The sequence below is a fragment of the Scyliorhinus canicula genome, chromosome 8, assembly GCF_902713615.1.
Source record: "Scyliorhinus canicula chromosome 8, sScyCan1.1, whole genome shotgun sequence".
Lineage (NCBI taxonomy): Eukaryota > Metazoa > Chordata > Chondrichthyes > Carcharhiniformes > Scyliorhinidae > Scyliorhinus > Scyliorhinus canicula.
In genome coordinates this window covers 106,775,965-107,064,322 of record NC_052153.1, presented here as the reverse complement: position 1 = coordinate 107,064,322, position 288,358 = coordinate 106,775,965, and the positions used below count along the sequence as shown (strand labels likewise).

The following is a 288,358-nucleotide window of genomic DNA, read 5'->3' as shown; positions in this document are numbered from 1 at the left end:
GGTCAGTAATAGCAAGTAGTGGCTGCAGTCCAAGAGGAATACACCAATATTCACCACAGCTATATCCTTCCAAGCCATACCCACACATTCTTTCAACACCAGCAGTGCAGCCAATGACAGCTTATGCTGGACAAACCCAGTATTCAGGAATGCAGCAGCCAGCAGTCTATGCAGCATATTCTCAAGCAGGCCAGCACTACCGATTGCCCACTAATGGAATCAAGACCAAAGGAGGACTACCGCAAGCGCAATCTGCACTACAAACTGGATGCCTTAGTTACAGCCCAGGATTTGCTGCACCCCAGCCTGGCCAGACGGCATATTCCTATCAGATGCAAGCATGTGGCCAGAACCAGTATGCACAGTATTATCCAACTTCAACATATGGCACATATACATGACATCGAATTATACTGTTGATGGTACCTCTTCAACGTCAACACCTTATCGGCTACAAGATGCCATCCAACATCACCATCACAAACATCGAAAAAAAAGGGACTCCAAATCAGACAGCGAAGTGATTTGACCACTTCTTGCACAGGGATGTCGATGGCGTTCCTAAGGACATGCCATCATCAAATTCACCAACCCACCAAGAGAGACATTTGAACATGATGATTGATGGGTTTTGGACTCACACAAATGATTTGGACTTATTGTTTAATCACTGTTTTCCTGACTTGTACATACCATAACTTATCTGCCTGTGCTAACTTATCCGGCTGGCTCTGCTGCACAGAAGGGCGGGAAAAAGACTGGCAGGGCTATAGTCAGAGGGGATTCAATTGTAAGGGGAGTAGACAGGCGTTTCTGTGGTCGAAAACGAGACCCCCGAATGGTATGTTGCCTCCCGGGTGCTCGGGTCAGGGATGTCTCCGATCGGCTGCAGGACATACTAAAGGGAGAGGGTGAACAGCCAGTTGGCGTGGTGCATATAGGCACCAACGATATAGGTAAAAAAAAGGATGAGGTCCTACAATCAGAATTTAGGGAGTTAGGAGATAAGTTTAAAAAGTAGGACCTCAAAGGTAGTAATCTCAGGATTGCTACCAGTGCCACGGGACAATCAGAGTAGAAATTCAAGAATAGTCAGTATGAATACGTGGCTTGAGAGATGGTGCAGGAGGGAGGGGTTCAGATTTTTGGGACATTGGAACCGATTCTGGGGGCGGTGGGACCATTACAAACCGGATGGTCTACACCTGGGCAGGACTGGAACCAATGTCCTAGGGGGTGCTTTTGCTAACACTGTTGGGGAGGTTTTAAACTAATGTGGCAGGGGGATGGGTACCAGATTAGGAAGTTAGAGGTCAGTAAAGAAGCAGCAACTAAAGCCGGTAGGGTACTAGATAATAAACTCAATGTGACTAAGGGGCAGAGTCGACAGGGAAGAGATGATGAATGCAAAGGGGCAGGTGGTCTGTCGTGCATTTGTTTTAATGCGAGAAGTGTAGCAGGTAAGGCAGATGAACTTAGGGCTTGGATCAGTACCTGGGAATATGATGTTATTGGTATTACTGAGACTTGGTTGAGGGAAGGGCAGGACTGGCAACTGAATATCCCAGGGTATAGATGCTTCAGGAGGGATAGAGAGGGAGGTAGAAGGGGTGGAGGAGTTGCATTACTCGTCAGAGATGATATCACAGCTGTGATTAAGGAGGGCACGATAGAGGATTCGAGCACTGAGGCAATATGGGTGGAGCTAAGAAATAGGAAGGGTGCAGTAACATTGTTGGGACTTTACTACAGGCCTCCCAAAAGTGAGCATGAAGTAGAGGTACAAATATGCAGACAGATTATAGAAAAATGTCGGAGCAATAGGGTGGTTGTGATGGGAGATTTCAACTTCCCCAACATTGATTGGGATTAGTGTAGTGTTGGAGGCGTAGATGGAGCAGAGTTAGTAAGGAGCATCCAGGAGAGTTTTTTAGAGCAGTATGTAAATAGTCCAACTCGGGAAGGGGCCATACTGGACCTGGTATTGGGGAATGATCCCGGCCAGGTGGTTGATGTTTCAGTCGGTGATTACTTTGGGAATAGCGATCACAATTCCGTAAGTTTTAGAATACTCATGGACAAGGACAAGAGTGGTCCGAAAGGAAGAGTGCTAAATTGGGGAAAGGCAGAGTATAACAAAATTCGGCAGGAGCTAGGGAATGTGGATTGGGAGCAGCTGTTTAAGGGTAAATCCACATTTGAAATGTGGGAGTCGTTTAAGGAAAGGTTGATTAGAGTCCAGGACAGACCTGTTCCTGTGAAAATGAGAGATAGAAATGGCAAGATTAGGGAACCATGGATGACGGGTGAAATTGTGAGACGAGCTAAGATGAAAAAGGAAGCATATGTAAGATCGAGGCGACTCAAAACTGATGAAGCTTTGGAGGAATATTGGGAAAGTAGGACGAATCTCAAACGCGCAATAAAAAGGGCTAAAAGGGGTCATGAAATATCTTTGGCTAACAGGGTTAAGGAAAATCCCAAAGCCTTTTATTCGTATGTAAGGAGCAAGAGGGTAACTAAGGAAAGGATTGGCCCACTCAAAGACAAGAGAGGGAATTTATGCGTGGACTCAGAGGAAATGGGTGAGATTCTTAATGAGTACTTTGCATCGGTATTCACAAAGGAGAGGGACAAGACGGATGTTGAGGCTAGGGATGGATGTTTAAATACTCTAGGTCAGTGCTTCTAGTGTGGTACGCGTACCGGTGCCAGTACGCGAGCCATCGTCTGTCCGTACTTGGAGTGTTTCCAGAAAAGAAAGAGACAGTAATCCTGGATTGGCTTGTTTCGCTCACCGGTCCCTGGCGCATTGAAAAAAAAAACTGCCGGTACGCCACATCAGATAATTTGAGATGCACTGCTCTAGGTCAAGTTGTCATACGGAAAGGGGAAGTTTTGGGTATTCTAAAAGACATTAAGGTGGACAAGTCCCCAGGACCGGATGGGATCTATCCCAGGTTACTGAGGGAAGCGAGGGTCGAAATAGCTGGGGCCTTAACAGATATCTTTGCAGCATCCTTGAGCACGGGTGAGGTCCCAGAGGACTTGAGAATTGCTAATGTTGTCCCTTTGTTTAAGAAGGGTAGCAGGGAAAATCCAGGGAATTACAGACCTGTGAGTTTGACGTCAGTGGTAGGCAAACTGTTGGAGAAGATACTGAGGGATAGGATCTATTCACATCTGGAAGAAAATAGACTTATCAGTGATAGGCAGCATGGTTTTGTGCAAGGAAGGTCATGTCTTACAAACCTAATAGAATACTTTGAGGAAGTGACAAAGTTAATTGATGAGGGAAGGGCTGTAGATGTCATATACATGGACTTTAGTAAGGCGTTTGATAAGGTTTCCCATGGCAGGTTGATGGCAAAAGTGAAGTCTTATGGGGTTCAGGGTGTACTAGCTAGATGGATAAAGAACTGGCTGGGCAACAGGAGACAGAGTAGTGGTGGAAGGGAGTGTCTCAAAATGGAGAAGGGTGACTAGTGGTGTTCCACAGGGATCCATGCTCGGACCACTGTTGTTTGTGATCTACATAATTGACCTGGAGGAAGGTATAGGTGGTCTGATTAGCAAGTATGCAGATGATACTAAGATTGGTGGAGTTGCAGATAGCGAGGAGGACAGTCAGAGAATACAACAAAATATAGATAGATTGGAGAGTTGGGCAGAGAAATGGCAAATGGAGTTCAATCCAGGCAAATGTGAGGTGATGCATTTTGGAAGATCAAATTAAAGAGCGGACTATATGGTCAATGGAAGGGTCCTGGGGAAAATTGATGTACAAAGAGATCTGGGAGTTCAGGTCCATTGTACCCTGAAGGTGGCAATGCAGGTTGATAGAGTGGTCAAGAAGGCATACAGCATGCTTGCCTTCATCGGACGGGGTATTGAGTACAAGAGTAGGCAGGTCATGTTACAGTTGTATAGGACTTTAGTTAGGCCACATTTGGAATACTGCGTGCAGTTCTGGTCGCCACATTACCAGAAGGATGTTGGTGCTTTGGAGAGGGTGCAGAGGAGGTTCACCAGGATGTTGCCTGGTATGGAGGATGCTAGCTATGAAGATAGGTTGAGTAGATTAGGATTGTTTTCGTTGGAAAGACGGAGGTTGAGGGGGGACCTGATTGAGGTCTACAAAATTATGAGAGGTATGGACAGGGTGGATAGTAACAAGCTTTTTCCAAGAGTGGGGGTGTTAGTTACAAGGGGTCATGATTTCAAGGTGAGGGGGGGAAAGTTTAAGGGAGATGTGCGTGGAAAGTTTTTTACGCAGAGGGTGGTGGGTGCCTGGAACGCTTTACCAGCGGAGGTGGTAGAGGCGGGCACGATAGCATAATTTAAGAGGCATCTAGACAGGTATATGAACGGGCGGCAACAGAGGGATGTAGACCTTGGAAAATAGGAGACAAGTTTAGATAAAAGATCTGGATCGGCGCAGGCTGGGAGGGCCGAAGGGCCAGTTCCTGTGCTGTAATTGTCTTTGTTCTTTGTTCTTTGTCTTTTGTTCAATTTTCTTTAAGTATACAGAAAATTTGTAGCATGTAAAAAAGGGGGGATGTGGTGATGTGCATCACTGTAAATACACAAGGGGTTAATTTAAATATATGTAGACTAGCTAGACACTAGAGGGAGCACCAGAGACATGACACTCAGACACTCAACCAATAGATCGGTTAGATAGTACACGACCAATGGGCATTCACTATACACACAGAGGTGACACGACCACAGGAGGGCATTACACCAACCCATATATAAAAGACACCACACACATGATCTGCCTCTTTCCAGTGGAGACAGTCAGTGAGTACAGATACAGGGTTGATTCAATATCACTCCCACCACGTGGATTGTAGCAGACTGGTTAGTCAGTCTGGGTAGCTATAGAAGGATTAACCGTAGTGTCGAACCCAAGTTATAGAAGTGTAAATAGTTTAATAAACGTGTTGAAGGTATCTCCACGTCTGAACCTTCCTTTGTCAAGTGCACCACAAGGAAGCCACTTGTGCCACACTTAGAGCATAACAAGACACAGCCCAACCGGTGTTTAAGTCCTACAGTCTTACTTTAACAATCTTCCACAACCTTTTGTCTGCAAAGTTCAGCTTGGTAGCACTGCTGGTTTTGGTGATATGGGAGCAGGGAGATAAAAAAAAATCACAGGGGGTTTGTTCCTGACACCTTCTGGAGTGGCTTTCACTGATCATCATGTTCCCCGAATGCATGGAGAGTGGGCAGATCATGATGCCATTATTGTATTAACACTGATTTGGTAATGTGGCGACTAGGGGCTTTTCACAGTAACTTCATTGAACCCTACTTGTGACAATAAGCGATAAACAAACAACAAACAAATCTGCCATTTTGGACCACACCTGTGCTGTTCATGCTCTCTCTTAAGCATGCACTAGTTCAACTGCATGAAGGAGCTTCCAGCAATGTTATTGAAAGGCATCACCATTCAATGTGCAGGTGAGGTGCTTTTGGCTTTCTTTTTGCTGCTGCAAAGTTTGTGGAAGTATATTGTTGGAGGAGTTAACAGAAGCTCTGTTAGTCAGATGTTAATGGAGCTGGCCCTTAAGAAGGAGTGGTGTGGAACTGAAAAGCTTCTGAGCACAGGACATACTCCTAATTATAGTTGCAGTCCCCTTGGAGTAGAACATGACATGGAGCAGAGGCAGCAGAGCTCTTTGCAAAAGGAGAAGGAGGAGGGCCCTAAGCAGGAGGCTTTATGCCTCTAGGGTCTTCAGAGATCACTTCTCCGACCTGAATTGGCTTGGGTGATGTGGTGCCATTGTTGGAAGTATGTAGAAGCTGAAATATGTGAACATGAGGGGGAGTGATGAAAATTGACATTAATAATAATTTTTTATTGTCACAAGTATGAAGTTACTGTGAAAAGCCCCAAGTCACCACATTTCGGTGCCTGTTCAGTAAGCTGGTGCAGGAATTGAACCTGCGCTGCTGGCCTTGTTCTGCATTACAAACCAGCTGTCTAGCCTTTTGAGCTAAACCAGTTCTATTAAGTATAAGTCCTGATTGCCAGAGATTGCTAATGGGTGAATGATGGGGGTGTGATGCATTAAGTGGTGTGCGAGGTTACTGGTGTGGTTGGTAGCATTTGAAGATGCATTCACTGACCATAATCACATGTGTAAGGCCATTGAATTTTTTCCGCCCCGCATTGTATTCAGGCCTTTCCAGCAGATTTATCACGCAATTTACACCAACCCTTGGAAATAGCATCCTGCTTAAGCCCACACCTCCCAAGTCCAATCCCCGTAACCGAGTAACCCCACCTAACCTTTTTGGACACTTCAGGGCAATTTAGCATGGCCAATCCATCTAACCTGCATATCTTTGGACTGTGGGAGGAAGCCGGAGGAAACCCACACAGACACGGGGAGAATGCGCAACCTCTGTGCAGACAGTGACCCAAGCCGGGAATCAAACCTGGGACCCTGGAGCTGTGAAGCAACAGTGCTAACCACTGTGCTACCGTGCCACCCATTGACCACCATGGATAACTGCTCCCACTGCTCCACAGCATATATTTGGAGGGTCACCAAGCTTTCTGTGGAAAGATGACTTCTCTCCTACTTTCCACCTCCTAAACTAAGCTGTTCACTGCTGTATTTGCGAACGAGGAGCCCGACATACCCTTTAGTTATCTGGCAGCTATTTAAATGTGACTGCTACATTACCGAACAGATTTCAGCAGACCCACTGACACAGCTCACTATCTTTTGCAAAATAATGTGGCGCACAATTGCTGTACAGGCTGGACTGCATGTCCTTACCCATCCCACCATCAATTCCAACCGGGCCCTCACCCCCTCACATGGCGCCCCATGGCCTGATCACACTGCAGAAAAATGCCAGCTTGGCACCTTGGCAGTGCCAGTCTGGTCCATCCTATAGAGCATGCACTTGGGGCCCTCAAAGCCCTGCGAGACCCCCACAGGTGTCGTTCTGTCTGCTCCCCATTTGTGAAGACCAGTACTGTAGTCTCCAAGGGGAAGGGGTTAGATCCCTCGCCTTGGTTAGATCTTGGGAACGCATATTAGAGTGAGACCAGCTCTCTCACTCAATAAGCAGATTTACCAGAACGTGGTCCCGCCTATTGTGGGTGGGATTTACATTGTGATGCATGGTGAGTTTGGTAGATCTCGGAGGTGGGACCTCTCAGCAGCTTTGCGGACACAACGTGACCAGGAGATCCTGCCCACTTTTTTTTTATCTGGAGGTGGTGATTTTTAATTTAGAGTACCCAATTCATTTTTCCAATTAAGGGGCAATTTAGTGTATTCAATCCACCTACTCTGCACATCTTTGCGTTGTGGGGGCGGAACCCACGCAAACACGGGGAGAATGTGCAAACTCCACACAGACAGTGACCCAGTGCCGGGATCGAACCTGGGACCTCGGCGACGTGAGACTGCAGTGCTACCACTGCGCCACCGTGCTGCCCCTTATCTGGAGGTGTTGAGGTCAGTGCTGGGGTGGAGCTCAGACAGGGGAGTGAGACATTTTGGGAAACTGTGGAGAGAGGCAATTTTGGAGTAGGCTGTTAGAGAGTCAGGTGGCAGGCTACTCCGTTCCTGAAACTAAGTGTTAACGCTGTGGCAGGATTCCACAATATAAAATTGGCGTGCACCTGGACCGATTCAGGGGGTAGCATTGGGGCCACATGGAAAACAATCTATTCCAATGAGAAATGGTGTGGGATTCCTCACACCAGCCTCACCCCACACCAGCGAATCCAGTGAGAAATGGAGGGGCAGCATGGTGGCACAGTGGTTAGCACTGCTGCCTCACAGCTCAAAGGATAAGGGTTCAATTCTGGCCTCATCTCTGCGGAGACGTTTTCCCTGTGTCTGCGTGGGTTTCCTCCGGGTGCTCCGGTTTCCTCCCACAGTCCAAAAATGTGCATGTTACGTGGATTGGCCATGCTAAATTGCCCCTTAGTGTCACCATCCCAGCTAAGAAGATGGCAGCAAGGAGAGCGGCCCCAAGATTCAATGACACCAAGCTTGAAACCGTCTTGGAGATTGTGCACGAGAGGCGGATGACCCTGTACTTTGGCCCAGGAAGGAGGCTGATGGCAGAGGCCATCAGCGCCACAAGTAACACCAATCGGACCGGCATGCAGTGCCATAAAAAAATGTATAATCTCCTCAGGTCAGCAAGGGTGAGTCGGCAGCACTGTGTCACTGGCACCAACCCCTGCCCCACACACCCGCTACCTCACCCTGCACCACATGCCGGCACCCATACCAGCCGCCATGGCCAGGTGCCCTGGCCACTGAAGTCACCAGTTACCCATCCCATGGGTTGCATGTGTCGGACTGTCTAACACTGTGCATTTGCCCTCCCCCATCCTCCCACCCCCAGGAGAAGGCCGTTCATAACCACAAGGAATGGGAGAAGACTGGATAGGGCCCGTTGGACTGTGATCCATGACCGTGGCAGAGCAGTGGGCCGTGCAACTAGTTGTCAGGCGCTGTGTTGGAGATCGGCCTCAAGCAAGGACATGAGACCCCGCAGAATTGAGGTTGCTCCCATCATCCTCACCCCCAAACCACCCTCAACCCCACTCGTGGGAAGAGGCAATTTTGATGAGTAAGAAAGTGGATTTGTGAGCACGAAGATAGAGAGGGGCCCGGGTGGAAGATATTTGATTGTATGGGGGGGTATTAGAAGGGTCGTATTAGTGAACTGTGTGCACCAAATTGGAATGATGTAGGTTTTATGAGGGGGTTGCTGGCAGTAATCCTGGACTTGGCCACGCACCAGTTGATTATGGGAGGAGATTTTAATTGTGTCCTAGAGCTGAGGGTAGATCGATTGAGCCCCAGGTCAATGAGCAGGATACAAATGGCAAAGGAGCTGGCGATAGTTTGGCTCACCGGAAAAATAGAAAGCGAACAGCGTCTTACCAGTTCTGGATGTATAAAGCTCTCGGTGCTCCCGGAGTCAAAGAGACATGGCGTGCTGTACCCGTTGATCTGGACCTCCGCCATCGAACTTCGTAGGTGCTTGGGGCGGGATTGATCCAGGGTGACTGCACTGAGTTGCGGGTAGTCGGCGGCTCGATCAGCTGTGCTGGAGTGGCCCCGTGATGACTGCCCTCTGAGTTCGTAGTCGTCGAGGTGAGTTTCAGAGTTTGAAGGGGATGGATCCCAAGATGGCCACCCCCATGAGTCGCACATGGCTGGCCGCATAGAGGAGGATTGCCAAGATAGCTGCCCCCATGAGTCGCACATGGCCGGCCGCATGGAGGAGGATTGCCAAGATGGCCGCCACCATGAGTCGCACATGTCGGGTGGGGGCGGAGTCGGCATACAGGCTGCAGCATTTTGGGGCCTGCAGGCCTGTGAATTCAGGGAACGAATGCTTTGAGCCGTGGGAGGGTTAGAGGCTGGGGCTTTCTTCGCCAGACACACTCTGGCATAGTGTCCTTTTCGCCCGCAGCTGCTGCAGGTCGCGTTACGGGCCGGGCAGTGCTGCCGCGGGTGCTGGCTTTGGCCACATAAATGGCAGGCTGAAGCAGCCGAGCAGCTGGCTGGGGCAGCAGAGTAACTGGCTGGGGCAGCAGAGTAACTGGCTTTGGCAGCGCGGTAGCTGGGGGGCCGTGCGGCATAGGCTTGGGGGGACTGTTGGTCGGGGGTCTACGATGAGGTTGCGGAGTCCGCGAGAAACGAGGTGAGGCTGCGGAAGGAAACTTCCATAGTGGTAGCAGCCTCCACAGTAGTGACTAAATCCTGGGCCCCCTTTTCTAGCAGTCTTTGGCGCACATAGTTAGACCTAAGGCCCGCCACGAAAACGTCCCGCACAGCAAGCTCCCTATGTTCAGCCGCGGTAACGGCTTGATAATTACAGTCATTGGAAAGATTGTTCAATTCCCTTACAAACTCGGCTAGCATTTCTGTAGGCCGCTGACGGTGAGTCGTAAACACGTGGCGTGCATAAACCTCGTTAATGGGCCTAACGTACATTTTGTCCAATATTGCCAGCGCTGCGGTGTAAGAACCAGCCGAATCAGCTGTGTGGAGATTCTGTGGCTTACCCTCGTGTGCAGTAGGCTGAGTTTTTGTTCCTCCGTTGTTCCGGCGGTGCTGGCTTCTGCCAGGTAGGCTTTAAAACATCTCAGCCAGTGGGAAAAATTTCCTTAGCCTCTGCATCCTGTGGGTCGAGTTCTAGGCGTCCGGGCTTGAGGGCTGCTTCCATGATTTCTTCGACTGTTTCCTGAGTATATTAAATTATTGGAACCAACAATTCTACGGACACGTGCTTGTAGGATTAGAATAGCGGTTTTAATATACTCACAACATAGCCAGCCTATTAGCCATTGAACTTTCGGTGAACTCGCCGGCTGACCATGTGGCACTGATCTTTATACAGCAGCTCCAGGGGGAGGAGTCCTGGGCGGAACCAAGGGAGAAGCCCAGTACAATTCTCGCGCATTCCCAGAGCTACTCCCCCTGGTGTTCAGGTAGTGCAATTGCACTTACAATATAGACACATGTATATACAGATTATAATCCGGTGTGAATCACATTCACCACAGTGGGTTTCTGGAAAAGATGGGTAGGTGGACCCATGGCGCTTCAAGAACCCGGGGAAGGGAGTATTCCTTTTTTTCATATGTGTACAGGGTATATTCCAGAAATGACTTTTTTATGGTGAGCCAGGAGATTTTGGTTGGGGTGGAGGGAGCAGAGTACGCGGGGATAGTAATCTCGGACCATGCGCCCCATTGGCTAGAGATTCGGCTTAGATTGGGATGGGAGCAGAGGCCAGGGTGGAGGCACAAATCAGAGTTGTTGGCAGATAGAGGGTTTTTTGACAAAGTGCGAGCTGTGATTAAAAATTATGTAGCATTGAACCAACACAGGGAGGTGTTGGCGGCCACTTTCTGGGAAACAATAAAAAGGGTGGTCCGAGGAGAGATTATCTCGTTCAAGGCACTTACGGACAGGAAAAGGAGGGTGGACTATGAATGGCTAATGTGATGAATGGTATCGGTAACTGCTGTAACTGTACCTTGCCTTTAATACATTGGCCCTTTAAGACCGGGCTTGGAACCCTGTGGGGCACTGCCTCTGGCTCCGCCCCCAGGAAACGGTATATAAGGTGATGCTCACTGGGCAGCGTGCTGTGAGCACACTTCTCGGCAGCTGTCCGGTTCTCTGGTAATTAAAGCCTTTGAATTACCAATCTTCTCTCCTGTGTCGTAATTGAGGGTATCTCAGCTAATGAACGAGATAGTGGAGGTAGATGGGGAGTATTCAAGGGTGCCCACCACGGAGGGATTGGGAAGGAGGAAACAATTACATGGGCAATTTGATAGGCTGACAACGGGGAGGATGGCAGGATAGCTGTGTAGCGCAAGAGGGGTGCAATACGAATATGGGGAGAAGGCAAGTCGAATGTTAGTGCATCAGCTGCGGAGGCAGGTCGCGTCCAGGGAAATATTGAAGATACAGACTGGGGCAGGGGATGTGTTGGAGACAGGGCAGATAATTGAAGTGTTTAGGCATTATTATAAGAAGCTGTACAGGGCAGACCCGGGGGGTGAAGAGGGGGGCATAAGACGATTCTTAGATGAACTGGAGTTTCCACAGCTGGAGGAAGCGAAGAAGCAGGCGCTAGAGGGAGCTGGGGGAGATAGTGGACTGTATAAGGGGTATGAAGTTGGGGAAGGCCCCGGGGCCCGATGGCTACCTGGTGGAACTTAATAAGGAGTTTGCAACGGACCTGGAACCACAACTCTTGGGGGCGTTTAATGAGGTGTTGAGAAGAGGGAGTTTCTGAAGACAATGAGGCAGGCAACGATCATGTTCATACCAAAACAGGGGAAGGACCCGTTGGAATGTGGGTCGCGTAGGCCAATATCGCTGTTAAATCCAGACATGAAAGTGCTGGCAAGGTTGGTGGTGGGAAGGATGGAAGGTTGTGTCCTGTGGTGGTTGCAGAGGACTAAACAGGCTTCGTAAAGGGCAGGCAGCTTTCTAGTAATACAAGGAGGCTGTTAATTATGATTTTGAATCCGTTGGCCGCTTAGGTACCAGAGGTAGTGGTGCCCACAGATGCGGGGAAGGAATTTAACCAGATGAAGTGGCGGTACTTGTTTGAAGTCCTGGGGAGGTTTGGGTTCGGCTTGAAGATTGTGGAATGGGTGTGCCTGTTATATGTGGTACCGAGGGCGAGTGTACAGACTAATGACATGGGTTCACGGAACTGCACAGAGGAACAAGGCAGGAATGTGTGTTGTTTGCACTGGCTACAGAGCCTCTGGCAATGGCTCGTAGGGGGTCGGCAGAGTGGCGAGGGTTTACAAAAGGACGCAGTGAGCATCAGATATCGCTCCATGATGACCACCTACTATTGTATGTTTTGGACCCGCTGGAGAGTATGGAGAGGATCATGGACCTGTTGGGGAAGTTTGGGCATTCTGTGGATTTAAGTTAAATGTAGGGAAAAGCAGTGTTGTCGGTAAATGAGTTGGATCGGCGAGCCAATTTAGTGGGGAGGCTATTTAAGGTGGCTAGAGGCAGGTTTAGATACATGGGGATTCAGATAGCGAGGGAATGGGTGTCGGAACACAGCAGCACCTCAGACTTCCTTCCTCCTGTCTCTGGTGCATCTGGTGCGCAGCAGGCAGAACAGGGTGGCACCATGCTACCCGGGGGCTCAAGCAGCAGCCGGGCCCATCCAGGCCGGGTTTCTTCAGGGGACGGGAGTGCGTGCGGAGCCATTCCGGAGACCCCATTGACGCCTGTCAGTCCTGGAGGCCCACACTGGTATCGACAAGGGTCTGAACGTTCGCTGCCATGGGGCACAGGGAGTAGCCCATCTCTGTCTGGGACTACACCACATCACGCTGTGACTGTGCCACCACCCTGAGGGCCTATGCCACATCAGCCAATGAGTGGGCCGCGCCCCTCTGGGACTGGGTCACCTCCCTCTGTGTCTTCGTCTCGCTGGCCTGCTCCTGGGCAATGCCGCCAATGCTCTAAGGAATGGCCTGCTGTGACTGGGCCTCAGGAGCGGCGCTGCAATCTCCAGCTGGCTCTGGCATATGGTTGCCTGTGAGAGGGCAGTTCTGTCCTGGGCCTCGGCCAGTGTTGGACCCAGATCCAACACTGTCGCCCCCATTGCCTCCACTGCGGATGCCATTGTGCGGTGTCGGCCTGGGTGGCATGCATGACCGGCACCATGCCCTGCTCCTGCATGCGGATGGTCTCCTCCACCTGTCCCTGGAGGTGTTGGAAGCCGGCCGTCATCCGTTCCTGTAGTCCCTGGGTCCCTGCCTGCATTTGCATTGTGGGTGGGACTGGATGATCCAGGAGCCTGGGACCCGTCTGGGCGGCAGCTGGTTCCTGGGGCCGGACTGTCCTCCGACCATCCGGCCCCTCGGCTGCTCCTACCTCCATCTGCTGTAGAGATGACTGTGTGGTGCGCACCAGATAGTGTCCCAGGAGCCTCTTCACTAATGTGCCCAACCGAGATGATAGTTTCTGAGATGGTGGAGGATGTTGGAGATGGCTGTGACGGAAAGTCAGTGTCCTCATCCGAACCGAACTCCGGGGTGTCCTGAGACTCGGGCAGAGGGGTGGTGGTCAAGCTGCTCGCCCCATCAGTGCACTGCCATCAGGGGGGCACCAGCTCTGGCACTGGCTGGGGGAGGGGGGCCCCGGCAGGTCCTGAAAGACACAAGACGGCATGTATGATTAGTTCACCGGACGGTAGTGAGGCGTGAGGGTGAGGTGGTGAGAGGTGGGGTGAGGGGGATTGGGGGTGGAGTGAGGGGGGTTGGGGGTGGAGTGAGGGGTTGGAGGGGTGAGGGGGGTGGGGGGGGGGCACACATGTATCATGAGGATCCACAACCAGGTAGGGGGTCTCACGTTGTCGCGTGCCGCCGACCTACGTCTCGGCGACCTCCCTCTCCTCTGGACTGCTCACCACGTGCAGTGCCCTCTGCTCGGGCACGGTGAGGGGACACAGGTCTGCTGGTCCCCCTCCGGTCTTCTCCCACTCCCGGCCGTTGTGCATGGCCTTGTCCTAGGGGGCGGGGGGGAAACACAAGCAACGACACTGTTAGATAGTCTGGCGCATGCAGCGCAGGGGTTGGGTAGATATTAGCATCAGTGGGAAGGACACACCACCATTGCAGCTCGCATGGGTTCTGGCATGTGGGGCAGGGTGTGGGTCTAGCCGTCTCCCTTCCCCGGGGGGGGGGGGGGGGGGGGGGGTCTGGGTCACATGTGTGGGGGGTAGGGGGTTGGTGCCAGGGGCACAGCGCTGCCTACTCACCCTGGCCACCCTGAGGAGGTTAGAACATAGAACAGTACAGCACAGAACAGGCCCTTCGGCCCTCAATGTTGTGCCGAGCCATGATTACCCTACTCAAGCCCGCGTATCCACCCTATAACCGTAACCCAACAACCCCCCCTTAACCTTACTTTTATTAGGACACTACGGGCAATTTAGCATGGCCAATCCACCTAACCCGCACATCTTTGGACTGTGGGAGGAAACCGGAGCACCCGGAGGAAACCCACGCACACAGGGGGAGGACGTGCAGACTCCACACAGACAGTGACCCAGCCGGGAATCGAACCTGGGACCCTGGAGCTGTGAAGCATTTATGCTAACCACCATGCTACCCTGCTGCCCCTTATGCTACCCTGCTGCCCCAGGTTGTGCAGTTTTTTTCTGCACTGGATGGCAGTCCGGACGACTTCACTGACGGGGCTGATGGTGACTGCCACCTCCGCTCAGGCATGGCGAATGGTGCTGCCTGAGGACCTTCCTTCCAGGCAGAGTACAGCACCATCCGCCTCTCCTCCACGGTGTCCAGGAGGGTCTCCAGCTCAGCGTCGCGGAAACGCGGCGCTGCTCTCTTTCCAGCCATGTTGGCTGCGATGGTGTGTGTGTGGGGGGGGGGGGTGTGTGTGTGTGTGTGTGTGGGGGGGGGGGGGGAATCTATTAATTACGGCTGCAATTGTGCGTCAATCACAGTACCGGAAAATCCACCGCCGTTCCGCGTGCAAAATGTGGTGTTTCCCGTGACGCCCATGCTAGCCCCTTTGGAGTGGGGCTATTTTCACCCGTCGCGCCGTTTTTGCTGTCGTTAAAGTCCACAGTTTTAACGACGATGCAGCACTTAGTCTGTGAAACAGAGAATCCAGCCCCAGGTCTCGGAGAATAGAGATGAGACTGTGTTATTATTTGTGCTTTATAGTTGGAAAGTACAGAGCACTGAAGACAAGAACAGTGATTGATTGTCGATTGGACAATATTCATGGCTGGTGCTAACATGTCGCCAGAGCCCAGCAGAAAGGAATCAGAGAAATGATTCTCTGGGGATCATGTGCCATCAGAATTGCTGTGACCCGAGTGGAGAGGCCTGTACATGGGCGTGTGCCTTGTTGGCTGTAACTATGACTGGAGACTTCAGATGTGGTACAGCTGCTGGTGAATGTGACTCTACAACTCAGAGTCAAAACAATTGGGTGGGAAGTAAGAAATCCTACAAAATGGAGGCTGAGTTGGGAAAGCTCGGATTACATGTGATGTCACATTTGTGCTGTAATCATGAAGTCATACTTATTTTCCTTGCTCAGTGATCTTTGAATTGAGTTACTCACTTTGAATTTATAGATTTGTATTTTATTATACCCGTTAGCTTGATATAGTAAATGCTAGATCAAGTTTGCCACCCACCATCTTGCTTACATGACGCAAGGATAATTGTTTTCCTCCCTACTCTTATGACACTAAATTGTGTAGTGTTTACCTTTTTCTATCATTCATTGCATCATTAATTTGATTAGAGATAGCATTTTAGTGACCCGACAAGTTTATGGCATACTTCGCAACATTTTACAGTGCTGCAAACACTATAGTCTTGGCTCTGTGCCTGCGAGAAATGCTGAACAAGGTGCAAATCACTCGGGCCCAATCTCAGTGTCCAAGGCATATGGACATGCCAATTGATAGGCTACTTGGCCAATGATTGTTGTTGCTCGCGGTGATCATTGGCACCGTGGTGGCACAGTGATTAGCACCACAGTGGTTAGTGATCCAGGTTTGATTCTGCCCTCAAAATTCCCTGGGCACGGGAAAGGTTCTAATGGATTGGAAAAATGCTAATGTATATCCTTATTCAAAAGGGAGGCAGAATGTGGGAAATTACAGACCAGTTAGTTTAACATCTGTTGTTGGGAAATTGTTAGAATCAATTATCAAGGAAGTATTATCTGGACATTTGGAAAGCCAAAACGCAATCCATCAGAGTCAGCATCGTTTTATGAAGGGCAAATCATGTTTGACTAATTTGCGAGAGTACTTTGAAGCTGTAAAAGCAAAGTGGATAATGGGAACCCTGTAGATGCAGTGGGCGGAATTCTCCCCCCCCCCCCCCCACGCCGGGTGGGAGAATCGCCGGGGCGCAACGCGTGTCCCGCCACACCGCCCCGGCGCCCGCACGCAATTCTTCCACACCTCCTAAACCAGCGCGGCGAGAATCACGGCTGGCCAATCGGAGAATCGCCACTCGCCATTTGTGAAAGGCGAGCGGCGATTCTCCGGCCCGGATGGGCCGAGCAGCCGCCCCAACATGACAGGTTCCCGCCGGCGCCGTCCACACCTGGTCGCTGCCGGCGGGAACTGCGCGGGAACGCTGGGGGTGGGGAGGGGGTTTCCTGCACCGGGGGGGCCTCCGATGGGGTCTGGCCCGCGATTGGGGCCCACCCACCAATCGTCGGGCCGATTTCTCTAAAAGAGGAACTCCTTTCCTCCGCTGTCCCGCAAGATCCATCCGCCATCTTCTTGCGGGGCGGCCTCGGGGAGGACGGCAACCGCGCATGCGCGGGTCACTTCATTTACGCGACGCTGGCCGTGTCATTTACGGGATAAATGGGTCTTTTTCTGGATGGCAAGATGTAACTAGTGGGGTGCCACAGGGCCTCAGCTATTTAAAATCTACATTAATGACTTGTATACAGGGATGAAAGGTTCTCTCGCCACATTTGTGGACAACACAAAAATAGGTGGGACATTAATTTGCAATGAGGAAATCAGAACCTTACAAATGGATATGGATAGGTTAGGAGAATGGGCCAAAATGTGGCAGATGGAGTTTAAAGTGGATAAGTGTGAGCCATGCATTCTGGTCAGAAAAATGGAAAGCAACTTATTATCTAAATGGGGAGAGAGTTCAGGGTGCTCCATTGCAGGGGGATCTGGGGATCCTCGGTCTTGAGTCACTGAAAACGAGCAGATAATAAAGAAAACGAATGGAATATTGACATTTCTAGCTAAAGGAATAGGTTATAAAGGTAAGGACGTTTACATGCAACTCTACAAGGCATTGGTGAGACTAATGGAGTATTGTGCAGTTTTGATCCTCCTATTTGAGGAAAGATGTAGTGGCATTGGAGGCAGTTCAGCGGAGGTTCACCAGTGTTGAAGTGCGTTTTCTAGGACAGAGGCACCTGCAATAAATATTATGTAACCCACGTGTACTTCTATATGAATATATATATATTTTTCTGGAAATGTGGTGGTATGATTAGCATAGCTGCCTGCCATTGGTGCAGAACACCGGCTTACCATTGGCCCTGGTCGGTCATGTGCCTCTCGACTGATTGGTCGAGAGGCTGAGTTAACCCCGCCTCCAGGGCGAGGTATAAATACCCAGTACTCCCGGCGGTCGTCCTTCTATTGTAATCGACCGCAGGGCTTAACATCTAGTATATTAAAGCCATACTTTTGTTCAGCAACTCGCCTCGCGTTCAATTGATGGTACATCAGGAAATAATTATGAAATGTTTGCACGGCACCTGGGAACCTGGCTAACTAACTTGACTACATTCCTTACATGGTCTGTTTCACCAGAAACACACAAAAGGTGCACTCAGCAAAAATGCTGCTAATCAGCAACCCTTGGGCAGATGCTCTTGTGGAATGCTGACAATGGCACCAGCCTGCAACGAGGTTAAGATGAAGGAACTATGTATGCTTAAAACCCACGGACAGTCGATACAGGGGCTGAAAGATGTCATAAGGCCATGAGTAACCCCTATTTATCCATGAGATGTTCATGCAGTTCTTGTGGGGCATTCTAGAATAAGAGGTCATAGTCTTAGAATAAGAGACAGCAAATTTAAAACAGATTTGAGGAGAAACTACCTCTCCCAAAGGTTGTGAATCTGTGGAATTTTCTCCCCAGAGTGCGGTGGATGCTGGAACAGTGAGTAAATTTAAGGAGGAGTTAGACAGATTTTTAATTGGTAATGGGTGGAAGGGTTATGAAGAATGGGCAGGATGGTGGAGTTAAGGCCAGGATGAGATCAGCCATGATCGAATGATGGAACAGACTTGATTGGCCAAATGGCCTAATTCTGTTACTGTAGCTTATGAACGTATGAAATATGAACGTATGAAATTATGAACTCAGGTGACTGTGTGGAGTTTGCATGTTCTCCCTGTGTCTGCATTGGTTTCCTCTGGGTGCTCCGGTTTCCTCCCAAAGATGTGCAGGGTTGACCAAGCTAAATTGTCCCCAAGTGTTCAAATGTTGGGTGGGGGATTGGGCCTGGATAGGGTGCTCCTGTGGAGCGTAGGTGCAGACTCGATGGGCCAAAAAGCCTTCTTCTGCACTGGGGGGATTCTATGAACTATAAATTGACTGAATAGGATATGGCAGATTCCCTAGTTGCTCCTTTCTTGCTTACCTCGTGGACTGTTCTGATTGGGCATCATTGGGTGCTTTTTTCACTCTTGTTCAGACTTGGCTGCAGGCTGAGTGGGAGATTAAATAAAGTGCCTAGTCCCTCAGGGCGAGATTCTCCGCAAATGTGGAGAATCGTAAAGGCTGCCATGGGACAGGCCGTGACCCACGGCAGCCTTCACGCCCACGTCCGGGGCTGATTCTCCCCCCCGGGCGGGGCTAGGAGCGCGGCCCCGTGCGTCACGACGGCGCGGCCTTGACGGCGGTCATCAAGGTCGCACGTCAAGTGTCACGCCAGCTGACGCGGCCGATGACGTCAGCCGCGCACGCACAGGTTGGACAACGCCAACCCGCGCATGCGCAGTTGCCGGCTTTTCCCTCAGCCGCCCCGCAAGACGTGGTGGCTTGATCTTGCGGGGCGGCAGAGGGAAAAGAGTGCGTCCGTTACGGACGCACGGCCTATGATCGGTGAGCACCGATCGGGGGGCCTATGCCCCCCTTGGCACGGCCGTGGTTCAGCCGTGTCAATCGGGCCCTCACATGCCCCAAACGGGCACCTGGCACCCGTTTCATGACGGCAATGAGCAGATGTGTTTGCTGCAGTGTTGAAACGGGCGTGAAGGCCCGGCTGCTCGGCCTATCGGCCTCGGAGATTCGCCGTAAAAAATGACGAGCGGCGATTCGTGGCGTGGGTTGGGTGTCGGGGGTGGGGGGGGGGGAGAGAATAGCAGGAGGGCGTGAAAAATGTCGGGAGGGCGTGAAAAATGTCGGGAGGCCCTCCCGCTATTCTCCCACCCGGCGTGGGGGGGGGGGGGGGGGCGGAGAATCGCGCCCAGATGTTTAGTTTACCCACACAAAATCCTTGGCTTCCTGACCTCCTCCTTCGACATTGGTGTGGCCCTGGCCCTTCCCCTGTTGGCAGGGGGTTGATTATAACCCGCAGAGAGCTGAGCGCCGGTGCTCCTCAATCTATGCTATAGCCTGACCTCTGCCGTTTGCTGAGTGCTCGCTCACACCCATCACCTGCAAGCAGTGTGCTGGGAGGGGCGCGCGGGGGGGGTTAAGGAACCCCATGTCCAGTGAGATGGGGCTAAGGTTTGGTGGTTGGTCCGCAATATGGATGAAAGTTCCAGATGCGTCCTACTGGTTGTGATGAAGGATTTTTAATGTATCTCACTTAAGTGTCAACCACTGCGCTCCATTCCCATTCACCACCCCCCCAAACGCACGCTCCGCCCCCTTATCCCCTACCTACCCCCTACCTCCTTCCAACACAGTGCCCTCTCAGTGATCCTCGACATGCTTAGTCTTCAATGCTCTACCGCTATGCCTAGTTGCTTCCCCAGGATGCGCATCATAGGTGGAGGCTGCCTGCTGCTTACCACATCCCATAGCCTTCGATGCCCCTGGCGGGTGTTCACTGGGGACTCTGGGGCTAGAGAGCCCACGCACTTCCCGGTGGCAACTGTGCTGCATAGTACCGGGCGCGGACTGCGAGATGCATCGTCATCAGAGGGGTGGAGCTCGGGGGAGCTGATGGCCACTCCATAGGTTTAGGGGGAAGTGGGGTGGCATGGGTGGGCTTGGAATGGCACTGTGCTGGTTGGGGGTGATGCTGAGCTTATTCCCGTTTTGGCGGGGGGGGGGGGGGGGGGGAAATGATGGGGGTCCGATGCTGACTCACACGTGCATCCCAGTGTAGGTTGCTGACCTTCTTGTGGCACTGGGTGCCGGTCCTCCAAGTCACGCTGCCCGAGCTGACAGACGCTGCTACTTCTTCCCAGGTGGCACTGGCTGCCTTGTGACTTACCCTCCGGGACCCTTGGGGGAACAGGACATCCCCCCTGGCATCAACTGCCTCTAGGAGCCTCCCCAGGTCTGCATCTCCGAATCGTGGGGCCAGTTGTCTAGGCACCATGGCTGAGAGCTGAGTGGGGTTGGCTGAGCAAGAGCAGTTTAAGTGCTGCTCTACCTTGTTAGTTGGGGAGGGCTGGCGAGCCAAGATTTGCAGCAGAAAACCTATGGGGCCTCCTTAAGTGGACTAATTATTGGACTGAGTTGCCGACCTCGCTGGGCCGAGCACTGGTAAACTTACAGCAGTTGCCACTCAGTACCACACTTTCATTGAATTGTGCCCATTATGCACATAGTTTTAGTCTGACATCATCATATTGCATCTGTACATAATCAGTTTTTAAATGTGATAAATTAATTAAAATGTCCATTAATGAGTATTAAACTTCCAAATCATTAATATTAAACTGTTAATCTATACACTTCGCTAGATAAAGTGACTCACTTTATGCTGAGTAATACTTTATTTCAGATAGCTCTTCTGATTAATAAATGGACAAAGCACAATAATCATTAACAGAAATGTTACTGATAGCCTCAGTGTTGTTATAAGTCACGAACTTCACACCGGTTTATTTACGTCACTTTGCCAATGTTGACTTAATATACTGGAAGTTCCATAGGGACAGAACGGATGGGGCAGAGATGGACAGACTGGTGCAGGAGATAACACGGACGGATAGGGAATATGCGGACTCCCCGAGGGCAGAGCTACTTCGGGAACGACGGAGACTGCAGGCGGAGCTGGGAGCGCTATCCACTGGGAAGGCCGTAGAGCAACTCAGAAATGCCAGGGGCGCGGTGTATGAGCATGGGGAGAAAGCCAGCAGAATGCTTGCACAGCAATTTAGGAAGAGGGAGACAGCCAGGGAGATAGGGACAGTAGTGTGCGGGGCAGGGAACCGGGTGGGAGACCCGGCAGGACTGAACAGAGTATTCAGGGACTTTTATAGTAAGCTGTATGCCTCGGAACCCCCCACGGCCGGAGGGGATGAGGCGCTTCTTAGATGGGCTGACCTTCCCAAAGGTGGGCAGGGGGATGGTAGAGGGGCTGGGGGCCCCGATTAGAGCTGAAGAAGTAATGGGGGGCCTGAAGTCGGGTAAAGCCCCGGGGCCGGATGGGTATCCAGTGGAGTTCTACAAAAAGTTTGCGAGTATACTGGGGCCGGTGCTGGTTAGGGTGTTTAACGAGGCGAGGGCCAATGGAGTGTTACCCCCGACGATGTCGCAAGCCACCATCTCGCTGATATTAAAACAGGATAAGGATCCGGAGGTCTGTGGGTCTTATAGGCCAATCTCCCTGATTAATGTAGACGCTAAACTGCTGGCCAAGATCCTGGCGTCCAGAATCAAAGACTGCGTACCGGACTGGATTGTGGAGGACCAAACGGGGTTTGTTAAGGGCAGGCAGCTGGTAGCCAATCTAAGAAGGCTCCTCAATGTGATTATGATGCCCCCGGAGGGCAGAGAGGTGGAGATAGTGGTGGCAATGGATGCCGAAAAGGCTTTTGACTGGGTGGAGTGGGACTATTTATGGGAGGTGTTGGGATTGAAGAAGGCTTTGTGGACTGGGTTAAACTGCTATATCAGGCCCCGGAGGCTAGTGTAAGGATGAACAGGACGACATCTGAGTATTTTAGACTGCACCGCGGGACAAGACAGGGATGCCCCCTCTCTCCACTGCTGTTTGCAGTGGCCATAGAACCGCTGGCAATTGCTCTGAGAGCGGCCAGGGGATGGAAGGGAATGGTCGGGGGGGATAGAACACAAGGTCTCGCTCTACGCGGATGACCTGCTTTTGTATGTGTCAGATCCAGCGGCAGGGATGGAGAGGATTATGGAAATCCTAGGGGAGTTTGGCCGGTTTTCAGGCTACAAGTTGAACATGGCAAAAAGCGAGATGTTTGTGGTGCAGGCGAGGGGTCAAGAGAATAGGCTGAGGGAGCTACCATTTAGGCTGGTTGGGGAAAATTTTAGGTATCTAGGGATACAAGTGGCGCGCGAGTGGGGTAAGATAAGTTGAACTTGTCCAGGCTGGTGGAGCAAACGAGGAGCGAGTTTCGGAGGTGGGATGCACTCCCGCTGTCACTAGCGGGGAGAGTACAGACGGTGAAGATGACGATCCTCCTGAGATTCCTGTTTATTTTTCAGTGTCTCCCTATTTTCATTTCGCAGTCCTGCTTTAAAAGAATCAATGAAATCATCCTGGGATTTGTTTGGGCGGGGAAGTCCCCACGGGTAAAGAGGGGGATGCTGGAACGGAACCGTAGCGAGGGGGAGCTAGCGTTGCCGAACCTCAGCAACTACTACTGGGCAGCTAACATAGCCATGATAAGGAAATGCATGGTGGGTACGGGAGCGGGTGGAGGCTGCTTCGTGCAGGGGCACCAGCTTGGCAGCCCTGGTCACGGCTCCTCTGCCACTCCCACCGGCCAGGTACTCCACCAGCCCTACAGTGGTGGCGTCTTTGCGGATTTGGGGCCAATGGAGGAAGCATGCGGGGGAAGTGAGAGCGTCGGTCTGGTCCCCAATATGTGACCACCACCGATTTGTCCCGGGGAAGATGGATGGCGTGTTTCGAGCGTGGCGGAGGGCGGGGGTGGGAAGGATGGGTAACTTGTTCCCGGAAGGGAGCCTCGCGAACATGAGGGCGCTGGAGGAGAAGTTCGGGCTGGCGAGGGGGAATGACTTTCGGTACTTGCAGGTGCGGGATTTCCTACGTAGACAGGTCCCATCCTTTCCACGCCTTCCACCAAGGGGGATCCAGGACAGGGTAATTTCCAGGGGTGAGGTAGAAGAGGGGAGAGACTCGGATATTTATAAGGAGCTTATGGGAGCGGAGGACACAGGGACCGAGGAACTGAAACTTAAGTGGGAGGAGGAGCTTGGTGGGGAGTTGGAGGGAGGCGCATGGGCAGACGCTCTGAGGAGGGTAAATGCAACCGCAACATGTGCCAGGCTCGGCCTGATTCAGTTCAACGTGGTTCACCTGGCCCACATGACGGTAACCCGGATGAGCAAATTCTTTGGGCTGGAGGACAAGTGTGCTCGATGTGGGGGAGGACCAGCGAACCATGTCCACATGTTCTGGGCGTGTCCAAAACTCAGGGGATACTGGCAGGGATTTGCGGACATCATATCCCGGGTACTGAAAACAAGGGTGGCGATGAGTCCAGAGTTGCCGATTTTTGGGGTGTCGGAAGACCCGGGAGTACAGGAGGGGATAGAGGCTGACGTTGTGGCCTTTGCTTCCCTGATAGCCCGGTGACGAATACTGTTGGCCTGGAGGGACTCAAAGCCCCCAAGGACCGAAGTTCGCCTTACGAGGATCACTATCGGGGTTCGCCCGGAGGTGGCAACCATTCATCGACTTCTTCGCGGGGAACTGATCGTCAGTGGGGGGGGGGGTAGAATAGTGTAGAGTAGGGGGGAAGAATAGGCGGGTCTATCTGCGAGAGTGGTGCTGTTATTTCACTATGTTTTTTGTAATTGGTATCTGCACACTAATGTATGTTGTTACTGTTTACAATGCCAAAAATACCTCAATAAAATAGTCTGTTTAAAAAAAAATATACTGGAAGTTTTCGTCAGAGGAATATAGATTATTTTATGAATTCTTGACCCTGTTGCAGTGATTAGAAGAGAAATTGGAATTGTGTGAGGTTGATTCCAATCTGCTCACCCTACGCTAGTGACCAGAACTTGGAGCCTAGTTGGTTTCTCATTTATTCGTTAAGCTTTACTGTTTGGCATATTTTAAATAATTACTCATTTTTGAAATGATCAATGCATTGTTGTTTGCTCAACAATTTGGACTGGCGTTGTGGCAAGTTGTATAACTAGAGCAGTAGAGAGGGCTTTGAACTAAATAGTGGTGGGTGCCAGGGAAGGTGTGATAAACTAAAGGAAGTGAAGACGCGGAGAGAACCGGATAGCAATCAGGGCGATGGTTATCAAAGTGTGTCAGAAATGGTCAGAGTGGACAAACCTGAGTGCGGCAGCAGTTAAGACTGGAGATGTGAAAAGAAAGCACTCCGCCTGTATCCACAACAGGGTAGATGAATTGACGGCACAAATAGAAGTAAACAGGTACCATCTAATTGTCATTCTGGAGACATGGCTTCAAGGTGACTGAGGTTGGGAACAGAAAGTTCAAGGATATTTGGCATGTAGGAAGGATAGCCAAAAATGTAAAGGAGGTTGAATTGTAATGTTAAATGAAGGATGAGATCAGTAGATGATTGAGAGAGTATCACAGATCAAGATGTAGGACATGATTCTGTGGCCACATTGCGCTTGAGCGAGAGCACAACATGGCCAGTGGAGGCCAAGGCCTTTCACGGGCTTCCCGGCTGCCGTCATGCTTTGTGGGACCTACCCAGATCCCGTGAGGCGTCAGAATCTGAAGCAGGCCCAAGAGGGGCAGGACCAAATGCTCCTAAGTAGCATTTAAACCTATTTTATATGTTTTTTTATAATAATCTTTAATGTCACAAGTAGGCTTACATTATCACTACAATGAAGTTACTATGAAACACCCCTAGTTGCAACATTCTGGCGCCTGTTCAGGTACACAGAGGGAGAATTCAGAATGTCCAAATTACCGAACAGCACGTTATAATGATATCTATATAGTCAGGTTAGTGAAGGGTTAACAGTTACATCTCTGTGTAAATCAAACACTAGAGGGCGCTATCCACACTTCTCTGTATTTAAGTCAGACTCTGAAGGAATTCTGGGAGAAGCTGGAAGGAGTAACATAAGGAGAAAGCATGGTGAAAACATAAGAAGAAGATTAGAGTAGATAGAGTTAACACAAGGTTAGATCATAGTGTAGTTAGTGACTATTTAGATTATTGAGTACTGTGAGACAGATTCAATATTACTTAACTATTATCTGTAGCTCAGTAGAGTGTGTGAACTTAATTTAATTAATAGTGTAATAACAAAATTAGATTTGTTTCAATCTTTTGATTGGTATGTTCTTTTTTTTTAAAATCAATTTAGTGTACCCAATTCATTTTTTTCTAATTAAGGGGCAATTTAGTGTGGCCAATCCAGGTTGTGGGGGTGAAACCCACACAAACATGGGGAGAATGTGCAAACTCCACAAAGACAGTGACCCTGGGACCTCGGTGCCATGAGGCAGCAGTGCTAGCCACTGCGCCACCATGCTGCCTGATTGGTATATTCTTTGTCGGTTCATTCTGGAAGAAAGGACAAAGAATACAACATATACCAAGAATGGTAATATAACACACGTTTTTTGAGACTTTTGGGAGGAAACCAGAGCACCCGGAGGAAACCCACGCAGACACGGGGAAAACGTGCAGACTCTGCACAATGAACCAAGCCGGGAAACAAACCTGGGAGCCTGGAGCTGTGAAGCAACAGTGCTACCTACTGTGCTACCGTGTCACAGTGAACACCTGTTCACAATGTTACAACCTGCCTCAATGCATTGTCAGATGGGTGTGAAGGGTAGTCTGGTCAGGGCTGTCCAGAGCGGGGGTGCAGTGGGGGGTGGGGGGGGGGGGGGAAATGGGCAGACATTGTGTTTGGCCTGGGTTCCCCAACCTCCCTGTAACCGTCCCACCAGCACCACCCCAGGGATTCGATGTCCCTGTGTCATGGAATGGCCAGCTTGCATGCAGGGATCATCCAGATGGACGGTGGAAAGTGCTACTGTGGGCAGGAGTCAGACATTGTAAAATGATGAGGAGCATCATTGCAGAGCGGGTTGTCATCATTCTCCATCCCGTGAACCAGACCTGATGTTACTGCCAGTCTAGGGCCTGCACCCTGTAGTGCAGCAGGTATGTATCATGAGGGGGTTGCAGACGAGGGGATGGCCGGTGGGGAGGGAGTGGTGGGGGTGCGAGGGTGGGATATATGTCCATGCCCCTGGCCAACTCCCCTGCCCCCCACGTCGGTGAATCTGGAGGCGATCAGAGCATCCCCTGCACGTTGGCCCCGGCGCACAAATCATGTGGCCTCCCGTGCCTGCTTAGGCCCCATGTCCTGCCCATCCCTGCTCTCCCCCACATCCTCCTCATCGGAGAGAGCCTGGGCTTCATTCTCCCCCTCCAGCATATTGCCTCTTTGCTGTGTGATGTTCTGGAGAACGCAGCAGGCTGTCATGATGCGGGCGACCCTCTCAGCATCATACTGGAGGGTCCCCCTCGAGTGGTCCAGGCACCTGAACCGCATCTTCAGATGGCCGAAGCACCACTCGATCACACTCCTGGTCGCTGCATGGTCATTCTTGTAGTCGGTCGCGGCATCTGTCTGTTGCCTTTTCAACCACGACCACAGTGGATAATCCCCATCACAAAGGAGCCAATACCCCAGCCAGGGGGGCATCTTGAAGGTGTCTTGAATTGCCGCGTGTGCCAGACGAAAGGCATTGTTGCCCGCGTATCAGGCACAGACGTGCATGAGGCGCAGCTTTTGGTCACAATTCAGCTGCACGTTCATTGAGTGGAAGCCCTTTCGGTTTGTGTAGAGTGGCCGGTTATCTGCAGGGGCTCGTAGGGTGACAAGCATCCCGTCGATCACCCCCTGGACTTGTCGGCGAAGGCAGCGAATCCTGCTGCCCGGGAATCCTGGGGGGCTCAGTCTACATGGAAATGGATGTATTATGCCGCCTGGGCATATAAGGCTTCTGTGATGGTATGGATGCACCTGTGCACCGAGGTCTGTGAGATCCCTGACAGGTCCCCACTTAGCACCTGGAAGAACCCACCCTGTGGCGTAAAGGTTCAGGGCGACCGTCATCTTGATGGCAACTGGGAGCGGGTGCCCTCCCCCATACCGCCACGGTGGTAGGTACACCATGATCTGTAAGATATGTCGCCTATCTCCCTGCTCAGCCGGAGTCTTCGACGGCATGCCCTGTCCAGCAGGTCCTCAAATGACAGGCGCTGCCGGTACGCACGAGGCCTCATGCATCGCCGCCATCCCACCTCCTCCTTGGCGTGTTGGGCGGATGGTTCTCCACCCTCAGCGGCTGCCTCCTGTTCTGCTGCTGCACGCTCCACTGCTGCATGCTCCTCCTCCCTCGAGCAAGTCTAGCTCGTATAGCCGAAGGGCATCCCCCAGGGGCTGGTTTAGTACAGGGCTAAAGAGCTGGCTTTTAAAGCAGACCAAGGCAGGCCAGCAGCACGGTTCAATTCCCGTACCACTCTCCCCGACCAGGCGCCGGAATGTGGCGACTAGGGGCTTTTCACAGTAACTTCATTTGAAGCCTACTTGTGACAATAAGCGATTTTCATTTTCATTTCATTCAGGGCTGCGACGACTAGGAGGAATGGAATTCCAATATCCATTGTCTGCAGGGGGTGAAAGGCTGACATGTTAGCATGGCGGGTACTCCCGTGCCCAACCAGGACAACGGGCGACATGGTGCCCCCGATTGGCACTGCGGACTCTGTCCCTGCATTTCCCCCCAACCCCCCCCTAATTCCCCACACCCCTGGCCCCGTTGGTGCCTGACACCATGGGTGCCTCTGGTCCTGGCGCCTGTCCCTGCTGCCAGGAGTACCATCGGCTGGTGCTGCCCTTGCCAGCAGTACGCCCGTCGGGGCTACAGTGGGCATTGTCCATGGCAGGACCTCCACCCCGGCGACTTCGACATCCAGGTCCTGCTGCTCTGCCATGTTAAGGGGCCTTAAGTCCAGTGTTCCCCTCCAGTTTGTCCCTCTCCCTTATGGGCAGCCTTCTCTTGGGGGGAACAGGAAATGCACAGTGTTAGACATTCCGATGCATGCAGTCCAGGGGATGGCTAGCTGGTGGCCTCAGTGGCTAGGGCACCCGGCCATGGCGGCCAGTATGGGTGCTGGCATGTGTTGCAGCATGCGGGTACGGCGGCCCTTGTGGCGGGTGCGGAGTGGGGGAGTAGTCATGGGTGTGTGGGACGGGAGTTTGTGCCAGGGGCACACTGTTACCTACCTCACTCTGTCCGCCTTGAGGAGGTCACGCAGTTTTCTCCTGCCTTACAGGTCCGTCCAGATGGTAATACTGGTGGTGCTGATTGTCTCTGCCACCTGCACCCAGGCAAAGCGAACGGTTGCAGTTGGCAGCCTCTTTCCCAGGCCGGGTGCAGGGCGGCCCGCCTCTCTTCCATGGGTCCAGGAGGGTCTCAAGCCCGGCGTCTGTGAATCTTGGGGCCGCTCTCCTCGTGTCATCTTGTTGGCTGGGAGGAGTGTGTGTGGGTAGTGAAGTGTGTAAATGTGGCTGCAGCTTGTCAGAGGCTGAGTGCCAATTGCAAAGCTGGCGAATCCGGCACCATTTCTCATTGGAATTGATTGTGTTCCACGTGTTGCTGGTGCTCGCCATCAATGGTCGCTGAATCGGTCCAAGTGCGGTGTCAGTTTTGCTGTCATGGATGTCTACGAGTCCTGCCCCAGCATCAACACTTAGGGCTGGATTTTACAATTGCCGGCAGCAAAATCGTGTTTGGCGATTGGCCGGAGAATCTGTTGTGATGCCGAAATTGTGGGGGGGCATTTTTTGGATGCTCCGCCTCTTCCAAAACAGCATCATCGCTGAGTACACCGCATGCATTAGGATGGCCTCAGGACGTCACCTCAAGGCGCTCTCCTGATGCTCCACTCCCAATGGGCCGACTTCCCGACACTTTGAGGTTTTGTCAACCTCACGTGGCTGCTGCGGACTGTGTCCAGTGTCGCCACAGTCTGGGGAGCAACTGATCCGCTTGCCGGGTGGGGCTTAGGCAGGGGCTGAGGGGACTGGTGGGGGTGGCGACTGGGGTTACAGGGGGGCATTAGCGTGGCAAACCAAATCCGCATGCGTCTGGCACCATGTTATACGGCGCAACTGCTGCAGGTTTCCGCCGTGCACATGCACGGCCACGGACCCGGCCATTTTCCTTCTGTATCTGCAGGGGCTTTACGTTATGCGGCTGCTTGTCCCCCACCGGGCGGAGCATCGGTGCGGGTGCGGCACCGACTTTTTGGTTGAAAGACATACTCCAGACATAGCCTCAAAATCGGAGAATCCAGCCCTTAGTCTCAGGGATTGAGAATTCAGCCGAATATGTTGAGGAGCCAACTAGAGAATAGACTATTTTAGATCTAGTTATGTGCAATGAGTAAGGCTTAATTAATAATTAATAACCTCATTGCAAAGGAACCTTTAGGGAAGAATGGCCATAATATGATAATATTTTATATGAAGTTTGAAAATGACATAGTTCAATCTAAAACATGGATCTTTAATCTAAACAGAGGAAGTTACAGAGATACGAGGGGCAAGTTGGCCGAATTAGATTGGTGAACCATATTAAAAGCTTTGTCAGTAGCATTATAAATGTAAGAAATTGGTATATATATTATGTTAGATGGATCTGTGCAGTAATGTGTTTAAAAGCCTTGGTTAGGGTGTGTATGTATTTAATTCAGTAACAATTTTTAAAATTCAAGTTTAAAAGCCAGACAGAATTGTGACTGCAGAAGGTGCAATTAAATGTTGTAACTGTGAAATCATCATTCTTTCAAGCCATGCTTATGTTTATTACAAGAGGCTTAGTCGGAGTTTGTTCTGATTGACGGTGAGAAGATAATTAGAGTTATTGGGCACGATCTAATGGCTGCATCACGCCGGGCCCAAATCCACGCGTGCTGGATAGATCGCTGAAATCAGGAACAGCGCCAGGTGCCAATTGATTTCCGATCTAACCGGCCTGCTCCCGTTGGCAAGATCTGGATCCCACCACGACCTGCCGATAAACCAATATTCAGCATTTAAGGCAATTCTCCATCTCATTAACGAATAGGACCCCCTATCTCACGGCCTCCCGTGAACTAACCGCCTCACCAGCGAGCGGTGACGCGTGTAACCTGCTAAAAACACCTATTAAAAACGTGAAGCTAGCGCAATGGCTGCTGTGAGGATCGGAGAGGTGAGTAGCCATCTTGGAAATTCGGCAATCAGCCAGGGGACACTGGGGCTGATGCCCCAGTGCTCGGGCCAGGTGGGAGACCCCTGGTGGCGTGGGGGAGGGGGCCTGGTTGGGGGAGTTGACCACTATTGGTGGGGGGTCACCACTGGGCTGGGGGAGGGGGGGGGGGGGATGATGGGCTCAGCACCCGCGGGTCCAACATGCCACCCTCCGGATTGTTTATACCAATGCCAGGGGAAACTTTAGGTGTTACCTGTCCATCCCACCAAACACACCCAGGACAGAGCCCAGTTTGTGGTAATATGACGTGGAGATGTTGGCGCTGGACTGGGGTGAAGTAAGAAGTCTTACAACACCAGGATAAAGTCCAACAGGTTTATTTGAAATCACAAGATGTCAGAGCGCTGCTCCTTCATCAGGTGAAGTGGAGGCAGATTCACAATCACAACATATGTAGGAGAGACACAATTGCAAGATAATTACACACTGGACTGTGATGAATAGTTGGAATGTGAGTCTTTCCAGGGAAACAAGTCTTTACAGGAACAAACAATGTGAGTGGAGTGAGTGATAATCACAGGTAATCAAGGTGTGAACTGTCCTGGCTTGAGACAATTCACACCTCCATTTGGACAATCTTGTCTGCGCTGATCCAAAGATATCCAGGTCCCCTTTCCAATCCCATCTTCCTGCACACGGCTCATAGCCCTGCAGTTTTTAGCACTTAAGGTGCAGATACAGGTACTTTTTAAAAGGAGTTTAGGGTCTCTGCCTCCACCAACTCAGTCAGTTATGCGTTATACCATGTTATTAACCCTGTGGGCTCCATCTATGGGCTATTGTGTGGCTTCACCCACAGGGGGAGATGTGGAGCATGTACGGGCTCCGCCCATGGCTCCACCCCTTATAGGATGTATAAGAGCAGCAGACCTGCGGGACCGCCTTCAGTATTGTACCGGTCGCAGGCAGGCAAAGTTGTAAACTGATTAAAACCACAGTTTACTTCAACACGAGTCTTCAAGTGAATTGATGGTCGCTTCAGTATCCTGCCGGCCATCGGGGTGTTCGACGTATGCAGAGTGTGGGTTCGAGTGCAGGAGCTGGACCTCTCTACCAAGGGGTTGGTCTTATGGGTCCGAAAGTGTTTCCGGAGGAGGACAGGACCCGGTGTCCTCAGCCAGGACGGAAGCAAGGCACCTTTGGTAGTTCCCCTAGGGAAGACAAACAAGCAATCATGAGGAGTCTGGTTTTTGGCCGTGCAAAGGAGGGACCTAATTGCGCAGAGCGTATCGGGGAGGACCTCCTGCCAGTGGGAAACCGGAAGATTCCTGGACCGTAGGGTCAGTAGGACGGTCTTCCAGACCATCGCGTTCTCCCTCTCCACCTGCCCGTTCCCCCTGGGGTTATAGCTGGTAGTCCTGCTCGAGGCGATGCCCTTACTGAGCAGGTACTGATGCAGTTCGTCGCTCATGAAGGACGAGCCCCTGTCACTGTGGACATAACTGGGGAAACCAAACAGGTTGAAGACACTGTGCAGGGCTATGATAACGGTGGGGGTGGTCATGTCGGGGCATGGGATGGCAAATGGGAAAACTCATCTATAATGTTGAGAAAATAGGTATTGCGAATATTTGAGGGGAGAAGCCCTTTGAAATCAATACTGAGGCGTTCAAAGGGCCGGGATGCCTTTACCAGGTGGGCCTTATCTGGTCGATAAATTCGCATAGATTTGGCAGTTCCTGGTTACAGCTTGACCCCCTTGGTGGATAAGGGCAGGTTACGGGCCTTGATGTAATGGGCGAGCCAGGTGACCCCCAGGTGGCAGAGGTCGTCGTGGATAGCCTGTAGTCGGTCATCTTGCACGCCAGCACATGAGCCGCGGGACAGGGCATCTGGGGGGGTCGTTGAGCTTCCCAGGACGATATACTATATCGTAATTTTAGGTGGAGAGTTCGATCCTCCACCTCAAGATCTTATCATTTTTGATCTTGCCCCGTTGCGAATTATCAAACATGAAGGCAACTGATCGTTGGTCGGTGATGAGGGTAAACCTCCTACTAGCGAGTTAGTGCCTCCAGTGCCACACGGCTTCCACGATGGCTTGAGTTTCTTTTTCAACTGAGGAGTGTCGAAGTTCAGAGGTGGAGAGGGTGCGTGAAAAAATACGCTACCGGTCTGCCTGCTTGGTTAAGGGTGGGGGCGAGAGCGACCTCTGATGCGTCGCTCTCCACCTGGAAGGGGACAGACACGTCCACCGCACTTATGGCGGCTATGGCGATGTCCGCCTTGATGCAGTTGAAGGCCATGTGTGCCTCGGCTGACAGTGGGAAAAGGGTGGCCTTAAATAGTGGGCGGGCTTTGTCTGCATACTGGGGGACCCACTGGGCATAATGGGAAAAAAATCCAAGGCACCTCTTGAGGGCCTTGGGACAGTGAGGGAGAGGGAGTTGTAGGAGGGGGCGCATACGGTCAGGGTCGGGCCCTAGGACCCTGTTTTCCATGACGTTGCCGAGGATGGCTAGCCTGGTTGTGCGGAAAACGCATTTTCCTTGTTATAAGTGAGGTTAAGTTTTTGGGCGGTTTGGAGAAATCGGTGGAGGTTGGCGTCGTGGTCCTGCTGATCATGGCCGAAGATGGTGACATTGTCCAAGTATGGAAGCGTGGCCCACAGCCCGTACTGGTCCACCATTCGGTCCATCGCTCTTTGGAACACCGAAACCCCGTTTGTGACGCCAAAGGGGACCCGGAGGAAATGAAAAAGTCGGCCGTCTGCCTCAAACGCCATGTAGTGGCGGTCCTCCGGCGGATTAGGAGCTGGTGGCATGCAGACTTCAGATCCACCGTGGAGGACACGCGGTAGTTCGCGATTTGATTCACCATGTCTGCAATCCGGGGAAGGGGGTACGCATCAAGTTGCGTATACCGGTTAATGGTATGGTTGTAATCAACCACCATCCAGAACTTTTCCCCGGTCTTGACGACCACCACCTGAGCTCTCCAGGGGCTATTGCTGGTTTCTATGACTCCTTCCCGCAAGAGACGCTGGACCTCGGACCTAATAAATGCCCTGTTCTGCATACTATACCTCCTACTTTGAGTGGCTACTGGCTTGCAGTCAGCGGTGAGGTTAGCGAAGAGGGGAGGGGGGTCGATTTTTAGGGTTGTGAGGCTGCATATGGTGAGCGGGGGCAGGGGTCCGCCAAAACTAAGAGTTAGGCTCCTGAGATTGCACTGCAAATCGAGTCCTAAGAGGAGAGGGGCGCAGAGGTCTGGGAGCACGTACAATTGAAAATTAGTATACTCGACGCCCTGTATCGCTAAAGTTGCAGTAGTGCGCCCTTGGATTTGTATTGAGTGCGACGCAGAGGCGAGGGAGATTGTTTGTTGCGTCGGGAATATCGGAAGCGAACAGCGTCTTACCAGATCCGGTGACTAAAGCTCTCGGGGCTCCCGGAGTCGAACAGGCAAGGTGTCTCGTATCCGTTAACCCAGACGGCCATCATGGAGCTCCTGAGATGCTTGGGTCATGACTGGTCCAAGGTGACTGCACTGAGATGAGGGTAATCGACGGCGTGGTTGGCAGTGCTGGGGCGGCCCCGCGATGACTGTCCGTGCATGTCGTACGCACGAGCGGTGTAGTGGGTGGTGGCCAAGGTGGCGGCCCCCATGGATCGCATGTGGCCGGCCGCGTGGGGGAGGATGGGCAAGATGGCGGTCCCCGTGAGTCGCACGTGTTGTGCGGAGTCGGAGTCGGCAGACACACTCCCATATTACAGGGTCTGCGGGCCTGAGAGTTGGTGGATCGAGTCTGTGAGTTTAAGTGTTTAGGCTTGGCCAGGCAGACCTTGGGGAAGTGTCCTTTTCGCCCACAGCTGCTGCAGTTCGCATTGCAGGCCGGGCATTGTTGCCGGGGGTGTTGAGGCTGGCCGCAAAAAGGCAAGGTAGCCCCCCGTGGTGGGCGGGCGGCCGTGCGGCGCAGGCCTGGGGTAGTCTCTGGTCGGGGGCCCACGAGGGAGCCGCGTGATCGGCTGGGAACGCAGTGAGACTCTGAAAAGCGACCTCCAGTGAGGTCGCCAGTTTTACCGAGTCCTCCAGGTCCTGGGCCCCTTTTTCGAGCAGGCGCTGCCTCACATAGTTCGATCTGACCCCCGCAACGTAAACGTCTCGGTCCAGCGAGTTTCAAGTGCTGAGTGGCCGTAACAGACTGATAGTTACAGTCGCACGCGAGGGCTTTGAGGTCACACAGGTAGTCATCTAGCAACTCCCCGGGGCGCTGGTGGCGAGTAGTGAAGATATATCGCGCTTAGACCTCGTTCACAGGCCGCACGTAGATGCGTTCGAGTATCGCGTGGGCCTCAGTATAGGAGGTGGCTTCGTCGAGTTGGGCAGAAATGCGATGGCTCACCTGTGCGTGGAGGAGACTCAATTTCTGTTCGTCCGTGACGGATGATGTCGACGACGCGGCCAGGTAGGCCTTGAAACATCGAAGCCAATGTATAATTCACCAGTATACTGGATTACGTTATACCATGTTATTAACCCTGTGGGCTCCATCTATGGGCCATTGTGTGGCTTCACCCACAGGGGGAGATGTGGAGCATGTACGGGCTCCGCCCATGGCTCCACCCCTTACAGGAAGTATAAGAGCAGCAGACCTGCGGGACCGCCTTCAGTAATGTACCGGTCGCAGGCAGGCAAAGTTGTAAACTGATTAAAACCACAGTTTACTTCAACACGAGTCTTCAAGTGAATTGATGGTTGAATCACAGACACCCACTACCCTCTGCTTAAAGAAGTTTCTCCACATGGCCCCTCTAATCCTACTGCCATTTAGCTTGAATCCATGAACTCTGTGCCAAGGGAAACAGGTTCCTTCCGCTACTCTATCTGTACCTCTCCCAATTTTCTGTAACTCAATCTTGTCACTCCTCAGCCCTCTACGTTCCAAGGAAAACAACCTCAACCTTTCCAACCTCTCCCCTGAGCTACAATTCTCCATGCGTCATGTTGGGCATTTGTAAGTGTGGCTAGTTTCAGTTTAAAATGAGAAAATGACGCACTCTAAGGTGTAATTTTTCTGTTGGATGGAAATAGAAATAGCACATTATTGCAGCAAATGAATTGGTTGGTGTGGTTTACTGGTAGTTTTGCCATTTTTAAACTTGGCAGTGAAACCAAGTCACTGTTAGTACAAGATATACTCAGATCTCTACATGGCAGTTTTTGTTTGTGTGCATGGGAGGGTCAAATCTCTTGGATGCTGCTGTACAGATATTGCATAGGGCCAGGTTCAAAGAAGTGGAGCTGGTTGCATAATATGATTGACCAAGTTGTGTGTAATCTTCTGACAAAGCCGGGACTCTAAAATGTATCATACTGATTCCTGAGTTTTCGATAGTCTATATAAATCGAGTACAAAAGGCAAGATGTTTTAGCACCACTGTAATAAAAAAGCAACATGGTGCTGGAGATCTGAAATAAAAACAAAGCTTACTGGGAAAGCCCAGCAGGTCTGGCAGCTATATGGCGAGAGAAGCAGAGTTAACATTTTGAGACTGATATCACTCTTCTCTGAGAGCCCACAGTGCCTATGGTTCCCAATTCTGAACTCGTAAAGGATGGAAGGGGAGAGTTAAGATGAAGTTGTGTTGGGGATAAGGAGGCTGGAAACAGAAGCAGCACTATGTCCCATGATTTCTCTCCATGGCCCTGTCTCTTATGCGGTTTGTTTCAGACAACAACCTCCTCTAAATAATGAATGAACTGATCACCGCTAAAGGCTTTGACAATTACAAACTCAGCTGTCACCTTCCATCGAATTACTGTCGATTTAAAAATGCAGTTTTGAGACAAAGTTATCCCCAAGAACAAAATAAAACATTTTGGGGGAGAAAAGCAGTGAAAATTCGTATCAATCTAGCAAAGAGATGGTTCACGCCTTATTTGTGCACTTTAGTTTCACTTTTAAATTAGTGAGGCCCAATTTTTAAAGGAACAGAAGTTGTTTGTCCATGGCACCCTCTAGGGGGGAAAGTTGGTATAAATTAAAGTGTGATACATTGACAATGTGACCAATGTAAAGTTCTCCCCAATAAACACAGAAACTGCTGTGAATACTCAGCAGGTCTGGCAATTTCTGTGGAGAGTGAAGCTGAGTTATCAGGTGTGATTCGTCTACCGCATTGCGTCTGGCACGGATCTGGGCATGCCGGGTGAATAGCGGGAGAGGGCAAAATCGAGATTTGCACTTGCGATTCACCCAACCCCCTCCCAATGGTAAGTTCCGAATCTCACCCAAAAATGGCAAGAATATCATTAATGCTAATTTGCATTCATTTCAGTTTCATTAATGAGATTGAAGACTGTAGCCATCTAAGATGGGCACTGGGCTACAAAATGGAGAACTGCTAAGTAGCAGGGAAAAACAGTCATAGTGAGGACAAACAGCTTGCAGAAGACTGTTTTGCATTCTGCACGTACAGAAACCAGTTTCTAGCCAGGTGCAGAGTTTCAGCCAAAGGTGCAAATGGGAAACAGATCTGCATAGTAATGAGGTGATCCAGATCAAGACCCCGGACAATAGAAACATTTAAGTATCGATGGATACTTTTCCATAGACGCCCAGACAGAATGGCGCCAAAACAACCAACACAAAGAGCCGTAGGGACCGCCCCACCCATCGAGGAACGACCCTAAGATTGGGGAGTTTGAAAGATATTGATTGGGAAAGACCCAATCGATACCTAGCAGGTGAAAGAACCCGCCCCAAGGGGCACGGACTTCTAGGACCTATAAGAGTAGGTCCCGCACATGGTTCGGTCTGTTGTTTTGCTCCAGCCCAGACCTGTTACATCGCATCCTGACTCCAGTTTCATCACCGGCCGTTGAGCCTCAGCCATCGAACTGCAAGTGCCAACACAACGATCGCTACGTGATCCAGACCTTGCTAGCCCTCGACAACTTTGCGAATCAGAAAGTTACAGACCAAGAACGGGATGAAGGCCTTGCTCCCTGACCTTGCCTGTTCCTGTCTAGATAAGTATTTAGTTGTTTAGTATTAGAAGTAAGTTAGTCTCTTTAGCGTATGCATGTGTATTTATTATATTTGTTATAATAAACACCAATCGTTGGGACTTACTAATCGGTGTATGGATTTATTACTTTGAACCTGACCTTGATATACTTGTGACGGTGTCTCAATACGGCACCTGGCGACTCCGAGCATAATTACACATACAGAGCCATAGTAGTGTTAAGCACACGGCCTTTAAACGGAGGCGTGTTAATCACACTCCAGTAAAACGAGCAACATTTAGTGGTGACATCCTGACGGGACGCAGTTACAAGTGGCACCCCCACTCCGTCAAGGACCCAGAAATTTGAATTAGAAATCCAATTGAGAAAAAGGAAAAATCACAAGTAATCAAGGTGTTCAAACCAATAAAGATAATTCGGAAGTGTGTTTTGTGCATGCGTACTAACAGGGTTGTAAGGTTAACCGGAGAGCTTTTTTTTGTTGCGACAAACTGTCGGGAGTTTTGTGAGTGGAACATAGCGAAAGCCTTACCCGTCTTGTAAAACATTACCTCAACACCCCCTGTCCCAAATTGAGAGAGAAAGAGAAAATGGCCATGCAGGCAATGGAACGCCTCATGAACCCAGAACGGTTTGTGGTCACAGCGACCAGCAGTAGCCGAGTAGGTCAGTGTTCCATGTGGGAGCTGGAACTCCGCAAGTATCTGAAAGGAAAGGGATGGCCCCTTTAGAACGAGTTCTGTATGAATGAGGAGACAGGTCCCGGAAGTATAGGACATACTTGGTGGGAGAACCTCTCTCAAATTCATAAGAAAAATCTTAGTAAATCACGCAAGCCGATGGCAATCGTGTCCTGTTTGGCACAGTTGCGAGGCACTGAGGAGGTCGTTCAGACGCTCGGAGCAGAGTTAGAAGAGAGAAATAGGATGAGCAAAGTTGATGTCAGGGACATAGAAAAGGAAAACATGGAACTAAGAGGGAAGCTGGCAGAGAAGGGTAGAGAGGTGGATGATGCCAAGAGGACACATCAGTCATGTCTAGCCCATCTGAGCAGTTCCCAGACCCAGTATGAAAAAGCCTATCAAGACGTGCAACGTGCTGTCCTGATAAGAGAGGAATCGGAAAAGCAGGTAGAGGCATTGCAGAGGCAATGCTCTGACCTTAAGGCAGCGTTAAGAGCACTCAATGCTGCCACCACAGAACAAAGACAAAGCACAGTGGATCATGCCAAGTGTAGGAAACAGATTACGGAGCTGCAATCTCTGCTTTCCGTACAGAATGGGCTCCAAAGTACCTTTGGAACACAGTTAGATGAGGAGAATGCCTCAGACTGGCAGGAACTGAGTGAGACAGCGCAGCGCTATGTTCAAGGAACATGTGCGCCAGCAGCGCAGCAGAAAAGGAAAGCACCCCAACCCCCCACAGATCAAATAGCTACCGCACCTATGAATCCAGTCACCACCCAAAGGAAAGCGACCACAGAAGGCGCACCCGATATCACCTACACCACCCCCTTAACTGTAACCCAACTCAGGGACGCGTGTGAGAAAATCACTCCGTTTCTCCCCACCGCAGACCCCCACCAATTTTTCGCGAAAGTGAAACAACAGGCGACCATGTACGGCCTGGACGAGAGAGAGCAGGTTAAGCTCACGGTTCTGAGCTTAGACCAGTCTGTAGTAGCAGCCCTCCCCGACCCGCAGAACGTTGGCGGAGGCACCCTAGAAGAAATGAACACCGCCATTTTAGATGCAATAGGATACAATAGAGGAGACCCAGTCGAAGGACTAAATAAGTGCCGACAAAAGAGGACAAAGCATCCCACAGCATTTGCAGGAAGGCTGTGGATCCATTTCACCGCAGTTTTCGGCGAGTTAGATAGAGCGCATTTGAACCGTGACAATATGGTCAAATGGACGCGCACCATAGTTTCCCATGCCACAGATGCAGGACAGAGTGCTTGCAATAGCTATGACCCCTCAGAAGAGGCCCATAACGAGAAATGGGTTCTGAAAAGATTGTCCGGCGCTTGGGAACAATCGGTTCAGGGCAAAAGTAAAATAAAGACCCCAGAGGAAGCTCAGGCTGCAGCGGACATTCAGGCAGTAAAAGCGCACCAAAGCCCCGCATGGGTAAATGAAGGGAAGAACAGCCCTCCACAGAAGTCGCTCGAATGCTACAACTGTGGCCAATTAGGACATTTTGCAAAGGAATGCAATGCACACCAAAGATCACAGAGAGGCCAGCAGACAGGCACTCTGAACAGAAATAGAGCAAAGCCTATCCATAGTATAGGAATACAGTCAGGACAGACCAATGTGGACGGAACGGACTGACGGTGTTCGGGCTCCCCCACTTGGGTCTGTGACACTCTTTGGGATCAATCCGGAAGACCGGTAGTCACAGCAAAGGTTAGAGGGAAGCCCATAGAGTTACTTTGGGACACAGGAGGGTCCCGCACCACAATGGCACAGGCAGACACGTGGCCGACCACCTCCACCATCACACTTAGCGGTTTTACAGGACACTCACAGCAGGGACACATTACAGACCCCGTAGCAATTCAGCTAGGGAACATTTCCACCAAACACCCCGTCGTTTTAGTAAATCTTCCCCGTACAGCAGAACACATATTGGGAATAGACTTCATGAATGCCCATAGCCTGTCGTTCGACCCAGTAAACCAGTGTGTCTGGCGAATGGCAAGGTCAGACAGAGCACCCGCTACTCTCACTGTAGGAGAGTATGCTAATCGGATTAGCGCAGTAGGCGACTATTCTTTCGACCTGACTACACTAAGCACGGACAAACAAGTGAGAGCAGTTTTAAATAAACACAGGACAGCATTTGCCAGTCACCGGCACGACTGCAGCAGAATGACTGGACAAGTTCAAGTTACCGGACCTGACCCCCGACCACAGAAACAGTACAGATTTCCCCTAGAAGCAGAGGGAGAAATAGGGAAAGTAATAGGTAGCTTATTGGAGCAAAGTGTACTTAGGACAGTAGCCTCGACCAATAATGCTCCTATTTGGCCAGTGAGAAAGCCCGACGGATCATGGCGTCTGACCATTGATTATCGGGAGCTCAACAAAGTAACCCCAGCAATAGCCCCCACGGTAGCAACAAGTCCCGAGACCATGCTCAAACAGGGACTCCACTCCAAATATTTCACGGTATTGGACATTAGCAATGGCGTGCCAGTACAAATTTGCCTTCACATTCAAAGGACAGCAGTATACGTGGACATGCCTCCCACAAGGATTCCACAATTCCCCCTCCATATTCCACCGACAGCTGGCGAATGGTTTAGTAAAATTTTCCCGCCCCGAATGTCTGGTACAGTATGTGGACGACCTATTACTGCAGACAGACACAAAGGCAGAGCACATTACGCTTCTGGCTGAGCTCCTAGAACTTTTAACCTCGATTGGATGTAAAGTTAACCCCAGAAAGGCCCAGATATTGGAAAATAAAGTGATGTATTTGGGTACAGTCATCACGCACGGCAAACGTGAGATCGAATTCAAAAGGATTGATTCGATTGTCTAATTGCCCCTTCCCCAGAATGTTTCAGCCCTCCGGTCGTTCTTAGGACTGGTTGGGTACTGTCGGAACCATATCGATGGATTCGCGACAAAGGCAGCCCCACTCTCAGACCTCCCTAAGAAAGGAGACCCATGGGAATGGCTTCCGCAGCATACAGAGGCTGTGGAAGATTTAAAGAAAGCCCTTAGCGCAGCACCCGCGCTACAAGTCCCAGACCAACTCTCCCCCTATGCAATAGAGGTAGCGAGCACTGATCTAACCCTCTCGGCCGTACTACTCCAGGAACGGCACGAGCAGCTACGACCCGTGGCTTATGCCTCAAGACTTTTAGACCCAGTAGAACAAGGATTCTCAGCCTGCGAGAGACACCTCCTAGCAGTTTTCTGGGCAGTTCAATACTTTTCCTACATTACCAGACTCAACCCCATCACCATTTTGACCTAGCAGACCCCCACACAGTTACTCCTAGACGGTCGACTGAAGGACGGTTCAGTTAGCCAGATTAGGGCAGCTAGGTGGACATTACTTTTACAAGGACGGGACATTACGGTAAAACGGACCCGGACACACATTTTTAGCCGACAACCTCCAATATCCAGGACAACCCCATGAATGTGCAATTGTTGCACCCCTACACAACACAGGACCCTTCATAGCCAAGACACCCCCCAGGAAGATAGGGAACCCAAGACAAAGCCCCCAACACACAGGCACGTGTGGCCCACTGAAAATATACGTGGACGGTTCATCTACAGTTTTAGATGGTGAGCGTATCACTGGATGCGGCATCTATGTCGAGGACGCACAGGGTCGCCCTTTAGAGGAGATTGCATTAAAATTGCCAGGTCACTTAGGCGCGCAGGCAGCAGAGCTCGCAGCCATAGCTTACATAGTGGACCACCCCGATTCTTTCCCCAGCCCGGCAGACATATATTCGGACAGTCTATATGTCTGCAACAGTTTAACGGATTTTCTACCCCTGTGGAGGACACGAGGTTTTGTCTCCGCAGACGGGAAACCCCTTCCATCAGCCCCTTTACTCCGCCACATCCTAGACAAAGCGAAGGATAGGACCTTTGGAATTATCAAAGTTAGAAGTCACCATAGGTCATCCCCCCCTGGAAATGTAAAAGCCGACGCATTGGCAAAAGCAGGTTCCAGGCAAGGACACTTTTGGACACCCCCAGCTAGCGCACCAGCTAGCGCCCCTGTGAGTGCAGTTCAAGTCTCACAGACGGACATTAAAGATTTAGCAGAGGCACAGAAACAGGATGGAGATCTCAGGGAGATTTTTAAAGGAAATTTTGTGCCACAGTACGATAAGTTCCGACACGCTCTGACCACACATGAGGGTGTGATCATCAAGGACCAGCTTTATGTGGTCCCGCAACAGGATAGAAATCAAATGATTGCCTTGTTCCATGACGGTCATGGACATCAAGGGATTGAACCGACCACGAGGCACCTCAGGCAACTCTGTTGGTGGCCTAATCTAAGGACCGATGTTACCCATTACATCGAGAATTGCCTTATTTGCGCCCAGAATAACCCGGAGAGGTATTCCAAAAAGGCACAGCTTCGGCATACTCGACCAGTTAATGGCCCCTGGACAAACCTCCAGATCGACTTTATAGGACCATTGCCCCCTTGTAGGAATGGCTATAAATACGTGCTGGTTGTGATTGATACCTTTACCAAATGGGTAGAGGCATTCCCCTCAAGAACCAATACAGCTAAGACAGCTGTGAAGATCCTGACCCACCACATCTTCACGAGATGGGGTTTACCCAGAAGTATAGATTCAGACCAGGGATCTCACTTCACAGGACGTGTCATGAAGAACGTCCTGACCATATTCGGCATTAAACAAAATTTTCACATTGCGTATCACCCACAGTCAAGCGGGATTGTAGAGCGCATGAATCGGACCCTAAAATCGACCCTCAGAAAAATGGTTCAGGAAAACAATTCAACATGGGATTCAGTACTCCCATTCGCACTCATGTTTATCTGCAACACGGTTTCAACATCCACAGGTTTCACCCCACACACACTCATGACCGGACGCCCTATGAAAGGTACAGAATTCCTTTTAGGACTGGACATGACTAGCCCCGAAGTGACGGCCCTCACACATGAAAAGGCAGTTAAAGACCTAGTTGAGACTGTGAGGTCTGCACAGATCGCAGCCGCAGTTCAACTGGAAAAAAGACGAAAACAAAGCACAGCTTGCTTTAAGAAGAATGTACACCCCACAGTTTCAGGTTGGACAACAGGTAATGCTGTGGATAACCCCAGCAGTTTTTTGGCACCAAAATATTCCGGCCCGTACTCAATTTCGGACAAAATTAGCCCCTCAGTTTACAGGATAAAATACCCCAATGGAAAGACTGCGTGGTTTCATATCAACCAGCTAAAGGCATATGGAACACAGTCTAACCATGCACACCATGTCTTACTGGACGCAGCAGAACATCTCGCCCCGCCCACTAGAGACATGTTTCCACCATCCCCCTCACAGACCAGTTCATCATTGGACTCGCCCACTGACTTCAGACCACGCCCCGAAACGCCCACAAGCTGCCACAGCAGAGACAGTGACACTGATTCTGACAATGAGGACAGCCACAGCACTCAACCCTACAGCCCACACTTTAGCGACTACGACCCCGACTCCAGTGGCCCCATGGAGGTCACCTACATTAAATACCCAGACCCACCACCCGACCCCGACGACCCCGACAATGCCCCTTCAAGTTTAGACCCCACACTTTGGCACAGGGACAATTCATGGAGACTTGTCCGTAATGATGAAAGTGACCCCCGGTCACATAACTCTAAGATTGCATGCCTGATCCACACAAGGGTGTGGGATCCGGGAGAGCAGGACGACACGGTGTCTGACTCCCGATACGGCAACCCCTTTGTGACCCTGTTCACAGAGGCAGAGGAAAAGTGAGGTGTCCAGATGATGTAAAATAGGAACCGCTTGAGGGAAGCGATATCCTTTCTGATGGAACCTGCACGTATGTTTTGTTTGTAAGTTTGCGTTTGTTTGTCTTTTTAATGTTAATGGTTCAGTTGGAGGTTGGCCATCTTCTTTTCAGCTGAAAAGCTTGTGACCGCCTCGCACGCACTTTAGCTTGTCTGCCGATACCTTTGAGAACTTCAGTTCCCAATCCAATGGTTTGATTGGAGATCTTTTCAGCTGTAAGGCTTGTGACCGCCTTACACGCACACTAGTTTATCTGCAGAAACCTCTGAGAACTTCAGTTGTGTTCCTCTGGTGAACCGACACGGTTCACGACTTATTCCCTGGTTTCAGATGTTGGAGAGCATCTGGGCTCCTCCCTTGTTTTTAGGTGCCCCTCTATTCGGTGAATAGAGGCTGCAATCCCACGGTTAACACATTCTTGCCCGTTCATTCCAGGTTACTCAGGCAGTGGAGAAACGGCACTGAGGACCCGCACTGTCTGAGAACCCCCTTTGGTCAGCAAAGCTCGGGTACGGCACAGCACGCCTTACCCGGGATTCCATCCAAATCTTACCCGTAGCGGCCCATACGCAACTCATTCGACCTTTTCTTTCCAAACTTTGGTTTCATTTTAGTTAGGTAGCCCTTAGGCCGCCATCCCACATGCTATTTACATCCAGGAACATTCGGATGGTAAATTTGCAAAGCCTGCGAGACGGCTCGCAGGAGGAAAGTTGTTAGGTGTATTTCTGCTCCTAAATTCGCTTTTAAAAAAAAAATGAGGGGAGTCACTGGGTGTGACTTGGCCAGTCATTTAAGGGTCAATTGGAATGAGAGGACAGATACACTAACAGTACGGATATTAAACTGTGTATTGACAGATACTGTGCTTGATCCCATAGCTTTCGAAAAGTCGAAAGAGGGTTCACGGCAAGGATCGGCCATACAGAAGGAAGAGGACAAAGAGAAAGAAGAGAAGACCATGATGGAAGCCTACCTATTAGTTTTAAACGTTGTTGTATTTGTACATGTGGAAGCAAGTCACGTTTCCCCCACAACCCCCGCCGTTAATGTTTCCCTCACACCAACTTCCCCGTGCTCAGCACTGATCAGCGAAGTTCAGACCTGGTGCACAAAATTCATGACATGGTACTCAATGTCGTATGTGATTGAATCACTGTTGGTGATTGCAATTCTCTGCATCATAGTACAGACCCTCAGGTTGAGGAAATGGAAAAGGAGAGCCTCCCGTTCCTGCCCCTCAACCATTTACGGAGTTCAATCCCCTATTTTCGGTTTTCACCAATCCCCCCAACCCCTTGATGCCTAGGAAATGAATAAAGCAATATGTGAATAAAGAAGATACTAATGTATTATATGGTTCTGAACTCGACTGCCAAGTCAGAAAGTGACATGTAATGTGGTGTGAATGGATAATGGTTTTAGACTGTAATAAAATGTTTAAAATGAGATAAGGATAGTAGTTGTGATAGGTAGAGGTTCCCGGTTATTGGTAATGCATGTCCCTTTTTGACATAGCGCCAAGTAGAAATGTGAGATAAAATTTTTCTTGCCATAGTTAAAGACAGCGTAGATGCCCAGGAACCTGCTAAGGTCAGGGAACCCAAAGAGGGCACCCAAAGGCACTCGAAGAAACATGCATAGGTGATCCTTCACAATTTCTCGTGAGGATCACAAGGAGGGAATGTAGCCATCTAAGATGGACACTGGGCTACAAAATGGAGAACTGCTAAGACTGCAGGGAAAAACAGTCATAGTGAGGACAAACAGCTTGCAGAAGACTGTTTTGCATTCTGCACGTACAGAAACCAGTTTCTAGCCAGGTGCCGAGTTTCAGCCAAAGGTGCAAATGGGAAACAGATCTGCATAGTAATGAGGTGATCCAGATCCAGACCCCGGACAATAGAAACATTTAAGTATCGATGGATACTTTTCCATAGACGCCCAGACAGAATGGCGCCAAAGCAACCAACACAAAGAGCCGTAGGGACCGCCCCACCCATCGAGGAACGACCCTAAGATTGGGGAGTTTGAAAGATATCGACTGGGAAAGACCCAATCGATACCTAGCAGGTGAAAGAACCCGCCCCAAGGGGCACGGACTTCTAGGACCTATAAGAGTAGGTCCCGCACATGGTTCGGTCTGTTGTTTTGCTCCAGCCCAGACCTGTTACATCGCATCCTAACTCCAGTTTCATCACCGGCCGTTGAGCCTCAGCCATCGAACTGTAAGTGCCAACACAACGATCGCTACGTGATCCAGACCTTGCTAGCCCTCGACAACTCTGCGAATCAGAAAGTTACAGACCAAGAACGGGACGAAGGCCTTGCTCCCTGACCTTGCCTGTTCCTGTCTAGATAAGTATTTAGTTGTTTAGTATTAGAAGTTAGTCTCTTTAGCGTATGCATGTGTATTTATTATATTTGTTATAATAAACACTAATCGTTTGGACTTACTAATCGGTGTATGGATTTATTACTTTGAACCTGACCTTGATATACTTGTGACGGTGTCTCAATACGGCACCTGGCGACTCCGAGCAGAATTACACATACAGAGCTATAGTAGTGTTAAGCACACGGCCTTTAAATGGAGGCGTGTTAATCACACTCCAGTAAAACGAGCAACAAGACGAATGCAGTGGCCTCTCAGAAATTACCCGACTCCCCAGCATGAAATCATGCAGGTGTCGATTAGTACTCTATTTTAAAAATGTGAAGCTGTCCTAATGGCTACTGAGAGGCAGTATGGCCTGAGAGGCAATATGAGGCAGTCAGCTGCCCCAGTGGTTGGTGGTGGTTTTTGGGGGTGGGCTTCAGGGGGGTAGAGTCTGGTTGGGAGTCTGAAGCATACCAGGTCAGGGATTGCTCCTGGGCCGGGGGTTGTGGGGCTTTGCATCTATGAGGCCTTCAAGCCATCTTTAAATATTGTGTAGACCCATAACAGGGACAACCACAGCTGGAGCCTGTCTATCCCATCAAACACTTCTAGACAAAGTCCTGCTGCGGCTTCTCTCCTGAAAGTGAATTTCACCACCTTTGACTGTGAGCAGCCTCTAGCTTCACAGCTAAAGCTGTTTCGAAGGACGAATTAGCCTTGTTAGTTGTGAGAACACTTCACTCTCCTGAACTCTCAAGTGCCTCCTCAAGGGCATACATGCCATGCCTCAGAGGGTGATTAGCACACTGAATGTCCAGCAATCTTTGATGCCTGAACAGTGAGCCTGAACTACAGGAGCAGCCGCACCACAGAGTCAGCTTCCAATAATCAAACACTAAAGAGTTGGGCTTCAGCACTGAGGCGAAGTGTGTGGATCAGAAGAGGGCAGCTGTGCATGGCCTTCCTAATGTTTCAGCAGAGGTGTGGGGTCTAGGGGCTCCTGATGTGGCCGGGCGGTGACCAAGGTTTGCCAGCACAACTGGCTCGCTGGATGGGACTCTGACAGAAGGTGAGACTGTCATGGTAATGGTTGAGGAAGCTTGGGGGCTTTGAGAGTCCTGGGATGGAAGCCCTAACTGATTGTCAGACTTTCCTCTTCTTCAATTCCTTCCAGATTAAAAAATGTTTCTGGCTTGTGGCAGCCCAGGCGGGCAGACGCAATAGAAAGCAGACTGGAGGTGGCACCCCATGTTCAGGGGACTGCCGCACACCCTGAAGACCCAGCCAGCCATCAGACAGAGGAGGGAGCCAGAAAGGGAGGCCAGCGGCGACCCAAGGTGTACAGGTGTCATTGGTCATTCCAGCTGACGGACAACATGTGCAGCAGAGAGACAGTGCGGCATCTGTGCCACATCCTTGCGGACATGGCACACCGTGGAAGAGGAGGCACCCATTCCCAGTAGCCGTGAAGCTCACTGCAGCATCAAACCTCTATGCCACAGGTTCATTCCACATGAAAATACTCCTCGGGGGAGTTTGATACAGTGAAAAAAGCTATGTGAGTGCTTATGGTGGAGTACTGGAGGCTTACAGATAAATGTAATGAAACAGTCTGGACAGACGTATATTGAATTTTAAATAATTAAACAAAGTAATTTTGATAGTGGATGAGAGAATTAAAAATAAAAGGAAGCGATAAGGCTCTTAGAGAAGTAATTCTGTTGGACCAATTCAAAGATTCATTATCTACGGTGATAAGAACTCATGAGGAACAACATCTCAAACTGCAAAACAAGATGAGCACTTGATTGGGAATGGGGGTACACATCATGCTAACATGTCGGGCCTGCCATTCGAGGGCCTGCCGGCCCGGATAATGCTTTTGAAGACTCAGGCTGAGCAGCGGGACAGGGTGACATATCTGCCAGATCATAGTGCACCTGGCACCGGGGGGAGGACACAGCCCCGACTGGGAGGCTGGCTCCAGAGCGACAGGGTTTATTCACTGTGGCTGTGGCTGATGCCGCCTATCCGGAGGCCATCGACCGGCGCGGAGACCCGCTACAATGATGCCAATACAGTGACCAGGGTCATGACCGATACATTGGTATCCCGAAGATGTGGTTCAGGTGCCTGGACTGCTCTGGAGTGGTCCTGCAGTATGGTGCTGGGAAGGTTCCGTATCATGGCTGCTGGCTGCGTCCTCCACAACATCATGTCGCAGAGAGGCGTTGTGCTGGAGGAAGAGGATGAATGCCAGGCTTCATCCAATGAAAAGGATGTGGGGGATGGGCAGGAAATGGGCCTGGGCAGGCACAGGAGGCCGCACAATGTGTCCGCCAGGGCTGACACGTACGGTGCATTCTGATCGCCTCCAGGTTCACCAGTTCAGGGGTGGGTGACTGTCCAGAGGCATGGACTCTGCATCCTACCCTCACACCCACCCACCCCTGCCACCTTCAACCCCCCCCATGATACATACCTGTTATGGTCCATAGGATGGGGGATGCTGACAATACGATGAGCTCTGGTGCTCTATTTCGTTTGACAATGTCTGACTCGGGGGCAGCACGGTTGCGCAGTGCGTTAGCCCTGTAGCCTAACGGCGCTGAGGTCCCAGGTTAGATCCCGGCTCTGGGGCACTTTTCATGTAGAGTTTGCACATTCTCTCAGTGTTTGCGTGTGTTTCGGCCCCACAACCCAAAGATGTGCAGGGTAGGTGGACTGGCCAAATTAAATTGCCCCTTAATTGGAAAAAATGAATTGGGTGCTCTAAATTTATATTAAAAAAGACTCCTGCCCACAGTAGCACTTTCCACCGTCCACCAGAGAGATCCCTGCCTGTGAGCTGGCCATTCCATCATACGGTCCCATCGGATCCCTGGAATGGAGGAGGTGGGAATGGTGAGGGGGAGGCGGTGGGGTGGAAATGGGACACCGGAGTGGTGAGCACTGGCTGAACTGCGGACCCTGAGCCAAGCCCAGCCACGATGTCCGCCCATCACCCCTCCACCCCTGCCTGCACGCCCCCCACCCTGTACCCCCTCTGCAGCCTGCTCAGACCAGCCCACCCCACACCCTTCTGACAGAGCACCGGGGCAGATTGTGTTTTAAAAAAAATATTTTTATTGAAGTATTTGTAAAATTTTATAACAAAAACAGGAAGAGAACAGTGAACATGTCAGCCTCCGCGATGGCTGACACGTAGGTGAACCCCCCCCCCCTCCTGCGCATGCTGACGCTCCCGCGCATGCGCGGACCCACGACGGCTGGCGGAGTCCCTTCGGCCCCGGCTGGCATGGCGTCAAAGGCCTTCCACTCCGGCCGGCAGGGCGCAAACCACTCTGACGCCGGCCTAGCCCCTGAAGTGCCGAGGATTCCGCACCTTTGGGGCAGGCTGACGCCCGAGTGGTTCACGCCACTCCGTCCCGCCGGGACCCTCTGCCCCACCGGGTACGGGAGAATCCCGCCCCATATAACGACACTTACCACCCTCGCCCCCTCGGAAAGCTGCTACTGAATGTCATGTTCGGAGGCCGGGGATCGCATCGTGCTGCAAGCTGGGGCTTTGCAAATGTTGCCGGTGTTATTCCCCCTTCACCGCCCCTCATGAATGAAGCTCCTGAAGACACGCTTCCAGAGTCCGCGTCTGTACCCACACCGGCTACTTCACTACCCATGCCCATAGATGAGTTCCACACCCGGGCCAGCTGCGATACCAGAGCTTCGGCGATCACAGCGCTGTGTGGTCTGAGACTCTCTCTGTTTCTCTCTCTCTGTACAGATGCTGTGTGGTCTGAGACTGCTTCTCTCTGCACAGATGCTCTCTGACCTGTTGATTGCTTCACTCTCAAGTTGTGTTGAGGACTACATGTCCCAGGGTGCCGTGCGGAGGGTACCGCGCCTGCGTTCTTGGCTCTCTGTGACGGCGGAGACATGTCGGCCTCGGGAGCTGTGCTTCCTCTTCGCTTCGATGGCAAAGTGGCCGTGGTGACAGGGGCCGGAGGAGGTCGGTGACCGGTGCTTTCCCTTCTCTGTGTGTTCGTTATGCAGCAGCTCAGCGCTGCTGCGGTCGGGGATGAATGTCATGTTCGGAGGCCGGGGATCGCATCGTGCTGCAAGCTGGGGCTTTGCAAATGTTGCCGGTGTAATTGCACTTCGACCGAAAGAGTGCATTCTTACTTTGGAATGTAACATCGTGGAAATAGTGTTTTTAATCGGGCGGAGCTGTTACACATCTGCCGTTGTTGTGGTTTAAAATGTGACTTTTATTTACTTCCAAACATCATGTCGACGGCTTACTCATTGTCAGAAATGACATTTGGACTTTAATATTTACTTTGAGTACAGGCACACTGCAAAAGCTAATGCATCAGATTGACCCTCTGGTATTTCACTTAATTTAACATTGCATTTACAAAGAGTGCAGTCATTTGAGTTTCAAAGTATGCAGTGAGGATGGGGAGGGTGTGAAAGGGACTCTGCAACTTTGTAATTATTTCTAATATAAAAATAAATTATTGTGGATGCTGGAATCTGAAACAAAAACAAAATGCTGGACAGTCTGAGCAGGTCTAACAGCATCTGTGGAGGGAAGGGAGCTAACGTTTCGAATCTGGATGACTGTCAAAGCTAAAGAAAACTGAAAATAGGAGATTTATACTGTTGGGAGGATGGGGGTGGTCGTGGAGCAGTGAGGCTGGATAGAGGGCCAGCTGCAGGTGAACATTGACAAAGATGTGGAGAATGTAAATGGTACTGATAATGACTAAGGTGCTGATAGTGACACATTAAGAGATCAGAATTTGACAATGGCAGAACACAGGTAAGCTGTGCATCAAAGGACAACAGGGAACCGATGGCGCTAGTGGGCAGAGGGGAGACTGGTGAAGGAAAATTGGATCGATGGAAGAAATGAAGATAAACTGATAGAAATAAAATTGGGTTGAAGGTGGAGGAGGGGGTCACAGACCGAAATTGTTGAACACACTTAATTCACAGTAGCGCTAGCACTGTTGCTTCGCAGCACCAGGAACCCGGGTTCTATTTCCGGCATGGGTCACTGTCTAAACGTTCTCCCGTGTCTGCATGGGTTTCATCCGGGTGAACCGGTTTCCTCCCACAAGTCCCGAAAGACGTGCTTGTTAGGTGAATTGGACATTCTGAATTCTCCGTCTGTGTACTCGAACAGACGCTGGAGTGTGACGACTAGGGGATTTTCACAGTAACTTCATTGCAGGGTTAATGTAAGCCTATTGTGACAATAATAAAAATTATTATAATTCTGGAAGGCTGTAACGTGCCTAATCGGAAGATAAGTTTTTGTTCCTTCAAATGCGTTCAGCTTCACTGGAACATTGCAGCAGACCCAGGACGGCACATGGACGTGAGAGCAGGTTGGTATGTTGAAATGGCAAGCTTCAGGAAGATCTGGGACCTGCTTGCGGATGGACAGGCAGTGTTCTGCAAAGTGGTCACCCAGTCTGCGCCTTGTCTCTCCAATGTAGAGTAGACCACATTGGGTGCAACAAATGCAATGGACTAGATTGAAGGAAGTGCATGTGAAGCACTGCTTCCCTTGAAAAGAGTGTTTGTTTAGGCCCTTAGATGGTGAGGAGGTAAAGGGGCAGGTGTTGCACCTTCTGCGATTGTATGGGAAGATGCTGTGGGAATAGAGTGAGGTGTTGCGGGTGATGGATCAGGGTATCCTGGAGTAACTGGTCCCTGCAAAATGCTGACAAAGGTGTGAGGGGACGATGTGTTTGGTGGTGGCGTCATGCTGGTGTTGGTTGAAATGGTGGAGGATGATCCTTTGAATGCAGAGGTTGGTGGGGTGGAAAATGATGAAAAGGGAGGGGAAGGGGTGAGAGCAGATTTTGTCATTATTTCTCTCAGTCCTGAATCACAGTCTGCTGAAAGTTCAGTCTTTTTTCCATTGAAATTTGTATTAAGTACCTTTTTGAATTAACAGTATTTCTCCCCCCAAATGAGTTGGACAGCACGCAACTAATGAGGAAAGCAGACAGTCAAGAACTTTTGTAAATGATCACTGACTGATGCAATTCTTTGGCCACATACTTCGGAGGGATAAACTGGAATATGTGGAAGTGATGGTAAAATTGAGGATTGTAGAGCAAGAGGGACACAAAGGACAAAGTACACCAACATTTTAAGGGCCGAAGTTAGCATTGCAGCTGCAAATCCAGTCATCGCCATTAAATCGTGGGAGATGCCAAAACGGGATTTGTGCTGGTATGATTTCCGATCGTGATCTTCCCAGACCCCCTCTGATGACGCGATCAGGTTTGCGCCCTTCTTGGATTTTCATGAATTTGAATCCATTTTAATATAATTAGCAGACGTGATGTCGTACCCTCTGTCCTCAATGAATCATGCCATCCACCAGCCGTGACGTCACGCCGGCACGAATCACTACTGCTCTTTAAAAAGGGGAACAAGGCACCGTGCTCTCCAAGAGGGAGAATGAGCTAAACACCACTGTCTCCACTGAGAAACAGAGTTCAAGGGGAGGGATGCTCGGGTGGCGCAGTGGTTAGCACTGCTGTGTCACGGGTTCAATCCCGGCCCTGGGTCACTGTCCGTGTGGAGTTTGCACATTCTCCCCGTGTCTGCTTGGGTCTCACCCCCACAACCCAAAAGATGTGCAGGATAGGTGGATTGGCCACGCTAAATTGTCCCTTAATTGGGAAAAAAAAAGGAGTGAAGTCACTGAGCAGATCGGGCGGATAGGAGAAAGCATAAGTCAGTTGTTGGGGGTCAGTGGCTATACCCGCAATGGTGGGTGCAGGAGCAATAATATTACGGTCGGTGGTCTTGGACTCTGTTCTCCATGCTGTCAGGCTGAACTCCAGTAGGTTTTAAATATGGAGGGATGATACCAATTAGCTCTCTGCTTAAGCACTGCTTCTCCCTGCTGGGTGTGCAGAACGACTGGCCTTTTTTGGCTGGCAGCTCTCGGAGGATGCAATTTGCTTCTAGAAGGCAGTGGAAGTCTCCCCTCTGAACCAAGTAATGGCCCGACAGCTGTAATATCAGCTCTGGTCTTCCCAGCAACGCTGCGGCGGGCTCCCATCCTGCTTCTCAGCCGGGAGCAGGGTCACCGCCTCCATCTAAAATTCCTCCTGACGACCGAACATTGTATTGCATTTGCCCACTCACTTAATTTTTAATGTTTCTTTGTGACTTTGTGCTCCCATTTAAATGATATACTGTGCCAGTTAACAGTGCCATTAGCAAAGTTCGATATATGGCTCTCTATGCCTTGATTTAAGCCTTTGATGTTTGGAGAAGATGAGCTGTGACAACTCTAACTATCCTTTTACCTAATACCAGGTTTTTGTTGATGAGCATCTAGTTTTTCACCTTTAAAATTTTTCTTAAAATTGGCAACCTTTTGATGTAAAATGCACTCGTGTATAAGAAATGCTGTACTGATTTGTGGTGTGAGCTATACAACATTGCAAATGTCCTCCTGAAGAAAAGGCATGTATCTTTCCTTTTTAGTATTGATTATGCGCTGGAACTATTTTCTACATCAGAATAAATTATTGCGCTGTCTGTCCATATTAGTTTTCTTTTATCACCAATTTCTTCCCCCACAACTCTTCTCAAGGCACTGACTCTGACTGGGGTACAGTTTGACAGGTGATGGAAGCAGTCCTCTTGTTGATAGGTCATCATTAAATCTGATCCTGCCTTGCCCAACATGCACACAGGCTCGTGCAGCCATGCTGTATGATAGCATTGATCCGTGCGAACCCTGTCCAATACCGCTCAGTTGTGCAGTTCTCTTGATGTCCTGGCTGAAATCAGCAGAGTCAACATACATTGAGATTCAATGTGGCCCATTCTGAGCCACTGGAGGAATTTTGCTGCCTTTCAACAAACACTCTGTTTTCTGAACCTAAAAGTTTCCAAAATGCAAGACTGTTCATCAGACTTGCATACAGTGGATATGTGCTGTGCTTCCCAAGCTATATAGTTTTACTGAATGGTTCATGAAAACTGGCCTCCACATTTAAATTTTGTGTATAAAAAGTATGATATTAGTGAATCAACAATGCCATTAGATTGCAAACCAGCAGTGATATGAATGGCAAATTATTTTTTTTTGGTAATTGTTGCCTGATTTTGCGATGTTATGAAACACTGCTAATTTTAAAATAATATCAAGAAGTTTTTAACAGCTGAGATAGCTGGAACAGACATAATTTAGTTTTATTTGATATTCTTTTGTACTGCCTCATTTATACACCATTCTGCTTGTGTAACTGCTTTTAAGTTAGCTACTTTTTAATTATAATTATAAAAATGTTAAAATATGACACTATAGCCAACCTTTGGTGGGAAAGAAACTACCCAGAAACACACAACTTGCTGTTTTACTGCATCATAAAATGCCTAAAGTGCAGAAGGAGGCCATTTGGCCCATCAAGTCTGCACCGACCTTCCAAAAGAGCACCCCACACAGGCCCATACCCCTGCTCTACTCCCACAACCCCACCTAACTTTTGGACATGAGGGGTAATTTATCATGGCCAATCCACCTAACCTGCACATCATTGTACTTTGGGAGGAAACGAGCATCCAGAGGAAAGACACGGAGAGAACGTGCAACCTCCGCAGAGTCACCCAAGGCCAAAATCGAATCCGGGTCCCTCATGCTGTGAGGCAGAGGTGCTAACCACTGTGCCACCAAGCTGTCCTGTATAAAGGAGGAAAGAAGTACTTGTATTTAAATTATAAAGCTGTGTATTTTCTTGTGTCTAGATTTATCAAAGTTTTTTTAAAAACAGGTTTGGGAAGAACATATGCCTTGTTGCTTGCAGAAAGAGGAGCTTCTGTGGTTGGTAAGTGATGATTGATTGCCAAACCTCAATTAAGCCACTATGTATATCATTTTAAGTATCATTTGTGTACTATTTCCTAATTTTACCCTATGTGTTTTGGAAGTCCGACTTGCTATACTGTGTTCACTGGACACTTAACAGCCGCTTGTATCTTACCTAAGTGAAAATTCTTCATGTGTAATCTTCAGTAGGTGTGACAGTTGATCATTTGATGATGGGCGACACCAACATTAAACCTAATCCTGTGATTCTTAATCCACCCACATGTAATTTTCATCAGTGATTAGATTGTGATCTGGAATGGGGAATATGGCTGATTTCCCTCCCTGTGGCCTGGAACAGTGAGGCCAACTGTCGGACCCAAACCGCTTGCTTGGCTGAGAGCTTTTAACTGGGCTCATGCCATGAATTGAATCTCAGACCTCTTGGCCTTGCACCATCCTCTTGAGGGTGCATCGTTCAGATTTCTGTTTAACTGTGCCATTTTTGCAGGTTAGTCGAATGCTGATGAATTGGTTGATTACTTTACATTTGGGGAGTTTAGGGAACGCGAGTAAGGGTTGTTTTTTCTCCCGTTCACTAATTGTAGTATAGATGTGTGAAATGGGCGCAACTTTAATATTTCTTTAAATATTAATAGATAATGCGATAACGTGACTTTATTATTACAAGTAGTGGATATTATTTATGACACCCCTGTCTGAAATGGATTTGTTTGCTGCATGTCCATCATCTTTCATAGATGGAAGTTTGCTGGAACCATTCTTGCAACATTGATTATCTAGCAAAAGTACCTTGCACAGCAATAGCTGGTATGTTTGCAACATATACCACAGGTTTGCACTACAGTATTCAACTTTTAACCATTTTGAGGTGTTTATTTAGTACAGAGGTTCTAATCAGATACAATAAGATCCTTTACCTCGGGGTTGGAAGCAGAGAATTGATGCTTAGTTGTAAAGAGCCTGGGTCAAATTGCATTCGGTTTTGGTAAATTGAGCATGGAAGAACACAATTTGGATTCACCCAGATTATGTCAAAGCATAACATATTAAATTATAAGTGCAGGATACATAAACATGATATGCATTCCCTCGATTTTAGAAGATTGAATGATGAAATAAAGCTTTTTAAAATGTTAAACGGATTTGTCAGGGTAGATACAGGGGATGGACTTTAACATGGGTTGTGGTGGTGTGTGGGGGGTGGGTGGGGGGAGGGGGGTGGGGGATGGGTGGGGTGGGGGGTGGGTGGGGGGGGGGGTGGGGGATGGGTGGGGTGGGGGATGGGGGGGGGGGGCAACTTCCGCAAAGAAAACTGTTGACGTGCCTGTTAATCTGATCTCCTGGAGTCCTAATAGAATAAAGTGCCTAATTGTCAGTGGGAACTCTGCCACTCTGGCACCCTGCTCCACTGGGGACATTAAATCACAGACCCTTCTAGTGCAGAGTGGATATCCTGCCTCTGAAAGCTGCTGGTCAATCAGAGGCTGGGAGCTGTCCAGTACCGGCTGTGACCATTGCTGGCAGTGTCACCAGGAGTGGTGGCATCGCTAGCAATGCAATGTTCCTGCGTGAGGATCTCTGATGGATCTCCATCCCACACAGTCTTGTCTGACCTCATAGTCCCCTGTCTCTGAACCTGCCTCTGGGGGTTGTACATTAAACTGTGCCCAGATAAACTATCACCTCTAAACAGGAATTTCCAATATGAAAGGAGAATGAAACATGAACAGTTAAGATGCAGCTACATCAAGTTATTAGGAAAGCAATTGGAATGTTGGTCCTTATTGCAAGGGGGATAGAGCATGAAAGTAGGCAAGCCTTGCAGAAACTGTAGAGTGGGATTGGTGAGACCACATCTGGTATACAGCATAAAGTTTTGGTCTCCTTATTTAAGGAGGGGGATACTTGCATTGGAGGTAGTTCAGAAAAGGTCCACTAGATTGATTCTTGGGATGAAAGGCCTGTCTTATGATGAAAGGTTAATCAGCTTGGGCCTCCACTCATTGGAGTTCAGAAGAATGAAAGGTGATCTTAGAACATAGAACGATACAGCGCAGTACAGGCCCTTCGGCCCTCGATGTTGCACCGACATGGAAAAAATCTAAAGGCCATCTAACCTACAGTATGCCCTTATCATCCATATGCTTATCTTACTGGAACAAATAAGATTTTGAAGGGACTGAGAGGGTAGATGCCAAGAGTCTGGAATGGGGGAAGGAAATCTGGAAAGGGGAGGAAATCTGGAATGGGGGGATCTGGAACTGGGGGAATAGTTTCACAATAAGGGGTCCCCATTTAAAATATAAATGAGAAGGCATTTCTTTTCAGAGTTGTGCTGAAAGAGCATATTCAAGGCTGGATAAACCTTTTTTGAATTATTGGGCAATCAAGTGTTATGAAAACAGGCAGGACAGAGGAGTTGAGGCCAAGATCTGATCAGCCAAGATTGCATTGAATGGCTCAGCAGATTCCTGCTCCTGTTTCCCATGTTCTTATGTAATCTTAAAGGGCTAATGCAAAAGATAGTAGAAATCTGGAATTCAATCCATCCAAAAGGCTATGAGTGCTACGTAAATTGAAATTTTCAATGCAGAATTAGATTTTCTTTTGATGGAGGATATCATGGGATGTAGATCAAAGATGGTTGAATAGAGGCGAGTTAGAAATCATCCCAGGCCAAACTGAATTGTGGAGAAGGGTCAAGAGGGCTGTTTTGGCTCCCTTTGTTTCTAGGCCCTAACCCAGAATTTCACGTGTTCTGGAACTATTGCTGGACTACAACATTACATCTCTAATTCCTTGTCACTAATTCCTTGTTACAGTGAACGACCTTGGAGGTAACACCAAAGGAGAAGGCAAAAGCTCATCCGCTGCAGATAGAGTGGTGGAAGACATAAGGGCAAAAGGAGGCAAAGCTGTTCCTAACTATGGTATTGCACTTTATATTCAACTCTGTTTCCTCTACTCGTTTCAATTTAGAAAAATAATTTGCAAAGAATAATCTATTGTGTTTTCAAGCTTGGCTGTTCTCCCCTTTTGGTTTCCTTTTAAAACTCTCATGACCTTCTAGTTTCTTTGGTAGCTTTTTAGTTTAATTGAGCATTTGTTTTGGCTCAGCAAAGTGTTTTTATCACCAAACAACAAATTATAGGACTTGTAAACGCTCTGCAAAAGTCACAGCATTTATGAAACTAGATTTAGAACCTTGACTGAAAGTTAATCTAATGCTCTTTGTAACAATAGATTATTGAGGGCTGCACTGTCACAATTGTAATTTTATGGTTATTAATCTTTGCTCCATATCTTTTTGCATTTTAAAAAATGTTTCTTTTTGTTTGTTGCAGCTTGCTACCAGTGAAACATTAAATCACATTTTTAACAGTTATTAAGTAAATTAGAGTACTCTTGAGCACTTAAATAGTGAAGCAGTCATATATAGTTCAATGGTATCTATTTGCATAAGAGAATGAAGGATAGATTCTGCCTTTTAAAAAAAAAAGAAAAAAATGTCACTTAAAAAAACAAAATCTCTACTCAATCCCTCTGCGAAGTGTAAAGCTGGATCTTGTGACATTGTTTTTAGATGGGAAGAAACAGTGTTAGCTAAATGCAGGTTGGGCTTCCTGTATACTTGTGAATAAAATATTCATCCAGAACTTGAGTTAGTACATTCTTTCAGGGTTTTGCTCGTTACCGTTGCTGATCCTTAGCTTCAATCAAGGACCCCTCCCACCCGGATTAGTCACTCTTCCAACTTCTTCATCGGGCAGGAGATGCAAAAGTCTGAGAACTCTCACGAACAGATTCAAAAACAGCTTCTTCCCCGCTGTTACCAGAGTCCTAAACAACCCTCTTATGGACTGATTAATACTACACTCCTCTATGCGTCACCCGATGCCTCTGTCTATGTATTTACATTGTATACCTTGTGTTGCCCTATTACGTATTTTCTTTTCATGTACTAAATGATCTGTTTGAGCTGCACGCAGAAATATACTTTTCACTGTACCTCGGTAAATGTGGCCATAAACAAATCTAACCTTAAAAGTCCCTAATAATTAATTAGGGGCCCTAAGTAATGATACTTTCTAAAGCAATGCTTGATAAGCTTCCTCATTGTAAAGATACATTTTCCTGGACATGAGCAGCCATGACTAATTAGTCTGAATGCATTGGAAATGTCAGCTGCTGGGATGACACCTGAAACATAAATACATAGAAGATAGGAGCAGGAGGAGGTCTTTTGGCCCTTTGAGCCTGCTCCTCCATTCATCACGATCATGGCTGATCTTCCAACTCAATAGCCTAATCCTGCTTTCTCCCCTTAGCCTTTGATCCCATTCTCCCCAAGTGCTATATCCAGCCACCTCTTGAATATATTCAAAGTTTTAGCATCAGCTACTTCCTGTGGTAATGAATTCCACAGGCTCACCACTCTGTGTGAAGAAGTGTCTCCTTATCTCTGTCCGAAATGGTTTATCCTGAATCCTCAGGCTGTGACCCCTGATTCTGGACCCACATCATTGGTAACATCTTCCCTGCATCTACCCTGTCTAGTCCTGTTAGAATTGTATAAGTCTCTATGAGATCCCCCCTCATTCTTCTGAACTCCAGCAAGAACAATCCCAACCTAGTCAATCTCTCCTCATATGACAGTCCCGCCATCCCTGGAATCAGTCTGGTAAATCTTCACTGCACTCCCTCGAGAGCAAGAATATCTTTCCTCCGAGAAGGAGACCAAAACTGCACACAATACTCCCAACTATGGCCTCACCAAGCACTATACAATTGCAGCAACACATCCCTGCTTCTATCCTCGAAACCTCTTGCAATGAAGGCCGACATACCATTTGCCTTGTTTACCCCTCTGCTGCACCTGCATGCTTACCTTCAGTGACTGCTGCACAAGGACACCCAGGTCCCGCTGCACACTCCCCTCTCCCAATTTACAACCATTCAGGTAGTAATCTGCCTTCCTGTTTCTGCTTCCAAAATGAATAACCTCACACTTAACCAAATTATACTGATCTTCTGTCAGGCCTAATTATCATTGAGTAGACATATCATTGGAGAAAGGGAAGAGGCTATGGGCTTCCCCATAAGAGGCTGCTTGGGCCTTAAAGGCAGCAGCATCATTGATGGGCAGTTAAAATGGATGACTCATGGAAGAGTCAGGTTTTTATCATGTTAGTTTATATTGAATAGTGACAAGCTTTTATATTAAGCCTGCCTGACACTACAATGTAAACTTATTTGAAGATTCTATCCTCTTTGTCCTCCTCTATTATTATTTAGTTGGCAAGTGCACCTATGCAATCTGCCAAGAAGGGAGTAGGTGTCAGTTAGTCCCAGTGATGCGATCAAGCAGGAGGAAGAACATGCAGATCAGTGAGATATAAAGAATTATGCAGTATAAAAGAGGGTGCTGATATATTTTTCAATTCCAGGTAGGTATAGTCAGGGATGGAGTAATGTTTGTTTACTGATAGGGAAAGAGTTGGTAGTATCTTAGGCCAGGTAAATTAAGTTAGAAGTTGTCAAGGAGGCCTCCAAATAAGCTGTATAATGAAAGGAAATTGATGTGGCCCTGTGGAAAAAGGTGGGGATGCATGTGCCCTGCAAAGGGATGGGTGTGAAAGAGGATGGGGGCCCTGCAAATGTGTGGTGTGAATGGGGCCGGTGGGTCCTGAGAAGGGGCAGGGGATTAGGGGCATTACAAAGATGGGATGAGGAAACGTGGCTCTTTCAATGGTGGTTGGGTGGTAGACAGAGTCTGGGAAGAGTAGGTAGGGGACAGGGGCTAGTGGCTGTGAGGATGGAGGAACAGTTAGGAACCTGCCAACTAAAGAATTCTCAGCTTCTTTCAGTTTTTGTTGTTTATTCACATGAGTTTAGACTTTAGAACGTTTCTTCTTTTTGTTCTATTCTCTTTCCGCCTTGTTGCATTTGTTGAAACTGTTGTATTCCTGTGTGTTTCCTTTCCCGCTTGTGTTCCCCTCTTTTCTCCCTCCTGGTTCTCCTCCCTTGTTTTTCCCCGCCCCTCTCTCTCCCGCTGGGTTCGGTTACGCTTTCTTGTTTTCCTGGGTCTTCCCCATTTCCCCTTTTTCCTTTTGCGTCTTGGCTATCTTATCTTAGTCCCCAGTTACTTAGTTGCTGGCCACAAACAAGTCCCGGAACAGCCAGATGAATGGCTCCCATGTTTTGTGGAAGCCATCTTCCAACCCACGATTCAATGGCGAGTTTGATTTTCTCCATTTGGAGAAATTCCAATAGGTCGGACAGCCCGAGTGCAGCTTTAGGTGGTGTTGCTGACCGCCAGCCGAACAGGATTCTACAGCGGATGATCAGGGAGGCAAAGGCAAAGGCGTTGGCCTACCTTCCCATGAACCGATCTGGCTGGTCTGATACCCCAAAGCCCGTCACTTTCGGGCATGGCTCCACCCTCATCCCCACCAGTACCCGGCAAGCCTGGGGCAAAACCAGGACATGTGGGCGTGGTTGGCCGGGACTCCTTGGCACCATTCACATTTATCCTCCACCTGGAAGAACCTGCTCATTCGGGTTCTGGTCAAGTAGGTTTGATTTAACACTTTTTTTAGTTGCGTTAGGTTGAGTCTTGCATATGTGGAGTTGGAGTTGACCCTGTACAGTGCTTTGCTCCAGAATCCCACCCTAATTTGAACCCAAGTCTTCCTCCCACTTCCTCCTTGTCGTGTACAGTTTGGCGTCGGCCTGCTCTTTCAGTCGTCCGTACATTTCACTACAGTTCCCCCTGCCGAGAATGTCAGCGTCCAGTAATTCTCCTAGTAGTGACTGTCACAGTGGTCATGGGTATGTTCTTGTTTCTTTCTGTAGGAAGTGTTTAAGCTACAGGTACTTTTATTTATTGCCCCCCTGCGAATTGAAATCTCTCCGTCACCTCGTCCTGTGTTGTGACCCTACCGTTGGTGTAAATGTCCCCCCCCATCCTGTCTCCACCTTTTAAAGGTGACGTCTGTGAGTACCGGCGTGAACCTGTGGTTGTTGCAGGGCCCGGAGGGAGGTCCCCTTGCAGGAGGCCTCCTCCACGCGCACCCACTCGGCTTCTGGCACCTTTATCCATCCCATTATTCTGCCTGCTGTTGTTGCCCAGTGGTGGTACTGCTGGTTTGTGAGGGTTAGTCCTTCCCTGAATTTCGTTTTCTGTGGGACCTTCTTTGGGATCCTTGCATCCTCTCCCCCCCCCCCCCCCCACCACCACGCACACACCACACACACACACACACATACACACATACAGTGGGAGTGTGTGTGTTCCATCTCTGCCGGTCCTTTTAAACTTCCTCTGTCAGGCTGCTCGGGTTCCGTTTGTGGACCCCTGTCCAGTCATGAGTGATTTGGATCCCGAGGTAGCGGAATTTGTGCTGGGCTTGTTTAAACGGCAGCCCCTCCAGCTCTGCCCCTCCCCCTTGTGGGTTCACTGGGAAGATTTCGCTTTTGGTCATCTTGAGTTTGTAGACCGAGAAGGCACCAAACTCTTTCAGGAGCCCGATGATTCCTTCCATGCTGCTCTGTGGGTCTGAGATGTATAATCCAAACTACTTGACTCTCTTTCATACTGGAACCCAAGCTTTTCTGTACTAGTTCATGCTGCCCAATTTCGCTCTGGAGTTTGAGCTCAAACTTTCGCATTCCGATTTCCTTTGCTCTTTTTCCTCTTCAATTGGAGCTTTTTAATTTTTTTCTTTTTCAAGTTCAAGCTATTTCATTTCTTTATTTTAAGCTGTTACATCGGCAGCAGAACTCTAGCTAACTCGAGCTGCGTTATACACGTGTCAGGCTTTTCGTCTTCTAATTCCAAATACTGTGCTATTGCCTCAACTTGGCCTGCTTTCTTAGCCCCTGCTTTTAACTCTAACTTCAACTTTTCTGCTCATGCAATTACCCTAACATTAGTTAATTGTTGCAAATCACTCGAGGATAAGTCATTCCTCTCCAGGAAAGCTGTAAAAGCCATTTTTATTATTTATACTCTGATGACGCAGAGTGAAATACTGCGATGGTGGAATTTAAATTCAGTTAATTAAAAATGTGAAAGTGACTCCCAGTCATGATGTTATGACGGTACCATTGATTGTTCGAAAAACCAATCCGGTTCAGTAATGTCCTTCAGGGAGTGAAATTTGCCATCCATGTGATTCTAGACCACATAATGTGGATGACTTGTAACTTGTCTCAGTTAGGGATTGACAACAAATGCTCTCCTTACCAGCGATGCCCATATCCCCTGAACAATTAAACCAGATTTCCTCAATGGCCAATGGCTACTTCTGACTGCTATAATGGATAAAATTATCCTGCAGTTTTCACTATGCTTCACTCACCACCAGATGTCAGTGCAGGACTGTAATTGCTGCACCCTTCTGAGCTCTGAGTAGTAATAATTCAATATAAATATTAGAATATACAGCGCAGAAGGCGGCCATTTGGCCCATAGAGTCTGTACCGACCCACTTAAGCCCTCACTTCCACTCTATCGCCGTAACCCAATAACCCTCCTAACCTTTTTGGACACTATGGGCAATTTATCAGGGAGGGAGGGTTTCAGATTCCTGGATAATTGGGGCTCATTCTGGGGTAGGTGGGACCTCTACAAACGGGATGGTCTACACCTGGACCGGAGGGGTACCAATATACTGGGGGGGAAATTTACTAATGCTCTTCGGGAGGGTTTAAACTAGTTCAGCAGGGGATTGGGAACCTGAATTGTAGCTCCAGCATACAGGAGGTTGAGAGTAGTGAGGTCATGAGTAAGGTTTCAAAGTTGCTGTAGTGTACCGGCAGGCAGGAAGGTGTTTTAAAGTGTGTCTACTTCAATGCCAGGAGCATCCGGAATAAGGTGGGTGAACTTGCGGCATAGGTTGGTACCTGGGACTTCGATGTTGTGGCCATATCGGACATGGATAGAGCAGGGACAGGAATGGTTGTTGCAGGTGCAGGGGTTTAGATATTTTGGTAAGCTCAGGGAAGGTGGTAAAAGAGGGGAAGGGGTGGCATTGTTAGTCAAGGACAGTATTACGGTGGCAGAAAGGATGTTTGATGAGGACTCGTCTACTGAGGTAGTATGGGCTGAGGTTAGAAACAGGAAAGGAGAGGTCACCCTGTCAGAGATTTTCAATCGACCTCCGAAAAGTTCCAGAGATGTAGAGGAAAGGATTGCAAAGATGATTCTGGATAGGAGCGAAAGTAACAGGGTAGTTGTTATGGGGGACTTTAACTTTCCAAATATTGACTATGTAGATAGGCCAACGAGAGGCGAGGCCTTATTGGATTTGGTACTGGGTAATGAACCAGGACAGGTGTTAGATTTGGAGGTAGGTGAGCACTTTGGTGATAGTGCCACAATTCGATTACGTTTACTTTAATGATGGAAAGGGATAGGTATATACCGCAGGGCAAGAGTTATATCTGGGGGAAAGGCAATTATGATGCAATGAGGCAAGACTTAGGATGCATCGGATGGGGAGGGAAAATACAGGGGATGGGCACAATGGAAATATGGAGTTTGCTCAAGGAACAGAACAGCTACAGCGTGTCCTTGATAAGTATGTACCTGTCAGGCAGGGAGGAAGTGGTCGAGAGAGGGAACTGTGGTTTACTAAAGAAACACTTGTCAAAAGGAAGAAGGAGGCTTATGTAAAGCTGAGATGTGAAGGTTCAGTTAGGGCGCTCGAGAGTTACAAGTTAGCTAGGAAGGACCTAAAGAGAGAGCTAAGAAGAGCCAGGTGGGGACATGAGAAGTCTTTGGCAGGTAGGATCAAGGATAACCCTAAAGCTTTCTAAAGATATGTCAGGAATAAATGAATGACTAGGGTAAGAGTAGGGTCAGTCAAGGACAGTAGTGGGAAGTTGTGCGTGGAGTCCGAGGAGATAGGAGAGGTGCTAAATGAATATTTTTTGTCAGTATTCACGCAGGAAAAAAGACAGTGTTGTCAAGGAGAATACTGAGATACAGGCTACTAGACGAGAAGGGCTTGAGGTTCATTAGGAGGAGGTGTTAGCAATTCTGGAAAGAGTGAAAATAGATAAGTCCCCTGGGCCGGATGGGATTTATCCTAGGATTCTCTGGGAAGCTAGGGAGGAGATTGCTGAGCCTTTGGCTTTGATTTTTAAGTCATCCCTGTCTACAGGAATAGTGCCATAAAACTGGAGGATAGCAAATGTTGTCCTGTTGTTCAAGAAGGGGAGTAGAGACAACCTCGGTAACTATAGACCAGTGAGCCTTACTTCTGTTGTGGGCAAAGTCTTGGAAAGGTTTATAAGAGATAGGATGTATAATCATCTGGAAAGGAATAATTTGATTAGAGATAGTCAACATGGTTTTGTGAAAGGTAGGTCGTGCCTCACAAACCTTATTGAGTTCTTTGAGAAGGTGACCAAACAGGTGGATGAGGGTTAAGCAGTTGATGTGGTGTATATGGATTTCAGTAAAGCGTTTGATAAGGTTCCCCACGGTAGACTATTGCAGAAAATATGGAGGCATCGGATTCAGGGTGATTTAGCAGTTTGGATCAGAAATTGGCTAGCTGGAAGACAAAGGGTGGTGGTTGATGGGAAATGTTCAGACTGGAGTCCAGTTACTAGTGGTGTACCACAAAGACCTGTTTTGGGGCCACTGCTGTTTGTCATTTTTATAAATGACCTGGAGGACGGCGTAGAAGGATGGGTGAGTAAATTTTCAGATGACACTAAAGTCGGTGGAGCTGTGGACTGCGGAAGGATGTTACAAGTTACAGAGGGACATAGATAAGCTGCAGAACTGGGCTGAGAGGTGGCAAATGGAGTTTAATGCAGAAATGTGTGAGATGATTCATTTTGGAAGGAATAACAGGAAGACAGAGTACTGGGCGAATTATAAGATTCTTGGTTGGGGGCAGCTCGGTGGCCTAGTGGTTAGCACAACTGCCTCACGGCGCTGAGGTCCCAGGTTCGATCCCGGCTCTGGGTCACTGTCCGTGTGGAGTTTGCACATTCTCCCCGTGTCTGCGTGGGTTTCGCCCCCACAACCCAAAAATGTGCAGAGTAGGTGGATTGGCCACGCTAAATTGCCCCTTAATTGGAAAAAATAATTGGGTAATCTAAATTTAAAAAAAAAGATTCTTGGTCGTGTGGATGAGCAGACAGATCTCGGTGTCCATGTACATAGATCCCTGAAAGTTGCTACCCAGGTTGAGAGGGTTGTTAAGAAGGCCTATGGTGTGTTAGCTTTATTGGTAGAGGGATTTTATTGGTACAGGGGTTGAGTTTCAGAGCCATGAGGTCATGTTGCAGCTGGTCAAAACTCTGGTGCGGCCGCATTTGGAGTATTGCGTGCAATTCTGGTCGCCGCATTATAGGAAGGATGTGGAAGCATTGGAAAGGGTGCAGAGGAGATTTACCAGAATGTTGCCTGGTATGGAGGGAAGATCTTATGAGGGAAGGCTGAGGGACTTGAGGCTGTTTTCGTTAGAGAGAAGAAGGTTAAGAGGTGACTTAATTGAGGCATACAAGGTGATCAGAGGATTAGATAGGGTGGACAGTGAGAGCCTTTTTCCTTGGATGGTGATGTCTAGCACGAGGGGACATAGCTTTAAATTGAGGGGAGATAGATATAGGACAGATGTCAGAGGTAGGTTCTTTACTCAGAGAATAGTAAGGGTGTGGAATGCCCTGCCTGCAACAGTAGTGGACTCGCCAACACTAAGGGCTTTAAATGGTCATTGTATAGACATATGGATGATAAGGGAATAATGTAGATGGACTTTAGAGTGGTTTCACAGGTCGGCGCAACATCGAGGGCCGAAGGGCCTGTACTGCGCTGTAATGTTCTATGTTCTAATCCACCTAACTTGCAAGTCTTTGGACTGTGGGAGGAAACCGGAGCACCCGGAGGAAACCCACGCAGACATGGGGAGAATGGGCAGACTCCGCACAGACAGTGACCCAGCGGGGAATCGAACCTAGGACCCTGGCGCTGTGAAGCCACAGGATTTGTGGAAAGTCCCTGCAATTGGTTAAAAATTATTTGTGCAATTTAATGTGGAGGAGTTCATCATTGTAAAATATACATTGCTATTGGCTTGATCAAATATTTCATTTCACAATTAGAAAAGGTTAAGTTGAGGGACTTCCGGTTGCGGCTATGACTAGCTAAGCCGCACATTTGGAAGCTCCTGCAACAAAGGTGTTTTTGGGCCAATTGGAGGGCCCCAACGGCGCTGAAAAAACGAATCCCGGTGGGGGAAGGTCCCCTGAGGAGAACTAGACCGATTTTATGGTCGGTACCCGGAGTGGAGCGGCAAGAAAAACGGCAGCAGCTCCCCAAAAAAAGCGGGGGAAGAAAATCAAAATGGCGGCCGGCGGTGCACCGGAGGAGTGGAAGAAATGGGCGGAGGAGCAGCAGGCCGCTCTCCTCCGTTTTTTCACGGAGATGAAAGTGGAACTCTTAGAGTCCATGAACGCGACGGCCACCAGGTTGGTGGGAGCCCAGGCGATCCAAGAGGCGTCGATTAAAGATCTGCAGCAGGAGATGGCCGCGAGGGAGGAGGAGGCCACAGTCATCGGGGCAAAGGTGGAGGCGCACGAGGCACTCCACATGAAGTGGCAGAGCCGCTTCGAGGAGCTGGACACTCGGATGAGGAGGAAAAATTTGAGGATCCTGGGCCTGGAAGAAGGCCTGGAGGGGTCGGATCTCCCGGGATATGTGGCGGAGATGTTGAGCTCCCTGATGGGGGAAGGGGCCGGTCCGGCGCCCCTGGAATTGGAAGAGGCATACCGGGTCATGGCCAGGAGGCCTAGGGCAAACGAGCCCCCGAGGGTGGTGCTGGTGCGGTTCCAGCGGCTAAGTGATCGAGAGAAAGTCCTGAGGTGGGCTAAAAGGGAGAAAAGCAGCAAGTGGCAGAACTCGACGGTAAGGGTGTACCAGGACTGGAGTGCGGAGGTGGCAAAGCGGCGGGCCCGGTACAACCGGACAAAGGCGGTGCTGCACGCGAAAAAGATCAAATTTGGAATGTTGCAACCGGCGCGCTTGTGGGTCACCTACAAGGATCAACATCATTATTTCGAGTCCCCGGAGGAGGCCTGGACCTTTGTACAAGAGGAAAAGTTGGACACGAACTAAAACCTGGGAGCACCGGCGGTCGTAGCCGCCGGGGGACTCTTGATTGTGCAAGTGGCCCTTTTCTTTTTCAGGCCAGGTCGGAACTGGGTAACAGTTTCGTGGAGTGTTTGGGGTGTTTTTTCTCGAACGGTTGACTTTTCTGAATATTTTGAAGGTTTCGAGTTGTTGGGTGTTTCTGTATATTTGTACTGTTGAAATCTCTATTGTGGGTCGTTGGCTTCTTATGGGGTGTTTTTTCCCGTTTCCAATTTCCCTTAGTTATTTACCTCTCTTACCCTTTTTCTTTGGGTGCTTGGGGGGGTTTTTTGGTTCTTTTTTTTTTTTTCTTTTCGGGTTATGGTTATCTGCGGTTATGTATACTGTTTGATGGAGGGTGATGGTTGGGCACGCGGTTAGTTGATAGTTAGTTAATTATTTTGTTATTTAAGTATGTAGTTAAGTATTTATGTATTTAGTTGCCATTGGGTATTTGTATTTATGTCGTTAAGTTGGGGAGACGGGACGGGGGGGAGCGGGTTGATTATGCGGGTCTTTCTCGGGGGTTTTAAGGGGATCTTTCACGGGCGCAGATGGGGTGAACCGGGAGGAGTCGGAATGTGGCAGGAGCAGCCGGGTCAGCGGAGACCAGCTGACTCTCGGGAGTACGATGTGGGGTGCATCGCGGCTAGGAGGGGTCCTAGCCAGGGGGGGGGGGGGGGGGGGGGGGGAAGGGGGGGGGGACTGGGGGGGGACACCGGGTTGCTGCTAGAAAGACCAGGGACGAGAAGGGGAGAGCCGGGGGGGGGGGGCCATCGCTATGGGAAGCGGGTCAGAAAAGAAGGGATGACCCGGGGCGAGCAAGGGACAAGACATGGCTAATCGACAGGGAGTAGGGACGGGTCGCTCTGCGACCCGATTGATCACGTGGAACGTAAGGGGGCTGAATGGGCCGGTCAAAAGATCAAGGGTCTTCTCACACCTGAAGGGACTGAAGGCTGATGTAGCAATGCTGCAGGAGACTCATTTGAGGGTAGCAGATCAGGTCCGCCTGAGAAGGGGGTGGGTGGGACAGGTGTTCCACTCAGGCTTGGATATCAAGAACCGGGGGGTGGCGATTTTGGTGGGAAAGAGAGTGTCGTTTGTGGCGGCAGAGGTGGTGGCAGACAAGGAGGGCAGGTACGTGATGGTGAGGGGTAGGCTGCAGGGAGAGAGTGTGGTACTGGTAAATGTGTATGCCCCGAACTGGGACGACGCGGGTTTTATGAGGCGCCTGCTGGGCCTCATCCCGGGACTGGAGGCAGGGGGCCTGATCATGGGAGGGGACTTTAATACGGTGTTAGACCCTGGGCTGGATAGATCGAGTTCCAGGACGAATAGGAGGCCGGCAGCGGCAGAGGTGTTAAGGGGGTTCATGGAGCAGATGGGAGGGGTAGACCCATGGAGATTTGGTAGGCCTAGGGCGAGGGAGTATTCTTTTTTCTCCCACGTCCACAGAGTGTACTCTAGGATCGATTTTTTCGTATTGAACAGGGGGCTGATACCGAGAGTGCAGGACACGGAGTACTCGGCCATTGCGATATCGGACCATGCACCACATTGGGTGGACGTGGACATGGGGGAGGCGCGGGACCAACGCCCGTTGTGGCGCCTGGATGTAGGGCTGTTGGCGGACGAAGAGGTGTGCAGAAGGGTGAGAACGGGCATTGAGAACTATCTGGGTACGAATGACACAGGTGAGGTGCAGGTGGGGACGGTCTGGGAGGCCTTGAAAGCAGTGATTAGAGGAGAGCTGATCTCCATAAGGGCGCACAGAGAGAGGAAGGAGAGGCAGGAAAGGGAGAGGCTGGTGGGGGAGCTCCTAGAAGTAGATAGGAAATATGCGGCGGCGCCAGAGGAGGGGCTATTAAGGGAGCGGCGTAGCTTGCAGGCCAGGTTCGACCTACTGACCACTAGGAAGGCGGAAATGCAGTGGAGAAGGGCGCAGGGTGCGGCGTATGAGTACGGGGAAAAGGCGAGCAGGATGCTGGCACACCAGCTTCGTAAGCGAGATGCAGCCAGAGAGATTGGGGGAGTGAGAGAGAGGGGTGGGGATGTAGTGCAGAAGGGGCAAGAGGTGAATAGGGTCTTTAGGGACTTCTATAGGGAATTGTATAGGTCTGAACCGCCGAAGAGGAGAGGGGGAATGAAGAACTTTCTCGACAAATTGGGGTTCCCAAAGGTACAGGAGGAGCTGGTGGAAGGGTTGGGGGCGCCGATAGAGCTGCAGGAGCTAATTAAAGGGATAGGCCAGATGCAGGCGGGGAAGGCGCCGGGGCCGGATGGGTTCCCGGTGGAGTTTTACAGGAAATTTGTGGACTTGGTGGGTCCAGTGCTGGTGCGAGCCTTCAATGAGGCGCGCGAGGGGGGGGCTCTGCCTCCAACAATGTCGCAGGCCCTGATCTCCTTGATTTTGAAGCGGGACAAGGACCCGGTTCAGTGCGGGTCCTACAGGCCTATCTCCCTCTTAAATGTAGATGCCAAGCTGTTAGCAAAGGTCCTGGCAACCAGGATAGAGGACTGTGTGCCAGGGGTAGTCCATGAAGACCAGACGGGGTTCGTGAAGGGACGCCAACTTAACACAAATGTTCGGAGATTGTTAAATGTGATTATGATGCCAGCAGTGGAAGGGGAGGCGGAGATAGTGGTAGCGCTGGACGCGGAGAAGGCATTTGACAGGGTGGAGTGGGAATACTTGTGGGAGACGTTGGAAAGGTTTGGGTTTGGGGAGGGATTTATCAAGTGGGTAAAACTGCTCTATTCAGCTCCGATGGCAAGTGTGGTAACAAACGGGAGGAGGTCAGAATATTTTGGGCTGCATCGAGGTACTAGGCAGGGATGTCCCCTATCTCCCTTACTCTTTGCATTAGCGATTGAGCCATTGGCGATGGCACTGAGGGGTTCAGGGGGGTGGAGAGGACTGACAAGGGGAGGGGAGGAACATCGGGTCTCGCTCTATGCGGATGATTTGTTGTTGTATGTGGCAGACCCGGAGGGGGGAATGCCGGAGGTAATGGGGATACTAGCGGAGTTCGGGGACTTTTCGGGATATAAATTAAATCTGGGGAAAAGTGAGGTCTTTGTAATACACCCGGGAGACCAAGGGGAGGGAATTGGGAGGCTCCCCTTCAAAAGAGCAGTTAAAAGTTTTAGGTATTTGGGGGTGCAGGTGGCAAAGAACTGGGGGACCCTACACAAGTTGAACTTTTCCAGACTGGTGGAGCAGATGGAGGAGGAGTTTAAGAGGTGGGACATGGTGCCGCTGTCGCTAGCAGGGAGGGTGCAGTCAGTTAAAATGACGGTCCTCCCGAGGTTCTTGTTTTTGTTCCAGTGTCTGCCCATCTTCCTCCCCAGGGCCTTTTTCAAGAAGGTAACGAGTAGTATCATGGGGTATGTGTGGGCACATGGCACCCCGAGAGTTAGAAGGGTCTTTTTGGAGCGGAGTAGGGATAGTGGAGGGCTGGCGTTACCCAACCTTTCCGGATATTACTGGGCGGCAAATGCATCGATGGTACGAAAGTGGATGATGGAAGGGGAGGGGGCAGCCTGGAAGCGCATGGAGAGGGCGTCCTGCGGCAACATAAGCTTAGGGGCACTGGTAACGGCACCATGGCCGCTCCCTCCCACGAGGTATACCACGAGCCCGGTGGTGGCGGCCACCCTCAAGATCTGGGGGCAGTGGAGGCGACACAGGGGGGAAGTGGGAGGTCTGATAGGGGCACCACTAAGAGGGAACCACAGATTTGCGCCGGGAAACACAGGAGGGGGATTCCAGAGCTGGCAGAGGGCGGGTATTAGACAACTGAGGGACTTGTTTATAGAGGGGAGGTTTGCGAGCCTGGGAGAGCTGGAGGAGAAATTTGGGCTCCCCCCGGGGAACACGTTCAGGTACCTCCAAGTGAAGGCATTTGCCAGACGACAGGTAGCGGGGTTCCCCGCGCTCCCCGACAGGGGGGTGAGTGATAGGGTGCTATCAGGGGTCTGGGTCGGGGAGGGGAAGATCTCGGACATCTATAAGATTATGCAGGAGGTGGAGGAGGTACCAGTAGAGGAGCTGAAAGATAAGTGGGAGTTAGAGCTGGGGGAACAGATAGAGGACGGGACATGGGCAGACGCCCTAGAGAGGGTCAACTCGTCGTCGTCATGTGCGAGACTGAGTCTCATTCAATTTAAGGTACTGCATAGAGCCCACATGACGGGGACAAGGATGAGTCGGTTTTTCGGGGGTGAAGACAGGTGTATTAGATGTTCGGGAAGCCCTGCGAATCATGCACATATGTTTTGGGCATGTCCGGCACTGGAGGAGTTCTGGAAGGGGGTGGCAGGGACGGTGTCGAGAGTGGTGGGGTCCAGGGTCAAGCCAGGATGGGGACTTGCGATCTTCGGGGTTGGGGTGGAACCGGGGGTACAGGAGGCGAGGGAGGCTGGAATATTAGCCTTTGCGTCCTTGGTGGCTCGGAGGAGGATCCTGATTCAGTGGAGGGACGAAAGGCCTCCGAGTGTTAACACCTGGTTAAACGACATGGCAAACTTCATCCAATTGGAAAGGATCAAATTCGCCCTGAGAGGGTCGGTGCAGGGGTTTTCCAGGCGATGGCAACCCTTCCTAGACCTCTTGGATCAGAGATAGAAACTGAGGCCATGACAGCAGCAACCCGGGAGGGGAGGGGAGGGCGGGAGGGAGGGAGGGGGGGGGGGAGGGGGGAAAACGACGAAGGAAGTACGGTAGCGGCGGTGGCACGGGCAAGGCCTGCCCGAGGACGCTGCTAGAAATGATAAGTTGGTCTGACTGTCGGTTCGCCGGCGGGGGGGGGGGGGGGATGCGCGGGTAGGGGGGGGGGGGGGATTCTTTTTCTTTTTCTTGTTAAGTAGGGGGGTTTGACTTTGTTTTGTTATAATTTAAATGTAAATGTAGGGGGGGTTAAAATGTTTGTATTTTGAAAAATTCAATAAAAATTATTTAAAAAAAAAAAGAAAAGGTTAAGTTCTATATTATGCCAGAAATTGATTAATTAACTATTTCAATTGATTGAAATGGGGATTTAGGCATGAACATTTATTTTACTTAGTTGTTAAACGGCTGACGTATTGGATGAAGAAGGTAATCTAAATGAACTGAGATTTATTCAGCGTTGCTTTAGAATGACTTTGATTATGCTTTTAATCAATAATTGGTCAACATCTAAATCACTTGAGACCTCGAGTTTGTTCAATACCTAAGGATACATTAGGAATATTTTGAGTCTTGTGAGTGTCGCGCGTTGAACAGCTCTTTATATTTAAAACTATCTGATTTTGTTGTGATTTTCAGATTCCGTTGAAGAAGGTGAAAAGATTGTTCAGACTGCTTTGGATGCCTATGGAAGGATAGGTAAGTGGTGATCCATTTGACGATACTTAATATAATAAAGGACCTGTACAAGGTGGAAGGTGGTCTTGCACCAGAGTTCTTGTACAGAGGTGTTGTGGGGAGGGTTTAAACTTACTTGGCAGGCGAAGTTACACCAGGATGAAACAGGAGAGGAGATTAAAAGGTTCACGGAAACGGGAGAGACAAATAGCGTTCTAATAAAGTAGTTCAGAAATAGGAGGAATCAGAGGGGAAAACGAGGCAGACGAAAAGGCGGCATTAGAGTACAGTTGCATGAGTGCCAAGTATATTAAGTTAGGCTAGTGAGTGTAGGCACAGGTAGCCATGTGGGATTAACAGAGATTTCCTTGAAATAAGGGGAGGAATGGACACTTAATGGAGATGATTTTGCGTTCCCTGCGAGAGTCAGGAAACTAAATTCTCACCAGTGAGGTCTTATTTCCTGATTTTCACAGCGTTTCGCTGGTGACTTAGCGATGGGTGGGGAGCTAATTTAAATACATTTGAATTAATTTACATATTATTAAAGGGCCTTCATGTTCGGAATGATCTGTCTGATCTGCACGCAGAACAAAACTTTTCATTGTATCTCCGTACACGTGACAATAAGCCAATCCAATCCCTCACTGAATATTCAAACCGTGCCGATGTGACAGTATTATAAATACAGGGAACAGCTGAGGTTGCCGAGGTCTCAATAGCCCCCAGGGCGAGAGCAGCATGCCTGGGGTTGCCTCCTATTATTACCCCCGGGACAGCCTGGCGGTTCCCAGCCGTGGACCCGGGACAGCCTGGCGGTTCCCAGCCGTGGACCAGGGACAGCCTGGCGGTTTCCCGGCCGTGGACCAGGGACAGCCTGGCGGTTCCCAGCCGTGGACCAGGGACAGCCTGGCGGTTCCCAGCCGTGGACCCGGGACAGCCTGGCGGTTCCCAGCCGTGGACCCGGGACAGCCTGGCGGTTTCCCGGCCGGGACCAGGGACAGCCTGGCTGTTGCCAGCCCGGGGACAGCCTGGCTGTTGCCAGCCCGGGGACAGCCTGGCGGTTGCCAGCCCGGGGACAGCCTGGCTGTTGCCAGCCCGGGGAAAGCCTGGCGGTTGCCAGAATGCATCAATCTTTGCCAGAAGGGAGAGCCAGGAGCGGGTGCTCTGGGGAGCCCAATTGGGGGAGGTGTTTCCATTATGTCAGATGAGGGGGGGTGAGCACAGACCTTTGAAGGGGGACTTGGCAGTGAAGAAGGGCCCCACAATGAGGGGGAAGCAGTGGTGATATTGCCTCCATGTTTGTCGAGGGGCGGGGGAGAACCCCGAATAATTGTGCCAATGGGTGAGGGGGGCAGAGGATGTTGGGGGGGGGGGGAGGAAAGAGAGTCTCTGATAATTATCCTGTGTGGGGGTGGGGGGGGGGGGGGGGGGGGGAAGCCCCTGATAGTTGTGCTGTCGTCGGGGACAGGGCAGAAGCTCTGATAGTCATGTGCGTGGGGGGGAGCACCTGATACCGGGGGAAATGTAATGCCAGTTCTGATCTTTAAAGGCGACACCCCAATCTAGTAGGTCATGCACCACCTGACTGGCCGCGTAAACCATGCTCCCCAATGGGGGTTTTTTTTTTTCAGAATGTCTGAAACTCTGGTCTGAAAGCCCGGCTGTGCACCTGGATCGATGCACGGTGTATTTCAATCAGAGCCTGACAGTCTGACAAATTATGGGAAAATATGTTCAATGTTCCAAAATATACTATTCAGGAAACATGCAGGAGCTGTAGAGTTGTGATAATGGGGGTTCTTTAGTTATCCTCATTCACACCAGGAAAATAGCTTTCACAAAGTGCAAAGAAGGGGAGTAGTTTCTGAAATGTGTGCAAGAGGACTTTCTTCTTTAGTATATCTCCAGCCCAACGAATAAAGAAGCACGGCTGGATCGAGTTCTGGGGAATGAAGGGCAGCATGGTAGCACAGTGGTTAGCACTATGGCTTCCCGGCACCGGGTTTCAGGTTCGATTCCTGGCTTGGGTCACTGTTTGTGCGGAGTCTGCACGTTCTCCCAGTATCTCTGTGGGTTTCCTCCGGGTGCTCCGGTTTCCTCCCACAAGTCCTGAAAGACGTACTGTGCTATTAGGTACTTTGGACATTCTGAATTCTCCCTCTGTGTACCCGAACAGGCGCCGGAATTTGGTGACTCAGAGATTTTCACAGTAACGTCATTGCAGTGTTAATGTAAGCCTACTTGTGACAATCAAGATTTTTATTGTAAAAAAAGTGGGGCAAATGGAGTATATTTCAACAAGAGAGCATTTATAAAATGCTGATCGTAATATCATAAAGCTTCAGAGTAGTTCTGAAAAAGGGCCAGGAGGAAACAAATGTGAAAATATTCAACTGGAGGAGGGATAATGTTAGCAAATTGCAAAGGCATCCAGCTGAGGAGCATTGTAATCAAAGTTTGGCAGATAAAATAGTAAATGAACAATAGGAGGCTATCAAAGAGGCGATGGTTGAAGGATAGACTGAGAACATCAGGGAGAGACATGAAGAGCATGCAAAGCGAGAGCTCACATGATTACTAAAGATTTAGAAATTCAAATGAAACTTTGTTAAATGTCAGGCTCCTAATTCTTTGGAGAGCCGAGGTGATTATGGAAGTATGGGGGGAGAATTGAAAAAAAGAAATGAGGGGCAAAGACAATGTATGGTATTCGATTAATGGGTCGCAGAAGGGGGAACAGTAAAATCTTTTATCAACACATACAAAATGAAGGGTAGATAGAGGAGGGTGGGGCTGACTGTCGCAAAAAGATCATCTTCTGAGAACCTATGGAAGGAATACAATAGGTCCCACAAACATGCTTCATCATTCAATTAGATCATGATCATAACTCCAATTTTGTTCCCATACACTCCCGCCCCCGTATCTCTTAATTTAGTATCCAAAAATATATCAACCATTGCTAAATATACTCGATGACTGAGCATTCATCGTTCTCTCAAAGGTTCTCAATCCTTTGAGTGAAGAAGTTTCTCCTAATCTCAGCCCTAAATGGCCAACCCCCTTGCACTGACCTTTAGTCCTAGCTTCTCCAGCCAGAGAAAACATTTTCTCAGCATCAACCCTGTCAGGTCCATTAAGAATTTTAGATGTTTCAATGAAATCCTCACTCAAACTTCTAATCTCGAGAGAATGTACAGCTCAATTTCTCCTCATAGGACAATCTCTTCATTCCAGGAATAGTCTAATGAAACTTTGTTGCAATCCCCCTAAAGCATGTATATCCTTCCTTGGACAAGGAGACTAAAGCTGTACACAGTTCTTGAGGTATGGCGTCACTAAGGCCTGATGTGATTGTACTGAGACCGTGTTACCATTCCAGAGCAATCTCATTGTGACAAAGGCAAGCATGGTATTTGCTTTCCTAATTGAATGTTTTATTTGCCTGTGAACCTTTGGTTTGTGTACAAGGACACCCAGGTCCTTGCGAACACCAGCATTTCCCAGTCTCTCAGTTTTTCAAAACAAAAGGACAAAGAACGAAGAAAAGTACAGCACAGGAACAGGCCCTTCGGCCCTCCAAGCCAGTGTCGACCATGCTGCCCGTCCAAACTAAAATCTTCGACACATCCTGAGTCCGTATCCGTATCCCATCCTATTCATGTATTTGTCAAGATGCCCCTTAAATGTCACTATCGTCCCTGCTTCCACCACCTCCTCCGGCAGCAGGTTCCAGGCACCCACTACCCTCTGTGTAAAAAAACTTGCCTCGTACATCTCCTCTAAACCTTGCCCCACGCACCTTAAACCTATGCCCCCTAGTAATTGACCCCTCTACCCTGGGAAAAAGCCTCTGACTATCCACTCTGTCTATGCCCCTCATAATTTTGTAGATCTCTATCAGGTCGCCCCTCAACTTCCGTCGTTCCAGTGAGAATAAACCAAGTTTATTCAACCGCTCCTCATAGCTAATGCCCTCCATACCAGGCAACATCCTGGTAAATCTCTTCTGCACCCTCTCTAAAGCCTCCACATCCTTCTGGTAGTGTGGCGACCAGAATTGAACACGATACTCCAAGTGTGGCCTAACTAAGTTTCTGTACAGCTGCAACATGACTTGCCAATTCTTATACTCAATGCCCCGGCCAATGAAGGCAAGCATGCCGTATGCCTTCTTGACTACCTTCTCCACCTGTGTTCACCCTTTCAGTGACCTGTGGTCCTGTACACCAAGATCTCTCTGACTGTCAATACTCTTGAGGGTTCTACCATTCACTGTATATTCCCTACCTGCATTAGACCTTCCGAAATGCATTACCTCACATTTGTCCGGATTAAACTCCATCTGCCATCTCTCCGCCCAAGTCTCCAAACGATCTGTATCCTCTGACAGTCCTCATCGCTATCCACAATTCCACCAACCTTTGTGTCATCTGCAAACTTACTAATCAGACCAGTTACATTTTCCACCAATTCATTTATATACACTACGAACAACAAAGGTCCCAGCACTGATCCCTGCGGAACACCACTAGTCACAGCCCTCCAATTAGAAAAGCACCCTTCCATTGCTACTCCCTGCCTTCTATGACCTAGCCAGTTCTGTATCTATCTTGCCAGCTCACCCCTGATCCCGTGTGACTTCACCTTTTGTACCAGTCTGCCATGAGAGTCCATATAGACAACATCCACTGCATCAATCATCTTTGTGACCTCTTAGAAAAACTCTATCAAGTTAGTGAGACACGACCTACCCTTCACAAAACCGTGCTGCCTCTCGCTAATATGTCCATTTGCTTCCAAATGGGAGTAGATCCTGTCTCGAAGAATTCTCGCCAGTAATTTCCCTACCACTGACGTAAGGCTCACCGGCCTGTAGTTCCCAAGATCATTCTCGCTACCCTTCTTAAACAAAGGAACAACATTGGCTATTCTCCAGTCCTCCGGGGCATCACCTGAAGACAGTGAGGATCCAAAAATTTCTGTCAAGGCCTCAGCAATTTCCTCTCTAGCCTCCTTCAGTATTCTGGGGTAGATCCCATCAGGCCCTGGGGACTTATCTACCTTAATATTTTTCAAGACACCCAACACCTCGTCTTTTTGGACCTCAATGTGACCCAGGCTATCTACACACCCTTCTCCAGACTCACTATCCACCAATTCCTTCTCTTTGGTGAATATTGTTGCAAAGTATAGACAAAAGGCTTGGTACCAATTATTAAAAACTAGTATTCTGAATACTGTTTCATTTTATGTAAATAATTCAAAATTATTAATATAAAATTCAGGTAGTGATTATTAATTAGTTATTTTTACAAATTGTTTCCGACGTTATTGTGGTCAGCCATTCTAAACCAGACTGTTTTCATCCTTTCAGATATTGTTATTAACAATGCTGGGTGAGTACAATATTTATTTAATCTTTTACAAAAATTTAGAGTAGCCAATTATTTTTTTCCAATTAAGGGGCAATTTAGCGTGGCCAAGCTACCTACCCTGCACCTACCCTACCCTGCCGGGATTGAACCCGGGTCCTCGACGCCGTTAGACAGCAGTGCTAACCACTGCACCACCATGCTGCCCTAATATTTATTTAATCTATTTAAAAAGATATTAAATATACTTCCATTCTTAAGAAACCAGAGCAGTTATTTTGGTGAAAGGGTTAAAACAGTCATCAAGCTAATCAGATATGCCTGTATGAAAGTCTGGCTTCAGTGCATGCACAATTTTGGCTCTAATTGCTGATGATCATATTTTGAACTAGCTTGGAGATGCTTAAACAGACAGGTACAGGTTTGGTATTCAAATTCTATTGGATAACATTATTATGGAGCAGTATATGGGCTTCACAAACCCACTTCCGCTGAAAGTGAGGAGTAGACGGTCTGACACACCGGCACATTTCACCATGACTCAAAGACCAAGCAAAAGTGCTCACAAATTCTCAGATGTGTCACAGGAAGGTCTAGTGGAAGAAGAGTATGCTGCAGGTGTCTTTCTGTCTTCTCTTGCAGTAATTGGTGCACTCAATCTGCCCGATCGTGTGTCCTCTTTGGTGATCCCTAGCAAATTGTCGAAGGCCAAACACTCCCTTTCTCCTGGTGACTTCCATAGAGCAGCACTTCATTTGCACTGTTTAGGTGAAATCCTCAGAGAATTTCTGATTAAATGTTGCTCGAATGTTGGAAAAGTCAATTATCCCAGAGGTTCTACGATGTGTTTCTAAAGTTCTTTTCCCATCTCCAACAAACAGTGAACAACAGAAGTGCAGTTTGAAATTGTCTGTGATGATTAGTTTACTCCCAATCAGTTGATAGCTTGTTAAGAGAGGGAACATTGGGTCAAGAACTAATCACCACAATACTGTGCCTTAATAAATGCTAACAGGTAGTATATGTGGCAATGTGTTAATTAATCATCATGTGCCCGTTTCGAGTACAAGCATCAATTCCTCTCCCAAGATTCCCTCTCGTGTTAAATGCAAGTGTACCCTGGCCACCTTTGGAGGTGCTTTAATGCCAAAAGCATTGGTGGGGGTGATTGGGAGGGGGTAGAGCCTGGGTGTAAACTGCTCTCCTACAGGATTGGTTTTCTTCATCAACAACATTTTAGTAAGTTTTATCAAGTTAGTTATTTTCTTAGATAGTTAGTGACTGCATCACAATATAATGCAGCCTCCATTCCGCATTAATGCATATCACTGCTTTTAGTGTAATTATCTTAATTCTTTCAGGATTTTAAGAGATCGTTCCTTTGCAAGAACAAGTGACTTGGATTGGGGTGAGCATCTGTGCAGCTGAGAGCTGAATTAAAAAAATAAGTGATAATGTATGCTCTGCATCAGCAAAATGACTTTAATTAGTCTAGCTGAGAACTGAGTTCGTTATATAGCCATTTTATTGTTATATGGATCATTTGGGTTATTGTGGTACTTCATATAAAGTATTTGCTTCTCACTAGATATTAACTCGATTATACTTTCTAAGACAGTATGGACTTGAAATTATTATTATAACTTGTTGAGCATATCTTAACAAGTGTATTATCATACTAATATAAGGCTAGTTGACGATATAGAATTTAGAAATATAGACCCTGATGTACTGGCTCAAATTTTAGGGCCAGTTTTTAATTTTGTCCACAGTGTACTCTTAAAGACATAAGTAGAAGTCATTCAGCAAATGTTAATTAATCTACCCGGAAAGGCAGCCCCTCCCCTGCCCCTTCATTACCTCAACTTATTTTGTTGTGTATAATTTGATTTTTCATATCCAGTACTCTATATTTTAAAGTTTATTCTGAGGATTAATCGCTCTGTATGAAAAACTGTGTTATTTTAGTCACAAAATTAACTTTTGTTAAGTTGAATATATGTTACTTTGAACACCTCCCACAGTGTTAAGTAATACTCTGGATTTGTTTAACTATTCTATACTCTATATTTTCATCCCTTGGCTGCCTTCTTTCTCGGCTGAGAAGATCAACAATTTTAGTCTTAAGACTCTTGATACAGAGAATCATTTTTAATTATTCTCTGATCAGAACCTTGCACAATTTGTTTATGACATCCAATGCTTTAGCTCCACTATTTCGGCTGTGTGTTTCATTTACTGCATGTTTTTTACTGAGCTTGCTGTTAAAAAAAACTTTTTTTCTTAAGATTTAATTCAGCGAGTACATTTGAGGGGCTCATTCAAAGTCACGAGGGCTGCTTGGAACCACATGAGGAATCAAAAATATGGCAGGTACAAAATAAAATTTTGGTACTTTCTAAACTTATTTGGCTGCTTTTATACTTTGATAAACTATAGACATGGTTCATTGCTAATTCAAAACTTCACAATTTGAAATGGTTAAAAAAAAAATATATTTTTTTTCCAGAATAATTATGACTTCATCATCTTCTGGAATATATGGTAATTTTGGACAAGCAAATTATAGTGCTGCAAAACTTGGACTACTGGGTCTTTCAAATACATTAGCGATTGAGGGTCAAAATATAACATCCAGTGTAATACTATTGCACCAACTGCTGGTTCCAGATTGACCCAGACGGTGCTGCCTCAAGGTAGGTAACATAAGGATACAGTAATGCCCTTTATAGCTCATCCTTTGTAAGGACTATGCTTCATTAATAATATCTTTAGAATATTATTCTAATGGCTTGTAAAGTTTTATCCTTTCACTAATAACTTTTACAGCAATGTTTCCTTTTATTTGGAAACATTGTGATATGATAAACTTGCATTTTCTTAATAAACCAATATTTTGAAGTTAATGAACATTTTTGACCATTGATTAATACCATTATGTCTGGCAGTGATTTTGGACTTAAACTTAAAGATGTAATTTCTAGGAAAACGTGTATGTTTCTGCTCCTATCAAGTATTTCTATCAAGTATTTTACAAATATATAAAACAAAAAAGAGTGGCTAATGTAAATATTGGTCCTTTAGAGGATGAGAAGGGAGTTTTAATAATGGGAGATGAGGAAATGGCTGAGGAACTGAACAGGTTTTTTGGGTCGGTCTTTACAGTGGAAGACACAAATAACATACCAGCGACTGATAGAAATGAGGCTATGACAGGTGAGGACCTTGAGAGGATTGTTATCACTAAGGAGGTAGTGATGGGCAAGCTAATGGGGCTAAAGGTAGACAAGTCTCCTGGCCCTGATGGAATGCATCCCAGAGTGCTAAAAGAGATGGCTAGGGAAATTGCAGATGCACTAATGATGATTTACCAAAATTCACTAGACTCTGGGGTGGTCCCGGTGGATTGGAAATTAGCAAACGTGACACCACTGTTTAAAAAAGGAGGTAGGCAGAAAGCGGGAAATTATAGGCCAGTGAGCTTAACTTCGGTAGTAGGGAAGATGCTGGAATCTATCATCAAGGAAGAAATAGCGAGGCATCTGGATAACGGGGAGCCAATGGATGTGGTATATCTGGATTTCCAGAAAGTCTTTGACAAGGTGCCACACAAAAGGTTGCTGCATAAGATAAAGATGCATGGCATTAAGGGTAAAGTAGTAGCATGGATAGAGGATTGGTTAATTAATAGAAAGCAAAGAGTGGGGATTAATGGGTGTTTCTCTGGTTGGCAATCAGTAGCTAGTGGTGTCCCTCAGGGATCCGTGTTGGGCCCACAATTGTTCACAATTTACATAGATGATTTGGAGTTGGGGACCAAGGGCAATGTGTCCAAGTTTGCAGATGACACTAAGATGAGTGGTAAAGCGAAAAGTGCAGAGGATACTGGAAGTCTGCAGAGGGATTTGGATAGGTTAAGTGAATGGGATAGGGTCTGGCAGATGGAATACAATGTTGACAAATGTGAGGTTATCCATTTTGGTAGGAATAACAGCAAACAGGATTATTATTTAAACGATAAAATATTAAAGCATGCCGCTGTGCAGAGAGACCTGGGTGTGCTAGTGCATGAGTCACAGAAAGTTGGTTTACAGGTGCAACAGGTGATTAAGAAGGCAAATTGAATTTTGTCCTTCATTGCTAGAGGGATGGAGTTTAAGACTGGGAGGTTATGTTGCAATTGTATACGGTGTTAGTGAGGCCACACCTGGAGTATTGTGTTCAGTTTTGGTCTCCCTACTTGAGAAAGGACGTACTGGCACTGGAGCGTGTGCAGAGGAGATTCACTAGGTTAATCCCAGAGCTGAAGGGGTTGGATTATGACGAGAGGTTGAGTAGACTGGGACTGTACTCTTTGGAATTTAGAAGGATGAGGGGGGATCTTATAGAAACATTTAAAATTATGAAGTGAATAGATAGGATAGATGCGGGCAGTTTGTTTCCACTGGCGGGTGAAAGCAGAACTAGGGGACATAGCCTCAAAATAAGGGGAAGTAGATTTAGGACTGAGTTTAGGAGGAACTTCTTCAACCAAAGGGTTGTGAATCTATGGAATTCTTTGCCCAGTGAAGCAGTTGAGGCTCCTTCATTAAATGTTTTTAAGGTAAAGATAGATAGTTTCTTGAAGAATAAAGGGATTAAGGGTTATGGTGTTCGGGCCGGAAAGTGGAGCTGAGTCCACAAAAGATCAACCATGATCTCATTGAATGGCGGATGGCCTACTCCTGCTCCTAGTTCTTATGTTCTTATGTATTCCCCAGATAGCTACAGCAGAGGTTAGATACAGAGTAAAATTCCCTTTACTTTGCGGCAACATTGTGCCTCAATTTCAGCTTCAGAAGAGTAGCTATAGCTGATATTTTAATTTCCCATATCAGCCACTCTTACACATTCTCCTTGTGAAATAGTGAAATTCTGCAAACTTTTGCATTGTACTTACTAAAGACTTGGTAGAGAATTCAGAAACTCAATTTATTTATATCCTTCTGGCCAGAGTCGGAGAGATCAGGAAAGAAAAGACTGGAAAATGTAGCAATTTTTTGGAATTTAGTCGCAGTCTCAAAGGCACACTAGCCCTGAGCTTTCTTCCTTTTCAGATAATCCAATTTCATTTTGAAAGACTTGAAAGCTTCCACCACACTCTCGGGTCATGCATTCCAGATCCTAACACTTGCTGCATAAAACATTTTCCTCATGTTGTCACTTCTTCATTTACCTTAAATCTATGCCTGCTGGTTCTTGATCCTTCCACCAATAGAAGCAGTTTCTCCCTATCTGCCCTGCCCAGACCCCTCAATTCTGAAAACCTCTTATCAAATTCCCCCAATATTCTTCTCCAAGGGGAAAAGCTTCAACTTCTTCATTCTATCTATGTGACTCAAGTTCCTCTTCCCTAGAACCATTCTTGTCAATCTTTTCTGCACTCTCTCTAATGCCATCATATCCTTCCTATGGCGTGATGTTCAAAGCTCGGCACAAGGCTCCAGTTGAGGTTTAACAAGCATTTTATACATGTTTAACATAACTTCTTTGTTTTTGTACCCTGTACCCCTGTTGGTAAAGCCCAAGATGCTGTCTGTTTTATTAACTCGTCTCACAGCCTGACCTGCTACCTTCGGTGATTTATGCACATACACACTTGGGCCCCAATGTTCCTGCACCCCTTTTTTTGAATTATACCATTTATTTTATATTGAATTTTACCCGTTATTTTATGTTGTGTTTCCATGTTCTTACTACCAAAATGAATCTCTTCATACTTCTCGACATTAAATTTCATCAGCTTCTTGTCCACCCATTCTACCAACCTGTCTTAAAATCTTATGCTTTCTCATAGTTCAATACATCCAAGTTTTGTATCATCTGCAAATTTTAAAATTGTACCCTGTACACCAAGGTCTGTGCCATTGATATATATCAGGAAGATTAGGGATCTTTAACACTGACCCCTGGAGTGCTCCATTATAAACCTGCCTTCATTCCAAAAAACAGTCATTGACCATCACTCTTTAATTCCTGTCACTCGGTCAATTTCATATCCATGTTACTCCTGTCCTTTTTATTCCATGAGCTCCAACTTTATTTACAAGGCTGTTGTGTGGCAATTTATCAAGTGCTCTTTGGGGGTCTGTGTACATCACATCAACAGCGTTACCTTCATTAACCCTCGTTTTGTTCCCTCTTTAAAAAGCTCAAGAAAGTTAGGTCAACAGAATCTGCCCTTAACTAATCAGTGCTTTCACTTGATAAGACAATTAAATAATTTGTATTTTGATCATTCATATTAAATTCACATGGCGATCAAAATAATTCAGTTCAATTATCTTCACTTGACAGTCCAGATAATGTCAGCCCTATTTCAGTGGTAGTGATCAGAGTTGACACTCCAGAAGCCTAAGCACAAAATGCAATCTCACACTTCAGTGCAGGACTGAGGGAACTGTACTACTGTATTGCAATTGCTGCCTTTTGGATGAGATGTGAAAACCAAGCCCTCCTCTGCCCATTCAGATGTGCATAAAAGATCTTATGTCACCATTTTGAAATAGATCAGTGGTGTTCTGTCCAGTGTCTGGGACAATATTTATCCTTCATCACAAAGAAAACCTCATTATAACATTGCTCTTTATGGAAGCTTGTGTGCAAATGGACTGCTTACATTACAATGTTAATTATACTTCAAAAATACTTATTTGGCTGTAAAGAGCAAGCTTCAAATAAACCATTGTTAGCTGGTTCGGTACTCCATACCTTTAAATATCGTCTATCATTCCTGTACAATGATTTTAAAAGCCCCACATTATCCATTTAGTTGCATGTTAAACATGTAAAGTTTAATTAGTGTTACCACAGGAATAGATTGGGCATGGCCTGGGCAAGGATACCAACCCCAATTGTCTTGTAAACTACGTTTCAGAATTGTGACATGTTACAACATGTTAGTTCTTTGTCTTTAATTCTGCAATCAGCCATGGGTTCACTTGAGTTCAGAAGAATGAGGGGTGACCTGAAAATCTGGAATGGTCTTGACAAGGTGGATGTTGAAGGGATATTTCCTCTTGTGGGTGAGTGCAGAACTAGGGGAAACGGTTTCATAATTGGGAGTCACTCTTATAGGACAGAGATGGGGAGAAATGTTTCTAAATGTTACCACACTAGACTAATTAGTGTGGTAACACTAATCTTATCGAATGGCGGAGCAGGCTCCAATATACCGTACTGTATATTGGTGAGTTGATATCTTCTTCCATTCAGTTGCAGGAGGCCAATGTAAAATAGACTCATTCAGATTTAGTTGCTGAGAACCTCTCGGCTAAAATTGCCTATAATTTGCCACTCTTCATACTAAAGATGCAACATCAGTCAGAGTTATGAAGATGCCTGGCGTACGAAGTGACAAGTATCCCGGATGGTATAATTGTCCTTCTATTATTGAGAAAAATATGCTGTTTGAAAAGAATAACAATTCCTTATTCTGCATCCGGCTTACACTCTGAAACCTGGGAATGTTTCTCACTAACAATAATAACCTAAGGTATTAAAATTCTTCCATTCCTTATGAACACATGAAATAGGAGCAGCGGTAGACCATTCAGCCCCTCGAGTCTGTTCCGCCATTCAATAAGATCATGGCTGATCTGCGTTTTAAGTTTCATGTTCCCATCTACCGTTGCCGAATAAAAATGCATCTACCTTTGCCTTAAAAGTATTCAGTGATCCCACTTCCACAGCCTGTGCGACAGAGTTCCAAAGTTGCACAATCTTCTGAGAGGAAACATTTCTTCCCATCTCTGTCCTATAAGGGTGACCCCCAATTGTGAGACCGTTTCCCCTAGTTCTGCACTTACCCACAAGAGGAAATATCCCGTCAACATCCACCTTGTCAAGACCATTCTGGATTTTCAGGTCACACCTCATTGCTTAAGTCGGAATAAAGGTAGCAATTAAGGGTATTATATTCACTGTATTTAGTAGTATTTTTTAAGGGTAATTGTAAGCTATTTCTTGTATGATTTTAAAGATTTTAATACAGTGTTAGTAATAATGTGTGCTTTAATATACCATATCCCTATTTATTTGTATAAGCACTCCTGGAGCGAGGTATCCTTCCTTACAGTCTCCAAAAGTAAAATAAAATATTGGGGTTTCTGTCCAGTATCCTTGCCACTGTTGGGGTCTGGTCTGGAATCGTAATATCCTTTCTCAGATACCAAATCCAAAATGTGCATTATTTTCTCTTGTTTGGAGAGGGAGTTAAGTGGCATGGACTTCGATCTAGGGGAATACAGACCCACACCTCTTCACTCTCTGCATCGATCCAAATAGCTACAGGTAAATGAGATTGACTCCACAATTCATGGGGTAAGAGTGGGGCAATTCAGGGGATGCAGCAATGTGGTTCTGAATCTGTGGTGATTGGATTTTGGTTTCACACTGTGGATTCTCACCAGTGCTCCAACTGATAGCTCAGTGACAGCTATGGCACAAGGTCTGACAACTATGCCGCAAATGTAAATTCTGTGCCGGACCTCGAGACTGCTGTTTTTCTACGGATAGGATCGATTCACTTTCAAATACTACCTATCGCTCCTTAATAAAAAATTAGTGTGCCATTCTGACTTCTATCACCTCTCGGGGCAGGTGTTTCAGAGGTGCTTCTGTACCTGTACATTTAAATGGTAAAGTTCCTTTCATTTACGTTTGTCCAACTTACAGGCGACAGTTGTGGCCAAAAGCTGCACCTCCATTTGTGCCTCTCACCAGTGGAGTAGGGCTCTTGGAACCTTGGGACCATTGAATTTCTTTTAAAAAAAAAATCATTCATGGGATGTGGCGTCGTTGGCAGGGCCAGCATTTATTGCCCGTCCCTAATTACTTTGGAACTGAGTGGTGTGATAGGCCATTCTGAACGGCATTTAAGATGCTTTGGCAGGTAAGACGTTAGCGAGATGGGTTTTTACATTAATCAACCATGATTTCATGGTCAACATTAGACCTTTAATTCCAGGTTTTTAAAAACTCAAATTTCACCATTTGCTGTGGTGTGATTTGAACCCAGGCCCCCAGAGCGTTACCCTGGGTCTCTGGATTACTCGTCCAATGAAAATACCACTATGCCATAGCCTCTCCGCTGATTGAGAAAGTCTTTATATTGGAGACAGTTCAAATTATTGCTATTGATCTGGCATCCTGTGTTTAACAAGACAGCTTTCGGAGTTGCATGTGTAAGTTGATCTGATATATGTAGTCTCTTTTCTTCAATTTAGAATTATTGGATGCTTTGAAACCTGAGTTTGTTGCTCCCCTGGTGGCTTGGTTATGTCATGAAAGTTGCCAAGAGAATGGCAGTTTATTTGAGGTAGGATATTCGTCTCAATTAACATATTTTGCTTTTATCTTTGTTTACTTTTTTTGGATTGGAATGTCTCGGGGGTTTGCTGAATTTTGTATTTCTGCTTCCTTTCATTTAGGTCGGGGCTGGCTGGATTGGCAAACGTAAGTGCTGACATTGTGCTGAAAGGTTATTCTTCTGACTGTAATTAGGTTATGTGAAGTTCATTTATTTATGCGATGTGCAAAACTAATTTCTAATAGGAATTGTGAGTGAACGATGATTTTCAAACTAAAGATCAAAGAAAAAAGACCTGGGGCACTGTACTCTTCAAGTTGTGACCTATTTTATGCTTCCAGTTTACACTGTGCATTTCTGATAGCTATGGCAGCAGATTTTTATACATTTTAAATATGGAATTATCTTTTTGATGTGTTTTAATATGCTGTACCATTCTCTTTTTAAACTATTTCTGCACATATTAAATCTTTGCTTTATATTAAAGATTTTTTATCCATTTATTAACAGTGGTAAGTGTTAAGTTGACCTGATGACTAGAAACTTCATTGCATGTTATTTTTTTCCAGTACGAGATTCCACAGATGTCCATTGTGTAAATATTTTGTGTGAAGATTTTTAATGAAGAATGGCTTAGATAGAATATATGAATATATAATAGATTTGTCAGCAAATGGTAAAGGTTTAAAATTTTTTTGAAACTTTGATCTTATTCCTTAAAGCTCAATTTCTGAAAATAACATTTCTTTGTTGACCTGAATCTTCCAAACCACAGCAATGCTGCTGTGAGCAATGCTCCCCACCCAACACTACTGCTAATTTCTTCCGGGATCTCCCAATCCTGGCTATCATGAAATATTCAACATAACGTCTCCCGAGGACCTCTGTCAGAATGGAGGAGAGTCAGGGGAAGAGACATCGTGCTCCCTTTTTCTTGCACTAGCTGTTGTGTTCTGTCGAGTTTCCAGGTCCAGTCTTTGAGTGTGGGTAGGTAGTCAGGTCGGGTTGGGGGCATATCAGGTGATTGCAGGGGGAGTCAAAGTTGAGCAGGTGGTGTTTGGCAGGTTCGTTTATGGAGATATCCAGTTGTTAGGCCAGGTATAAACTGTCCAACATTTCCTGGGTAATTATCAAGATAAGTCTCGCGGATCTGTCCGAATTCTCCAAATCTAGCTCAGAGTCGTAGACATTCACATGGTCCCAAGAAACAGGGCAATTGCCCGTTGTAAGTTTAAATTTCCCAGAAAATTCTTATTTGGTCTATGCACCAGCACTTCCATTGGATCTTGACGTATGCCTTCGGTGTACATCCAGTCTCGACGATCAGGAGACCGCATGATTTGGGACATTGTTTTTAGTGGCGTTTGGATATGCTCTTACATAAAAATTACTGCATGCAAACGGGCAATTCGACCCAATTGGGTTGTGAGGTGTTTATTCTCTATGATACTCGCATGATACTCTACATCATCTAACCCTATTATATACATGTTCATTTCTTGTGGCAATGCTGGCAGACAAAAGAGCATTTGGAATGTGGTTCTCTTTTTATCATGGTATTGTATTTATTTGTTTCTTACTCTTAATCTTTTTCTGCCCGTTTCTTCCACCTATTCTGTATTCCTATTTGTTTGCCTCTGTTTCTGAAAGCCTTTCTTATGTTGTTGATGCTGCCTGACTCTTTCTATCAGGTCTTCCCTTCCTCTATCATTTTTCTCACCTATAGCACTCCTGAAACTCAGCACAATTTTTTTGCTTGCTTTCCTTTCCCATGTGTGTGTATGCATATGTATGCGTGTGTGTGTTTCAGTTTTACCATCCAGGCTTGAAGGGCCGAATGGCTACCCCTGTTCCTTGTATATTATGCTGCCTCAGCCTCTGGAGACAGCAGCAGCAGCTCTGGCATTAAAACATGGTATCACCTGGCTTAGAGTGCATTGTGGGGCGAGGGGTGGCACAATGCAGACAATGTAAAACCAAAAATGGTGACGTAGATCAGAAAAATAAGCCCGAAAGAATAACCAATGTTAAAACAAAAACAACGTTAGGTGAGACGACTTAAAGTGAGGACTTACTGTATGTTTCTGATTCCTGTTATGGGATGACGAGAGCATAGAAGTTGAGCAAGTCACGATTTTGGTGTTTGTTATGTTTGAGAAGGAGATGACGTTGGGCCGAGCGGACATTATTAATGTCTGAACAATTAATTTCGGCCGCAGAAAAATACTTTTCACTGTATTTCGTTACATGCTCCAATAAATAAAATCAATCAATCAATCAATTTCAAGTAAACGTTTCAATTATTTGGAGTTCAGCGCTAATAGTAACATACTTGAGGTTTTTGCTTTCTCTTTGAATTTTGGAGAGATTGTTATTAAGGGAGGTTCTGGTGTATGATCTAGCTGCATGGGCAGATTTAAAATATTTGCAAAAACAAAATAAAATTTTCACTGTGATTAAATGTTAAGTTCAAATGGATACAGGTTAAAACATTTTAAGTTAGGATTTAGAGTGAGTATGTTCCACCCAAAGGATCATAGAATTTACAGTGCAGAAGGAGGCCATACGGCCCATCGAGCCTGCACCACCGGCTCTTGGAAAGAGCACCTTAACTAAGCCCTATCCCCATAACCCAGCAACCCCATCTAACCTAAGGGCAATTTAGCATGGCCAATCCACCTATATAGCAGAGTAACCGGAAAAATGCCATTCGGGTTCAAATAAGCTCATCCCCTGATCAACCCCTCTCCAACAATCTAGTCTCAGCTTCTTCAGCACAGAAGCAAGTGGCCAGATAATTCTATGACCCATCGATGTAAAGTATTTTCATGACACAAGAGTAAGCAACTGAACAGTTGTTGCCCTAGTAAAAGATTGCAAAGAAAATAAAGCTTCAAAGTGCACTTTATAAAAATTATACTGGAAGATAAAAGGCATTTCAGCATGAGGAAATTACAAAATGCAACATTTTTATTGTGTTCGCTGAAGTTTTATGGAGTTAACAAGATTCTTTTCACCATGTTCTTTAAGCTGTGAAGCTTCCCCTTTGTTTCTCCTTTTATTACATCTGTACTGTAATGCCATCCTTTTCCCTCTTTCTCAAAAAGACTTCGGCATTTTCTGCAATGTAATTATGTTTGCCACTAAGATTGACAACCCTGCTCAGGTGGGACTGACTTCCCACAGTGTTTTCCTTAGTTTAAATTCATTGCACTCACCATCTGTTCATCAGTTTTTATTTGTTTGCACATCTGAGCCATCACATATGTAAATACTGTCATTGCAAAATGAGAATACATAAAAGTAAAACCTTGAACATGGCTCACTGAGCACTGATCTCTGAATAATTGCAAGCTTTTAATGTTTCCTGAAACTATTAACATTAATACATCAGCATACATGTTCAAGGTCTGTAAAGGTTTCTTCTCTTTAAGGTACTGATAGCAATTTTATCACGGCATGCTACTCTTCAACTGAAGATGTATATTTTTATTCTCTTTTTTTCTTTGTAAGTGCTCCCCTGGACAAAGTGTCTGTACAGCTGCTAGGGTAGATGGACATCTGGTTATCAATAATGATGTACTTCATTGACCTTTAGAAGGTGTGTAGCATTTGTCCAATGAAACAACAACAAAAATATAGATATGTAATGTATGTATATACTATATATATGCATATATCTGCATTTGTAAATGTACTGCACATATATTTACACATATATATATATATAGTCAAATGCATTCCGACATAGGTTATTTGTTATTCTGTGTATGTCTTGAAGCTACCTCTTGGTGGTACTGTAGGTCAAGGTTTTTGCAATATGAGCACCTTGTAGCATCCATTTTATATGCTAGATGGCATTCGTCATTTGATTTATCGAGAATAGTAGGTGAGGATTCAGAGTAAATGCAGACGATTGTGTCAAATCAGCAGGAGTGTTCTAACATGTAATATATTTTCTGACGAAGTGCCTTGCCACGTGAATGTTTTAAAAGGATGAGTAGGAAGAGCTGACTTGTTCCTGATAGTAAATTACTATTCTCATAGTATTTGGCACGTTATTAATCAATTGCTAGAAGGTATGAATGCTAAACAGAAAATTTACAAAAGACCAGAATAGCATCTGCTTCTCTCTCACACACACACACACACACACACACACACATTTAGTTGGTCAGCATATTTTGGAATTTGAGACTGAAGGCAGAATATGTCGGTGCAAATTTATTTTTTGTAGAATATTAGATATTAAATATTTTTTAAAATAAAAGAAACCACATAATCTAACCCTGTTAATCTAGCTAATTTAAAAAAAAAATCAATATCTAGTTGGAGAATAGAATTGATATATTACCTACACTCTAAATGTATGTTCGCAGTGAAGCAATCCAAATCTGCAGGAAGAGGTCATTTTAAATTACGCAGCAAATAAAGTGTCAAGACCATTAAAGATGAGCTAAAGTTCACGTCACTGAAACTTCCGTTATTTCAGGTCCAGATCCTAACGGATCAATCTGTTAATCTTTAACTTGCATTCATTGCTTTTAAAAATGACGGGCTTCATGTGCCTCATATCAGGATTTCTAACTTAAAATAAGAATTTTAAAATTAATTATTTGAATCCACCTTTTTATGAAGCTACGAGCCTGAATATTTCTTTCAAACAAATGTTTCATTTTGGGAAGAAAGCTTGCCAAAAAATTAAGTTGAGAATTTCTTAAAAAGAAGGGTCTGTGTTACACAGGATCTGTAACTTTAAAGAGCTCGCATTCAGAATTGAAAGGGTTAATATTATGCGTCCATCACCAGAGGCGGATCATCTTCGTTTCTGTCCCCCAACCTCGTACCCCTCCCCACCCACCCTCGCCCCACAAACGCAAAGGCAGAAGCCACAGAAATCACTAATTAGTTACTACTTTTTCACAGGCCTATATGAATAATTGCTGAAATCCAAGCTTATCCATTGTCAGAATGATGGTTAATTTTAGAACATACAATGCAGAAGGAGGCCATTCGGCCCATCGAGCCTGCACCGACCCACTTAAGCCCTCGCTTCCACTCTATCCCCAAAACCCAATAACCCTGTCTAACCTTTTTGGTCACTAAGGGCACCTTAGCATGGCCAATCCACCTATTCTGCACATCTTTGGACTGTGGGAGGAAACCGGAGCACTCGGAAGAAACCCACACAGACACGGGGAGAACGTGCAAACTCCGCACAGACAGTGACCCAGCGGGGAATTGAACCTGGGACCCTGGCGCTGTGAAGCCACAGTGCTAGCAACTTATGCTACCTTGCTGCCCATATTGCCTTGTGAGTTTTGAGGTGAACAAATGTGGACCTTGCTGATGAGCAACGAGATGGATAAATGAGCTGATGAGATCACTAGCACAGGCCAGTGCAGGAGAAAATACCCCAGTCAACAAGATGCATCCACTGTCATTCAGTATGTTTCACATTGTCTTATTATTCAGTTTCAAAAATAAAAGTTAACTTCCTTACTTTCTCTCACAAAATCAAATAAATTAATGTGAGTGGAGTCCAGGCAGTCCAAGTTTAATAACAGATGACTTTGTCTGGCAGAATTCTATTCTTTGCCCTGGAGATCAGTCTTGAGATCGATGGTGGTTAGAACTACCAGCATGTGACCAGCTGCAGCCAGTATATTAGATCAGCAATCGTTCATTTTGAAAAACTGAATTTAAACAATATGGAAGGGGGACAGATTTTTAAGATTTTCTTGCTTGACCCCTTGTTGGCATTTCAACAATTACCCTTCACAGGGAAGTGAGAGGCCGCTGTGTGCTCTGTTTCACGGAGCCATGGCTCACCCCTGCCTCTCCGGACTGTGCCATTAAACCTGTTGGCATCTCAATACATCGGATGGACCGCATGGCATTATCGGGCAAAGCAAAAACTGGAGGGGTTTGCCTCCTCATCAACTCCATCTGGTGCTCGGACGTGGCGACCCTGGCAATCTACTGCTCCCCGATCCAAGAATACCTGACTGTGAAGTTCCGCCCTTACTACCTTCCACGGGGGTTCACTTCTGCCATGCTTACAGCGGTCTGCATTCCACCCCAGGCGGAAGAAGAAGTTGCTTGATGAATTGTACACTGCTATAAATAACAGTGAAATAGAATACTCAGAGGCCTTGTTCATCGTGGCTGGGGACATGAACCAGGCAACCTCAAGAGTGTACTGCCAAAATTCCACCAACACATCTGTCCCACCAGGGGTGCCAACATTCTCTACCACTGCTACATAAACATCAAGGGTGCTTACCGATCCATCCCCCGACCGCACTTCGGAATAAGATAGTGTTCTTTCTCCCGGCATGTAAGCAGGAACTTAAGTGGGAGAAGTTAAGAAGGTCGTGCAATGCAGGTCTGAGGCACTAGGTGATCTCCTACGCAACTGCTTGGAGTCAGTGGAGTGGTCCACCTGCAAGAACTCAGGAGCCAACCTAAACGAGTATGCCACCACCATCACAGACATCATTAACAAGTGTGTAGAAGATTGCTTGCCAAAGCAGGTAGTATGTACATTCCCCAACCGGAAATCATGTTTTAATCGGGTGATTCACTCCCTAATGGAAGGCTAGGTCTGAGGCATTCAAGACAGGCGACCTTGACTTAAACAAGAAATCCAGGTACGACCTCCGCAAAGTCATCAGGGATACTAAGACACAATACCAGCGTAAGCTAGAGTCACAGATTAATGACACGGACTCTTGTCGGTTGTGGCAAGGCTTAAACCACATGATGAGCTACAAAGCAAAGCCGAGTAGAATCTCTGTCAGCAGCGCACCCCTCTCTGATAAACTCAATACGTCCTATGTTTGGTTCGAGCAGGAAACCATCAAACCGCTGTCAATTGCCCAGCAATCACGGACATACCAATTCCTACCACCACAGCTTTCAAAGTCAGATTGGCCTTCTTGAAAGTGAACCCTCAGAAAGTGACGTGTCCTGACGGAGTCCCCGGCCGCGCACTCAGATCCTGTGCGGAACAACTGGCGGGTGTGTTCACGGACATCTTCAATCTCTCCCTACTCCATTCCGAAGTTCCCACCTGCTTCAAGATGACCACCATGATTCCGGTGCCAACAAAGAATCGGGTAACATGCCTCAACGAATGTTGTCCGGTGGCTTTGACATCTATCGTTATGAAGTGCTTCGAGAGGTTGGTCAGGGGCTGGTTGGTTAGGGGCTGGTTTAGCTCACTGAGCTAAATCGCTGGCTTTTAAAGCAGACCAAGGCAGGCCAGCAGCACGGTTCGATTCCCGTACCAGCCTCCCCGGACAGGCGCCGGAATGTGGCGACTAGGGGCTTTTCACAGTACATTAATTGAAGCCTACTCGTGACAATAAGCGATTTTCATTTCGTTTCATTTTCATGAGACACATCAACCCTATACTCCCAGAATGCCTTGATCCACTCCAATTCGCATACCACCACAACCGATCCACAGCGGATGGTATCTCCCTGGCCCCACACTCATCACTGGAGTATCCCGACAACAAGGGTTTCTACGTCAGACTCGTATTCATTGACTACAGCTCCTCCTTCAACACCATAATCCCAGCCAAGCTCATGTCAAAACTCCAAGTCCAAGGACATGGCTCCTCCCTCTGCAACTGGATGCTCAACTTCCTGACCCAGAGACCACAACACCTTCTCCACGAAAGTCCTGAATACCGGGGTCCCACAAGGCTGTGTGTATACTACCTATACACACTGATCAACTGGTGATCCTAAAACACAGAACTCATCATTATCGATGAAATGAATGAATTGTTTCACTTCATCTTCAAAAATATTTGTGTTTATGTCCTCCCAGTAGAATTCATTTAATTTCTTATGACAGTGGCTTTTAGCATTTTCATCCAAATCTCTGTCAAAATACACGCAAAATATATCAACACTGAGAGCACTCAGCACTTTGAAATCACCCAATTGATCTGGACAGTCTTTAGTTTGCAGGGAGAGATCCTTGTATAGGTCCTTGCTTTGCCTGCAGCTATCCAGCTTTCAAAACAAAACTAAACACACCCTGTTGCAAACAGCCCAAAGCAAAAGTAAATACAGACAGCCTAGCTCCACCCACTCTCTGACATCTTTGCAGCTCTCTAGTAAACACCCATTTCTCAAAGGTACATCCACTGCAGCTATTTTATAAAAAACACCCATTTCTTAACGGTACTTAGAGTTTCTTAAAGAGTGTCAATGATGAACATTTAAAATTATTTTTTTGCCTCTAGTTTCATCAAAAAATAACTTCCTGCAAGTTGTATGATTAGCGGATATATCACAGGGTCCCATATTTTTTGTTCATGTTAGTGCCTCTGTTTCCACCGAGCTATAGTTATTTTGAACCTCTATGACAAAACGTTTAACTGAAGCTAACAATTGTTCAACATTCAAGAAATTTGTATCGCTTTTTTGCAGTCGTGTGCTAATAGCATTAATTCTTTGAAGCAAAAGGTTCCACAAAAGAGTAAAAACAGCAATATTATACTTATCAAACTTCTCTGCTGAGGATTTTGCTTCAATTTTCACATGTGTTCTTTCTGAATTTGATGCGGCTATGTCTAATAAGGTTTCCTTTATATCAACAAAGTTCATTTTCAAAGCCGAAACAACATCTGCACGAGTAGATCACCTGGTGTCATGATTTCTTTTGATTGTCAAATGTTTTCCATTTGCCTGCTGTAAGCGTAACCATATTCCACTGATGTGTGGAAACTGGGAAAAAAAGGCATAAATGTTTTGAACAAAGTCAAAAAAAAATGTACAGCTCTATCCCAAGATTTAGCTGCAGTGTTGCAGATTAAGTTCAAGGAGTGACTGGAACATGGGCATTGTTTAGTCTTGCCTGTAGATCTGAATATTTTCCTGCCATATTTGCAGTATAATTGAAGCTCTACCCACAATTTCTGATGTTCAAACCTAAATTTACAATGATATCCAAAACAATTGTCTCCAGACACTCGTAAATGTGCGAATGTGGCTGGACAAAACCGAGAAATCGCTCTACAACTTCCTATCGTTTGTACTGATCTTAGAATTAGTGTTAGTTGGTCCACTTAACTCGCAACTGGTCTTGAATCAACTATATTATGGAATAGTACTCGACATCTTTTGCTTCATTAGTGAATTAGTTTCTGAGCTGCTCTACCATCATAATGATGAAGTCACCATAGGTTTTGTGTGTTTAAAACATTGGTTTTCCCTGATCTACAATATTGATAACTTTTCAGATGCTCTTTGAGAAACTCCTCAAATTCACAGAGATGTTCAAGGCAGGCTAAACAGTTATCTCTTCGAGTTGACAGTGATGACTCATCATGTCCTTTTAGACGTAATCCCAAAGAAGGCAGTTTGACTGTGGCAACAACACGTGTCAGTACTTTCCTCCAACAAGAACACTCATTTGCAAGCTGAGCCTATAACGCTGAATTACTTCTAGATAATTTATATCTTTGAACAAAGGCACGCAAATCTTTAATATGAGCTTTGGAAGTTTCATGATCAGCAATATCTCTTCCAACATTTCTCCGATTAGCATACCCATCGTCGAATGCTGGTTTCCCTTTATTCGGGTCGGAATAATTTACAAATACAACTGGAGTCTGTCTTGGAGATTTCTGAAAAAATAAACCAATTTCTAATTTCCATCATCTCACGTCTCCCCTCACCCCTCACACACTCTCATTCTCGTTCGTCTCAGGTCTTCAAGACAGCCTGTCTCATGCACTCTGTCTTCGTTGTGGTCACCGCAGCACTCCCTCACCTCAGGTTGCCATCACATGCCTGTTGCTGGTCTGGTGAGGTCTTCTCTGCTGCCGGCACAAACCTAGTGCTTGACTCATAGTGGCTTTTCAGGGCGCTGTTGCTGGCCTGGGGGTGTCTATTCTGATGCTGGCGCAAACCTGCTCAGCTCCTCATGACTTGTTTTCAGGGCATTGTCACTGCCAGTTGCTGGCCTGAGTGGGGTCCGCTCTGCTGCCAGCGCAGACCTAGTTCTCGACATGAGTGGAATCCAGTCAGTCCAAGTTTAATGACAGATGGCTTTGTCTGGCAGAATTCCATTCATGTGTTAATTTCATTCAGTTGTTCATTTTAAATCTGAGATGGATTTTTGTTGAGCAAAACTTTTAAGGGATGTGGGTCAAAGGCAGGTATATGGAGTTAGGTCACAGATCCGCCATGATCTCATTGAATGGCCTACTCCGGTTCTATATTCCAATGACACCTTGTGGTTTGTTTTTGGGGCGTCATTGTCACCTGTTGGGGTTCCACTCTGTTGCTGTCGCAAACCTAGTGCTGTGCTCTTCATGGCTTTTCGGGGCATTGTTGTGGCCTGTTGCTTGCCTGGGGGGAGGGGTCCGCTCTGCTGCCGGAGCAAACGTTTGGCCTCGCATGGTGCGCATGTTGCCAAAAACCATTACTTTTCTCGCCCTACGAGACTCCTCAAATTAGAATCTGATTTCGCTCTGTATTTTCTGCACAGCCAGTCAGCAGCAAATGCAAAGTAATCAGCCTTAAATTGGATGGTCTCCTACCTGTCGACTTTGGCCACCCACTTCATTCTCTCTCCCTCCTCTCTGTTTGTTGGGGCTGTGCCTATGCACAGTGTATTTCATTGTAAATCCACCTGTGTCCACCGCCACCCTACAGTGCTGCTGAATTGGGATAGTGTTTTCTCTCAACACACTTTCCGATGGCAATAACACACTACAATTTATGGCAATCTATTTTTCAATTTTCTTGAACATAGATGTTTGTGGAATAGAAAATTATATATTTTAGTGGCTCAAAATTGCTTGATAACAAGATTTGGGTAATTAAACGTTGGATAAGAAATGACACTGAATTCAAGTTAACATAGTCAATCCACCTTCTGTATAGTTTACTGCAATATTTACCTTTTCTATTCACATAGTGATTAAGGAGATTAGGGGTTATGGGGAGAAGGCAGGAGAATGGGGATAAGCCATGATTAAATGCTGGAGCAGACTCGATGGGCCAAATGGCCTAATTCTGCTTCTATGTCTTATGGTCTTATTAGGCCCAGGTACTGATGTATTAGGCGGTCACTGTAAAGTCCAATAATTATGAAAAGAGAAGTATTATATGGGCATGTTTAATAACTCCATATACATGACTATTCATTAGGACAATCTTAATTTAGATTTTTCCTTTGAAGTGATCTTGAGTTTCTTTTGATATTCAAGTGGATTGCTACTTATTTTTGGTCATTTGGTGTGCCCTTTTATAATAGAATGTGTATGAGATGAGCATAATGTGGTCATTTCAACCTCACATTTTTATAGAACCGACTCATTTGTACTGTTTTAAAGGAGCTGTGGTCCAGCTGAGATGTAATCATTGTCAGAACTGCAAAACTTGTTACCACTGCCTAACACAGGCAGTCTGCCAGGCATGTCACAATATCACAAGCAGCTTGTAAACCAGCAGGCATCTCACCAGCTTTTTGCATCCCTCGTCCCCGTAGGCAGCCAGGCATCTTGCCAGCCATAAGCAAATTGTCGTTCAGTAATATGCAGAGATATTGATGACTCATTTTCTTGAATATTATGCTAAATCCTAATTTATTCTTTAAAGACGCACCAAAAATGTTCACTCAGAAATTGGTCAGTGATGTTGAGTTTTCTTGATGAACCAGTTTGTGATACATTGACACTTGTGGCAGCAGCCACAAAAATTGGGTGAAAAGAAACTAGAATATCAGTGCAGTGGTACTTATCCATGCAAGATGCATGAATGGATTTGCCTGCAGATGACCATATGCCTAATATTTAGCACAGGCTTGAGGGGGTACTCCTGTTCCTGTCTTCCTATGTGCTTCTGGCAACCTTGGAGACTTGAGCCTTTATTTGTTCTGGATTTAATTGTTAACTACCATCTTTGTCCGAATTCTGTCTTTTTTAGCAGTGATTTCTTACTGTTATATAAAATCACCGTGATTATTTATTGTGGAATCTAGATGTGTTTATATTTGTACTAATTCCATCACATATCACTTTAATCATATTTTGGTCTCAGTTTTTTACGATGCAGAAATGTTATCTATACCTTACTCTTAAAGGGACATTAAATGTGCTTTTTAAATACTTGTTTATGTTTGGCAGATGGTTGGGGGGGGGGGGGGGGGGGGGGGGGGGGGTTGTTGGGTTACGGGTATAGGGTGGATACGTGGGTTGAGTAGGGTGATCATTGCTCGGCACAACATCGAGGGCCGAAGGGCCTGTGCTGTACTGTTCTATGTTCTATGTTCCACTGTTTATAGCAAACAGAGTTTGGTGGAGAGAGCCCAATGAGGGTCGTGGAAGCTTTAGACTGGGTGCTCAGTATTCACGTACCAGCTTCGCTGATCTGGGAAGATGCACTGTTTTGCTGTGACAAACTATGAAAGAAGTGTACTTTTTTTTAGTTCAGAAAGAAACAAAGAAAGATCTTGGTTTCATAACCATCTCTAGAACATTCCAAATGTTTTGAGTCCTTTGAATGATATTTGAAGTGCAGTAACTGTTTTGCAAAGAATGTGATATCCAAATTTTATTCAGCATGACCTCAACAGTAAATGAGATGAATAATCACCTTGATGCTGTTGAGGTAAAATGCTGCCAACCATTTCCAGACATCCTGTGTTTTGAATACTGTTATGAAATCCTTTGTGTCCACCTTAACAGATAGATCGGACCTTGTTTTATCAGCAACACTTATTTTTTAATAAACATTTTATTGAGGTATTTTTGTTTATAACAATGTACATGAAGCTATAAACATAGTGCAAAAGCCCCCCCCCCCCCCCTTTACAGGTCTCACTTTTATTAACTCCCTACTCTAAGTAAACTAACCCCCCCCCCCTTCTGCTGACGATTAATTTTCCGCAAAGAAGTCGACTAACGGTTGCCACCTCTGGGCGAAACCTAACAGTGACCCTCAAGGCGAACTTGATTTTCTCCATACAGAGAAAGCTAGCCATGTCCGATAGCCAGGTCTCCACTTCGGGGGCTTTGAGTCCCTCCAAGCTAATAGTATCCATCTCCGGGCTACCAGGGAAGCAAAGGCCAGATGTCTGCCTCTTTCTCCTGCTGGATTCCCGGCTCTTCCGACACCCCGAAAATCACCACCTCTGGACTCAGTGCCATCCTTGTTTTTAACACCGTGGACATGACATCCGCAAACCCCTGCCAGAATCCCCTAAGCTTTGGACATGTCCAGAACCTGTGGACATGGTTCGCTGGTCCTCCCGCACATTTTGCGCACCTGTCTTCCACCCCAAAGAATCTGCTCATCCGGGCCACTGTCATGTGAGCCCGGTGAACGACCTTAAACTGTATCAGGCTGAGCCTGGCACATGTTGCGGACGCGTTGACTCTACTCAAATCATCTGCCAGAGACCATCCTCTATCTCTCCTCCCAGCTCCTCCTCCCACTTGCACTTCAGCTCCTCGGTCTGCGTCTCCTCTGACCCCATAAGTTCCTTGTAAGTGTCAGAGGCGCTCCCTTCTCCTACCCACCCTCTGGAAACTACCTTGTCCTGAATCCCCCTTAGCGGTAGGAGCAGGAAGGTTGACACCTGTTTACGTAGGAAGTCCCGCACCTGCAGATACCTGAATTTGTTTCCTTTCGCCAACCCAAACTTCTCCTCCAGCGCCCTCATACTCGGAAAGCTCCCTCTATAAACATATCCCCCATCCTCTCAATCCCCGCTCTCCGCCATATCCGGAACTCCCCATCCCTACTTCCCGGGGCAAACCGGTGATTATTACAGATTGGGGACCAGACCGATGCTCCCTCTGCTCCCATATGTCTCCTCCATTGATCCCAGACTCTCAGGGCCGCCACCACCACGGGGCTGGTGGAGTACTGTGTCGGCAGAGGCGCAGTTACCAACTCCCCCAGACTTGTGCTCTTGCATGAAGCCGCGTCCATAAGCTCCCATGTCGACCCCTCCCCCACTACCCACTTCCTGATCATGGCTGTATTCGCTGCCCAGTAATAGTTACTAAAATTTGGCAGCGCCAGCCCACCCTCTCCCCGACTCCGCTTAAGCATTACCTTCCTTACTTGCGGGGTCTTGCCCGCCTAAACAAAGCCAATGATCACTTTGTTGACCCGTTTAAAAAGGGACCGCTGAATAAAGATGGGGAGACATAGAAACACGAACAGGAATCTCGGGAGGACCGTCATCTTCACTGTCTGCACCCTCCCAGCCAGTGACAATGGAAGCGCGTCCCACCTCCTAAAATCGTCCTTCATTTGTCTACTAGTCGGGCCAGATTTAATTTATGCAGCCGGTCCCATTCCTGCGCCACTTGAATGCCGAGGTACCTAAAGCATTCTCAGTTGCTCCACCGCCCTCCCTGTGGTTAACCGCCTGCAGCCTCCTCCGTTCCTTTAAAAGCCTTGCCTCTGAGGTCTCCACATACCTCCTATTGGTCTCTAGTATCTCCTTTACCAGTCGGTCCATCTCTGCCCTCTCCAGCTTCTCCCTATGGGCCCATGTTGAGATCAGCTCCCCTCTGACCACCGCCTTCAGTGCTTCCCAGACCACCGCTGCTGTAATTTCCCCCGTGTCGTTGACCTGCAGGTAGTTCTGAATACATTTCCTCAGCCGCTCGCACATCTCTTCGTCAGCCAAAAGTCCCACATCTAACCTCCATTGCGGGCGCTGGTTACTGTCTTTACTAACCTGCAGGTCAACCCAGTGCGGAGCATGGTCTGAGATTGTGATCGCCGAGTACCCCGTGTCCACCACCCCTGCCAGTAAGGCCCTGCTCAAAATAAAGAAATCAATCCGTGAGTACACTTTATGCACGTGTGAGTAGAAGAACTCCTTCACCCTTGGCCGCCAAATCTCCATGGAACCCCCCCCCCCCCCCCCCCCCCCCCCCCACCCCCCCATCTGCTCCATGGATCCTTTTAGTTCCTTTGCCATTGCTGGCACCCTGCCCGTTTTTGAGCTTGACCTGTCCAAGCCAGGGTCAATAACTGTGTTGAAGTCCCCTCCCATGACCAACTTTTGCGAGTCTAGGTCCGGTATCTTCCCCAGCCTTCTCTTTATAAACTCCACATCATCTCAATTTGGCGCATGCACATTTACTAATACCACCTGCACCCCCTCCAGTTTCCCACTGACCATAATGTACCGACCTCCCACATCCGAAACTATTCTACCCGCCTCAAACACCACCCGCTTATTGAGCAGGATTGCGACCCCTCTGGTCTTTGAGTCTAGTCCCGAGTGAAAGACCTGACTGACACAGCCTTTCCTCAATCTAATCTGGTCAGTTGCTCTAAGGTGCAACTCCTGCAACTTTACCACGTCCGCCTTCAATCCCCTAAGATGCGAGAACACACGTGCCCTCTTGACCGGCCCATTTAACCCTCGAATATTCCAGGTGATCAGCCTAGTTGGGGGCTCATTGCCCCCCCCCCCCCCCCTCGTCGATCAGCCATCCCTTTTTTGGGCCCGCCTCCAGCCCATGCCCCACTCCTCCACCGGCCCGCCCCAAGGCAGCCTCTGCCCACAACCTCCTCTCTGTCCCTTAGCGCAAGTCACTCCCTCGTCAGCAGAACATTTACCCCCCCCCCCCCCAGTAATAACACTCTAACCCAACCCCTTTAATAAACCGAACATATGCACACGGCCCACTGCGCTTCCGTGAGCTAGCCCGCCCAGCTAGCTTGGTGGCCCCCATCCCTGGCGCCGGATAGTCTCCCACCTATTGTTCTACCCTTCCCCACGCTCATTCAAACATACTCCATAACATCAAACAATCCCCACACAATTGCCCGACAGAAAAACACCAAGATCTAAACAAGCACACCTCCATTCCCCAACAGTGCAAATGAAAACCTTAACTCACTCAGCTCTGCAGCTGGTCCCAAATCAACGCAAAAGGCATTACAAACAGCTTCCACAAAACGAAAAACAAGAAACTTTAAAAAAAAAAGAACAGAAAAACAATAAAAAACATGAACGTTGCAGCAAAGTTCAAAAGTTCTCAGTCCACCACCAGTCCTTTCCTTTTCGCAAAGTCCAGCGTGTCCTCAGGTGACTCGAAATAAAAGTGCTGTTCCTCATGCGTGACCCAGTGACGGCCGGACACAACAGTCCGGACTTCACCTTTTTCTTAAAAAGGATCTACCTAATCTGGTTGGAGCCTGTTCTTCTCCTGGCCACCTCCGTACTGAGGTCTTGGTAGACCTGCAGGATACTGTTGTCCCACTCTGTGTCTGCTTGGCCCACTGTAGAATGCGCTCCTTATCCAAAGTACCTGTGGAACCTCACCACCATTGCCCTCGGAGGGGGGGGGGGTCTCCCATTCACGGCTTCCTCGCGAGTGCACTGTGAGACCTGTCCACCTCCAAGGGTCGGGAGAATTCCCCATCCCCCAGCAGCTTCTCAAACATGTCTGCCACGTATGCCCTAGCGTCCGCTCCTTCAGACCCCTCCGGGAGCCCAACGATTCTCAAGTTCTGCCGCGGGACCTATTCTCTCGGTCCTCAACCTTCTCCAGGAGCTTCTTCTGCTGGTCTCTCAGCATCCCCACCTGCAACTCCACTGCAGTTTGCTGTTCCTCCTGCTCAGCCAGTGCCTTTTCTACCTTCTGGATCGTCCGATCTTGGGCGTCCAATCTGAGCTCCAGCCGCTCAATTCACTCTTTTATCGGGTCCAAGCAGACCCGTTTCTGCTTAGCAAAGCCTTCCTGAATAACTTACATCAGCTGCTCCGTTGACCGCTGAGTCGACAAGCCAGAGGTCCGGTCCTCCGCTATGCTGTCTCCTGCTGCAGCTTTAGCCCAAGCCTTCTGTGTTTTTATGTTTTTGCCTTTACAAGCACTTCTAGTCCTTCTCTCCATACACCGATGTGGGAATTCAGTTCACAATTGCCTCTGTCACCAGTTTTACAATTCAGGTCTGGTAGAAAATCGGGGGGAAATTGTCCAAGAGTCCGACTCGAACGGGGAGCCTCCAAATGTATGACTTACTCCTTTATAGCCGCCACCGGAAGTCGTTTATCAGCAACTCTAACAATGCACCATTCCTTCAATGCTAAATTTTAATGTCAGGCCAGATTAAGTGCTGAAGTCTTGAAGTGGGGTTGACGTCAGTCTGTTGATTCTGAGGCAAGAGTGTTCCAAACTGAGCCAAGTTGACCATACAATTAAAGGGAGCAGAAGCAGTGATTCTTTTTGTAAGAAAAAAATTGGGAATCATTTCTGAAGATTTACCATGACCCAGATTCCTTTAGTTTTGAGCATTGATGTTTTAGTGGAATTTATTTGTATATTCACACAACTTTGTTAAAACACATTGAAACGATGTATTCAATGTAGAAAAAATTGCATAGTTCAATCTACAGATCAGCACTCCACTTGAAGGTTCAGATAATTTAAAATTTCCATTTAACAATTTGAGGCTTTTTAAGTAGTGCAAGTGCTTTTTCAAATGATGTTACTGAGAAATGTCTAGAAATGGAAATCTCTGAGTTAAGTAATCTGAATTTTCAAAAGTTGAACAATAGTTTAAATAATGTTTTTGCTTCAGTGTAAATTTGAGTCATGGAAACTGCATCATAACTGTTCTGAGTCAGCAACTGTGCAACTATGTTTTTTTTACTGTCATTAGTGCGTTGGGAACGAACATTGGGTGCCACGGTAATGCAGAAGAATCAGCAAATGACACCTGAAGCTGTGCGTGACAGTTGGGAACGAATTTGTGACTTTGAGAATGCTACTAAACCTAAAAGCAACAAAGGTAATTTTTATTCGAGATTCTGCTCAGGTTAGGAATTTATGAGTTCTGAAAGTGTCGGGAATTTGCAAAATTCTTACATTACTTACTTAATTTAGCCAGGCTGATAGTAATATTCCTTGATACTGTGAAAGGGGTAGCCCTTAATGTTCATATGTTGTAACCAATTGTAAATCAGCCATGATCTTATTGAATGGCAAGAACAGGCTCAAGGGGCTGTATAGCTAACTTCTGCTTCTATTTTGTATGTTCATAAAGAGAATGCTTGAGAGTGGCCATAAAAGCTGTGAATTTGATGAATGTGAATTCAGTGCAGAGAGGGCAGGAGGAGCAGCTTTTTTGCTCCAGCACTTGCAGTGGATCCAGTAAAGTTGAGGCAGGGAGTATTTAACATTTTGTCCAGTGTTTTAGTGCTTATTGAAAATTACTACATAGAGAATTAAAAAAGCTCATAACAAGCTAAAAAGTAGATCTAATTAACACAAAAAACCCTAAGATATAGTTGTGAGTCTGGACTTCACACAGTATGCACGGATTTTTCAAACTGTTCAGAATGAGCACATTGGCAGCGGATGATTGAGAGAGAGATTTTAGATCGAGACATTCAGCTGGAGTGCAAGTTAGACCCACTCTGACACATTGGGGAGAGTGGGAAGTATCTGGACAATTTGATCCAGACATCGGTCAATTCTTGTAGAGAGGTGTAGGATCACAATGGGGTTGACATGACTGAATAATATACAGAGTAAGGGCAATCCAAGTAAAATGGAGAATAATGATCTGCAGAAACTGGTTCTATCGAAACCGTACAGTGTACTTGCTATGTGTGTGTTTGAACAAGGAATGTTGTAAAGACTGTCCTGAGTGGGGAGGGAGAGGAGGGGAAGGGCAATGTTGGCAATTGTATAGCAAAGCTAGAATTGAGGGATTGATAGCATCCTTTGTCAACAGGATTGAAAATTCCACGTGGCATGTTGCCGACCTGGTACCAGAGTGAGAGAAATCTCGAGTGAGCTTGTAATTGTATTTGGGATCGAAGGCGAAGATGAAGTCTTTGCAATCCATATTAGAACCAACAATACGAGGAAGAGCAGGCAAGAGGTCCTGTTGGAGAATACCGGGAACTCCGAGCTCCGAGCTCAATTATCCAACCAGAACTCCAGGATTGTAATTAATGTTCCTTCTAAACCGCAGGGCCCCACAGCAACACAGGCCACAGACAATTCAGCCCTTTTAGTTACTGCACCTGCACAGTGGTGAAAGTAAATTTAAAAGGGCCGTGCACTAAACAAATTACCTGCACAGGCATAAAAAACCATTGGAGGGTACCTTGATTGTAATCCATTAAAACCAACCTATGTGCAAATTAGCATAAAGATGAACAGATTAGCGAGTTGAATACATGGCTAAAGGAATGTTGTGACAAAGGAGTTCCATATCATTGACATTGGCACTAGTACTGGAATAAGAAAGACCTATATTATTGGAATGGAAGCCGCATAAACCAGGATGGAACCAAGGGCCCAATGAACAGAATAAATAGGGACGTCATGAGGACTTTAAACTAGTAAATGTGGTGAGAATAATGGAGGGTACAGGGGAGATGGCAGCATAAATAATAGATTGAAAACAAAAATGAGAATAGACTGATAGTCAGAAATTGCTTTCGCAACAATAGGTAAAAGAAACACTAAATGATGTGAAGCAATTAAACTGAGAGAGTGATGGGAAATGTGCAATTAAACCATTAGAGTAGAATGACCATTAGGTTGGAGTCTGTGGCCAAAAGAAGCATTCTTTAAATAAGCACAGAGTATAAGGAACAAATTGAATGAACTGCAGGTGCAAATTCAACTTGGAGGTTATGACATGGGAGCCATTACTGATTGATGGCTACAAGGTGGTCAGGACTGGGAATTAAATGTACCAGGTTATAAGGTCTATCAGAAAGACCAGAATAATGGTAGAAAGGATGAGGTAATCTTGAGTGATTAAGGACAAATGCAGTGTAAGAGAATATAATGAGAGCTATGCATCAGAAACTTTTTATGGGTAGAATTAAGAAGTAGAAAAACACTTCAGACTAGTGGGAGTCATGTAAAGGCATCTTAGTGACTGTTGCAAAGTGGTGAATTGCATAATGCAGATATTAAAAGGCGGAGTGATTTTAATGGAGGATTTTAACTTCCTACAGACTGAGCCAAGAAGACTGATGCATGTCATAATGGTATTACATTTCCTGAGTGTATTCAGGATAGTTTTCTGCAATAATATGTTGTGGAAGCAACAAGGGGCAGACTATATACTAATCAGTTCTGATTTTGGTACCAGCCTAACAGCGCAAACATTTATCCAATAGTATCATAATGTGTTTGAGTTTGACACGATATTTGAAAGGAGAAATGAAAAATAACTACTAAGAATCTAGATTTAGTTAAGATTCATTTCAATGCAGTGAGTTGAATGCTGTCCATAGCAAACTGAACAGATTTGTCAGTGGTAGTAAGATGAGATCAGTTGGTGCTGTTCAAAAAATGCTTCAATGTGATACAGAATCAGTTTATGTCCCAAGGAACAAAAGCTCTAATTGCCAAATAAAATACAACCATGGACTGTGGGAAGAAGGTAAAGACCACTTAAAACTGAAAGATAAAGCATATAAAAATATGAAAGAAAAATCCTGATAAATGAGAGAAATGTAAAGAATAGGGAAGGATAACAAAACTGAACTATAAAAAGGAGTATGAATAGAAACTGGAAAGGGATATGAAAGTCAACTATTTTTTTACAGTTGTATTAGGAAAAAGTGGATGGTCAGGAGCATTGTAGGCTCGTTGAAAATTGTTACCACATTGTTAAATTAAGGAAATATCAGTATTTGCAAGAAAAGAAAGTGTTTATAATGCAGGCTATTCATAGTCATTGCATTACTTTTTCATAGAATTTACAGTTATGGGCCAGGGTTTAGAGAACCCCAAAGTGTGGTGCAGCAGAAATGGAAAAGTATTATTTAAAGCAAAACAATGTTCGATGAACTGAAGTTAACCTTTTTAAAACATACATTGAACATCTTAGCAACCATCAATTCAGATACAACCCCCAAAGAAGACAACACTAACTAATTCTTACTTTCCTTTTAACATCCATAAGACTCAAAAACACCTTTTAACAGAAAGACATCAGGCTTAACTTCACTACTGAGAACGTTGAAATCATCAAATGGACACTCATAAGCCTGCAGAGATTCACACGCATCCTGCTGTGATTGCAGCTTCTCCAAAACTAAAATGAAACCAAACCCCCCTGCAGCAAAAAGCCTAAAGCAAAAGTAAAAAGCTGGCAGACAGCCCAGCTCCCCCCACTCTGACATCACTGCAGTAGTAAACACTCATTTCTTAAAGGTACTCTCACTTCAGATATTTATATACATATCCATTTATAAACACCCATTTCTTAAAGGTACTCTCACATGACACAGTGCAGAAGGAGGCCATTCGGCCCATCGAGTCTGCACCGGCCCCTGGAAAGAGAAACGCCACGTAAGCCCACACCTCCACCCTATCCTCGTAACCCAGTAACTCCACCCAACATTTTTGGACACTAAGGGCAATTTAGCATGGCCAATCCACCTAATCTGCACATCTTAGACTGCGGGAGGAAACCGACACAACAGTAGGAAACCCACGGGGAGAACGTGCAAGACTCCGCACAGACAGTGACCCAAGCTGGGAATTGAACGTGGGACCCTGGAGCTGTGAAGCAACAGTGATAACCACTGTGCTACCGTGACGCCCCTATCCAAGCATGGATTTGAGTCTGACAAAACAGAAGGATTCCAAAGAAACTAATGTAAAATAGAAACCTAAGATGCTCAGCACAACTGGCAGCATCTTTGGAGAAACTGTTAATGTTTCAAGTTGAATATGCTCTTTTTCGGAACTAGGGAGGGATAGATATGTGATGGGTTTTATGCTTCTGAAATTGTGGGGAGGGGCATGTCCGGCAAAGGAGAAAGTCGGGGGCAGGGTAGGCTGGAGGGTGAGGCAGATTACATGACAAAGATGAAATGGAACATAAGATAAAGAGAGTGGCGATGAAAGTATTAAAATCTAAAGCTTGACACAGAGTTGGTGTTAAATGCAGAGCATTCTCAGAGTAATGACTTGGACAAGGGATAGAATAGATTAATCAGAGAACATTCTAAGATGTGAAAAACGTAGCTAGAAACAGTCCAAAGAGACTCGCAGATCTGCACAGAGGTCATTAAAATGTCATATAGAATGTAATCAAAAAGTCTAGCTGACATCCCAGAATATAAAGACCGAGGTGGTGAAGAAAGATGGTAGAAATTCCCATGATCCATTGGCCCTGTTAGCAAATCTCATAATGGCCGCTAAATCTCACTAGTGGCCAAAAGTGAGATTTCCGCCGGCAAGATCACAGTTTGAGCTCTTCCCGCCCCTCGCTGGTGACAAAAGCAGATTCACACCCTGATTTCCAGAAATTTCAATAAATTAAAATCTTCTTACTAGGCTTGTCACCTGTCCACAAAGTCTCTTTTCCCTCTCCCGGCAGGATGGTGTCATGCTGGCATGAATTACTACTGGTTTTCAAAGACAAAATACAATTATAATGGCCGCGCCAGGAGTGCGGAGGTGCCTGTTGGGCCTTGGGTGAGGGACATGGTTGAGCTTTGCAGCCTTGACTCCTTCCCCCACCCCACTGCACCCTTGCCCACCCCCACTCAGCCCCCCGGCACCCTCGGTCCCCCCTCCACCCCACCGTTGTGCCCTGACACTGGTTAGGGGCACTGGCATGGCGGGTTACCCTCTTTCTTTGGGGCATGTTATCCTTATTCGACTCGAGGTCTTAATGTCTGTTTTTTGGGGGGAGGGGTCCAGATGTTGGTTCCGGGGAGCAAGATTCTTACAGTTAACTTTGAGATCAGAACAGTGCCTTGATTTGATTCCCGGTGATGTCATTGTGTTTTGGCATTGACCCTCCAGCTGGCGGTGTGATCCTCGTCTGTCCCATTGTCTAAGTCATTACTCTTGAGAATGCACTGAAATTGCACAGGGTGCCGTTTAATCAGGCGAGAAAGGCGACTCTGAAGCTGACGAGTTTCACAGACCTTTTTGCATCTGATCCAACACTGCAACTTTGGGAACATTCCGCTCCTTGGCTTAGATTGGAATAAAGTGTAGCTATACCAACATGATACCAGTTTAGGTTGTAAGGAGAGATTACACAATCTAAGATCGTGTTCCCTGGAATTTAGAAGGTCAAAGTGGGTGATATGATCAATGTTTTTAGGATATTAGGAGGATCAAATAGTGTAGATGGAGAAAAGCTGGGACGAGGGGGAAGGGTTTAAAGATTAGAGCCAAACCTTTTAGCAGTGCAATTCGGAAAAACTTCAACACACAAATGGTGGTATAAATTTGGGACTCTTCTGTAAATGCTAATTGATGTTGGGTCATTTATTAATTTTTAATCTGAGGTTGATGGATTCTTGTTATCCGAAAATATTAAGGGGCAAAGAGGGAAAATGGGGTGATGGAGATGGGTCACAGATCAAGCATCGATTTAACATTTAGATTTGTCCTGCTTTTTGTCTACAGGACATACCTGGGCAGTTCTGGGCAAATGGCAGTATTGTATCTATACTGGGACAATTTAGTTGGGGCGCCGCAGTTTCTAGAGCACATGTCTTCAGTGCTATTGCCGGAATATTGCTGGGCCCGTAGCCTTTGCAAGTATCCACTGCCTTCTGCCGTTTCTTGATGTCACGTAGAGTGGATCGAATTAGGGCAGCACGGTAGCATTGTGGATAGCACAATTGCTTCACAGCTCCAGGGTCCCAGGTTCGATTCCGGCTTGGGTCACTGTCTGTGCGGAGTCTGCACATCCTCCCCGTGTGTGCGTGGGTTTCCTCCGGGTGTTCCGGTTTCCTCCCACAGTCCAAAGATGTGCAGGTTAGGTGGATTGGCCATGATAAATTGCCCTTAGTGTTGGGTGGGGTTACTGGGTTATGGAGATAGGGTGGAGGTGTTGACCTTGGGTAGGGTGCTCTTTCCAAGAGCCGGTGTAGACTCGATGGGCTGAATGGCCTCCTTCTGCACTGTAAATTCTATGATTCTATGAATTGGCTGAAGACTGGCATTTGTAATTCTGGAGTCCTCTGGATGAGGTCATGATGGATCATCCGCTCGGCACATTTGGCTGAAGATTGTTGCAAATTCTCCAGCCTTTGCTTTTGCACTGATGTACAGGGCCCCCATAATTGAAGATCGAGATATTTGTGGAGCCTTTTCCAGTTAGCTGTTAAATTGTCCACCACCATTTAAGACTGCAGAGCTTAGATTTGATCTGTTGGATATGGGGTTGTGTAGCTCTGCCTATCGCTTAGTGGCTTATGTTTTTTGGTACCTCTATATTTCTTGCACATCTGTTTGATTTTCCTGCAGATTTACACTTTTATTTCTCTCTCTATTTGGTTAGCACTGCTGCTTCACATCGGCAGGGTCTCAGGTTTGCTTCCCATGCGGAGTCTGTACATTCTCCCCGTGTCTGCGTGGGTTTCCTCCAGGTGCTCTGGTTTCCGCCCACAAGATCCGAAATACATGTTTGTTCGGTGAATTGGACATTCTGAATTCTCCCTCATTGTACCCGAACAGGCGTTGGAGTGTGGTGGCGAGGGGCTTTTCACGGTAACGAATACCCTCAGTGGTCTGCTGTTTTCCAACTCTAACCAAATGGATTCTGCCATTGCCACCTCAAGGACGTCCTCTTTTTCCAACACTATGTTGTCTTCCCTAATCAGTACTGCCACCTCATCTCCCTTTTTTACTTCTTTATCTTTTTTGAACACTTTATATCCTTGAATATTCAACACCAATGCCTCACCATTTTCAAGCCCGTTTCTGTTATTGCTACAGCATAATCTTCCCTCACAGCTGTCTGTGCTTTTACCTCACCGATTTTATTCACCACACTTTGTATAATTAAATACCATGCATTCTAAACCCCTCTCTGTATTCCTCTGAGTTTTTGGTCTGCTTCCATCTAATTTATTAGCAACATCACTATCCAACATGCACACTCTGTTTTGCACTTATTTATTTTTTTCTACTTCTATATTCTGCTGCCCACACCCCTGCCAATTTGGATTAAATCCTTCTCAACTACACTCAGAACCCCTTTGGAGAGATCTTGGTTCTAGTCCTGTTGAGGTGTACCTGTCCCTTTTGAATAGGTGCCTCCTGCCCTAGAACTGGTCCTGATGCCCCAAGAATCTGAAACACACCCTGCAGCATCATACATTGATCCTCCTGTGATGAATGTAAGATATTGGCATATATGTAGTATTTTATATTTAAGAAGTCAGGTTTTAAAAATCTTGATTAAAGTATATATTGCAGTAATATTATTTTAAAAATCTAGGTTAAAGAATCTAGGTTAAAGAATCCAGACTTGTGTATCTGCTAAAGGTGTAATTAAGAAAGTCACAAAGGTGAGGTCATGTAACCATTTGCTTGTTTACATATCAAGGGCTAACGCGATATTGTTATGATTGCTGGAAATTCCCCGTAAAGTAGATAATTCATGATGGGTTACGTTTATTCCTAACTAAGAAGGTATGAGACATCTTAGTGGGATACAGTAGGTGTAATTAATGGGAGGAGCTGGTCTGTCTCTAGTTTTCAGTTTGCCAAAGGATTTGAGTCTGACAAAACAGAAGGATTTTAAATTAAACAGCAGTTTTGTCAAATGCTGTGAAGTCGAGCAAAAATGTACTGGTTCTGCCCCTGAAAGGGTCTCTCTCTCTCCAAAAGCCTCTACAGAACTAAGCAAGTAATATGTTTGTTAACTTTATTTATCAGTGACATTTGACCTGTACTGGGTAGCTTATTTGGAGTTAGTAGCAGGTATAGATTGCAAGCTGAGGTTTTCCCTTGTGTTTAAGAACTGTTTAACTGATAATTGTAAAGCTATTTACTTTGATGCAAATGTGGTTAATTATTTGTTTAAATTAGTTTATTTTAACATAAAAGATAACTATTGGTCAGAATCATGATGCCTGAGGTTAAGCCTCCTTTCCTCACAGTTGTACAAATTAAGAAAAATTGTTTGGGGTTTTTCTCCGTTTCCTAACAAATGTTGGGGTCTTAATCCAGTATTCCAGCACTCCATTCCCCTCTATTTCTACTCTTGCTGCTGAACAGCATTGGGAGTATTCCAGAGATGACCGCCTTTGAGGACCTGCCTTTTTTATCATCCTCCCTCACTCATGAAAGTGTGTCTATCTTGTGTGCCACAACTTCTGACTCTTTCATTTACATCTGCAGTATATTCTGCACTCTCTCTGTGATCTCCTTTACCCTGGTACCATGGAGACAACGCTATTAAACCGTGACATGGGCACAAAATCCCGCATGACTCAGAAAATGGAATCTTGCCAGCGAGATCTAGTTTTCCATTCTCCCCGCTCTGCCACCCCCTACTGAGGATGTAACGAGGTTCCCGCCCAGAAAGTTCGGGATAAATTCTAACATAATTATCAGGCTGCCCTGCCATATCACGGATCTCTTTCTACCCTCCGTCTTTTGCAGAACATGAACCAGGTTCTGCAATGGCAGTTGTAATTCTTAAGGGGCGAAACAGGAAGTTTCCCCTGGCTGGAGGGTCAAGACCAGAGAAGCCAATATTTCTGAACCCAAGTTTCAAAGTTATGTTTGAATTTTCTCATCTAATTTCCCTATATAATTAATACCTGCAACTTCTCTCTTCTTGACTTTCCTTTTTATTAATATTTTATGATTATTAAGACTACATAAGCTGCATGCTAAGGCACTACTTTTGTCGGATGACCCACTAGCAATTGATCTCGCGTATCATGTTTTGTGAGACTGCCCTGATGTAGCAAAATATTAATGAATCTTTTTAGCAATGCCTGATCATTAAAATTCCATGGGACTAATTTGTTCTCTTTTGTCCATCAAGCGATTCCGAAATCAATTCTTTGTGTACGGGTATGCATAACATTAATAGACTTAGATGGTGGATAAACCTTTTGATCCTTTCCAGTCAGTGCACATAGTAATTTTATTTCTGCAAATACAAGTGTAAAATATGTCAGATTGAATTGGTTTAACAGTTGTTGAGAGTTATCTACTCGAAGATAAAAGACCATGGGGGAGAAAACGATGGAGTGAGATTAATCTTAGATGCTGTAGTTTAGAGTCCACATAACACATTGAACTGTATTGCCTTTTTTGGGATGCAAGTCTTTACGATCCCCTATGGTTTTCTTATACCATAATAATGGTACATTTCAAAAAGTACTTAATTAGCTGTAATGTGCTGTGCAACATCCAGGGTTGTGAATAACTCATAATTGGAAGTGGTATTGCTTTGTTGTTAATTTGGTATCTTTCCATTTGCGTGAGATGATGGGAATCATCTTGGAACTTTGGTGAGGTCATGTGAGATCATCTGCTGCACTTGTTTTGATGGCTGACAAACCAAATCTGGAAAGGTAAAGACTACCACAAGTGCCACACATAAAAGTTATTCCTTGCTGGTGGTGTGAGATGGTCTCTGCTGATGCCTTGTTTTCAGGCTGTTGTAGTCTTTGGGGCTTCTGAAATGACATATCGTAATGATGGTAAACCTCTACCTGCAACTGGCATCACCATTTCCTTGGATCATCAGCTAGAGATTTCCATTTGTAATGATTAACGTTGAAGGGATTTCATGTCTCTCTTGACAACATCCTTGAATTGGAGTTTTGGACACCCAGCTACCTCCCCATACAGAATAACCTTGACGATATGGTCATTTTCCATCCTGTGCATGTGCCTAAGCCAGCACAGCTGCCTTTTCTTGATTAGTCCTGGCATGCTTGGCATCTTTACCCTAGAAAGGACTGTTTCATTGGGGACTTTATCTTTCTTTGTGATGCCAAGAATGTGTCAGAGACACTGGAAGTTATTGAGCCTTTGTTCTTGGTGGATGTATGTTGTCCAGTCTTTGCTGCCATGCAGCAGTGTGCTGAGGCTACAGGCTTAACAGATGAGCATCTTCGTTCTCCGAGTCAGTTTTCTGTTTTTTTTTTTTGCTTTCCTTTTTGTTAATTGGTTGATGTTGGTGGCAGCCCTTCCAATGGGTGTTTTGATCTCCTCATCAAAAGTCAGGTTGTCTGTCACCATAGATCCAAGGTTGCAGAATTTGCTGTTTCCAGTTGTATGCTGTTAGAGTCTATCTCAATGATGGCGGAGCCCAGCACATCAGTACAAAAGGCAAGGCTGAAGCATTTGCAACCATATTCACGCAGAAGTGCTGAGTGAATGATTCATCTCTGCTTCCTCTTGAGGTCCCCAGCATAATAGATTCTAGTCTTCAGCCAATTTGATTCACTCCTATGTGATATAAAAAAAACAGCTGAAGACACCGGATATTGCAAAGGCTATTGGCCCTGACAACTTTCCAGCAATAGTACTGAAGATTTGTACTCCAGAACTAACCACACTCCTATCCTAGCTGTTCTAATACATCTGCAGAACTGATATCTACCTGGCAATGTGGAAGGTTGCTCAGGTATGTCCTGTCCACAAAACGTTGGATAAACCCAACTACCCCCCCATCAGTCTACACTCGGTCATCAGCAAAGTGATGGAAGGGATTGTCAATGGTGCTTTGAAGTGATATGTACTCGGCAGTAACCTGACGCTCGGTTTGGTTTCCGCCAGGTTCACTCAACTCCTAACCTCATTACACCTTTGGCCAAAACATGGGCCAAAATGCTGAACCGAGGTGAGGTGAGAGTGACTGCCCTTGACATCAAATCAGATGTGCCAGCTCAGTCTTCTACAAACTACAGAAGTGGGTATTTGGCAACAAAAATATTTTCAAGCCAACATATGTTGAGCAATTGGCGTCACCACATGTGGTGAGACCTGGATTGTGTATCAATGACATAGAAGAACACGAGATAAATTCCATCAATGCCTCCACTGCATCCTACTGATTCAGTGGGAGGCCATTGAACAAATGCTAGTGTAATTTTTCAAGCTGGTTCCAAAAGCATTCAGGCAGAACTGCAAAATCAACTATGATGGACTGGGCACTGTGTCCTGATGACTGAAATGCATCTCTCTGCTAGATCAAAAGAACAAAAACAATGCAGAACAAGGCCTTCGGCCCTCCAAGCCTGCGCCGATCACTTGTCCTGTCTCGACCAACCGCCTGTATCCTTCTATATCTCGTCTGTTCATGTGCCATCGGGATAAGTCTTAACGGTCGCTAATATATTTGCTTCAACCACCTCACTTGGCAGTGCATTCCAGGCCACCACCAACCCTCTGTGTAAAAGACTTCCCCCGGACATCTCCACTGAACCTGACCCCCCTCACCTTGAACTTGTGCCCCCTTGTAATTGTCATTTCCGCCCTGAGAAAAAGGCTCCAACTGTTCACTCTATCTATACCCCGAATAATTTTATAAACTTCTATCAGGTAGCCCCTCAGCCTCCGTCCCTTTAGGGAGAACAATCCCAGTTTATTCAATCTCTCCTCATAGCTACTAATACCCTTCATGCCAGGCAACATAGAACATAGAACGTACAGTTCAGAAGGAGCCCATTCGGCCCATCGAGTCTGCACCGACCCACTTAAGCCCTCACTTCCACCCTATCCCTGTAACCCAATAACCACTCTTAACCTTTTTGGTCACGAATGGCAATTTAGCATGGCCAATCCACCTAACCTGCACGTCTTTGGACTGTGGGAGGAAACCGGAGCACCCGGAGGAAACCCACGCAGACACTGGGAGAACGTGCAGACTCTGCACAGACAGTGACCCAGCGGGGAATCGAACCTGGGACCCTGGCGCTGTGAAGCCACAGTGCTATCCATTTGTGCTACCGTGCTGCTCCGAGTAAACGAGCCCAGTCAGGGTCATCAAAGTTGCAGTAGGAAAACATGTGGCGAACAGTGACCACAATTCTGTAAGCTTTCGCATACTCATGGAAAAGGACGAATGTTGTCCAAGGGTTAAGGTGCTAAATTGGGGGAAGGCAATTGGGGGAACTAGATTAGGCAGAATTTGGAGGCTGTTGTTTGGGAGAGGCTATTTGGCATGTGGGGGCCTTCTGCACTGTATATTCTATGTTCTAGTACTAGCCCCCTCTCCAGTCGGACTATCCACATATTGTTCCAGAAAACCTTCTTGGACACACTTAACAAATTCCTCACAATGCAGACCCCTAGCCCTAAGGGATTTCCAGTCAATATCAGGAAAATTAAAGTCTCGTACTACAACAACCCTATTATTTCTACATCTATTGAGAATCTGCTTACGGATCTGTTCTTCAACTTCCCGTGGGCTGTTGGAAGGCCTGTAGTACACCCCCATCATAGAGACTGCCCCCTTCCTGTTTCTGAGTTCTACCCACAGTGTCTCGTTACTTGATTCTTCTATGGTGTCCTCCCTCTGTACAGCTGTAAAATGTTCTCTAACCAGTATTTCAACTCACCCACCTCTTTTACCTTTCTCCCTGTCTCGCCTAAAACATCTATATCCTGGAATATTTAGCTGCCAGTCCTGACCCTGTTTTAACCAAGTCTACATTACAGCAACCACATACATGTTCCGCGCGTGAACCAAGGCTTTAAGTTCATCTGTCTTACCTGTTATACTCCGTGCACTGAAGCAGATACACCCCAGACCTCCAATCCCACTGAGTTCCCCCAGTCTACCCTTCCTCTTGGCCTGCCTGACCCTGGTACCATGCTCATCCCCAGTCTCTGGCTTCCTGTCCTGATTCCACACCCCCTGCCAAATTAGTTTAAACCCACCCGAACCATACTAGCAAACCTCCCAACCAGGATATTGGTACCCCTCCAGTTCAGGTGTAACCCGTCCTGTTTTCTTAACTCTCAAATGGCCAACATTCCAGCGAAGGACAAAGAAAGTGATTCAAAGACACTCTACTTGAAGCCTGGCAGCATTGATATTAATGAGAAGCTCCTCACAGATATTAATTGTTCAAAATGGTGACAATTTGTGCGTCAAGATGTATCACGCATTGAGTCCCAATGTCTAATAATAAGATAGAGCAGTGACAAAGAAGGAAAGAAAAGATCCTACTACCTCATGGAATGTCCTGCCCCATGTGCTCAAAGATCCGTGGGGAGAGAATTGACTTGTTCAGCCACATGAGGACCTTAAGTAGGTGTCATCTTCAAATTTGAGGGATAGCTGAAGACAATAATTAGAAAGTCCACAGTTAAAGACAGAGGTCTCGCTGTGAGTTAAGGTTGACATAAGGAGGGTGTCGTCAATATGGGGCATTGTCGGTCTGTTGTCTAGGTTTGAGGACGATTGTGGTGGATGAGTGATGTCTCAAAGCTATTTCAAGGCTAAAGTATCAGAGGATGTGCTGATGAGAATATTTCTTTGGGAATGAAATCAATTAACTTAATTAAAGTTGATTTTTATACCCAACACCTGTATTGACATTTGTTTATTTGTGGATTAGCGGAGGGACTTCTCTATAACAAATTAATTAAATTCATTTCTAGTCCTTTCTGAAATAAAGTATATGCAAAAGAGGGAGGTCGGTTAGCTCAGTTGACTGGAAGGCTGGTTCGTGATGTGAAGCATTGCCAACAGCGTGGGTTCTCAACTTGCCCCTCATCTGAGGTGTGGTGACACTCAGGTTAAATCACCACCAGTCTGCTCTCTATCTCATAGGGGAGAACAATCTGTGGTCCTCTGGGACTATGGAAACTGTAATGAACTCCAATTGGCTTTTTTGGTTGGCCAATTGGAGTATGAGCTCCCTGAATGATAGCTCATTGAGGGGGCCCATATAATCACCTGTGTAGGCTTTGTGAGCCAGTCTTAAGTTGACTGGACTGCTAGCAGCACTGTTTGTAGCTGCTCCTGTAATATCATTATTGTAAATAAATATTGGTGTGGTGACGGAACTCCTGCCTTCCGTGGATTACTACAGAAGCTCTCATTTCATATCCAAAAGTAGTGCAGTAATCACATTCATATGGGTTCATTGGAATGTTAGTTTTTGCTTTTCATTGGAATTATTATCATGGGTATAGAACAGTTTGTGTGAAGATGATGAATTAATTTATAATTGGTATTATTAATAACTTAACCTTTTTCCTGAGTTGTGTCTTGAGCATTGTAAAGAAAGTAAACATGTTTGCAGTTAAGTTCTATATGGATTTAATTGATTAGTCTGAGTATTTTTTTTTTTTTTATAAATGTTTTTATTCAGTTTTCATATTTTATATTGAACAAATTACAAATTGTTAGGAGAGAAAAAGAACAAAAAAAAAGACAAACAAACACGCAAAAATTAACATACATATTTACAGGTAAGCATCTTCGTAGTGGTAACTGCGCCCCCCCCCCCCCCCCCCCCCCCCCTCCCTCAACATGTTTATTTAGTTTGGTTTTGGGCCTTAGCTAGCCCTCGAACCCCCGTACCGAACCTGTAGCCCCCCCCCCTCCCGCCATCTTCCCCCGACTATTCTTCCTCTTGTACATTGGCCACAAATAGGTCCCGGAACAGTTGCATGAATGGCTCCCACGTTCTGTGGAAGCCGTCGTCCGACCCTCGGATGGCAAATTTGATTTTCTCCATTTGGAGAGATTCCGAGAGGTCGGACAGCCAGTCCGCAGCTCTGGGCGGTGCTGCTGACCGCCAGCCAAACAGGATTCTACGGCGGGCGATCAGGGAGGCAAAGGCAAGGGCGTCCGCCCTCCTCCCCAGGAATAGATCTGGCTGTTCTGAAACCCCGAAGACCGCCACTATCGGGCATGGCTCCACCCTCACTCCCACCACTTTGGACATAACCTCGAAGAAGGCTGTCCAGTACTCCACGAGTCTGGGGCAAGACCAGAACATGTGGGCGTGGTTATTAGTCTGAGTATTGATGTAAAATCAGAAACATTGAAAATAGAAGCAGGAGGAGGCCATTTGGCCCTTCGAGCGTGCTCCGCCTTTCATTATGATAATGGCTGATCATCCAACTCAATAGCCCAATCCCGCTTTCCCCCCCATATCCTTTGATCACCTTCTCCTTAAGTGCTTTGTCTAACTGCTTCTCGAGAACATCCAATGTTTTGGCCTCAACTACTTCCTGTGGTAACGAATTCCACACTCGTTGGGTGAAGAAATTTCTTCTCCTCTCTGTCCTAAAGTATCTACCTCATATCAGACCGTGACCCCTGGTTCTGGACAAACCCATCATCAGGAACATCGAACACGCACGAACAGACTCAAAAACAGCTTCTTCCCGACTGTCACCAGACTCCTAAATGACCCTCTTATGGTCTGACCTCATTAACACTACACCCTGTATGATTCATCCGATGCCAATGCTTATGTAGTTACATTGTATATCTTGTGTTGCCCTATTATGTATTTTCTTGAATTTTGTTTAATTCCCTTTTCTTCCATGTACTTCTGCTTGCAGAAAAATACTTTTCACTGTACCTCGGTACACGTGACAATAAACAAATCCAATCCTTCCTGCATCTACCTGTCTTGTCCTGTTAGCATTTTTTGGGTTCTATGAGATTCCCCCTCATTCTTCTGAAGTCCAGCGAATACAATCCTAACCGATTCAGTCTCTCCTCGTACGTCAGTCATGTCATCCTACCTCTTTTTGTGTCATCTTCAAATTTAGCCACCATGCCTTCGCTCCCCTCATCTAAGTCATTGATATAAATTGTAAAAAGCACAGACCCTTGCGGGACTCCACTTGTCACATCCTGCCAATCAAAAAACATGCATTTATGCATACTTTCTATTTCCTGCTAGACGACCAATCTTCTAGCTTGATTAATATGTTTACCCCCTTACACCATGAGCTTTTATTTTTCACAATAACCTTTGATGTGACACCATATCAAATGCCTTCTGTAAAACTAAGTAAAGTAATTTTACAGGCTCCCTTTATCGACAGTGCATGCTACATCTTCAAAGAACTCCAATAAATTGGTTAAACATGATTTCCCTTTCACAAAGCCATGCTGACTCCTACTGATACCATGAATCTTTCTAAGTGCCCAGCTATAAACTGTCATGTGAGGGTACCTTTAAGAAATGGGTGTTTATAAATGGGTGTGCACATAAGTATCCGTAGTGAGAGTATCTTGAAATGGGTGTTTATTACTGCAGTGATGTCAGAGAGTGGGTGGAGCTGGGCTGTCTGTCAGCTTTTTACTTCAGTTTTTGGCTGTTTACTGCAGGGTGTGTTTTAGTTTCGTTTTCAGAGCTAGATAGCTGCAGTCACAGCCAGAAGGTGTATTAGAGTCTCTCACTGTAATCTAAAGACTGTAAATTGATCCTTTGGTGATTTAAAACTAATAACTGTTCTTAGTAGTGATTTTAACCTGATGTGTTTCTGTTAAAGGTTATGTTTTTTGTAAGTCTTCTGGATATTAAAAGGACAGCGTACGCATTACACAGTGTTGTATTCTTTGGGGGTTGTATTTGAATTAATGGTTGCTAAGATGTGCACTGTATGTTTTAAAAAGGTTAACTTGAGTTCATAGAATAAACATTGTTTTTCTTTAAAAAAATACTTTTCCATTTCTGCTGTACCACACCTGTAGAGTGGGCCGTGTGCTCCCCATACCACAATCTATTAAAAGTTGTGGGTCAGATAAACTCCATGATACACTTTGGGGTTCTCTAAACCCTGGCCCGTAACAAAACTCTAATGATCGATTCTAACACCTTTCCCAAGGCAGATATCAAGCTTAACTGTCCTGGTGTCAGTAATGACTACTATATTATCAAAATATTACATTGAATGTACAGCATGGGATCTGGTGTTTCCACCAAACATGTCTGCTGTCATTTATGATCCATACTAGCTCAGTCCCATCCCTTTTCACCTCAACCTATCACTGTATCCTTATATTATTTCTCAAAACTTTCTCCTGAAATCCATTTTGGATTTGTTGGTGACTGTATTTATGGGCCCTAGTTGGAAATGCATATAGTTCCAAGTGATTTTAGAACTTAGAAGTATGGTTATATATTTTAAATGTTGAATTTGAACTGGCTGATTATTGAGAGTTGAAGACTGACTATTTCTATTCCAGAATCAATTAGCACTCTTTATGAAGTACTGAACAAATTAGACGAGAAAGAAGGAGTATCGATGAACCCTACTAGTGGCTCAATGCAAGTTAGCACTTCAGGCACCAATCCAGTAAGTGTCCTGCAGAAATACAATATGCTATTGTAATTCATCCCATTTAAAGGAACTTTTCAGTTCTTTGTTATCTTGGTATGCTAAAGGAAGTTTTGCAAATTTAATACTTCTTCTCAAATATGATATTTTTGCAAGTTTATCCCTCCGAGCTTTTCTGCAGATGGATAGATAATCAAAATGATTTATCCAGTTGGACCTTTTGACTGCCTACTGCTTTTTAAAAGTTTTTTCCAATTAAGGAGAAATTTAGCATGGCCATTCCCCCTATCCATGCAGGCACGGGGGAGAATGTGCAAACTCCACGTGCACAGTGACCGGGGTCTGGGATCGAGCCCGGATCCTCGGCACCATAAGGCAGCAGTGCTCACCAGTGCGCCGCCCTGACTGCCTATAGCTCAGGGTGTATTTTTTTCAGGAATATCGATTTCAATGCCAATATCTAATTTTAGTTGTTGCTTCAGACTTGGCTCATTACTTCTGTTTCCACCCCTCCCCGACTCCTTTCAGGCCCTTTTTTCCCCTCTACCCCAGCATCTCAAATTTTGAAACTTTCATCCCTGTGTTTAATACCTCCTCAGCATTCAACTGTAGCAGCATTCACTACTATCATGCTTGCTTCTAGTTCACCAATCTTGACTGTATCCTCCAGTGCATATTCTTCCCCTTGGCCACGCATGTCTTTTCCGCTTGAATTCCACCAACCCGAGATCAGAAATGGGACTGCATGTTGATGATTGTGCAGTGTTCAGTTCCACTCGGAATTCCTCAGGTGCGAAACACTTTGTGCCCACATGCATCAAGACCTGGACAACATCTAAGCTTAGGGGTAAAATTTGTGCCATACAAGTGCCAGACAATGACCATCTCTAAAAGGAGTGTGTCTAACCATCTGCCTATGACATTCAGTGGTATTATCATTGTTAAATACCCACCATCAATATCCTGGTGTTAAATCATTTATCAGAAACCTAACTGGGCTAACCACATAAATCCTACAAGAGCAGGTGAGAGACTGGGCAGTCTTCAATGAATAAGTCGCCTGAATCCCCAAAGCCTTTCCACCATAGAGAATGATAGATTAGTTGTACAATAGAATGCTTTCCATATGTCTATAAGAGTGCTGTTCAAGACATCATTACTTTTAGTTGCATCAGGCTGAGCCTTGCGCACGTGGAAGTGGAGTTGACCCTATGCAGTGCTTCGCTCCAGAGTCCCACCCTATTTCAATCCCCAGGTCTTCCTCCCATTTCTTGCTTGTTGCGCCCAGTACGGTGTCGGCCCTTTCTACCAGTCGGTCATACATGTCGCTACAGTTCCCTTTATCTAAGATGCTTGCGTCCAGTATCTCTTCCAATAATGTCTGTCGTGGCGGTTGTGAGGTTTATGAGTTGCAGGTACCTTGGGCGAAATTCTCCGATCCACCGAGCGGCCTGCCTCACTTGAGGAAGTGTTCATCTGATTCACCTGAGGAAGGAGAAGTGCTCCGAAAGCTAGTGATTTAAAACAAATCTGTTGGACTTTAACCTGGTGTTGTAAGACTTTTACGGTAAATGTGTGGTCATCCATTTTGGTAGAAAGAACAACAAAATGGCTGATTATTTAACACCTGGAGTACTGTGTACAGTTTTGCTCTCCTTACTTGAGAAAGGATGTACCGACACTGGAAGGTGTGCAGAGGAGATTCACTAGGTAGATTCTGGAGTTGAGAGGATTGGTTTATGGGGAGAGACTAGATTGGGACTATACTCATTGGAGAATGAGAGGGAGTCTGATAGAAACATATAAACTTATGAAGGGAATAGATAGGATAGAAGCTGGGAGGTTGTTTCCACTGGTGGGTGAAACTAAAACTAGGGGCCATAGCCTCAAATTAAGGGGGAGTAGATTTAGGACTGAGTTGAGGAGGAACTTTTTCACTCGAAAGATTGTGAATCTGTGGAATTCCCTGCCCAATGAAGCAGTTGAGGCTGCCTCGTTAATTGTTTTTAAGGCAAAGGCAGATAGATTTTTGAACAGTAAAGGATTAAAAAGTTACGGTGAGTGGGCGGGTAAGTGGATCTGAGTCCACAAAAAGATCAGCCATGATCTTATTGAATGGTGGAGCTGGCTCAAGGGGCCAGATGGCCTACTTCTGCTCCTACTTGTGTTCTTTTTAAAAAAATATTTTTATTCTCCTTTTCATATTTTCTCCAAAATTTACGCCCAACAATAAACAATAATCAGTAACTAATGTAATGTCAATCCCCATATCAACAACAATGATCCCATCCTCCCACCAAACCCAAACATTAGCTCGCATGTTAACATAAACAAATGACAAAAAGAAATCCGGAATCACCCATAGTCACCATTAATACATACAGACCCTCTTTCCCCCCCCCCAACCCTCCCACCTCCCCCCCACAATGATCCATCATGTTCGATGTGATCCAATTCTCGAAAGTGCAGAATGAATAATGCCCATGAATTGTAGAATCCCTCCATCCTTCCCCTCGGTTCAAATTTGACCTTTTTGAGCATCAAGAATTCCAGCAGGCCCCCCCCCCCGCCACGCCAGGGCACAGGGTGGAGAGATTGATCTCCATCCCATCAGGATCCGACTTCGGGCGATCAACGAGGCGAAGGCGACAACATCTGCCTCCGCGCCCGTTTCCAACCCCGGCTGGTCCGACACCCTGAATGTGGCCTCCCGAGGGCCCGGGTCCAGTTTCGCCTGCACTACTTCAGAGATTACCCTAAACACCTCCTTCCAGTAATCCTCCAGCTTTGGACAGGACCAAAACATATGAACGTGGTTTGCGGGACCCACCCGCAACGCTCACATACATCTTCTACCCCCTCAAAGAGCCGGCTCATCCTCGCCCTTTAAGGTGTGCTCTGTACACCACCTTCAGCTGTATCAGCCCCAACCGCGCACACTCAGAGGCGTTCACCCTGCAGAGCGCCTCACACCAGATCCCCACCTCCATACCCTCTCCCACCTCTTCCTCCCACTTTGCCTTGATCCCTTCCAGCGGTGCCTTCTCCTCTTCCAAAATAGCCCCGTAAATCGCTGCTACTACCCCCTTCTCCAGTCCCCCTGTCATCAGAACCTCCTCCAGCAATGTGGACGCCGGCTCTACTGGGAAGCTCTGTATCTTCTCTCTGGCAAAGTCTCGAACCTGCATGTATCAAAATATTTCCCCCTGCTCCAGCTCATACATTGCTCCCAGCTGCTTCAATCCCGCAAAACGACCACCAAGAAACAAATCTTTTAGTGTCCTATTTCCTTTCTCCTCCCAACTCCCTGAAAATTTCCATCCCACTTCCCTGGCTCAAATCTATGGTTCCCCCGAATCGGCATTTCCTTTGACTCTGCCCCCAACCCGAAGTGCTGTCGAAACTGCCTCCAAATTCTCAACAACGCTATTACTACAGGACTCCCTGAGTATCTCCCGGGACTCGCTGGAGCGGCGATGTCGCTAGCGCCTTCGATCCTGACCCCCTACCCAAACTCTCCTGCATTCTGACCCATTGGGAGTCAACCCCTCTGATCCAGCTCCGTACCTTCTCCACATTCGCCGCCCAGTAATAATACATCAGGTTCGGAAGACCCAAACCGCCAGCCTGCCTTCCTCTTTATAATGGCACCTTTTTAAATTCTGGTCACCTTCCCTCCCCATATGAACGAGGTAATCATCCCTTCAATCTCTCTAAAAAATGCCTTTGACATGAAAATCGGCAGGCATTGAAAAATAAACAGGAATCGCGGCAGCACATTCATTTTAACCGCCTTTACCCAACCCGCCAATGACAGAGGGAGACCATCCCACCTTGCCAGATCAGCTTTCACTCTCTCCACCAAACTAGAAATGTTGTACCTACGGAGGCCCACCCCCCCCCCCCCCCCCCCCCCCCCCCCCAATCCCGAGCAACCTGCACCCCGAGGGATCTAAAGTGAGTCCCTGCTTTACGGGACCATAACCACAATCAATACCCTCCTAGTGTTCAAAAAGACCTGTCTCCCTCTCACAAACCCCATCTGATCTTCACCTATCACCTTCGGGAGTCACACCTCTAGCCTACTGCCAGTACCTTTGCCAATATCTTTGCGACCACGTTTAAAAGTGATATGGGCCTCTACGACCCACACTCTGTCGGATCCTTATCTTTCTTAAGTAACAGGGAAATCGATGCTTCCCCAAAGTTTGTGGTAGCATCCACTTCCCTATCGCCTCCTCGAACATACCATAAGCGGCACCAGCCTATTTTTGAATGTCTGAGAATATTCCACTGGAAACCCATCCGGCCCTGCCACCTTTCCCGACTGCATCCTCCCAATCGCATCTTTTATCTCCGCTCCACTATCGCCCCCTTTAATGTAGCCTTGACCCCCTCCCCTAACCTCGGGTACTCCAGCCCATCTAGAAATTTCTGCATCCCCCGGCCTCCCCAGGAGGCTCTGACCTGTGCAACCTCTCATAGACTTCCTTAAAGACCTTGTTAATCTGATCTGGAGCTACCACCAATTTCCCTGCCCTGTCCCGCACCTGGACAATTTCCCTTGCCGCAGCCTCCCTACGGAGCTGACCCGCCTTCTCGCCATGCTCGTAAACTGCCCCCCTTGCTCGCCTCAATTGGCGTACCGCCTCCTTGGTAGATAGTCGCTCAAAGCTCGCTTGGAGTTCCTTCCTCTTTTCTAACTGCGCTGGGTCCCTATTTTTTGCATACCTCCTGTCTACCTCCAGCATCTCCTCTATTACCCTCTGACGTTCCTGTTTATCTAGCCTAGCCTTGAACAAGATCACCTCACCCCTCACCACCGACTTTAAAGCCTCCCACCTAACCCGTGCAGTTAAACCCTACATAATTCCTCGATTACTTTTTCAATTTTGTCACAGAACTCTCGGTCCCCCAACAGTCCCACATCTAACTTCCACCCTGGTCTCTGTACCATCCCCTTCTCCAGTACAATTTCCACCTAATGCGAGCATGATCTGATGTTACAAGTGCTGAGTACTCCGACCCTTTAACCCCAGCCAGCAGCGCCTTCCCCACATGAAAAAGTCGATCCGCGAGTATACCTTATGGACCGCAGAGAAAAACGAGTACTCCTGTTCCCTCGGGTGCAGAAACCTCCAGGGGTCCACCCCTCCCATGTCCAACATTAGCCCAGCCAGCGCCTTCGTCCCCCCGACGGGACCAGTGAGAGCGGCCGTGACCTGTCCAATTTTGGCTCCTGCATCAATGTCCGGTTCCCCCCCTCCCACTATCAGTTTGTGTGTCCCCAAGTTGGGGATGGCCACACACACCTTCTTTGTAAATCCCACATTGTCCCAATTGGGACCATATACACTTAGCAACACCACTAGCCTCCCCTCCAGTGTCCCTGTCACAATCACATACCTACCCCCCTGATCTGCAACCACCTTCTCCATCTGGAACTATACCCTTTGCTGACCATTACCGCTACCCCTCTAGCCCTTCCATCAAATCCTGACTAACTCAGCCCTTTTTAAGTCTCATCCTCAAATGAGTCTCCTGCAGCACTGCTATATCGGCCTTCAAACTTTTAAGATGCACCAGCACCCTTGACTTCTTGACTAGGCCTCCCAAACCCCTCCCGTTCCACATGATTATCCTAACTGGGGGTCTCTCACCCCCCCTTCTTATCCACCATCATCATACCACCCCACCTTCCCCCATGAACCTGACCCGTCCCTTTCCTTGAAACAATCTCACGTAGTATCGATCCTCCCCCCTCACTTGCTCACCTCGTAGGCCCATCGAAACCTGCTATCTAGGCTCCAATGTCCGCAGCCCTCCTTTCTCCTCACCTCCGTTCACTAGCCGACTTTAGTTAGCTAGCGTGGGTGGTCCCCCTCCCCTTCCAAAAGGCATACTGTCCCCTCCCACCCAGTCCCAGAAGAAAAAGAAAAACAATCCAACCCATGCAATTCAATAAAATAACATATAGCCGTTGCAACAAAAAAAGGAAACAAAAATGCCAATCAAACCAAACAAAAACTTAAATCATTTTACAATGTGAAGTCAAGTAAGTTACAACACAGGTCAGTGAAAAGAAAGTTATGACATTTATACATTTTCCATCTCCCCAATCACAGGCCACGATCTCTTTTCCAGCTCCACTCCTCACTTCTTCTGTCCCAAGCCTTCTGCCTTTATAAACGCCTCAGCCGCCTCCACCATTTCAAAATAAAAATCTTTGGTGTTGTACGTCACCCTCAGCTTTGCCGGGTATACCTTACCAAATCATAGTCCCTTGTTGTACAGTGCCGCCTTCACTCGGCTGAACGCTGCTCGTCTCTTTGCCAGCTCCACCGTCAAGTCCTGGTAAATCCAAAGTCTAGCACCATCCCACTGCACCTCCTGCTTCTGCTTTGTCCAGTTTAACACCTTTTCCTTCATGTGGTATTCATGGAAGCGGATAATTGCTGCTCTTGGCGGCTCATTTACTTTGGGTTTTGGCCTTAACAACCGATGAGCTCGGCCCAGTTCATACCGGGAGGGGTCTTCACCCTCCCCCATCACTTCCGCCTGCATCTTAGCAAAGTACTGGGTTAGCCCTGTTGCCTCACGGCGCTGAGGTCCCAGGTTCGATCCCGGCTCTGGGTAACTGTCCGTGTGGAGTTTGCACATTCTCCCCGTGTTTGCGTGGGTTTCGCTCCCACAACCCAAAGATATTCAGGGTAGGTGGATTGGCCATGCTAAATTGCCCCTTAATTGGAGAAAATGAATTGGGCACTCTAAATTTAAAAAAAATTATTTAAAAAAAAAACATAAAAAATCTTAGCAAAGTACTCAGTTGGCCTTGAGCCCTCTGCCCCTTCAGGTACGCCCACAATTCTCAGATTTTGCCGCCTCGAGTTGTTTTCCAAGTCCTCGAGCTTTGCTCGGAGTCCTCTGTTGACCTCCACCACCCTCTGAAGTTTGTCTCCCATTGAGATGAGCTGATCGCTGTGCTGTGACACAGCCTCCTCCACTTCCTTCATCCTGTTCTCTCACCTCGGCCGATGTCTTTGCCACATCCACCCTCACCGGGATGATTGCCTCCTCCACCAATGATCTCAGTGCGACCACCATCTCCTTCTTCAATGCCTCCATTGCCTCGCAAACTGCTTCTCCACCTTGGTCATCCTTTCCACCGTAGGTCGTGCAGCCCACCACGCGGTCCGGCATCTTATCGGCGCATTTACTGGCCCTCTCTGGCGGCGAACTCGCGTTTCCTCCCTTCTTCACAGCTGTTTTTGGCATCCCTTAACCACTTGGTATTTTTCTCCTTCCTTCTTCAATCTCAAGATAAATAAATAATAAAGTAAAATAAAATATAATAAAAATAATTTAAAAAAACTTTTAAAAAGTTTTTCAAAAATCGAAGTTCAAAACATCTCTTCTCCTGGGATTGGACTTCAAACATCCCAAACATTCATTTTCAGCGGGGGGCCACCCGGTGTGCGCTGCTCCCCCTCTACATTTGTGCTGGATTCAGGCCTCGCCTCAGGCCACGCTCCTCCCCTGCCACTTGCTTCGGGCTCGATGCCTCTGCTCCTCCGGTCACTGGGGGTCCCCACCGGCCCCCGATCCGGCGCCGGTCCCTCTGGCCCCAACGGCTGAAGAAATCCTAACCAGCGAAATCACGGGGAAGCACCTGGAAAACGCTGAAATGCTGCGGACCGGCGGGATCCTCTCTCTAGCCCGACCGCTCCGCTCGCGTGCGCCACTGGAAGTCTACTTCTTATGAAACATACAGGATTCCTAAGGGACTTGACAGGGTAAATGCTGGTGGATGTTTCCCCTCTTGGGAAAATCTAGGACCAAAGGTCCTTTAGAATGAAGGGGTGCCAATTTAAGACTGACAATGAATCAGGGGTTCTGGGGAAAGGGCAGGAAAGTAGATGTGAAAAATGTTGGAAAGGCGGAGCAGGCTGAAGGGGCCAAACGGCCTACTCCTCTATTTCTGATGGTCTTGTAGTGTGGGCTCCCCCAACAGCTGATAAAATAACAATGGCAGAAGGAAGAGGCCCATAAATGACAATTAATTGGCCGCTGGTAAAATTCCAGTGGAGGCAGGTAGGTGACAGGCATGATGTTCCTCGCTATGCCAGTCAACTTTTCATCCCTCTTCCCTAAACCTCCCAACTAGTTCCCAGGATTGGGGGACTGCAGTTACGGGATGTGTAAAATTTTGACCAATTACTTGCTCTGTGTAACTAAGGAATTTTTTTTCCTTCTGAGTTTTGTGAGGCAACGCTTTGAGACTACAGCTGTCCCACTTCAGAATGATTTAAAGTTCCTTTTTATGACTAGTGATATTCAAGCGGGGATTCTGGCCTGCTCAATATTTTTGCTTTCATCTCTCTTTTGATTACAGGCTGAAGCTGTTGGTAAAAAACTTCCCTTGACTGAATACACCTACACCAATCTGCAGCCTATCCTCTATGCTCTGGGAGTCGGCATGACAACAAAGGATCCAGATCACTTGAAATTCCTTTTTGAAGGAAATGAGGAGTTCTCCTGTTTGCCTACCTTTGGGGTAATTCCTGCCCAAGATTCAATGAATGGTTCTTTAGCATTGATTCCTGGACTGAACATTGACTTCACAAAGGCAAGTTCTCAAAATAATTTTTATTTTTTATTTTTTTAAATTTAGTGTACCCAATCATTTTTCCAATTAAGGGGCAATTTAGAGTGGCCAATCCACCTAGCTTGCACCTTTTTGGGTTGTGGGGGCGAAACCCACGCAAACACGGGGAGAATGTGCAAACTCCACACGGACAGTGACCCAGAGCCGGGATCGAACCTGGGACCTCGGCGCCGTGAGGCAGCAGTGCTACTCACTGCGCCACCGTGCTGCCCTCAGTTCTCAAAATAATGAGATTTCTATGAATTGGTACATTCTCAGTGACTTTCTTGTGAACCTCAATTTAGAAATCTTTATTATGAACTAACCTTTTTTACACTTAACTTTTCTTTAGTCTCTCTCACTAATCTTGAAACCATGGAATTCCTTCTGATATATTATTCCATTAATATGCTGGTAATTTAAAGGTTTGCAGTCTATAAAGGTTCCCTGCTAACCCAGCATTTGTTGAAAAAGAGAACATAGTGTATGTTGTGAGCGGGATGCAGTTTATTCAATTAATTATTCTTCCATCGGGAAATGCTGCATATAGTATTATAAAGCACACAGTTGTTTTAGCTTGGATAACAGATGAAAAGTTAGATTTTGTTTGTGGGACAATTTTATGAGTTTCAGTCTTGGTCTCTAATATTGTGAAACCATTTTTCTTGATGATCATTTCTTAGGTTTTGTGAGGACCGGTAATTTTACTGTATTGTGTAGTGACAACATGGGCTGAATTTAAGGGGTGCCACGGTCCATTGTCCTCCTCCACCTCAAAAGGTCAGGGGGAGCTTGCCATGGCCCCGATTAGTTGCCCCATTGATTGCTTTAATGTGACACTTCCACTCTGATCCAAGGAGAAAGTCCCACCTCTGAAAGCTGCCAGCCAGGCAGTTGCTGGCAACTCTGCAGCCCAGTAGCACCATGAAGGAGCGGTGGCAATTCCTGGTATCCAGCTCCCAAAGGGGAGCTGGGCTTGGAGATAACTCTTTGGTATCTCCCAAGGCCAGGTTGACAGGCCCAGCTGTGTGGTGCCAGGTTGAAGAGGCTGGGGAAGAGCAAAAGGGGGACATACAAGAAATTGGAAGGGGGAGAGGAGTGGGACAATGACAGTGTCTCCGATGGGCTCAGGACAACAAGGAGGTCCACTACGATTCTGGCCTGCGCATCTAAAGCTGCTGGGCACATTCAGTAGGTCCAAGGGTGGCCCGGTGCCTGACTCCTTCCCCACTTCCCATAAAAATGAGGAAAGACGATTGGGCAGAGAATCAGTTTTGACAGCGAAATCATGGCAAGTGCCTGCTTAATGCCAAGTCACAATTCTCCGATGCCTCGACAGTGATGTCAAAGCATTCCACTACGCACGTACAGTACACGCTGTTTGTAAATCAGTAGCGGGCCTGACCCGCCATTCTCCGGAGTCTCCGTGATTCTCTACCTACACCGGGGGAAATGCCAAACAGTGAGATTCACTTGTGCTTCCAAAAATCACGAAACAGGCACCGCGGCTGCTGAGGGGAAGAGAGGGAGTACGGAAAGTTTCCAATATCGCTCTAGTGTGCTGACAGCTGGGCCGCTGGCCGGGTGCTTCTGCCAGGGTCGTGGGGGGAGGGGAATTGGAGGGTGGCCAGGGATGGGCTGTGGTTATCGGGGTAGAAGGACCCCCTCGCCCCCAATCCACGGGACTGGACGGTGTCGAGGCACGGACCGCCATTGCTGTGGCCTGCACGGCAGCCAACTTGCTGCGCACCCCACTGACCATCTACCTTGGCCCGTGATTTTGCAGGGTGACACCAGCCGTATGGGTACCCCCATATCTTCCATCCACTCTTTCCTCCCCCCCCCGGCCGCCACACTCCTGCGGGGCATTCGGCCCACTCGAGGGCAACGCCAACTGTGGTGTCTACGATGGCGGCGTGTGGGGGCCGCGGAGCATACTGCTGGCAAGGGCAGTGCCAGCTGACTGTACCCCCGGAGCAGGGACAGCCGGCAGAGCCCTCCATAGTGCCAGGCAACGACGGGGCCAGGGGTGCTGAGAGGGCGGGGGAACATGTGGGGGCAGAGCCCGCAGTGCCAATGTAGCTCAGTGGACCTGGTTGGGCACAGGGGTATGCACCATGCTAACATGTCGGCCTTTCACCCCCTGCAGACAATGATATTGTAATTCAACCAGCAATGGTGGCCTTTCTGCTAGTCGCCGCAGCCCTGGGGATGCCATGCAGCTGTACTAGCTGGAGCTGCTTGAGGAGGAGGACTAAGCTGGAGCAACGGAGCCTGCCCCAGGGGAACAGGAGGCAGCCGCCCAGGAAGTAGAGCTGGCTGCTCACCAGGCCGAGGAGGAGGAGTTGCCGCATGAGGCCTCGTGTCTGCCGGCTGCGCCTGTCATTCGAGGACCACCGGACTGAGAATGTTGTCGAAGATCCAGCTGAGTAGGGAGACCGTGCGACATATCTACCAGATCATGGCGCACCTGGCACTGCGGGGGTATGGGGGAGGACACCTGCTCCCTGCGGCCATCAAGTTGACGGTCGCCCTAAACCTTTACACGATGGGGTCCTTCCAGTGGGGACCTGTCTTGAGATCTCTCAGACCTTGGTGCACATGTGCATCGGCGCTGTCACTGAGGCCCTATATGCCCAGTCGGCTCAATACATCCATTTCAATGTGGACCGGGCCTACTAGGGTGCCTGAGCAGTGCGGCTCGCTTCCATCACCGCTGTGCACAGGGTCCAGGGGGTGATCGACAGGATTCATGTCCCCCTAGGAGCACCTGCAGATGACCGGCCACTCTACACAAATTGAAAGGGGTTCCACTTGATGAACGTGCAACTGAATTGTGACCATCAGCTGTGCATCTACCACTCTGTGCCTGACACCCGGGCAATGTGCATAACACCTTCATCCTGGCAAACTCGACGATTCCTGACATGTTCGAGACGCAGAGACGCACCCCACCCCTCAACGGGGGGGGGTTGGCTCCTGGGCGACAAGAGTTATCCACTGTGTTCGTGGCTGATGACACCTATCGAAAGGCCACAGACTAACGCGGAGACCCGCTATAACGGCACCCATGCAGCAACCAGGTGCGTGATAGAGCGGTGCTTCGGCCTCCTGAAGATGTAGTTCAGGTACCTGGACAACTCTGGATGGGCCCTCCATTATGATGCTTAGAGGGTCGCCCACATCGTGGCCGCCTGCTGCATCCTCCAAAACATCGCACAGCAGAGTGATGTGCTGGAGGAGGAGAATGCATGGCAGCCATTGTTCGATAAGGAGGATACGTGGGAGGGGGGATAGGGTGGGTGGAACATGGGGCACGACGTGTGCATCAGGGCCAACGTGCATGGGACGCTCTGATTGCCTCCAGGTTCACCGACTGGGCGGGGGGGGGGGGGGGGGGGGGGGGCGACGTGGCCTGGGACACAGACACCCCCCCCCCCCCCCCCCCCCTCCCGCAACCCCCTCCGTGATACATAGCTGTCGGACTGCAGATTGGGGGACCTGGGTTGGTAGTCTATCAGATGGAGGATGATGACAACCCGCTCTGCGATGAGCTCCGATGCTCCGCATCTTTTGACAACGTCTGACACATTCCACCCTCCACCTGGGTGATACTTGCATGTGAGCTTACCATTCCATCACTCGGTGCCACCGAATCCTTGGGGTGATGGTGGTGGGGACAGTCAGGGGGTGGGGAGGTAGGATGGGAATTCCCCACACCACCCACACCGTGTACACATTTCTCGCCTTCCCCCCCCAACACTCCCTCTGTGGCCAGCCCAGACCAGCCCATCCGTCACACCCATCTGACCGAACACTGAGGCAGGTTGTAACAGTGTGAACAGGTGTTTAATGTGACAACATGTATACAGATTTGTGCCCTAGCCCCTGTCAGTAAATTGTGCCCTGCACCTGTGCCAACTTAACTGATGATACCTTTCTGGTCTTACGGGCCCTAACGCTACATCTTGGTGGATCCTCAAACATTACAATAGGGGTGGAGGCAGCCTGCCGTGATTCCTGCCCTGCTATCTGGGTCCCCATTGACGGGTGTCTTCTGCAGCGTCCGGGCCTGGATGTACCCTGCTGCTGCTCTGGTGTCCCAGGTGGTGGTGCCGCCCTGTTTGCCCGCTGTCCACTAGATGCACCAAGAACAGGAGTGGGGGAGTCCGAGGTACTGCGGTGTTCCGGTACCTCCCCTGCGGGAGTTACCAGCACAGTCTCCAGCACCTCCTTCTCCCTCAGGGTGTCCGATGGCCCCCCCGGGCTACTCCATGGGATGTGGGTGCAAGTGGAGCTGTCCCCTGAGGTTCTTCCGCAACCTGGCGCTGCCATTCCTGGAGGCCCTCCCTCGTCTCGACAAGGGTCTGCAAGCTCACGGAGGCCATGGAGCACAGGGAGTGGACCATCCCCGTCTTGGACGGTGCCATATTACCCATTGACTGTGCCACCACCTTCTGGATCTGTGTCACATCAGACAGTGACTGCACCATCTTCCTCTGGGACTGGGCCACCTCCCTCTGTGTCTGCGCCACATCAGCTAGCACCTGGGAAATGCTGCCGACGTTCCCAGCTGTGGCCTGTTGTGACTGGTCCGCGCTCCGAAGTGCCGCTAGCATTTCCAGGTGGCTCTGGCACATGGCTGGCAGTCTCCTTCCCGGGCCAGGATACAGGGTCAACCGCCTCGCCTCCACGTGCCCAGGAGGGTCTCCAGCTCAGCATCTGTGAAATGAGATGGCGCTCTCCTCGCTGCCATCTTGTTGGCTGGGATAGTGTGTGTAGGAAGTGAAGTGTGTATATGTGGCTGCAACTTAGACATAGGCATAGAACATACAGTGCCGAAGGAGGCCATTCAGTCCATCGAGTCTGCACCGACCCACTTAAACCCTCACTTCCATAACCCAATTACCCCATCTAACCTTTTTGGACAGTAAGGGCAATTTACCATGGCCAATCCACCTAACCTGCACGTCTTTGGTCTGTGGGAGGAAACCGGAGCAGCCGGAGGAAACCCATGCAGACACGGGAGAACGTGCAGACTCCACACAGACAGTGACCCAGCTAGGAATTGAACCTGGGACCCTGGAGCTGTGAAGCCAGAGTGCTATCCACTTGTGCTACCCTGCTGCCCGTTAAATCTTACCTGCCTCCTGAATGTCAATCGCGGACCCGGCGAATCCGGAACCATTTCTTATTGGAATCAGTTGTGTTCCATGTGGCGCCGGTGCTAGCCCCTGAACAGTAGCTGATTTGATCCAGGTGAGGCGCCAGTTTTGCTGTCCTGGAACTCCACGAATCCTGCCCCAGCGTCAACACTTAGTTTCAGGAATGGAGAGTCCCGCCGTCCGTCTCTGAGCACATTTTATATCCCTTACAATTAGGAGTTTACTTTGATCAAAAATTCATTAAAAAAACTTACATGAACTAAATGCTAGAATCTTGCAAGTATCTTGATGTGCACTTCTCCAGTGTTTTTAAAGGGAGGCCAATACACATTTTAATGTCCCCTTTAAAATGTATTTGTTGTGTGCAGCCTTTTTTTTTGTCAGTGCACGGTTCCTTTTAATGTATTTGTGTAACCATGCACATAGAACAATTCCTACGCAGTGTTTTGAGGCTGCTGCACAGTTTAGTTGGAGCATTGCCCCTCAGTGTCTCTGGACCACCACTGCTTGTAGTTTTTCACTCTTTAGAAATTACTTTGGTCCAGTATGGATGACTTCATACTTATCTGCATTGAATTCCGTTTGCCACAGTTTTCTCCATACACTTAATTTATTAATACCTTTACTTTATTTGTTCATGTGATTTGAGCATCAATGGCAAGGCCAGCATTTGTTGTCATCCCAAATATTAATTGTAATATCATGCACTATCTATACTATTTACAGTAGAGCCTATCTTTGTGTCATTGGCAGTTTTGGGTATGTGGCATTCTATCCCGTCATCTAATTTGTCAGCAAAAATGATTCAGATCCTAACACAGATCTCAGTGGAATAAGAGTAGTCACAAGCTGCCGATTACTGTACCTTCCCATTATCCCTGCACTGTCTCCTGCTGTTTGGCTAATTTCAGAATGTCCAATTCACCTAATAAGCATTTTTTTCGGGACTGTGGGAGGAAACCGGAGCACCCTGAGGAAACACACGCAGTCACTGGGAGAACGTGCAGACTCCGCACAGACAGTGACCCAAGCCGAGATTCGAACCCGGGTCCCTGGTGCTGTGAAGCAACTGTACTAACCACTGTGCTACCGTGCCGCCCATCCTTTGACCACTATCATAACATTTAAAATATATTTTGTTGATTCTAATGCCCCTTGCATGTTTCTTTTCATAGTCTCTTTTTGCAGCTCTTCCTATCTATTTCACCCCCTTTGCTGTTTGTACCTTTCTGATTTGCCAGAATTTTGCATTTTTGTTTTCCTTTTACTTTAAGTAATCCCTTAGCTTTTTGACAATCAGGGACTTGTTGCCTTTAGAGCTGTTGTCTCTTTAGGGAATAAGCTAATTCTGTATCAAGTTAGATTCTTCTTTTGAACACTTCCCATGGATTGATGTCATGAACCACGCTGATGGTATCTGCGAGGGTATCCCAAATTGCAACACTGGATCGTGGGGGTGTAGAGATTTTTTTTTTTTTTTTTGAATGATGTGAGGATTCAAATGAAGCCCCAGTGAGAATAACCAGCCCAGTTGTATGACAATTATTAATGACTATTAATCAAATTAAAGACAAATATACACAAATAAGACTATCATACTCTTGGAGATTTAAGTATATGAACCCCTTGTTCCAAACTATACCTATGATTCCCTGAACTCATTAAGACTTCTCCTTTCCCAAACAACATCCAAATTAAAGTAAATCTATAAGTCAAATTCAGCTTATAATTATCACACAATACAGTGCAGATAGTCAAGTCTGGAAATGTAATTTCTTGGTCCAGCAAAGATATTTGAACTGCTTTTACAAAGGTTTCTCCATGACCTTCGCTCTAAGACTTAGATACTAACCTGGCTCTTGGCTGTTATATTTTAAACTTGCCTCTCTGGCTGTTAGATGTAAACTGCCTCTCTGCTTCTGAGGGTGCTGGCAACAATATTTAATTTGTCTCGGCACCTGCATCTTGTTACTTTTAAAATCACATCTCATTGTGTCTTTTGAATGATGGCTACAGCTGTCACTTGGCAGATTTCTACCTGTTGCTGGGCAGATCCATTACCCCTGTTGCTGGGCAGACATAATCCTTCATGCCTTGTTACATTTGGGTTACTGCTATTACTAGACAGATTTCTACCTGTTGCTGGGTAAATCCATGACATTGATAATCTGTCACTTTGTCCATTAACAAATGTGTCCATTTTACTGTGGACAATTACTGTCTCATTGTATTGAAGGCAGATTTATCTAAATCCAGAACATAGTGCAAGTCATGTATTTATCAAAAACCCTTGGGGCAGAATGCGATTGGTATTTAGACATTTTTGGTCTCCGGATTTACTGAATATATCGTAAGTCTAGGCTTATTTGCATTACAATACCTTAAGTCTAGGCTAGCGATGGACTGCAAAAACTAGGTTGAATCTCCATTTGTCAACTGTCTCGCGTCCTGCTTCTTACCTGTTAACATGTAATTAAACCTATAATATAACATTACAGTGCTCTGTTGACAAAAGCAAATTAACTGAAAGCTGTTCAAAAAAGCTATGTTTTTGAATGAGTTCAATTTTGGGATGTACTGATAAAGGATATTCAACCTGTAACTGTTTCAGCTTTCTCTCTCCCATACAGAACTTTGAACTCGGTTGTATTATGGTCACTATTTATGCAAAATTAAGTCATTAACTAAATATGGCCAGTCTCCCATGATGGGCGAGGTCATCGCCGCCATCTTTTCTCCTTCAGATTCCTTCACCGGGCTCTCAGCCTGGGTTTTCTTCCCAGTGGCTTTTTTCGTCAGTCTTTCAACATAATTCCGTTGAATAACCATTACCTAGTTCGGCCAGCTGGGTTTAGACACATACAGCCTCAAAAATGGGCAAAATGGATCTCCAAACAAAGACCCTGGTGGGAGCCACCTTTGTGCGACTTGCTCTCACATGACATCACTGGAAGTCCAGGACCTTGTTTAAAGTGCACAAGGCTCACATCTACACCTTCTGCTTCGGGATGAACCAATCCTGGAACTCTGAGATTACACCGTTTGAGAAGAAGGTGTTTGAACTGAAATAAAGGGACAAGAAGGGGGCATGCTTTTAAATAATGAAGAAGTGAGAATAAGCTAGATGGAATTGAGCCTCTAGGAATGTGTTGCTGGTTCTTAACTGAGGCAAAGATTACATCATAGAAGATCAGGAGCTAACATTTAATTTAAGCCTTGTTGATGAATTTGTTGGACAGGTTTCAATCATCTGACGGGATTGGAGAGGAATTTTCCAGAGCTTTTACCACTCTTGACCCTGTTTATTTACCCTCTCCAAGGAGATTACATGGCTCTGACAGAGGTTGAGGTGGGGAGTGTAGTTTAGAGCTGGCTTGATTGACCAGTTGCTCTTTTCTTGCTCATCCATTTGTGTACGTTAAGTCTTGTCTAGTCCTTGTTGTCGAAAATCTGGCCCTAATGTGAGCACATGAAGAAAACAAGGGAACACAGTTGGACACGTGCGCTATCAGGAAGCAATGTACCTTCATCAGGCCATCCCACCAGATCTTCCAAGACCTGCATAACAACTTCCCTTTGTAAGCAAAGAAAGCAGATTGTCATTTTTAAAAAATCTCATCAGATGTCATGGATCTGAAGGGAATCACAACCTGGACCCATGCCATTTATGTAAACCATTGCTCTGATGACTCAAGGCTCTACTAATTCTGGGGTCGCTAACTAGCACCCTTTGGCATCCAAAAGTAAAGCTTTTTGAGTGGACGGATTTCTTATCTGTTACGTTCCAAAGACCATCTCTGGAAAATGCTGAGAGTTACTTTGCCCAAAACCTGGGAAAATCACTTGTAACTATTTCCTTTCTTGGGGCAAAGCAGTCGTTACCCAATGAAGGAGAGGTTTGTGGAAAAAGCTTTCCCTGTTTCCCCTAAGCATGAACTACAGAATCTACCACTTGGTGTTGCCTGTCCACTTTAGTTCCATGCTGGACATATCTAGTCCTCGACCACTGCAACTGTGACAACATCCATTGGGTCCAGAGCCTGATTCAGTATTCCCAAACAGCTCCTATTTCAAGTTCCTTCAGGATGAGTCAATCAGGATGTATCGCAAATATCTTTTTGGTCTTCTGTGGGCGTTCAATTTTAGGACACACTATGATCAGATCTCTGTATACTGCTGCAAAGTATCTCCAATGCCAGAGTGACCTTTGGATAATTGGTAAATGTAACTGGATTGGGGCAAACTAAATGGGAGATCAGGTCAGAAGGGAGAGCAGTGGTCAGCAATAATAAAAATAGACAATTTAGGAAAAACTCAGCAGATCTGACCGCATCTGTGGAGAGCAAAACATTTAATGTTTCAAGTCCATATGACTCTTCAGAGCTAAAGTGAGTAAGAAATGTGATCGGTGTTATGCTATTTAAGAGGGATGAAACCGGTGGAGCAAAATAGAAGGTTAGGGATGGGTGGGAGCTAAGAAATATTTGACAAAGATGTCATGGAACACAAGACAAAGGAGTGTCAATGGTATTGCTCAAGACTGAAGAGGTGCTGATAATGGCAGAATGGTAAGATAGCAGAATGTGTTAATAGCAGAACGCGGGTCTGTGCTCTTGATATGGCATGGCAGATGGGAAGATCCAGGCTGCCCAAATCCCAAAGGGAAACCTGAAACAAGCTGCCGCAATGGTTTACAATTTGTCTATTATGAGGAGGTATCTGAAGTCAAGATAAGTAACTCTCACACCGTTTGCGATTACTTTAAATGGAAAAGAATAAATATTTATTGAAGTAAAAAAGAATATAACACTGAAAACAGGAGAATACATTTACACCATTAACAGTACTTCTACAAACATTTCCCTGAAAGCAGTGTTTGGAGCCTTGGACGAAAAGTAGGGAAGAGTTAAAGGGGCAGGTGTTGCATCTTCTGCGATTGTATGGGAAGAGGATGATGAGGAAGCAGGAATGCTGACGAGGCGGTGAGGGAAGATGTATTTGGTGGTGGCATCATGATGGAATTGGTAGAAACCTTCATTCAGTCTGCAAGCATGACCTCAACCTTCCTGTCGCTTGCCATTTCAACTCGCCATCTTGCTCTCATGCCCACATGTCTGCTGCAAGAGGAACATTTTAGCATTTTACAGCCTTCTGGACTTAACATTGAGTTCAACGACTTTCCTCTCCTCTTGACCACTTTTGTATCTACTTTTTTTGTCCCATTCTAATGGAAAGAACATCTTTTGATGTGCAGCACCATCTTTAGTCTTTAACACTCCCTTTGTCTTGTGTTCCATGGCGTCTTTGTCAAATCTCTCCTAGCTCCCACCTAATCCTGACCTATTTTGCTCCACCCTCTCTGAAACAGTATAAAATCTATCGCATTTCTCCCTCACTTTAGCTCTGAAGAAGTTACGTTGGACTCAAAACATTAAACTCTGTTTCTCTCTCCACAGATACTGCCAGACTTGCTGAGAATTTCCGACATTTTCTGTTCTAATGTCCAGCATCTGCAGTATTTTACTTTTGTTTTAGCGGTCGACAGTAACTTATTTTTTGGGGTGGTGGTGTCATAGTGGTATTGTCACTGGTCTAGTAATTCAGAGATCCAGGATAATGCTCTGGGTACATGGTTTCAAATCCCACCACAGCAACTGGTGAAATTTGAATTCAATAAAAGATCTTGGCCGAATTCTCCCCTACCCGGCGGGGCAGGGGGTCCCTGTGTGATGGAGTGGCGTGAACCACTCCGGCGTCGAGCCGCCCCAAAGTGCGGAAGTCTCTGTCTGTGTGGAGTCACTGTCTGTGTGGAGTCTGCACGTCCTCCCCCTGTGTGCGTGGGTTTCCTCCGGGTGCTCCGGTTTCCTCCCACAGTCCAAAGATGTGCGGGTTAGGTGGATTGGCCAGGCTAAATTGCCCGTAGTGTCCTAATAAAAGTAAGGTTAAGGGGGGGGGTTGTTGGGTTACGGGTATAGGGTGGATACGTGGGTTTGAGTAGGGTGATCATGGCTCGGCACAACATTGAGGGCCGAAGGGCCTGTTCTGTGCTGTACTGTTCTATGTTCTATGTTCTCCGCACCTTTAGAGGCCAAGCCCTAACATTGAGGGGCTAGGCCCGCTCCGGAGTGGTTGGCGTTCCGCCGGCTGGCGTGGAAGGCCTTTGGTGCCACGCCAGACGGGACCGAAGGGACTTCGCTGGCCGGCGGAAGTCCGCGCATGCGCCGGAGTGTCAGCGGCTGCTGACGTCATCCCTGCGCAGGGGAGGGGGTAACTTCCGCCTCCGCCATGGTGAAGACCATGGCGATGGCGGAAGGAAAAGAGTTCCCCCACGGCACAGGCCCACCCGCCGATCGGTGGGCCCCGATCGCGGGCCAGGCCATCGTGGGGACACCCCCCCGGGGCCCGCCCCCCCCCCCCCCCCCCCCCCCCCCCCAGGACCCCGAAGTCCGCCTACTCCCGCCGGTAAGCTAGGTGGTTTGATCCATGTCAGAGGGAGAAGCATGACGGCGGCAGGACTTCACCTGATTTTAATGAAAGGTGAAGATTAGAAACTGTCTCCCCCTCCACATTCAGGTGAACATTTGTTGAGTCCTCCGGGGGGGTCCTTTAAGGACTGTTGCTGCACAAGAACATCACTAGCATAGCTGTCTTGGTAAATTAGCATTGCGGAGGGGGAATCCTGTTGTTAGACCTCTTATTTTCTTATTCAGAGAATGTAATGCCTGGTTCAGAAGTGGGACTTGGATTTTTCTTTTTTGACCAAACTAACATGTGGACGTGTACTTCAGGTTTCTCCTTAATGTTTGCTTCCTACCCGCCATGTTGGAGGCATAGGCTGCTTAGCGCCCACTTAAGAGTTACTGGAGTTTTGAATTTCTTGGAGGACTGTAGTTTTTAATATTTTGCATGCAGTGGACATGTAGAACAGTGAGTGCAGGGAAAAGGTAAAGGCAAATTCAAGAGAAAATTGGCTAGTTTTGAGTAAAGGATTTGATCATTGTTTAAACTATACCGTTTATTTTTAAATTTTGGGAGCTCAGAAAGTAATCCTTTCTAGTTCTGTCTATTCCTGCTTTTAAAAATGACTTTTTAAACAGAATATGTCATTAAGTTTTGTTTCTTAATTATTTTGGTGAGTTATTGGTGTATAAAGTAAATCTTGCTTATCTAATTTTTAATATTTTTTAAAGTTTTAAAATATTGCTTAAACAGGATAATGACAAAGTTTTGTTTTGAAAATGAAAAAATAGAGATTGTTCTTTTCTGGCTTTGCCAAAAGATTTACAATTTGATGATGAGTTTTCTGTACATCTTGCAGGTGCTACATGGTGAACAATATTTGGAGTTGCACAAACCACTACCAACTTCAGGTAACAGTTTTAGAAATTCACCTCTTCTTCAATATTCCTGCATTTCTGTGTTTATCCTTGTACTTTTACCATCAACCGTTAAGCTCAGTGAAGGAAGACAAGTAGTACAAGGGTCTGATAAGAGCAGATGGAGAGCTACTGTTTCCATTGGCAAAAGGTCAGTAACCAGAAGAAGCAGATAATTAGCAGAAGAACCCGAGAGACACTTGAGGTTTTTTTTTACACAAGTTGTTAAGGATCTGCAGCGGTGGTGTGAGCCAATTCGGGAGCAACTTTCAAAAGGAAATTGGATATACTTGAAAATATAAAAAAGAGTCAGGTCGAATGGGAAAAAAAGCAGATGAGTAGGACTAACTGAATAGCTCAAAGAGCTGGAACAACCAAAATGGGCTGATAAACATAATTTCAGCAGATTACACTGAAAGGTCCTTATAGAGGTTGGTTTTCCCTCGAGGAAACTGTTGAAGTCAAATGTTACTGGTAAGAATTTGATTGCGCAAATGATAATAGCCCAGCGGTTATCGTACAGGACTTGCAACCCAGCAGTTGTAAACGTAAGACCACAGCATATCATGAAATGGATTCAATAAATCATTTATTTTGTTGCCCAGCAGCAGGAAAAAAATAGCCATAAAAGTTTCTGGATTGTTGTAAAAACTCAGCTTGTTTCTGGGAAGAGAGGATACCACCAGGTCTGGCCTAATAATGGCAGCCTTACTACAACAATAGCAATGACAACTTCTGTTCATATAAGTGCCTTTAATGTAACGCACCAAGGTGCTTCACAGGAGCACTGTTTAAGACAAAGCATGACACTGAGCAACATTATATATTAGATCAGATACTCAAAGGCTTGATCAAAGAGGTAGGTTTGAAGAAGTGTCTGGAAGGAGGAAAGCAGGGTAGAGAGACAGAGGTGAATGAAGGGAATTCCAGAGCTTGGGCCTAGGCAACTGAAAGCATGGCCACCATTGGTGGAACAGTTATGTTTGAGAATGCGCAAGAGGCCAGAATTAGCGAAGCACACATATTTTGAGGGCTATGGGATCGGAGGAGATTAAAGAGATAGGGAGCAGCAAAGCCATGGCGGGATTTGAAAACCAAAATGAGAATTTTAAAATCAAGATGTCGCTTGACAGCGAGTCATTTTTTTAGTCAGCAAACACGGAATTTGCGGAACAGGACTTGCTGTGACTTTGGATAACCTCAAGTTTACAGAGGACAGAATGTGGGAGCGCAGCCAAGACTACATTGAAATATCAAGTCTTGAGCTAACGAGGGGCAGCACGGTGGCGCAGTGGTCAGCACTGCTGCCTCACAGTGCTCAGGTCCCATGTTCGATCCCAGCTCTGGGTCACTGTCAGTGTGGAGTTTGCACACTCTCCCTGTGTTTGTGTGGGTTTCACCCCCACAACCCAAAGATGTGCAGGCTAGATGGATTTGCCACGCTAAAATTGCCCCTTAATTGGAAAAAATGAATTGGGTATGCTAAAGTCTAGAGCTAACAAATCATGGATAAGGGTTTCAACAGCAGGTAAGCTGAGACAGGTGCAAAGTCGAGTGATGTTACAGAGGTGAATAAAGGTGGACTTAGAAGTGGAAGAAATATACGATTGGGAACGCACCTCATGATCAAATGTGATACCGAGGTTGCAAACAGATTGACTTAATCTCAGAGAGCAGTCAGAGGGAGGATTGGGAAATTTGCAGCGGGGACCAAAAATAATTGCTTCATTCTTTCCAGTATACTGTGTGTTTGATTCTTAATTCCCTCCAGTAACTAAGCATTGCTAGTTAATATTAGGAGTATAATTGGAATATGGTGCACTTATTTTCTGGCTCAACATTAAAACTGTGAACCAAGGGAAGCACGGTGGCTCAGTGGTTAGCATTGCTGCCTCATGACGCCGAGGTCCCAGGTTCGATCCCGGCTCTGGGTCACTGTCCGTGTAGAGTTTGCACATTCTCCCCGTGTTTGCATGGGTTTCGCCCCCACAATCCAAAGATGTACAGAATAGGTGGATTGGCCACGCTAAATTGCCCCTTAATTGGATATAATGAATTAGGTACACTAGATATATTAAAAACAACTGTGAACCACTTGTCAACTCCTGGTTTGTTCCCTGATTATCCCACAAATTTAACTTAGTTTAACTTCCTTGTTACCTCTTCAAAGAACTCTAACAGATTTGTCAGACATGACCTCCCTTTGACGAAACCGAGCTGACTCAGTCCTATTTTATCATGCACTTGCAAGTATTCCACGATCTCATCTTTAATAATGGACTCTGAAATCTTACCAATGACTGAAGTCAGGCTAACCAGCCTATAATTTCCCATCTTCTGCCTCCCTCCCTTCTTGAACAGCAGTATTACATTAGCCACTTTCCAGTCCTCTGGGACCCTTCCTGTCTCCAGTGATTCCTGAAAAATCACCACCAATGCCTCTACAATCTCCTCAGCTATCTCTTTTAGAATCCTGGGGTGTAGTCCATCCGATCCAGGTGATTTATCCACCTTCAGACCTTTCAGTTTCCTCAGAACCTTCTCCTTAGTGATGGCCACTACACTCACCTGCGCCCCCTGATTCTCCTGGAGCTCTGGCATCCCACTGATGTCTTCCACCATGAAGACTATTGCAAAGTAACTATTCAGTTCGTCTGCCACATCTTTGTTTCCTATTATTACTTCTCAGCCACATTTTCCAGTGGTCCAGTATCTATTTTGCCTCTCTCTTACCTTTCATATATTGAAAAAACTCTTCCTATCTTCTTTTCTATTACTCGCCAGCTTGTACTCCTATTTCATCTTCACCCCCCCCCCGATTGGTTTTTTAGTTGTTCCTCTGCTCGCTTTTAAAGCTTCCCGATCCTCTGACTTCCCACTAATCCTTGCCAGTTTGTATGCTTTTTCTTTTGCTTTTATGCTGTCCTTGACTTCCCTCATCAGCCATGGATGCCTTGTCCTCCCCTTAGCATGCTTCCTCCTCCTTGGGATGAATTTCTGTTGTGCCTCCCGAATAACCCTCAAAAACTCCGTTCAATGCTGTTCCACTGTCTTTCCCTGCTAGGTTCCTTTTCCAATCAACTCTGGCCAGCTCCTCCATCATGTCTTTGTAGTTACCCTTATTTAATTATAATATCGTTACATTTGATTCCAACTTCTCCCTCTGAAACTGCAGGGCAAATTCTATCATATTGTGGTCACTGCTCCCTAAGGGTTCCTTCACCTTAAGTTCCCTAATCAAGTTTGCATCATTACACATCACCCAATCCAGAATTGGCTGTTCCCTAGTAGGCTCTGTCACAAGCTGCTCCAAACAAAGGAATCTTTAAATATTGCAGACACAAAATGCAGGACCTGCGACCAGTGGCTTTTGTTTTTGGGTGTTGTGGAATTGGCAATCAATTGTCAGACGTGCCACCAAAACCCCTGAAATAGCGCATTACTAGCTCAATGACTTGGCTTACTTCACAAGACTTTTTGTGATAGAGGAAAGCCTCAAGTAATTTGAGCTTTTTCTGGTTAATGAGTGATCTGATTGTAATATGCTTTGGTAAAGACAGATTTATTGTACCTTCTTTGAGATGTGTCACACAAGCAGATGTCTGAATCAACCACCTTCTCTTGTATTATAAATAAAGTTGAAAACATGATAAGTAACTGCGGTTTAAAAATAATTGGCTCATAGTAGATCTGTTTCGATAACTATCATGCTGCGGACTGGCTTCAAGCGTTGTGCTCATGTGGCTAGTGGAGCAGAAAATCCAGCCCACTATCTTTACCTGGTCTGGCCTACATGTGATTCCAGATCCACAGCAATATGATTGGCTCTTAGTTACTCTCAGGGCAATTAGGGATGGGCAATAAATGCCAATGACATACCATAAATGAGTCAAAAGTAAATAATCCACTATCAAGACAAATTTCTTTCACATTTACAATATTGTTTGCCTCCACTCATCTCTACAGATGAAAAGCTAAACCATGCTGTTGCTATCTCATGGCTGCACTTTCCCAATCAATCTTACTTACACCATCCATGAACTTCACCCCTCATTCCATGTCTTCATTGACATCAAGTTCTCATACATGTCACCATTACCCTTATCAAACTTTCCTGGTTTGCTGTGTCCCCTAAAATTATATGCATAAACCTCATCTTGACTTCAGCATCCTCAATTGTACCCACACCTAACTCTGCACCCACATCTTTCATTGTCTCCTTCAGTCTTAATTCTATCTGCATCATTTTCTCCCTCAGTACTTATTTGCCAGTCATTCTGTCTCATTATTGGTGCCATTCCTTTGCCTATCTTGCCTCTCTCCTCTGTAATTAATTATGTCAATATCTTTGCATGTTGCTTTCCTTCTGTTTTTCAGAAACATCTCTAGTGTATTATTTTCTGGTAGTGCTTTTACATCCCCCCGCCAACCCTCCCCCAAGTCAAATTTGGTTAATGTTTTCAAAATATTACCACTTACAGATGATTAAAACCACAAGGCATTTTTAATATGGTGCTTGGTTTAAAAAGGATAACACAATAAAATGTATTGCTAATCTTGGCTGGTGTTAATGCTGAGCCATCCAGATCTCTGATTGAAATCCATCTTGGCTGATCGTCATCTGTTTTTTTATTTGTATTATAGAAATGAGAAGGGATAGTTACTGAACTCAAAAGCACAGAACCCCCGTGATAACTTTAACGTTTGAAGAATTAAAATGTTTGTGAAAAGAAAAGTTAAAACTTAAACACACAAGATAAAAGATACACAGTTAGAGAAGATCTTGCAAGATAACTCTCAAAAATGTTTTACCTAAGAAAACATAAGACTATCTTTTTGGTAACAGTCATTATAGATTGTTAATTGAAAATACAGGAAATATTACCCAAATCAAGAAATTGCCTTTCATTGCAAACAGAAGTACAACTTTCTCTAACCAAAACACACTCCATGTGGGTTTCCAAAGGCAGATTTTTAAAAACTGCTTCATTGGGCAAACATCCTCCTGACCTAGGACTGAGTTGCTTTCTTTAGTTAGAAACCTTTTACAGCCAAAACAACGGTGAAACATCCCCATGATACCACCCTTGGCCAAAACCCTCAGCGCTTCCTCGTGCCGTATCCCTCTATACGCATCCTATCCATGTATTTGTCGAGGTACCTTTTGAACGCCGTTAATGTATTTTCTTTCACAACCTCCCCTGGCAGTGTGTTGCAGGCACTCATCACCCTCTGTAAAAAAAACCTGTCTCACACATCTCCTCTATACTTTGCCCCACAGACCTTAAACCTATGCCCCCAAGTGGCGACCCCTCCACCCTGGGAAAGAGTGCCTGCCCATCCATGCCCCTCATAATCTTGTAAACCTCTATCAGGTTGCCCCTCAACCTCTGTTGTTCTAATGAAAACAGTCCGAGTCTATTCAGCCTCTCCGCATAGTTAACACCCTCCAGACCGGGCAACATCTTGGTACCCTAAATCTAAAGTTCAAATCTACCGTTTACTGTAAAGTTAAACCCACCAGAAGGCCTCATTACAAATGCAGAGAATGTAAAACCTTTGCTCTTTTATCCCTTCGACTCCACAGACAATTTGACTCCACAAAGACCTCTCCTTTGATAACCCTGACACACAAGCACAACTTTCCTTACCCACACAGAATATATACATGAACACAAAATAAAACATAATTATGGAAATATATTGAATGTTGGTTAGAAGTGTTTAAGTTGAAAAGTTATGTAACTTCTGATGTAAAATGAGACCTTTTCCTTATTAGTTAGGGCGAAACAAAAAAACCCTAATCATTTAAGAGTAATTATGTTTCTATATTTGTTAGGAACACTGAAGTCCGAGGGTACTATTGCTGATATTCTTGATAAAGGATCTGGTGCTGTTATACTTCTAGATGGTAAGTTTTAATGTCAAGTAAACTTCACTTTAGGTTTCATGGTGAATGTTTGATGGAATTTAGCCTTGGCCATGGACCAAACCTAATAGCCTTGGGTTCCATCTCAATCTTTTATTCTTTCTTTCTTGTTTTCCAGCCATTACTCTATTGAATCTGAGCAACATTTTTGCACTTTTGAGAATGGGTCAATTTCAGCAATTGATAGCTCATTTGATTGGTTTCTATGTTTCAAAATATCCAAACATAAAATCCACTTACAGTAAGAAGGGTATTAGATGAAAATGGTAATGCTATTAAATGCTTTCTATTTAAACTCCCATCATTTTGCTCAGAAAGCATAGATGTGAAATACCTGCTTAGTTCTACAATTTGAAAGCATGATCCAGTCATTGCAAGACACTGTGGATTTTAATCTCATATTCTCAGGACATGAAGGTGGATGTTAGGGGTCATAGATACATAGAAGATAGGAGCAGGAGGAGGCCTTTTGGCCCTTCGCGCCTGCTCCGCCATTTATTACGATCATGGCTGATCATCCAACTCAATATCCTAATCCTGCTTTCACCCCATAGCCTTTGATCCCATACTCCCCTGAACAAGGTTACATACAAACAATGCACCAGGAAATGGAGCCCCGATGCCTAGCTGCCTCTTGAATATATTCAAGGAATATCCCATGGGCGGCACAGTGTTTAGCACTGCAGTCTCACAGCTCCTGGGACCCGGGTTCATTTCCAGACTCGGGTGACTGTGTGGAGTTTGCACTTTCTACCCATGTCTGCGTGGGCTTTCTCCGGGTGCTCGGGTTTCCTCCCACAGTCCAAAGATGTGCAAGTTAGGTGGATTGGCCATGATAAATTGCCCTTCGTGTCCAAAAGGTTAGGTCGGGTTACTGGGATAGGGTGGAGGGGTGGGCTTAAGTGGGGTGCTCTTTCCCATGGTGCACACTCGATGGACCAATCGGCCTCCTTCTGCATAAATTCTATGATCCAACCAACTGACCAAATGCTAATTTTCTGAGTGCCTGAGTCATCCACTAAGGTTGTTAAAGATATATACAGATAAACTTTGCCTACATCGACTAAAGCTGTAACTAACGATAGGTCTGCTTCCCTTTCAGTTCATACCTACAATGAGAAAGACTTAGTGTGCTATAACCAGTTCTCTGTATTTGTTGTGGGAGCTGGAGGCTTTGGAGGGAAAAGGACGTCTGATAAAGTTAAGGTAAATGTTAACATAAACATGCCTGAGGCAATTTTCCAGTTTACTCATGTCATGTTCGATTTTGACTACTCGGGTTACAATATTGTAAATGCTAGTAGGACACAATTATTTCTTCTCTGAGCAAGATGAGGATGTTTAATTCAGAACTGGCTATTTTGTCTGCAAAATCTCAGACACTTTCGACCAGTATTAATCAAAAGTTTTACTCAGATGTATTAATTGACAAGGCAAACGAAGGACAACGCAAGTGTATAAATTAAATAACTATCCAACAAACAGTAAAAATCAGTTATCCTTAAATTATCCCAAAACATTACTAAAAGGTCCCAAGATTTGTGATATTATCCATGCGGTCACGCTGTGGGTGTTTCTCTGAGTCTCTATTTCCTCAGGGTCTTTGTTGTGAAGGTGAATCTCGCACGCTACTTCCTTCTGTCTCTGCTGCATGGAATCTCCGCTGCTAGGAGGTCCGGGGGATTTATTCTTCTACCCCTCCCGTGCCTTTCAGAATGTTCTCCCGCCCCCAGCTGATGATGTCACAGGGTGGGAGTGGCACCATCCAATGGAGTTACTAATGGTCACCCAGCAGGACATTGGGGCTCCATTTCCTGGTGCATTGTTTGTATGTAACCTTGTTTAGTCAATCAATCAATCCATGAATAGAGCTGATAATTTCTTGATGGATGAATAATTTACTCAACCATATGGATAAAGCAAATTGTCTCTTGATGGGTGATTGATAGGACAGGTCCAGATATGTCCTGGCAGCTTGTCTGAGTTTCAGTGTATTCAAACTTGGCCAAGTTCAAATTCCCATCAGGCTATTTGCTGGAGCTGACTGTGGCTTGATTTAAAATGTCCAGATATTTTAATTTAAAATCTTTGATTTTATCGGGCCCAAAATCCAGGCCATTCCAGATTAGCAAACTATTCTCTCAGAACATTGACTATTTATACGACAATTGATACACTCAAAATGTTTTAAAATTTGTCATAGTTATTCACTTGTGATGTGTTACATTGGGTTCACTGAATTTCTAGTAATATTCTACAGTACTGTATTTTCGTGCATTTTCTTCCCTTTACACCCTTTACAGCCTATTAGTGTAAATTAGCACTTCTGTCCCATTTTCTGTTTCACATTCTTACGATTTAATATATATTGACAGCATCCAGCTCTACTCTTTACCTCTCCACTGTCAGACTGTTTGTCTCACATCTAGCCCTGGATGAGTGCTATTTCCTCCAATTAAACATATTAGGAAGATCAAAGCCATTGCTTTTGGCTCCCGCCACAATTCCTTTCACTAGTTATCAATTTAATTCCCTTCTTGGCCTGTCTCAGGCTGAACCAAAGTATTCATAGAATCCCTACAATGAAGAAGGAGGCCATTCAGCCCATCGAGTCAGCACAGATCATCTGAAAGAGCAACCTAACCTAGGATACCATCCTATCCCTGCAACCTGGGAACCAGATTAAACCTGCATAACCCTGGACTCTTAAAGGGCAATGTAACAAGGCCAGTCCACCTAACCTGCATATCTTTGGACTGTGGGAGGAAACCAAAGCACCCGGAGGAAACACACGCAGTCAACGAAAAAATGCAAACTCCACATAGACAGTCACCCAAGGCCAGAATTGAACTGGGTCCCTGGTGCTGTGAGGCAGCAGTGCTAACCACTGAGCCGCCATATCACCCCCTTGTTCACAACTTTTAACATCCTATTTGTCCCTGAGCAGCGTTTCTGACCCAATATCCTGCTGAAACATCTCCGACTGTGCCTCCCGTGCTGAAATCCTTATCTGTGGCCGGAATTTCCAGCCACTCTCTGCCACAGGCAGGAAACCAAACGGCAGAGATGATGGGTTATTGACCGCTGGTGCGATCTTGCTGTTCCACAGAGGCCAATGGCAATTTTCGTGCTCGCCAGTTCCGCTGCTGGGGAACCTACCACTGTGGGTCAACTTTGACGAACTGGAAGATCCGGCTGGCGGCAAGGGCTGCAAATTCTGGCCTGTATTTTTGCTACCTCCAGACTTGACTTCTACTGTCTGACGTCCCTCCCATTTTCCAATCTTTAATAATTTAAGATTATCCAAAACTTTGCTTCCTATGAAGTAACTTAATGCTAGACTTACCTCTCAAAGGGAAGTAAGAGACTGCTGTGTGCTTTGTTTCACCGAGACATGGCTCTCCCCTGCCTCACCGGACTGTGCCATACAACCTGAAGGCTTCTCAATTCATCGGGCGGACCGCACGGCGTCATCAGGCAAAGCGAAGGATGGAGGGGTTTGCCTCCTCATCAACTCCTCCTGGTGCTCGGATGTGGCGACCCTGGCGACCTATTGCTCTACGGACCTCGAATATCTGACAGTGAAGTGCCGCCCATACAATCTTCCACGTGAGTTCACTTCAGCCATTATCATAGCGGTCTACATCCCACCCCAGGCAGAAGTGCAGAAGGCACTGGACGAACTGTACAGTTATAAACAACAACAAAACAGAACACACATCAGAGAGTCATGAACACATCCGGGGACTTCAGCAAGGCCAAACCCAAGAGTGTACAGCCAAAATTCCATCTGCACATCTGTCCCACCACGGGTGATAAAATTCTTGACCACTGCTACTCAGAAATCAAGAGTGCCTACCGTTCCTTCCCCCGACCGCATTTAGGAAATTCCGACCATAAGACGGTGCTCCTTCTCCCGGCATACAAGCAGAAACTCAAGCAGGAGAATCCACCTAAGAAGGTTGTGCAGTGCTGGTCCGAGGAAACAGAAGAGCTCTTACGTGACTACTTAGAGACAGCGGACTGGTCCATATTTAAGAACTCAGCAACCAACTTAAATGAGTATGCCACCACCGTCACAGACTTCATCAGCAAATGTGTGGACGACTGCTTGCCAAGGAAAGCAGTACGTACGTTCCCCAACCGGAAACCATGGCTCACACGCGAGATTTACTCCCTTGAGAAGGACAGGTCTGAGGCGTTCAAGTCGGGCGACCCTGACCTATACGAGAAATCCAGGTACAACCTACACAAAGCCATCCGGGATGCCGAGAGAATATCAGACCAAGCTAGAGTCACAGACTAGCATTACAGACTCTCGGCGGTTGTGGCAGGGCCTAAACAAAGCGAAGCCGAGCAGTATCTCCAGCAGCAGCGCACCCCTCCCTGATGAACTCCATGCATTCTATGCTCGGTTCGAGCGGGAATCCAACAACCTGCTATCGAGTGCCCCAGCAGACCATAACACACTCATACCCACCATCACAACTTCCGAAGTCAGATCGGCTTTCTTGAAAGTGAACCCTCGGAAAGCAAAGGGTCCGAACGGGATCCAAGGTTGTGCACTCAGAGCCTGCGTGGACCAGCTGGCAGATGTGTTCGCGGACATCTTTAACCTGTCCCTACTCCGTTCCGAGGTCTCCACCTGCTTCAAAAAGACCACCATCATACTGGTGCCAAAGAAGAACCAGGCAACGTGCCTCCATGACTACCGTCCGGTGGCCCTGACTTCAGTCGTAATGAAGTGCTTCGAGAGGTCGGCCATGAAGCGCATCAACTCCAAACTCCAGAACGCCTTAATCCACTGCAATTCGCATATCGCCGCAACCGGTCCACAGCAAATGGCATCACCCTGGCCCTACCCTCATCCCCAGAGCACATCGACAACAAGGACTCCTACATCAGCCTCCTATTTATTGACTACAACTCTGCCTTCAACACCATAATCCCAGCCAAGCTGACATCAAAGCTCCAAAACCTAGGACTATAGGCTCCTCACTCTGCAACTAGATCCTCGATGTTCTGACCCACAAGACTACAATCAGTAAAAATAAACAACATCACCTCCTCCACAATAGTCCTCAATACCGGGGCCCCGCAAGGCTGGGTACTTAGCCCCTTACTCTACTCCCTGTACACACACAGCTGTGACAAAATTTGATTCCAACTCCATCTACAAGTTTGCTGACGATACAACCATAGTGGGCCGGATCTCGAATAACGACGAGTCAGAATACAGGAGGGAGATAGAGAATCTAGTGGACTGGTGCAAAGACAACAATCTCTCCCTAAATGCCAGCAAAACTAAAGAGCTGGTCATTGACTTCAGGAAGCAAAGTACTGTACACACCCCTGTCAGCATCAACGGGGCTGAGGTGGAGATGGTTAGCAGTTTCAAATTCCTAGGTGTGCACATCACCAGAAATCTGTCCTGGTCCACCCACGTCAACGCTACCACCAAGAAATCACAATAGCACCTATACTTCCTCAGGAAACTAAGGAAATTTGCATGTCCACATTAACTCTTACCAACTTTTACAGATGTACCATTGAAAGCATCCTATCTGATTGCATCATAGCCTGGTATGGCAATTGCTCGGCCCAAGACCACAAGAAACGTCAGAGATCGTGAACACAGCCCAGTCCATCACACAAACCTGCCCCTCATCCATTGACTGTATCGACACCTCCCACTGCCTGGGGAAAGCGGACAGCATAATCAAAGACTCCTCCCATCCAGCTTACTCACTCTTCCAACTTCTTCCACGGGCAGGAGATATAAATGTATAAGAGCCCCACAAACAGATTCAAAAACAGTTTTTTCCCCACTGTTACCAGACTTCAAAACGACCCTCTTATGGACTGACTTGATTAATACTACACTCCTGTATGCTTCACCCGCTGCTAGTGTCTCTGTATTTACATTGTGTGCCTTGTGTTTCCCTATTATGTATTTTCTTTTTATTTTATTTTATTTTCATGTACTGGATGATCTGTTTGAGCTGCTCACAGAAAAATATTTTTCACTGTACCTTGATACACTTGACAATAAACAAATCCAATCCAATCCAGTCTCGTATACTAGCTCACGCTCATCCACCACCTTGGTGTTCTTACTCAATAATGCTTCAAATCCCTCTGTGGCTTTGATCTTCCCTATTTCGTAGAATCATAGAATCCCTACAATGTCGAAGATGGCCATTCGGCCCATTGAGTCTACACTGACCCTCTGTAAGAGCACACCACCGTGGCCCACACCCTTGCCTCTCCCTGTAACCTCATAACCCCACCTAACCGTTGGACATCAAGGGACAATTTAGAATGGCCAGTCCACCTAACCTTGCACAGCTTGGGACTGTGGAAGGGAACCAGAGCACCTGGGTGAAACCTGCGCAGATACGGGAGAATGTGCAAACTCCACACAGTCACCCAAGGTTGGAATTGAACCCGGGTCCTGATACTGTGAGGCAGCTGTACTAACCACTTTTTCTCCACCCCTACAGTTACAAATGCAAATAACATTAGCAGAAATAATTGAATCAGGAAGTGAAAGGGAGGGACTACAAACAATTACAAGCACCAGGGAAAGGGAACTAAGAAAATTATAAGAACCAAAAGCTTACGAGTCTCCAGGTCCTGATGTACTTCATCTTAGAGTCGTTAAAAAGTGACTTCTGAGATAGTAGATGCATTGAGTTTAATTTTCCCTGGATTTTGCAAAGATCCAATCAGGTTGGAAAACAACAAATGTGACTTTTAAGAATGGGAGGGTACGGAAAGCAGGAACTACAGGCCAGTTAGCTTAACAACTGAGGAAATTGGGAATGTATTATTGAGGAGGTTAAAGGGCCACTTAGAAAATCTCAATGTAATAAGGCAGAGCCAACACAGGGCGCGATTCTCCGCAACGGCCGACGCCGGAGTGAAACCCGAAGTGTTTCGCTCTGGCGTCGGAGGCCGCTCCTCGCCCCCTATTCTCTTCTCTCTCTCCCCCCCCCCCCCCCCCCCCTCCTGGGGGGCTAGGAGCGACGTTGGGAGAAACTCGGCGCGCCAAGAATGAGGCGGCCGGAGGCGCCTAAGTGGCGTCAGCCGCGCATGCGCAGGTTGGCCGGCTCCAACCCACGCATGCGCAGTTGCCGTCTTCCCCTCCGCTGCCCCGCAAGACGTGGCGGCTTGATCTTGCGGGGCGGCGTAGGGGAAAGAGTGTGTCTCTTAGAGACGCCGGCCCGACGATCAGTGGGCACCGATCGCGGGCCAGTCCCCTCACGAGCATGCCCATGGTGCTCGATCTTCTCTCCACCCCCCACAGGCCCTACACTTACCTGTCGCGCGCTGTTCATGCCGGCGGTGACCAGGTGTGGTTGACGCCAGCGTGAACAGGTCGGGATCGTCAGGCCGCATGGAATCGCCGGTCGCCGTGAAAAACGACGACCGGCGATTCTCCGAGCGGCGTGTCGCAAAACGCAACACGCCATTTTGGGGATGGTGGGAGAATCGCGGGGGGGTGCCAGAGCGGCCCTTCCGCGATTCTCCCACCCTGCCTGGGGAGCGGAGAATCGCGCCCACAGTTTTGCGCAAGGGAAATCATGCTCGACTAGGAACTCTCTTCCTGAAAAGGTGGTGGAATCACAGTCTTTGAACATTTTGAAGACAGAGCTGGTTGAATTCTTGGTAAGCAAGGGTTGATAGGTTATCTGGGTAGGCAGGGATGCAAATTTGAGATTAATACGAGATCAGCCACAATTTTATTAAATGGCGCTGCTCCTTGTTTGTATCCACTAAATTATTGGTGTTCTTTGAGGAACGTGGAGAAAGGGGAATTTGTGGATGTTCTGTACTTAGATTTCCAGGAGGCATATTTGACAAGGTACCACATCAATGGTTATTATGCAAAAGAAGAGTTTAGTGTGTAGGAGATAACATTTTGGCCTGGGTAGAGGATTGTTTAGAACATAGCTAACAAGAAGCAGTGAGTAGGGTAAATGGGTCATTTACAGATTGGTAAGATGTGACGAGTGGAGTGCCATAGGGATCAGTGCTGGGCCTCAACTATTTGAAATGAAAATGAAATGAAAATCGTTTATTGTCACAAGTAGGCTTCAAATGAAGTTACTGTGAAAAGCCCCTAGTCACCACATTCCGCCGCCTGTTCGGGGAGGCTGGTACGGGAATTTACAACTTATTTACCACTTAAAAGGTGATTAGGATGAAGGGACTGATTATATGGTTGCTAAATTTGCTTTTGACACAGAGATAGGAAAGTAACTTGTGAAGAGAACTCCAGTAGGCTGCAAAAGGTTATAGATAGGTTAAGTGAGTGGGCACAAATTTGGCAGATGGATTATAAGGAACCTGGGATAAAGTGAACTGTGTCCCCTTTGACTGGATGAATAGAAAAGCAGCATATGATTAAAATGGAGAGAAATTGTGGAACTCGGGTACAAAGGCATCTTTTCACAGTAACTTCATTGCAGTGTTAATGTAAGCCTAATTGTGACAATAAAAATTAGCATTATTATCTGGGTGTCCTGGTGCATGAATCACAAAAGGCTAGTATGCAGATACAGCAAATGATTAGGGAGGAAAATGGAATGTTGTTTGTTACAATAAAATATAAAAGTTGTGATTTCTTTTTTTGCTACACTTGTACAGGGCATTCATAAGACCACATCTGAAATACTGTGTACAGTTTTGGTCTACTTATTTAAGAAAGGATAAAAATGTGTTCGAAGCAATTTAGAGAAGATTCTCTCAACTGATAACTGGGGTGATGGGGTTATCTTATGAGGGAAGGTTGGACAGGCTGCTCCGACATCTGTTGAAATTTAGAAGAATGAAGGATAATCTTATTGAAACATAATAATCTTTATTATTGTCACAAGTAGGCTTACATTAACACTGCAATGAAGTTACTTTGAAAATCCCCTAGTCGCCACACTCCGGCGCCTGTTTGGGTTCACAGAGGGAGAATTCACATAATTGCACGTCTTTCAGGACTTGTGGGAGGAAACCAGAGCACCCGGAGGAAACGCACGCACACACGGGGAGAACGTGCAGACTCTACACTGTGACCCTAGCTGGGAATGGAACCCGGGCCCCTGGCACTGTGAAGCAACAGTGCCAACCACTGTGCTACCGTGCCGCCATATAGGATCCTGAGGGGACTTGACCGGGTGGACGCTGAATGGATGTTTCCCTTTGTTGGAAAGAACAGAACTAGGGGACACAGGTTAGGTGATGAGAATTTTATTTCTCTGAGTGTTATGAGTCTTTGAAACTAGAGCAGTGGAGGTGGGTCATTGACTATTTTTAAGGCAAAATTAGTTGGATTCTTGACTAACAATGGAATAAAAGGTTATTGGGGATTGGTGTAATGTGGAGACGAGGCAGCAATTTAGCTATGATAATAAATGGTGGAACAGACTAAAGGTGTTGAATGCTTACTCCTGTTTATATTCGTATGTACATCCAACAGCCTGAAAACATCCTGTATTTCTCTAGCTCTGACGTTTGTGCATCCCCACTTACTTTGCTTTCCCATTGAGGCCATGTCTTCGCTGTTTTAAGCTTTCAGTTCTAGAACTCCCTATACCTCTCAGTCCTTGTGCTCCTCATTTAAGGTGTTCATAGAATTTTCTATGAGCAATCTTTTTGTCTCCTTTGGCCCTGTGTCAATTTTTGTCTGAATACATTCCGCAGTAACATCGACATGCATCACGTTGTCATAAATAAAATATTCAGTGAAAGCCTGATGAATATGGAATTTAAACCATTCATGAGAAAGATCTATATGACTCACTCCTTTCTTGTGAATTAATCATGCTTCCTTCGTATGATAATCATGTGTTTATTGATTAGCAATTGAGTATTCTCTGTGTATCTACTCTTATTTTTTGAGAATATTAAGATAATTTTTGTTTTTTCCAGGTTACTATGAATCCTCCCAATAGACCACCAGATGCCATCATGAGGGATCTAACAAGTGTAGATCAGGTATACAGGGGTTTGTAATATGCTTGATTATGAAACACTTAATAATGTGGGTTTACGTGAGTTTTCTCTCACCAGAAAACTAGCTTCTTGTAAACTTGAATAGAATGAATTAGTAATACTCCATTGATTTCATGATGAACGCTAGTATGCATTCCTATTGAAATATCAATTATGTTTTTTAAATGATAGATTAAGTGAGTGGGAAAAGATTTGGTAAATGGAGTATAATGTGTGCAAATGTAAAATGGCCCATTTTGGCAGGAAGAATTAAACGTAAAATTATCATCTAAAAGGTGAGAGATTGCTGATCTCTGAGATTCAGAGAGATCTGGGTGGCCGAGTGCATGAATCATAAAAGGCTAGTATGCAGGTACAGTAAGTAATTTGGAAAGCTACTAGAATGTTATTGTTTATTGTGAGGTGAATTAATTACAAACATAGGGGGAGCGATTCTCCAAAATGGAGACGAAGTGTTCGCGCCGTCGTGAATGCCGTCGCATTTCACAATGGCACGAAACGGGCAAGGGGACAACCGATTCTGTCCCCCACACGGGGCCAGCACGGCGCTGGAGCGGTTCACGCTGCTCCAGCCTCCCTTCCCGGCGCCAAATGGGCGCCACGCCAACCCGCGCATGCACGGGGGACTTCAGCCCGCCGGCCCCGATGCAACATGGCGTGGGGATTCAGGGGCCGGCCGCGCAACAGAGTTGGCCCGGGGGGGGGGAAGAGGCCTGCCCGCCGATCGGTGGGCCCCGATCGTGGGCCAGACCCCATCGGAGGCCCCCCCCCCGGCCCGGTGGAGGAGTGCTTTTCCCCATCCCACAGGCCGCCCCGCAACCCTTCGTGCAGAGTTCCCGCCGGCAGCGACCAGGGGTGAACGGCGCCGGCGGGACTCTCTCGTAGCCGCGCATTCACTCAGTTCACCCCGCCGATTCCAGCAGTCCATGGCCGGCGTCACGTTAAACGTGCCGGCGCAAGTGGAGCCAATTCCCCGCACCTCGGAGAATCGCGCACCGGCATCGTGGCGCAGTTGCGGCGATTCTCTGGCCCGGCTCGGGGCTTGGAGAATTGCCCCCAGGGAGGTTATGCTTCAGTTAGACAGGGCACTGATGAGACCACATCTGGAATACTGTGTACAGTATTGGAATTAGATCAGCCATGAACGTGTTGAATGGGGGAACAGGCTCAAAAGACAGAGTGGCCCACTCCTGCGCCTAATGCATGTGTAGCTGCAGGCATAAAATTTGGAATGAAAATGCTGGTAAAGGTTACTGACCGTCATATTATAGGGTATGTTGTTGGGAAAAATTTTCAAATTTGAGGCAACAAATGTAATAACATGTTGCCAAATGTAGACTAAACATTTGCAATGGATGAGAATTAGAATAATTTTCTGAAAGATGTATTTGGACAAAACTTGCTAAACAGTTCCAATTGCGCTAAGAATTACAATGAAAACCAATTAAAGATAATCAGTTGGGCTTGCGATGTTGCATTTTAGAAGCGCACACATTCACACACAGCATCCTGTCCTCGGAACATGTTCACACATTGAGCGGGATTCTCCGAGCCTTCCCGTCGAAATAGCGATCGGCATGGGGGCGGAGAATGGGCGATGATGCCGAAATCCGGTGCGACACCGCTCCTACGGTTATCCGGTCCCTGGCGAATCGTGCGCGTGGTCTACGCGGCGCTGGCAGGAGGCTATTGATAGAGCCCCCAGCTCCGACGAAAACTGTCCGAGTTCCCGATGGCGTGGTTCTAACCACATTTTGCTTGTCGGGAACAGCCAATGGTGGCTACGGAGTCAGTCCGCGGCCGCCCAGGTGAGGGGGCGGGGGCATCCTTCACCGGGGGGGCCTTGGAGACGGTCAGGCTAGCGATCGACGGCCACCGATCTGTGGTGCACGCCGTCTAGGGGGTCTATATTTCCGGGGCCACTCCGCGGTGCGAGTCCGCCATGTCGCTCGGGGCGGCCACCGAAGGCCACCGCTGTGCGCACACATGATTCCCGACCAGAAGTGCAGGGCCCTATATCTGCGGCCAGAGCTGCAAGGAGTACTTCGGGGCCCTGCTAGCTCCCTTCAGGTAGGAGAATCGATGAAAGTCCAGAGTGAAACACCCACGTTTTGACGCTGGAGTGGGGACATAGCCCCATTATTGCAGGATCCTGCCCAATGTCTTTTTCAACTAAACAAAAAAGGATTAATGGGGGCATAAGGAAAAACCTTTTGGCCCAGGCAGTGGCCTATATGTGCCAGGGCTGGATCTCATTTGCGTGGTGGGGAAGGTTCTTCTTTTTTTTGTACTAGAGATCTTAAAAAGCCTCTCCCCCACCAATTTCTGGAAAGCCAACATAATAATCTTTATTGTCACAAGTAGGCTTATATTAACACTGCAATGAAATTACTATGAAAAACCCCCAGTCGCCACAATCCAGCGTCTGTTCGGGTACAAAGAGGGAGAGTTTAGAATGTCCAATTCAACTAACAGCACATCTTTCGAGAATTGTGGGAGGAAATCGGAGCACCCGGAGAAAACGCACGCAGACACAGGGAGAACGTGCAGACGCCTCACAGACAATGACCCAAGTCGGGGATTGAATCTGGAACCCTGGCTCTGAAGCAACAATGCTAACCACTGTACTACCATGCTGCCCACATTTCTGGCACTTTCGGCATCCACCCCACTGGCATGGGACATGCCTCCAGGATTTTTTTCTTCAAAGTGCTGGACAATGTGGTGAGAAAAGCTGGCTGTGCAGCTGGTGAGCTGCACATCAGTTTTCTCACCTGCACTTGGAAGACAGAACGGAATATTCTGGCCCCTGCCTTAAAGACTGTTGTGACACAAGGGACTCAAATGAAATGTCAGATAGATGATTAAATCAAGAGGATGGAAAATAATATAATCAAGCTTTTATGAAGTGATTAGACATACAAGGAAGGGATATCCACCTATATCAAAGTGTTTTGAGAGGTAAAAGTTAATTCTGAATGATGACTCATTCTGGTTTGGTTTGGTTATCTCTAATGTTGAAAGAAAATTAGAGCCAAAATCAGCATTATACAACTGAAAGGGAGTAGCTCTAGATATTATGAAAAATGAAAATGAAAATCTCTTATTGTCACGAGTAGGCTTCAATGAAGTTACTGTGAAAAGCCCCTAGTCGCCACATTCCGGCGCCTGTTCGGGGAGGCTGTTATGGGAATCGAACCATACTGCTGGCCTGCCTTGGTCTGCTTTCAAAGCCAGCGATTTATCCCTGTGTGCTAAATTATCGGAATTAGTGTAACAGCGCCAGTACATGTTTGATGATATCCACTAGTTCCTGAAGAGGTTAAAAATTGACTGCAGAGCTATGTTCTATGAACTTCTGAGGTTGCTAGACTAGCAGTCTTACAGCTGCAGGGAGACTGGACAATGGATCTCTTTATTGGCACATGAGAGGGCTGTAATCTCGCCTCACTGCTGTCCAGGTAACAGATCAAGATGGAAAATGGGTTTGGAGGAGGACAGTATCTCACGCTGTGGGGAGTCACATACACGAGGACTCTAGACATGTGCATATTGGTAGTGTATCTCTGTGTCCATGCCTTTGCTTCCATTGAATGTTGTAATTGGGCAAGCATACATTGTCTGTAATTGGTCAGATCTTTCTGTGGGAAACTGATGGAGGTTTAAAGCAATTAGTTAGGATTGGATAATAATTATCTTAGAATAATTGTAAACCTTTGATTGGTATATACTAATTTCTTGTAATCGAACCAAAAGGTATAACTCTCTGTGTAATCCTTGAATCATGGCTCGCTGGTGTGTAGCATTAGTTGGAGCACTGGAGCCCCTGCTATAGCTTGAAACAAAGGCCTTGTTTGAAACTCCAAGAATCAACATCTGGTTTTCTCAAAAGTGATGTACACTGTAGCCAAATAGCTGTATTTTTCTCCCGTGTACTATTGATCACCTGATAAGCATAAGTGGGAGGGTAATTTGGTTGATAAAGAAACGAAGATATGAGAAAAGAGCTATGTTATTTTTAGAGGACACATTAATCGACATAATACAAGTTGGGAAAACTTAAGTGATTCAGAGCCAGAAGTAGTACATAAAATGTGTGACTGTGTTTTGAGCCAGCACCTCTTGACCTGATATTTATTAATAACTCAAAAATGTCAAATAAGTAGAAGTTTGAGTATTCCTGGGGACAGTATACATAGAATGATGCAGTGTAATATGATCTGGAAGTCAGAAAAACTCAAGGCTATGGAGAGAATTTCCCCATACCCCCAACGACATGCTTGATGGCGGGCCCAGAAATCGGTTTCATGCCAGTGTGAATTTACAGCGGGATCTTCTGTTGGTGTCCGCCATGATGGGTCAGAAAAACTATCAGAGACCTATGTGAACCTCATTTGCATCTATTAATGGGATGCAAATGAAGGCCCAACCCACACACCAGATTCTCTGCGATGCCAGTGGGAAAACATGCTGCCATAAAATACGTTCGCAACAACGTGGCATGCAGATGTCGGGACTCATCTGAACAATGTCTGGAGTTGCCTCTCTAGTTCAGGATGGAAGCCGCTCACAATCTTGTACCCCGGAACACAGCAGTGGGTCAGGGAAGCATCTGCAAGGGGATGTTCCACATTGGGTATACTGGAGGGGGTCCATCTTCCAGCCTCAGAATTTTTGCTGGAGATCCATTGTCGTTCTCACGAGGTCCATCTTCTGGTTTTTGTTCGCTCCTAGAAATGTATCTTCATTTTCAGGAGTTCCACCTTCTACTTCAGTAGTGAGTCAGTGATGTTGGCTGCCTTTTCAGACACAACTATGGATTATTCACCATCCAGACTTGCTCCACCAATGAATGTGGTGTAAAACACCCGGGTGCATAATTAACGAGGTCGGATATGGAAGATTTGGCTTGTTTTCCCCCTGGGTGCTGCAGTAGAAACACTCCATGCTGCCACGGGACTTAATCTCAAAATGGGAGAATTCCACCAGGGTCCATCATTAAAAGGACAGAATTTAATGAAATAAGCGAACAACTAAAGCAGGTGAATTGCGAGGGGAAGTTTTTCAACACTTCAGTGGAAGGTGGGTGAAACATTTTAAAAGATTTGTATTACTTTTTCAATAAATTTAGAGTGCCCAATTTATTTTTTCCAATTAAGGGGCAATTTTAGCGTGGCATATACGCCTACCCTGCACATCTTTGGATTGTGAGGGCGAAACCCACGCAAACACGGGGAGAATGTGCAAACTCCACACAGACAGTGACCCAGAGCCGGGATCGAACCAGGGACCACGGCGCCATAAGGCAGCAGTGCTAACCGTTGCTCCACCATGCGCCCTTAAGAGATTTGTATTTTCTCAAAAGTTGTCCTGATTGGTCCCATGGCTTTGGTAAAAGATTGGTGAAAACCTTGGATAATGGTGGAAAAATTTGTTATTTTTCCACCTCTCTGCCGCACTAGAAGGCACCAGTTAGCTGCAAATGCGGGGCTTTACACAGCTTTCTGGTATATGTAACCCAGACATCTTAATTGCCCACTCACGTGATCTTCCCTTGTTCCAGCGATTTCTGTTGATGCAATGGCGGCCCAGTAGAGAGTTCAGAGGAATCTCCTGGCTGATGTTGAGGAAACGGAATAAATGCATTCTCAAAATCAGCAAGTTCCAGCTAAATAGATTAACCTACAAATGGGAAGTGAGATTAATGCAAAAGGGTATCCAGAGAATGGGAAACTGAAAAAATAGCACAAAGAGGCTTGAAACGAAGGATGAAATGAAAATACTAAACATTCTGCAAAGTACTTGCTTCAAGCATTCACAAGGGAGGACATGAGCAATTTGCATTTTTCATGCAAATATATTCCAAATTAAATCAGTTAATATTTTGGTCTTCGTTGTGTCTGTCCTTTTGGACAGCTGTTTACATATTTATATTGGACGCATCCATCACATTTCTAGTGAGGGGCAAACATACAGAAAAAAAATTGACTTTCTCTTTTTAAACGAAAAAGGCAGTTTTAACTCTTAAAGGTTTCCCAGGAACAGCATATCTAAAAACTGTAATTGGTTCTTCAATCGCCGTGAGCATTTACCTGAAAACAATCAGCTTTTCAATTACTTCAATAAGGCTCAGCTTTTTCACTCAGTAGTTCCAAAGATATGTGCCAATTCCTCATTGTTTCACTAAGGTGCAGATTTATACTTGTGTATTGTAAGTTACGACGACTCTGTCCATAACATGTTGCCTTTGTTTTACTGTGGACAACATCATAGTAAACCTACTGCCAGTATCAATGATGTTTTATTTGTACAGCAGCAAATTCTGCAGATTGTTCATTCCAACTTTTGTTTTGTGTTTTTTGTTTTTGGGTGAAATGATGACCTGCTATGTTTATCTACACGTAGCAGGAGTTAATCCGGCATCCGCCGCTTATGAAATGAAAATTGGTTATTGTCACGAGTAGGCTTCAATGAAGTTACTGTGAAAAGCCCCTAGTCGCCACATTCCGGCGCCTGTTTGGGGAGGCTGGTACGGGAATTGAACCGTGCTGCTGGCCTGCCTGGGTCTGCTTTAAAAGCCAGCGATTTAGCCCAGTGTGCTAAATCAGCCCCTCCATGATGCTCGATGTGTCAACTAAGCAAAAGAACATAAAGTAACTGATGAATAAAACAAAACGGAAGGTTCTCCAAAACAACGAGCGGAGCTCAGCCCAAAAGAACGAGAAGGGAAATGGAAACTTAACCAAACCCGTCAAATCAAAGTGCGAGAATCGGGGTCGATAAGGCAGTCCAGCCCCTGCGGCGCTCACCGAGCATGGAAGGCCTCGAGTGTGCCCGTGGATACTGCATGCTCCTGTGCCAGGGACACCCGCCCGCGAACGAGGCCGTGGAAGATGGGCAGACAGTCAGGCCGGATGACCCCCTCGGTCACCCGCTGCCTGGACCTGTAAACGACAAGCTTGGCCGGACCCAGGAGCAGGTTGACGAGGAGGTCCTCCACTCCTCTCTTTCCCCCGCCCCCGCACCGGATGTCCGTATATCAGTAATTTTTGGTTTAAAGGAGACAATTTAAACTCCCAGGTACTTGCTAAGAGAATAAAGCCACGAGACTCCACAGTTTTAAACAAACAAATTAAAGCTTACTATACAAAGTCAGGAAAGTAAAACGATCTGCAATACTTATCCTATACCCTAACATTCAGAATGAGGTAAATAGAAATTAAGAGGCAAACTGTGATTGAACATACCACACTGCATACTAAATGACGGGACAGATCCCAAAGGTTTCCCAGCAACCCACAGAGATGTTAGCGACCACTGTGTGATGAATATTAATAAATTGTCATATTCTATAGTTTGCAGTAATGTTATTGAAGCCTAAGTTAAAATGTTTACAGACTGTGTGTTTGCAGAGGGAGTGTGTTGCTAATAGATATCAAAAGCCATGTTACCTATTTGCGATAGAGACCGAATTTAATGTTGTAACCGTTTGAGCCTGGCTAAACAAATCGAGGTACATCCATCAACAAGGGGAAAAAGAATGCCGTGTGCTTTGTAGCTGGTATAGCTAATAAAAGGGGTCAGGTCTGGCTGGGCAAAGTAGTTGCTTCCAGGGCTCTAACCTGAGCAGAATGTTTCTAATCTTCCCAAATACTCTGTAGCAAGATAAACGAGTAAAACCTGGTTGTTAACTTTTTGCATAAGTGGTATTTAAAATATATAGGTTGCTTAATTGAAATGTAGTGACCTGTTTCAGGAAACAAGTTAAGACATTACACCTGTTAACTGTAAAGCTCTTTCTTTGTTACTAATGTGCTTAATTCTGTGTTCAAATTAAAGTTTGGTTTAATATAAAAGCCGGCTACTGGTCAGTGTTATCACTGCTGTGGTGCAGTGACATTTCCTCACAGTTTTTACCAAATGCAAATAGTTGGGTTCTGGACTGTGATCTTAACAAATTGTGGTTCTGGTCCAGACCCATAACAACTGTCAGTCACAATATCTTGTTAAAATTCGGTCTCCCTCATGGAGGATTTCCATTGTTCACTTTCAAAGATCTTAGCTGGGATTCACCGATATCGCGGCCAAGTGTTGACGCCGGTGTCAAAACAAGTGTGAGCGACAGCGGCGTCAACGGGCCTACAGGCTTAGTTATTCTCTTCTTCCTCGGGGGCGAGAACGGCGCTAAAGTGTTGTGCGCTGCTCCGCCATCGAAAGCCGGCGCGCCACGGCTGTCTCCGCGCCGGCGATCGCGCATGGCTGCCGTCTCTGCGCCGACCCCCAGGCAACATGGCGGAGCCCTACAGGCCCCCTCTGAGGAACAAACTATCTTAATAGACTGCAGCATAAACATTAGAGAATTTGTTTACTGTTCGATATTTTTATGATATGTGTGATGAATGTAGGAAATTGTTACATATTACATTCTATATTTGTTGCAAAAATGTTATTTAAAATCTTGGTTTAAGGTACAGGCAGGCAGTATGCCTGCTAAAGTTGTGATTCAGGGCTCGTAGAAGTGAGATGACCATTGGTTGTAACCATTTACTTGTTTACAGATAGATGGCTAATGGAACATTGTTTTGATTTTGAAGGATCTCTGGGGTGGAGATAATTTGAGGGATGGTGCTTAGTCCGGGATAAACAGGTCATGGGACATTTTGATAGGAAGTGATAGAAGAATGCCTTATGATGTAATTTAGTTAAGGGGTGGAGCCAGGTCTAGTTGTAGTTTTGCAGTTTGCCATAGGATTTTAAGATGGGGCTTAGACATATACATAGATATAGAATATACAGTGCAGAAGGAGGTCATTCGGCCCATCGAGTCTGTGCCAACCCTTAGAAAGAGCACTCCACACCTCCACCCTATCCCCGTAACCCAGTAACCCCCCTCTAAGTTAGCTCCTGATAGGTTTTCTCCGTGTTAATGTTTAATTTATAAATGACCTTTCTGTTAAATCTCCAGTTTTATAAACTGAAATGGGAAGAGGATTTTTCTTTATTAATGGTAGCAATTTATAACATTTAGTTGTTAAATCTGATAGTTAATTAAAATGTATTTATTTCATCAACAGGAATGTGAATTTCATTGCTTACTGATCAATAAATTGTATTTATAAAGTATTGCTGAAAATATACATTGGGTCAATGCTTTTCGGCTTGCACTCATCAGGACAATCATAAGAATTCCAATCATACATCGATGCAATTGTCCTGATGTGTGCAAGGCGAAAACCTTCAACAAAATGTCTTTTTCAGCATTACTTGAGTAACTATTTATGAAGTAGGAAAATGCCCAAAGTTCTGAAAAATAATTAGTGAGAAATGAGGTGGAAAGGCATCCATTTTAACATGGTTTCATAGTAATGTTTGAGAAGTTAATTGATATGGTAAACAATTTTAGCCACTATTTCAAATTGAAAGGAAGTTCACAAATTAAGGGTAAAGTACTGACCATTGCCAGAATTCTATTTTCTGGGTTGCATTAGTGTAATTTAATACATAAATATTACCAAGTAAAACAGAGTTGCTAATTGAGTTGGTGATAGAAAGTATATTGAAATGTGTTTTGTTGTGTTGCTATATTTGATCAAAATAATTCATACAATATTCTGTTAACTTAAAGTAAGGATATGTTTCCCTTGTTATAGGCTGCTCTGTATCGACTGAATGGAGACTGGAACCCCTTGCACATTGATCCAAATTTTGCGGCTTTCGGAGGTAATTGATGGTACATTAAAATGGGAAGTATTTTTTATCTAAAAGTTTTGCTTACTGATTTAATTATTTACATATTGGGAGGCAGAGAGTTATGATAAACTAAATCATTCAGTAATCGGTTTGCCATATTCATTTTCTTATTTGATTTTATCTATCTTATCGTTCTTTGCCTACACATTGTCAAAAAAACATGCAATGGCTTCTCTTCCTGTTCTTGATATCATCCGAGGAACAATCCTGAGCTCTCTCCAGTTTATCATCTGCTCACTGCACTTCGGCTGACATCATGCAAAAAGATAACAATGGGTTCCATTATACACAGATATCACTGTCATAATATCCACTCATGTATATAATGAGATGCAGACAGGCAGTGATTGACACATCGGATGACCAATGAACACACAACACAGAACAACCGATCACCAGACAAGACACCAGCACTATAAAGCCCACAGGGCATTAAGACTCCCGCTCTTTTCGGGACCCAGACACTGAGACAGTCAGAGTACACAAGTCAGCGGAGATTGTTGCTATGCGGTAGCTAGTAAGTCTGGTCAAACCAGTAAGAGTCGTCAGTAGGATTAGTAGAGTGTCAACCCATAGCTGAACATGTACAGCCGTTCATAGTTTAAATAAAACCGTGTTGGACATTTGTTTCTAGCTTCCCTGCATCCAGTTACAGTCAACGTCAAATCAACCCGCCTAACACATTAATCACCGACCTAAACACCACCTCTCTCGACTACTGCATTGTTTCTAAATTGTTGCCTGACATCCAGTAATGGATGAGCAGAAATTTATAATGAAATATTAGGAAGACCAAATCTGATCTCTTCGGTTTCTTGGAACCCGGCTTCCTAGCCACCAACTCCATCTATGCTGCTGACAACTGCTTAAGACCGAACCAGACTGTTCGCAACCTTTTAAGCCATTTTTGATCCTGAGATGAGTTTCCAACTACCCATCTGCACTATTACTAAGACCACTGACTTCCACCTCTGTAAGATTGCACAACTGTGTCCCGACTTCAGCTCATCTACTGCTGAAGCCCTCATCTATACTTTCGTAATCTCTAGGCTTGACTATTCCAGTGCAGACCCGGCTGGCCTCCCACGCTGTTTAAATTTTAGGTAATTCAAAACTGCTGCTTTTGTCCTAAATTGCACCAAGCTCATTCACCAACAACATTGACTTGCATTGGCTGCTAATTAAGTACCGCCTTGACTTTAAAGTTCGCGGCCGCGATTCTCTGGTCCGGCGCCAGAGTACCGGCGCCAAAACGGTGCCGATTACTCCGGCGCCGGTTCCGAGACCCGATTCCTGGGTCCTGGGGGAGGGGCAAGCACGGCGCTGGAGCGGCCCATGCGGCTCCAGCTGCCGGTCCCGGTGCCGCGGTGGCCGGCGCCAACTAGCGCATGCGCACTGGCCATCATCCCCACGCCGGCTCCGATGCCAAATGGCGAAGGGATCCAGGAGTTGGCGCGGAAGAATAGTGGTCCGCAGCCAAAGATGCTGGCCCGTCGATCGGAGGGCCCCGATCGCGGGCCAGGCCACTACGGAGGACCTCCCCGGGGTTGGTCCCCCCCGCCCCTCCAACAGGCCGTCCCGGGAACCTTCAATTCCGAGGTCCCGCCGGCCCAGAGCTGGTAGAACGGCGCCAGTGGGACTCAGATTTTTTTGGACGGCCGCGCCATCTGGGCTGGAGAATCCCCAGCGCCATGTGTGCCTGCCCGTTTTTTCATGGAGCGGGAGAATGGCGTCCCGGTATCAGGGCGGCGTGATGCGATTTGCGCGGCCACCCGCTGATTCTCCGGCCAGGCAGGGGGTGCATGATGCTTTGCTACTACGGTAGTTCCTGCTGCAGGTTAACACAGACCGCTTCATCAATGGAGCTAAAAACTGGCATGATCAGTAAACACCCACTTTCCAGATCATCCTTTCAAACCAAAGCTTCCGTTCTACTTTTAATGAGGAATCTATCACCAGGTGTTCCACCTTTCCTTTCAGGCTTCCTTTATCTTGAATTGGAACATGCATCGAAAATTCTACACAAATTCGGGTACACAGACCCCAACAGAACACTATATTGCTTTAAAAACTGGAACAAAGGACACCAAACCTTATGATTGCTTCAGATATGTGGTTTGTCTGTAGCCACCCACATCAGCACTTCTCTGCCCAGATCTGACTTTGACTTTTGTGAACCGTATCTTGTTCTAAAGACAGTTCCTCTTATTCCCTTTAACTTCAGATTTCTTGGACACTTCTTGTCATTTTTCTAGTTCCCTCAGCTAGCTGTTCTTTAAGTCTTATGCACTTCTCTTCGTAACCATTACTCCATGGGTATGGCTTTTCTTTTAGTAAAGCTGAGAGAGATGTTCCCTCTCCAGCTTTCTAAAACCAATTGTGAAAAATAAACTCAAAAGCCTTCCTACCTAAAGGTGCTCTTCAATACTAAGCAACAACTTTTTACTTCTCCTAGCTTGTTTACTTTTCATGCCGTGACCTCTTATGCACACTAGAAACACAGTTTGAACTGACCAGAAGGCGCGCACACAAATACACTTTTGTCTAGCATGACTCTAGCTAGAGGTTTACTCCTCTTACCCAGAACTACAAAATTAAACCCACTTAAATGCATATCTTTGTTCTAACATTTAAAAATACAAATATAGGTCCCTTGAAATTACCCCTGTTTTCCTGACAATATTGGAACGTGGCAGGAGTAGTCTATTCAGCCTGTCAGGCCTGCTCCGCCATTCAATATGATCATAGATGATCATTCAATTAAATATTTCACACACTATCCCCATATCTCTTTATATCATTGATATTTAGAAACCTGTGGATCTCTGCTTTAAAAATGCTCAATTACTAAGCTTCCACAGTCTTCCCAGGTGGAGAAATCTGAAGATTCACAACCCTCTGAGTCAGACAACAATTCCTCATCTAGTTGCACCCCGCTTATTTGAAATTGGGTCCCCTGGTTTTAGACTCCTCACTAAAGGGGAAACATCTTGGGCGCGATTCTCCGCACCCCATGCCGGGTGGGAGAATCGCGGGAGTGCCGGGCGAATCACGCCACGCCGCCCTGGCACCCCCCGCGATTCTCCCACCCCCCCAAAATGGCGTGTCACGTTTTGCGACAGGCCGCTCGGAGAATCGCCGCTCGCCGTTTCTCATGGCGACCGGCGATTCTCCGGCCCGGATGGGCCGAGCGGCCTGCCGAACCCGACCAGTTCACGCCGGCGCCAACCACACCTGGTCGCTGCCGGCATGAACAGCGTGCGACCGGTGAGTGTGGGGCCTGTGGGGGGCGGAGGGAGGATCGAGCACCACGGACGTGCTCAGCAAATGTCTGGCCCGCGATCGGTGCCCACCGATCGTCGGGCCGGTGTCTCTCAAAGACGCACTCTTTTCCCTCTGCCGCCCCGCAAGATCAAGCCGCCATGTCTTGCGGGGCAACGGAGGGGAAGACGGCAACCGCGCAAGTGCGGGTTGGTACCGGCCAACCTGCGCATGCGCGGCTCACGTCACTTCGGCGCCGCCGGCCGCGTCATTCCCGGCGCGCCGCTTTGACGCAAGCGCCAAGGCCCGGTGCGTGGAATACAGGCGCCGCCGCTCCTAGCGCCCCCGGGGGGGGGGGGGGGGGGGGAATAGGGGGCGAGGAGCGGCCTCCGACGCCGGAGTGAAACACTCCGGGTTTCACTCTGGCATCGGCTGTTTGTCTCCCGTTGGGAGAATTCCGCCCCTTATATTTGGTTTACAATCCCTATTAGTATGTTATATACCTCAATCAGTTCCCCTCTCATCCTTCTAACCTCCAGCAAGTATAAGCCCAAACTGTTCAATTTCTCCTCCACCCTTTCATCCCCGGAATTAATATGATGAATCTCCTCTGAAATGCCTCCAATGCCACCACATCCTTCCTCAAAAAAGGAGATCAAAAATGGACACAATACTCCAGATGTGGTCTCACCAACACCCGATACAATTGCATCAACGCGTTTCTACTTTTATACAGAGGAGGCAGTGGTGTAATGGTATTGTCACTGGGCTGGTAATCCAGAGAACCAAGGTAATGCTCTGGGGTCCTGGGTTTGTATCCCACCGTGGCAGATGGTGAAATTTGAATTCAATAAAAATCTGGAATTGAAAGTCTAATGATGACCATGAAACCATTACCAATTGTCATGAAAATCCAGCTGGTTTGCTTATGTCCTTCAGGTAAGGAAATCTGCTGTCCTCACCTGATCTGGCCGACATGTGACTCCAGACACACACAGCGATGTGGTTGACTCTTAACTGCTCCATCTGAAATGGCCCAGCAAGCCCCTCAGTTCAAGTGCAATTAGGGATTAGGAACAAATGCTGGCCCAGCCTGCGATGCCCACATCCCAAGATTGAATAAAGACACAAAAAAGTACTCCAATCCTTTTGCAATAAATGTTAAAATTCCCTTTTTTATTGCATGCTGTACCTGCAAACCAACTTTCTGCAATTCATGAACAAAGACACTCAGACCTCTGCCCAAACGTATTTTGAACCCGTTTTCCATTTGGATAATAATTTGACTTGCTATTTTTTGCGGCCCAAATGGTTAACCTCACAGATATCCACATCCGCCCCGCTCCAAATCGGCATCATTGGGACACGGACCACACGCAGTAACAAGACCATTGGCACGTCACCAGCCGGCCCACTCATGATGCTCCGCCCTGATGGGCTAAGTTCCAATGGTGTGGGTACGTGTGGTCCGAGCCGTCGGTAACATGGCGTGCCGGCTGCGGACTGTGTCCAGCGCCACCACACTCGGCTGGGATCCGCTGGCCTGGGGTGCTGCTGTTATGGCTGGGTGGAGTGGGGGGGAGGGGGGGGATGGGAGGGGCTGTGGGGTGGGCGGGTTAGGGTTCCAGCATGGTGGAGCCATGTTTCCCGGCGCGGCTGCTGATCGTCAGCCCTACGCATGCGCAGCCCGGGACCCGCCGATTCTCTGGCCGTTGGTGCCGGCACTTAGCCTCAGAAACAGAGAATCCAGCTGAAGGAATCTGATGTGATTTAGCTTAATGATATACTGTCATAACATTAATCTTTTGAGATACACTGTTTTAACTAATTTTAGTTCATTAAATGCTTTGTTTTCCTCTTGGTGTCATGCTAAGGATGAAACATTGTCATGTTTTGGGGAATTATTAATCTTAGTTTCCGCCCAATAGAAAGAAATATTTTTTTTAAATTTCCAATACATATAAAATGTTGGACAGTTTGAAAATGAATCTCAAGCTAATGCGTGGGATTCCATATAATGGTGCAAATCACATACATACTTAACTTTTGGAGGACCAATGATAACCTGGCAAAGCAATGTAGTGGAATACCTTATTAGCTTATCAAAGCTAACATTTACCAGAATGAAAAACAGTTACTGACCAAAAATTACAGCGACAATACTGAAGCTGGGCACTAGCTAACAATAAGATAATATATAATTCCCTCTTAAATTAGCTTTGTGAAATATAAAACGCTGACAGAGTTATTTTTAAAAATTGAAGTGATTTTCTCTTTGTTAAAGGGTTCAAAAAGCCTATTCTGCATGGGTTGTGTTCCATGGGGTTTGCTGCACGTCATGTCTTGAAACAGTATGCAAATAATGATGTGACAAAGTTCAAAGCCATTAAGGTACAAAATAGTATAATCTATTGATAATCTATTATCCACAGAGTACTGAATTGGTTGTTCATTCGTACAATTTTGTTTGTTATACTTGTTAATCTTAAAGGGAGGAATTAATCAGATAAGTGTGAGGTCACCCATTTTGGTCGGTAAAATGGAAAGAGAACGCATTATCAAAATAGGGAGAGACTTCGGGGTGCTCCGTACAGAGGGATCTGGGTGCCCTCATGCATGAGTCACAGAAAATTAAAATGCAGGTACAGCAGGGAATAAAGAAAGTGAATGGAATGTTGGCATTTATAGCTAAAGGAATAGAATATAGAGGTAAGGAAGTGTTGTTGCAAATGTACAAGGCATTGGTGAGAGCGCACCTGGAGTATTGAGCACGATTTTGGTCCCCTTATTTGAGGAAAGATGTGGCATTGAAGGCAGTTCAGTGGAGGTTCACTAGATTGAAGGGAGATGAAGGGAGATTGAGCAATTTTAAGCTTATAATCTCTAGAGTTTAGAAGATTGAGGGGAAATCAAATTGAGATGTATAAAATCTTGTGTGGCATTCTAGAACAAGAGGTCATAGTTTTAGGACAATGTAGCAGCAAATTTAAAATAGAGATGAGGAGAAACTACTTCTTCCAAAGGGTCGTGAATCTGTGGATTGGGTACCCCAGAGTGCGGTGGGTGCTGGGGCAGTGAGTAAATTTAAGGAGGAGTTAGACAGATTTTTAATTGACAATGGGTTGAAGGGTTATCGAGAACAGGCATGACAGGTGAAGTTGAGGCCATGATGAGATCAGCCATGATAATATTGAATGGTGGATTAGGCTCGAGAGGCTAAATAGCCTGCTCCTGCTCCTCGTTCTTATGTTCTAAGAAAGACCTATTTGGTCTAATTCCACCTTCCAATTCTTAGTCTGTAGCCCTGTAGGTAACACACCCAGAGTACAAATCTGGTGTACTTGATTCATAAGGGGATTTCTCGATTAATAAATGGATCGCAGGTTATTGAGACGAGGCAAGAGAATGGGGATGAGGAATGGCCTAATGCCTGTCTTATGTGATTAGAGCACTTTGTATTTAGGGGTTAAATTTCTGGAAAGTGTGATAGGATCTTAAGCCACCTTCTGCTGCTGGGGGCAGAACGTTTTACCACCTGCCATCAACTGCTACCTTGATTTGAAAATGCAGAATAATTGCATTTATGTTTCATGTTTACAAGAAAAACGCTGCTTGTTAAAAATTGTGCTTAATTTCTAAAAATGTTGGGTGTGCTGAAGAAGTTGTGCATCATCATTGTGTATAAGGATCATAGAAAAGCAGCTGGTCCTCGCACAAAAACGTAATAGCATATCAACATTTTTTTCTGCATCACCGATAGTTTTGCACTAAACCTTTGTCTATTCTTTAATTCCCTTTTGAGCGTTTTCTGTCTGAGTTATACATGGAAATGGTGGAAGTTAATGGTTATTAGAGAATTTGTTACGGTTAATTGGAATCGTTTTTTTAGTGTCTGGGATATGACATTGTGAATATGATGAAATAGTTGCAGTTATAAAGTAATCTTTTAATACAGGTTCGTTTTGCAAAGCCAGTTGTTCCTGGACAAACTCTAGAAACTGAAATGTGGAAAGAAGGAAACCTCATCCATCTTCAGGCAAAGGTCAGGACTTTCTTCCTCATTAATGAAATTATTATTGCAGTACAATAATATAAGCATCATAAAGAATAGAATCCTACTTGGAATTTTCCTGGAGTTGTGAATAAGTAGACTGGAAGACTACTTATTCAAAAAGTAAGCTCGGGCTTGCTCTTTTTGTTAAGCACTCTACCCACAGCTGCAGTCATGGAAGACACCTGAGTATAACAGCAGTATAAAACACAATTATGGATAACTGCGGTTTTGTTCTGTATGATGATTATGAATGTAAAACATGATCTCCTGAGCTCTATCTCAGGAATCTTTGTTAGGAAAGATGTGGAGATGCCGGCGTTGGACTGGGGTGAGCACAGTAAGAAGTCTTACAACACCAGGTTAAAGTCCAACAGGTTTGTTTCAAACACGAGCTTTCGGAGCACGGCTCCTTCTTCAGGTGAATGGAAAGGCTTGTTCCAGAAATGTTTATATAGACACAGTCAGAGATGCCCCGGAATGCGAGCACCTGCAGGCAATCAAATCATCAAAGATGCAGAGAGAGAGGTAACTCCAGGTTAAAGAGGTGTGAATTGTCCCAAGCCAGTTCAGTCGGTAGGCCTCTGCAAGTCCAGGCTTGTTGGTGGGGGCCGAATGTAATGTGACATGAATCCCAGATCCCGGTTGAGTCCGCATTCATGCGTGCGGAACTTAGCCATAAGTTTTTGCTCAGCAATTTTGCGTTGTCGCGTCTCCTGAAGGCCTCCTTGTAGAATGCTGACCCGGAGATCAGAGGCTGAATGTCCTTGACTGCTGAAGTGTTCCCCAACTGGAAGGGAACAGTCCTGCCTGTTGATAGTCGCACGATGCCCGTTTATTCGTTGTCGCAGTGTCTGCATGGTCTCGCCAATGTACCACGCTTCGGGACATCCTTTCCTGCAGCGTATGAGGTAGACTACATTGGTCGAGTCGCACGAGTATGCGCCGCGTACCTGGTGGGTGGTGTTTCCACGTGTAATGGTGGTGTCCATGTCGATGATCTGGCATGTCTTGCAGAGATTACCCTGGCAGGGTTTTGTGGTGTTGTGGTTGCTGTTCTGAAGGCTGGGTAATTTGCTGCAAACAATGGTTTGTTTGAGGTTGCGCGGTTGTTTGAAGGCCAGTAGTGGGGGTGTGGGGATGACCTTGGCAAGATGTCCATCCTCGCTGATGATGTGTTGGAGGCTGCGAAGAAGATGTCGTAGTTTCTCCGCCCCAGGAAAGTACTGGACGACGAAGGGTACTCTGTCAGTGGTGTCCCGTGTTTGTCTTCTGAGGAGGTCGGTGCGGTTTTTTGCTGTGGCGCGGTGGAACTGTCGATCAATGAGTCGAGCGCCATATCCCGTTCGTACGAGGGCATCTTTCAGCATCTGTAGGTGTCTGTTGCGCTCCTCCTTGTCTGAGCAGATCCTGTGTATACGGAGGGCTTGTCCATAGGGGATGGCTTCTTTAATGTGTTTCGGGTGATAGCTGGAGAAGTGGAGCATCGTGAGATTATCTGTGGGCTTGCGGTAAAGCGAGGTGCTGAGGTGACCGTCCTTGATGGAGACGAGTGTGTCCAAGAATGGAACTGAATTTGGAGAATAGTCCATGGTGAGTTTGATGGTGGGATGGAACTTATTGATGTCATCGTGTAGTCGTTTCAGTGATGTCTCGCCGTGGGTCCAAAGGAAAAAAATGTCATCAATGTATCTGGTGTATAGCATCGGTTGAAAGTCCTGTGTGGTGAGGAAGTCCTGTTCAAACTTGTGCATGAAGATGTTGGCATATTGAGGTGCAAATTTGGTCCCCATGGCTGTTCCGTGCGTCTGGATGAAGAATTTGTTGTCGAAGGTGAAGACGTTTTGGTCTAGAATGAAACGGATGAGTTGCAGAATTGCGTCTGGAGATTGGCAGTTGTCGGTGTTGAGGACTGAGGCTGTTGCAGCAATGCCGTCGTCATGGGGGATGCTGGTGTAGAGTGCCGAGACATCCATTGTGACGAGGAATGTTCCTGGTTCAACTGGTCCATGGGTGCTGAGTTTCTGTAGGAAGTCCGTCGTGTCGCGACAGAAGCTGGGTGTACCTTGTACGATGGGTTTCAAGATGCCCTCGATGTGGCCAGAGAGGTTCTCACACAGGGTCCCATTGCCTGAAACGATAGGACGGCCTGGTGTGTTGGCCTTGTGTATTTTCGGGAGGCAGTAGAGATCTCCAATGCGGGGATTACGTGGGATGAGAGCACGTAGGGTGTTCTGAAGGTCTGGATCTAAGGTCTTGATCAGTCTGCTGAGTTGGCGGATGTGTTCCTTGGTTGGATCTGCGGGTAACTGCCTGTAGTGTTCCTGGTTGTCGAGTTGTCGGTATACTTCTTTGCAGTAGTCTGTTCTGTTCAGTATGACGGTGGCCCCTCCTTTGTCTGCTGGTTTGATGACGATGTTGCGGTTGGTCTTGAGAGTGCGGATGGCGTTGCGTTGTGCTTGGGTGACGTTTGAGGCTGCCTTGTGATTGCGAGTGATGAATCTGGCATTGACACGACTTCTGACGGCTTGAGCATACATGTCGAGTCTAGGGCAGCGGCCTTCCGGAGGGGTCCAATTTGACTCTTTCCTTTTCGGTTGCTGCACTGCAGATCTCGCGGTCTGCTGTTCCGGTTCATTGGTCGTGTCCCTGGGTTCGCTGTCGGCCTCTTGGGGTCTGTGGAAGAATTCCCGGAGCCTCATTCGCCTGATGAATTCCTCCGTATCTGCCGCGAGACTGATGGGGTCCATTTTGGTGGTGGTGCAGAAATTGAGCCCTCTGCTGAGGACTTCGATTTCGTCTGGTTGAAGGGTGTAGTCTGACAAGTTGACAATGGATTTCCCTGTATTGTTTTCGACTGTTGTACCGGGAGAAGCTTGATTGCTGCTGGTGGTGATGCCAAGTTTCTCAAGCTTCCTGTTCTTGGTGTGCATGTAGGTGGCATAGTATTGCTGTCTCATCTGTTTGGCGGTGTTCCGCAGCTGGTCTGCTGTGTCCTGAGCGCAAGTTGAGAATATGGCCTCTCTCTTGGTTTCCAGGTTGCGTCGACTGCTGTAGAGTTGGTGTACGAGGTGTTTGAGGAGTGTGACAGAGGTGCGGTGGCAGAGTCTTTCAGCGTAGTCTGTGTTGTAAGTCGACTTGAGTGGGTTTTTGATCTGTAGTCCTTTCGGGATCTTGTCTGCTTTTTTGCATCTTTGTAGAAACTGAATGTCAGTGTCTATATGCGCGATCTTCCTGGAGATCCTCTCCACTTTGAGCCGGCAGTTTGCGGTGTCAATGGTAGCCATGATGTGGAGATGCCGGCGTTGGACTGGGGTGAGCACAGTAAGAAGTCTTACAACACCAGGTTAAAGTCCAACAGGTTTGTTTCAAACACGAGCTTTCGGAGCACGGCTCCTTCTTCAGGTGAATGGAAAGGCTTGTTCCAGAAATGTTTATATAGACACAGTCAGAGATGCCCCGGAATGCGAGCACCTGCAGGCAATCAAATCATGCAGACACTGCGACAACGAATAAACGGGCATCGTGCGACTATCAACAGGCAGGACTGTTCCCTTCCAGTTGGGGAACACTTCAGCAGTCAAGGACATTCAGCCTCTGATCTCCGGGTCAGCATTCTACAAGGAGGCCTTCAGGAGACGCGACAACGCAAAATTGCTGAGCAAAAACTTATGGCTAAGTTCCGCACGCATGAATGCGGACTCAACCGGGATCTGGGATTCATGTCGCATTACATTCGGCCCCCACCAACAAGCCTGGACTTGCAGAGGCCTACCGACTGAACTGGCTTGGGACAATTCACACCTCTTTAACCTGGAGTTACCTCTCTCTCTGCATCTTTGATGATTTGATTGCCTGCAGGTGCTCGCATTCCGGGGCATCTCTGACTGTGTCTATATAAACATTTCTGGAACAAGCCTTTCCATTCACCTGAAGAAGGAGCCGTGCTCCGAAAGCTCGTGTTTGAAACAAACCTGTTGGACTTTAACCTGGTGTTGTAAGACTTCTTACTTTGTTAGGAAAAGCAGAGTAACTCACCATACTTAAAGGATTGCAATGCAAATTTTTTTTGGGTTGAAGGATCTCTTGTCAAATAGATCAGTAATCATGGACCCCCAATCCCCCACATCTAAATTATATTGCAAGCAGTATAAATGTTTGTTGTCAAATCAATGAAAATATTTGTTAGTCAAAGTAACTGGTAACCTACCTACCTATACTGTGCTCACTGGCACATTAACTACTTCAGTCAATTCTGTTCCAGTATTCAGTACAAAGTCAGGAAATAACCATGTGGTTATTTAAATTGTAAATCATGCCTCTCTCAGCACTCCTCCATACATATAATATAAAAGTAAATTACTGCGGATGATGGAACCTGAACCAAAAATAGAAAATGCTGGACAATCTCAGCAGGTCTACAGAATCTGTGGAGAGAGAATGGAACTAACGTTACAAGTCTGGATGACTCTTTGTCAAATTTAGAGAGCTGTAAGTTGGATCAGATTTATACTCCTCTGTGGATGTTCACCTCTTCACAAATGACGGCCACACTTATTTGCACCTTGCATGAAGCACATCTCCAGCCACCGCTCATTTTCCTATTTTGGAACATTTCTTATAACCTTTCATTAAAAGTCTCAGATAAAAGCATCAATATAGACCTTTCGAGAGAGTGCACTGCTGAAGTAAGTTAATTTATTCAATGCCGACAAGTTTTGATCATTAATTGAAACGTTGGGCTTCCTTGGAGTGAGGTTTTCTTTGTACTGATTCTAAGTCTGAAGTTGTCATATGGATTGGAAAATGAACCTGTGCACCATTGCATATCTAACTTTTTTTTTAACAAACAATTTTATTGAGGTATTTTTCAGCATTGTAAACAGTTACAGACAACAACAAAAAGAAAGCAAAAAAGGCAAAAATGTGCAAACATCAACGTAAAATCAATACTTCAATCGAACCATACTGCACAAGCCCGCTCCTCTCTCATTGACACTACCCGCCTATTTATCCCTCCTACTCTACTCTAATCTACCTCCCCCCCCCCCCCCCCCCCTTGCTGACGCTCACTCTCCCGCGAAGAAGTCGATGAATGGTTGCCACCTTCGGGCGAACCCCTGTACAGATCCCCTCAAGGCGAACTTAATTTTTTCCATACCAAAAAACTCGAAATGTCCAAAAGCCACAACTCAGTCTTCGGGGGTTTTGAGTCCCTCCATGCTAGCAGTATTCGCCGCCGGGCTATCAGGGAAGCAAAGGCCAAAACATCGGCCTCTTTCTCACCCTGGACTCCCGGGTCCTCCGAAACCCCAAAAATTGCCACCCCTGGACCCATCACCACCCTTATTTTTAGCATCCGAGACATGATCCCCGCAAATCCCTCCCAGTACCCCCTCAGCATTGGACATGCCCAAAACGTGTGAACGTGGTTTGCTGGTCCTCCCCCGCATCTAGTGCACTTATCCTCTACCCCAAAGAATTTGCTCATCCGAGCTACTGTCATGTGGGCCCGTGAACGACCTTAAATTGAATCAGTCCGAGCCTGGTACATGTTGCGGTTGAGTTTACCCTACTCAGGGCTTCCGCCCAAAACCCGTCCTCCGTCTCCCCGCCAAGCTCCTCCTCCCATTTGAGTTTCAGTTCCTCCGTCTGGGACTCTTCCCCCTTCATGAGCACCGTATAAATATCTGAGACTCTACCCTCTCCTCCTTCCCCTCTAGAGACTATTCTGTCTTGGATCCCCATTGGCGGGAGGCGTGGGAAGGATGGGACCTGTCTACGGACAAAGTCCCGCAACTGTAGGTACCTGAAATCGTTTTCCCCTTACCAGACCAAATTTCTCCTCCAAGCCCCTCAAACTCGCAAAGCTCCCCTCCAGGAACATATCGCCCACCCTCCCCTACCCCGCCCACCGCCATTCTCGAAACCCCCCATCCATGCTCCCGATGGTTTTCGCAGATTGGCGCCCAGACAGACGCTCCCACCTCCCCTACATGCCTTCTCCACTGGCCCCATATCCGCAGGGTCGCCCCCACTACCGGGCTGGTGGAGTACCTGGCCGGCGACAGCGGTAGGGGAGCCGTGACCAGGGTAGCCAAACTTGTGCCCCTGCACGAAGCCGCCTCCACCCGCTCCCAGATAGACCCTGCACCCACCATCCACTTCCTTATCATGGCAATGTTAGGCGCCCAGTAAAAGTTGATCAGACTTGGCAATGCCAGCCCTCCCTCGCTGCGGCTCCTGTCAAGTATCGCCTTCTTCACCCGCGGGGACTTTCCCGCCCAGACAAAGTTCATGATAATTTTGCCAGTCCTTTTGAAGAAGGACTCTGGGATAAAGATCGGGAGGCACTGCAAAATGAACAGGAATCTAGGGAGGATTGTCATCTTTACAGTCTTCTCCCTCCCCGCCAGCAACTGCGGGAGTGCATCCCATCTCCCATCTTCTTCATTTGTTCCACCACCCTGGTCAAATTTAACTTGTGCAGCCTTCCCCAGTCTCGCGCCACCTGTATCCACAAGTACCGGAAACTTTCCTCAACCAGCCGAAATGGCAGTTCCCTCAGTCTGTTCTCCTGGCCCATTGCCTGCACCACAAACATCTCACTCTTGGCCATATTTAATTTGTACCCTGAAAACTGGCCGAACTTCCTCAGTGTTTCCAGTATACTTTCCATCCCGGCCAGTGGGTCCGACACGTACAGGAGCTGGTCGTCCGCATAGAGAGAGACCCTATGTTCCACCCCACCCCTGGTCATTCCCTTCCATCCCTTTGCGGCTCTCAACGCAATCGCCAACGGCTCTTTGGCCAGCGCAAACAGCAACGGGGAGAGTGGGCATCCCTGTCTGGTCCCGCGATGTAGTCTGAAATAATCTGACACTACTCTGTTCATCCTAACGCTGGCTTTTGGAGCCTGATACAGTAGTCTGACCCAATTAACCAGTCCCTCCCCGAACCTAAACCATCCGAGCACCTCCCAAAGATAGCCCCACTCCACCCGATCGAAGGCCTTCTCAGCGTCCATCGCCACCACTACCTCCACCTCCTTGCCAGTTGGGGGCATCATGATCACATTGAGTAATCTTCTCAAGTTAGCTGACAGCTGCCTGCCCTTCACAAACCCAGTTTGGTCGTCCCCAATCACCTCCGGTACGCAGTCCTCAATTCTAATCGCCAGGACCTTTGCCAGGAGCTTGGCAACTACATTGATCAGGGAGATTGGCCTGTATGACCCGCAAGATTCCGGGTCCTTGCCCCGCTTCAATATCAGCGAGAATGTGGCTTGCGACATTGTCGGCGGCAGGGTCCCTCTGTCGCTGTTCAGAGAGACTTGGGTGTGCTTAGTGCATGAGTCACAGAAGGTTGGTTTACAAGTGCAACAGGTGATTAAGAAGGCAAATGGAATTTTGTCCTTCATTGCCAGAGGGATGGAGTTTAAGACTAGGGAGGTTATGTTGCAATTGTATAAGGTGTTAGTGCGGCCACACCTGGAGTATTGTGTTCAGTTTTGGTCTCCTTACTTGAGAAAGGACGTACTGGCGCTGGAGGGTGTGCAGAGGAGATTCACTAGGTTAATCCCAGAGCTGAAGGGGTTGGATTATGAGGAGAGGTTGAGTAGACTGGGACTGTACTCGTTGGAATTTAGAAGGATGAGGGGGGATCTTATAGAAACACTTAAAATTATGAAGGGAATAGATAGGATAGATGCGGGCAGGTTGTTTCCACTGGCGGGTGACAGCAGAACTAGGGGGCATAGCCTCAAAATAAGGGGAAGTAGATTTAGGACTGAGTTTAGGAGGAACTTCTTCACCCAAAGGGTTGTGAATCTATGGAATTCCTTGCCCAGTGAAGCAGTTGAGGCTCCTTCATTACATGTTTTTAAGGTAAAGATAGATAGTTTTTTGAAGAATAAAGGGTTAAGGGTTATGGTGTTCGGGCCGGAAAGTGGAGCTGAGTCCACAAAAGATCAGCCATGATCTCATTGAATGGCGGAGCAGGCTCGAGGGGCCAGATGGCCTACTCCTGCTCCTAGTTCTTATGTTCTTATGTCCCTTGCCTCATTAAAAACCCTCGCCAAGACCGGTCCCACTAACTCCGAGAACTTCTTGTAAAACTCTACTGGGTATCCATCTGGCCCTGGGGCTTTCCCCGACTGCATGGCCTTCAGGCCCTCCCAATACCTCCTCCACTCTAATCGGGGCCCCCAGCCCATCCACTAGCCCCCTACCTACTTTTGGGAATGTTAGCCCGTCCAGGAACCTTTTCATCTCCTCCGGCTCTTCCGGGGGCTCCGATGTATACAGCTTACTATAGATGTCTCGGAATACCTTATTCAATTCTGCCGGGTCCTTCACTCTGCACCCCTCCCCATCCGTCACTCTACTTATTTCCCTGGCCGCCTCCCTCTTCCTGAGTTGCTGTGCTAGCAATTTGCTGGCCTTCTCCCCATACTCGTACACCACTCCCCTCGCCTTCCTAAGCTGTTCCACGGCCCTGCTCGTGGATAGTGCCCCCAGTTCCGCCTGTAGTCTCCGCCTCTCCCTGAGTAGGGGGAGTCGTCCTGAGTAGTCCCTCCCCCGGGACTCCGCATGCTCCTTGTCTATCCGATACATTTCCCTAACCAATCTGTCCATTTCTCCTCTGTCCGCCTTGGCCCTGTGGGCCCCAATTGAGATCAGCTCCCCCCTCACTACTGCCTTCAGCGCCTCCCACAGGGTTGCCGCTGAAACCTCCCCCATATCGTTCATCTGCAAGTAGTTCTGCATACACTTCCGAAGTCTCTCACATATCCGCTCCTCCAACAACAGTCCTACGTCTAGCCTCCATTATGGGCGTTGGTAATTCACCCCCCGACCTGCAGATCCACCCAGTGCGTGGCATGGTTCGAGATAGTGATTGCCGAATATTCCATATTCTTTATCTCCCCTACACAGTCCCTGCTCAGGATACAAAAGTCTATCCTAGAGTATACTTTATGAACATGCGAGTAAAGCGAGTAGCCCCTTCCCGTCGGCTGTCTGGCTCTACATGGGTCCACTGCCCCCATTTGCTCCATAAACCCTTTCAGCTCCCTTGCCATTGCTGGGAGTCTACCTGTTCTGGGACACGACCGGTCCAGCCCCAGGTCAAGGACCGTATTAAAGTCCGTCCCCCCCCCCCCCCCCCCCCCCCCCCCCCCCCCCCCCCCAATTATCAACCTACGAGAGTCCAGGTCTGGGATCTTCCCCAGCACTCTTTTGATAAAGTCCACGTCATCCCAGTTCGGAGCATATATGTTCACTAGCACCACTCTTCTCCCCTCCAGTCTGCCCCGTACCATCAGGTATCTGCCCCCCTGTCTGCGGCTATGCCTTCCGCCTCAAATTGAATCCGCTTATTGATCATAATTGCCACCCCCCTGGACTTTGAGTCCAAGTCCGAGTGGAAGACCTGGCTAATCTAGCCCTTCCTTAGCCTAGTCTGGTCAGACACTTTCAGATGTGTCTCCTGCAACATAATCACGTCCGCCTTCAGAGCCCACAAGTGTGCGAAGACACGTGCCCTTTTTGACTGGCCCATTTAGTCCCCTGACATTCCAGGTGATCAGCAGCACACCCCCCCCCCCCCCCCCCCCCCCCCCCCCAACGCCGGTCAACCATAGCATATCGAACTTTTAACCAACAGCTTGTGCACAGTAATCGGCAAACGGCAAATCGCAAAGTGTGTCCTTGGAGACCATGGTCTTTGCCTGGAGTTGGATGGGATTAAGCAGCTTCTTGTTCATGGGATAACTAATTTCAATGCAAGGATCAACATCATGGAAAGCTTTAGAGAGCATGGCTGAGAAAAAAATACCAAAGTGGTTTGGCGCTAGCTCCATTCGTAAATGAGAAAGACTAACCAACACCCAGGTCTCACACAAGCACACCTTCATAAACTATGAAATATTGTGATGAATTTCTCAGCACACCTGAATTTCTCCATTACCTTCCAAAGGCCCTCATGACTGACTGTCTAAGTTGTTGGTCACGTCAGCAAATGTGGTGTAGAAGTCCATGTTTTGTTCTTTGCATTTCTCCTGAAGCTATCTAACTGAAAGCCCCATAATAATGGTTCCCTGACCTTTCTGAAACCGCACTGGCTCTCTGGTAGCAAATTCTGGTTGCACTCAGTGGTTCAGAAATATTCTGGTGAAGACTTTGTCGGAGATGGAAAGGAGTGAAATTCCTCTGTGATGGCCGATTGGTAAGTTCCATTCCACTAGTACGGGTGGACAATGGAGGCATTTTGTATTTTTGCAGCATAATTCCTTGCTCCCATATTGGCTTAAAGAAGTCAGTGAGTTGCTTGGATCAAGTATTTACCTCGCCTTGCAAACATCAGCTGGGTTAGCGTTAACGTCTAGAGCTTTGCCTCTGAACAGGAGTTTGATTGCCGATGTCGTCTATAACCTGTGGGAGGGTCGTCAAGAGAGCAATTGATGGCAACCTATGGCAGACAGTAGATTGCTTTTTTGTTGATGGATGAAGGCTGATAAAGGATGTGATTAAAGTGCTGTGCCAATTGTCCTAGCACTTGGGCATTTGCCATGAACACTGAGGGTAGGTGTTGAATCAATAGGGAGCCACAAACAGATTTCGGAGCATCGTAGAATCTCAAAAGCAGGGAAACCGACTTCCTTGATACACACCGGGTATTTTGAAAAGTCTTCTCCTTTCAAGGTGTCTGAATTTTACACTCAAATTGTTTTGCAGACTCACTGGGAAGTGTCTATGAAGTCCCAGGAGTGCACTGATCCCTGTTTGTGAGTCACTGATTTATGCAGCATATTGCATGAACAGATTAACTTAATTATATAGCTTGGGTATGTGAAGGGAACAATTTATTTTTGTCAGTGAAGGCACTATTCATTCATCTCTTTTTTTTAGAATCATAGAATCACTACCGTGCAGAAGGAGGCCATTCTGCCCATCAAGTCTGTACTGACCCTCAAAGAGCACCATACCTAGGCACACTCTGCTGCCCTATCCCTGTGACCCCATAACCACACCTAGGGCGGAATTCTCCGCTCACGCGTGGCATCGGGAAGGCTGTCGTGAACTTGGCCGAGTTTCACAACGGCCTCGGAGGCCGCTCCTCACACCCTATTCACCCCCACACTCCCCCAGGGGGCTAGGAGCGGCGCTCCGTAAATCTCGGCCGCCGGGCCTTGACGTGCGTCAAGGTGGCGCGCCGAGAATGACGCAACAGCGGCGCCTAAGTGACGTCAGCCGTGCATGCGCGGGTTGGCCGGCTCCAACCCGCGCATGCGCGGCTGACGTCACGACGGCTGCCGGCTCCAACCCGCGCATGCACGTTTGCCGTCTTCCCCTCTGCTTCCCCGCAAGACGTGACGGCTTGATCTTGCGGGGCGGCGGAGGGGAAAGAGTGCGTCTCTTGGAGACGCTGGCCTGCCGATCGATGGGCACCGATCGCGGGCCAGTCCCCTCCCAAGCACGGCCGTGGTGCTCACTCCCCTCTCTGACCCCCACAAGCCACAAACAAAACTTTGGTACCATGTTCACGACGGCAGCGACCAGGTGTGGTTGCCGCCGTCGTGAACCGGTCGGGAACGTCAGGCCGCTCGGCTCATCCGGGCCAGAGAATCGCCGGTCGCCGTGAAAAACGGCGAGCGCCGATTCTCTGAGCGGGGGGTGCCAGGGCGGCGTGTCGTGAGTCGCCTGGCCCTCCCGCGATTCTCCCACCCGGTGTGGGGAGCGGAGAATCGCGCCCCTAACATTTGGACACTAAGGGACAATTTAGCATGGCCAATCCATGTAACCTACAGATCCTGGACTGTGGAAGGAAACCAGAGTACCCAGAGGAAACCCACGTCAACACAGGAAAACGTGCAAACTCCACACAGACAGTCACCCAAAGTTGGAATTGAACCCGGGTCCTTGGCGCGGAGAGGTAGCAGTGGTAACCACTGTGTCTCCGTGCTGCCTTATAAGCAATGCTTTTGAAGATTTATATGTGGGTGTGCATATATGCTAAACCTGTGTGTAGCATGTGCAATAACTCTTCTTTCCAAGTTCTTGTAGGTCTGCATATCTCCCTTTTTCAGCCTCAGCAGTTTTAGGGAAGGAAAGCTGCCATCCTTATCCAGTCTGACCTCCATGTGACTCCTGACCCACAGTACTACGATTAACCCTGAACTGCCCTCTGAAATGGCCTTGCAATCATTCAGTTCAAAGGAAATTAGGGCTTAACAAAGCTTTCTTGAGTTGAAGAAAGATTGAGTTTATCAGTTACCAAAACAAAAGAAAAAATAATGAAACACACCTACACGCAAGTTCGAAATGAAAAGTAAATCCAAAAATAAAAGTCAAAAAGGTATAGGAATCAGTCTGGCTTGTCGATGAGTTGATGATGATGTACTGCAACCATTAATAAGTTGGGTGACTTTGGCATTTGTGATTTGACTCTAGCGTTGAGCAGTTAGTTTGAGATTCTTGGTTCTGCAGATTAGCTGAAAGGAGTTGTTCTCTTTCCTTTTTGATCGTGGCTTTGCTGACTTATGACTTGCTTCCAGCAATCAGAAAGTGACCGTTTTACCTACAAGCGCAGGGATGCCCATTCAACGTTCTTCAGCTGTGCCCTTCACAGCACATACTAGTACAGTACCACCAAAGCACACTAGTAGCTCACCTAAATCAGGGTTGCAGTTGGCTTTTTAAAAATAAATTAAAAATACCCAATTATGTTTTTTGAATTAAGGGGCAATTTAGCGTGGCCAATCCACCTAACCTGCACATCTTTGGGTTGTGGGAATGAAACCCACGCAAACACAGGGGGAATGTGCAAACTCCACAAGGACAGTGACCTAGAGCCAGGATCGAATCCGGGTCCTCGGTACTGTATGCAGCAGTGTTAACCACTGTGCCACCGTGCTGCCCTGCAGTTGGCTTTTAACTCATTTTCATGTGTACCCTTGGAAAGAAAAGATGTCCAGAAACTGCTTTCTTACAACTCCCATCATGTTCACAGTCTGGGATATAACTCATGGGGTGGTTTCTTCTGAGATGGTGATCAGCCTCCACTATCTCTGCAACCACAGGAGATTACAGTTCAGTTTCTGCATTGCACCTCTTCCTTTGAAGTGTCTGTCTGAAATTTTTTGACATCCTCCAGGTGCGACATCCCATGTCCTCTCTTGGGACTAAGTATACCACCCCAGACAGGAACTTTCCAGACAGTCACTGAATTACATTCTCAGAATTTACATTATCAACCACCTTTGGCGTGTATCTTCTTTTATAAAAACACAAATCTTAAAAGTTCAATATGTCTGTAAGTAATTTGGGGCTATGATCTGTTGTCAGGTAACACTTCTCAGTATCCTACCTTGCCTTGGGAGCCTTTCCCAAATGCAATACCTCCAACTTCTCCGTATCGAATTTGCTTTTCACTGCTCTGCCCAACTAATCTATTTCAGAAAATGAAATGACAATATCTTCACAACGTCACAATGAAATTAGATTCAATGAACCTGCTAATTTGTTGGCTGGGGGCTGTAAATCGCTATAAAGGTTGCTGAATTATGGCAAAAATCTTAATGTGAGTATGCCTTCACTCCCATGTCTGGCATAGATTCCAGTCTCTCTCAAAATGGTTATCCTTTCATGCCTTCGAAAACTTGGGGTAGTGAATAAATAAAATCCTGTAATAGTTCCAGCGTAGAAGGGGATCATATTTTCTTGCTGCAAGAACTAGTTTGCCTCACAACCACTCGTTTTCCCTGTAGCCTGTATTTTTTCTTCAGGTGCTTGCCTAATGTCCTTCTGAAAGCCCTAATTGAATCTATCTCCATCACATGCTCAGGTAATGCATTCCACATCCTAATCACTCTGCAGTCACCTTAAATCTGCCCCTTTTGTTCGCGACCCTTTTGCCAAAGGGAACATTTCTATCTACTCTGTCTATGCCCCTTATGATGACGCCTTTATCAAATCTCCTGTCTATCGTCCTTGGAGAACAGCCCAGTTCCTTCAATCTGCTCTTGTAATTGAAATTCCCCTTCCTTGGGACCCTTCTCATGCATCTTTCCTGCACCTATCTAAAGCGTTCATATCCTTCCTAAAATGTGGTGCCTAGAATTGGATAGAATACTCCAGTTTAGGGTGAACCAGAGTTGTATAAAGTTTCATCATCACTTTCTTGCTTTCGTACTTGTAAGGGTCTCGCGTATCTTTTTAACCACTTTCTTAATCTGCCTTTCCACTTTCAATGATTTGTGCACATACATCTCCAGGTCTTTCTGTTCTTGCATTACCTTTATTTTACATGGGATATATGGCACAAAAACATGCAACTAAGCCCAACCAGCCCATGTTGACGTTTATGCTTCACTTGAGCCTCCTTCCATCTTTTCCCATCTAAACCTACCATTGTATCCATCCGTTTCCTCCCCCCCCCCCCCAAATACTTGTCTACTTTCCCCATCTATATTATTCACTTCAACCACTCGCTGTGATAACAACTTCCACACTTCGACTGCTCTGGTTAAAGAGGTTTTTCCTGAATTGCCTCTAATCACAATTCCTACCAAAATGTACCTCTTCACACTTCTATGCATTAGAGTGGTCCACTCTGCAATGGCCCACTGGAAAACCCCATTGTATACTTTCTTCAAGTCCAAAAAACAGTCAACCACTATTCTGTCTGGAAACTCCCAGGAGGATAAAAGAAACAGTACAGGATGTCTTTAAAGAATCCCTGAAGAGGCCAAACATCCCCGCAAAAGTTTATTTAATGGTAAAGGTTCATTCGGGAAGGCATGAAATCATCAAATCGTAGAATTTACAGTGCAGAAGGAGGCCATCCGGCCCATCGAGTCTGCACCGGCCCTTACAAAGAGCACCCTACTGAAGCCCACGTATCTCCCCTATCCCCGTAACCCAGTAGCCCCAAAGTAACATGTTTTTTGGACACGAAGGGCAATTTATCATGGCCGATCCACCTAACCCGCACATCTTTGGACTGTGGGAGGAAACCAGAGCACCCAGAGGAAACCCACACAGACACGGGGCGAACATGCAGACTCTGCACAGACACTGACCCAGCCGGGAATCGAACCTGGAGCTGTGAAGCAACTGTGCTAACCACTATGCTGTCGTGCTGCCTATGGAAAACATCCCGAGACTGCATTGGGAACGCAGCAAAGTCAAGGTGTTTGGAGAGAGCGCACTTACAATCAAACAACTCATCCACCCTACCATTCAAACACAACCATGTGGCGGAGTCTGCAGATAACATAATGGACTTATCGACCATGTCAGAACCCATCAAACCAGATTGGAAGCAAGTCATCCTCGAACCCAAGGGATTACCTAAGAAGAACAACATTGCCCTTCATCGACTTGCACAATAGTAGAATCAGGGAGTATAGCAGTGGTGCTACTTTGTGATCTGACCTGGATAGTTGTGTCTTCCACACATGTACTGTTTCAGTCTTTGAATCTTGTTATCTTCTTTCATGGGACATTGCTCAACCAAATAGTGTAGACTAGAGTCACACTTACATCTGGCAGAGGTTTCCTTCTCTACTGCATTTTCAATTGCAATCCGTTGTTTTCCCCTGGTGTTAGCTCGAATTTATTACTTTTACTGAATTCAGTAGCTTTTCAATTACTAGGAAATTTGACTTGAACTTCTGGACTCTTAATCTACTGCACTATCATACCAATGAAACTGAGCATGATTTATAAATTTATAGTTTGTCTTTTATTTGTTCTGATTTACTCCCAGGATTTGGCTATTGTTTCATTATCTATATTTATGAATTCCTTTTGGGAATTAAATGAAGGAATTTTAAAATATTTGGCTCAATTTAACTATATACTGTGAAATAATTAAACTAATTATCAGATTGCTGTTATCAAGCAGTCTTTAAGTTATTTGGAGTTGTAAATTGTTTTCTTAAACATTAAATAGAACTACAGTCTGTGGGCTTTAGATGTACTATTTAATACTCAGTTTTGTGAATTCCATTCTTTAAGCAGCGCCCTTTTGAAATAATTTGCCTTTAATACTGTCTTTCCTCTTCCCCCTATCTCTTAGGTGAAAGAAAATAATGAGGTTGTCCTTGCAGGAGCATATGTCATTCTGGAGGAGGCTGTCCAACAACCCAAAGCTAATGGCACTGGCATGGTAAGCTGAACTACTTGGGCAAAAATGACACTCTCTATTAAATGGTTCAGAAAATTATATTTTTAAATTATTATTTTAGGATACCATTGACTTGTGAATTATAGACACGAATGTATTACATAATGTTAAAAGAGATGTGTGAATGACCAAAGTAAAAGGACAGATAACAGCACATTAGTTACATATCTGGAAAGATTAGTTTGAAAAATTGATTTACCTCAGTGAGTCAATTATTAGTATGATGAGAGTTACTTCAGGTCTGTAGAAACAAATTTAGACAATTTACTTTTTTCTTTAATATATTTTTGAAAGATAACCCTCAAATATTAAATTAAATATCTACCTAGGATGTTAGTACCAGTTCTTGCACCTGCCCACGATCGATTGGCAGTGCATGTCAGAATATGGCCATTCTCAGTAATATTTAAATGGACTCTCAGCTGCTCTTAGATAAAACATTTTTGTTACACCTTCATTTATGTTCAACATTCTGAAGTAGGAGTTTCTGGAATTGCACTTAAAGGTTTTTTTTTTTGGGGGGGGGGGCATTTCACTGTGGAAAGAAGTAAAGGAAAACTTCAGTAAAAATTTATTTTTCCAAATGGTATGTTATGAGAAGTTTGAATATCGTGAAATGTAAATAACATTGTCCAGTACCCTAAAAATTTATTTTACAGATTTATTTTCTTGGTCAATATAGTGAAGTTGTACATATAGTAAAGAGTTATACTTTTTGAGAATACTTATTTTGAATGCAGAATTGCTATAATTGATGTTGTTTTCTTCAGAAAGCACAGCTCCAAAGTGACCTTGTGTTCGCAGAAATCAGTCGCCGCATTAAAAATGTTGGCAAGGAGCTCGTGAAAAAGGTGAATGCAATCTTCCAGTGGGATATCACTAAAGATGGGAACACTGCTGCACAGTGGAGTAAGTTGTTTTGCAAAATGATTTGTGTTTTCCTTGTGACAAAGCCGTTTAATCCGACATTCCTTGCTGTGGGGATTGCATGTCATAGAGCCAAGAATCTAACTGTATGTCGACGAAGATAAGGCAGTTGATGTACCAAGATTTCTAAAAGGCCGTAGTAAGGTACTATACAGGAGAGCATGTAGATTAGGGGATGAGTAACAGAATAGCTAGCTTGCTGGCTGCAAGACATAAAGCACAAAGTAGGGGTAAAAGGTGGTTTTTGGAATGGCAGAGCTGGGGAGTGAGGTCCAACAAGACTCCGTGCTGGTGCTACTATTGTTAGCAATTTATATTACTAAGTTCTAAATTTGAGAATAAAGTGTAATGGTGGGTAGTGCAGGATGGGGGTGTGTGGAATGGACAATACTCTGGAGTACTCTAACAGTTTACAAGAAAACATTAATAAACCTGAAGAATAGGTATATAATTGGAAAGTATACTTTAACATAGATGTGCGTTATATATTTTGGGCGGTAACATCCAGGCTCTCAAGTGTCCGATTTTGGGGGATGTTGGATCTCTTATTTATCTTCCAAGTAAGAGTCGACAGTCCGGTTGATTGGAGGCATCCAAAACACAACTTTATTGCTAATTATTCACTTTAGTACACTTGCATAACAACTGAATCAAAACATAGATCAACATAATACATAAAACTGGTCAGAAAATAGTGAAAAAGCGTTAAAACATAAGAAAAATATAGAGAAATTACTTTAAACAAGAGTAATGTAACATGATTCAAGAATTCCGAAAAGCAAGAATTCAGAACAAACTATTGATCATAACAGTCTTACTCTTAAGGAAATCCTTATCTATAGTTAAGTCTCTTGTTTATTTTTCATTGGTTCTGATTCTCAGCTGAGGCTTCCTGATTTGTTCAAATAGGTATCAATTACTTAAAAGTTGATTAAATAATTAAACATTGGTCATTTACTCAAGATTAACTAATGTTCCCCTGGCATTATGTAATATCTTCATGCACTTTCTCACAAGGCTAGATTCTTTTGCATCATGGCTAGCCATCAACTTTGCGATGGTTATTTGTTGCAGTTTTTGTTAAATGTCTTTTCAATACAATGGCTTATTCATATTATGTTTCAATAGGTAGAGTTTACATAGAACATTCATTGAAACAATGTCTTTATCTTGCACACATGACCTTAAAGTTCAACAGTTTATTGATTATCTAGAACAGTGACTATATTTTGCAGACTAGGTATTTTCTTTAAAAATCATTCTATTCCCTAGCCATACATTGAATTAATTTCTTAAAGACACCAAACAATTAATGAATCTATCAGGCGGGTACCTCAAGGGCGGCACAGTAGCACAGTCATCAGCATTGTTGCTTCACAGCTTCGATTCCCTGCTGGGTCACTGTCTGTGCGGAGTCTGCACGTTCTCCCCGTGCCTGCGTGGGTTTCCTCCGGGTGCTCTGTTTTCCCTCCACAGTCCTAAGATGTGCAAGTTAAGTGGATTGGCCATGCCAAATTGCCCATTGTGTCCAATAAAAGATTAGGTGGGGTGACTGGGTTACAGGGCTAGGGTGGAGGCGTGGGCTTAAATAGAATGCTCTTTCCAAGGACCGGTGCTGAATCGATGGGCTGAATTGCTCGTTCTGCACTGCAAATTCTATGACTCTATGAATCTATGAAAGATGAGCTGGGGAATCCCTCTCGGAACTTCAGGTAAGCATTGCAACAGGAATTGTCCAGAAGAGCTAACTTCCCCTGGACAATTGATTTAAATTGCTAGCTTCGGATGGTCCATCATGGTTAAAACTTTGAGAAAAATAAATCCTCTCCTAACTTCTGTGTATCTGTTTTAAAGGCTGGGATCCCTGCACGGGACCCCCCTCTCTCTCTCTCTCTCTCTCTCTCTCTTCCCCCCCCAGCCTCGACCTAACCCGTTGACCCAGCGGAAACCTATACTTATCTTACTTATCTGGGATGAATGAACAGGGGCTCGTTTAGCTCACTGGACTAAACCGTTGGCTTTTAAAGCAGGCCAGCAGCACGGTTCGATTCCCGTACCAGCCTCCCGGGACAGGCGCCGGAATGTGGTGACTAGGGGCTTTTCACAGTAACTTCATTGAAGCCTACTCGTGACAATAAGCGATTTTCATTTCACAGTCTGGGTCTCTTTTTCTTCCCCCTTGAAAAGGGTAAGCTGTGGATTTCTTAAAATTGTGAAGGTTATGATGAAGCTGGCAGAGTGTTTTTACTTGTGGGGAAGAGAAAAAATAGAGTTTCTTAATAAAAATTGGGCACCAAAGAATTAAATTGGTAATTCAGAAGAATCTGCTTCACCCATGGAGCAGTGAAAATGTGCAGCTCACTACCACTGAGAACAGCTAGGTGAATAACGTTGATGTATTTGGGGCAGGGTTAGATAAGCACATGTGGGAGAAGAGAATATAGGTAATGCTGTTGATTAGATGAGGTTTGGGAGAAATCTTGACGGAAGCACAAATGCCAGCATAGATGGCTGGAGTAGTCCCTTTCTTTGCTGTGTGTTCTGTTTAAGTCTCTGTTGTGCAATGCAGCTAAATCATGACTCAGAAGCTGGAGCTTGAGCAACAAACAAAAAGTGTAATCCCTTGTAAGAATCTATTTTAATACAGGAACTGTTTAGTTATTTCTTTGCAGAAGCTTTTTTATTTTGGTGGTATCTCCTAGCACAGCAACATAACAGAATTGAAATTGCTTGAAATCTGCTTTTAGATTCAGTATGAAATGTATGATCCAAACTGAATGATGTCTGGAGAGCTTTTTCCTCGTTCATGGTGTCCAAATAAGGGCATTAATTCTCATACTATCTTAAATAGATCAATGTCTAAGGAGTATCAGTTGTACTGAATCACCTTGGGGATGAAATTCTACTGCAGTATGGCTGTAAAACAAAACAAATGTCTTAAATTGGCTGCTTCTTGTACAACCTGAACCATTTTCCTTTCCATTGACTCGAATGAGTGAGTTTCCAAACTACAGCTTATTCTGCACCATGCCAAATTTTAATTTTACCCACTGTAATTCAAGAGGTTGCTGATAGCCTTTTGGTGGCATAATGTGCATGTTTGTCACGTGAAATCAATAAGAGTATGTGCTTTGATTAAAGATAGTGAATGAGAATTGTTGTTTTATGGCTTCTTCTGATTTCTCCATCAATGTAAACAGCCTGACCTATACTGATAATCCAACATTAACATTTGACATATAAATATTTGTGAATAGCTTGATACTGCACCTGACTTTTTAACCAAAGATTTGTGGAAAAGTTGAAGATAGTCAAGACCTGTATGATCATTGAAGAATTGATCTGCAACAAACTTAGTGGGATTTATGGAGTATTATTGTGGTTTTGTTTTTACTTTAAAAGGGCAGCATGGTAGCACAGTGGGTAGCACTGTTGCTTCACAGCTCCAGGGTCCCAGGTTCGATTCCCGGCTTGGGTCACTGTCTGTGTGGCGTCTGCACATTCTCCCTGTGTCTGCGGGGGTTTCCTCCGGGTGCTCAGGTTTCCTCCCCCAAGTTCTGGACGATGCGTTGTTAGATAATTTGGACATTCTGAATTCTCCCTCTGTGTACCCGAACAGGCGTCGTAATGTGGCGACTTGAGGCTTTTCATAGTAACTTCATTGCAGTGTTAAATGTGACAATAAAGGTTATAAAGATTATTATAAAAAATATGAATGCTGACTGCATATTTTGTAATGAACAAAGAATGGATTTCTAAATGTTTACCTTAATGCTCAGTATGATCGCACAAGAAGTTTATTTGTGTTGGAGAAAGAGTTGCAGTCTATTTTATTCTGTAGGATGAAGGATTACTGTAAAAATTCTGGTGTATGCTCTATTACGATCACTCGTTATTGGATATTTAAACCACAAAGGTAATGATTTGAATATTATTTTTCTAATTGAAGAATTCCCAAATTGAACAGACTCACAGCAATACCAAAGGTTTAATTAAACTTAGCTATATTAAACTCCTTGAATATATGCATATTGAAGGAAATCTCATGGGTCAGACTTCTGGCATGTGGAAGTAGCTATCTTCATAAAATTTGAACCAAACGAAGCCTCGTCCTACGACTCTAATCCATTTTTGTTTTAATAGCTACCGTATATATTAATAATAATCTTTAATAAAAAAAATGAAAATCGCTTATTGTCACGAGTAGACTTCAATGAAGTTACTGTGAAAAGCCCCTAGTCGCCACATTCCGGTGCCTGTTCGGGGAGGCTGTTACGGGAATCGAACCGTGCTGCTGGCCTGCTTGGTCTGCTTTCAAAGCCAGCGATTTAGCTCAGTGTGCTAAACAAATTGTCCCAAGTAGACTTCCATTAACACTACAATGAAGTTACGGTGAAAAGCCCCTAGTCGCCACATTCTAGCACCATTCTGGTACATAGAGGGAGAATTCAGAATGTCCAAATTACCTAATGTGGTATTATCATTCTACCACAATTTTATTAATTCTCAGGGCTGGCAAAGTATTGATTATTCTCATAGTTACTTACTGGCAGTGCTCTGTCTGATAATGAATGTGCTGTTCAGTTGCAGTCATATTTGCAATGCAAGATTTGTTGCCTTTTTCCTGCACTGTGGCACCAGTGAGCAATAGAAATTGACAGCTATAGAGATAATTTGAGCCCTTTTAGCTTATTACTGTCCTGTATGACAAGTGTAGCCTAAGCATCTTCAGTTAATGTCCCTCAGCCTAGGGAAAGTGAAAATAGCAGGTTCAGGATTTAAAATTTTCATTCAGTTGGAGCATAAAGAATGCATCATAAATTCAAGCTTACCTAATCTGCTCCCGTGTGTCCAGCCATGGTTAGAGAGTTTGGAACACTGAAATATCCTTTTAGGATCAAAAATTGTGCTTTTTCATCTAACAGAGAAACTATTTTCATCAAAGTTAAAAATGTTGACAGGTGTGGAATATTTTGGAATTGTAGAATTTTTCTGAATGTAAAATTGTCTAACCCAAAGATAAATTCCTTTTATTTTGCCCTGTATCATCCACCCTTTCCCCGACTAGAAAACTCATAGGTTTTAATCTTATTTAGCTGCTCACATTAGGCATACTTTTTGTAAAAAAAAATAACATTTTACTGATATCTTTGGTATCTTAATGAAGCAGAACAATAGAAGCCTATTTGCAGGAGTCACCAAATGTGACTTACCTTCTTCTGGTTAGAATGGGTCCATTCAATGACTTCAATATCTGTTCTTTTCATAACTAATTGAAGTGATAGAAGAACATCAAAGAGCAGAAAGTTTTGAGTATGGATTCGAAAAGCTAAATCATGCTTCACTAACTATAATAGATGTTTTTGAAGAGGTAAAAAGAGTAGAGAAAGGTTACGCAGTAGACATCAGAAACTTGGATTTTCATTAGACTTTAGTAAGTCTACCACACGGTAAGCTCATGACAATGGTTAAGGCATCTATAGTCAGGATATCAGAATAGTTAGGGCTTCACAGTGACACAGTGATTAGCACTGTTGCTTCACAGCTCCAGGGTCCCAGGTTAGATTCCCGGCTTGAGTCACCTTCTATGCGGAGTCTGCACGTTCTCCCCGTGTCTGCGTGGCTTTTCCTCCGGGTGCTCCGGTTTCCTCCCACAGTCAAAAGGTGGGCAGGTCAGGTGGATTGGCCATGCTAAATTTCCCTCAGTGTCCAGAATAGCTTAGGTGACTGGGTAGCAGTGATAGGGTGGAGGTGTAGGCTTGAGTGAGGTAATCTTTCCGAGGGCCGGTGCAGACTCGGTGGGCCGAATGGTCTCCTATTGCACTGTAAATTTTATGATTCTATGATAAATAGTAAAATGGATAACACATTGGTTAACAAAATAGGCTAAGTGGAAGGGTAAATTGTAGTTTTGAGGAAGATGGAAAGTAATATTTCACAAGGATCAGGACTGGGACAAGTTATTTAGAAGTTACATTCATGATTTGAACTTAAGAAGAAGTAACTTTTGAGTGGGTAAACAAAAATCAATGAACATTCAATGTCATGCAAGAAGATATTTGAAACTTGAAGAGTGTGGCGATAAGTGACAAATTAAGTTTAATGTAGATAAATGATTGAACAGGTTGAGGCTTTATTCTTTAGAAAAGAATATAGTTAGAGGTCAAACAGAAAATACTAAACAATCACAGCAGGTCTGACGCTTCTGTGGAGCAAGAAGGGAGCTAACGTTTCAAGTCTTGATGACTCTGTCAAAGCTAGAGAGAAATAAAATGTCAGATTTATACTTTTTTTAAAATAAATTTGGAGTCCAATTATTTTTTTCAAATTAAGGAGAAATCTAGCGTGGCCAGTCTACGTACCCTGCACATCTTTAGGTTGTAGGAGTGAGAACCACGCGGACACGGAGAGAATGTGCAAACTCCACACGGATAGTGGCCCAGGGCCAGGTTTCGAACCCGGGTCCTCGGTGACGTGATGGAGCAGTGCTCACCACTGTGCCTCCTCTTGAGTCAGACTTTCACTGTCATGGGTGGGTGGGGGGGGTGGGGGGTGGGGGGGGGCAAGATGTTGTGGACAGAAAGACAAAAAGAATGTAAATGGGGGTGATTAAGGCTAAGAAATAGAGGTGATCTGATAGTGGTCTGCAAATTTTAGATTCATTTCCTCCAATTAAGGGGCAATTTCGCGTGGCCGATCCACCTACCCTGCACATTTTGGAACTGTGGGGGACGAAACCCACGAAAACACGGGGAGAATGTGCAAACTCCACATGGCCAGTGACCCAGAGCCGGGATTGAATCTGGGACCTCGGGGCCGTGAGGCAGGAGTGCTAACCACTGCGTCACTGTGCTGCCCTAAATTTTAGAATGCATTTGATGGGGTAGATATGGAAAGAATGTTTCCACTTTAAAGAATCCAAAATTAGTGGCCAGAAGTAAAAGATGCTTGCCAATAAATCCAATAAGGAGAAGTTTCCTTTTGGTTAGTGTGTGTAACTCGCTACCACAATAAGTAATTGAAACAATAGCATGAATGACTTCAAAATGAAATTTGTTGACCTCATAAGAGAAGAGGTAATAGAAAGATATGCTGAAAGGTTAAGAGGCAGCAGATGAAATGGAAAGAGACGAGCGTAGAGTATAAATACTAGCACATATGAGTTTGGTCAAAGGACCTTTTTCTATGCTGTAATTGTATTCACAATAGAAGTTCTACTTAAAAATGTTCAGTGGATGCTTTTCAGTTTCACCAGCCAAAAGAGGTGCTAACATCACCACAACTGACAAAATGCTGTAGCAGTATTCCTGGACCGTAGATTTTCAACTAAACCAACATTGTTTATGTTAATGCCAGAAATAAAAGCAGACAGCACAAAATATACAGCTGTCTAACCTGCACCTGAAAACAGAAAAGGTAGACTAATATTTTGAGTTAATGCACAAATCTAGTAGAAGCACTTTGAAAATGGTCGGGTGTAACTTAACAGCCTTGTTCTCTCTGCCGAGGTTGACTTTGAATTCCTAAGGACCATTTTGTGGCCAGAGCACTTGCTCTAAGGCAGTAGGTCCTTGAAAATGCAAAATGGTGCACTTTATAATGTACATAGGACCCCAATTGCTATTTTAACCCTCAACTGGCAAAGCGAGTGCACAATTTCCTGGAATACGAGGCAAGAGGGCAGTAGAAATTGAGTGGGTTGAACAAGTTGGATTAGATTGGATTTGTTTATTTTCACGTGCACCGAGATACAGTGAAAGATATTGTTTTTGCATACGATCCAGATAGATCACTTCATACAGGAAAAAAACATACGGCATACATCAACACACAATGTAAATATATAGACACGGGCATCGGGTGAAGCATACAGGAGTGCAGTACTACTCAGTCGAGAAGATGTGTGAAGAGATCAGATCAGTCCATAAGAGGGTCATTTAGGAGTCTGGTAACCATGGGGAAGAAGCTGTTTTTGAATCAGTGCGGGTTATCAAACTTTTGTATCTCCTGTCAGATGGAAGAAGTTGAAAGAGTAAATAAGCCGGGTGGGAGGGATCTTTGATTATGCTGCCCGCACAAGGCAACGGGAGGTGTAGACATAGCCAATGGATGGGAGGCAGGTTCGCGTGATCGACCGGGCTGTGTTCACGGCTCTCTGTTGGATCTCATGGTCTTGGGCCGAGCAGTTGCCATATCAGACTGTGATGCAGCCAGATAGGATGCTTTCTATGGTGCATCTGTAAAAGTTGGTAAGAGTCAATGTGGACATGCTGAATTTCCTTAGTTTCCTGAGAAAGTGCAGGCGCTGTTCTTTCTTGTTTGTAGCGTCAACATGGGTGGACCAGGACAGATTGTTGGTAATGTGCACATCTAGGAATTTGAACCTGTCAACCATCTCAACCTCGGCACCATTGACGCAGACAGAGATACTTTGCTTCCTGAAGTCAATGACCAGCTCTTTAGTGTTGCTGACATTGAGAGAGAGATTGTTATCACTACACCACTCCTCATTGCTTGAAATGCGCTCCACTACGGTCGTGTCATCAACAAACTTGTCGATGGAGTTGGAGCCACACTTTGCCACACAGCGTGTATAGGGAGTAAAGTACGGGGCGAAATACACAGCCTTGTGGGACCCCGGTTTTGAGGACTTTGTCCAGGAGGTGTTGTGATCTATGGGTCAGGAAGTTGAGGATCCAGTTGCAATGTGAGGAGCCATGTCCTAGGTTTTGGAGTTTGGATATAAGCTTGGCTGGGATTATGGTGTTGAAGGAAGAGCTGGAGTTAGTGAATACGAGTCTGATGTAGGAATCCTTGTTGTCGAGATGCTCCAGTGATGAGCGTGGGGCCAGCGAGATGCCATCCGCAGTGGATCGGTTGTGGTGGCATGCTAATTGGAGTTGAACAAGGCATTCTGGGAGTATGGAGTTGATGTGACTCATGATCAACCTCTTGAAGCACTTCATAATGGTAGGTGTCAAGGCCACCGAAAAGTAGTCATTGTGGGGACCTTGAAATGAAATAGGGAAGGGTTGAAGATGTCCGCGAACACATCTGCCAGCTGGTCCGCACAGGATCTGAATGCACGACCAGGGACCCCAATCTCTTCTGTAGATGAACTAGAATTTACAAGTCAGATGGAGCAGAGACCTTTACATCTTGAGGTAGTTCTGGCACTGGCATACTAACGTGTGCCAACAATCATTGATCTACATGGCGTCCCCACATGTTTGAACCATGTAGGATATTGGGCCAACCTGATCCAAAACCATCACAGGGACCCACTTTAGAATTTAGAATTTAGATTTAGAACAGTACAGCACAGAACAGGCCCTTCGGCCCTCGATGTTGTGCCGAGCAATGATCACCCTACTCAAACTCACATATCCAACCTATACCCGCAACCCAACAACTTCCCCCTTAACCTTACTTTTTAGGACACTACGGGCAATTTAGCATGGCCAATCCACCTAACCCGCACATCTTTGGACTGTGGGAGGAAACCGGAGCACCCGGAGGAAACCCATGCACACACGGGGAGGACGTGCAGACTCCGCACAGACAGTGACCCAGCCGAGAACCGAACCTGGGACCCTGGAGCTGTGAAGCATTGATGCGAACCACTATGCTACCGTGCTGCCCTATTCTCACGCGTGGTGTAACTTTTCCTTGTTGAAATGAGCGTTTCTTTGAAGTACTTTCTCTTCTCGAGAGCTGTGCCTGTTGGTTTCACTCGACTGTGTCACATGTCTCCTCTGGAAAGTTTAAATCAAAGGTGCCCTCAGCTTCATTTTAATCAATGGCAAAGCTGTTGAAGTTTGTAGTCGATTGTGTTGAATTTCGGTATGTTGCTAAAAACCTGTTTACACGGCGATGTGGTGAACCTTGGTCCTTGGAAGCTTTTAGTGCCTACTTCAAGGTCTGGACAAATCTTTCCGCTAAACCATTCGTGGATGGGTGGTAAGGAGCTGGCGTTATATGTTGCACTACACACATATTTAAATAGTCTTTGAACTCCAGGGCAGTGTGGCCCATTGTTGCTCACAATCTGCTCTGGCTTTTTGAATCTCGCAAAGATTTTGTCGAGTTTATCAATGGTCTGTTCCACAGTGGTTGACTTAATTTTGACCAGGCTAGGCTACTTTGAGTGTTCGTCTACAATAGTCTTGAACATGTGTGCCTTGAATAGACCAGCAAAGTCAATGTGTAAACATTGCCATAGCATTTCCGGACACTCCTATGGATGCAATGGGGACAACGGCAGTGCGTTCCTCACCTGTGCACATGACTGGCACAGACCTGGGGCGAAATTCTCCGACCGCACGCAAGGTCGGAGAATAGCCCTGGGCCGCCGAAAATCCCGCCCCCGCCGTGGCAGAAATTCTCCGCCACCCGGGAATTGGCGGGAATCAACTAAATTGTATACAGCACTCCAGTTCAGTTTAATCCTTCCCAGCCAAGAGTGGCCAAAGAGAACTGGAAAACATCCTTGGACCACATGGAGTGGTAGATCTCCACTTTGTCCACTTAACTGAACTTCGACAGTGATGTAACTTCTCAGAGGCAGTATTTCCCCAGTATAGGTCTGGAAGAACACATCTGTTGGTTTCAATGGCAGATGATTAAGTTTCCGTTCATGGATGGTCTCAGGAATTAGAGAGATGGTTGTCCATTCAGTTTTGGCACTACCCAAAAATGGTGCGAACCACTGAAGACTGGGAGTAAGGTCAGCTTCAGTTCTTCATCAGAATGAAGTGCTGCAACTTTATTCTGGTTTTTGTTCTTTTCTCCCACATTATGAATGTCTTCCCTTTGTGTTCCTCTGTGGAGATGTTACTTTACTCCAACAAGCTTTTGTTATGTGGCCATTTCTGCTACAAATTTTACATCAGTTGTACTTGCTCCAGCAATCGACCTGTGAGTGGCCCATGTTTTCACGGCAGTGGGTAGACTTCTTCTGGGTGACAGCCAGTTTATTGATCCTCGTGCTTGCTCCTTGCTGAGAAGATGAGCAGCACTGTAGCACAAGTGGATAGCACTGTGGCTTCACAGCGCCAGGGTCCCAGGTTCGATTCCCTGCTGGGCCACATTCTGTGTGGAGTCTGCACGTTCTCTCCGTGTCTGCGTGGGTTTCCTCCGGGTGCTCCGGTTTCCTCCCACAGTTCAAAGACGTGCACGTTAGGTGGATTGGCCATGATAAATTGCCCTGAGTGACCAAAAAAGTTAGGAGGGGTTATTGGGTTACGGGGACAGGGTGGAAGTGAGGGCTTAAGTGTGTCAGTGCAGGCTCAATGGGCCGAATGACCTCCTGCACTGTATGTTCTGTGCTCTAAGATTCGTTAGTCCCGAGCTCCATCGAAACGGCAATATCTAATGCAGTCTTCAGACGTGGATTTAGTTCCATTAATAATCTTCCCTGAAAGGCCTCATTTTGAAACCACACACTAAACACTTTTTTATTGTGTCGTCTAACGAGTTGTCAAATTCTCAAAACTCTGCAAGTCGCTTAACGGTTGATACTGCCTCAGCCATCATATGGGTATGCGAATTGGTTTAGTTACAAAATATATAAAAAGATGGTGATAGAACGCACCAGCACCCAACTCAACGCACCCGCACCAGCAGCCAACTCAACTGAGGCTAATTCACAAATAAAGAAATGTTATTTTGGTGCCAAAACGTCAATAATGCCAATATATAACGCCAATATATAAACAGATGGTGATAGAACGCACCAGCACCCAACTCAACGCACCCGCACCAGCAGCCAACTCACCTGAGGCTAATTCACAAATAAAGAAATGTTATTTTGGCGCCAAAACGGTTGGCGCCAAAACGGCCGCGTCAAAACAGCCGCGCCCAAATGGCTGCGCCAAAACGTACCTAACCCTGATTTCTGGCCTCCTTTTAATCTGCTTGATAGATTGATCTGTTGAAGCAGCTCAACTCTTCTACATTGACACAGTCAAACTTGGGCTTCTTCTCTTCTGAAAATTTTTTTTTTGTCTGATCCTTTTTTCGTCGTCTGTTTTCTTTTTGTAAACTGTTGTATCTTTGGACTAACAGAATAAAAGAAGTAGATTGGTGATGCATGTGGCTAGAATGCAAGATCAACAGAGGCTTATTAAATAGGTCTGCATTTTACAAGGCTTAATAATAATAATCTTTATTGTCACAAGTAGGTTTACATTAACACTGCAATGAAGTTATTGTGAAAAGCGCCTAGTCGCCATATTCTGGCGCCTGTTCGGGTACACAGAGGGAGAATTCAGAATGTGCAAATTACCTATCAGCAGATCATTTGGGTCTTGTGGGAGGAAACCAGACACAAGTGCCAGGCAATGACCATCGCCAACAAAATAATCGAGTCCGCTTCCTATGTCATTTCATGGCATTACTGTCACATAATCGGCACTATTGACATCCTGGGGCTTACCATTGGCCAGAAACTGAACTGGACCAGCCATATAAATATTCAGGGTATAATAGCAGCTCTGAGACTGCATTCTGAAGCGAATATCACTGGTTCAGAGAACTATGTTCTCCAGGTTGGTAACTGTTAGCCCTTGCTAATTAGCCGAGAATATAAAAAATTATCATTAGGGCCAGGTATTAGACAACAATCAGCACCCATGGAAGCGGTCCCAGTGGGAATTCAGTTATTTTAAGAATACTGAAGAGAGCAAATGAAGAATTTTTTAAACCTACCGACTACTGTTAGAAACTGCATCAAATAGACTGCAGTCCTCCTGACTGCCCAAAGCCTGTCCACCATTTACAAGCCAGGATGCGATAGAATCTGTCCAGTTACCTGGATGAATGAGCCTCCAACAACACTCAAGAAATTTGATACCATCCGGGGCAAAGCATCTGTTTAATCCACCATCTTCAACATTCACTTCCTTCACCACTGACGCATGCTGGCAACAGTGTGTAATATATCGAAGAATGCAGTTCAACAATTCGCCAAGGCTCATTTAACAACAACCTTCCAAATACACCACCTTTACGACCCAGAATGACAAAGGTACCATATGCATTGGAACACCAACTCCTGCAAGTTCTCCCCAAAGCCCACACCAACCTGATTTGAAATTATATTGCCGTTTCTTTGTTGCTGAATCAAAATCCTAGAATTCCTTTCCTAACAGCACTGAGTGTACCTCCGCCAGATGCACTGCAGCAGTTCAAGGAAGACAGTTCACTATCACCTTCTCGAGGGCAATTAGAATGGGCAACATATGCTGATTTAGCCAGCTAGACACCCACTTTTATGAAAGAATAAAGAAAAATTGCATTGATCAAATAACACCTTCCATGAGGTGATTAGTGGATTATTCTTATTGCATATCGAGTTTGAAACACTTTTTTTTCTCTCAGAAAATAGTGATCATATCTGCAGTAGAAAATCTCACATTTTTTAAAAAGAACTGAATATTGTCTCCTATTTTAAGAAACATGAAAACAGACATCAAGGTGTGATTTAAACACCTTTGATGAAATCTCTTTCTGTGGCATAACAGTTTTGTATCATTTTAACAATTTACTTGTATGTAATTGTAGTTTTTAATTTGCAAAATTAAATTCCTTTACAAAATCAGCAGTGAAATATGAAGGCAGATTTGTCAATTTTAAACCGAGTTTACTCTAATAGTTTCTGCATGTTCTTTAGCTATTGACCTGAAGAATGATTCTGGAGAACTGTACAAGGGAGCAGCGCAGCATCAGGCTGATACTATCTTTACAATGTCTGATGAAGATTTCATACAAGTGGTATCAGGAAAACTTAATCCTCAAAAGGTAAATAAGTTTTACAAATTCTAATTAAAAAGGTATCTTGAACCTGCATCAACATAAAATGACACTGATATGTTTTCCTTCTTCCCCCTGTATATCCGACAACACGATTTTATAACTGTCCAGCATAGTCATATTACGGTGCTCACTCCAAATTGGTGTACTGCCACAAATCTTAAGGTCTGTTGAAATTTAAATTCCCAGCATTTTTTTAAATCTACTGGCTGCTGTTAGAAATGGCACCAAAGAAACTGCAGCCCTCCTGTACCAAAGAATTTATTTACTTTTACGTAGGCTGAATGAAAGCTGTTGGTAAACCCATTAAATCTCTTCAGCCTGAAGGGACAGCCCCTGCAATATCTAATCTTCGGCCAACTTCAATGGAAGAATCCTTGGATTGGACGATTTTTGGCATGATTTCTTTCTGTGAATTTACATTCCATCTGAAAGCCCCTGTTGAGATATCCAACAAGGTCCAGGCTGACTATATGGCCTTTGTAGTACAAGAAAATCTAAAATATTGCAATATGTTGTTACATTTTAAATATTAGGATTTTTAACTTCTGCTGCCCATTTTGAATTTTATTCAAAAATCGTCTTGTATATTGATGTACAGTCACTGTAATACATTTTTGAAGAATATCAAAATATTTCTGAATCCAAGATGCTTCTTTTAATATTCTCTATTTTCTAGTCTGCACTCAAACATCCAAGACTAACTTACTTGAAAAGCCAGCTTCTGTATTTTTAAAATGGAAGCAGAGAGCTGCGAGTTGTCTGAATATCGTCAAGATAATAAAAAAAAGACAAAGTAAATCTGTAGATACCTATTTTATTCGTCGGTGTGAAAATGTTATTGCTAAAATATTTACAATATTTTGATTGCATCAGTGCCAATAAGAAACAAAATTCTAGTAAAGATCTTGAGGTCATGCAGTCAAGTAAATGATATATATTTCCACTGGATTTTTACATTTCATAAATTGACCCAGGGTATCAAACTTTATTCGTGCAGCTTTATTTGGCACCATTGGGTTGATAGTTGTCTCATAAAATGACAGTGAAACTATTAAAGCACTCACTAAATTGCGTAGTCCCATTAGACACCTTTTCAAAACTTAACAAAAGGATACAGAGTTCATTTCAAATACATGTTTCATAATTTATTCCTTGCATGAACAGGAGACGCAGTCCAAAACAATGAATTGCTAAATTCTACATATTCAGGTCACCTTCATAAGTGAAATAAATTTAGTATTTAAATATTTATACCTTTAAATCAGAGTCCTATTTCAAAATTTGTTAGACATGAATTAATAGATAATAGTCTTAAAATAATGAAAGACCCATGAAATACCTCCGAATAACCAAATCAAAACTGACTTAAAAATAGTTCAGGATGATGGAAATATGTTTGTAATTCTTCATTTGCTATTTTCTTCAGCATTCTTTAAGTAATTTAATCCCTACTGGACATATTTCCGTGAGTGCTGATTGTTGTCTAATATCTGGCCTGAATGATGATTTTTAATATCCTAGGCTAATTAGGAGTGCTGATAGTATATTGACCTGGGGAAAACATGAGACCCTGAATTCAAACCTGTCTTTGGCCATAGCATTTTCCAGTATTATTAAACAGACATTCGGAGCAGAACCTCTGGTTGAATTCATTTTCCTCTATGCCAGAAACATGCCGTTCAACTATAGGCCCCGCTGTCGCCATCTCAATTGGGAGAAATGTGTTTTGTCCAGTTATTGTGGAAGTTTTTTCAGAAATAGTTGGTTCATTTTGTTTAATTCAAGGTCCACAAGCATGTGTCATATAAATAACTTGGATCGTAAGAAAACGTGTAATACAATGAAATATGAAAGATTAATTTTCCAGCAACCAATTGAAATTGATAGGAAATTAGTTACTTTAGGATTATTAGAATCTACTTAAGCAACAATTAAAGTTAAAATGGATAACGGTCAGTGGAGAAATAAGACAAGAGTATGTTTTGCCACTCAATCTTGTCGAGCTCTATTCTCAAAATTCATTATCGGCCATCTTAGAATTGGGTTCAAAATCAACACCCAGAGCATGGTGACTCGGTACCAGTTGCTGATGTACAAGAAATTTCAAGGTACCTGAGAAGGTAATAGCAAAATACTGCAGATGCTGGAAATCTAAAATAAAATCATAAAATGCTGGAAAACTTGAGAAAGTAAATCAGGCAGACTTAGACCACAGAATTAAATAGATTCTATAGAGATAGTTTACTGATCTCAAGAGCAAACAAAATAGAAATAGAACATGTTTCATTTTTTCTTGGGTAACCCAGAAAAGTCTCACAGCAATGTGAGATGACTTGAAAATGTATACTTTTTTGTTGGCTTTTTAACTTCTAACCGAACCATCATTATATGTGAATTGGCCCTTGGTTTTCCATCTTATCTGAAGGAGGGCAACCCTGCAATGTGGGACTCCTCCAGTGTTGCACTGGAGTGTTGGTCTTGATTGTATGGCCAAGTCTTGGCGTCCATGCTGAACCACAGCTTTCACCCAAACAGATAGATTGATGCATGGTAGCCTGGAGCATCAGTAACAGTTGCTGGCTTCATGGTATTCTTTCTGCTATCTCAAAACGACAGCCAGAAGCTCTCGAGCTGGATCTAGGAGAAAGTGCTTGCCAGTTTGGAGACTTGATAAATCCGTCTCCGATCTTCCAATCTGTTTGAGGTGATGCAACTTCCAGCAGGTGAGACCAACAGAGACCTCAGGAAATGAGATGGGGGATATATTGAAGTATCAATTCTGTAATTCTGTCAAATGCTTTTAGCTATTCCAGACAACAATGTTCCTTTCCCCTCAACAGAAAAACACTACAAGTGTTGGTGAAGCACAGAATGGGTAGAGACCAAACATTATGGGCCCCCATTATTTTCCTTTTTGCGTATGCGAAATAGGCAAAATTGGTCAGCCAGCCTATGTATTACTCTCTGTTGTCTTACATCATTGGAATCATACTTGAATTATCTTTTTTTTTTAAACAGGCTTTCTTTGCAGGCAAGCTGAAGGTTAAGGGGAACATCATGCTCAGCCAGAAACTTGAAATTATCCTCAAAGATTATGCAAAACTATGAGGGGATAAGATACTCACTTCTGTGGACATTAATCTTACTCTTGAATCGTATAAAAAGCTTTGAAAAAGCATCATAAAATCCTTTACTCTTTAGAGAATAGCAATATATGATTTCTTCAATTTTGTTCAAAACACGGTTAACTGTAAAATAACCTTAATGGCAAACTACCTTTTTGTTTTTAATATGCAAGTTAATCACCATGAATCTCCAACTTCATCTGTGTACCTCTTGCTTTGCCTTAGAAAAATTCTGATTATAACATTGGGCTGTCTACTCTTTCGTTAATGTTTATGATTGTAATTGCCATGCTTTTTACAAAAATATGATTGTATTCTCTACAATGCCCAGAAGAAAAACTGGTCAATTCTCTGAATTGCAACCATTTAGTTCTACATTTGTTTAAGAATACTGCAACGTTTAAGGAATGGAAAAAGAAATGCTGCTGCCAGCATGTCTGTAGCCCTTCCTTTCAATTGGCAGTTTTAATTCCGATCACGTTTCTCTTTGAAAAATTGAGGATGGATGTTGAATAAAATGCATTAAAAAAAGTTCAGTCATTGCCCTACTGGTCTTATGTTAGAAAACAGTAGATTTATGGTAAAATCAGTGGGTGGTTGGGTGTTTTGCTGACATGATTGTACTGATTGAAAACTGCTTATAATAAATTCATTTGGAAGAGATAAAGTGTCTCAGTCTAAATAAAGAACTCACATCAAGAATTGATTGTAGTTGTTTAATGGAGTGACCTGGGCGAAATTCTCCCCTACCCGGCGTAGCGGAGTGGCGCCAACCGCCAAAAAGGTGTGGAATTCTCCGCACCTTTAGGGGCCAAGCCCTCACATTGAGGGGCTAGGCCCGCGCCGGAGCGGTTGGCACCACACCGACTGGCGGCAAAACCCGGCAACAATGGCCTTTGACGCCCGGGGCTGGCCGAAAGGCCTTCGCCGGTTCGCGCATGAGCCGGTGCGTCAGCTACCGCTGACGTCACCACCGGCGCATGCGCGCTGGGGATTCTCTTCCGCCTCCGCCATGGTGGAGGCCGTGGCGGCGGCGGAAGAAAAAGAGTGCCCCCACGGCACTGGCCCGCCCGCCGATCAGTGGGCCTCGATCGCGGGCCTGGCCACCGTGGGGGCAGCCCCCGGGGTCCGATTGCCCTGCGCCGCCGATCCCGCTGGCACAGAGGTGGTTCAAACCACGGCGGCTCAAACCACGGCGGCGGGAGAGGCCTCTCAGCGGCGGGTCTTCGGCACATCCGGGCCGGAGAATAACAGCAGCACAGAAACCCGTAGCCTCCCGCCGGCCCCCGCCATTCTCCGAGGCAGCCGGCGGGATTGGCAGCACGCCGACTTTTTGCGGGTGGGAGAATTCTGGACATGGCGAGGGCGGGATTTCCGGCTGCCCTGGGCGATTCTCCGACCCTGCTGGGGGTCGGAGAATTTCGCCCCAGAAGTGGAAATCTTCCCAGTTTCACACAGCACAATGCATGTATTGTGAATGTATTATCCAATGAATTGTTAGCATGATTTCTGTTTATACCATGTGGATAAATGCAAAATTAGTATTTGTCTTCATCGTAGAATAGGGCACAACATAGGAAACAAAGTGGAAAAAATGATGTCAGATCAAAACTGGATGCCTTTGTTTAAATATTGAACCCTTCAGAGAGCTTAAAAAAAAGGACTGACTGGGGTGGGTTCCATGAACAGGGAAGCCAGGGAGAGAGTAACCCACCTTTAACTCAACAGCTTGCATCTTCCTTCCCAGCAGGTTCCCAAGTTAGCTACCGTGAATACTGTCACCCTGAGACAGGACAGCAGTTTGGTGCACTCTGGAGCCACACTCCCAGGATGGTGCCACAGCAATAACCTTGTTTTTTTTTAAAAGCCATGAAACATTAGCAGTGTGCATCACAGAAGGGAGCCGTCAAACCATTGTCTCCGTGCTGGCTGTTCCTGAGGCCAATTCTGCTGTATTGCTTTCTTTATATCAATTTTTTTCATCAAATATTTATCCTCTTTTTCTTTAAAAGACGCAGTGGTTTCAGTCTTGACCACTCAATGTGGCAATGTATCTCATGCTCTTAACAGACTTTGACCAAAGAAATTACTTTTAGCCTCTTTCCTATTCAGTTGTGTCCTCATCACTAACCCTTTGATTAAAAACGAGTTTTGTCCCAGTCCACAATATGCACTCCACTTAATGCAATTGAATTTCTGGACCATAATATTTAAAAATTAAGTGACTAATTGGATAATGATGATCTGCAACTGTCTTTCGTCATCAGCATACTTACTTTAACACCTGACAATCAGAAAAAAACATTTTCATGTGTGCAATCACAGCAGGGGATTCCAGTAAGTCAGGGAGAGTTCTTCAAATTTGAATGAGGTTAAGTTCTTCTAAGTAGATATTCCAGTTTTGAATTTTATTCAGTTTCGAATTTAAAACACGTTTACCACCGCTTAATAGGACCAAATATCTTATTTTCATCACACACTTTTATCTGTTGTAAAGAATTAAGGATAACACGCATTACAAACTTTGTTATACCCTAATATTCTCAGTAAATACATAGTCTTTGTAAAGTAATTGGTCGAAATATAGTGAAACACACAACACACTGAAATCAATTGTTATGGATTTTTAATCGAATTCCCCCCCCCCCCCCCCCCCCCCCCCCCCCCCCCAGATGCTTGTGTCACTGTGAGCCAACTGGTTTCACTGGATCTCTGGTTTTCACATGAGGGTTTCAAAGCACCCCTCTCGAACAACACACTTTGAAATCTTCTGGCATACAAAGCTTTCTCTCTCATGCCTTCACCAAGGATCCACGTCCAGAATTTTTTTTTTTTAAACAAACAATTTTATTGAGGTATTTTCGGCATTGTAAACAGTTATAGACATCAACAAAAAGAAAGGCAAAAATGTGCAAACATCCACGTAGAATCAATACTTCAATCGAACCATACTGCACAAGCCCACTCCTCTACCATCGACACTACCTGCCAATTTATTCCCCCTACTCTACTCTAACCTCTTCACCCCCCCCCCCCCCCCCCCCCTGCTGATGCTCACTCTCCCGCAAAGAAGTCAATGAATGGCTGCCACCTTCGGGTGAACCCCTGTACAGATCCCCTCAAGGCGAACTTAATTTTTTCCATACCCAGAAAACTCGAAATGTCCAAAAGCCACAACTCAGTCTTCGGGGGCTTTGAGTCCCTCCATGCCAATAGTATTAGTCGCCGGGCTATCAGTGAAGCAAAGGTCAGAAGATCGGCCTCTTTCTCACCCTGGACTCCCGGATGCTCCGAAACCCCAAAAATTGCCACCCCTGGACCCATCACCACCCTTGTTTTTAGCACCCGGGACATGATCCCCGCAAATCCCTCCCAGTACCCCCTAAGCATCGGACATGTCCAAAACATGTGTACCTGCTTCGCTGGTCCTCCCGCGCACCTAGCGCATTTGTCCTCTATCCCAAAGAATTTGCTCATCCGAGCCATCGTCATGTGGGCCTGGTGAATGACCTTAAATTGAATCAGGCCGAACCTTGCACATGTTGCGGTCGAGTTTACCCTCATCAGGGCTTCTGCTCACAGCCTGTCCTCCATTTCCCTGCCTAGCTCCTCCTCCCATTTGAGTTTCAGTTCCTCCATCTGGGACCCTTCCCCCTTCATGAGCACCTTATAAATATCAGAGACTTTACCCTCCCTTCCTTCCGCTCTAGAGACTATTCTGTCTTGGATCCCCATTGGCGGGAGGTGTGGGAAGGATGGGACCTGTCTACGGACAAAGTCCCGTAACTGTAAGTACCTGAAATCGTTTCCCCTTACCAGACCAAATTTCTCCTCCAAGCCCCTCAGACTCGCAATGCTCCCCTCCAGGAACATATCGCCCACCCTCCCCTACCCCGCCCACCGCCATGCTCAAAACCCCCCATCCATGCTCCCGGGGGCAAACCGATGGTTTTTGCAGATTGGCGCCCAGACAGACGCTCCCACCTCCCCTACATGCCTTCTCCACTGGCCCCATATCCGCAGGGTCGCCCCCACTACCGGGCTGGTGGAGTACCTGGCCGGTGGTAGGGGAGCCGTGACCAGGGCTGCCAAGCTGGTGCCCCTGCACGAAGCCGCCTCCACCCGCTCCCAGATAGACCCCGTACCCACCATCCACTTCCTGATCATGGCGATGTTAGCCGCCCAGTAATAGTTAATCAGACTCGGCAATGCCAGCCCTCCCTCGCTGCGGCTCCTCTCAAGCATCGCCTTCTTCACCCGCGGGGATTTTCCCGCCCAGACAAAGCTCATGATCATCTTGCTAACCCTTTTGAAGAAGGACTGTGGGATAAAGATTGGGAGGCACTGAAAAATGAACAGGAATCTAGGGAGGATTGTCACCTTTACAGTCTGCACCCTCCCTGCCAACGACAGTGGGAGTGCATCCCATCTCCGAAACTCTTCATTTGTTCCACCACCCTGGCCAAATTTAACTTGTGCAGCCTGCCCCAGTCTCGCGCCACCTGAATCCCCAAGTACCGGAAACTTTCCTCAACCAGCCTAAATGGTAGCCCTCTCAGTCTGTTCTCCTGGCCCCTTGCCTGCACCACAAACATCTCACTCTGGCCATATTTAATTTGTACCCTGAGAACTGGCCAAACTTCCTCATAGTTTCCAGTATACTTTCCATCCCGGCAAATGGGTCTGACACGTACAGGAGCAGGTCGTCCGCATAGAGAGAGACCCAATGTTCCACCCCGCCCCTAATCATTCCCCTCCATCCCTTTGCAGCTCTCAGCGCAATCGTCAGCGGCTCTATGGCCAGCGCAAACAGCAGCGGGGAGAGTGGGCAGCCCTGTCTGGTCCCGCGGTACTGTCTAAAATACTCTGACTACTCCGTTCGTCCTGACGCTGGCCTTTGGGGCCTGATACAATAGTCTGATCCAATTCACCAATCCCTCCCCGAACCCAAACCGTCCAAGCACCTCCCACAGATAGCCCAACTCCACTCGATCGAAGGCCTTCTCAGCGTCCATCGCCACCACTACCTCCACCTCCTTGCCCGTCGGGGGCATCATGATCACATTGAGTAATCTTCTCAAGTTGGCCGACAGCTGCCTGCCTTTCACAAACGCGGTTTGGACATCCTCAATCACCTCCGGTACGCAGTCCTCAATTCTAATCGCCAGGACCTTTGCCAGGAGCTTGGCATCTACATTGATCAGGGAGAATGGCCTGTATGACCCGCACGCTTCCGGGTCCTTACCCCGCTTCAATATCAGCGAGATGGTGGCTTGCGACATCGTCGGCGGCAGGGTCCCTCTGTCCCTTGCCTCATTAAAAACCCTCGCCAAGACCGGTCCCACTAACTCAGAACTTCTTGCAAAACTCTACTGGGTATCCATCCGGCCCCGGGGCTTTCCTCAACTGCATGGTCTTCAGACCCCCAATACCTCCTCCACTCTAATCGGGGCCCCCAGCCCATCCACTCACCCCCCACCTACTGTTGGGAATGTTAGCCCATCCAGGAACCTTTTCATCTCCTCCGTCTCTTCCGGGGGCTCCGAAGTGTACAGCGTACTAGAAGCCACGGAATACCTTATTCAATACTGCTGGGTCCTCCACTCTGCTCCCCTCCCAATCCATCACTCTACTCCCCTCTCCATCCGTCACTCTACTTATATCCCTGGCCGCCTCCCTCTTCCTGAGCTGCTGCGCTAACAATCTGCTGGCCTTTTCCCCATGCTCGTACACCACACCTCACGCCTTCCTAAGCTGTTCCATGGCCCTACTCGTGGATAGCGCCCCCAGTTCCGCCTGCAGTCTCTGCCTCTCCCTGAGTAGATCCTCCCCCGGGGACTCCGTGTGTTCCTCGTCTATCCAACACATTTCCCTAACCAATCTGTCCATCTCTGCCCTGTCCGCCTTGGCCCCCAATTGAGGTCACCTCTCCCCGCACTACTGCCTTCAGCACCTCCCACAGGGTCGCCGCTGAGACCTCCCCCGTATCGTTCACCTGCAAGTAGTTTTGCATACACTTCCGAAGCCTCTCACAAATCCCCTCCTCCGACAACAGTCCCACGTCTAGCCTCCATTGTGGGCGTTGGTGATTCGCCCCTCCAGCCTGCAGGTCTACCCAGTGCGGGGCATGGTCTGAGATAGTGATTGCCGAATATTCCGTGTTCTTTACCTCCCCTATACAGTCCCTGCTTAGGATAAAGAAGTCTATCCTAGAATATACTTTATGAACATGCGAGTAAAACGAGTAGCCCCTTCCTGTCGGCTGTCTGGCTCTCCAGGGGCCCACTGCCCCCATTTGCTCCATAAACCCTTTCAGCTCCCTTGCCATTGCTGGGAGTCTACCCATTGAGATAGAGAAATACAGCACAGAACAGGCCCTTCGGCCCACGATGTTGTGCCGAACTTTTGTCCTAGGTTAATCATAGAATTTTGGACACTAAGGGCAATTTTTCATGGCCAATCCACCCAACCTGCACATCTTTGGACTGTGCGAAGAAACCGGAGTACCCGGAGGAAACCCACGCACACACTGGGAGGATGTGCAGACTCCACACAGACAGTGACCCAAGTCAAAATCGAACGTGGGACCCTGGAGCTGTGAAGCAATTGTGCTATCCACAATGCTACCGTGCTGCCCTTAAGAAGAAGTTAATCTACACTCCATTATTCTACCCTAATCCATGTACCTATCCAATAGCCGCTTGAAGGTCCCCAAAGTTTCAGACTCAACTACTACCACAGGCAGTGCATTTCACGCCCCCACTACTCTCTGGGTAAAGAACCTACCTCTGACATCCCCTCTATATCTTCCACCATTTATCTTAAATTTATGTCCCCTTGTAATGGCGTGTTCCACCCGGGGAAAAAGTCTCTGACTGTCTACTCTATTCCCCTAATCATCTTATAAACCTCTATCAAGTCGCCCCTCATCCTTCTCCATTCTAATGAGAAAAGGCCTAGCACCCTCAACCTTTCCTCGTATGACCTACTCTCCATTCCAGGCAACATCCTGGTAAATCTCCTTTGCACCTTTTCCAAAGCTTCCACATCCTTCCTAAAATGAGGCGACCAGAACTGCACACAGTACTCCAAATGTGGCCTGACCAAGGTTTTGTACAGCTGCACCATCACCTCACTTCTCTTAAATTCAATCCCTCTGCTAAAGAACGCCAGCACACCATAGGCCTTCTTCACAGCTCTATCCACTTGAGTGGCAACTTTCAAAGATCTATGAACATAGACCCCAAGATCTCTCTGCTCCTCCACATTGCCAAGAACCCTACCGTTAACCCTGTATTCCGCATTCATATTTGTCCTTCCAAAATGGACAACCTCACACTTGTCAGGGTTAAACTCCATCTGCCACTTCTCAGCCCAGCTCTGCAGCCTATTTTATTTCTCTTTGAAGCCGACAACCGCCCTCCTCACTATCCACAACTCCACCAATCTTCGTATAATCTGCAAATTTACTGACCCACCTTTCAACTCCCTCTTCCAAGTCGTTAATGAAAATCACAAACAGCAGAGGACCCAGAACTGATCCCTGCGGTATGCCACTGATAACTGGGCTCCAGGCTGAATATTTGCCATCCACCACCACACTCTGTCTTCTATCGGTTAGCCAGTTTGTTATCCAACTGGCCAAATTTCCCACTATCCCATGCCTCCTTACTTTCTGCACAAGCCTACAATGGGGAACCTTATCAAATGCCTTACTAAAATCCATGTATACCACATCTACTGCTTTACCTTTATCCACATGCTTGGTCACCTCCTCAAAGAAGTCAATAAGACTTGTAAGGCAAGACCTACCCCTCACAAATCCATGCTGACTATCCCTAATCAAGCAGTGTCTTTCCAGATGCTCAGAAATCCTATCCCTCAGTACCCTTTCCATTACTTTGCCTACCACTGAAGTAAGACTAACTGGCCTATAATTCCCAGGGTTATCCCTATTCCCTTTTTTTGAACAGGGACACGACATTCGCCACTCTCCAATCTTCTGGTACCACCCCTGTTGACAGCGAGGACGAAAAGATCATTGCCAACGGCTCTGCAATTTCATTTCTTGCTTCCCATAGAATCCTTGGATATATCCCGTCAGGCCCGGGGGAGTTGTCTATCCTCAAGTTTTTCAAAACGTGCAACACATCTCCCTTCCTAACAAGTATCTCCTCGAGCTTATCAGTCTGTTTCACACTGTCCTCTCCAACAATATGGCCCCTCTCATTTGTAAATACTGAAGAAAAATATTTGTTCAAGACCTCTCCTATCTCTTCAGACTCAATACACAATCTCCCGCTACTGTCCTTAATCGGACCTACCCTCGCTCTAGTCATTCTCATATTTCTCACATATGTGTAAAAGGCCTTGGGGTTTTCCTTGATCCTACCTGCCAAAGATTTTTCATGCCCTCTCTTAGCTCTCCTAATCCCTTTCTTCAGTTCTCTCCTGGCTATCTTGTATCCCTCCAGTGCCCTGTCTGAACCTCGTTTCTTCAGCCTTACATAAGTTTCCTTCTTCCTCTTAAGAAGACATTCCACCTCTCTTGTCAACCATGGTTCCCTCACTCGACCTGCCTGACAGGGACATACATATCAAAGACACGCAGTACCTGCTCCTTGAACAAGTTCCACATTTCACTTGTGTCCTTCCCTGACAGCCTATGTTCCCAACTTCTGCACTTCAATTCTTGTCTGGCAACATTGTATTTATCCTTCCCCCAATTGTAAACCTTGCCCTGTTGCACGCACCTATCCCTCTCCATTACTAAAGTGAAAGTCACAGAATTGTGGTCACTATCTCCAAAATGCTCCCTCACTAACAAACCGATCACTTGCCCTGGTTCATTACCAAGTACCAAATCCAATATGGCCTCCCCTCTGGTCGGATAATCTACATACTGTGTTAGAAAAGCTTCCTGGACACACTGCACAAACACTACCCCATCCAAACTATTTGATCTAAAGAGTTTCCACTCAATGTTTGGGAAGTTGAAGTCACCCATGACTACTACCCTGTGACTTTGGCACCTTTCCAAAATCTGTTTCCCAATCTGTTCCTCCACATCTCTGCTGATATTGGGGGGCCTATAGAAAACTCCCAACAAGGTGACTGCTCCTTTCCTATTTCTGACTTCAACCCATATTACCTCAGTAGGCAGATCGCCCTCGAACTGCCTTTCTGCAGCTGTTATACTATCTCTAATTAACAATGCCACCCCCCCCCCCCCCCCTCTTTTACCATCCTCCCTAATCTTGTTGAAACATCTATAACCAGGGACCTCCAACCATTTCTGCCCCTCTTCTATCCAAGTTTCCGTGATGGCCACCACATCGTAGTCCCAAGTACCGATCCATGCCTTAAGTTCACCCACCTTATTCCTGATGCTTCTTGCATTAAAGTATACACACTTCAACCCATCTCCTTGCCTGCAAGTACTCTCCTTTGTCAGTGTTGCCTTCCCCACTGCATCACTACGTGCTTTGGCGTCCTGAATATCGGCTTCCTTAGTTGCTGGACTACAAATCCGGTTCCCATTACCCTGCCAAGTTAGTTTAAACCCTCCCGAAGAGTACTAGAAAACCTCCCCCCCCAGGATATTGGTGCCCCTCTGGTTCAGATGCAACCCGTCCTGCTTGTACAGGTCCCACCTTCCCCAGAATGCACTCCAATTATCCAAATACCTGAAGCCCTCCCTCCTACACTATTCCTGCAGCCACGTGTTCAACTGCACTCTCTCCCTATTCCTAGCCTCGCTATCACGTGGCACCGGCAACAAACCAGAGATGACAACTCTGTCTGTCCTGGCCTTTAACTTCCAGCCTAACTCCCTAAACTTGTTTATTACCTCCACACCCTTTTTCCTACCTTCGTCGTTGGTACCAATGTGCACTACTGTGGCTTCTGGCTGCTCACCCTCCCCCTTCAGGATCCTGAAGACACGATCCGAGACATCCCTGGCCCTGGCACCCGGGAAGCAACATACCTTTTGGGAGTCTCGCTCGCGACCACAGAATCTCCTATCTATTCCCCTAACCGTTGAATCTCCTATTACTATTGCTTTTCTATGCTCCCTCTTCCCTTCTGAACCCCAGAGCCAGACTCAGTGCCAGGGACCTGGCCGCTGGGGCCTTCACCCGGTAGGTCATCCCCCCCAACAGCATCCAAAACGGTATACTTGTTTTGAAGGGGAACGGCCACGAGGGATCCCTGCACTGTCTGCCTGTTAGTTTTCTTTCCCCTGACTGTAACCCAGCTACTCTTGTCCAGTACCTTGGGTGTGGCTACCTCCCTGTAACTCTTCTCGATAACCCCCTCTGCCTCCCGGATGATCTGAAGTTCATCCAGCTCCAGCTCCAGTTCCTTAACACGGTGTCTGAGGAGCTGGAGTTGGGTGCACTTCCTGCAGGTATAGTCAGCGGGGACACCAGTGGTATCCCTCACCACCCACATCCTACAGGAGGAGCATGCAACTGCCCTAGCCTCCATCCCCTCTTACTTTGCAGAATTAGCTTCCCCGTGGACCAACTGGACCTCCGCCCTCCGACTTTGCTTCCAGTCAGCTATACTCTAAACTCCTGGCTCCCTTCACGCTCTTTGATAAATATAGGAAATTAAATGTAAGGAGCACCTTACTCCCTCCTCACCTAGCTCCCTCAGTCACCAAACTCTCACTGTAGCACTCAAATGCAACAAGCTCAGCACGCCCTCAGTCACCAAACTCTCACTGTAGCACTCAAATGCAACAAGCTCAGCACGCCCTCAGTCACCAAACTCTCACTGTCGCACTAAAATGCAACAAGCTCAGCACGCCCTCAGTCACCAAACTCTCACTGTAGCACTCAAATGCAAGAAGCTCAGCACTCAGTGCAAACAAAGTCAGCACTGTAACTAGCTCCTATTTATACTGTGACTCTCGCCTCTGAAAACTGGCCTAATCCAATTAACTAATTAACAAGCTCCAGCTGAAAGTAAGTACAAGTAGAACCTTGTTTAAAGCTGATTCAAAATTCACCTTCTTTTAGACCAAACAGCAACTTTTAAGTTAATTAACTAAATAAAAGAAATACTAGACTTTAAATAAAAATGAACCCTTATACTCCCTCAGTCACCGAACTCTCACTGTAGCACTCAAATGCAACAAGCTCAGCACTCACCGGTCCAGCCCCAGGTCAAGGACCGTATTAAAGTCTCCCCCCCCCCCCCACCCCCATTATCAACCTACGAGAGCCCAGGTCCGGGATCATCCCCAGCACTCTTTTGATAAAGTCCACACCGTCCCAGTTCGGAGGATATATGTTCACCAGCACCACTCTTCTCCCCTCCAGTCTGCCCCTTACCATCAGGTAGCTGCCCCCCCTGTCTGCGGCTATGCCCTCCGCCTCAAATTGAACCCGCTTATTGATCATAATTGCCGCCCCCCCTGGACTTTGAGTCCAAGTCCGAGTGGAAGATCTGGCTAATCCAGCCCTTCCTTAGCCTAGTCTGGTCAGACACTTTCAGATGTGTCTCCTGCAACATAATTACGTCCGCCTTCAGAGCCCGCAAGTGCGCGAACACCCGTGCCCTCTTAACCGGCCCATTCAGTCCCCTGACATTCCAGGTGATCAGCCTGGTTGGGGGGCACAACCCCCCCCACGCCGGTCAGCCATAGCGTTTCTCGGGCCGGCCACCGGCCCATGCATCGCACCATCCTTGGCTGCCTCCACCCTCGACCTTTCCACTGCCTACTTTAGATCCCTCCCACGTCAGCAGAACAACCCCCCCCTCCTCCCCCCCCCCCACCCCCCCCAGCAACATCCCCGGGTACCCCCACCCCTGCCATCCATTGGCTGTATTCTCCCCCCCCCCCCCCACCTGACTCCCTTGGCTAGCCAATCTGCTAGCCCGGTGACTCATCACTCCGGCCCCCCCCGTCTCATTCCCATTGCTTCCCCGTCCTCATCCCCACTCCCCGGCACCCCATCCCCCTCTCCAACCCGCTGGAGCAAACTCACTGGCACAGGAAGGCATAAACACCAATAAAACAAAAAACCCCAACCCACGTCTTTAACCCCCCTCGCTGACTGGCCACCCCTTAGTTACAATACCGGCTCCAGTGCACTCAGCGAGCCCCACAAAAAGTACCGAACACAGCAGCAAGACCCAGAAACGAAAAATAATGCGAAAGTGACAAGAAAAAACTGGAAAAAAAGACCGTACGGGGGGGGGGGGGGGGGGGCAGGGGAGAGGAGAAGAACTCTCCTCCCCTGCCCCCCCCCCCCCCCCCCCCCCCAGGGAACAATGGTCCACACGGAAAGAAAAAAAAAACAGCAACCAAAAACAAAGGGAAGAGTCCCAAACGTCCCGCATGGCACCTTTAACCCAGTAAACCGTTGAACAGCAGTCCAGGCACATTCGGTGTCCCTTCAAACGGTAGTTCTCGGGCCCTAATTCGCGCCCGTGGGACCTCGTTTCGGGACCAGCCCCTTATCCCTCGCAAAGTCCATCGCTTCTTCAGGCTCGGCGAAGTAATGGTGTTGACCCTGATGCGTGATCCAAAGAAGGGCCGGGAACAGCAGACCAAACTTCACATGCTTCTTGAACAGCACCTCCTTGACTTGTTTAAAGGCTGCTCACCGCCGAGCCACCTCCTGGCTTAGGTCCTGATATATGCGAAGAACACTGTTGTTCCACGTGCTGCTCCTGGCGCTCTTCGCCCACCGCAGCACCCGCTCCTTGTCCATGAACCTGTGGAACCTGATCACCATCGGACGGGGGTGGGGGGCGGGAGTGGGTGGTCCCCCTGGCCGCCCCTGCCTCGCCTGCACTGTGTATGCCCCCTCCAGCTCCGTCGGTCGAGGAAAGGCTTCAGCCCCCATTAGCTGCATCAACAGGTCTGCCACAAACGCTGTGGCATCAGCTCCCTCAGCCCCCTCCGGGGGGCCGATGATCCTCAGATTATTCCTGCGGACTCCATTTTCCAACTCCTCCACTCTGTCCAGCAGCCTTCCTTGCCTCTCCTTCAGCCCGTCGACTTCTAAAGCCGCAATTGTCTGCGCATCTGCCTGCTCCTCCACCGCCTCTCCCAGCTCCTTAACTTTTACATCCTGAGCATCCAGCCTCTGATTCAGCTGATCCACTGCCTTCTGAAGTGGGTCCAAGTTGTCCCGCTTCAGCGACTCAAAACTGCTTTTCATCACCTGTAGCATGTTTTCCAGCGCCTGCTGGATTGCTGAGTCCGAGGTCCGCAGGTCCGCCATCTTGGGTTTCAGGTCAGCTTCCCCTGCTCCTTGCCTCTGTCCCTTTCTCTCCCTCTTCCTTTGCTTCCTGGCCTCCCGCGGTTCCATAAACTATTGCCCGCTCCTCCGCACTCCCGCAGCTGCCTTTTCGCCGCTCTGCAGTCCGGGTAATCGCGGGGAATCAGTTCCTAAAGCCCCACCGGAATGAGAGCCCGCCGAATGTGCGGCTCACTCGATCATTGCCGTCACCGGAAGTCCACGTCCAGAATTTTAACCTCCTTTTGTATTTCTCTTTCCTGGATCAACACATGCATTCAAGTTTCCATCCAACCTCTCAGGTCCCCAGCCATGCCAACAGAACACAACTCTTCACATGTTGTATTAAGGTTTCACAAACCTTACTTTGGATGTCTAGCTACTTGCTAACCAATGTTTCCAGGTCTGCAATTTGCAGCTCTGCCTTTGTAGGGAACCTTTCTCTCTGCTCCTGAGTTCACTGAACAGAAACATTTCTAGATTTCTGTTCTTTATTTCTTTAACTTCCTGGATTTCTGACTTTGTTAGCTTCTGGGACTTGCTTTCTGTCCCTCTGTAATGCCTTGCCTATTTTGGCAGTATCTCAGAACTGCATTCTTCTGCTTTTTCTGGTTTCAATGGAACTAACTGCTTATGCTTTTCAGCATGGGCCTCTGGTTGCAAAGCAATAGCGTAGCTTTTTTTTATAAGACTCTAATTGCTTTTTTATCGTTCAATCACAATTACAGTGCGGACAAAGTTTAAAGTGAAACAAACTTCTAGACATGCAGGCAACTTCATCTAACATGATCCTAACTGAAATTTTAACCCTTTCAAGCACACAAATACAGAAATGTGAATTAAGCTTAAACATTTAATGTACGCAATTCATTCTTTTTCCATTAAGGGCAATTTAGGGTGGCAAATCCACCCAACTCACACAGACAGTGACCCGGGACCGGGATTGAACCCGGGTCCTTGGCACTGTGAGGCAACAATGCTAACCACTGCACCACCATGCCGCCCTGATTTATGCCTTATTTCTAACAAGCACCTAGAGATATTGATTACTTAAACTACCTATATTTCCTAATGTTTCTCATTTTCACTTGAAGTGGAATACAACACATCTGTGGCTCCAGAGAATGAACAGGAATACCACAAAGTCAGATTTATCCAAAGAAAAGTAGTGGATGCTGAAGATCAATTTAGTAAAGAAAATGGTATTGGTTGGTGACCAGTTGGAAACCTAAATAGAACACAGTTTTAAGTTCCAGTTTTGTTAAATAGCTCCAGGGTGTATGGAAACAAATTGTTGAAGCTTCTGATTGGGGGTTTTGCTACCAAAGTGTTTTCTTTGTTTTGGAGCTTACCATGTGTGTTAATTTGAACTAAAGCCTCCACGTTACAAGTATGGTACCATAACTAGTTTATAGAAAGGTTTATAGAAATAGCACATCTGAAAGATGACACCTTCGACACTAGCAATCTGTAACTTTGTGGCTTGGCACATCCCTCACTACTATTATCATTGAACTGGGGGACCAACCTTGCTGAATGAGGAGTGTAGGAGGGCATGCTTGGCAGAGCACCGGATGGCCAGTATTTGTTGCCCATCTTTAGTTTCCCATATAACTAAGTGGCCTGCTAGAGCCATTTTAGAGGGCAGTTAAGCTTCAACCACATTGCTATGAGTCTGGAGTCACATGTAGGCAGACTGGGTAAAGATAGAAGATTTCCTTCGCTGAAGGGCAGCATGGCGGCACAGTGGTTAGCACTGCTGCCTCACAGTGCCAGGTTCTGGGAGTCAATTCCAGCCTTGGGTGACTGTTGGAGTTTGCACGTTCTCCCCGTGTCTGCATGGGTTTCCTCTGGAAACTCCAGTTTTCTGCCACAGTCCAAAGATGTACAGGTTAGGTGGATTTGCCATGCTAAAATTGACCCTTAGTGTCCAAAAATGTGCAGGTTAGGTTAAGAGATTATTGGGATAGGGTGGGGAAGTGAGCTTGGGTGGACTGCTCTTTCAGATAGTTGGTGAAACTTGATGGTTGGTGAAACTTCTGCACTGTAGGATTCCATGAAGGGCATTATTGAACTAGATGGATTTGTAGGATGATCAATTAACCGTTTCATTACTGAATTCATAGAATTTACAGTGCAGGAGGCCATTCAGCCCATCGTGTCTGCACCAGCCCTTGCAAAGAGCACCCTACTTAAGCCCCACGCCTCCACCCTATCCCCTTGATCTGCGTAACCTAACCTTTTTGGACACTCAAGGGCAATTAGAATGGCCAATCCACCGAACCTGCACATCTTTGGACTGTGGGAAGAAACTGCAACACCCAGAGGAAACCCACGCACACAGGGGGAGAGCGTACAGACTCCACACAGTGACCCAAGCCGGGAATCAATCCTGGGACCCTGGATCTGTGAAGCAACTGTGCTAACCACTATGCTACCGTGTTGCCTAAATATTCATATTCTGAACCACTTTGAATGCAAGAATATCTCTCCTCAAGAATATTCCTCCTGGGGAGCTGGTGGCATAGTGGCATTGTCAGTGGGCAAGTAATCCAGAGATACAGGTTAATACTCTGTGCCTAAACTGGTGGTGTAGGGGTTTCAGATTTCTGGACGATTAGGATCTCTTCCAGGCAGGTGTGACCTGTACAAGAAGGACGGGCTGCATCTACACTGGAGGGGCACTGATATCCTGGCTGGGAGGTTTGCGAGATTCACTCGGGAGGATTTAAACTAATACGGCAAGGGGGGTGGGAACCAGAGCGTTAGCTTAGAAGGTGTAATAACTGAAGGGGAAATAGAGAACCAAAATAACAACATCACCATCAGGCAGAGCAAAAAAGTGACAAGTGTGAGAAGGGAGGTGATCAACGCAGGACTGAGGGTGTTGCACCTAAATGTGCACAATATACAGATCAAAGTAAATTAGCTTGTTGAGTACAGTGAAATTGGTCGGTACGATGTTGTGGGCATCACAGAGACATGGCTGTGAGGGGATCAGGCCGAGGTCTAAATTCACAAGGATGTGTATCCTATTGAATGGACAGGTAGATGGGCAAAGGGGGCGGGGTTGCATTGTTCGTAAGGAATGAAGTTAAATTGACAGCAAGGAGCGAAATAGGATCAGAAGGCATAGAATCTCTGTGGGTAGAGTTGAGGAAACACAAAGGTAAAAATACCCTTGTGTGAGTTAAGTACAGGCCCCTTAGCGGTAGTTCCTCTGGTGCCGGCGGGAGCAGGCGGTACGAGCGGGCCCCGGGGTCCTGGGGGGGCGCGGGGCGATTGGACCCCAGGGGGTGCCCCCACGGTGGCCTGACCCGCGATCGGGGCCCACCGATCAGCGGGTGGGCCTGTGCCGTGGGGGCACTCTTTTTCTTCCGCCGCCGCCACAGCCTCCACCATGGCGGAGGCGGAAGAGGCCCCCTCCACCGCGCATGCGCCGGTGGTGACGTCGGCGGCCGCTGACGCTCCGACGCATGCGTGGACCCATGCCGACCGGCGAAGGCCTTGACGCCGGTTTGCAGAGCGGGAGCCAAAGGCCGTTGGCGCTAGTCGGCGGAGCGGGAGCCACTCCATCCGCACTCCAGTGGTGTGCCTGAGAGGTTGGTGTGGGACCACAACGTTTCACAATATACATTAACGATCTGGAAGAAGGAACTGAGGGCACTGTTGCTAAGTTTACAGATGATACAAAGATATGCAGAGGGACAGGTAGTATTGAGGAAGCAGAGGGGCTGCAGAAGGACTTGGACAGGGTAGGAGAGTGAAATGAAATGAAAATGAAAATTGCTTATTGTCACGAGTAGACTTCAATGAAGTTACTGTGAAAAGCCCCTAGTCGCCACATTCCGGCACCTGTCCGGGGAGGCTGGTATGGGCAAAGAAGTGGCAGATGGAATACAATGTGAAAAAATGTGAGGTTATGCTCTTTGGTAGGAAGAATAAAGGCATAGACTATTTTCTAAATGGGAAAAGGCTTTGGAAATCAGAAGCCCAAAGGGACTTAGAAGTCCTTGTTCAACATTCTCTAAGTTTAACGTGCAGGGGCAGCATGATGGTGCAGTGGTAGCACTGCTGCCTCATGGCACCGAGGACCCCGGCTCGTGTGGAGTTTGCACATTCTCCCCATGTCTGCATGGGTCTTACCCCCACAACCCAAAAAGATGTGCAACGTAGGTGAATTGGCCATACTAAATTGCCCCTTAATTAAAAAAAGATAGAATTAGATATGCAAAATTTTTTTTAAAAGGTTAATGTGCAGGTTCAGTTGGCAGTTGGGAAGGCAAATACAATGGGCGAGATTCTCCGGACTCACGACGGGTCGGAGAATAGCGGGCGTCGGAAATTTTTACGGCGACGCTGTTCCGACGCCCTCCCGCTATTCTCCGAACCCCGCAAATTGTCGGAGTCGCGTTTCCCGACAAACGCCTCCTTCCCGCCCCTGACACGACCAGAATCGCCACTGTGAGCCCCCCCGCTATTCACCGGCCCGGATGGGCCGAAGTCCCGACGTCATGGCGCCCTGTTTGGACGTCGTGAAACACACCTGCTTTTTAAATTCGTCAACCAGTCGGCCTGGCTGACGACTGCTTGGAGGAGGTCAGGGCACCACTCTGCGCACCGCTCAGCGCACCGCTCAGCGCACCGCTCGAGTCTGGCCACAACGGGGAAGGCATCCCTGGGAACGGGAGGGGGTCCAGAACGGGGGCGGTGGGGGGGACGGAGGGGGCAGTGGGGGAGACGGAGGGGGCAGTGGGGGAGACGGAGGGGGCAGTGGGGGAGACGGAGGGGGCAGTGGGGGAGACGGAGGGGGCAGTGGGGGAGACGGAGGGGGCAGTGGGGGAGACGGAGGGGGCAGTGGGGGAGACGGAGGGGGCAGTGGGGGAGACGGAGGATGCAGTGGGGAGATGGAGGGGGCAGTGGGGGAGACGGAGGAGGCAGTGGGGGAGACGGAGGGGGCAGTGGGGGAGACGGGGGAGGCAGTGGGGGGCGACGGAGGGGGGGGGGTTTAGGTAGAGAGTGAGCCGTCCAACCCCGTAACAAAATGTCTGCCACCATGCCATGGTGTGCAGGTGACGAGGACACGGCCGCTGGTTCCCCTGTGGCTTCCGGCCACAGGCCACTGACGCACCCGTGAGGAGGACATAGTTTACTGGCCGTTGGATGCAGGAAGTGACCAGGGGTTAGGCTGACCGCGTGTCAGCAGCGCGACCAGGCCACCGGGACACACAGGTATCCCGTGGCAGGAGGCTGCCGAGGTGTCGACTAACGTCCGTCTAACATGTCCCGTTTCTCCGCCCCCCACCACCCTTCTGTAGGTTAGCACGATGCATGGGAACAGAACGGCTATGTTCTGCGCAGTGGTTGGGGCCGCTCTACTGGATTTGGAGATGCAGCAGCATCCACACCCACAACCCGCAGTGGCTGCAGGGCCAGCTGCAGCAGCAGAGGGAAGGGCCGAGGAGTTGCCAGTCGTCGAGCAGCATGGGGGGGGGGAGGAGGAGGAGGAGGAGGAAGAGGAAGAGGAGAGAGTGAGGGTGCAGCCACGGCGTCAGAGGCGACGACCAAAGCCGAGGGTGTACCGTGTCCGGGTCTCTTTCCTAACAATGCCGGACATCACCTGCAGGAGAAGACTCCGGCTGAGTAGGCAGACGGTGATACATATCTGCGAACTCCTGTCGCACCTCGCCCCACGTGGAACGGGGGGAGGACACGCGATCCCGGTAGCCATCAAGGTGACGGTCGCTCTGAACTTCTATGCTACCGGCTCCTTCCGGTCTCCGAGCGGGGACGTCTCTGGGATCTCCCAGTCATCGGTGCACAGGTGCATCCGGGATGTGACCGACGCCCTCTATGCCATCGCCGATCGCTACATCACCTTTCCCGAGGACCGAGCAAGTCAAGACTCACGAGCCCGTGGATTTGCCAGTGTGGCCGGGATACCGAGGGTTCAGGGGTCAATCGACTGTGTTCACGTCCCCATGCGCCCGCCTGCTGTGGACAGGGACGTGTTCACAAACAGGAGGGGGACATACTCCATTAATGTCCAGGTGGTATGCGACCCCCACATGAGGTTCATGAACGTCTGTGCAAGGTTCCCAGGGAGTGTGCATGACTCCTACATACTAGCGCAGTCGTTCATCCCTGCGATGTTTGAGGGACGTCCCCCCCGGCTGAGGGGCTGGTTGCTAGGTGACAGGGGTTATCCGCTGAGGTCTTGGCTGATGACGCCGATACGGAGGCCTCAGACCAATGCGGAAACACGATACAACGAGGCCCATGCAGCAACCAGGGGTGTGGTGGAGCGCTGCCTTGGCCTCCTGAAGATGAGATTCAGGTGCCTGGACCGCTCCGGAGGGGCCCTGCAGTACCAGGCCGACAGGGTCGCTCGCATTGTAGTGGTCTGCTGTGCGCTGCACAACATCGCGATGCAGAGGGGAGATGACCTGTTGCAGGAGGCGGAGGGAGAAGCTAGTGGCAGTGGTGCCAGCACAGAGGAGGAGGAGGAGGAGGAGGAGGAGGAGGAGGAGGAGGAGGAGGACGCTGGCGGAGTGGCGGGCGCAGCACGCAGACACGACCCAGGTGCTGGTGATGTCCAGGAGGCGGCACGACGGACCCGGCAAGGACGGCGGGCACGCGATGCCATGGTGGCAGCACGGTTCACGCATCGCATGTGACGTCCCCGATGAACACCAAACCACCACCTGCATCGCTAGTCATGCAGAGGGTCACCACACAACTGCCACCACCAAACCCCCCCACCCCCTCAGTGTACACTGCTCCACTTCGACATGACGCTTATCACTGGGTCCAGACGGAATGGCACAACATTGATGGCTGTGTCAGCGGGTGTGATCAGTGCCATGTGGAATGATGACAGCCCGCTCTGCGAAGAGCTGTGAGCTCAGAATCGTTAGAGAGAGTCTGACCCATGGCAATAGCTGAACCATCCACCTTGGTGGCCGCTGAGTTCGTCACTGACACTCCATCACGTGCCCGCGTGGGCTAGCTGTGGGAGGGGGGTAGGGGCAGGGACTGCACACCCGGCACCGAGGTTTCACCACCCGCCACCCCCAGCGACACTCGGTCACCATCACGATTCCTGTGGCTGTGGAACAATCACACGGTATTACAAGTAAGGTGGAACAGTGTGTTTAATATTAACAATTATTTACAGGTGCCCTACCCCTACAACTAAACTGGGCCCTTCACCCGTGCCAACTTACTCAGTGTCTATCTTAGTTGCCTTACGGGCCCTACCACTACGTCTAAGTGAATCCCCAGATGATACAGCAGGAGTGGAGGAGGATTGCTGCGAATCGCCCCCCTCGACTCGTTTCTCCTTGGCCAAGCGTTTCCTGGGGCGACCCGGCCTTGATGGGCCAGGCTGCTCTGCGGGCGTCTCGGGTGACATTGTGCCACCCTGCTCTGCCTGCTGCCCACCCGATGCACCAGGGATGGGACGGGGGGAGGCCGAGAATTCCGGGACGTCCCGTGATGGAGTTAATGGGACGGGCCCCGAAACCTCCTCCTCCCTCGGGGAGCCCGGTGGCCCCCGGGCCTCACTTTGGGACAGAGGTGCGAGCGGGGAGGTTCCCCGTCGCACCACCGACACCTGGCGCTGCCAGTCCTGGAGGCCTGCAACGGTATCCACCAGGATCCGAAGGTTTGCAGAGACGGAGTCCAGGGAGTTAGACATTCCCGCCAGGGACTGTGCGATCTCAACCTGATTGTGCACGACGCCATCCAGCACATGTGTCAGGCGGTTGATGCTCTCGGCGACTGACTGCTGCGACTGGCCAATGACCTGCTGAGACTCGGCCATGGCCCGCAGGGCGCCGGCAATGTCGGTTTGGCTCTGGCACATTGCTGCCTGTGAGAGGGCAACCCTGTCCAGGGCCGAGGATGACGCGTGCACATTAATCCCAACGTCTTGCATAACCTGACCCATTGCCTCCACCGCGGATGCCACCCGTGCGGTGTCGGACTGGGTCTCTGCCATGAGCGGCACCACTCCCTGCTCTTGGACGCGGATCGACTCCTCTAACAGCGTCTGCAGAGTCTGGAAGGAAGCCCTCATCCCGTCATTGTTTCCCTGGGTTTCCTGAGGCATCGGCTGTGCGGGTGGGTTGAGAAACTCCAGGAACTCCGAAAACGTCTGGGAGCCAGCTGCATCCTGGGCCTGGTCTGGCCTCCGCGAGTCCGGGCCCTCTGTTGCTCCGACCTCCACCTGCTGTACCTGCTCATCTGTGATGTGCCAACCAGACTGTGCCCCAGGAGACTCATCACTAAATAGGCCCGCCGGGGTGTGTATCTCTGGGATGATGGAAGTGGTGGGAGAAAGCAGTGCCGCAAGCCCGACGCTCTCAATGGTTAGGTCCTCGTCCAGGGTGTGGGGCCGCTCAGCGACAGGAGGGTTGTCCCTGGCCATTTCTGGTGGTGGTGGTGGACCTCGAACCCTCTGTGCGTCCTGGTCCGCAGATTGGGTTGGGGCAGATAGGGCTGCCCGCTGATCGGGCACCCTCTGTTGTGAGGCCCCGGGTGAGGTGGCGGCAGATTCGTGTCTCCGTCTGCAGCCAGACGGCCCTGGTCGTTCGGCATCACGTCCTAGGGAAGAGAATGAGACGGGTTATTTCGATTTGCTCGGCAGGCCGCTGGACGGTCCCAGTGGGCAGGGTGTGTGAAGGGACAGAGGATGGGGAGGTGTCCCAGTGGGCAGGGTTTGTGAAGGGACAGAGGATGGGGGAGGTGTCCCAGTGGGCAGGGTGTGTGAAGGGACAGAGGATGGGGGGGAGGGGAGGGTGTTTGTCAGGGAGGGTTGTCTCACTTGCTGCAGTTCCGCCAACCTCGCATTGCGCGATATCGCGGGTGGCAGACCCCCCAACAAGGTCCAGTGCCCTCTGTTCAAAGGTGCTGAGGGGGTGCATGTTGGGCGAACCCCCTCCAGTCTTGTGCCGCTCACGGTGGTTATGACCGGCCTTGGCCTGTTGGGGGAGGAAACATAGGTAGATCATTACAAAACGGTAGGTCTCAGAAGTCCGTTCTGATACTGGCACAGTTTGGGGGGGGGGGCAAGTTGTCATCAGATGATTGCATCTCTCCTCGGGGCCAGAGCGCTGGGTCTGTGACAACTTTGTGAACCACCCTCAAATAACTCTGCCCCAATCCCTCTCCCCCCCCCCCCCCCCCCCCCGGGCAGTTAAGGGGGAGGGATGGTTGTGACTAGGGGGCACCCTCATGGCACTTACCCTGGCAGACCTGGTGAGGTCATGTAGCTTCTTTCGGCACTGCTCTGCTGAGCGAGGGGTCTGCCCCACAGCACTGACGGCAGCAGCCACGTCACGCCAGGCCTGGCGTACCGTGCTGGCAGGTTGGCGATGCCCTCTCCGCGGGCGGATGATGCCCCTCCTCTGCTCCACGGCATCGAGCAGCGCCTCGACGTCTGCATCAATAAAGCGAGGTGCAGCTCGCCTAGGCTCCGACATCCTGCCCGACAGATTCTGTGGTCGCCCGCGCCTTTTTACGGCGTCGGGCGGCGTCACATGGGCGGGTTCGTGTCGTCGTCGCGTTCCGTCGTCATCACGCACGTAATTGACGCGGCCGCGCTGCTAGCCCATTTCCAGGAAGTGAATCGGTCGGGAAATGAAGCCTTCGCGACCGTCGTAAAACGGTCCCGATTTTTACGACCGTTTGCCGACTTTCCGCGGGTGCGGAGAATTTCGCCCAATGTTAGCATTCATATTGAGAGGGCTAGACTATAAGAGCAGGGATGTACTTCTGAGGCTATATATCTGCTCAGACCCCATTTGGGGTATTGTGAGCAGTTTTGGGACCAGTATCATAGGAATGCTGGTCTTGGAAAGGATCCAGAGGCGGTTCACAAGAATGATCCCTGGAATGAAGAGCTTATCTTTTGAGATGCGATTGAGGACTCTTGGTATGGACTTGTTGCAATTTAGAAGGATGAGGGGAGATCTTATTGAAACTTACAGGATACTGAGAGGCCTGGATAGAGTGGACAAGGAGAGGATGTTTCCACTAGTAGTGAAAGGTAGAACCAAAGGGCACAGCCTCAGACTGAAGGGATGATCCTTTAAAACTGAGATGAGGAAGTTTAAAACTTCAGCCAGAGGATGGCAAATCTGTGGAACTCTTTGCCGCAGAACGTTGTTGAAGCCAAATCAATGAGTGTCTAAGACAGGGATAGATAGGCTCTTGATTAATGAGATGATCGGGGTTATGGGGAGAAGGCAAGAGAATAGGGATGAGAAAAATATCATCCATGATTGAATGGCAGAGTAGATTCGATGGTCTGAGTGGCCTAATTCTGCTCCTATGTCTTATGGTCTTATGAAACGTCTGCTTAGATAGCACGGTAGCATGGTGGATAGCACAATTGCTTCACAGCTCTAGGGTCCTTAGTGTCCAAAATTGCCGTTAGTGTTGGGTGGGGTTACTGGGTTATGGGGATAAGGTGGAGGTGTTGACCTTGGGTAGGGTGCTCTTTCCAGGAGCCGGTGCAGACTCGATGGGCCAAATAGCCTCCTTCTGCACTGTAAATTCTATGATAATCTATGATATGCACATCTACTCATTTGACTTAATGGTAAAAAGACAAATTAAATATATCTTTCGTTCTTCTTTGTGTGGCTCTAGATATATTATGATATAATGACTATGGTTTAGTTAAGTGTTCAGTGTTATGAAGTTATTGCCAGGCATATTAAGATAAAATTTATAAATGAGGAAATTTATACACTGGATTGAACCAGCAAAACGTAATTATTTTAAAACAGGCCATCTGCACTTTTAATTAGGGCAACATATGTCAAAGTGTGATAATTCTGCACCAGAATTGTATTGCAAGTTAAAAGAAAATAGATGTACTGCTTTCTTATTCCCTTTCATTCAGTCTATCCTGAAGATTAAAGTTTTAAAACTCAATTGCTTAAAATTAGGATTGCACTATTGAAAATTATAGACTAAATTGAGATGAATGGATGGACTCAGATTGTAATTATATTAACTGACAATGAATTCCTTAAACTTTCTTGTAAAAAGATATTAATATATCTTCTTCCACAGTTGTCCTGCAGTAACAGAACAATGTTAAATATAATAAGAAGAATACCTGTATACTCAACATTTATACTGAACAGTCAAATCATTTAAAGGTTCAGTTAATTCATGATTAAAACAGATTTATTTGAAATGGATTTTTTTTGCAATAACACAGTAGGTAATTATCTTCACAGAATAATCTTACTTAAATATCAAAAGTCAAATTTGTAACAATGGGGATTCAGGTTGTACTGCGATTATTAACATTATAGAAATTAATAGCTTCAGCTTTTGTAAATACGTCAAATTAATATGAGTTTTTAATTAGCAGCTACCAATAATTTGATTTAATTTCATACATGGATATCCCAATGAATGTTAAATCTGATTACAAGGTTTGAAATCATCATTATTGGATTGGATTTGTTTATTGTCACGTGTACCAAGGTACAGTGAAAAGTATTGTTTTGCGTACAGTTCAGACAGACCATTCTATACATGAAAAGAAAATACATAGGGCAAACATAAAATGCACAGTGTAAATGCATAGACACAGGCATCGGGCGAAGCATACAGGGATGTAGGACTACTCAGCAGTGGCGTGCAGAGGTCTGGTGATGCCCGGGGCAAATCTTGATTGTATGCCCCAAAGACTCAAGTATAAGGCCTAATATACTGAGAAATATTATGAGAAAGGAAAACATTTTGAATATATAAACACAGATGAAACATGAAATAAACGCTTTATTCGATTTTAATATAAATCAATCAAATTTACTAAGTTCTTTTCCACAAATGATACCTCCTGTCACAAAACACCTGAACTACTTCACTTTTTACATCAGCTGTGAGAAATTCTTTTTCAATGCTTATTAAAGCCAGGTTGGTCAGTCGCTCCTGTGACATAGAAGACCTCAGATATGTTTTTATTAATTTCAGTTTTGAAAATGACCTTTCACAGCTTGCGACTGAAAATGCAATTGTAAGCAGTATCTGTATGAAACACACAGCGTCGGAAAGACATCCCTCCCATACTGCAGTAAAGACTCCAGAGCATCTTTAGGATCGGGGGAACTCTATTCCCTCCAGCTCGAAGGAGCATCACAAAATCAATAATTTCGTCATATAACTGAATTGCAACCACATCATTGTCATAATAATTTGCAAAGTCTGAACATTCCTTTTTTAATTTCTCTTTTTCTTGTTCATCTTCAATCACTACTGAATTCAAGTTCAGAAGAAAAGAAAATCGGTCACTGAGTCTTTGAAGATGGACACTGCGGTCTTCAATTTCAGTTTTTAATCTGTTCATAATCTCTACCATTACTCTATTCATTTCTTCTTGTGCCGTCAGTCCACTATCTCTTGCTGACTCTCCAGGCATTCTTCTTCTTCTCCTTGTTCGTGCAATTGGTATTCCCCAATTTTCACAATATTAATTGGCTAAATCTATTGCATTGTGGATAATTTTGGCATTCTTCAAATTCAAGATATGAATAAGTCCTCTCAGACCACAAGAAGCTTCATGGAACCCCATTTTCGGATCCTGCAAACGTTTTGAGACTTTCTCCACTGATGATAAAACTGAGTACCAAAAATTTAATAAAGCTATAAACGGGAACTGTTGAATAGAGTTAAGTAGCGATCCTGCATCATATTTAGTTTCCCTTGAAAATTCTCCTTCCAGCAGGTGTTGAAGGCTTGCAATAATGTTGTCACACTCTTCGTGGATTACTTGCACAGCATCATGGCTGGAACTCCATCTTGTGTCACACTGTCTTTTCACAGTCCGAGTGACAAATGATTTTAACACTTCCCAATGAGAAGTAGATGAAGAAAAAAAAGTAAAGAGTTTTTCTAGAATGCCAAAAAATGTAACAACAACAGGTTGCACCTCACTTGCATGGACACAGGACAAATTGAGGCTGTGGTTCTCGCAGTTCACAAACACAGCTTTTGGGTTAACTTCAAGAATTTTTTGTTGAACACCTCCTCTCACTCCAGCCATAACTGCTGCATTATCATATGCTTGACCACGACAGTCATTCATGGAAATTTTGTCTTCTTCCAATTTTTCCTGAATTTTATTTACCAGGCTGACTGCATCTTTCTTGTTGACTTGAAAAAATCCCAGAAATGTCTCCTTTATTTCTACTTTTCTGTTTTCATCAATATGAACGTAACGCAGAATTTCAGAAACCTGATCTTCATGGGCAATATCTGGAGTTGAATCCAGCATTATGCTAAAATATTTTGCGTCCTTAATTTCGGAAATTATATTTTTCTTGACAGTTTCACCAAGAAGATTGATTATTTAGTTTTGAATTCTGTTGGACAAGTAGGTGACACTTTTTGGTTTCTCTTTCCCTCTCTGCAAGTGTTTTGCTAAGATGTTATCATATTTGGCCAAATGTCTGATTGTTGCTAGAAAGTTTCCTGTATTTTCACTGACTGTCTCCTCTGGCTCTGATAACCCAGATATTCCTTCTCCTCGATGTCCACGATAGGCCAGATTCTGTTTTGCCAAAATGGATATAACCTCGACAATCCGTTCAGTTATAGCTTTCCATCTTTTCTTTTCAGCAGACATTTGCTGTTGAAGTTCAGCATCTATCGTAGTTGAATGATGGAGTCGAACTACGAGGTTCAGGTATTCCCTCATGTGAGCTCTATGAGAAGGGCTTTTCTCATGGTCAGGTATTCTTGGATTTAATTTTCTCCAAGTGGCGAAACCGTCTTCCTTTCCAAAGTTTGACACAGACGACAAATGCTCCTTTGAAAACAAAAAGCAAACAAAACAATAGCATGCTTTCCGATATGGAGAGTATAACAACCATTTTCTCTCCACAATTTCTCCGTTTGTGGAAACTTTATCAAACCACTGTTTGGAAAATGATCTCCCATCCTTCTCAGCAAATGGACCACTTTTATTCTGATATCTTTCATGGCCATGTTGTAATACAGTAGTCCCCCTTTATAACGCGGGTGTTGGGGTCCAAGACAGCCACCCGCGTTGCAACCGAGCCGCGGATATCCACGATGGGGGTTTTAAATTTATTTTAAAATCTATGCTAGCGCTTCCCATTGAGAGTCTACGGGGGGGGGGGGGGGGGGGGGGGAGAGGTCAGACCCCCGTAGACTCACAATGGGAAGCGCTAGCATAGATTTTTAAATAAATTTAAAACCCCCATCGTGGATCTAATTAAAACAGTGTCAATTTCAGCGGCCGGCTCACTTTGATCCGGAGAGGGAAGCTGCTCTCTCACTGAAACAATCAGCCGGCCGCTGAAATTGACACTGCCGGCTGCTCTCTCCCTCCAATCCAACTTTTAAGTTTTAATGTTTCTGATTGGAGGGAGAGAGCAGCAGGCAGTGTCAATTTCAGCGGCCGGCTGATTGTTTCATGTGAGAGAGCAGCTTCCCTCTCCGGATCAAAGTGAGCCGGCCGCTGAAATTGACACAACTGACAGTTGGGGTCCATAAGCCCCCCCCCCGCGGTATATCGCGAACCGCGGTATTGCGGAGCGCGGTATAACGGGGGACTACTGTATTGTCATCTTCAAATGATCTGGAATCTGTTTCTTCAAACAGCCAAAATCGCTTCTTTGCAAAAATATGCTAAAATCTTCTTTATTTTCTTCATATGGATCATCATCCTGACAACGAGACTGAGGAGAGAGAGTATTATGTTCTGACCGAGCTGAATCCGTATCAGAAAAATCCTTCTCTGCACCCACATCATCTTTTACTTCTCCAGGTTCTCCTACTTCTTCTTTACTTCTTTTTATCCATGCATCTAATGCCCCTCTTTGATGGGACTCTTCGACTCTGGCCCTCTTTTTTTTTCCTGTTCTGTACTCCACTCGGTTGTACACGAAATGCTCTTAACATTTCATTTTCTATCTCAAAAAAATGGGAAGAAAATGGTAAACAATCGGTCAGTTGCAGACGGATAAACCATATTTCATTTCTTTGTTCCTTCGTATCAAATTATTTCACACTGATTCTCCACTGATAATTTTGTGCAATTTATATCATAGACTTGCAAATTAGTGGTATCTGTATTCGAATATTAGCATGTTAAGGAATAAATGTCTCCTATTCCGAGATTAAATGCCATAGCAGTCCTCTGATCATCCAGGCTTCACTCTTACTACATCCCATGTAAATGTTTCATTAAATATCACCAAAAAACCTATAAAAAACGTAGTTGCACCCGTTCTAGAACTATTCACTGACCTCTTTATCTTTGTCATCTCTAAGGAATAGGACGGCTGCCTGAGGTTAAATTGCGCTGTAAGAGTTAGTCAATTTCCCCTTAGCGCTGGGATTCTAGGGATATTGTTCTCTTCTTCAGTCATTTTGCTTTGCAGCAATGGGTGAGATGTTATGTCTCGAAAGTTGTGCCTCCCTCCTCTGCAACCCCCATGGAGAAGGATAAGAGCAGCAACGTCATGGAAATACTGTTATGACCCTTGTGGAAACAAACTACAAACAACCCAACTAAGACCAATATACAAGACTCCACGTTTATATTAGCAATCACACCAAAATCAACATAAATTAAACATGAATTAACAGGAAAATTGCAATAATATGACCGATAAATTACACATAGCAGATACAAAGACATATCTCACACATTTCTCAGTCAGCCCATTCAGCACGTATTGCATTCATTTCAGCCACAAGATCCTTCAAAACGTTGAACTTCTTCAAATCAAATTCCATCTTCATTTCTCTAAAGCTTTAGCACCAAGTCTCATCAAACACCGGCATTACTTCACCCAATTTCCACAAATATAATTTTCACAGTCGACACATTTCCAGATCCCTTCTTCTTCACAAAACCCTGGTCATGTGGGGCCTGTTTGTGCACTATGCCAGTGCATAAAGGGTTCCCAAATCCAGATATAAAGCTCTGTTCAAGATCCGAGCTCCAGCAGCTTGCAGTCAAGTCTCTGAGAATCTCCCATTTATAGGACCCTGGGCTTTAAGTATAAAGGGTAAGAGGGCAAAAGTTAAGAGGCCATGATGAATCTTTATAAAATACTGGTTCTGTCCGATATGGGTGCCCCTGGCCCAAATGTCAAATTCTGGGCACAACAGTTTAGTAAGTTGACAACTATAGAGAGGGTGCAGAGAAGAGTTTTAAAATGGATCAAAAGATAAAGATAAAGAATAAATAAAACGCACCCATGGTGGTATTGCCGTCGATTCGGGAGAATTCGCGCCCTTTCTGTTCCTGCTCCAGCCGCCCAGTGCAAAGCCGCCTCTTCACCAGCGGCGACCGCGGTGCGCAAGCGCGCTCCGGCCGACCGCGGTGCGCAGGCGCGCTCCGGCCGACCGCGATGCGCAGGCGCGCTCCGGCCGACCGCGGTGTGCAGGCGCGATCCATTCTCTGCACGCCGCTGCCCCCATCCAATGGATGCCCGGGGCCAGCGCACCGTCGGCCCCCCCCTCTGCACGCAACTGCTACTCAGCAGAGAAGATGTGTGAAGAGAACAGGCCAGTCCATGAGGGGATCATTTAGGAGTCTGATAACAGAGGGGAAGAAGCTGTTTTTGAATTTGTGAGTGCGTGTTCTCAGACTTTTGTATCTCCTGCCCGATGGAAGAAGTTGGAAGAATAACCCGGGTGGGAGGGGTCTTTGATTATGCTGCCTGCTTTCCCAAGGCAGCGGGAGGTGCAGACAGAGACAATGGATGGGAGGCAGGTTCGTGTGATGGACTGGGCTGTGTTCACGACTCTCTGTAGACTCTCATGAGCAATTAGTGCGTCATTGTGTACGTGAAACAAAAAATCCTAATTTAAGCATAAATAGACCTGAGGAATTGACACAGATTGATGAAAAAAATAGTTTCCTTTCTGGTAACATACATTTTTTTCATTCTTTCACAGGATGTGAGCTTTCCTGCCATGGTCAGTATTTGTTCTTGAAAGGCTGCGAGTGAGTTGTTTCCTTGAACCGCTGCATGTGGCACACACTGCTGCACTGTGCATCAGTAATGGAGGGAGCACAAATTTAAAGTGGTGGTTTCGGTGCCAGAAGAGTGAACTTCTTTGTCCTGGATGGTATTGAGCTTCTCCAGTGTTCTACAGTTGTTTTGTCACTTATTCTTTACTTCTTTGTTCTCTCAGTTTTGTTCTCTAACTGCGTTTTATTCAGTTATTTAAGTTTCGCCTATTTAAAGACGGTCCCTCATGTCAGTTATTCATCAACCAATCAGCTTACTGCTTTCCTGTGACGTCAGTCTTCAACTTTTTTTTCAAACTCAGTGTGCTGCCTGAACAGCAAGAAGGCCCCGAGCCTCGCGCTGTATTTACCATCTGCCTGAGTAGAGATGTCCCTCGCAGGTCTGGCTGTCTCCGTTTCCGGAGGGAAGTGCAGCCCTGAGCCTCGCGGTATTTACCGACTGCCTGTGTAGAGATGTCCCTCACTGTACCAGCTATCTCCGTCGCAGAAGGGAAGTGCAGCCCCGAGCCTCGCGCTGTATTTATCCTGTGCCCGAGTAGCGATGTCCCTCACAGCTCCGGCTGTCTCCGCTCCCAGAAGGTAAGTGCCATAGTCAGTTAAATGCTACCTTAATGGCAAGGGCAATAATTCTCACGTCACAGCTGGAATTCAGCTCCTTTTTCTATGTTTGGATCTGGGCTGTAATATGGTCAGACCTCCAGACAGCGATGAATAGTGGAGTAATATCTGAGTTTGAAGATCTGGAAAGTATGTGGCAGAATCGATTACCCAGATTTTGTGGACACTTCTCTCTTGGCCTCAAAGAAAGCTACCCACTTAAACTCACATTTTCTGTGACATGGATTTCCCCTTTCCCAATATTAGTTTGAACTTGACACCAAGTCATTTTAACTCTTGCCATCCAGCAATAGTAATGTAATCATCAGAATAGAGGCCAATCACATTGAAGTAATCCCACAGACAGCAAACTAGGAAGTGAAATGTCCTGATCATGTTTCACATTGTAACATTTTGCAGACAGTGGAAAGATGTTTGGGACATTCATGTGAGATTATGTGAGAAGCTGAAATATCATAAACAAGCTCTGAAAAAAAATTACGAATATGTGAATGTTTTCATAATAGAAAAATTTGACTTTTCATAACATAAAATTGGTTTTAACAGGCCAACGAGGTTGTTTATTTGTAATTATGAATATAGTGCACCACCAAAAACCCAATTGCACCTCATCCAATAAGGTATCGAATTTTCAAGAATTTTTCAGTGAGACTAATGGTATGAAAAGACAAATTCCAGTCAGTTTAGTGATTTCTGATTGATTGCAGCCTTCAACAGTACACCTCATGGAGAAGCATAGAATCACTCAGAGGAACCTTTGTGTTTCTACATTTAAGTATGCATGTGCTGGCTTCAGAAGTTGCTGTCAGTTTCAGAGGGGTAATGGTCGCAAAGGCTGAGTTTTACCTACATTTTTACTGCAATATTGTTGTTAGACGGAGAAGTATTAAGCTTTATAATGTCTGAGATAAGTGATACAGCTCAAATACTAAAGACAGTGCATTTCTGCAATATATTTAGAGCAGTTTTCTGTAACTCAGGAAGAATTTGTTTGCATCAAGCGAAAAGTTTCTACTTTTGGAGTTTCTCACATATAAAGACAGTCTTTCTATGCACTTTAGGTCGACATTTTGTGGCACTGCATAGATTTAATTTGATTTCATTGGGGAAGGCAAGTGACACCTGTGTAGCTGGCATGTCATTTGTAATGACTTCAGTGAAGAGAATTGTGCAGGCAATTGGCCATTGGGAATCGATGTGAGAGTTTGCAAAGTGGCACGATGCAATTAATTTCTCCACCCCTCCCCCGGTCCGTTTATTCAATGCCCAAGAAGGGTTAAGACCACTTTGTACTCTGTTGTAAACAACAAACTAGAATTAGTTAAGAGTATGACTTCAATTAGAGACAATAATATGGTTAGAGTTGATTTTAGGCTTGCCAGGAAGAAGCAAGAACCAGAACAAAGGGTTTGAAAGTTAAGAAAGACCAACTTCCAAGGATTCAGAAATAAGTTAATCGCGGTTAATTTGGTTGAGCTTAGAGGTAAATCTATGGACAAATAATGGAAATCATTCAAAGAAACATTTGATACAATATATGTAGTCCCATAAAAGACAGAAGTCCTACATGACATTTAAGTAACCGTGGTCAATACACAAGGAAAGAGACCGTGGGTGGCAAGTGAAAAGAAAAAGCTGATATAAAGAAAAATAATGGGAAAATCCAGCAGGTTTACATAAAAATGTAAAATATATGGAGCTGAATTCTCCCTTCCTGAGGCTAAGTGTTGACGCCGACTTCAAAGCGGTGGAGTTTCACGATGGCGTCTTCGGGACATCAGCTGCAGCGATTTAACCGCTCCCAAGGGGCTAGCACGGGCGCATTGGGAAGCTCATCAAGACTTTAACAAACCGGCGGCCGATTCGCCGGTTCCGTGATTGATACAACACCGGGGCTGCATATAATGCATTCTCTCTGTCCCACACACACAAGCATCGCAGCCAAGATGGCCGCAAGGAGGGCAGTGCCGTGATTCCGGGACAACGTACTAGCGACCCTCCTGGACGCCGTGGAGATGAGGAGGCTGGTCCTGTACCCCAGGCTGGGACAGAGATCAGCAGGCACCATCGTTCGCCATGCCTGGGCAGAGGTGGAAGGCGCGTCAGCGCCATCGGGGTGGTGGCCCGGACTGCAGACCAGTGCAGGAAGAAACTGCACAACCTCCTCAGGGCAGCCAGGGTGAGTACCCAGCACTATGCCCCTGGCACCAAGCACTCTACCCCCCACACACAAGTGACCCCGCCCCCCCCCCGGGAGATGGTCGGACCCACCCATGCCAGCCGCAATGGCCGGGTGCCCTGGCCACTGATGCCATCAGATACCCAACCCCTGAGCTGCATGCATCGGACCGTCTAACACTGTTGCTGTTTGTGTTTGCCCCCCCCCCCCCCCCCAGGACAAAGCTGCGCACAACTGTCGGGAGCGGGAGAAGACCGTAGGGAGACCACCAGACCTCCGTCCCCTCACTGTGCCCGAGCAAAGGGCACCAGACATTGTCGGCGGGCCAGAGGAGAGGGAGGCCCTGACACGGAGGTTGGCAGCGTGCCACAAAGTGAGACACCTCCTGCCTGGTTGCGGGTCCTCATGAAAAACGTATGCCCACCAAATCGCCCTCATCCCACACCCCAACCCCACTCACTCCACACCACAACCCCTCACACACCCCCACCCCAACCCCCCATCACCCCACACCCCAACCCTCCTCACCCCAACTGCCTCACCCCACACCCCAACCCCTCACAACCCCCACCCCAAGCCCCCAACTCCACACCCCAAACCCCTCACCCCACATCCCAACCCCCCACACCCACACCCCAACCCTCCTCACCCCAACCCCCTCACCCCGCATCCCAAACCCCCCACAGCCCCCACATCCCAGCCCTCACCACCTCACTCCTCATCCCAGTCCGGCTGTCTAACCATACATGCTGTCTTGTGAATTCCAGGGCCAGCCGGGGATGGTCTCGGCCCATCCAAGGTCCCCCGCCCCCAGCAAGTGCCAGAGCCGGTGCCCCTCCAGAAATCCGTGCAGCGACGGGGAGAGCATCCGAACACCAGCCCTCTGCCCGAGACGGCCCAGGACACCACAACCCAGGACACCACGCCCCCAGGACACCACGCCCCCAGGACACCACGACCCAGGACACCATGACCCAGGACAGCACCACCCAGGACACCCTGACCCAGGACACCACAACCCAGGACACCATGACCCAGGACACTACTTCCCAGGCACCACGACCCAGGACACCACAACCCAGGACACCATGACACAGGACACCACGACCCAGGTCACCACGACCCAGGACACCATAACCCAGGACACCACGACCCAGGCGACCCCGGAGTTCGGGTCGGATGAGAACACTGACTTTCTGTCACACCTGTCTCCAACACCCTACACCATCTCAGAGACTATCACCTCGGTTGGGCAAATTAGTGAAGAGGCTTCTGGGACACTCACTGGTGCGCACCACAGTCGTTCCGATACAGCAGGTGGAGGTAGTAGCAGCCGAGGGGCCAGATGGTCGGAGGGCAGGTCGGCCCCAGCAACCAGCTGCTGCCCAGACAGGTCCTGGGCTCCTGGAAGATCCAGTCCCACCCATAGTTCAGGTGCAGTCAGAGGCCCGGGGGCTGGAGGAGGGGATAACGGCCGGCTTCCATCACCTGCAGATGCAGGTAAAGGAGTCCATCCACCTGCAGGAGTAGGGAGTGGTGCATGTCATATGTGCCACCCAGGCCAAAACTGCATGGGTGGCATCTGCGGTGTAAGCAATAGGGGCTATGTTGTTGGACATGGATCAGATTATGCAAGACCTGGGGCATTCTGTGCAGGCGGGGGCCATTGCTCAGGACAGAGCTGCCTACTCACAGGCAATCATGTGCCAGAGCTACCTGGAGATTGCAGCGGCACTCCTCAGCGTGACCGAGTGGCAGCAGGCCATGGCTGAGAGCATCGGTGGTATTTCCAGCTGCTCACACAGACACAGAGGGAGGTGCCTCAGTCCCAAAGGGAGGTGGCCCTGTCCCAGAAGGAGGTAGCCCACTCCCTGTGCTCCATGTCCGTTAACTTGCAGACCCTGGTCGAACCAGAGTTTGCCTCCAATACTGTCAGGGGGGCCTGGTGGGTTGGCTCCCTTTGTACCCCCCTCCCATGGAGAAGCCCAAGGACCGTCAGGCTTGGGCCCGTGCCGGTGACTCCTGCAGGGGAGGTCCCGGAACACCACAGCATCTCGGACTCCCTCCCTCCTGTTCCTGGTGCATCTGGTGGACAGCGGGCAGAACAGGGTGGCACCACGCCACCCGGGATGCCCGAACTGCGGCCGGGCCCATCTAGGCCGGGCCACCCCAGGAGACGTGTGCCAACGGGGACCCTCATCGCAGGGTAGGAGTCACAGCGGGCTGCCTCCACTCCTGCTGTACTATCTAAGGACCCACAGAGGCATAGCGGGAGGGCCTGTAAGGCCAAGAAGTTAGACACCAGTTACGATGGCACGGGTGCAGGCCACATTTTAGTTATAGGGGCTAGGGTACAGACTGTATATTATTTTTCAGAAATAACACCTGTTAACAGAATTGGAACCTGCCTCTGAGCTCTGTCTGATGGGTGTGGGGTGGGGCAGTCAGTGATGGCCACTGTGAGAGAGGGGTGTGGGACGAGTGAGACCCAGTGCATGAACCGTACAGACCCCCTCCCCCGACCGTCCTCATTACCCCATCCCCAGCGATTCGACAGGACCGTATGATGGACTGTCCAGCCCGAATGCAGGGATCACCCATGTGGAGGTTGCCACTCTGGGCATGAGTCAGGCATTGTCTAATGATGCGTAGCACGGAGCTCATCGTAGAGCGGGCTGTCACCACCCTCCATCCCATGGACCAGATCCGCTGTCACTGGCAACCTAGTGCCCCCAGCTCATAGTGCCACAGATTTATATAACGGCGGGGGGGGGTTCATGCAGGTGGTCTGGTGGTGTGGGTGGTGAGGATGTTTGGTGGTGTTGGAGATGAGGGTGTTCGGTGGTGTGGGAGGTGAGGGTGGTCGGTGTTGTGGGAGGTGAGGGTGGTCAGTGGTGTGGAGGTGAGGGTGTTCGGTGGTGTTGGAGATGAGGGTGTTCGGTGGTGTGGGAGGTGAGGGTGGTCGATGGTGTGGGAGGTGAGGGTGGTTCAGTGGTGTGGGGGGTGAGGGTGGTCGGTGGTGGGGGAGGTGAGGGTGTTCGGTGGTGTGGGAGGTGAGGGTGTTCGGTGATGTGGGAGGTGAGGGTGTTGGGAGGTGAGGGTGTTTGGTGGTGTGGGAGGTGAGGGTGCTCGGTGGTGTGGGAGGTGAGGGTGCTCGGTGGTGTGGGAGGTGAGGGTGCTCGGTGGTGTGGGAGGTGAGGGGGTCAGTGGTGTGGGAGGTGAGGGTGGTCAGTGGTGGGGGAGGTGAGGGTGGTCGGTGGTGTGGGAGGTGAGGGTGCTCGATGGTGTGGGAGGTGAGGGTGGTCGGTGGTGGGGGAGGTGAGGGTGGTTGGTGGTGTGGGAGGTGAGGGTGGTCGGTGGTGTGGGAGGTGAGGGTGTTTGGTGGTATGGGAGGTGAGGGTGTTTGGTGGTGTGGGAGGTGAGGGTGGTCGGTGGTGTGGGAGGTGAGGGTGGTCGGTGGTGGGGGAGGCGAGGGTGGTCGGTGGTGGGGGAGGTGAGGGTGGTCGGTGGTGTGGGAGGTGAGGGTGGTCGGTGGTGTGGGAGGTGAGGGTGGTCGGTGTTGTGGGAGATGAGGGTGTTTGGTGGTGTGGGGGGTGAGGATGTTCGGTGGTGTGGGAGGTGAGGGGGTCAGTGGTGTGGGAGGTGAGGGTGGTCGGTGGTGTGGGAGGTGAGGGTGGTCAGTGGAGTGGTAGGTGAGGGTGTTTGGTGGTGTGGGAGGTGAGGGTGTTTGGTGGTGTGGGGGGTGAGGGTGGTCGGTGGTGTGGGAGGTGAGGGTGTTCGGTGGTGTGGGAGGTGAGGGGGTCAGTGGTGTGGGAGGTGAGGGTGGTCAGTGGAGTGGTAGGTGAGGATGTTCGGTGGTATGGGAGGTGAGGGTGTTTGGTGGTGTTGGAGATGAGGGTGGTCAGTGGTGTGGGAGGTGAGGGTGGTCGGTGGTGTGGGAGGTGAGGGTGTTTGGTGGTGTGGGAGGTGAGGGTGTTGGGAGGTGAGGGTGTTGGGTGGTGTGGGAGGTGAGGGTGCTCGGTGGTGTGGGAGGTGAGGGTGCTCGGTGGTGTGGGAGGTGAGGGTATGGTACTGTGCTGTCCGTGCCCCTGCCCAGCAATTCCCCCTCCCCCTAGTTGGTGAAATGTGTGTCCACGAATGCATCCCGTGCTCGCTGGCCCTGCCGATGGGGTAGTGCGGCCTCCCGTGCCTGGCCAGCCCCCATGTCCCTCCCATTGACCCCGCCCCATTCTCCTCCTCGTCCGACGAGGCATGCTCTTCTTCCTCATCCTCCTCCAGCACATTGCCCCTATTCTAGGCAATATTGTGGAGGACGCAGCAGACCACAACGATGCGTCCGACCCTCCTAGCCCTGTACTGACAGAGTTCTCTAGAGCGGTCCAGGTACCTGAAGCGCATCTTCAGCACCTGAAGTACCACTCAACCACACACCTGGTCGCAGAATGGGCAGCTTTGTGGTGGTTCTCTGCGTTGCTTTGTGGCCTTCGGATAGGTGTCATCAGCCACGACCTCAACGGGTAACTCCTATCGCCCAGCAACCAGCCCCACAGCCGGGGTGGAAGGCTGCCTCGAACATGTCGGGGATCACCGATTGTACGAACATGAACGAGTCAGGCATACTGCCCGAGAAACGGGCGCAGACGTGCAGGATCCTCATCTGGTTGTCACAGACCACCTGAACGTTTATGGAGTGGGACCCCTTCCTGTTTGAGAACAGCGGCCTGTGATCCACTGGTGGCCGCAGGGCGACATGCACCCCATCGATTACTCCCTGGACCCGGGGCATCCCGGGGATGGCAGCGAAGCCTGCTGCTGCCTTTGCATCCTGCTAGGTGCAGACCACAGGGTACTGTATGTACCAGTCTGCAAGGGCCTACAGTGCGTCCGTAACGGCGCGGTTGCACCTGAGCTCCGATGTCTGCGAGATGCCAGACAGGTCCCCACTTGGCGACTGGAAAAACTCCGTTGCATAAACTTTGAGGACCACCATCACCTTGACAGCCACCGGGAGCGGTATGCCATCATGTGGCAGGTGTGTCGGACAGTCTCCCTGCTCATCCGCATTCTCCTCCTGCAGGCCTGGTCAGCGAGTTCCTCAAAGGACATGCAGTCGTGGTATACGCGTCCCCTCATCCAGCGCCTCCTTTGCTCCACCACCACCTCCTCCTCCTCCGCCTCGCCTGTCGGTCAGCCAGACCTCCAGCCTGAGTGGCTGGCACCTGCCCCTCTGCTGCCGCTCCACTGTTGCAGCCTCCACCTCCTCTCTGAGGTATCCTCGCCCACGCTGCCACTGGGCAGCATGCAAGGAGGCCGCCGCCGCAACGGAGGCCAACATCGCTGGCTGGTGACCAAACATGACTATCTGCAGGGTGTGAGGGGAAAACATGGCACATACACCCGTGCACAACCAGTTACAATGGGCTACATGGTGGCCCCGGTTGTCACCGCGCACCCCAGCCACGTATGTCCCCCACCCCTGCACCTCAGCCCCATCGGTGACCCCGGTCCTGGTGCCCGTCCCTGCTGCAATGGCCACCGTTTGATGGCACCGCCGTCTCTGGGAGCTGTCGTAGGTGTGGCCCTGGGTCGTCCCCGGTGGGTGTTGCTGGTTTGAGTGGGGTAGCTGGAAAAGGGGGCCCACCCATACGTCCGTTTCCTCAGCGTCCACCCAGGGCCCAGGGTGGGTGACCAATAAGATGGCTGCCGTAATGGCGATCGTTGTGTGGGCACCGCCCCTGTCATGTCGGGGCTCCCTGGCTGCTCAGCCTGTCCTCCCCTCCTTCCCTTCCCCTTCCTGGACCTGGCAGGGTGCCCCCCCCCCCCCCCCCCCCCCCCCCCCGGCCCCCCAGGAAGCTTGGTCGGTGTCTGATACAGGAGCCCGCGGTCCCCCACGCCAACTTCTATCTCCTCTCGCAGCTGCCTCAGCCAGCACGCCGGCTTCACAATTTCTAAAATGTAGTTAGAAACACGTTGGGGAATCAGCCCAACTGGGGAACAGAATCAGTCGTCAGTGTAGATAATGAGATGCATACTGTACTTCCGGGCTGCGCGGCACGTGCCGTGATTTCGTTGAGTTGGGGGGTCTGGAGAATTCTGATTCGGCGTGAAACTGGCGTCAATCCAGCCCATGGAAGTTAATGCAGCATGAAAAACAGCAGGAGATTTAAAACTAGGTGTAACAGTTTTATAAACATAGTAAGAGAAAGATAATGGCATTAGGACATATCTGCCCATTAAAAACAGAGGCAGGTAGGATGAAAGCATAATAGCAAACATGTTAAATGACAATTTTACTGTTGAGGAAGAAGACAACATTGCAACAATGTAAGTAAATTTAAAAATAAGACAAGGGAAGGGACTTAATGTATTTAAAATTAAAATAAGTTAATGGAGAACATCATGAGACTTAAAAAAGAAAAAAACAACTTGCATTCAGAAAGCGATTTCATGACCAACAAACATCTTAAACCACGTTGCAACCAATGAAATACTTTGAAATGTAGTCACTTAATCGTGTTGTAAGATAGAAAATGTGGCAATAACAAAGGTGATCACGACCATATAATCTGTTTTGTGATATTTATCAGGGGTTGACAATTCAGGACTCAATTGGAGATAGCTAATGACACTCCAATCTTCATAAAGGGAGGTAAAGAGAAAACAGGGAATTACAGACCAGTAAGCCTAACGTCGGACGTGGGGATAAATCTCGAATCCATTATCAAAGTAGTGACAGGATCTGACAGAGTCAGCATGGATTTATGAAGGGGAAATCATGCTTAACAAATCTATTGGAATTCTTTGAAGATGTAACTAGTAGAGTTGACAAGGGGGAGCCAGTTGATGTGGTATATTTGGACTTTCAGAAAGCGTTTGACAAGGTCGTGCATAAGAGATTATTGTGCAAGATTAAAGCGCATGGGATTGGGGGATGTGTATTGAGATGGATAGAAAACTAGTTGGCAGAAAGGAAATAAAGAGTAGGGATTAATGGATCCTTTTCAAATTGGCAGGCAGTAACTAGTGGGGTGCCACAGGGATCGGTGCTGTGACCCCAGCTATTCACAATGTATATTAATGATTTGGAAGAGGGAACAAAATGTAACATCTCAAAGTATCAAAGTATGCAGATAATACCAAGTTGGGTGGGAAGGTGAATTGTGATGAGGATGCAGAGCTCCTTCAGCATTATCTGGACAGGTTGGGCAAGTGTGCAAATCAATGGCAGATGCAGTATAATTTGGATAAATGTGAGCTTATTAACTTTGGAAGCAAAAACAAGAAGGCAGATTATTACCTGAATGGCAGTAAATTGGGACAGGGGAGTGTGTAGTGGGACCTGGGTGTTCTTGTGCACCAATTGTTAAAGGTAAGCATGTGTGTGCAGCAGAGGTAAAGAAGGCAAATTGTATGTTGGCATTTATTGCAAGAGGTTTTGAGTACAGGACAGGGATGTGTTGTTGCAATTATACACGGCCTTGGTGAGGCCGCACCTGAATATTGTGTGCAGTTTTGGTCTCCTTTTCTGAGGACGGATCTTCTTGCTCCCGAGGCTGTGCAGCGAAGGTTTAGGAGGCTGATTCTGGGGATGGCGGGACTGGCGTATGAGGAGAGATTGACTAGGTTAGGATTGTTCTCGCTGGAGTTCAGACAAATGAGGGGGATCTCACAGAGACTTATAAAATTCTAACAGGACGAAATAGGGTGGATGTAGGAGGATGTTTCCAATGATGGGTGTGTCGAGAACCAGGGGTCATAGACTGAGGATTCAGTGTGGACCAGTTAGGACAGAGATGAGGAGACATTTCTTCACCCAACGAGTGATGAGCCTGTGGAATTCATTACCACAGGAAGTAGTTGAAGCTAAAACATTGAATACATTCAAGAGGAGGCTAGATATGGCACTTGAGACGAATGGGATCAAGGGTTACCGGGAGAAAGCAGGATTAGGCCATTGAGTTGGAAGATCAGACACGATTGTGACGAATGGCGGAGCAGGCTTCAAGGGCCGAATGGCCTCCTCCTGCTCCTATCTTTCATGTTTCTCTGTAAGAAGCTGGAATCATTCACCTTGGAGCAGAGAACAAAAAAGGGAAAATTGACAGAGTTATTCAAAATTATGAAGAGTGTTGAATGGGTGTTTCTGGTAACAGAAGGACCAATAATCAAAGAATGTAGATTTCAGGTAATTGGCAAAAGAAAACCCACCTTGAGGGAGAAGACATTTACACTGTGAGCATTATTGTGGTCTAGAATGCATTGCCTGAAAGTCTTCTGTAAGCAAATTCGGCCATAATTCTGAATAGGCAATTGGATGTATATTTCGAGGAGAAAATGTTGCAGGCATATAGGAAAGAACCGGGCAATGGAACTAGTTGGATAGCTTTTTCAAAAAGACACAGTAATAATAATAATCTTTATTATTGTCACAAGTGGGCTTAGATTAACACTACAATGAAGTTACTGTGAAAACCCCCTAATCGCCACACTCCAGTGCCTGTTCGGGTACTCTGAAGGAGAATTCAGAATGTCCAATTCACCTGGAGACCTGAACAGCAACTGTAACAGTAGTTGGGTGCTGACCACACAGTTAGAACGGTTTCATTGAACTGCCACATGTATCCCTCCATCACCAGCTGGTGGGCACGGCAAATCAGGTCTATGCTTTTGGCAGCATTGAAGTGGGCAACATCACTGCCAATGAGGTAGCCAACTCCACGAGGGCTGATGCCCCAACCAGTGGTATGCCATAGAACATAGAACATACAGTGCAGAAGTATCTTCTGGATCAGACCATAGGAGATCACACATTGGGCCATCATGGGGGACTTCCTGTTTCCTGCCTATTGTTCTGATCTGGTCCAGGGTCTGGATTGATGGAGAGAGGCCGCCATGAACATAGATGATCTTCCCGTCCATGTCAGCAGAGAGGCTGAGTTAGTTAAAGATCTCTGTACAGCACCTCCACACTGTTATCGATCCATATTTGTGCAGACACTCATCATAGAAATCATAAACCTGAGTAATCTACCTGCTTTCGTGATTCCCTCTGATTATTGTGATTCTGTCTTGATAGCGGACCTTCAGTGCCAATAGCAACAAGAATGTCTTAACACTGTAGAAGCCTCGGTCAACAAAATCACCCATCAACCAAGTATTTGGTTTCATGAATATCTCCTCCAACTTTAAACAGTTCTTTGAGACCATAGAATTGTCCATGGCTGCCCCACACACGGTGACCGGGGAATCTAATTGTTAAGTAAGTAAGTCACTCACCTGATGAAGGAGCAGCGCTCCTAAAGCTAGTGATTCGAAACAAACCTGTTGGACTTTAACCTGGTGTTGTAAGACTTCTTACTGTGGCCAGCCCAGTCCAATGCCGGCATCTCCACATCTTAAGTAAGTAAATCAAACATATTTTATCAATCCATGATTTCCATATGTAAATTTGCATTTTCAGCAAACATTTAACTGAAAATTTATGCTGAAAGCTTAAATAAACATGATGGAAATTGAAATGGGGCACTATACTGGCAAAATTGTCTAAAGTGCCATAATAGCTATAAGTTCAATATAAAAGTTCAATAGAAGTAACACTGCCACCAGAATTGTGAAATTTGCATTTCTACAAAATTCTACCTCAAGTACTTTTCCCGTATATTATCTCGACAAAACATACACTTAAGAAATACGAGTGAGCATTTTAACTAGTTTTCACTCAGTAATTTCAAATCATTTAGTTATATATATTTTTTTTATTGTTCAATTGCAATGCCTTGTGTGACAGCACTAAAATTACTTCAGTTATGCGGCAGTCCCATTAGAATGTTCAAAGCAATCAGTGAAATGGACATGTGCTTTAAAAGCTTTGTGTATTTTGTTGAGCGCATAATATAAAGATCAAGCAAATTTATCTGTCGTCTGCAATGTTATTTGAGCTAACATTTTGTGACTTTGCAACTTCCAGAAAACTAATTTGGATTTGAAATATTTTCTGTAGGGCAATGTCAGGCACATTATCAGTTGATCCCGAGAACTTATTTGACAAGAAATTATAATGAACAACTTAATATTCATAATACAGTCCCAAGTATATTAACATTTTGACATCTAAAATCTACATCTAATTTCAATTACACTTATTTCCCATTAGTCTTCAAGAATTACTCATAAGTTATTTTGCTATGACAGTACTTCTCAGGTAAAACACATCTTACAGTAAGTAGTAAGTATTAGTTTGAGAAGGTTTTCCATATTTCTCGGTAAGATTTGGCTGCAACAGGGCAAATTGCTTGACATTATTATAAGTAAATTATTGTTAGAGCATCCAACCATTATCTGACGTCAAGTACGATGCGATACTCTTAAGAGATTAGTAACTGCACTCAAACGGAATTCGAATTGAATACTTAAAATAGCTGAAAATAATTTTTTTTTTTGAAATTGACATGAGGTTCTCAAGAACATGTTATGAATTAATTAATAGTTAATTTAACTATTCGTAACACATATTGTGTGCAACCTTTGCTGCAGTTGGCTCATGAAACAAACCACTGGTTCACAACGGCAAGATGACTAATGGGGGTGGTTTTTGAGCCGTGTGAGCCTTGCACGGGATTGGTGACATGGGTGCAAAATCAGGAGTGAATTGGAAAACGCGGAGATCACGATTTGATTTTCAACCCGCCTCTCCAGCGGAGTAACATGAAAGATGCTCCGGGAGCCCGGGAATCTCGTTTTAATAAATGAATAAATTAGCCAGTGCTCACTCTGGGATTTGCTCCCTCATTGAATGGGGTATGGGAAGTGAGCCTCCGGTCACCATCAGCTTCTTGATGCTAGTGCCAGAGGATAACTCGGGGCTGGGAGGAAGGTGAGGCACAGTCTTGCCATCTCGGGAGAGGAGTCTCTCACATGCCTTAACCTCCCTTCATGTCGAGGCGGCTTTTAGTTTAAAGGGGTCTGGTAGTTGGCATTCAGCCACCCTTCCCGTACCCTCCTTGCTGGACTTGTGTCAATATCATTGCTGAGAGAGTGCCCTTCCAGAGTAGGAACTGGAAAGTAGTTAGGAGGAGGTGATTACAGAGGATCAGCACTGTTGGCAACTGTGAGGTCACTGGGTGTGGTCCCATGACGGGCCAGGCGGCAAGGGCAGAGTGGGGTACTCAGGAAAGGGGTGCTTAGCTGCCTCAGGATGTCTGAAGACCCTCTCACTCTGGAAGCAGTGTGAGGACAAAGGAAATAAGCTGAAAGGAAGGTCAAGCCCATTGCTTATGGATGTTTGACTGTCAGGGATGAATGCCAGGGTGGAAGGCTATAACAGATGGATGGATCATTTAGTCTGCAGCCCTTGTGAGCTGGGACAATGAGGGTGCCATGTTAATTTCAGTTTTCACACAAATCAGGTGTGCCTTGCCTGCCACAAAAGGAAGCCAGTTATCAGCTCCCTGACACTTTCTTGATGGGTCCATTGTGCCAATTAGGTCAGCACAGCAATCATGAGTGTGCCACTGATCGGCGCCACTTAACCATTTGGAAGTGTTGGCCCCAGGCATTGCACTGCAAGCTCATCTAACGTCTACATTAGAGACATCACACTAACGTGAACCTCAATGCAAGGCATTGTGGTGAAGTCTCTCATCACTCACTCCATTCAAGGCCATGACAGGGGTAATTGTTGAGGTCCCCATGCGCTTCATGCAGATGTATGCTCATTTCCCGGCGACCATCCATGATAGCTACATCTTGGGGTGCTCACAGATCCCAATTATCTTTGAGGGAAGGCAGCATCTGGAGGAATGGATCGTTGGGGACACGGGTTCTCCCTCAGGAGGTGGCTGCTTTTGCCAGTGCAGAGGCTACAAACGCCCGCTGAGACTCACTATAATGTCACTCATACAGTGTGAGTGCTGGTTGAGCAGGCGATTGGCCTGCTCAAGATGCAGTTCGGGTGCCTGGACCAGTCGGGGAGGGCCCTCCAAAAGAGGGTGTCCTGCATCCTTATGGTCTGCTGCACTCTCAACAACTTAGCACTGCAGCAGGGGACCAGGAGGAGATGGAGGAGCACCACATCTTCTTGGATGAGAAGGACGGCAAGGTAAAGGTATGGAGAAAGGACCTCGGGTGATGGGCAAGTAGGCATGCGGCAAAGGACGAGGGACACTTTCATAGCATCTTGATTTGGGCACAGCCAGGACTAGAGAGGGACGAGCTCTCCCATAATGGGGTGGGGGGAGGGGGGGGGGGGGGGTGGGGCTTGCTAGCAGCAGCACGATCATACTGCATCATCAGTGTGGGAGTTGGGAGAGACATAGCGCTGCCTTTCTCACACTCCACAGGAATGAAGTGCCAAGTTTACGTGGGGGTTCGTGGAGCATGGCACCATGAAATGACAGGGTGGAGGATCTGGTGGTGAACAAAGTGCTGTTTAATACGAGACATATATTACCATGGTGACTTATCTCCGCTAGTGCCTGAGATGACCCTGATGAGTGTCTGCTAGGGGGCTTGGACTTTGAAGGTCCCGGCCTGCTCAGTGTGCAGGGCTGGGAGTGTGCCGCTCACAAGGAGAGGGTGTCAAATGGGCTGGACAGTCCAGGGTCTCCTTGGTGGAAGGAACTGGGCTGCACTCCTGCCGATCCTTTTCCCTTTGGGTGCCTCGGTGCCCCTGGGCTCTTTCACTGGCAAGAGAGGTAACTGGAGTGAGATCTAGAACCCCCTCCATCCTTTGGCGCTGACACCTTTGGATGCTGCTAGTGCCTGCACCATGCAGTTAACCCTTACACCATGGAGCTCATGTCCTCAGCTATGGAGACTGTGAGAAAACCATGGAGCGAACATCCACCACCTTGGAGTACACGTCCTGCTAAAGGTCTCCACTGCAGGCATCACATTCGCAGTGTTGGCCTCAGTGCGCTGGAGTGACAGCATCATCTCCTTGAGCAGAAGTCGATGGGACTCCTCCAGACGGTCTTTTAGTCCGAAGAGGGATGCTGCAACCCCTTCCTGATGCTCACAATTCTGCCTTTGCAGTTCCAGTAGTTCTGGGATGACCGGACCCAGGGGCATGTCATCAACCTGGGGCTCAGCTGAGTCCTGGGCTTCCGCATCCCTCTGAGTGCCAGTTCCCTGCCATGTCCCTGGCTCCACCTGCTTTGCATTGTCAGGCATGAAGTGCTCACCAGTGAGTGACCCAGAGGCCTGCCTACTACCTAATCCCACCGAGGTGGGAGTAATTGTGTTGTAGAGGGTGCGGGTGACAGATGTGACACCTTGTCTTTACTCGTTTCTGAACCCTGGGAGCTGATTGGGTTTGTGGTGCCCAGAGGGTGCGAGGGTGGCCCAGGCTTGTTGACTGATTGCCCAGCAAGCGAAGGGCAATGGCATTAATGCATCACGGGGGATAACAGATGGGAGAAAAGTTATTCACGTGAGGTTTGAACTATGACCGGGTGTCATGAGGGTTTACATGTTTGTCTGCTGCCCACAATTCGCGTTCTGCACACGTGTGGTCCTGCTCCTCGTCAGCCAACAAAGGACATGAGGCATCCGAGCTGAGGAATGACTCTGGCAGGCTGTGCCTGATCATGGGGCAGCACGGTAGCATTGTGGATAGCACAATGGCTTCACAGCTGCAGGGTCCCAGGTTCGATTCCGGCTTGGGTCACTGTCTGTGCGGAGTTTGCACATCCTCCCCATGTCTGCGTGGGTTTCCTCCCACAGTCCAAAGATGTACAGGTTAGGTGGATTGGCCATGATAAATTGCCCTTAGTGTCCAAAATTGCCCTTAGTGTTGGGTGGAGTTACTGGGTTATTGGGATAGGGTGGAGGTGTTGACCTTGGGTAGGGTGCTCTTTCCAAGAGCCGGTGCCGACTCAATGGGCCGAATGGCCTCCTTCTGCACTGTAAATTCTATGATCTATGCCGATTGTGCTCAGATTTATCCTGCAACGAGAGATGGGCAGAGTGTAGGCAGGAGTCCTGCCAGTTCAGATGCTAATGGAGTCTTTCATGTGTCGGACTTGAGTGAGAGTGTGATTGTGAGGAGCCGATTAGCTACTGGGCGGAACAAGGACAGTGCGGGGGGAGGGGGCCTCATGATAGATATTGGAAACCCAGGAGCTGACTGGTTGAAAGATCCAGGTGGAGGTGTGAAAGTGCACGAAGGGGAGCAGTTGGGTCAGAGGAGGCAGACTCACCATGGCCACATGAAGAAAGTCCGTCATCTTCTTACGGCATTGTTGCTCCGACGTCTTCTACAGCCAAGCTGGTAGTCACTTAGGCTGCACACCCAGGTAAGGGTGGTGACTGTGGTTTTATCATAACTGTCAGAACTGCAAGGGTTAATGAAGTGTTGAGAGTAGCCATTAGAGGGAGCTACAGTTACAACTATATAAGGCAGTGATGCTGCCTTGGGGGAGAGTGTGTGCAGGATTTAGCTAGTGAGAGTCAGAAGTATAGATAGTGTAAGTGAGTGCAGACCATAGTTTAAAGCAGTAGTGTGATTAGCTGTAGATGAGTGTTGTTTAGATGTTATGAATCAACTGTGTATTCTTTAAGATAATGTGAGATTTTCGCCAGATTTGGGAATCCAGTACAAATCGAGAGTGACAACTGTCCACAGTTCGCGGCTTAGGAGTTTGAGGACTATGTAAAGATGAGTGGTATCCAACACATAAAATCAGCATCTTACCACCCATCCACGATTGGTTTACCCAAAAGGTTTGACCGGTCCTTGAAGCATGCACTGAAACCCTTCATGGAGTAAGGTTCATGACATGGCCGCTTAAACAGGTTCTTGGTGATGTATCACAACACCACACATGTGACTATCTAGAGTTCCCCAGCTTTACTACTACTGAAGAGGAAGCTGAGAACCACATTTGATCTATTCTTACTACAGTAGACATCTGAGATAGTAGAACACAATCAGCAGTCACAAATCTTGAGAAGAGAAGCTAATTCGAGAAGACACTTATTTCAAAAAGGAGAGCAAGTGTTGTTGCTCAACTATACCACGAGTGAGAAGTGGGTCCCTGCAACTGTATTAGCTCAAACTGGATATCTGTAATACATTACAAACTGAAGATGAGCTAGTGTGGAGATGACACGCAGATCAGTTGTGATCTACAGACATTAATGTGGCAGTACAGTGTGTGCCAGAACTACCTCAAGAGGAAACACCATCCAAACTACCAGAACGTGTGACTGTGACTTCATAAAATCATAGAATTTCTATAGTGCAGAAAGAGGCCACTCGGGCCATTCAATCTGCACCTACACTCCGAAAGAGCTCCCCAATCTCGGCCCAATCCCACAACCTGACCCGTAACCCCACCTAACTTTTGGACACAATAGGGCAATTCAGCATGGTCAATCCACCTCACCTGCACATCTTTGGAATGTGGGAGGAAACCAGAGCACCTGAATGAAACCCACGCAGACATACGGAGAACATGCGAACACCACACAGACGGTCACCCAAGGCCAGAATCAAACCCAGGACCCTGATGCTGCGAGGCAGCAGTGCTAACACTGTGCCACCGTGCCGCCTTCTTGTCAACCCGCAGAAGCTGTGATTGCCGAAGCGACCTCTGCTGCAACCAGCCTTCCTTTTGCAAAAGAGACTGTAATGCCTTCCAAGGTAAAGACATCCACTGAAGAATCTGAGAGTACCTGCAAGGTCAAGAACAACTAAATCCTTGAAGTGAGCAGGCAACCAGTGTGGATAATACAGTCTTTCCTATTGACTGTATTACTGCTGTGTAATGATCTAATGCTTGTCCTTGTAGATATGTTTTAATGGCTATGTAAAAGTGCAATAGTTATTCGTTGTGCTGGACCTTAGAAATTAAGGGGAGGGATGTTATATATGTGAATTATTCTACTGTTGCACGGTCACTTTAAGAGTTTAGTCACGTGATAGTCCATGACATTATCAGCTACCTTGCGACCTTTCTCTCAGTCTATAGCAAACCTTTGTAAGGTTCACAAACATCTAATAAATCTTGGTAGATTATTATGTTCAACCCACATGCTTCAGCACTTGCATTCTTTCATCCTGCAAGTACAATACACAACAATTACTGTACTGTTGCAAAAGGTTTTTTTCAATGCTTTATCTTAAATAAGAAAAAGCTTCAGCCCCATTACAGTGTGGAAATGTTGGATGAATTTTCCTTCTACCTACAATCTACAATTATGTACCTGAAACATGAGTATATGTTGCTCCAATTTTCTCCCCATTCCTTCTCTTTTGGGAGGGTTGCTTTATTGCAATTTCACAACTACAGATAAATGAAAGTCCCTGACAACCAGATCTCCTGCTTCTCCAGCAGGGGTATGGGCTCCCTTCTTTTTAAAATGGCTGGCTGTTTGGTTCGGTGGGGCATCTCCCTCACTAGTTTTCCCTTCGCTAAAGGTCCCTTCACTGGTCCCTTTTCAGTTTGGGGATTTATGGGGAATCTACTTTGGACTCTAGGGACCTTCCCGGTTTAATTTTACCGGCCTGTCTTTGGCCTTGCTACCTTCGAGCAGCCTCTTGCCCGAGGTATATGGGGGATATCCCACCTTTTTGGGACCCTTGACTGTTGCCAGCTTTATGCCCTTCTGCATATTTCTGCTGCTTGGTCTTGGCTTCTTTCAATTTTCCTGGATGAACCACAGCCTTTTGAAATTCAGGCAGCTTTTCTTGAGCCACCTAATTCCTGAGGGGTTATTTTGCTCCCTGCAGGATCTCAGGACTTCTTCTCATTCTCTGCCGGACGGTAACATTTTCCTGTAATGGTGTGGGTGTTTCAGGCTCCCTGGGCTGTTCTGACTTCACAGGGCACAGTGTTTGGGACCTCATCAAGGCTTTCCCCACAATTTAGCTATGCTCCTCAACTCTTCTTGGAATTTTGTTTCTTCTTGAGTTTTTAATCTAATCTCCAGCATCTTTTTCTGGTGGGTCTGTCACCTCTCTCTTTCTGGATCTTCCCTCTTTCCCTCTCTTGAAATTCTCATTCTCACTTCTGTTCCCTTTTCTGGAATTCGTTCAATAGTCTCCCGTTTTCCGCTCCACCAGCCATTTTGTGGCCAGGGCAGCTATTTTGAGCACATAGGATGGATTCCCCTGTCTCTATGTTCTATGCTCGATGTCTCCCAGCCGTGTGTTTCTTGGTGGTGCACCGTTCGTTGGTGGCAGAATTCTCCGTTTCCACCCCTTATCAATGGGATTTCCCATTTAAGCCACCCCACGCCGCCAGGAAAGCCACGGGTGGGGTGCGCTGCCAGCGAGGAAAAAGAGTTCCAATGATGGAGAATGCCGGCCCAGGTCCCCAACCAAAGCTCGGTTCTGACTCTTCGACCTGTGCTGAATAGGGACGGAGGTCTAACATCTCGGAAGGTATTTGGAGTACGTCAGATTTTTTGGCCTCAGCTTGGAATTTTACAAGTAGTTTCCTGGCTAACAATTGGAATTCTCCCTGATGGAGGCACACTAGGGTTTTACTGATTAGTGCTGCCACACCCATCTGGTAATATCATTTCCCAAGTTGCTATAAAAGAGTTTGCTGCAGTATGTTACACTTCTTGAAATCAGTTCCAGCCATCGCGATTCCCTCTTTTGGTTTCCAATCGGTTCTTCTCCTTGATTTGGTTCGCCTCTGAATTTGGACTCTGGAGAAATTCAAAATGGTCAATCCCGTATTTTAGCTCCAAAATTCTGTCGCAGGCCCAATTTCCCCGCTTTTTACCCGTCTGTAAACAGAAAGATGTTTCCTTTAAATTCCGATTTCCCCCTTTATAAATGGTGGTGTATTTTCCCCAACACTTAAATTTGGAATTTTCCAATCCGCCACTAATAACTTGGACAACAAACTAGAGGTAAGATGAAAATAGAAGGGTTGTGTTGGATTCAAAAATTATAGAGGGTGTCCTATAAGACAATTAGCTAAAATAATATACTGGAAAATAAAATGATTCTTGAACAATTACTGAATCTGCAGAAATATGATCAAGTTATGAAAATTGGCTAAACTATTAAATCCTTACTATGACTGTCTATAGGTGCTGACAAATGCTGCAAAAGATGTACTGTAGAGAAGCGATATGAGGGTACATTAAACAAATTTACAACAATCTCGTAACTGAGTCTAAACATGACGTATGGTGTTCGACCGTGGAATAGAATACATGAAAATCATGCGGTGTCAGAAGGATAATTAATTTGGGTAATTGATTAATATCTAATTAACCAATCACCTGTTAAGTGACTGACACTTTCCTGAATGAATCAAGGGGGTCTCAGCTGAGAATTAAAACCAATGAAAGTAAATAAGTGGATAAACCATAGGTAAAGATTCCCTTAAGAATGTGATCCGTATGACTGATTAGGAGCAGAGTTTTAGCCTTCCGAGATTCTTGCAGCATTTGTGAAAATTGCTTTCAAAAAACCATTGTTTAAATGACTTTTACATTGTAAGCCTTTTCTGGAATTACTCTTATTTTCAAACCTGTACTTTCACTCTTCAGTATCTCAAGGACTTTTCATTGTACTCACAAGAGTGTTTCGATTTAATTTTGTGCAAACGTATTCAGTGAATTCCTGAAAAATAAAGAGTGCTCTTCAACTGGACTGAGTACCCTATCCTGAGTAGAGATAAGGGCTGGGATTCTCCGGCCCCCTGCCGGGTCGGAGAATCGCCGGGGGCAGGCGTCAATCCCGCCCCGCTGTGTCCAGAATTCTCCGGCACCGGAGATTCGGCGGTGGCGGGAATCACTCCGCGCCGGTCGGCGCCCCCCCCCCCCGGCGATTCTCCGGCCCACGGTGGGCCAAAGTCCCGCCGCTGTCCTGCTTCTCCCGCCGGCGTTGATCAAACCACCTACCTTACCGGCGGAAGCAGGTGCGCGGGCAGGCTCCGGGGTCCTGGGGGGGGCGCGGGCCGATCTGGCCCCGGGGGGTGCCCCCACGGTGGCCTGGCCCGTGATCGGGGCCCACCGATCGGCGGGCGGGCCTATGCCGCGGGAGCACTCTTTTCCTTCCGCCTTCGCCATGGTCTTCACCATGGCGGAGGCGGAAGTGACCCCCTCCCCAGCACATGCGCAGGTGTGACGTCAGCAGCCGGTGATGCTCCGGCGCATGTGCGGACTTCCGCCAGCCGGCGAAGTCCCTTCGGCACTGGCTGGCATGGTGCCAAAGGCCTTCCACGCCCGCTGGCGGAGCGCCAACCACTCCGGCGCGGGCCTAGCCCCTCAGTGTTAGGGCTTGGCCCCTAAAGGTGCGGAGACTTTGGAGCGGCCCGACGCTGGAGTGGTTCACGCCGCTCCATCACGCCGGGACCCCCCGCCCCGCCGGGTAGGGGAGAATCTCTGCCAAGATCTTTCTTGATGGTTTATTTTGACACATACATGACCACAATAAAATACAAGTATAGATTTTACAAGTGCTCAGAGTACAGAATCAGAAATCTAATGAAATGTTCTTTCCCAGGGGAGGTTGACAGGTGATAGAGTGCTCAATCTTCCCAGGGTGAGGAGAGGCATGTAGAGTGAGGTAGTCGGGAGGCATGAATTCCAAGGTCCCATCAGTTGGCAGGTTTGATGAGGGTCAGAGTGGTTTCTGCTGCCACAAGCTTGATGATAGACAGCACAGGCTGTTGCCTGAAGTTGTTTTCACATCAATACAGTAACTGCTGGACAAAAATTGAAAATACTGGACAATTTCAGCAACTTTGACAAAGAGCCACCACAGACTAGAAATGTTAGCTTCCATCTCTCTCCACAAATGCTGTTAGACCTGCTGGGATTGTCCAGTATTTTCTGTTTTTGTTTCAGATTGCAGTATCTGCAGTAATTTATTTTTATCTCGAACTGCTGGAATTCTGTTCCAAGAGCTGTTATAATAGATGACAATCTTTCTCTCAATGTCAGCAAAAATAAATTGAATAAATTGCTTTGGCACCAGTGTCTAACTTAAATTGGTCCACTGTACCGTTCACTTCAAGTGGTAGCAGCCTCATCAACTGCATGTATTTTAAATCGAGTATCAGTTTGCATTTATTGAAGTGTGTTGTGAAAAATCGGAAGAATATGACATTTGAAACATGAAAGTAACAATAAAAGTGCTTGAGGCTATATGAACCAAGGAGAGAAGTCCCACAAGGGGTTAACAGCAGCAGCCTGTTTTTGAAAACAGATAACTTCACCGTAGCAGCCTTTTTGAAAGCAGACAACTTCACAAGCAGGGAAGAGAACAGATAAGAACTTCATTATAATTTACAAATTAGAAAAGTCCTTGGATTGACTTAAACTCTTAAAAGTTATATGAAAGGAAACAGTATTTCACAAATCTTGAAGCAATGGAATTTATCAAACAATTAAGAAAGACAGCTAGAATTTTAAAAGTGTAATGATAAGGAAGAACCGCCAAGTATGAAAAGTTACTGATACCGGTAATAAAGTGAAACAACTGATTTACAAATTAAGAAAACTAAAAGGTGATAAGGCCACACTATAGCTTATATCATTTTTGAAGTTAAAACCTTGTAGAAAATGAACAAGGCAGATAAAGTTGGAGTCTGAAGTGATAATTCTAATATGGCATTAACTTAACCCAAAAATGACCCCAGTCAAATCTAAGAAAACCCATTAAGAGACACATAAATCCAAAAGAAATGCCAACTAAGACACAAACAGATTAACTAAATGTCAAGAAAAGCGAGAAAGTTACAATCCGGAAAGGCAAGCTGCTGAGGAGATAACTGCACAAGGCAGCACCATGCTTCTGAATCGCTAAAATTTAATGTTCAAACTGTCAAGTAGACAGGCTACAGGATGCCAGGTGCAGACATTAAGGGGCCCCAAATTACTATAAAACTGGGGGAGATGAGCAGAGATTTCAGATTCTTCCTCGGTGATGGGACAAGCAACATCGACAGACCGAGCAGCCCAGAGAAGCGAACAGAAGACCAAAAGTTAAAGAACATTGATTGTCAAGATAGACTTGAAAGTCTGCAACTGGTCCGAACAGGAAAATATCTTTTTACCTTTCTGTAAAAGTAGTTATTCTCTTTTAACTTGAAAATAAAGTTAAGTTCAAATTGATAACCTGAAAAAGTGGTTATTATTATTTTCTATAAAGTTTACTTTACTTCACTTAGCAAACTGGACCTGTGTGTAAGTTACTGAGTGGTAAGTAAATAAAAGTCTTCTGCGAAGATAGGGGTTATACTGGGGATAACTTGAAATATTAGTTTGAACTGAATAGCACACCCTTAAGTCTGCATAGGAGTCGGGGAGTGAGAATCCCTGCTCACCATTTAGAATAAACCAGCCCTTTTTGGTATAGGGGGAATTCTAAGATTAGTGGTGAGGCAAAAACTACAAGTGCTGGAGAATTTTTTGATGTCTTCAAGAAATTCTTCTTCTCTGTTATTACTCCAACAAACAATGTGTTTCATCACTGCAGACTGTGTCTTCTACTGTTCTGACTGATCTGACGTTGAGATTAGAGTAACAATTCTGAGCAAAGTGATTTTCCCCTTTGCGTCTTGATGCACAATCAATGGACACGAAACGTAAATGAGATCCAAACGATAGGCTTTAATGCACAAGATGCGTACGCAGCAGCAGACGTACAGAAGAAAGGCCGACTGCCGGGACGCACGGGTTCTTATATCCCACCCTGTACGCGGAGCTACCTACCTCTCAGCCAATCGGCTGAGAGGCACATGACCTCCTCAGCCAATCGGCTGAGAGGCACATGACTTACCCGGGGCAATGGGCATCGAGTCCTCTGCAGCAATAGCAGCTCACTTCCAAGGTACTGCAATACCCCTAGTCATACTGCCACATTCACCCCTTGTTGAAAAAGAAGCGGGGGGAGGGAGAAAAACGCGACATGGGGGGGGGGGGGGGGCGTGTCCCGTGAGTATGTGAGACTGGTAGTATGACTAGAGATGTTTAGGTTGTACCGTTGCATCGATGGCTGCCCACTGACCCGTAACTTACGTGCAAAAGAAAACAGCAACTATGTACAGTGTATAACATTGGGGGGAGGGGGGGGGGGGGGGGGGGGGGTGGAGGGAATGGGGAACAGGCAAGGAACAAAAAAAAGACAAGAGTTAATCCGCAGGCAGAAATCCACCAGTAGGTCACATCGATTCAATCAGTCGAATGGGCGCCTTCAATGTCCTGCTTGACCTGCGCAGCGATGCCGGCGACATCAGAGCGGTGGTCGTCCGTGACTCTGGGAGCGATGATCCTGTTCCTGTGTCCATACCTCTGGTCGGAGCTAGCGGGGCCAGGCCGGGGGAGGGGATTCCTGTCCGCTGGGTCGTGGGGGCGTCGGTGGGGCGGTGGGGGAGGGGGGGGGGTGGATGCTGGGGCCAGTTGGGGTTGGGGGGGGGTGCTGGTACTGGGGGGTGTGGCCGAGATCCGGCGGGTGTCAGGTCTCGAAGGGAGACCGTGTCCTGTCGGCCGTCGGGATACTCCACATACGTGTATTGCGGATTCGCGTGGAGTAGCTGGACTCTTTCGACGAATGGGTCCGACTTGTGCACCCGCACGTGCTTCCGGAGCAGAATGGGCCCGGGGGTAGCCAGCCAGGTCGGGAGTCGGGTCCCTGAGGAAGACTTCCTGGGAAAAACAAGAAGGCGTTCGTGAGGCGTTTGATTAGTGGATGTGCAAAGAAGTGACCGGATTGAGTGGAGGGCGTCTAGGAGGACCTCTTGCCAGTGGGAGACTGGGAGATTTCTGGACTGTAGGGCCAGCAGGACGGTCTTCCAGACCGTACCGTTCTCCCTCTCGACCTGTCCGTTACCCCGGGGGTTGTAACTGGTCATCCTGCTGGAGGCGATGCCCCTGCTGAGCAGGAAATGACGCAGCTTGTCACTCATAAAGGAGGTCCCCCGATCGCTATGAATGTATGTGGGGTAACCGAGCAGGGAGAAGATGGTGTGTCGGGCTTTGATGATGGTGGGTGTGGTCATGTCGGGGCAGGGGATGGCGAAAGGGAAACGGGAGTACTCGTCAATTACTTTGAGGAAGTACGTGTTGCGGTTGTTGGAGGGGAGAGGACCTTTGAAGTCCATGCTGAGACGTTCAAAGGGGTGGGAAGCCTTAATCAGATGCACTTGGTCAGGGCGGTAGAAGTGCGGCTTGCACTCCGCGCAGATGTGGCATTCCCTGGTCACTGTCCTGACCTCGATGGAGTAGGGCAGGTTGCGGGTCTTTATGAAATGGAAAAAGCGGGTGACCCCCGGGTGACAGAGGTCCGCGTGGAGCGTTCGGAGGTGGTCCACTTGTGCGTTGGCACAGGTGCCGCGGGACAGGGCATCGGGAGGCTCGTTTAGCTTCCCAGGACGATGCAAGATGTCGTAGTTGTACGTGGACAACTCAATCCTCCACCGCAAGATCTTATCGTTCTTTATCTTGCCCCTCTGTGCGTTATCGAACATGAAAGCCACTGACCGATGGTCTGTGAGGAGGATAAACCTCCTGCCATCCAGATAGTGCGTCCAATGTCGCACAGCTTCGACTATGGCCTGTGCTTCCTTTTCGACCGAGGAATTGCGGATTTCAGAAGCGTGGAGGGTACGGGAGAAGAAGGCCACGGGTCTGCCCGCTTGGTTGAGGGTGGCTGCCAGAGCAACATCAGACGCGTCGATCTCGATTTGAAAGGGGAGGGACTCGTCGATGGCGCGCATCGTGGCCTTTGCAATGTCTGCTTTCATGCGGCTAAAGGCCTGGCGGGCCTCCATCGACAGGGGAAAGGAGGTGGACTGGATGAGTGGGCGGGCTTTGTCGGCGTAATTGGGGACCCACTGGGCGTAATATGAAAAGAAGCCCAAACAGCGCTTGAGGGCTTTGAGGGAGTGGGAGAGGGGGAGCTCCATCAGGGGGCGCATGCTTTCGGGGTGGGTGCCTATCACTCCATTACGCAGTACATAGCCAAGGATGGCTAGACGGTCGGTGCTAAACACGCACTTGTCCTTATTGTAGGTCAGGTTAAGGAGTTTTGCGGTACGGAGGAATTTGCGGAGGTTGGTGCCATGGTCCTGCTGGTCGAGGCTGCAGATGGTAACATTATCGAGATACGGGAAGGTTGCCCATAAACCGTGTTGGTCGACCATTCGGTCCATCTCCCTTTGGAAGACCGAAACCCCATTTGTGACTCCGAAAGGAACCCTTAAAAAGTGGTAGAGTCGCCCATTCGCCTCGAACGCAGTGTACTTTCGGTCACTCGCGCGGATGGGGAGCTGGTGGTAGGTGGACTTAAGGTCCACCGTGGAAAAGACCTTGTCCTGCGCTATCCTGTTGACCAGGTCGGAGATACGTGGGAGAGGATACACGTCCAGCTGCGTAAATCTGTTGATGGTCTGACTGTAGTCTATGACCATCCGATTTTTCTCCCCGGTCTTAACCACCAGCACTTGTACTCGCCAGGGACTGTTGCTGGCCTCGATAACCCCTTCCTTCAGAAGCCGTTGGACTTCGGACCTGATGAAGGTCCGGTCCTGGGCACTGTACCGTCTGCTCCTGGTGGCGACGGGTTTGCAATCCAGGGTGAGGTTTACAAACAAGGATGGGGGATCAACCTTGAGGGATGCGAGGCTGCAGACAGTAAGGGGGGGGGGGGGCATAGGGCCGCCAAATTTGAATGTTAAACTCTGGAGGTTGCACTGGAAATCTAACCCCAGGAGTGCTGCCGCACAGAGGTGGGGAAGGACGAAGAGCTTATAGTTTTTAAACTCCCTCCCCTGGACCGTGATGTCCGCTATGCAGCACCCTGTGATCTGGACCGAGTGCGAACCGGAGTCCAGAGCGATTCTTTGTTTCACCGGGTAAACGGGAATTGCGCAGCGTCTTACCGTGGCGGGGTGGACGAAACTCTCTGTGCTCCCGGAGTCCAGCAGGCAGCTCATCTCGTGGCCATTGAGAAGGATCTTTGTGGTCACCGTGGACAGCGTGCAGGGCCGTGACTGATCCAACGTTACTGAGGCAAGTCGTGGCAGGAACTCCGAGTCGTCATCCGGCAGTGAGTGGTCACTTGCGGGGTCCTCGGTGCCGATCCAAGATGGCGGCGCCCGTCGGCCGCACGTCGTGGGGGGTGAACAAAATGGCAGCGCCCGGTGGTCGCACATGGCATCGGGGGCCCAAAATGGAGGTGCCCGGGTATCACTCGTGGTGGTGGGGGGTGGGGGCAGCAAAGTCCACGGGCTGCACGGGGCCCCTGGGGAGCGCGGGGGGGGGGGGGGGACTCGCGGTCGCTGCTCAGGAGTGAAACAACCGCCTTGGACTGGCAAACGGCCGCAAAATGGCCCTTCTTGCCACAGCCTTTACAGGTTGCAGTGCGGGCCGGGCAGCGCTGGCGGGGGTGCTTGGCCTGGCCGCAAAAGTAGCAGCGGGGCCCCGTGGGTTTATCGGGGCGCCCTGCGGCGTAGGCCTGTGGGGGGTCCGAGTCTGCGGAGGTGAGGGGGGGTCGTGTTCCATGCTGCCCAGGGGGCCGCTGTACTGTCGGGAGCATATGCCCGGGCATTGTGATTAGCGAGGAGGCGAGGGCCCGTGCTTCGGCGAGGCTTACAGTTTATTTATCTAAGAGTCTCTGGTGGATCTGGGAAGATTGTATACCCACAACGAAAGCGTCTCTGATTAAAAGTTTGGTGTGATCGGCCGCAGAAACTTGTGGGCAGGTGCAGTTTCTCCCCAGAACAAGGCGGGCCCGGTAGAATTAGTCTAAAGACTCACCAGGGAATTGCTGTCTTGTGGCCAGTAGGTGCCGAGCGTAGACCTGGTTCACCGGCCGGATGAAATGTCCTTTAAGCAAGTCCATGGCCGCATCATAGTCTGTCGTGTCCTCTATGAGTGTGTATACGGCGGTGCCAATGCAAGAGTGGAGGATGTGCAGTTTTTGTTCCCTCGTCGGGGGGTTTTCGGCTGTGCTCAAGTGACTATTGTAACACGCCAGCCTGTGTTTAAATGCTGCTGGTGCATTTGCTGTGTGCGGGCTGAATCGAAGGCACTTCGAAGGCGCCTGATACGACGCTCCATCCTTTAAAAACTTGTGCATTAAATTGATGCATAATCAATGGACATGAAACGTAGATGAGATCCAAACAAATGGCTTTAATGCACAAGATGTATGCCCGGCAGCAGACGTGCAGAAGAAAGGCCGACTGCCGGGACCCACGGGTTCTTATATCCCACCTTGTAGGCGGAGCTACCTACCTCTCAGCCAATCGGCTGAGAGGCACATGACTTACCCGGGCCAATGGGCAGCGAGTCCTCTGCACCAATAGCAGCTCACTTCCAAGGTACCGTAATACCCCTAGTCATACTACCACACGTCTGGAACAAAACATGCCAAACGCTGAACACCTCTTTAATTTGTGCCTTTAACCACATCTTTTACACAGAAATACTTTGTCCTGATCTTTAACCTGTTTGTTGGTGTGTGAGTAGCTGCAGGAACTTTCCTGCCTTTTAAAAAAAGTTTCCCACCTTTTTAGTAAAAGGGCGGCAACCGGAATGTTTTCCTCGAAGACGCCGTGGTTACTGAGAACCATTTTAGAATGCTGTGCTGCTAGCTCGGGAGCCTGACAAATCTTAACTGTTCCAATTCCCTCAGCAACCATTCCCTCAGCTTACTTTCATTCACACCAAACACATTCTGGTCCCAAATCATGGAAGAAATTCCGCTGCAGAAAAATTGCAGGTTTTAGCTTTTCATTTTAAATCAGTGATGAAATGATCTATGGACTTTCCTGTCTTCTGAAAATGTGATCTAAAGACATAGCGTTCATAAATTTCATTATTTCTGGGACTGCGGATTCTTCTGGTGACAGCGGGCAGGAGGCAGCCGCACACTAGGGGGCTCCCGCTCGGGAATAGAAATTTCGGAGTTTTAATGCCCAGTCCCGGGGGCAATGGAGGCTCAAAAGGCTGTAAGAAGGCACAGGGAGGAGAAATATCCAAGTTTGGGAGAAAAATGGCCGTGAAAAAGGGGGTTAACGAAAGTCCGCTAGTGAGTGGAAAAGACAGCGCAGGAACTGTAAGGAAAGCAGAGGCTGGAGCACCAGGGGAGACCTCATCGCTCACAGCAGAAGAAATGACCAAGGTGATGGCCATGGAACTTGAAAAACAGTTCACAAAGCACATGGAAGCGATGAGGAAGGAGATGGGGGTGGTATTGAAAGTGCTGGTGGAGGAGGCGATTGCCCCAGTGAGAGCGGATGTGCGGGAGCAAGGTGAGACGTGAAGGACGTGGAAGAGGATTATCGCAGAACAGTGATCAACTCACCTCGATAGGGAAGGAGTTGCGGAAGGTGATAGAGACCAACAAGAGTCTGCGAGCAAAATGGATGACCTGGAAAACAGATACAGGCGACAGAATCTGAGGATTGTGGGTCTGCCCGAAGGAGTGGATGGCCCGAGGCCGACGGAATATTTTGCCACGATGTTGGCAAAGCTAGTGAGGGAGGGGAACGATCCCTCCCGATATGAACTGGATCGGGTTCATCGGTCGTGGCGGCCTATACCAAAGGCGAGTGAGCCTCCAAGAGTAGTAGCTGTGTGTTGCCGTAGGTATAGCGTGAAGGAGAAAGTCCTGTGCTGGGCAAAGCAGAAGTGGGTGGTGCAGTGGGCTGGAGCTGATATATGCATATACCAGGACTTTACGGTGGAGCTGGTGAGGAGGCGGGCTGCCTTCAGCTGGGTGAAGAAGGAAGTGCATATCAGCAAGGTGCAGTGCGGCATAGTATATCCAGCTAATTGGAGGGTGACCTACAAATCCAAGGATGTTAATTTTGGGATGGTGAGAGCAGCAGAGGAGTTTGCGAAGGAAGAAGGACTGGCTGAATTGAGAAATGGTCGTGTACCGATGTAGCCTAATGTAACTCTATTTTTTCACTGCGTGCTGGTTGATGCACAACCAATGGACACAAAACGTAGGTGAAATCCGAAACGAAAGGCTTTAATCAGCAAGAAGTGAGCCCGGCAGCAGACGTACAGAAAATGGCCTGGCTGCAGGGTGACATGGGTATTTATACCCCGCCTCATAGGCGGAGCTACCTCTTGGCCAATAGGAATACAGAGAACACAATACTTGGGCCAATGGGCAGCAAGCCCTCTGCACCAATGGCAGCTCACACTCCTAGGTACCGTAATACCCCTAGTCATACTACCACATTCACCCCTTGTTGAGAAAGGAACAGGCGGGGGGGGGGGGGGGGTGGCGTGTACGGGGAATGCGGACATGGAGAGAGAGGGTGGGGGGTCCCATGCGAGTGGGTAAGAGACTGGTAGCATGACTAGTGATTTTGGATCGTTCCTCTTCAACGGTGGCTGCCCACTGGCCCGCAACTATGCACAGCGTGTAAGAACACGGTAACTATATACAGGTCTGAGAGCAAAAAAAACCGAGAGAACAAGCAAGAACAAAGGTCCATCAACAGTTCACATAGACACGGTCAGCCGATCGTGGGCCCTGGACGCCCTGTGCGACCTGCGGAGCTTCGCTGGAGACGTTGGAGTTGTGGGCGTCCGTGACTTGGGGAGCGATGATCCGGTCCCTGTGGCTGCGTCCGTACCCCTAGTCGGAGCTGGCGGGGGCCGGGCCGGGGGAGGGTCGTCCGGTCCTCTAGGCAGCGCGTGTAAGGGTGTCGGCAGAGCAGAATATGCTCTGGGTGGGGGACCTCAATGTCCATCACTAAGAGTGGCTCGGTAGTACCACCACAGACAGAGGTGGCCAGGTCTTAAAGGACATAGCTGCTAGACTGGGACTGCAGCAGGTGGTGAGGGAACCAATAAGAGGGAAAAACATACTTGACCTCATCCTCACCAATCTACCTGCTGCAGATATGTCTGTCCATGACAGTATCGATAGAACTGACACCGCACAGTCCTTGTGGAGACAAAGTCCCATCTTCACATTGAGGATACTGTCCATCGTCTTGTGTGGCACTACCATTGTGCTGAATGGGATAGATCTAGCAACTCAAGACTGGCCATCCATGTGGCACTGTGGGCCATCAGTGGCAGCAGAACTGTAGTCAACTGCAATCAGCAACCTCATAGCCCGTTATATCCCCCACTCTACCATTACCACCTCGCCAGGGGATCAACCCTGGTTCAATGAAGAGTGCAGGAGAGTATGCGAGGAATAACATCAGGCATGCAGAAAAATGAAGTGTCAACCGGGTGAAGCTACTACACAGGTCTACGTGTGTGCCAAACAGTATAAGCAGCAAGTAACAGACAGAGTAAAGTGATTCCACAATAAACACATCAGATCTAAGCTCTGCAGTCCTGCCACATCCAGCCATGAATGGTAGTGGACAATTAAACAACTCACTGGAGGAGGAGACTCTACAAACATCCCCACCCTCAATGATGGAGGAGCGGAGCACATATGTGCAAAAGATTAGGCTGACACATTCGCAACAACCCTCAGCCAGAATGGCCGAGTGGATGATCCATCTCGGTCTCCTCTGGCATCCCAGTATCACAGAAGTCAGTCTTCAGCCAGTACAATTCATTCCACATGATATCAAGAAACAGTTGAAGACACTGGATACTGCTCGAGGTAGTGTTCTCGACCCAACCACTTCAGATGCTTCATCAATGACCTCCTTTCATTATAAGGTCAGAAGTGGGGATGTTTGCGGATGATAGCATAATGTTCAGCACCATTTGCAACTCCTCAGATAATGAAGCAGTTCATGTCCAAATGCAGCATGACCTGGACAATATCCAGTCTTGGGCTGACAAGTGGCAAGTTACAATTGCACCACACAAGTGCCAGGCAATTACCATCTACTACAAGAGAGAATCTAACCATCATCCCTTGACATTCAATGGCATTACCATCGCTGAATCCTCCACAATCAACATCCTGGGGGTTACCATTGATCAAAAACTGAACTGGACTAGCCACATTAATACTGTGGCTACCAGGGCAGGTCAAATGCTAGGAATTCTATGGCGAGTAACTCACCTCCTGACATCCAAAAGTCTGTCCACAATCTACAAGGAACAAGTCAGGAGTGTAATGGAATACTCTCCACTTACCTGGACGAGTGCAGCTGTAACAACACTCAAGAAGCTTGATACTATCCAGGGCAAAGCAGCCGGCATGATTGCTACCCCTTCCACAAACATTCAAACCCTCCACCACAGGCGCACAGTAGCACAGTAGTAGCAGAGGTTTCCTTCCAAGTCACTCACCACCCTGACTTGGAAATATCTCACCGTTGCTCCACAGCCACTGGGGGAAACTGCTGGAGCTTTTCTTAACAGCACAGTGGGTGTACCTACACTTCATAGACTGTAGCGGTTCAAGTAGGCAGCTCATCACCACCTTCTGTAGGACAACTAGGGATGGGTAATAAGTGCTGATCTAACCAGCGATGCCCACATTCCTTCTCTCTTTTTCACACAGCAACAAAAAGAGACCAGGGGTGTGTGGATGGTGGCTGGATGGTTTAGGGAGGTGGGGAGGGGAGAATGGCTGCAGGAATTCTTTGCAAGGCGTAGACCAGAGACTGGGGGAGGGGTGGAAGATCAGCTTGGTCCAGTGCTACATGGCGCTCCTGAGCTTCGAATCTGATTCCTCATCTGAGCCTTTGGTCAAACCGCACAACTAAGGTTTGGTCCTGCCCTCACTCTTCAACCTAAACCTTGGGACTGCCCAAGCGTTGGGTAGTAGTTTTTAGGTTCTTTATATAGAAGAATATTGGGCTGGATTTCTGGTCTCCGACGGCGAAATCACATTCGGCGAACGGCTGGAAAATAACAGGTTTACAACAGAATTGGGGGTGTGCCACTTTCGCGATGCTCCGCCCCCTCCAAAGCGGCATACTCTGTGCGTACGCCGTGCCACGTATCGACGGCCTCAGGACATTACCTGAGGCCTTCCCCCCCCTCAATGCTCCTCCCACGAACGGCTGAGTTTGCGATGGCGTGGGTCTCGCATGGTCTCACCCGTCGGGAACTCGGCGTTGCGGCTGCGGACTCAGTTGATCCACGAGCGGGGGGGGGGGACTTAATCCGGGGCTGGGGCACTGTGGGGGGGGGGGGGGGGGGGGGGGGGGGTGCTCCGGGGCGTGTGAGTCGGCCAAAGGAGGGGAATATTTTGCGGGCCGGTCTGTGAGCGGCTGCCGCCATGAAGCACGGCGCGGTTGCTGCACGCTGCCACCGTGTACATGCACAGCAACGGACCCGGCAATTCTCCGGGCGTATCAGCAGCTAGAGCCAGGTGCTCGATGCTGCCGTCCTGCTATCCCCAAGCAAAACGGGGAATTGGTGGCTGGTTTGCGCCAATTATCCTGGTGTAAAACGCTGCCGTTCCTGTGGTAGTATGACTAGGAGTATTACGGTACCTGGGAGTGTGAGCTGCCATTGGTGCAGAGGACTCGCTGCCCATTGGCCCAGGTATCACGTGCCTCTTATCCCTATTGGCTAAGAGGAAAGTAGCTCCGCCTACGAGGCGGGATATAAGAACCCGTGTTCCCCGGCAGCCAGCCATTTTCCTGTACGTCTGCTGCCGGGCTCACTTCTTTCTAATTAAAGCCTTTCGTTTTGGACTTCATCTACGTTTCGTGTCCATTGATTGTGCATCAATTTAATTAGCAAGATTTTAAAGGATGGAGCTTCGCATCAAGCCAGAGTGTCTTCGACTCAGCCCTCACGCAGCAAATGCAACAGCCGCATATAAGCACTGGCTGGCTTGCTTCAATAGTTACCTGAGCACAGCGGAAAAAGTCCCGACGAGGGAGCAGAAATTGCACATCCTCCACTCGTGCGTCGCACCGCCGTATTCACGCTCATAGAGGACACGACAGGCTACGCCGCGGCTATGGACTTGCTCAAAGGACATTTCATATGGCTGGTGAACCATGTCTACGCTCGGCACTTACTAGCCACGAGGCAGCAGATATCGGGTGAGCCCCTGGACGAATTTTACCATGCCCTCCCCGTGCTGGGGAGGAACTATGGCTGCCCACAGGTGTCTGCTGCCGAGCATACCGAACTTCGGATCTGAGATGCTTTCGTTGCAGGTATGCAGTCCTCACAGATCCGCCAAAGACTGTTGGAGAGAGATACTTTAAGCCTCCTCCCTAGACGTTGCGAATCGGAACGCTCGCGCGTATGCCCCCTGGGCAGTGTGGAACTCGGCTTCTCACCCCCACGGACTCGGACCCCCCCCCCCCCAGGCCTGCGTCGTAGGAAGCCCCGAAAAACCCGTGGGGCCCCACTGCTATTTCTGCGGCCAGGTAAAGCACCCCCGTCAGCGCTGCCCGGCCTGTTCCGCAACCTGCAAGGGCTGCGGGAAGAAGGGCCACTTTGTGGCCGTTTTCCCCGTGCGGCCTGCGGACCTCGCTGCTCCCACCCCCAACCGGGGAACGGCCGCCGCCATTTTGTCCACCCCCCACCATGTGCGGCCGACGGGTGCCGCCATCTTGGATCGGCACCGAGGACCCCCCCCGGGTGACTACTCCCTGCCTGATGACGACCCTGAATACCTGCCATGACTCGCCTCAGTCACATTGGACCAGTCACGGCCTCGTACCCTCTCCACAGCGACCACGAAGACTCTGCTCAACGGCCACGAGACAAGCTGTCTGCTGGACTCTGGGAGGACAGAGAGTTTCGTCCAGCCCACCACGGTAAGGCGCTGCGCTCTCCCTGTCTACCCGGTTAAGCAAATAGTCGCTCTGGCCTCCGACTCTCACTCAGTCCCGATCACAGGGTGCTGCATAGCGGACCTCACAGTCCAGGGGAGGGAGTTTAAAAACTACAAGCTATTCGTCCTCCCTCACCTCTGCGCGGCAGCACTCCTGGGGTTAGACTTCCAGTGTAACCTCCAGAGCCTAACATTCAAATTCGGCTGCTTTATGCCCCTCCTCATTGTCTGCAGCCCCGCGTCCCTCAAGGTTGATCCCCGTCCTTGTTTGCAAACCTCACCCCGGATTGCAAACCCGTCGCCACCAGGAGCAGACGGTACAGTGCCCAGGACCGGACCTTCATCAGGTCCGAAGTCCAGCGGCTTCTGAAGGAAGGGGTCATCGAGGATACGTAAGTAGGCGACTGTTTGCGGTGGGGGGTGGGGTGAGGGGAAGCGGGGGGGGGGGGGGGGTGGGGGGGGGTGGAGGGGATTGGGGAGGCAAATATACATTTGGGTGCCGGGGAGATAATTACAGTGTGCGATACTTGGCTGTGTTTTGTGTTGTCGCCTGCTTCTCCCGGACGGGTCTCGCTGCCGTCCCGCGCTCACCTCCGCTTCTGCTGCCCCTCCAGTCCTCCATCTTTATTTTCCTCGTTACCTGCTCCTGAAGATGTCATGCATGTTTTGGCATCCCGTGCCTTCCTTCCGGCTCCCGTTTCCCCGCCCCCCCCGCGCTGGTTCTCCTCTCTTGTTCCCCCCCACCCCCCTCCACGGTTCACCTTTCTTTCCTCAGGTTTAGCTGTCTCCCCCCTTCCCTCCCCCCCACCCGTGGTTCACCTTTCTTTCCTCAGGTTTAGCTGTCTCCCCCCTTCCCTCCCCCCCACCCGTGGTTCACCTTTCTTTCCTCAGGTTTAGCTGTCTCCCCCCCTCCCTCCCTCCCAGTCTATCTCGCCCTTTCATGCCTTGGCTACCTTCCCCTGATTTTTGACTAATTTCCCCTGATTCTTGGCTACCTGGCTATTCTTCCTTTTGTTTGTTGGCCACAAACAGGTCCCGGAACATTCACGTGAATGGCTCCCACGTTCTGTGGAAGCCGTCGTCTGACCCTCGGATAGCGAATTTGATTTTCTCCATTTGGTGAGATTCCGAGAGGTCGGACAGCCAGTCTGCAGCTCTGGGTGGTGCTGCTGACCGCCAGCCAAACAGGATTCTACGTCGGACGATCAGGGAGGCAAAGGCAATGGCGTCCGCCCTCCTCCCCAGGAATAGATCTGGCTGGTCCGAGACCCCGAAGACCGCCACTTTCGGGCATGGCTCCACCCTCACCCACACCATTTTGGACATTGTCTCAAAGAAGGCTGTCCAGTACTCCACAAGTCTGGGGCAAGACCAGAACATGTGGGCGTGGTTGGCCGGGCCTCCTTGGCACCGTTCACATCTATCCTCCACTTCCGGGAAGAACCTACTCATACGGGTTCTTGTTAAGTGAGCTCTATGTACCACTTTTAGTTGCGTCAGGCTGAGCCTTGCGCATGTGGAGGTGGAGTTGACCCTATGCAGTGCTTCGTTCCAGAGTCCCCACCCTATCTCAATTCCCAGGTCCTCCTCCCATTTCTTTCGTGTTGCGTCCAGTACGGTGTCGTCCCTTTCTGTCAGTCGGTCGTACATGTCACTACAGTTTCCCTTGTCTAGTATGCTTGCGTACAGTAGTTCTTCCAGTAGTGTCTGTCATGGCGGTTGTGGGTACGTCCTTGTCTCCTTTCGTAGGAAGTTTTTAAGCTGCAGATACCTTAGCTCGTTCCCCCTGGCTAGTTAATATTCTCTGTCAGTTTGTCCAGTGTTGTGACCCTGCCATCCGTGTATAGGTCCCTGACTGTCAGTGTCCCTCCGTCCTGTCCCCACTTTTTGAAGGTGGCGTCAGTCAGTGCTGGTGTGAACCTATGGTTGTTGCAGATGGGAGCCTTGTCCGACATTTTGGTCAGGCCAAATTGCTGCCGCAGTTGGTTCCAGGATTGGAGGGTGGCTGTCACCACCGGGCTGCTGGAGTGTTTTTTGGGTGGGGATGTGAGTGCTGCCGTGGCGAGGGCCCGGAGGGAGGTCCCCACGCAGGAGGCCTCCTCCGCGCGCACCCACTCGGCCTCTGGCTCCTTGATCCATCCCCTTACTCGCTCGGCTGTTGCCGCCCAGTGGTAGAATTGTAGGCTTGGGAGGGCTAGCCCCCCCCTGGATTTTGTTTTTTGTAGGACCTTCTTTGGGATCCTAGCATTTTTACCCCCCCATACGAACGCCATGATAAGTTTGTCCAGCACTTTGAAAAAGGCCTTGGGGATGTAGATCGGAATGGATCTAAACAGGAAGAGGAACCTGGGCAGTACGTTCATTTTGATCGTCTGGACTCTCCCCCCGAGGGAGAGTGGGAGTGTGTTCCATCTTTGCAGGTCCTTTTTTACTTCCTCCGTCAGACTGGTGAGGTTCCATTTGTGGATCCCTTTCCAGTCATGGGCTATTTGGATCCCCAGGTAGCGGAATTTGTGTTGGGCTTGTTTTAACGGTAGCCCCTTTAGTGCTGATGGGAGCCTTGTCCGACATTTTGGTCAGGCCAAATTGCTGCTGCAGTTGGTTCCGCTAGCTGCCGCTAGCGTGGGTGGCAGTGTGCCCCTAGCTAGTGAGTCTGTGAACATCTCCCGCAGGTGCAGGGCCAGCGCTGTCGCAAATTTTTTGTAGAAGTCCGCATGGAGCTAATGCTCTCCATGATCTCTCCCACTGCTAGTGGTGTTTCCAGGCCCCGTTTCCTGCCCTCTCCCACGATTGGAATGTTCAGTCCATCAAGGAACCGGTTCATCCCAGCCTTCCCCGTTGGGGGCTCTGAGATGTACAGCTCTTGGTAGAAGGCCTTGAAGGTTTTGTTAATCTTTTCTGGTTCTGTTTCCAACGTGCATTCGGTACCCCTGATTTGTGCAATTTCTCTGGTGGCTGCCTGCTTTCTCAGCTGGTGTGCCAACAGGCGGCTGGCTTTGTCTCCGTGTTCGTACAGGGTCCCGTGCGCCTGGCGGAGTTGGTGCACTGCTTTCCTGGTGGAGAGCAGGTCAAAGTTCCTTTGTAGCTCTTTTCTCTCCGCCAGGAGCTCTACGGTCGGGGCCTCGAAGTATTTACGGTCTACCTCCAGTATGGAGTCGACCAGCTTCTGCCTAGCCACCCTTTCCTCCCTATCTCTTTGCGCTTTGAAAGCGATGATTTCCCCTCTTAGTACGGCCTTTAGCGCTTCCCAGAACGTGGAGGATGAGACCTCCCCGTTCTGGTTGTTCTCCGTGTACTCTGCTATGGCCCGCGTTATCCTTTCGCTGAAGGCCTTGTCAGCTAGTAAGGCACCGTCCAATCTCCATGTGGGGCGCTGGGCCCTTCCCGTCTCCAGCCTCACGTCCATGTAGTGTGGAGCATGGTCGGATATCACAATTGCGGAGTGTTCCACTTTGTCTATCCCTAGAAGCACCGTTTTCCCCACCACAAAGAAGTAAATTCTGGTGTGTACGTTGTGTACTGGGGAGAAGAAGGAGAATTCCTTCTCCCCCGGGTGAGCAAACCTCCAGGGGTCCACTGCTCCCATCTGCTCCATAAAGTGACTGAGTTCCCTTGCTATGCTTGAGGTTTTCCCCGTTTTGGGGTTTGATCTATCCGTCTTTGGATCCTGTACACAGTTGAAGTCCCCCCCCCCCCCCCCCCCCCCCCCCCATGATTAGTCGATGCATCGCTATGTCTGGGATTTGTGCCATGTTCTTTTTGATGAAGCTCATGTCGTCCCAGTTGGGCGTGTACACGTTGACTAGTACCACCGTTGCCCCATCCAGGGCCCCGTTGACCATGACGTACTGTCCCCCCAGGTCCGTAACCGTCTTTGTCGCCCTAAACATTGTCCTCTTGCCGATCAGGATCGCCACCCCCTTGGATCTTGTCCCATAACAGGAATGGTAGGTCTGTCCCACCCAGCCCTTTCTTACCCGCAGTTGGTCCTGCTCCCTTAGGTGTGTCTCCTGGAGGAAGACTATGTCGGCCCTCATATTTCTTAGGTGGGTGAGGACTCTGGATCTCTTCACTGGGCCATTGAGTCCTCTTACATATCCTGGTGGGGGGCTTCTGCCCCCTCGCTCCTGTGGGATTAACCATACTTATCTGGTGGACGCGCCCCTGCCCTCCGGGGTTTCCCTTTGTTAGGGGGCCATCCAGGATGGCCGCTGTCGCTGCTCTCTCCATGCAGTCGGGTCTCTGCGCTCCGGGGTTTCCCCTTGTCCCGGGGGCACCCGCCATGGACATCCACCGTGTGTCCGCCACGCGTGTAGTCCCCTGCACTCTGGGGTCTCCCCTCACCCAGAGACCGTACTGGGTGGGTGCTTGCAGCGATTCCTTGTTTCGAGTCCTTGGTTGTGGCACTTTGTAGCCCTGTTCCTTTTCTAGCCTCTTTTGTCCCTCCTTCCCTGCATCCCCCCTCCCCGGTCTCTCGCTCCCTGTGTACCTCCCGCCCCCGGTCTCCCCCCTTTCCCTCCTCCCCCGTATACCCCTCCTTTGCCCCTCTATCCCCTATTCCTGTCCCCGTTTGCTCTCCCGACTCTGATGGATGTTCCCCCCCATCCCCTGCCTGGAGCCTTCCCCCCTGTTGGGGGCGCGCTGCGGCCCTGTTTTGTTGCGTGCCCCCGGCGCTAGCTTTCCTGCTAGTACGGTGGCTCCCCTCTCGGAGGTTGTTGTCTTGCTTCTCCCCTGCCTGGCCTCTACGGTTTTCTGCCCGCACTTCCCCCATCCTACCCTGCACCCCTCTCGCTTGCTCTCCCTTCTCCACTACTCTCGTTCCCTCGTGCTGGGGCCTGGCCTCCCACCTGGAGCGGTCCCTCGGGCAGTGGTTTGCTCTTTGTTCAGGGTGTTCGTGCCGTGGCAGGGGGCCTGGCATTGCTTCACCCCCCCCCCCCCCCCCCCCCCCCCCCCCCCGTCGGCGTGTTGTTGCCCCTTGCCAGGGGCCCCTCGTCCCTACCCTCGCTGGTGGTTTTCCAGCCGTGTTCCTCGACAAACTTGTTTGCTTCAGCGGGGGCTGTAAAGAAGTATTCCCTGTTTTGGTATGTGATCCAGAGTTTCGCTGGGTACAGCATACCAAAACGCACGTTGCTCCTGTGAAGAGCTGCTTTTGCTATGTTGAACTCTGCCCATCTCCTGGCTATATCTGCCCCAATATCCTCATAAATTCGAATGGCGTGTCCTTCCCATTTGCAGGCTCTATGTTTCCTGGCCCAGCGCAGGATTGTCTCCCTATCCCGGTACCAGTGCAGTTTAGCTATGACTTCTCTCGGGTGGCCTCCTGCCTTGGGCTTCGGGCGCAGCGACCGATGCGCTCTGTCCATTTCTGGTGGGTTGGGGAAAGTTTCCCTCCCCACTAAGTTGCCCAGCATCTCAGCCACGTATGTTGTGGGGTTTCTACCCACGATCCTCTCTGGCAGGCCCACTGTCCTGACATTTTGCCTTCTCGAGCGGTCTTCCTGGTCGTCTACTCTGCCCTTCAGTCTCACCTGTGTTGTGGCCAGTCTCGTCACCTCCCTCTCCAGGGCCCTGACCAGGTCGCTCATGTCAGTTGCTGCTTTCTCCAGCTCCTTAATGGTTGCCCCTTGGGCTTCCAGTTTCTCCCATTGGGCATCCAATTTCTCCTCAAGTCTGGCCAGGGCCTGCTGCACCTCTGTCATGGCCCTGGCTACTGCTGCCTGCACTGCGGCCTCTATGTCTGCCTTCGCCTCTGCCTTGTTTACCTGTTGATATTCCCTCAGCACCTCGGTAAAGGCTGCCTTCCAGTCCCAGCTCCCCCCTGGCCCCGGGGGAGAGGGCACCTGTCTGTCCAGCTCTTTTTGATGCGGCGATACTTCCGTTCTGTCGCCTCGGGGGCTGATTCGCTCGCCTGAGCTGGCTCGCCCATTGCCCCGTCTGCCTCTGGTGCCCCTTCTCCCTCTGCTTTGGCTCCCTTCTGGTGTTTTTTCTCCCCCTTCCCTTTCTTCTTTTCTTCTCCCCTTGTTTTTCTTTTCCCCCCTTTTCCGCACCCTATTTCTTTTTTGTTTCTTCCCTTTTTCTTCTCTCCTCCCTTCTTTCTATTACCACTTTATTTTTTCTCTTTTATAAAACTCCTCTCAGGTGGGCTTGCTTTGGGTGAGAAAAGAGAGTGCAAAAAGAGAGAAAATAATATATTTCCCCCTCTTTAACAGTTTTCTTTTCAGAGTTTTGTTTTCGTAAAAGTTCTTTTTCTTCCTTTTCCCTCATTCACCCAGGGTAGAGAGAGAAAGAGAGAGAGAGGCTTCTGGTCCGGAGTCCCTTTGTTCCTGCCTCGTGGTGGTCACTGCCGGTTGCGGGGGGGGGGACGTTGGGTAGGTCCCCGCTGCTCTGTCCGGGCCGCCGCGCTCTCCCGGTGGGGGTGGTTGGGTCGCTGGTCGCTCATCCGTTCCCTCCTCTCTGCAGGCTCAGCCCCACTTCGGTCCGGGCCTCTGCCGCTCCTGGCCTGCGCTCTGGTGCCGTGGTGGGGGGGGGGGGTGGGGGGGGGGGGGGGGGGTGGGGGTGGGGGTGGGGGGGGGGGGGGGGGGGGGGGTGGGGGGGGGGTGGGGTGGGGGGGGGGTGGGGGGGGGGGGTGGTGGTGGATCTGCCGCCGCCGCTGCTGCTGCCGCCGCCGCCGGATCGCTTCGCCGCCGAGGTTCCCCTGCCACCAATTTCGCGGGGGGTGGAGGGGGGGGGGGGGGGTATCTTCCCCTTCGCTGCTCTTCCCGCTGCGGAGAAAAAGGCCCCAACCTCGTTGCCCTGCAGGAGCCCCTTTCTGTGCGGCCGCTCCGCTCGCCGACCGGAAGTCTTCAACTTCCCCCATATTGACTGTGAATCCCTTATAGCCAAGGGCTCGGATGGAGAGCAATTTGTTAGATGCGTCCAGAGGGCTTTTTGAAACAGTATGTTGACAATGCAATCAGGAAGGGGGCCATACTAGACTTGGTATTGGGGAATGAGCCAGACCAGGTGATTGATGTTTCAGTGGGGGAGCATTTTGGGCTTAGTGAACATAATTCCATAACATTTCGAATAGTCATGGATAAGGACAAGAGTGGCCCATGGCTGTGGGTGCTTAATTAGGAAAGGGCCAATTACATCCAAATTAGATAGGAACTGGAGATTGTGGATTGGGAGCGGCTCTTTGAAGGCAAATCCACGTCTGGCATGTGGGAGGCTTTTAAAGGCCAATCGATTGAAGTGCAGGACAAGCAAAGCATGTCCATGCAAAACTAAAGGATAGAAAAGGAATGATTCGGGAACCATGGATTGCAAAGGAAATTGTAAGCTTAGTCAAAAGAAAAAAGGAAGCATACGATCGGTCTAGGCATCCAAAGACTGGCAAAGCCCTTGAGGAATACAGAGAAAGTAGGAAGGAACTTAAACGTGGAATGGGGGGAGGGGGGGTGGGGGGGTTGCTAAAATGGGCCATGAAATGTCTTTAGCAACATGGTCAAGGAGAATACCAAGGCTTTTATTACATATGTTAGGAGCAAGAGGGTAGCAAGAGAAAGAGTTTGCCCATTCAAGGACAATGGAGGGAAGTTATGCGGGGAACCACAAGAAGTGGGTAAAATCCTTAATGAGTACTTTGTTGCGGTATTCACCAGGGAGAAGGACATGACAGATGTTGAGGTCAGGAATAGGTGTGTGAACAATCTTGAGAACGTCAATATACCAAAGAAGGAAGTGTTGAGGATCCTAAATTGCATTAAGGTAGACAAGTCCCCGGAACCGGATGGGATCTATCCCAGTTACTGAGGGAGGGAAGGGGAGAAATAGCTGGGGCCTGACCAGATATCTTCACATCTTCTTTGACCACAGGCGAGGTTCCAGAGGACTGGAGAATAGCCAATCTTATTTCCTTTTTTGAGAAAGGAAGCAGGGATAATCCAGCAAATTATAGGCTGAAGAGCCTGACATCAGAGGTGGGGAAGCTTTTGGAAAAGATATCGAGGGACGGGATGCAGGCACATTTGGAGAAAAATGGACTAGTTAGTAACAGGCAGCATGGTTTTGTACGGGGAAAGTCGGGTGAGATTCTCCGTCCCGCCACACCAGATTTCGCCGGCTGGCGAATGGAGTTTCCCATTGTGGGGCATACCCACGCTGTGTGGAAATCCTCGGGCTGCTGGCGCAATGGAGAATCCTGAAGGCGGAGATTCAGCCTGTCATGTCTCACCAACTTGATTGAGTTTTTTGAAGAGGTGACAAAGAAAATTGATGAGGGAAGGACAGTGGATGTAGTCTATATGGACTTTAGTGAGGCGTTTGACAAGGTCCCACATGGCAAATTGGTACAAAAACTAAAATCGCAAGATATTCGGGATGGACTGGCTAAATGAATCCAGAACTGGCTTGGTTATAGAAGACAGAGAGTAGCGGTGGAAGGGTGTTTTTCAGAATGGAGATCTGTAGCTAGTGGTGTTCCGCAGTGATCAGTGCTGGAACTCTGTTGTTTGTAGTATATATAAATGATCTGAAGGAAAATGTGGGTGGTCTGATTAGTAAGTTTGTGGATGACACGAAGATTGGCGGAGTTGCTGATAGTGCCGGGGATCGTCAGAGGATACAATAGGATATAGATAGATTGGAGACTTGGGCACAGAAATGGCAGATGGAGTTTAATCCGGACAAATGCTAGATGATGCATGGAGGATCGAATCGAGGTATGAATTATATTGTAAATGGCAGAACCCTTAGGGACCCTTAGGAACATTAACATACAGAGGGATCTGGCCGTGCAGGTCCCTTAATGGCAACACAGATGGCCAAGGTTATTAATAAGGCATATGGCATTCATCAGCCAGGGCATTGAGTACAGTAGTTTGGAAATCATGTTGCAGCGGTATAAAACCTTGGTTCGGCCGCATTTGGAGTATTCAGTGCAGTTCTGGTCACCACAATATCAGAAAGACATGGAAGCTTTGGGGAGAGTGCAAAGAAAGTTCACCAGGATATTGCCTGGTCTCGAGGCTGTTGGTTATGAACAGAAGTTGAATAAAGTAGGACTGTTTTCGCAGGAAAGACAGAGGCTGAGGGGAGACCTGCTAGAGGTCTACAAAATTATGAGAGGCATAGACAGGGTGGATAGTCAGAGACTTTTTCTAAGGGTATAAGTGTCAATTACAAGGGGCCACAGGTGCAAGGTGAGAGGGGAAAAGTTTAAGGGAGATGAGCGGGGTAAGTTTTTCACACAGAGAGTGGTGGGTGCCTGGAATGTGCTGCTTTAGGATGTGGTGGAAGCAGGCACATTAGCAACATTTAAGAGGCATCTGGATGGGTACATGAATAGGGAGGAAATAGAGGGATACGGACTGATGCCCTATCAATTACGACGAGACGAGAGTAGAGAGTAATCGAGGCTTTATTACGCAGAGATGTGTAGCCTCCTGCAGCTGCTGCCGAAATGGCTGCAGCTCGGAGAGCCCACACATTTATACTCCGTCTACTGGGTGGAGCCAGCAGGCAGGGATCTACCCCCGCACCTGTAGTACAGGAGCCTTACCGTAATACACCTCATATGCGATATATACAATACAATAGTGGTGACTACCACACGGACCGAGTAAGGGCAGAAGGTTTTATTTTTAGTTAGGGCACCCATGATCGGCACAGGCTTGCAGGGCGAAGGGCCTGTTCCTGTGCTGTACTTTTTTTCCGTCCTTGTTGTCCTTGCCAATAATGTTCATTTCCCATGAAAGTATAAAACACTTTGACTGTAATGCAGTACTGGGTGATTTGGCACTCTGCTTTTTACAGATGCATATAGTGCCTAAATCATATAGGAAAAAGATAGCAATATAACAATATGCGCTGTGTCCCAGTGGTCTGTGCTGCGACTTCTACTCATACAAATTATTTGGATGAAAGACACAAGGTGAAAGGTTTGCTGGAGAAAATAAATTGGGGATCATGGCAATGGTGAAATATGAGCAGATTAACTGAGTCATAAGGGAGATGAGAACTGTAACACAATGCAGAGTAACCTATTCAGGCTAACCTCTGGTTGCTTCTTGGCTCGCCTTGAAGGTTTGGATTGCTCGTTCAGCCAGTCCATTGGATTTTGGGTGATAAGCAGCAGTCCTTTTTAAAAATAAATTTAGAGTACCCAATTAATTTTTTCCAATTAAGGGGCAATTTAGCGTGGCCAATCCACCCACCTTGCACATAGAACATAGAACATAGAACATAGAACAGTACAGCACAGAACAGGCCCTTCGGCCCTCAATGTTGTGCCGAGCCATGATCACCCTACTCAAACCCACCCTATACCTGTAACCCAACAACCCTGATGTGCTTGATACCATTTAAAAAGGTGACATTTTCAAATTCAGCACTCATGACAGCTATTCATTATCCAACACTATGACTTCAGATATCCCAAACGTCGGAAAACACTGACACAATTTCTGAATTGTGTGTGCGACATCAACTACTTTGTTTCAAACACTTCCTTCCAATTTGAATGGGCATGAACAAGGAGCAAAAACATTCTGCCCAATAATGGCCCCACATAATCAACATGAACCCATATCCATGACTGGCCAAGCCAGCCCCAATGGTGCAGTGAGGCTGTAGCAGGCAGCCACTGTTGCATTTGGTACAGTTCACAGCGCTTCACCAGATTCTCAATGTCGACATCGATGCCAGGCCAACCTACATCATTCCTGGCTGAGATATTATCATACATGTAGCAATGCAAGGGT

General features: G+C 47.4%; 1 protein-coding gene and 1 pseudogene across 1 annotated transcript; one reads left to right on the top strand and one right to left on the bottom strand.

The window, feature by feature from the left end:
• The first annotated feature begins 50,380 nt into the window (after positions 1-50,380).
• Positions 50,381-212,527, top strand: hsd17b4 (hydroxysteroid (17-beta) dehydrogenase 4). Its single transcript, XM_038805039.1, is given in 25 exon segments — positions 50,381-50,489; positions 55,297-55,350; positions 58,178-58,285; positions 73,820-73,879; positions 79,239-79,260; positions 80,598-80,644; positions 81,525-81,609; positions 81,746-81,855; positions 81,858-81,932; positions 88,503-88,594; positions 88,707-88,731; positions 106,256-106,384; positions 123,524-123,633; positions 132,008-132,241; positions 144,743-144,794; positions 150,640-150,711; positions 151,832-151,935; positions 160,657-160,722; positions 170,391-170,460; positions 176,036-176,142; positions 177,707-177,793; positions 193,886-193,975; positions 194,764-194,902; positions 208,593-208,720; positions 211,754-212,527. Coding segments are annotated over 25 exon segments (2,229 nt in total). The 5' UTR covers positions 50,381-50,416; the 3' UTR covers positions 211,844-212,527.
• A 40,949-nt stretch (positions 212,528-253,476) lies between these two features.
• Positions 253,477-254,206, bottom strand: LOC119969911 (annotated as a pseudogene).
• Positions 254,207-288,358: the final 34,152 nt, after the last annotated feature.